Raw genomic sequence first — 284,289 nt, 5'->3', positions numbered from 1 at the left:
TCACTTGAAGTAATGGGGGCCTGGAATGCTAGGTGAGCATGAAGATAAACCCTTGCTACTATGTAGCAACACAATTGGACCTTTTTGGAGAAACAGGTCTGAATCTGGATTCTGGGGGACATCAATAAGAAGCCCTTCTCACAAATAGAAATCCAGGAGACCATTTTGAGTACAACAGAAGTTCTCAGTATTTGGAGGGTTCTCTCAAAATTCTGCGGCCTTACTTTGATTTTGACACCTTGCACTGTGCCATTCCTGATGATTCCATTCAGGATCTGTATCAGCGGGGCAGGCATAATCCCCAGCACAACACTTCTGGATTAAAAAAAAAAAAAAAAAAGCCAGGTGATTCATGTGCGTTTGTGTGTCATAAGTGGAGTGACTTCATCAGATACGGAAGAAGATTTCTATATTCAGCTCTTTCTGCAGGTTGGATTTAGCATAGAATTGGAAAATCTGCTTTGGCTTTCTTTCCTGACTGTCTCTCATTTCCTCTAGTGTTCTCCCTTTACTGGTCATCAGCTCTCAACAACTCTGCCACTTTTGTACAAGTCCCAACGTAATAAGAAGTAGGAAATGAAACATTGCAAAGTGGAACAAGAAAAGTTATCGGTTACCATATCAGAGTCAAATGTCTTGGGTGACACTAAGAAGGACATGGGCAAGGTGATACCAGAGTGCTTTATCTTGTGATGCTGATACAGTAGCAGCCTCTCAGACATACAACAGGTTGGATTTCTCAAAAGTTTGTCACCTAGTTTTGAATCCTATCCCTTTGGTTTCTGCAGGAAAAGTAAAAAGTTACATGGTTTTTAAGTTTGTTTTGGGTGGGGAAAATCTTGTGGGGAATGTACTGCATAGTATCAGGGGCTCAGCTCCCCAAGCAGAGCCAACAAATATCAAAATGAGTAAACTGGGAAGCTTTTTCTCTCTTTCTGTCTTCATCCCAGATCAAAGAATCCCGAGTTAGGATCTGGATGAAGGATAAGCCCCTGAATTGTCGATGGGCACACCCCACACACTGACCCAGCATCTGAACTTGCTTAACAGGGAGCCGGGGCTAAACTGCTTCACCCTGCCTGAGAACCAGGGAACACTGCATTTCTCCACAGGGTGGAGGAGAAGAGGCAGAATAAACCAAGCCTGGGACACCTCCCTCCCGTCTAGGTGTACTCATTCTCCTGTTTCAAAAGACGGCAAGGACATGAAGTCAACTTCTACCTTTCTTCTGCTGCTGGTGTCTTACGTATTCTCAGTTTGACCTGATTCCTCTTCTGTCTTTTGGCTTCATGTTGGGGGTTCTTGGTCAAAATCTGCTCTGATGTACATGAAGATTTCAAATTAAAATCCAGTGTCTTAAAACAAGTATTTTTTGAAGGGGTGGGGAGAGCAAGCAGGATATAATTTGCCAAAACCAGGCTTGAGGTTGGTGACTCTTGAAAAGAATTTTCCTTTTTCAGGCCTAGGTCTGAAAATCTAGGGCAGCAATATCATGAATTTTCAGAAGAAAGTCTTTCAGGGAGCCAATGAGTCATACAGTATCCACAGTTGAGTCACTTAAAGCAGATGTCAGTATAGGAAGCATTCACAATCCTTAAGCAATCTTGTTTTCAGAAATTTTCCTCATTTCTATTCTGCCCCCCATTTATTTCTATCCTGGAGTTTGTTTCTGGAGGGGGCAGAAAGTATTTAATATCTTAGAAATTATGTTGGGAAAGATGCTCAACTGTAAGTGCTGAGTTTTAAATTTTGAGTTAAAAAATGTACATCAGGAGCAGTGGGGAGGGCCTTTTTTAAAGGAAATCTTTCAAATTTGATTTTCTGTGTGTATGGCTGTTCTGTAAATACTTTGGGGTTTTTCATTTTTTGAAAGTAGACACAATTTGTGGGATTTTCCTCCCTAAAACGTTACAAAAAACCTGTTTATTTACATACAAATAAAATTCTTTGATAAAAAGTCATATGCCTATGTGTAATTTTTGCACTTTGTAACCTTTAGTTAATTTAATGTGTGCTGAGGATTGAACCTAGTGCCTCACCTGCTATGCAAGTGCTCTACCCTGAGCCCACAACCTCAGCCCACCTATTTATGTCTAATATTTTAATTTTTTGTATAATCTTCAGTTCAGCTTCTCAAAAAAAATATTGAAACAAGTCAAAAAAGTAATGTCTTTCCAAAGTTCCCTACATGGGTCCACAGGCATGGACATCTCAGACAAGATTTTTTTTTTTTTTTTGTCTCTGGGTGTCAGTTTTTCTGCCTTTTGCAGTTGTTACCACATGGATCAGTCATGTGGGAGAAAATAGCTCTTAGATGTGACTAAATTTAAAGGCTGTTTTATTACACTGGTGGAAGTGAAGTAGAAACATTGAAAGTATCTGGGACCAGAGAGGAAATAGAACATGTAGATCTTGGTTTGTGGACCTGAGAAAGTTTTCTGAAGCTAGGGTTCCTTGCTTATTAGGATATAAAGGAAAGGTTATTAAAGTGCTTTAAGAATTGGGTAAGAAGCCAGCTAAAATATGCTTATCCTTAACGATGTGCAGTGCTTGATGCTCTTAAATGTTCATTTCTTTGAGATTCATAACAAGCCTGACAGTCACTAAGACCACTAATTAAAAGGGGTGTGAAGACAAACATAACTGCTTTGGGAGCATAACAAATGTAAGCAGTACTGCTGCTTCTGCAAGGACTGCTGGGGTTTCATACAGTTTATAATATTTCATGTTTGGGATATTATTCTTTAGTTTCTTTTGAAGGGGCAACTCAACTTTTAATTGAGCCTCAGTTCACGGGAATCAGTCACAAATTCCAGCACCTAGAAGTCCCTAGTTGTTAAAATATAGAGGTATGATGACATGGACCAACTTCTACACAAGTCGCCCAAGAGTGACCAAAGTCAGTTTCTACTGGGCAAATGCCCCCGCCTACTCGCTCTCACACGCTTGTTTCTCCCGCCAAAGTTGCGTCAGTCTCAGGTTCTCACCAACCAGTGCCCTGATTGGAGAGCGGACAGGCACTAAAGCCCATTGGGCGCCAGCAGCTCCGGAGGGGCGGGGAAGCCAAAGGCATTTTTGCCTCGTCCGCCCCTACCCCATTGATGCGCGCCCCTCCCCCTGCCGGAGGAATGGTAGCCCAGCTCTAGCCCTGCACCCTCTGACCCTCAGGCCTGAGGTGTGGCCTCGGGGCCACCCCCGCAGCAGAACCGGGCACTCGGCCTCCCCCTGAGCGCAATTAGGCCCAGCCTTTTCGAGCCTTGCACTGGGAGGCACCCGCCCCGCAGCGGACCCCCAGGCCTCCCTGCAGCACCCCGTAATGCAATCCACTGGGGCGGGGGCGGGGGCGGCGGCGGCGGCAGCGGCGGCAGCGGCAGCAGCAACTACGGCAGCGGCGACGACGGCGGCGGCTGCGGCCACGGCATTACTGCCCCAATCTAGAGACATCCAAAAAGAGGAGGAAAATGGCTCCAAGCAGGGACCGCCTCCTGCACTTTGGGTTCAAGGCGACAGTGAGTGATAGAGGATGGGAGTTGGGTGGTCAGAAATGATGTGTGAGCCAACCCCGGGTACAGGGGAGTTAGTGACAAGCCTAGGGTTTGAGAGGACTAGGCCAAAAGCTCTGGTTCTGTGTGGGTAGGTGCGTGCCTGTTTGCCCTCTGAGGGGAGGAGAAGGGTTCTGGGCCAAAAGGGGGCTCCGGTGCGGTGTGCTGTCCTCCTGCTTTCCTCTCCCTCACGAGTCCACGAGCACGCGCGCACTCGCTCCCGCCCCACACCCCCCCTACACAAACACATAGACACTTAGGCACTTCCCTGCCTCGCCTTCTCCCGGTGGGCTGGCCTGCCTCGGAAGCGGGAGGGGGTCGAGCCACCACCGCCGCCGAACTCTGTCTGCTCGCGGGCGCACGTCAGGGGCTGCGCCCGTGGTGGGGGAGGGGTGGTCTCGCACCGCCGCCGCGCGCTCCTCCCCCTCCCCCGGCGTTCCGAGGCCCGGGCGGCTCTGCCCAATGAGGAGCGGCGTTGCTGGCAGGTGGGGAGTGTTTTTGTTTTGGGTTGAAGTTGAGGCTGAGGAGAGAGCCGAGCTAGAGACGAGCAGTCGTCGCGGCCGCTGGAGCCGCGGGAGGTGGCGGAGGCCCCGCAGTAGCCTAGAAGTCTCTGCTGCCCGTCGTACACCCCCTGCTTTTCCCCTTCGCTGCCCGCTCCCGGTCCCGGAACTCTCGGGCCTGCCCTGGGCCCCTGTGTTTGCACTCCGCACGCCGCAGCGCCCGGCCCGGGCCGCACCCGCCGGCCCCATGAGGAGAGACGTGAACGGAGTGACCAAGAGCAGGTTTGAGGTATGAGCTCGGGGGGGCTCGGGCAACGAGAAAGGCCAGCCCCGCACTCCTACGTTGAAACGTTCGTTCGCTCCTCTCTGAGCCTCCTCCCTTGCCTGGCGCCACCCACCACCGGCGGGGCTGCCAGCCCTCACGACCCTTCTCTTGACCCGAAAGCCAGCGCCGCCCGGCTTGCCTAGCTCTCCAGGGAGCACGCCTGCTGCCCCTTGCCACCGAGCGCCACGGCGGGGGATTAGCTCTGGCGCCCTAATTCCCCCCTCCCCCCTGATCACTCAGTTTTCCATTCTTTACACACCCTTGGCTTGCCTCCTTCCATTCGGTAGGAAAAACATCACGGCTCCCACCGGCCGGAGCGAGCTTTTTCTTCCTGCCACTTTCGTGGATCGTTTCCCATCGGTCGAGCTGAGAAATGACCGATGAGGGACCATTTCTCGAGTTTAAGACCTTGATTAAACTAAGGCAGTGGGGGTAGCCGACTGGGATGATAGAGGAGACTGTGGGTTTTCGGTCCTGTGTTGAGTTTGAGTATTGTTCGGATACTTCCTCTTCTTTCCGTTTAGTCTGGACTTTTGTAGCTCATTGTTTGTGGGAACCCTTAGATGTCTATGTGGTTTGAGATTGGGACGAAGATCTGAGAGACTTGAAAATCCTTTGGGGTCTTGTGGTCTCCTAGGAACTTTACCTCCTCCGGTGATCGAGGTTTATAGTTGGTCATGGAATTGAGAAATGTAAAGTGTCCAAGTATCTTTAGAGAGTAGTCACCAAGTGGGGAAGGCATTCCTTTGAAAGTGAAGTATTGTAACTACTGACGAATTACAATAGTATAATCATGTAGAGGAAGATTGATTGAGAGGATAAGAGAGAAAGAAACGTATACAACAAGAAGAAGAGTAAATCTTATCTGGCCTTTTCTGGCAGAGAATCAGGCTGACCTGGGATCACTCACGGCTCAGTGTACATCTCATTTGGTGATTTTCTTCGTTTTCACTCAAAAGATGAAATTGTAAGAGGGTAAGACAAAAACTTTAGGAAACTCACCAACTCTGTGCAGAGGGTGAAATATCTTAATTAAGGGTCTGCAGTTTAGTCTGTTCATTTCTTTAAATGCTTGCGATGAAAATATTTGAAATTATCCCCAAAGACTAGATAGGATACATTTGGAGGAAGTTTAAGCTACAGTGTTAAGTTGTGGATGAGAAGTGGGGAAAATTAAAGAATTATTCGCCTTAGAGTTTTTTGTTTGTTTGTTTTTGTTTTGTGGTACCAGGGATTAAACCCAGGGTCATTTGGCCACTGAGCCACTGAACCACATCTCCAGCCCCATTTTTATATTTTATTTAGAGACAGGGTCTTGCTATGTTGCTTAGGGCCTTGCTAAATTGCTGAGTCTGGCTTTGAACTTGCTGTCCTCCTGCCTCAGCCTTCCCAGTCTCTGGGATTACAGGCCTGTGCATGCCACTGAGTGCAGCTTGGAGTTTTCATATAAAATTTAATGGGGGGCAGACTGGAGATATAGTTCAGTTGGTAGAGTGTTTGCCTCATCTGCACAAGGCCCTGAGTTTAATCCCCAGCACCACCAAAAAAAAAAAAAAAGGGAAGAAGTATTAGATGTTAGTATTTGATGTTATCTCAGTAGGATGTTATGTTGCTCTAATGTACAAAGCCCAGACTAATTAATGGTGGTTTCATATTCAGCATTATTGTGAAAGTCCAGAATGTCATTAAAATTACTGAAGAGACATTTGTCAGTTAAGAGGAATCAGAAGTACCAAATCCTGAATATTAAGTGGGGCTTAGATAGCTTTTTTTTTTTAATATTTATTTTTTAGTTTTAGGTGGACACATATCTTTATTTTATTTTTACGTGGTGCTGAGAATCGAACCCAGTGCCTCATGCATGCTAGGTGGGCGCGCTACCACTTGAGCCACATCCCCAGGCCAAGATAGCTTTTTGCCACTGCAGGTAGTTCTTTTATCATTTTTCTGTCCACTTTAGGTCGTTGAATTGTTGGAAAGAATTCTCTTGTGGTGTGTACTTAAAAATTACATTGCTATTTCCTGTTTTTGTTATAGCTTTACAGTTTTATCTGTAGTGCTGGCATACTAAAAATAACAAGAAAATTTATTGCTTTATTAAGTGTAGCTATTTACCTTGATTACTATGTAGCAGGCAGCTAAGTCTTTCTAAATATGATCTGAGAAGGTGAAAAGAATAAGGTGAGAAACCTCCTTTACTTTTACTTCTGTGCATCATAGGCAAGCACTGCCCCACTGAAACACATCTTCAGCCTGAACCTTTATACTTACTGTTCATGATTACAGTGTTTATAAGCCAAAAATTACTCAATCAGTATGTGAAGTGTTCCATGTCAGAATAAAATGAATAATGTCTAGATGAACTATTAGAATTTTCAATATCTGAGTATTTCTTAAAACTACTTACCTCTTTGTTGATCTAATTTATAAGTAATAAGACAACCAGTCAATTGGACTGTTATTATTTTATTTTTTTGATACTGGGGATTGAATCCAAGGGTGCTTAACCACTGAGCTACATCCCCAGTCTTTTTTATTTTTTATTTTGAGACATGGTCTTGCAGAGCTGCTTAGGGCCTCACTAAGTGACTGTGGCTGATTTCAAACTTGGATCCTCCTACCTCAGCCTCCTAAGTTGCTGGCATTACAGGCCTCTTATAAAGCAATAAATTTATTGAAAATATTTCAAGTATTTACTTTCAATAAAAGATATAGGTAAATAAAACAGGCTTTTCATGTCTAAAACTTTTTTTTTTTCGGTGGGGTACTAGGGATTAAACCCAGGGCTACTTAACCACTGAATCACATCCCCAATCCTAAAACAGTTTTTTTTTTGGGGGGGGGTATTGGGAATTGAACTCAAAGGTATTCGACCACTGAGCCCCATCCCTAGCCCTGTTTTGTATTTTATTAGAGAGAGGGTCTCACTGAGTTGCTTCCTGACTGCTAAATTGCTGAGGCTGGTTTAGAACTCTAGATCCCCCTGCCTCCGCCTCTGGCTCTGCCTCCACCTCCCAAGCCGCTGGGATTACAGTGCGCTGGCGTGCCCTTCCCTAAAACAAGATTAAAAAAAAATTTTTTTTAAAGTTGTAGATGGACATAATTCCTTTTATTTGGTACTGAGGAACGAACCCAGTGCTTCACACATGGTAGGCAAGAGCTCTACCACTGAGCCACAGCTCCAGCCCCAAACACCTCAAAATTACAGATTGCTTTTTAAATAGCTGGTAATTTTTATGATTGTAAATAGTTGATCTTTGAGAATTTTTCTGAGTGCAGGAAATCTTATACCTCACTGTTTTTGCAAATAATAATGACTAATTTCAAATAGCAGTTAGGCCTAATACAAAAAGAAAAAATTTGGCGGGGGGGGGTGTATGAATAACTGAAACTTATGATCTTTCCATAGTTGATTCATCTTATAGGAAATGTTTTATTCTGTATGCTTTTGAATGTTGTAACTGGAGGCCACATGGTTTAATCTCACGGGCATAGAACTGCAGTTAAAAAAAAAAATGGAGGGCTGGGGCTGTAGCTTAGTGGCAGAGAGCTTGCCTAGCATGATGCATGAGGCACTGGGTTCGATAATCAGCACCACATAAAAATAAGTAAAATAAAGGTATTGTGTCCAACTACAATTTTTAAAAAATATATTTAAAAAAATGGAAATTAAAACTAAGTTTGGCGCTGTGGCACACGCCTGTAATCCCAGGGGCTGGAGGAACTGATGCCGAAGGACAGCGAGTTCAAAGTCAGCCTCAGCAACAGCAACTGGGGAGGTGCTAAGCAACTCAGTGAAACTCTGTCTCTAAAAAAAATACAGAATAGGGCTAGGGATGTGACTTGATGGTCGAGTGACCCTGAGTTCAATCCCCAGTATCAAATATTTAAGTAAGCCAAGAGAGTGGCCAGATATGTAGCACTCTGTAGAATAGTCAGAGTAGATGTCTATTCTAGTTAAAAGAAATCTAGAGATGTCATTCTTTCCTCTGTTACCTTGGCATTAAATATATATACAATAAATATCCTTTATACGTTGACAGAATATGTTAAACTGTGTTAGTCACTTAAATGGAATTCATCATTCAAATACTTACAGTATTACTTATAATGAACTTTTTTGGCCAATTTTGATAATTTCCTTTCAAATTTAGTGATAGTTACTGAATGCGTCTCACCTGGACTGAGCAAAATGTTTTACCTCAGTTATTTCTTTTTGGTTGGGTGGGGAATTGAACCCTGGGCCTCATGCATGCTAGGCAAGTGCTCTACTACAGAACCACATCCCCAGCCATCTCAGTTCTGTTTCTCACAATTATGTTTTCTAGTTTTGGAAAGTGAGGGCCTGATATGTGTTCAAGTTCAAAAGTGGGAGAGCCAAGATTTCAGTCTGCATTTTTAAAAATTCCACTCTTTATCCTGTTCTGCATAACTCACCATAAAGCCCATAAAATGTGTGGGAATGTGCTTTCCTAAAGTTCTTCATCCAGTATATTTAGTTTTGTATTTGCTCTAAAAAGAATGAGTGTACCCTTTATTTTAAGTGCATTAAATAACATTATCTTAACATCCTATGGGAAATATCTAGACGAGCCCTCAGATTCAAGTTTAGATTTTTTTCAGTTAAACTTTTTCACTTTGTCATACTCTTAATAGCTACATTTTGACTCTTGAGGGGGAAGTTCTATCTTTCTTAGGGCTCATTAAAAAGCCTGACATTTAGGGGCTGGGGTTGTGGCTCAGTGGTAGAGCACTCTTTGTAGGCTCTGGTTTCGATCCTCAGCACCACATAAAAATAAATAAAATAAAAGTATTGTGTCCAACTACAACTAAAAATAAAAAATTTTAAAAAGCCTAACATTTTAAAAAAATGTCATAGTGGTAATATTAGCTGACATCCACATATCATTTTAAAATTTAATTTGTGCCTGGAGATGTTAAGTCTCATGTAAGTTAGGAAGTAATATGCTCCAAGTAATATGCATTTTAAATCCATGTTTGTTACCGTTATTCCTTATATCTCACTGCTTTTCTTGTAAATCTATAATATCACATGTTCTGTAACACTAGGCTGTCATAGTTCTTTTCCTGCTTTCTTCATTTTGTCAATTCAATTTATCCAAAATAATAGAAGTCATAAAAGGTGGCATGCCAAAAAAAAAAAAAAAACTACATTGGGAGTTAAGAGACCTGGATATTCATTAATCTCAATTTTTGCCATGGACTAACTGGGATTTTGGTTATTTCTTTTCACTTCTCTGACTTGTTATTTCTTTTCATTTCTCTTCTGCATTAGAATTAGAATAAATCATTCAAATAACTTTTGTTCCAGAATCCTATAAATTGTCATTGTTCTTTTCCTGATACTGGTAATTGAACCCAGGGGAACTCTACCACTGAGCTGCATCACCAGTCCTTTGTTTGTTTGTTTATATTTTTGAGACAGGGTCTCACTGAGTTACTCAGGCTGACCTTAAATTTGTGATACTCCTGCTTGCTTCTGATTTAGCCTCCCACATTGCTGGGATTATAGGAATGGTACCACTGTGCCTGGTCTTGAATTTGCAGAGGCTGGCCTCCAGTTTTGATCCTCTAGCCTTAGACTCCCTAGTAACTTGGATTATAGGTGTGCCTCACCTCACTGTTCTGTTTTTTGTTATTGTTTTTGAGGTGGTGTTCTCCCTATGCTATCCAAGTCAGCCTCCAAGTCTTGGGCTTAAGTAATACTCCTGCCTCAGTCTCCTGAGTAGCTGGGTTTATAGGCACCAACAAAGCTTAGACTTGTTTCATTCTTTAAAAATCCTTACAGTTGGGGCTGGGTTGTGGCTCAGAGGTAGAGCGCTCACCTAGATTGTGCGAGGCCCTGGGTTCGATCCTCAGCACCACTTAAATAAAATAAAGATATTGTGTCCAACTACAACTGAAAAATAAAAAAAATATTTAAAAAAAATCCTTGCAGTGGGACGGGCACTAGTAGATCCAACAAATTTTGTTAACAAATTGAAAACCATTGTCTAATAGTCTTTACTGTGCAAAAACTTTGGAAAATTATTCTTGATGTTTAAATTCTATATTCTTTGATATAATCTTTTTTGGATGATTTTCATTCATTGATTCAGTATTTCTGTTAGAGAACGAACACTTTTAAAGTTTTGTACTTTTATGTTTTAATCTTCATTTTATTTTATTTTTTTCATTATTATTATCAGCAGCAGCAGCAGCAGCAGCAGCATCTGGTACTGGGGATTGAACCCAGGGCCACATAACCATTGAGCCACATCCTTTTAATTTTTATTTTGGGACAGGGTCTTGCTAGGTTGCTCAGGGCCTAAGTTGGTGAGGCTGGCTTTGAACTTGTGATCCTCCTGCTTCAGACTCCTCAGTTGCTGGGGAAAATCTTTCTATTTTAATCTCCACAGTTGTTTCAAATTTTGGTCTCATTTTTCCTTACTAATTAATAAGTACCTTTGTTATAGGCTGAGGATTTCATTCCTGTTCCTTAGATTACTGTTTCCCAACTGGTGACAGATTGGAAACTGAGTTGAAAATTTTAGTAATCTAACTAGTATACTATTGTGGTTTTAGAAGGGTATTTTTAGATGTTCAAAGTAAAATATTCCATGACACCAGGAAAATCTAAGGGAGGGAAGGAGAAGAAAGAATGCCCTTATGCTACCAAATTTAGCTGTTTCTGCATAGTTATCTTTACACCGATTTGCTATGTGATCATTCAGACTTAGTGAATTTTTAGATTACACCCTCACCCAAATGCATCCAACGGTGATTTTATAGTTTTATGTCTCAATGCATTTGAATTCATTTAATAAAATGGTTTTATTTTACTCACAACTAACAATAGGTGGTGATACTGAACTATGCCATAGGATTTTTACTTGGTTTCAGCTTCAAAAACAAAGCACTTTTGGAGTCTTATATTTTTATGTTTTAGGTCACTTATCAGTGCAAATTATATATTCAAATATATTAAAATGTAATATATACCAAACAAATTTCCATTAGCTTTTGAAGACTTTCTGTTAAGAGAATGACTTACTGGATAGTTATTTTTGGAAAATATCGAATAACTATTACAATAGGCATGTGAGTTACAAATGTTTTTTTAAAATATTTTTTTAGTTGTAGATGGACACAATACCTTTATTTTATTTGTTTATGTTTATGTGGTGCTGAGGATTGAACCTAGTGCCTCACACATGCCAGATCAGCTCTCTACCACTGAGCCACAACCCCAGCCCTTGTCTAATGTTTTTTCAAATTGATTTTATGATTACCTGTTGACCTTACTAAGCTTTATATCTGACAGTTGTAAATTTTGAGTAAAAATTCCTGACATTAAGGACAAAACAAGAAGAAATAAATAAAATGTACTTAATTCAGTTTATTTTTGCTCAGTTTCCTAAATTGCTGTAATGTTAAAATCACCTTTTAGATCAGGTAGGCAAGGACTTGGTAGATATAAAACCAGTACTGGCGATTTCTTCTTGTTTGTCCTTAATGTCAGGAATTTTTAATCAAAACTAAAGAAGGGAAATAGAATTCCATGAAAGGAAGTAGTAAATCAATTTTAGATATTACTTTGGTGCTAAGTCAAAAATTATATCTAATAATGTGGAGGTGGAGCCTGGTAGTATATCAAATCCTTGCCCAAACTTAATACAACCAAATGAACTAGATAAAGTACTGCAGTGTTTGTTTTTTTTTTTTTTAGAGTGAGAGAGGAGAGAGAGAGAGAGAAAGAGAATTTTAATATTTATTTTTTAGTTATCGGCGGATACAATATCTTTGTTTTGTATGTGGTGCTGAGGATCGAACCCGGGCCGCACGCATGCCAGGCGAGCGCGCTACCGCTTGAGCCACATCCCCAGCCCGCAGTGTTTATTGCTGTGAATTTCTGATCTACTGGAGAATGCCAGCTGATATAATTAAGTAGTCATTTCAAAGAGTAAACTGGAAAATCATTCTCAGTTTTACTTAAAATTTACATTAATAAGATGCCATAGGTCTAGCTAATCTGGATGTTCTATGTTTGCAGAGTAAAGAATTTTATGTGGCAGGAGAAGTAGGCAAAAAGAAAAGAGAAAGATTTTTAGAAGACATGTTAAATGTAGAGTACCTATTCTTATGAATATATGAACCTTTGTTTGATAGGCCCAAGGAAAGTAATCAACTCACTGTATCCTGAATTGCTTTTATCAAGAAAAAACTTGTTTTGTTTTTCCCTCTTTTTCTTTAGTAGTGGGTGAAGAAAAGGAAAAGGGTGAAGGGTGATTTGCATTTCCCACCAGGTGAACAATTTAAGTGTTAGCAAGGATTTCCAGAGATCTGTGTTAGAATATATCCTTTTTGTTAGGTGTGGTGCCTGACATGGACCTCTAGTTTCAGCTACTCAGGAGGCTTAAGCAAGAGGATCATTTGAAGCCCAGGAGTTCAAGGCCAGCTGGGGCAACATAGTCAGACCCCCATCTCTAAATAAATAAATAAATAGAGTTGGGAGTATAGCTCAATGGTAGAACTCATTCTAGGTACAGTTCTCAGTATCAACAAAAAGTATTCTGGACAGGGTCTTGTTGTGTTGCCCATGCTGGCCTTGAATTTCTAGGCTCAAGCAATCTTACTGCATCCCAAATAGTTAGAATTTCAGGTGTGGTCATCATGCCTGGCTTAAAAAGTACTCATATTCATTTGTATATTTCTGTACATGTATATGTTTTAGTGAAATTCTAGTGTTACTGGTACCTAGGTGACCTTGGGTAAGTTACCTCTGTGGACATCCATTGTCTCGATTCTCAGTTCCTTCTGTGAAACTTCTGTGATCTTCTAAACATATTAGATGGTCAGTTATTGCTATTGTTCTTAAATTACTTTATTTCTAACTGCTAGTAAAAAAAAAAAAGCCCATTAGCTTTGTAATTTTATCTTACACTGCTTTGGATTTCTGCTTGTTTGTTTGTTTTAGTTGTAGGTGGACACAGTGCCTTTATTTTTATTTATTTATTTTTATGTAGTGCTAAGGATCAAACCCAGTGCCTCACCCGCGCTAGGTGAGCACTCTACCACTGAGCAACAACCCCAGCCCCTGAATTTCTGCTTGTTTCTACCCTGAATTCTAATAAACAAAAAAACTAAGGCTGACAGTGGGGGAAAATATCTGCAGTATAAGCTGACTGAGTAACATCTTTGCCATGGGAGTGAGAAGTGGATGTAATGATTGTGTGATATAATGGAGTTTGGTGTGCTATGATTCAATTTCATAGGATTTATGCAATTTATATTTACATACAGAACCTATTTAAGAGCATTAGCTTTGAAGTCTGAGGCTGAACTCTACTTTGCTAATCACTGTCTTTTATGACCTTGGACAAGTTATTTAATCTGTTTCAAATTTTCAGTTTCTAAAAGGGTATAAAATACTTTACTGGATTATATTAAATTCTATATGATGATTGTATAGCATTTAGCAAGTTGTTTACTGTACAATAAGAGCTCAATAAATGATGCCTATTAATATGTTGTGTAGAAATGTTTGTAAATAGACTTTTTCAATTTTTAAAAGAACATGCAATTTAAATACAGAATCCTTTTACAAAGGGGGGAGTACAACCTATCATTTCTTTATTCATCTGATTCAGTTTTATATACTAGGTTTATAAAATAAGAGTATCTATGTGTTTTAATCAGTATAGTTGAGCAATAATAATTTACCAGTGTTTTAATCTGAAGTTTACTCCAGCTATTATTGTACTCGTTGTTAGGCAAATATGGGTAAATGTCTCTTAAGTGGAAAATCTGGCACCAAATTGTAAATTGACATTTACCTAGAAACTGATTGTTCTTTCTTTTCTGATTTGTAGAAAATAGTTACAACTTTTTTTTGTGACTGAACACAGATAAGAAGAGATATATTTATTTTTTTAAAAAGGTTAGTGTTACTAGTACCCTTACTAGGTTTTTGAAAACTGCATATTGTTCAGGTAAGGAAGGCACATGTTGAAAAATATTCATCACAACTTACTTCTGCAACCCACATATAGAAAAGAAAACTGGTATATTTGGAATTCTCCTTGGTTAATTAGAACATTTACTTAATGCTATAACTTTCCTAGCATATTAACATTAATTATAACTGCAGGGGGTTGGGAATATGGCTCAAGCGGTAGCGCGCTCGACTGGCATGCATGTGGCCCGGGTTCGATCCTCAGCACCACATACAAACAAAGATGTTGTGTCCGCCGAAAACTAAAAAATAAATATTAAAAAATTCTCTCTCTCTCTCTTTAAAAAAAAATTATAACTGCAGGATAAGAGGCTTCATTAATATTCAGTATTCTTAGTCACAGCTGACTCATGTTATACAAAGAAGCTTTCCAAATCTAGATATAATTTTTTAAAGCCCAACAACAACAAAAAATTGCAACTTTACCGAGGCCAGCATATTCCTTAAGAAAGAGTCATTGTATTTTATTTATTTATTTGTCTGTTTATTTATTTATTTAATATTTATTTTTTAGAGGTAGTTGGACACAATACCTTTATTTATTTATATTTATGTGGTGCTGAGGGATCGAATGCAGGGCCTCACATGTCCTAGGCAAGCACTCTGTTGCTGAGCCACAAACCCAGCCCTATTTTATTTTATTTTTATTATTTTGGGGAGGATAGTATAGGGCTTCTAACCCAAGGTCTCACACATGCTAGGCAAGGACCCTAGAATAATTATATTTAGATTATGTCTCAAAAGGTAGATTATAGGCTTTAAGGGCCATAAATTTCATCTGGTTTCTCTTCTACAGAGTTTGGCCTATATATAGGAACCAAGATTTCAGAGCCAGGCTTGGTGGTGCACACTTGTACTCCCAGTGACCTGGTAGGCTGAGGTGGAAGGGCAATTTAACAAGACTGAATCTCAAAAGAACAGAAAGGGCTGAGAATGTCACTCAGTGATGAGTGTCTCTAGGTCAATTCCCAATATAGAATGAAAAAAAATTTTCTTAAGGGATCTAATCTTAGTTCTACTACAAACACACATTGAGCCTTGGGGGAAACCACTCTTTTTACAGCTTTAAAAGAAGATTTTCATAATCTATTTCCCTATCATAATAGGAATTGGATTAATGTTAGTTAAAAATCAGATCTCAAACTCTTGCTTGTTACTAGTGCCCCCTAAGTTAAGGGAACATTATTAAGGAGAGATAATTAAAACCAAATTTCATTCATTATTTATTGTGACTGCTGTTCCTTCTAGAGATAAACAGGTAACATGGATGATCTTCACAATTGCCAGTGACACAATTCTCATCTCCTTAAACTACCTCATCCTTGGATTAGGAGTAAATCTGGAATTGAGTGTTTCATATAAGATCCCTAAGAGATAGTAATATAAATTTCTGTTAATTAAACACTGGGATAGGAAAGACAAAGGTGTCTTATATTTGCATCCTGAACTCCAAGGGGAAATACATTTACATACCATGCATTTAACATATTATAAAATCAATACCAATCTTCTCAAGTTCTTATCTTGGATATTTTATTCCTAGAAACAAAGCACATTATCTGATGTATAGGTATTTTATTTACCTCATGAAATACATTCTGTTTCACTAATAAAGCTACCATAACACACTAAGCTGCCATTAAGCTATCAAGAACAAATATGTTTGGATTTCATCTGACTTTGTCTAGAGATCAGAAAATCAAAGTACAGAAAACCAGGTTATGCTCTTAGAAGGTGTTTACTTAGCATATACTGTGTGTCAGATTGATAGGTGTTGGGTGTACAAAGGTGCTCCAAGATATTGTCTCTACCTTGAGGAGTTAGTTAGGAAGAATTACATGTAAGAAAAATAATCTAGTATTCTGGTAAATGCTGTGATAGATGTATAGGAAAGTGATAAGAACCATTTTTCATGAGAAGTTTTATACTTTTTTTTTTATCCTCACACAGCTTATATGAAATACATTACACTTTAGTGCTTTTAAAAGAAAATGGTGGGGGGGCTGGGGTTGTAGCTCAGCAGTAGAGCACTCGCCTAGCACGTGTGAGGCCCTGGGTTCGATCCTCAGCACCACATAAAAATAAGTAAATAAAATAAAGGCATTGTGTCCAACTACACCTAAAAAGTAAATATTAAAAAAAAAAAAGAAGAAAGAAAGAAAGAAAATGAGGGGCTGGAGTTGTAGCTCAGTGTTAGAGCGCTTGCCTAGCATGTATGAGGCCCTGTGTTCAATTCTCAGCACCACATATAAATAAAGTAAAATAAAGGTCTATTGACAATTAAAAAAAGAAATAAAATGAGGGATTGGGTCTGTAACTCAGTGGCAGAGTCTTGCCTAGCATGTGAGGACTGGGTTTGATCCTTAGCACCACATAAAAATAAACAAATAAAATAAAGGCATTTTGTCCATCTACAACTCAAAAAAAAAGAAAATGAAATCCTCTTAAAGAATACTGGCATTTAGTTGGGTGTCAGAGTGCATGCCTCTAATCTCAGTGCCTAGGGAAGCTGACAGAGGAGGATCACAAATTTGAGACAGCCTCAGCAACTTTGTAAGATCCTGTCTCAAAATAAAATAAAAGGGATGGAGGTAGCTCAGTGGTAAAATGCTCCTGGGTTCATCCTCTGTACAAAAAAAAAAAAAAGGGTGATGTGACTGCAAGCCACAGAAAGCTACAAAACTAGAGGAGGCAAGGAATGGAGTCTCTCCTAGAACCTCCAAAGAGTTTGTGGCCTGGCTTATACCTTGATTTTGGCCCAGTGATACTAATTTTGGACTGTGGCATCCAGAGCAGTGAGAGAATACAGTTGTGAAGCCAAATAAAAAAAAGAAGAAGAAGAAGAAAAAATTACAAGTTTGAATTACTTTCTCCATAGATACAAGAGAAAAGATAGGTGACTTTTTACTAGTAAATTCTTTAGTTTTAGTGATACTGTTACCACTTTTTACCAGTGATGAGTCCTTGCTTCCCCAATGCCAAAGTATAACACCAGAGAAGCATGCGAGGCAAGTTTAGAAGCTTTATTAAAGGATAGCAGAAAAGACTTCTCCAGGAGGAAGAAGGGGACCCAAGAGGTGGAATAGGTCGAAGGGCCAATGTGTTCCCCTTTTTATAGCTAAGGTCTTCTTTCAGCTTTCCTGCATTCCTGTCCTTTGTTCTGTTATCTTTCAGTGATGGAATGTAGGTGGGAAGGCCCAAAGGGTGGGGGACAGGTGGGACAAAGGAGTAATCTGGGCAGGAAGGACTTTTGGATTAGCATCTTTTAAGTGAAATACCTTTGAAAATGAGCCAATCACTGTTTAAGAACTAAATGTTCAGGTTTAATAATTAAATCCCAAATGTTAATAAAACTAAAATTGAGAACTTCAAATGTTCAGTTAGACTACTTATCAAATATATCTGAATTTTCTAAGCTGTGTCTTTATACCTTCTATCTAGAGACCTACACATTTTTAAAATATTTAGCACCAATATCTTATCCTCTATGAAATATTCTCTGATCCTTTCTTTTAGAGGGCATCTCTTTCCTACTACTGTTTTAGATAAAGAAGAATTTTAGATAAATAAAGTATCTGTTTTGCTGGAAGCTGCTTCATTAACATTTCCTTGGGATGGGCTCTGGGCCTTGGGAACATTAACATTTCAGTTTCCCAAGTGCTGCTCTGCTTTTCCAGGCTCCATTCTCAACTTGGCCTTCATTTTCTATTTTACTCTATATTAGACACGATTTACCTAACTATACTAACTACCTATCTTTAGATCTGACTTCAATACTTTTTTATTTTTTTGGCACTGGGGATTGAATTCAGGGGGGCTTTGCAACTGAGCTGAGCTACTTCCCCAGCACTTTTAAAAAATATTTTTTAGTTGTCAGTGGACTTTTATTTATTTATATGCAGTGCTGAGAATCAAACCCAGTGCCTTACACATGCTAGGCAAGCGCTTTAACCACTGAGCTCCCATCCCAGGCCCAGCACTTTTTGTTTTTTATTTTGAGACAGGATCTCACTAAGTTGCTTAGGGCCTTGCTAAATTGCTGAGGCTGGTCTTGAATTTTTAATCCTCCTGCCTCAGCCTCCCAAATTTGCTGGGATTACAGGCATGCACTTCCATACCTGAATTCTGGGCAACTCTCTGAAGCATGTTTTGTAAGGGAATTAATCTGATTCATAAGATTTAAGTGCTCGTGGCCTAACTCTCTTCCCCCACCTTTTCTTTTCTTTTCCACCTCTTAATACCATCATCATGGGACCTTAAGTTCCAGAATTTTGAAGGGATACAGACTATAGAATCTGTATTGATTTTTATGTCTGTGTTTTTAATCTACTTGGAGTTTATAAGGTGGATTTTAAACTGAATTTTCCCCTTGTATTGATGTCATACAACTCTTCACTCCATAGTCTTTTTATTGAGTTTGAAGTGCCATTTTTATCATAAAACAAATAAAGATACTTTCATAAGTATATTTTTGAACTGGTTCTATTCCTTCTATTTTATTGCTAATACCACAATTTTACTTATTGGCGTTATGCATTAAAAAAAAACAAAAATAAAAATAAATATAAAATAATTTTGAAGGATTGTATATTTAATGTTTTAAGAAAAACTGTGGCACCAGTCTGACTCCTTGGATTCACATCTCTGCTCCATGTTTTCCTGTCTGTATTTAAATTTTTTAGATATCTGGGTCCTGGGTGGGCTGCTTTATTGTTCATTTTAAATTTTATTGTGTTATATATGACATATTTTAGCAGCTTATATGATAATGGGCTTTTGGATTTTTTAAAACCAAGTACATCATTAGCTTTTTTTTTTTTAATGCCTTTATTTTATTTATTTTTATGTGGTGCTGAGTATCAAACCCAGTACCTCCCACATGCTAGGCAAGGGCTCTACCGTTGAGCCACTGCCCCATTTAGCTTTTTTTATTTTTTTAAAATTTTTTTAGTTGTGAATAGACACAATACCATTAATTTTTATTCATTTATTTTTATGTGGTGCTGAGGATCGAACCCAGTGCCTCACACATGCGAGGAAAGAGCTCAGCCACTGAGTCACAATCACAGCCCCATCATTAGCTTTTGTAAATATTCTGTGTATGAGAACAAAGTGGGAAAAGGCTACATTGCTGAAAAGAAGAGGAGTACTGGGCAGGGGGGGAAAAAAAGAAGAAAAAGTTCCAACCTTTTTCTAATTACTAACATGCAATACACTGCTTAGTGGTAGAGCGGTTGCCTAGCATGCGTGAGGCACTGGGTTTGATCCCCAGCTCCACATAAAAATAAACAAAATAAAGGTATTGTGTCCATCTACAACTAAAAAAAATATTTAAAAAAAAGAAGAAGGGGCTGGGGATGTGGCTCAAGTGGTAACGCGCTCGCCTGGCATGTGAGGGGCGCTGGGTTCAATCCTCAGCACCACATAAAAAAAAAAATAAAGGTGTCCACCGAAAACTAAAAAGTAAATATAAAAGAAAAAGAGAGAGAAGAAGAAGAAGAGGAGTACTTAGCAAACTAGAGATCAGAATACCTTTTCTTTACATGAGAAAATCAGTCTTATATGTGAACATAAAATTGTGGAACAACAGAAGAGGAACTGCTTCAGGGCCACTTGAAGACTGACAAAACCAACAATAAGAAAGACTCTTTTAGGTAGAGTAGGAAAAACCTAGTGATTTTCAGCTGGCCAGGGAAGGTGACTTTATAGTCATGACATCAAAAACTTCAGAAGGGCTGATAATACATTTGAAAGGGACCATAATTGTATGTCCAATAAAACATTAAGGATCTGCTATTTTCTAAATATCTTACTTTTGTAACGAATTGGGAGGCTGAGGCATGAGGATTGCAATTTTCAGGGCAACCTCAACAATTTAGACTGTATCTCAAAATAAAAATAAATAAAAAAGACTGGGATGTAGCTTAGTGGTAGTGTGTTTGCCTAGTATGTGTGTGAGGCCCAGCACCCGCAAGGGGAAAAAAAAAGAAGAAAAAGTTCAACCTTTTTCTAATTACTAACATGCAATACACTGCTTAGTTGGGGCAATGCTAATTTCTTCATTAGTTCAAATTTTATCTGAGATCACTGCTTAAAGCTATGTGATCTTGAAAAATGTGTTTAATCTCTGTACCTCAGTTTTCTTACAAAGTGGAGATAAAAATGAATCTTTCTTTTTAGGGTTGTTATGAGAGTTAAATGATACATAAATAATGCCTACAGAGGTGCTGTGTGCACAGTATGAATGTATTCAGTATGTTTAAGTTACTGTTACTGTGTGATTAGCTTTCAAAAATCCTGGGGAATACAAGGAACAGAAATGGTGATTATAACTCCATTTCCTTTACAACATGTTGTAGAAGAAATTTGGCAGGGAAAAATAAAATCTTCATTTCAAGATTAGTTATCTAGCACTATGAATAAAGGTGATTGTTGTGTATGACTTTAGAATGAATATTACCAGAAATAAGAAATAAGAAAACATAAAATCTTTACTTTTAGATTAAAGAAACAAGCTCTTCCCATCAGTTAATCCAAATATTTATTGTGTGACTTGTCATGTACTATGGCTAATTTATCTTCTAAAAGCTTACAGTCTAGTAAGTTAGAAGAGAATCAACACAAAGACAGTAAAATGAATCAGACATTACTTTTCAGTGTTCATATATGAATACATGACTAGTGTAACTCTGCATCATGTACAACCACAAGAATGAGAAATTATATCCCATGTGTGTATAATATGTCAAAATAAACTCTATTGTCATATAATTCTAAAAAGAACAAATTAAAAAATTTTTTATAAGAATAAACACAGAAAGACAAAGATTAAGCTCTGTAATAGAACCAAAATCAAAGTGCTATGAATTATAGGGAAATAAGAGAACATACCTACCTAGAGAATATTGTGATTTCTGAAGGGGCCCAAGTAAAGCTTCCCTCATTTTTGCTGAAGTTCTAGACAAATGGAGAAAGCAGGAGTGGCATATGGGGGCCCAAATATTAGTTTCATTACAGTTGAAATAAGGTTGGAGGACATGACTTTAAGTATGTGAGCCAAGTTGTACCTGTTAACTGAAGGCTATCAGGTAGATTGATGGCTCCCCATCCAAGCAGTGCTATCTTGAATCAAACTTCACTATGTGCAAGAGCGAGCCTGACCCTGGAGAATACTTGTTTAGAAAAGGTAGAACCACAAAGCTTCTTTCTTCTATGATTTACTAGTCAGATAGTTCACTATATTCAATAAATAAGAAGTTCAGAGTGTAACTCAGTAGTAGAGCATTTGCCTAGCATTTCAGTCCCCAGTGCCACAAAAAAAAAAAAACAGATTTTATTTATCTAAAATTCTTCTTTATCTAAAACAGTAATAGGAGAGGGACGCCCTCTAAAAAAAAATCAGAGAATATTTCATAGAAGATAAGACATTGGAGCTAAATATTTTAAAAATGTGTAGGTCTCTAGATAGAAGGTATAAAGACATAGATTAGAAAGTTCAGATATATTTGACAAGAAGTAGTCTAACTGAACATTTGAAGTTCTCAATTTTAGTTTTATTAACATTTGGGATTTAATTATTAAATCTGAACATTTAGTTCTTAAACAGTGATTGGCTCATTTTCAAAGGTATTTCACTTAAAAGATTATCAGAGTCAGCCCTTTCTGGTTTTAAGACAGAAAAGTAAAATTATTTCCAGGCTCTTTATGAAAATTACCTAAGAGCAGGGTACATAATAAGATTCATCTTTTAAATTTCTAGCCAAACATATTCCTTCTTGTGTGGGAAGAGAGAAAAGAGAGCAATAGTAAGTGACATAGCATAGGAAAGGAAGGTCAAACCCCAGTGCCTATGGAAGAGATTACTGGCAAGATACAGATCATGATTTGAGTACCACAGAAGGCTGGGATAAGATGAAGACCTAAAAACAACATTGTTTTTTGAAATTCTGTATTGGGAGACATCCTTCTCAGTACTCTCCCACTTTACCCATTCTGAGTGGTTGAGTAGTAACTATCAGCTTTGTTTAGGAGATTTTTTTTTCTCTGAAAGAATTGACTTTGAAGAGGTCAGAACTCAGGACTCCCATGTCCAGAGGAGAATGAAACTAAGATGCCATGATGAAAAAGGGAGACAGGAACCAAATAAGTGAGATGTCTATTCTCTTGTCCAGTGGAACTCCCATTCTCCTTCCCTCATCCAGTTACTGAATGCTGGGCAGCCAGGTAAAAGATTAGAGCATCTTCTGCACAAGAAGAGAATGTCCTCTGCATTTAAAAATTTTGTTTATGCATTAAACAGGATTGTAGCTGTTTATTTTTTAACCCATTTAAACATGTTTTTGTTATATAAGCAGACTTCTTCACAAAATTATTCATAACCAAACTATAGAACTGTTCAGGTTTTAGAAAATCTGCAAAAGCCTAGAGTTAATGAAATGGGAAAAAAACAAGGAGGGGGCTAACTAATTAAGGCAACCAGCATTTTTTTTTGAATATTTTTTGTTGTTGTTGTAATTGGACACAATATCTTTAATTTATTTTTAAATAAAAAATCTTATTTATTTTTATGTGGTGCTAAGGATCGAACCCAGGGCCATGCCCATACTAGGTGAGTGCTCTACCACTGAGCCACAACCCCAGCCCCATGACAACCAGCATTTAAAAAATTGTACCATCATAAATGCTTATCTAAAAGCCAGGTGTGGTGGCTCATGCCTGAAATTCCAGGGACTTGGGAGGCTGAGGTAGGAGGATTGTGAGTTCAAAGCCAGCTTCAGCAACTTAGCAAGGCACTTGCAACTCAGTGAGACCCTGTCTCTAAATAAAATATTAAAAAGGGCTGGGGATGTGGCTCAGTGGTTGAGCACTGGAGTTCAATTCCCAGTACCAAAAAAATAAATAAAAAATGCATATCTAGCATGCTTGAGTAACCTTGGATTCAATCTCCAGCACTGCAAAACAAAACAAAAAACAAAAAAGGAATGCATATATATTTTTGAAAAATATCTTCTGTATGTGTGCTAGAAAAGAGTGTTTCTCTTTCTCTCTCTCTCTCTCTCTCACACACACACACACACACACACACACACAGGATTGTACCCACAATGCTAGGCAGCAAATGTTCTCCCATTGAGCATATCCCCAGGTCCTGCCTTTTTTTTTAAATTTTGAGATAGGATGTAATTAAATTGCTCAGACTGGCCTTGAACTTGTGATCCTCGTGCCTCAGCCTCCAAAGTAGCTGGGATTATAGTCATGTGCTATAGTGCCTGGTGAAAATTGTCATTTTCCTAGAGTTTTTTTCCCCCTCATCTTGGATCACCACTGTTTACAATTAGGCAGTTACTGCCAAAGAACAGAGTTATCAAGCCTGTGTTCTAACTCATAATAAAAACTTTCAGTGATGACAATGGCCTGCCTTTTCCTGAATCTACATTTATTTTAATTTTGATACTTTTTTTAAGAAAAATAATGGTAGATATATACCTATCTTAATTTTAGTAATTCTGTAATCCTTATGTAAATTATACTCATTTATTTTTTCTTGGTTTCCTTTTTGGTAAAAACTTAAGTTTATCTTGCTCAAGATCCTTCTCAATATAATAATCCAGTCTATGTGGGCTGGGGTTATGGCTCAGTGGTAAAGAGCTTGCCTAGTGCATGTGAGGCACTGGGTTTGATCCTCAGCACCACATAAAATAAATAAATAAAACAAAGGTATCATGTCATCTACAACAACAACAACAGAAAAAACCAAAATTCAGTCTATGATATCCTTAATATTGAGAAAACTGAGTGACCAATAATGGGGAGAGCTTACTTCTCTACAAATTTATTTAAGCCAAATCTGTTTTAATATAAATTTTCTCCATTTTTTCTAGGTTGGCTATCAGAATTCTAAAGGACAATTCTTAGATATCTAAATGCAAGATAAAACAATTCTAATATTCTTTCATTTTACAATTTTAATGTCTATACCTTTTTCTCTAAGGTTCCATTTACGAATGTTTCACTATACTAGTATTTATCCTTTCTTTTTTTATAATAATTTTTAATATTAGATGGACATAACACCTTTTTTCTATTATTATTATTATTGTTGTTGTTGTTAATATTATTATTATTTGGTACTGGGGATTGAATCCAGGGGCACTTAACCACTCTTTTTTGTGTTTTATTTAGACACTTAGGGCCTTGCTAAGTTTCTGAGGCTGGCTTTGAACTTGTGATCCTCCTGCCTCAGGGTCCCAAGCCACTGGGATTACAGATGTTTGCCACCATGCCTGGCTATTATGTTATTTTTATGTAGTGCTGAGGATTGAACCTAGTGCCTCATACATGCTAGGCAAGTGCTCTACCACTGAGCTACAACGCCAGCCTAGGATCTATTCTTTTAATGATATTTACCCTGTCATTTTTGTCTAATGTGATGTTAAGAGTTACTATTGAGCATCCAAAATAGAATGGTAATTACCTACCTGTTTTTTGTTTCCCATTAGTGTAGACTGAAGTTTTAATTTTTTCTTTTAAAATTTTTAAAAGTCACATAACAAGCTCATGATAAACTAAACTCAAGTTTTTTGTTGTTGAGAGCCAAAGTTTAATCTGAATGACACCTGGCATTTTTGCCAGAGGGAATGATTGAAAGGTGACCCTGCTCCAGGAATATGGTGGCTCCTGGATTAGGGCGGATCCTGCTAGGAATTTGGCTGCTCTGGGATTAGGGTGGATCCTGCTAGGAATAGGGCGGATCTGGGATTAGGGCGCCCACTACTTTGAAGTTCCTGTTGAGTTCTCCCAGGGTTCCATGAGAATTGGCGCATGGAGCCCAGTGGAGGGAGTGTGTTCCTGGGAAGTGTTTGTAGAGTGCCGGTCAGAGTTTCGGGAATAAAGAGTTGCTGTTTGAACCTACAAAGCTTTGTGGCCGCTCGGTTATTTTGTGCCCAGCCAGACTGCTGCATTTGGTGGCCCGTACGGGAAACGCCTGAAGCTTGGAGGTAAGTGAAATTGCTTGCCCCTGAAGGAGAGCGAAAGAATGGGTGACCATTTCAAAAAGCAATGTGTTCTTATTTTGATTTATTTTGTTTTTATTTCAAGTTGCCTGTCCCTAGAACTTTCTCAGGCAAACTGGGGAAAATGGTTGGCTCAAGGTTTGAAGTTGTTCGCCCCTGAGGAACAGATAGAGATAGAACACAAATGCACATGTCAAGAAAATAGAAAAACTGATACAACGATTTTTTGTTCCATTCTGTTTCGGTTTTAACTTATTGGGTTGCATTATCTTTATAGTAGATCAGAAATTAGTAAAAAACAAACTGAAAGAATGTTAAGTAAATTGTTAGAGGTTCAGAGTATAGTAGATAAGTAAAAGAGAAGGTCTCTCAAGTTAGTCAGACAGAAGAAGAAAATTTAAAGGAAAAGGCTCTATCAAAAAAAAAAAAAAGTTACAGGGCTGGGGATGTGGCTCAAGTGGTAGCGCGCTCGCCTGGCATGCGTGCGGCCCGGGTTCGATCCTCATGCACCACATACAAACAAAGATGTTGTGTCCGCCGATACTTGAAAAATAAATATTAAAAAATTTAAAAAAAAAAGTTACAACAGGAGGCTGCTACTAACACCTTTCTATCACCAGAGGGCATAAATGTCCAACCAACAGCTCCATCTATAGAAACAACATATTCTGGGGGGCCCCCAACCCCTGTAGTTGATAGATGGGATCCTAAAACAGGACCTCAAAGATTAGCATGCCCTGTATTTGAGCAGACAGGCAGGCAACGAATTCACCGTAGTTTAGATTTCAAAACAGTGAAGCAACTAAAAGAGGCTGTAACAACCTGTGGTCCCCAAGCACCCTTCACTGTAAGCATGGTCAAATCCATTACCAACTTGGACATGACGCCAGCAGATTGGGCTAGCATATGTAAAGCTTGTTAAATAGAGGGCAATATTTGTTATGGAAGGTTGCCAATAAGGAATTTTGCATAGAGATGGCTAGGTGAAATGCAGCAGCAGCCAGTTATCCTCAGAGAAATCTAGATATGTTGTTAGGACAAGGACCTTATGAAGGTCAGCGGCAACAAATTGAATATGATCCTGCCATATATTCACAAATTGCTGCAAATGCGGTTAGGGCTAGAAAGACTTTACAAGGACATGGAAATTTACAAGGTCAATTATCTAAGGTTATACAAGGAGCTAATGAACCTTAAGGTGAATTTGTAGATAGGCTTATTCAAACAGCTACCAGAGTTTTTGGGGATACAGAACAAGCAGTGCCATTCATTAAACAGCTAGCCTATAACCAGGCAAATCTTTGGTGCAAAGAAGCCATTAGACCATGGAAACATGAAGATTTAAACACATGTATGAAATTATGTAGAGACATTAATGAACAAGGGCAAATCTTGGCAGCTGCAGTACAACAAGCTTTAGATGCCAGGCTAAAAACATGCTACAATTGCGAACAAACAGGACATTTTAAAAGGAATTGCCCCATAGGAGGACGGTTTAACAAAACTAGGTATCAAAGGGGTAGAATACCGGGTATTTGCCCACGATGCTGTAGAGGGAGACATTGGCCTAATGAATGCCTTCTCAAACCACCATAGAGGGTACTCCATTATCAAAAAATTGACAAGGACCAAGTGTTTACCCACGATATCGTGGAAAAAAGCATCGGGCTCCATTGCCAAAAAACGGACAGGGGGGCCCAATGCTCCGGGGCCCACGACCACAAATATACAGGGCAATGGAGGAACCCAGCAACACCAAAGACCTACCTGGTCTTTGTTTCCCATTAGTGTAGACTGAAATTTTAATTTTTTCTTTTAAAATTTGTTAAAAGTCACATAACAAGCTCATGATAAACTAAAACTCAAGTTTTTGTGAAACGGGTTTCCTGTTTTATGTTTATGTAACTGGTGAATTGTTTAAATTCAAGATTTTAAAACTTACTTATCTTCAGTTTCCTCTTTTTGGAATATTTTGAATTCTAGTCCTGTTATCATCTTGTTGGAATATTTTGAGTTCCATTCCTATTATCTGATGTGTTTTGTGATGTGATGTCCACAAGATTAATAAATATACCATCTTGATTTTAGTCAAGACATTTAAAACTGTTGCATGGTAGTTTTAGATAAACATGGATGTTTAACCCAGTACAATCTTGTTTCCTTTTTAAACTAGTACTCAAATTATAATAAAGGAATAAAAGAAGCATGAAATCATGGGGACAAAAATGAGTGGAAGAAGAAAGCATGATAGATGTGAAAGTTCAGCTCTTCTTTTGAAGGGATGTGACTTAGTGGTAGAGTACTTGCCTAGTATGCTCATGGCCCTGGGTTTGATCCCTTGAACTGCCCCACCCCACAAAAAAATAAGGACAGAAGGGTGTTAAGTGACTTAGCCAATAGGAGAAAACTATACCCTCAGTTTTTTGCAGAATTCTGTCAGTAAGAAACAAGTATACCTAATAAAATCTCCAAAAGGACTCAGGACTTGTTCACAAAAGATCTTATATGAGACAAGGATAAGCTTATATATAGTGTATAAAACGTATAGTTTATGTATTATAAATAATGTGTATAAGTATAAATATATAGATTTGTCACAAATAACAAAATTAATTTTTTATATAGCATGTATAAGCTTATACGTCAAGGATAAAGTGGGTATAGTGACTGGTGCCTATAAATCCAACTATTTGGCAGACTAATGTTAGGAGGATCGCTTGAATCGAGGAGTTTGAGACTGACCAGCTTGAGCAACATAATGTGAAACAATGATGAGATTTGAGATTAAAAGCAGGCAATAATTAAAAGTTTTATATGAAGTGGTTAAGTCTTGGGCAAATTCCTACTTCTCCCTATTTCCGTTTTTCTTCTGAGGAAATGGAGGTTAGGATTCTGGATCCAGGAATATCATACATGTGAAGAGGTTATAAGAGGTTAGAATGCAGGCCAAGGAAGCTAAGTAAATCTGCATATGGACTATGGATCATTGAAATTATAAAGAATATTCATTTACTTTCTTAACACTGGGAATAAAGTAGATGCCAAGGATAAACAGATAGTTGAGAAAAGCCTTGCCTAAAACAGAGGTCAAAAAAGCAAACAAAAGAAAAAGAAACAAAATCACAAGGGGAAAAAGGGGTGGGGAAGTAGTGGGGAAGAGGGGTAATACACTCTAAAAAATGAGATATTGCATCTTCAAATGGGCAGGGTGTTATTTTATAGAAATCTTTCAATGGATAAAAATTACTCTTGTGCTGGGATTGTGGCTCAGCAGTAGAATGCTCCCTAGCATGTATGAGGCCCTGAGTTCAATCCTCAGCACCACATAAAAGTAAATAAATAAAGGTTTTAAAAAAATAAACAAATAACTCTTGAAAATAAAACATGTAATAACACCCTCCCCCAACAGTAGAAAGTATGGAAGTAGGATGCATGGAGAAAGAACCATAATGTAATTCTCAAATCTCTTTGTCTTTTTATATTTAAAAATTTAGTTTGTAGGGTGTTCTAAATCTGTAGGGTGTTCTAAAAATTTCTTGCTCATTCCATTGGAATGCTAATTAATGTCAAATACCTAATTAAATCTTTATTTATTTATTTATTTTTGTGGTGTGTGGTGCTGGGGATTGAACCTGTGCTTGCACATGCTAGGCAAGCAAGCACTCTACCACTGAGCCATATTCCCAGAACTTTTTTAGGAATTTTTTCTGTTTGTTTCTAATAGTACCACTGTCTTGTTTATATGACCCAAGAGATCTAATATATTTACTTGGTCTATTTGATACTACTTTCTCTTTTTTTCAAAGTTCCACCACCCCACCCCACCCCCCACCCCCTTTTTTTTTTTTGGTGATACTGGTTATTGAACTCGGGGGCACTCAACCACTGAGCCACATCCCCAGCCCTATTTTATATTTTATTTAGAGACACTGTCTGAGTTGGTTAGTGCCTTGCCTTTGCAGAGGCTGGCTTTGAACTCGAGATCTTCATGTCTCAGCCTCCCAGGCCGCTGGGATTACATGTATGTGCCACCACACCCAGCTCTTCCCTTGTTTTTTAAAGAATATTTGTTTTTATTTAACTTTTCTTTCTTTTGGTTCCTTTATGAATCTAAACCGATTTCTAGCATTCAGTTAAGAAATCTAGGGTAGTATGTATTAGTTTCTTATGTTTTCTAAAGCAGAGAAATACTTCTCTACAAAGAATAGCATTGATACATTAAAATAATGTTGGTTTGGAAATAGTTCCATAGCACTGAGGTGACTTAGAATGTGTATTGAAGTGTAAAATGATTATCTGATTATGTCTTGGAAAATTCCATGGATTCTACTAGTTTTCAATTTCTGGCACACCTACTAGGATTTGTACATGAAGACATGAAACTGCTTTCTTATTTTGGAATCTGAGATTGGATTAAATGTTTGCTGATCCTGAGTCATCCCATTGTTGTCTTCCAGTATCTACTTCTTGTTATTTCATATGTATGTAGATGAGGTAGATGGGAATAGAGAAGCAGTGGATATGAAATTATATTACCACTGTGAATTTTTAGTTTTTCCTTTTACTTCATAATATCAAAGGAAGTTTTATAGGGCATAGAACATTTTCAGAATTGAGTAGTAGTTCAACCTGAGATCCAATTATATCTAGGAGTTCATGAAAGTACATGGAGTCCAGAGAATGTTGCTGAGGATGGTTAATTCCAAATAAATAGAGGAACTGCTCAAGAGAAATCAGAATAAAAGTATATAGATACTTTATTCTGCTGAGAGAAAAGAATTAGGAATGGCCATAGTTTTTGGTTAAAATGGACAAAAACAGAAGTCAGCATAAAAGAAAACTTGGGATGTTGAGTCAGATGTTAGAAGGTGCCAAAGAACAAAGTTTGACCTATTAAGTAATATGTCTGTTTTCTAAATGTATTTTTCCCTTGGTGATTTTATCTAGAGATATCTTTGTTAGAAGATAGTTTATTTATGACATGGTAATGCAATGGTGATAGTTTGCTTCTAAAAAGTAGTGCTATTTCTATTAGAGACAAGATGTTGGGTGGGGAGATTATAAATTTATTTTGTTTTAGATTTACTTAGCCATACAAAACAGTTTTCCCTTTTAGATTCTGGCAAGAAAATCAGCCAATTGGAAAAACATCTGGTGTTGGTTGAGTGAGGGAATGGCATAATCAGTAAAAATTACTTATAAGAAAAAATATTTTTTAAAAATTTCTGCAGCTTCAACTCTGGATTTTTTTTAATAAAAATTCTTACTTTATCCCCAGAATTTTTCTTTCACCGGTATTTGACCCATGTTAGCTACCTTTTTTAATCTGTTGAGATTGTTGAGTTGGGGGTGTGGCTTGCCTGGCACATGTGAGGCATTGGGTTTGATCCTCAGCACAAGATAAAAATAAATAAACAAAATAAAGATATTCCATCCATCTATAAGTAAAAATATTAAAAAGAAAAAGTGAGATTGTGAGTCATAAACTTTTCAATACATAGAACCTTTTTTTTTTTTTGTACTGGAGATTGAACCCACTGCGCTTGTGTGTGTGTGTGTGTGTGTGTGTGTGTGTGTTTGTTTTAGTATATTTTTGAATTATTTTTTCCCAGCCCTTTGTATTTTTTGTATTTTGAGACCAGGTCTAATTAAGTTGCTTAGGGGCTTGAACTGGCCTTGAACTTGTGATCCCCTTACCTCAGCCTCCCAAGTTGCTAGGATTACAGGTATGCACCACCATGCCTGGCAAAAAAAACTGTTTTTGCAGTACTTGCTGTCCAGCAGTTCCTTAACCTTAAATCCTATAATTTAGTTGCTTAAAACAATGATTAAGCCTGGAAGTTCTGCTTATCTCTCCAAAAGGTCACTCATGAGATTGCAGTCATCTGGTGACTTGACTGGTGCTTAAATGTCTAAGAGACCTTTTATTACAGTCCAAGATCTCAGCATTGCTGGTTTTGTTACTTCACATGGGGTCTCATCATTCAGAAGGTTAGTTTAGGCTTTATTAACATGGCACTAGGAATGATTCAAGAGGTCAGACAAAGCCTTAGTGTTTCTTGAGGTATAACCTTAGAAATCACACAACATTACTTTTATCATATTCTCTTGTTCAGATCAATTGTCATGGTCAACCTAGATGTAAGGAGTGGAAGGAGCAGCAAAACTGTATTGCAGGAGTTGGCGCTGTGGCTCAGTGGTAGAGCACTTGCCTGGTATGTGAAGCACTGTTTGATTCTCAGCACCACATAAAAATGAATCTTAAAAAAATGGTTAATCAGGGGGCTCAGGATGTGGCTCAAGCGGTAGCGTGCTCGCCTGGCATGTGTGTGGCCAGGGTTCGATCCTCAGCACCACATACAAAGAAGTTGTGTCTGCCAAAAACTAAAAAATAAATATTAAAAAAAAAAAGGTTAATCAACAAATAAAAAAATTTTTTTAAAGAATTTCTTTAAATAAAAAAAAAGACCATTTTGCAAAGGGGCATTCTCGCATTGTCACAGAAGATATGGTTTGTTGCAGGCCGTTATTTATTATTTTTATTAGTATGTATGAAGTTTAATTTATAAATACCTTTATAAAAAATGCAAAAAGACAGTAATGTTCTGGATTATCTGTAAGTAGAATGAAATCTTCTCTTTTTAATATTTTGTTTTAGTGGGGCTGGGGCTGGGGCTCAGTGGTAGAGCACTTACCTAGCATGTGAGAGGCACTAGGTTCAATTCTCAGCACTACGTATAAATAAATGAATAAAATAAGGGTCCATCAACATCTAAAAAAATATAAATAAGTAAATAAATATTTTGTTTTAATTGTAGTTGTACACAATATTTTTATTTTATTTTTATGTCGTGCTAAGGATCGAACCCAGAGCCCCGCATGTGCTAATTGAGCCATCTACTGCTGAGCCACAACTCCAGCCCCATAAAATGAAATTTTCATTAAGAAAAGTTTGCTAGAGCAATTTTTAGAACAATGGAACTAGATTTTTAAAAAATTCTTCCTTTTTTATTGGAATTAATAATTTGATTTGTTGAAGTAGTGTTTCCAAGCTGTGATATGATAGATGGGGTTGTGTAGAAAAATAAACCTCATACAACAGTCAACACAGAAGACTTCTGTGATCTCAAAAGGGGGGATTTCTCCACCCTAGCAAGTGATCAATGAGTTCTGTAGTGTGTGCACTGGATGTCCTCTGATTGAATTCGTTTTTTTTTTAATGTCCTAAATTAACTTTTTTTTTCTTTTTTACATAATTTAACCTTTATTTATTTGTTTTTAATGTGGTGCTGAGGATCGAACCCAGGGCCTCACCCATTCTAGCAAGTGCTCTCTCTCTGAGCCATAACCCCAGCCCTGAATTCAGTTTTGATACTATCTGGAGATAGCATCAGATGAGGAAGACTGGATCCCAAAACTGTTTCCATCTCACCCACTCTTCAAATGCCGATTGCAAGCCACAGGTTGTTTCACCTAATGCTTATGACCAACTGGCTATAAACCAGCCCCAGGTTGTTCTATCTAATGCTTATGACCAACTGACTATAAACTAGAGTTCCCAGTACCCCGTCATTGGGTTCAGTAAGTTATTTGAACAGCTTACAGAATTTAAGGAAATACTATTTACATTTACTAGTTTATTATAAAGGTTATTACAAAGGATACAGATGAGAGATGAACAAAGTGAGGTATGAGAGAAGGGAGGCAGAGTTTCCATGCTCCTTCTGGTTTTGACACCCTCCAGGAACCTGTATATTTAGCTATTTAGGAGCTGTCCAAACCCTGTCCTAGGGCTTATGAAGACTGCGTTACGAATGCGTGGTTGGTGAATTCTTGGCCATTGGTGATCATCTTAGCCTCCTCCTTCCTTCCTTTCTTTCCTTTTTTAAAAAACTATATTGTTAATGCTGGCCTTGTGATTCTTCTGCCTCTGCTGAGTTACAGGCTCCACTGTGCCTGGCTCCATTTAACCTTTGTATCCTCTCTCCTTCTCAGCTGGGGTGTGGGTTTGAAAGTCCCAATCCTTTAATCCATCCTTATTATTATTATTTTTTTGGTTGTAGATGGACATAATACCTTTGTTTTGTTTATTTATTTTTATGTGGTGCTGAGGATCGAACCAGTGCCTCACACGTGCCAGGCAAGTGCTCTACTGCTGAGCCACAACCCCAACCCCCAAACCTTATTTTCCAGTGACTACTTCCTATTCTGAAGTTACCTAAGGTCTGCCAGCCATGAAATTCACCCATTAGCATTGGAAAAGAAACTGTTATATAGGAGATTACAAGAATTTTAGGAGTTATATATGAAGAAATGGGGAGAAAGACCAAATGTTTATTTCACAATATAACATGGGTTTATTTTAGTTCCAGCAGACTGGAAGCACAATATGACTTTTTCCACATTACCAGTTTCCTCTTAACCATGGATATTCGAGTTACAGTACCAAGCTCAAACTAGAAATACAGGATGCCTGGTGAGGCGTAACTTAATTTTCTCCAGCTTTATTGGGATATAATTGCCTAGTAGGGGTCATTATTATAAGATTCTATCACATTTGACTTCTGGCTCCAAAGATTCAGATTCTAACCACATGTAAAAATTATCTCCTCCCAATGTCTTATCCCCAAACAAATTAGTTTGAAGACCTTTTACTTTGTTATCTGAATCAAATTTAGAGGCAGAGAAGGCTCCTGAGATATAATTTTTCTATCCAGAGATTTATAAATTAAAAAGTTATCTACCTTACATACCCAACATACAATGGTGGTGTCACCATAAGGTGGTTCAAGGTAGTTTCTCCAGAGACAGAGGAGACCTCTACTCAGACCTTCCAAGCTTTTGACACATTAAAGAAAAGAATTTAATGACTCATCAGGTTTTAACAAGGCAAAATAGCTTTATTAGAAGAATGTGAGCTATCTAGAATCTGAAGCCCCTCCCCCCCCCCTTTTTTTTGCTACTGGGGATTGAACCCAGAGGTGTTTTACCACTGAGCTACATCCCCAGTCCTTTCTTACTTATTTTAGAGTCTCTCTTAAGTTGCCAAGAGCCTCACTACTGAGGCTGACTTCCAACTTGCAGTCCCCCTGTCTTAGCTGGGATTACAGGTGTGCACCACAGTCCCAGGCTTGAAGCATATCTCTAATGGACCTTCAAGAGTTTTTATTCCAGTGGGTTAGAAAGAAATGAACAGAGTGTGCCTTATACATGAAGGATGTTCATTTGGGTGTAAGGGTTTTATACAAACTATAACATGCAGTAGTAAAGATAAAAAGCACCCAGTCTTTGGGCTTTCAGTTACCAGAGGTCAAAGAAAACAAACACAAGAGATTATCCTGATAAAATACAGTCTTTGTTAAGTCAGTTTTTTGGTAAATGTTATTAAGAGCTGAAAACCTTGTTGTTTTAAGCATAATTAGACTCTGTGCATTTTACATCAGTATATTTTGACCTTAGAAAAAGCCTTTTAAGTAATTTTTTAAAGGTTTTTTTAGTTGTAGATTTTATTTTATTTTTATGTGGTGCTGAGAATTGAACCCAGTGCCTCACACATGCTAGGCAAGCACTCCACCACTGAGCCACAATCCTAGACCCAATAATTTTTTGAATTATACTTAATTACATAAATTTTCCAGTATTTGGCCTTTACAGATCTTCTATATCCAATTGTTTATATCCTTTTTCCCCCTCTCTCCTTTTCCCATCTTGGAACAATCTAGTTATTTTATAACAATAATTTCACTTTGTATGTAAAATCTTTTCTAATCCAAAAATATTCTCTTCTTCTTTTAACTTTCCTTTCTAGAATATATCCCCGAACCTATAACTCTTCGTTGGTTTTATTTTGCCTTAAAATTATTTAAATTTATTTTTTAATTTTTTGGTACCAGGGATTGAATCCAGGGTCACTTAACCATTGAGCCACATTCTCAGCACTTTTTTTAATGTTTTATTTTGAGACAGGGTCTTGAGAAATTCTTAGGGCCTCAAAGTTGCTGAGGTTGGTCTCAAATTGGAATCCTCCTGCCTCAACCTTCTGAGTCTTGGGATTACAGGCATGTGCCACTGTGCTGATATAAATTTATATCTTGAAACAGTCCTTACACAGATCTTAAATTTAGAGAAAAAAAATTACTTCTTTCTTAATAAAATAACATATGCTTTTTATAGTTTCTTTTTAAAAAATATTTATTTTTTAGCTCTAGTTGGACACACAATGCCTTTTTTTTTTTTTTTTTTTTTTAATGTGGTGCTGAGGATCGAACCCAGGGCCTCACATGTGCTAGGCTGAGCCACAACCTCAGCCCTTAGTTTTCTTATAGCTTATTGTTTTTGTATTCTTTGCATGTGTTATTAGAATTTTAACTCAATAATATTGTAATGAAGATTCAGGAAGAAAGCAATCTTAAAATGTTTTTTTTTTTTTTTTGTACCAGGAATTTAACTCGGGCACACAACCACTGAGCCATATCCTCAGCCCTATTTTGTATTTTATTCAGAGACAGGGTCTCACTGAGTTGCTTTGCACCTCACTTTTGCTGAGGCTGGCTTTGAACTCAATCCTCCTGCTTCAGCCTCTCAAGCTGCTGGGATTACAGATGTGCGACACTGCACCCAACTTTTTTTTTAGTTGTAGTTGGACACAATACCTTTATTTTATTTATTTATTTATTTGTTTTTTATGTGGTGCTTAGGATGGAACCCAGGGCCTCACCCGTGCTAGGCGAGCACTCTACCACTGAGCCACAACACCCGCCCCTGCACCCAACTTTAAACTGTTTTTCATATGTATGAAAACATACTTGATAGACCCAAATATATTGTTTTCTTATAGACTTAAAGAAGCTGAATTTATATCTAGTAGTTAATGCTTTACTATTTTAACTTACTTGTAAATAACTTTGATGTTTTCTCTAATATATACATTTATAAATACTTCTTCCACTTATACCTTAATTTACCTATTTTAACAGCTATTTTTATTTTTAAAAATTATTTTTTAAAACTTTTTTTTAGTCATTGATAGACCTTTATTTAATTAATTTATTCTTATGTGGTGCTGAGAATTGAACCCAGGGCCTCACATGTGCCAGGCAAGCACTCCACCACTGAACTACAACCCCAGCCCCTTAAAAATTATTATTATTTTTTATACCTTTAATTAATTAATTAATTAATTAATTTTTAATGTGGTGCTGAGGATCGAATCCAGAGCCTCCCACATGCTATGCAAGCGCTGTACTGCTGAGCCACAACCCCAGCTCCTAAAAAGTATTATTATTTTAAAAAAATTGGTTTTGGTTGTAGTTGACACTTTTATTTATTTATTTTTATGTGGTGCTGAGGATCGAACCCAGGGCTCTGCACGTGCTAGGTGAGTGCTCTACCACTGAGCCACAATTCTAGCCCCCTAAAAATTATTTTTAATAGCTATTTTTAGGTAACACAAAATGAACATGTATTTTGTAAGATTTACCCAGGTCATGTGATCTAAAAGCATTTGTGTATGTTTTCTTAATTTATGAGGACTTACGTGTTCATAAGGCAGTTTGGTACCATAGAAACACAAACACACATGTAGACATAATACATAATACCCACATGTACATATACTTACATAAAAAATAGAAAACAAAGATTTTATAGCTTTCATTTAGATTCATCATTTCCCAGTTTTCAAAAAGTTAAACTGTTACAATTATTACAGCAAACCAAAATGGATCCCACAGATTTTTAGAAAACAGAACAAAGACCTCTGTCATGGTTTAATTAGTTTGTAATTCAAATCACTTTCTAAAACAAAAACAGTGTGTTGTAGATATCTATTGTGTGACATAGTGAACAATAAGCATGAAAGATTATAGAATAGAGGACATACACATAGGGGAGGCCCCTACAGTTGGGGATGGCCAACTTCAGTGTCATGGTTGACACTGAGGATGGTTCAGGTGACCACTTGTTTTCCGTGAGACAGATCTAGGTCCCCACACTGCTTAGTTAATTGGTGAGACCCTGTTTCAAAAAATAAAAAGAGCTGGTGGATGCAGTTTAAAATGTCCCTGGGTTCAATCTGAAGTACCAAGGAAAAAAAGTCAGATTTTCTCACTTTTCAACTTATATTGAGGCCATGTGGTATTATAAAAGAAAATCAGTCCTTTTTTTTTACTTTTTAGGATGTTAACCTCAAAGCACCTCCGATACCCAGTGGCGAACCTGCCAGAATGGGTGAGGTGTTACTCAGTTTATTTAGCTTGTGTGTGAGCTAGAACTTCGACCTTATGTCTGAGAGGAAAGAGAAACAATTGCCTCCACCTCTCAGAGTGATTCTGTTTCACCAGAGGCAAGAGTGCTTCTGTGGGCCAAGCTGTTGAAAATTATGTTGCATTAGAGGTCAGGCATTTCTGGACTTGAGGAACATTTTAGCACCCAACTATCCTTGGGGCCTTAGGATCCGCTGAACTTTCTCAGTGTCCTGTAGGATCCACCAAATCACATTTTCAAGGGCCTGAAGAAAACTCTGTTTACAAGAAGGTTTAGTTTATAATTTGTGATTCTCATTTCTGATCTCAAGCAGGTAAGCACAATTACTCATAGGGGTTAACATAGCAACAAAACAAATATCCTGAAGTCTTTCTCCAAATGCTGTGGCAAGGGTGTTACCTATTAGGAGATGTCAGTAGCAGATGTGACCCTCTGGTCTGGAGATAAAAATAAGAGAGAGAGTGAAAACATACTTCATCTATCACTGAGTAGGATCTTGTGGTATCCATCAGAATGAGAGTGATGAGGACAGTGATAAAAATGTTCTGCTTTTCATTTATCATCCCAAATGACCCCATTTAAAATGAGGTAAAGGATAACCACAAGACATCTCCCCTGTAAGTTATCCTAAATCCTCATGTGTAGGATTTCTAAAATAAAATGTGACTAATTCCCCAGGGGCATACATTTTTTAAAAAAGAAAAATGACCTTCAGATATCTACTTGCCAGATGGGAGGCTGGAAAATTGCAAGTTCAAGGTCAGCCTGTATAACTTTTAGTGAGACCCTGCCTCAGAAAATGGACTGGGGATGTAGCTCATTGATAGAGCACTCTGGGTTCAATCCCTAGTACTGCAAAATTAAATTAAATTTAAAAGGTGGATGGGCTAGGGCTGTAGCTCAGTGGCAGAGTGCTTGACTAGAATGCGTGAGGCACTTGGTTCGATCCTCAGCATTACAAAAATAAACAAATAAAATAAAGGTATTCTGTCCAGCTACAACTACGATTTTTTTTTAAGTGGTGGAAAAGAGCCAAGGGGGCCTTAAAGTGGGATCCCTGCTGATCATGGTCTCCCAAACCTTGGAATATCTTTTTTGTAGGGGGCAATAAGTAAGGAGTAAAGAGAGGAAGCAGCAATGTTAAAACTACTGCAGAAGAAGGGTAGCAGACTGCCCGAGTAGAAAAGCTTGCCTGTGTTTAGAAAATACACAGAGAAGGAAGAGAGGTGAGTATGAGGAACAGAGTTAGAAGAGAGGATTATTTGCCATTCCGCTAATTATCTGGGGATCTTTGTGTTTTAGATCATTGTGAGTGCTGGTTTTGTTTCTGAAGTTCTCACCATAGGGCCAGTCTGTTGTGTCTAGGGTGTGTTCTGCCTGTTTGATGAAACATGAGGTTGCTCAAGACACTTAGTGATCAGCCATCATACGTGTCTTCCCAGATGAACTCGTTAAATTCTTTCTGACCTAGGAACAGGTAGTGTTCATTTGGGACTTTTCCTGTCAGGCACTTGCATGACCTGTAATGCTCCATCCTAGCTTCTCCTGGGTGGGTTGGAGGAAGTGAGTGCTCTTCTGGTGTCTTTATAACCAGTGTTTATTGTTTCCCTAAGCTGGAAAAGGGAATCTGCAGGATTTTAGGAGGAAGAAGGGAAGGAGAGAGCATGCACACTAGTGAACTCTGCTTGACTAGGAAGTGTGATTCTCAGTCAAACCCCTAGGATGGCCCCATCATCCATGTGGTGCTTGGATCTACTTCATATAAGGAACTGGTCCGCCACCCTCCAAGGAGGGGGAACCCTGATCACTTGGGCAGTTTGAAATTATACTCTGTGACTCTGAAGAGGAAGAGTGCCAGAAAAAGAAGTTGTTTCTTATGAGAGTACAAGTAAGGCACTTCCGGTCACTCACTAGGAATCTACTACCCTCAGTTTACCTCCTGAGCTGACTTGCCAGACAAATGTCACCATAAGGGTATTTGAGGTGCTCTCTCTAAGTGGCTGCCTTTTAGACTCTGACATGTCGCAGGAAGGTCACTGCATCAGGTTTTAACAAAGAATAAGAGCTTTATCAGAAAGTGAAAGGTGAACTTCTATTTAACATAGTCCTTGAAACTCTGGCCAGAGCAATTAGATGAAATAAATTAAAGGGATATGAATAGGAAAAGAAAAACTCAAAACTATCATTATTTGCCCCACAAAATAATTCTATTCTTAGAGGATCTGAAAAATTACACCAGAAAACTTCTAGAACTAATAAATGAATTCAGCAAAGTAGCAGGATACAAAAACACCCATAAGTCAAATGCATTTCTGTACATCAGTGACGAATCTTCTGAAAGAGAAATTAGGAAAACTACCCCATTTATAATAGCCTCAAAAAACAAAAACGAACAAACAAAAAAACAAACAACTTGGGAATCAGCTAAACAAAAGAGGTGAAATACTAGGGAATTCTCAAGAAAGAAATTAAAGAAGACCTTAAAAGATCTATCAAAAGCATGATTCAGATTTAATGCAATTCCAATCAAAATCCCAATGACATTCCTCATAGAAATGGAAAAAGCAATCATGAAATCCATCTGGAAAAATAAGAGACCCAGAATAGCCAAAGCAATTCTTAGCAAGAAGAGTGAAGCAGTTAGCATGACAGTACTACAGAACCATAGTAACACCAAAACCAGCATAATATTGGCACCAAAATACCATTGTAGACCAATGATACAGAATAGAGGACACAGAAAAACCCACATAAGTACAGTTATCTCATACTGGACAAGGGTGCCAAAAACATATATTGGAGAAAAGATAGCCTCTTCAACAAATTGTGCTGGGAAAACTGGAAATCCATATGCAGCAAAATGAAATTAAGCCCCTGTCTCTGTCCATGCACAAAACTTAACTCAAAGTGGATCAAGAACCTAGGAATTAGACCAGAGACCCTGTGCCTAATAGAGGAAAAAGTAGGCCTCAATCTTCATCATGTTGACTTAGGCCCTGACTTCCTTAACAAGACTCCTAAAGCACAGAAAATAAAATAAAAAATCAATATATGGTGTGGATTAAAACTAAAAAGCTTCTTCTTAGCAAAGAAACAATCAGATGAAGAGAGAGCCTACAGAATTGGAACAAATTTTTACTACATGCACATCAGATGGAACACTAATCTTCAGGTTACATAAAGAACTCAAAAAAATCTAACATCAGAAAAACAAATAACCCAGTCAATAAATGGGCTAAGGAACTAAACAGACACTTCTCAGAAGAAGATATACAGTCAATCAACAAATATTGAAAAAATGATCAGCACCTCTAGTAATTAAAGAAATGCATATCAAAACTACTCTAAGATTTCATCTCATTCCAGTCAGAATGCTAAGTAAGCCAATCCCCAAAAGTGAAAGGCCAAATGTTTTCTCTGATAAGTGGATGTTGATCCATATGGGGAGGGAGGGAATGGAAGAACTTTGGATAGGGCAAAGGGGAGGGAGGGGAAGGGAGGGGATGTAGGGGTAGGAAATATAGTAGAATGAGACAGACATCATGTATAATGACACAAATGGGTGACAGAAAGGAAAAATTGTGCTCCATTTGGGTACTATGAGTTGAAATGCATTCTGCTGTCATATATAACTAATTAGAACAAATAAATAATTTTAAAAAATAAAGTGAAAGGTGAAGATACATATTATTAGAGCAGAGTATAGGCTAACTCCAGTGAGACATATTTTAAGGGTCTTAGGTTTTTTTTTTTTTTGTAAAGTCACACTTGCTTGGCTGGTTTTGCCAGTAACCTTAGATTTAAGCACACTGGGCTTTTTCTCTTAAAGGAAGCTTTGCAAGAGGTGGGCATGGGAAAGTGTATGGGAGTGACATCCACCTGATAAACTCAATTCTTGGATCATGGATCACAAGTCATTTATGGTGATCTGGTTCTCTCCACAATCTTCAGGTTGTGGTTAACCTTGTCTTCTCCTATCTGGATAACATTTGGAATTTGCCTATATTATAGGTTTCTTAAAATACTTCTTCTTTATTTTCATCTAATCTGAAAATACACTGTGTAGGCAAACAGTGCATGCAAGCTTTAATCAAAATAAGGCAGTTTTCATTATGAAGAGTAAATTTACAGCAACTCTTTTTTTTCTGTATAGCCATTTTATTTTTTAAATACATGACAGCAGAATGCATTACAATTCTTATTACACATATAGAGTAGAATTTTTTATAACTTTGTATATAGAGTATGTTCATGACAATTCATGCCTTTATATATGTACTTTTTTTTCATTACAATTCTTATTACACAAACAAACCACAATTTTTCATATCTCTGTTTACATATAAAGTATGTTGACACCCAATTCGATTCTTCATACACGTGCTTTGGATAATGATGTCCATCACCTTCCACCACCCTTGCTAATCCCCTGCCCCCTCCCACAACAACTCTTTAAGATTTGTAGATTTCTCAGAAATTTGGGAGTGACAAACCTGGAAGAAAAATAGATCTAGAGAATATGTGTGATAATTGGACTTTTAGATTTACAGCTATAGTTTCTTTTCCTTCTCTTTTGTCTGCTTTCTACCTACCTATAATTATTGTATTATCTCTCAGTGTCACAGACATAGACTAATGACACAGACATTCCCACTCAAAAGAGAGAGGAAAGGGAGGCACATAGCAGTTGTTGATATATATCAATTCTGAAATCCAGGTGGGCACATGTTATTAGAATTACCTACTCCAGGAACCAGAGATTTTCTTTCATTCGGGGTCATCTTCTGCTCTCAGGATTATTGTTTCCTAATCCATTTTTCTGTAGTTTTGTCTCTGTTTTCTGAGAAGTCTCCTTTTATATAAGAAAAAGTCTTACAAAGCCAAATACCTGGGGCTGGTGTTGTGGCTCAGTGGTAGAGCGTTTGCCTGGTGCGTGCAAGGCCCTGGGTTTGATTCTCAGCACCACATAAAAATAAATAAATAAAAATAAAGGCTTTGGGTACAACTAAAAGAAATAAATATATTTTTTAAAAAGCCAAATACCTTTCTCATTATACTTACTTATTATAGAAAATTGGGTTTCAGAGGCTGCTTTTCATTTTGAACTGTACCTTTTAATCCAACTGGTACATATTTCTTGTAAATGTTATGGAATTTTTATGAATCTGATTTGTTTATTCCATGTTCCAAAACTATACTATCTATAACTCAAATTTGTTATAATTTAGATATGAGATGTACCCCTGAAAACTCATGTGTGAGACAGTACAAGAAAGATTAGAATTGTAATGATTTTTTTTAATATTTTTTTTTTTTTTAGTTTTCGGCGGATACAACATCTTTTTTTTTTTTTTGGTATGTGGTGCTGAGGATCGAACCCAGGCCGCACGCATGCCAGGTGAGCGCACTACCACTTGAGCCACATCAACAGCCTCCGTAATGATTTTTTAAAAATATTTATATTTTAGTTGGACACAATATCTTATTTATTTTTATGTGGTGCTGAGGACCGAACCCAGGGCCTGGCATACGCTAGGCAAGCGCTCTACCGCTGAGCCACAACCCCAGCCCTAGAATTGTAACCTAATCAGTGTATTGATCCACTTGTGGATTCTTTTGGCATCTAGGATGTAGCTGGCAGAGGTTGGGGGGTATGGCTTTGGATAGGATTTTGTCCTTGGTAAGTGGAGCTCTGCTTCCTGATGGCTATGTTTTGAGCTGCTTTTCTCCTCCATACCCTTCTTCCATGATGTTCTGTTCTGCCTCACCTTGGGCCAAGAGCTCTGGAGTTGGCTGACAGTAGACTAAGACCTCTGAAACAGACTGTGAGTGCCAAATAAACTTTTTCTTCTCTATGTTGTTCTTGTCAAGCCTGAAAAGGCTTGACAGATTTCTCTGTACTTTGGGCCCTGTTAGGATATTGTGGCATAATTTTCTTAAGCACTTTTTTCTAGCTGAGTAAATCAACTAGGTGAGGTCTTAAAAGGAACTTAAACACCTTTAATCAGATATTTACCCTGAGGGCATTTCTTATTTTGAGACTTAATGATTTGAGAAAAAGAAGGATAGTTTTATTTTTTATTCTAGGAAGTGCTATGCTGTTCTTCAAATTTCTTTGCAAACAGTGTGGTTTAATCCTTATCTCTTATATCACTTTATCATATGCAGTTAATAGAGTAATGGCCTACTGCAGAACTCTCCACAAACTCCTCCTTATAGCATCATCACCATAGCAGCTGTGTATGCTTGGCTTTTCAGATTGGTTGGTTGATGGTTCCTTCTCTGATCTTTCATCTCCCTCTTCTAAAGTTCACTTCTCTAGGTCCTCCCAAAATAGTGTTATGGTCTAATTCTTACAATTAATCACTGTTTCTTAATACTCAGGTGGCTTTGTTGTCAAGGCTAAACCCTGCTTGATACAGAAATTGCTAATTCAGAAATGGGGTATTGCAAAAATAAAACCCTGAAGTATGGCGCTGGCTTTGGGATAGGGTAGCAGACACAGACTGAGGTGAAGGGTGTAAGAATAGTGGAAATTACTATTGGAATCTGGGAAAAGGATGACCCATCTTATATAGCTGTGAAACAACTGGTTAAAACATTCCCTGCAGTAATAACTAATGGTCTGGGTAAGGAAATTTATAGGCATTATTTTGAAAATGCAAACTGGCAGTTTTGTAATTTGAAAGTATGCTTACTCTGTTTTGTGTTATATAACAGAAGATCTGGGGCTGGGTAATTCATAAAGAAAAGATGTTTCTCGCATATGCTGAAAAGTCCAGGCTTGAGTGGCCTTATCTGGTAAGCTTCTGATGAGTGCTGACTGTCTCAAAACATGGCAAATGGCCTCAATATGGTGGGATCACCTAGGAGAGATCAAATTTTGAGAGAGGAAGAAAGAGAGCAGAAAGGGGCCAGGCTTACTCTTTTATAACTACCCACTGCACTCCTGCAAGACCTAATTCACTCCAGGACACCAGCATTAATCTCTTCACACTAGCAATCATAACCCAACCTCCCTTCAGGGCCCCACCTGTTAGTGATTCCATCCCTTGAATATCACTGAATAGGCAACAAAGCTTACGCACCTTTGGGGGACACAATTAAGCCATATTGAAATCATAGTAGCCTCTTAATTGGGAGATTATGGAGAGGTCTGTGGGAGACTATTATTCTGTGTAGCTGTTATTGCTTTTATCCTCAGCAGTACTTTGGGGACACCTGTTGGTCAGCAGGACCAATATTCAGAAAGAAATCTATATGTAGAGCAGAGGACAAAATGGAACTTGAAAGCCATTCCCTGCATCTGAATATAGAAAGATTATTAAAATCTATTCAATAGTGCCTCACTCTGTCTTCTAGATCTTATTCCATTTTTGTCTAACTACTATCCCAAATCATATCAATGAGATTTCTAGGAGATATTGGTTCCAACCTACCAAATTGGCTCTGCACAGTCTACCACCAAATGACTTTAAATATTAAAAATTTTAAACATTGAAGATGTAAGAAATATACCAGCATTTTTTAAAATCATTTTTTATTATGGCAAGGTAAAATAAAAAAGAGCCAGGCATGATAGCACACGCCTGTAATCCCAGCAGCTTGGGAGGCTGAGGCAGGAGTTTCGCGAGTTCAGTGCTAGACTCAGCAATGGCAAGGCACTAAGCTACTCAGTGAGACCCTGTCTCTAAATAAAATACAAAATAGGGCTGGGGTTGTAGCTTAATGGTTGAGTGCCATTGTTCAATCTCTGCTATTCCAAATAAATAAGTAAAATACATAAATAAAATAAAAGTTAAAAAAAATAATACCTAACAGCTGGACTCCTATAATCTCAGTGGCTCAGGAGGCTGGAGCAGGAGAATCGTATGTTTAAGACCAGCTTCAGCAATTTAGCAAGGCCTTAAGCAACTTAGTCTTTGTCTCAAAATAAAAAATAAAAAGGGCTGGGATGTGGATCAGTGGTAAAGCATCTTTGGGTTCAATCCCCAGTACCTTCCCCCCCAAATAACAGCAACAACAATAAGGTGATTGATCAAGATATCGTCAGCTACATAATGCAGTGGAAACAGATCCAGAATTAGTTCAGGCAAGTTAATAAGCATGAAAATCTACAAAAACAATATCAGCAACCCCCTGGGGGGTGTAAATCAGAATACGGGCATTGTTACATTATCTGTAATGTCATATCTTAAATACAAAAAGTAATAGACATGAAAATAAATAGAAAAATGTGATTTATACTCAAGAAAGGACTGAGGGTATAGCTCAGTGTTAGAGTGCTTATCCTGTGTTCAATTCCTCAGTACCACAAAAGAAAAAGTAGTAAATAGAAACTCTGTGAAGGGCCATGATATTGGACTTCACAGAAAAAAATAATTTCAAAGCATCTGTTTTAAACATGTTCAAAGAAATAAAACAAAAATAATTGAAGGAAAGCATGATGACAATGACCTCTCACAGAGAAGATCAGTAAAATGGCATTATAAAAATGATAGAGGAATGGTTGTGCAGTTTAGTGATAAAGCATGTGCTTAGCTCAAATTTGAAAAACATTGATTTATACATAGATATACTTTAATGATCTCCAAGTAGGATAAATACAAAAATATCCATACCTGGCTGCATTGTTATCAAACTCTTTAAACCCAAATACAGAGAAAAACCCTGGAAAGCAAGGAAAAAACAAAACAAAACAATTCATGATATACAGGAGAACAGCAATATGGTGAACAGCTAGCTTTTCATCATAAACAATAGAAGCCAAAAAGGAGTTGGATGATATCAAATATGTTGAAAGAAAAGGTTAGCAATCAAGAATTCTGTATCCATGTAATAACTGACACCCTGAAGAAGGTGAATAGATAAAATAGAAATATTCATTTGTAAATCATATATAATAAGGGTCTAGTATCCAGAATATATGAAGAATTATTTTTTTTTCAGTTGTTGATGGACCTTTATTTTATTTGCGTATTCATATGTGGTGCTGGGAATCGAACACAGTGCCTCACACGTATGAGGCAAGTGCTTTACCTCTGAGCTACAACTGCAGCCCCATGAATAATTCTTACAAGTCAATAAAGCAATCCAATTTTGGGCCTGGGGTTGTAGCTCAGTGGTAGAGTTCTTGTCTATCACATGTAAGGCATTGGGTTTGATCCTCAGCACCACATAAAGAACTAAAATATAAGAATTTTTTTTAAAAATCCAATTTTAAGAGTAGGGATTTGCTGGGCTTGGTGGCTCAGGTGTGTAATTCCAAAGGCTCAGGAAGCTGAAACACAAACATCACAAGTGTGAGGCCAGTCTGGGCAACTTAGCAAGACCCTGTCTCGAAATAAAAAGAGTCGGGGATGTAGTTCATTGGTAGAGCACTCCTGGGCTCCATCACCAGTACTTTGAAAAAAGGTGGATGCATCTGGGATATATCTCAGCAGTGGAGTGTCCCTGGTTTCAGGCCCTAGTATGGTGGAGGGGAGTAGTTGTGGGGGAATGAGTCAAGGATCAGAATTAGGACTGGGAGTGTAGTTCAGTGGTAGAGTGTGCGAGGTCCTGGGTTCCATCCCAAGCACCACAAGGGGGGGAAAAGGATCTGAATAAATAATTCTCCAGAAAAAAAAATACACAAATGGCCAACTAGCACATAAAAAGATTTTCAACATTACTAGTCCTTAGGTAAGTGCAAATTGAAATCACAATGAAATACCACATTACAAATTCTAGGTTGGCTATAATTTAACAAAGAGGAAAAACAGAGCTAAAAAAGCAAGGGTTGGCAAGGATATGGAGAAATGTGAACTCTTGTACATTGCTGATAGGAATGTGGAATGTCATAGCCACTATGGGAAACAGTTTGTTGATTTCTTTAAAATGACCATAATTCCACTCCATACCAAAAGAATTTAGAACAGTATTCACATACTGTGAATATATGCATAGTAATGTTTATAGCAATAATACAAGAGCCAAAAGGTTCGAACAACCCAAGTGTCCATTGACTTGTGAATGGGTAAACAAAACATGGTATACATACAATGGAATATTATTAAACCATTAAAATGAATAAAGTTCTGAGAGCCAGAACAATGTAAATAAGCTTCAAAAGCATTATAAAAAGATATGAAACTAGGTGTGGTTGTGCATGCTTGTAATCCCAGCAGCTGGGGAGGCTAAAACAGAAGGATTGCAAATTTGAGGCCAGCCTCAGCAATTTAGCAAGATACTGTCTCCAAATAAAAAATGCAAAGGGGTGGGTATGTAGCTAAGAAGTAGCAAGCCCCTGGGTTCCATTTCAATACTTCAAAAAGGAAAAAGAAGCCAGTCATAAAAAATATCATATACTGAATGATTTCATTTATATGAAATATTTAAAACAGGGAAATCCATAGGCAGAAAGCAGACTAGATGATATCCTGGGATGTGGGGGAATAGGGCTCAGATGATTACTTAATGGGTACAGGGAGATGAGAAAGTTTTGAAACTAGAAATAACTTTATTTTTATTAATGTGGTACTAAGGATCAAATGCATTGTCTCATACATGCTAGGCAAGCGCTCTTCCCCTGAGCTATAACACCAGCCCAAATTAGACATTTTAAAATGCTTCATTTTGTTTATAAGAATTTCTTGTCAAAATGGTTTTAAAAATGATTCTAGGGGTTCGGGATGTGGCTCAAGTGGTAGCATGCTCGCCTGGCATGTGTGGGGTACTAGGTTCGATCCTTAGCACCACATAAAAAGATATTGTGTTCACCTAAAATTAAAAAATAAATATTTGGGGGAGAAAAGCAACAAAAATGATTAATTTTGTGTGTCAACTTTAGGGGACTAAAGGAGCCTAGATAACAGATAAATTATTTCTGGGTATGTCTGTGAGGGTGTTTAAGAGGTTGGTGTTTTAATCAGTAGACAAGATCTGCTCTTCTCTGATGTGAGTAGGCATCATATAATCCATGGAAGCCCTGCATCGAACAAAAAGATGGAAAAAGGGAGAATTCTCTCTTCTTGATTTGAGGCATCTCTCTTCTCTTGCCCTTGAGCTCCTGGGCCTTTGGACTTGAACTAAATTACACCAGCTTACCATGAGCCAGCTTACCCAGAATAAATCTTTTCCTTCTTCCCGACCCCATCTCCTACCTCCTGTTGCTTCTGTTTCTCTGGAGAACCCTAATACTATGTTATTCAAAAACTGAGGCAAAATAAAAACATTCCCATTAGACAAAAGCACTCAGACAGTTTGTTGTTAGCAGATCTGTCTTGCATGAACTATTAAAGACTTTTCAAGCTGAAAGGATACAGATGGTAACTTGAAGAAAAAACACTGTAAATGTTAATTACAGAGGTATAAATATAAAAAACTGTAAATAAACTGTTCTTTTATTATTTTAACTGAATTAAAAGACATTTGCATAAGACTAATTAAAATTATAAAGTTGTTTATGAGATAAGTATGTAATGTATGTAATGTATAATAGCAAAAGAAGGGAAGAAGTGGAGTTCTGTTGTAGCACAGTTTCTATATTTTACAGGAATTGATTTTTAGTAATCTGAAATAGATTATGATAAGCTATTGTAATTGCTAGAGCAACCATTAAGGAAATAAATACATGCATTTAAAAACAAACAGTGAAAGAAATATAATGACACACTAGAAAATATTTATTTAAAACACAAGGCAAGTAAAAGAGGAACAGAGTTACAAGAAATATAAGACATTTATTTATAAAATACGTAGAATGAGAAACATGTCTAACCAATCTTAAATAGATTAAATATTCAGTCAAAAGGCATATTTGTCACACTAAATAAAAAAGATTTAATTTTATTCTATGTAGAAGAAATACACTTTAGATTCAAAGGTACAAATAGGTTGAAAGTAAAATAATGGAAAGATGAGGTACTACATGTACTAGAGTTGAACAATCCTAGAATGAAATAAAACTGTTTGATTCACAGTAGCTTCAGTAGCATCAAAAAGAATCAAATAGTGCCAGATGTGGTGACTGTAACTATAAAAATTGTAGAATAAGATATGGGATCTTATGAACTTGGGATAAGCAAACAATTCTTGTATGTAAGGTCAAAAAAGCATGAATCATCTGCACTCAGTGGCACACTCAGTAATTCCAGCAACTCTGGAGGCTGAAGCAGAAGGATTGCAAGTTTGGAAGCCAATTCAGCAGTTCAGATGGCTAAAGGAAAAGAAGGGTAATAACTGTAACTACCCATACCACTATACAGCCAGTTTTTCTTTTTTTCTTTCCCTCTCTTTCCTTTCCTTTCCTTCCCTTTCTTTTCTTTCCCTTCCTTCCCTTTCCCTCCCTCCCTCCCTTCTTCCCTTCCTTCCTTCCTTCGATTTAACCCAGTACCCCCTGCTTTACCACTGAGCTTCATACCTGGACTTTTTTATTTTTTATTTTGAGACAGAATCTTGCTAAATTGCTGAGACTGGCCTCAGTCTTTCATTCCTCCTGCTTTAGCCTCCAGAGTTACTGGGATTAAAATCCTCAATTCTGTTTAATAACATTTCTAACATCCCGAAGATTTCTTATGCCTATCAGTAATTAATACCTATGCCCCTCCCCAGCCACAAGCAACCACTGCTTTGCTCAAGTACACCTGGTTGTACAGCCACTTGGGAAAATAATTGAGTGGTTTCTTCAAAAGTGTATTACAGGGCTGGGGCTGGGGCTCAGCAGTAGAGTATTCACCTACCACATGTGAAGCCCTGGGTTCAATCCTCAGCACCACATATAAATAAATAAATAAAATAAAGGGATTGTGTCAAACTACAACTAAAAAATAAATATTAAAAGAAAGTTTATTACAAACTTACTATATGACCCAGCAGTTCTTTACTTAGGAATCTATTCAAAAGCAGTGAACACATTATTACCAAAAGATTTGTTGTTGTTATTTTTAATATTTATTTATGTTTTTAGTTATAGTTGGACACAATACCTTTGTTTTATTTATTTTTACATGATGCTGAGGATCAAACCCAGGGCCCTGCACGTGCTAGATGAGCTCTCTACCACTGAGCCACAACACCAGCCCCACAAAAGATTTGTTTTGAGAGTGATCATAGCAACATTATTCATAATATGCAAACATTGAAAGCATTTTAAATGTCTATCAGTTAGTGGATAAACAGCATAGAATTATTTCATACATTGGGATTCTATTCAGCAATCAAGTGGAACAATCTTCCCTGCAATAGGGAAGAATCTCAACAACATTTTTTTATAAGAGTTAAAGCAGCCAGATACAAAAGATGGCCTATTATATAATTTCATTTTTTGGATTTACATGGATTGTATATGAAAAAAGAAAATCTGCAAAGACAGAAAACAAAGAAGTGTTTGCTGTTGACTGGGGAGAAACATGGGATTGATTACAGATAGGGCATAAGAGATCTTGGGGGTGTTAGAATGTTATAAAACAGAATTGTGAGGATTTCAACATTTGTGGATTTTCTAAAAAAAAGTTTATGCTTAATGCCAGTAAATTTTATGTATGTGAATTATACCACAATAAGGCTATTTTTAAAATATTGTATACACATGAAATTCCATGGCAGTGAAAACTTTTAGTAATTATTACTTTGGAGACTGCGATGGGGAATGAGCCCAATGTTTCAAGCATTACTTTAAAAAAATTTAATGTAGCTAACATCCATTGAAATAAATGAGCCATAAGCAAGATCTCTGAACTTTTGTTTTTCCAAATATTTTATTTTCATTTGCTTATTTCTTCAAATATTTTGTTATTTTATTTGTTGCAATGATATTTAACCTGTTTCTGTATTGCTGTCATTCACATTTTTTTTGCAAATGGATAACATTCAATTCGATATTTTTATTGTAGTTTTTTGGGTTTTTGCATGGCACTCTACTATAGAGATACAGAGTTAAAAAGCCACAGAAGCCTGCTGGGACTTTAGAGTCAAAAAGAGGGATTAGACTACTTCCAGATCCCTACAGTATAAATAACATTCATTGACTCAGCAATCTCTAGGCACTGTTGATTGCTGACTATATTGTGGTGAACTAAATAGACAAGGTCCCTTTCCTGTGTCTGTATAAAGGACATCATGTTAGTTCAGAACTGGTGTTTAGGAATCTAGGTAAGATTAGGAAATATTTCATGAGATATTTTCCTCTTATTGATTGTATTTTACTATATCTCATCAAATCAAAGATGCCACAAATTAAAACGCACCATTATCTTTTACACCTCAAAGTACATTTAATTAGAAGATGTGTCCTTATTTCACAGATATTCAAATGTAGAAGATGCCTTTAAATTTCTAATTATAGTAAAATACATGTAGTTTAAAATTAACCATCTTAGCTGATTTAAGTATACAGTTCAGTAATATTAATAAAGTACATTCATAAGGTTGTATAACCAGTCTTCAGAACTCTTTTTACAAATAAAAGATACCCCTCCTTTTTTCTTGGTACTGGGGATGCTTAACCACTGAGCCATATCCCCTTTCTGTCTTTTAAAGACAGGTTTCTTAGGGCCTTGATAAGTTGCCCAGGCTGCCCTTGAATTTTCGATCCTCCTGCCTCAACCTCCTGAGTTGCTGGAATTACAGGAGTGCACCACAATGCCCAGCTAAAACAGAAGATAGGGGATGGGGATGTGGCTCACGTGGTAATGGCTCGCCTGGCATGCCCGGGTTGTTGGGTTCTATCCTGAGCACCACATAAAATAAAATAAAGGTGTTATGTCCACCGAAAACTGAAAAATAAATATTAAAAAATATTTTCTCTCTCTCTTTAAAAAGAAAAAAATAATAAAACAATTAAAAAAATAATAAAACAGAAGATACCTTTTAAAATCAAAATATTAGCTGGATGTACTGGCACACACCTGTAATCCCAATGTCTCAGGATTAGTTAGTAGATTAAGCTGCATATGTCAGAGACTGAAATTAAAAGTGGCTTTAAAATGACAGAAATGTATTTTCTCCCATGTCCTCGATGGGTGTGGTGTCACATGCCTGTAATCCCAGCAGCTCTGGAGGTTTAGACAGGAGGATTGTGAGTTCAAAGCCAGCCTCAGCAACTCAGAGAGGCACTTAGCAACTCAGCGAGATCCTGTCTCTAAATAAAGTATAGAAAAGGGCTGGAGATGTGGCTCAGTGGTTGAGCACCCCTGGGTTCAATCCTCATTGCCAAAAGAAACAAACAAACAAACAAAAACCAAAAAACTATGCCCTTCAACTTCATGATATAAGATAGAGTTCCAGTCATCCTAACCATACTCTAAGCAGCAGAATTGAGAAGGGAGGAAAGAAGTGGCATGCCTTCTCTAAGGACATGACTGAAATTGCATGTCTCATTACTTTTTTAAAAATAGTTTTGGTTTGTAGATGGATACAATACCTTTATTTTATTTATCTTTATATGTGGTACTGAGGATTCAACCCACACTAAGCAAGCACTAAGCAAGCGCTCTTATCCCTGAGCTACAACCCCAACTGTCTCACTGCTTTACATCACAATAGGCAGGTCTCAGTTAATGAGACATATCAAGCTTCAAGGAAGATACAACCTTCTTGTGGTACATGGTGGTGCAGGCCTGTAATCCCAGTTACTTGGGAGGATGAAAGAGGTGAATGAAAAGTTCGAGGCCAGCTAAGCAATTTGCAAGAAAGACCCTGTCTCAAAAATAAAAAAGGACTATTGATGCAGCCCTGTGGGAAAGCAACTTTGGGCTCAATTGCCAGTACCACAAAAGGAAAAAAAAAATGAAAATACAGTCTTCTTTCTGCACAGCCCTGTTCTAGCTAAAAATTAATAATTCTTTGTATCATTTATAAAGCTTGAATAAAAAGGTCAAAAATCTTTTAAAACCCTTTTTAGGGCTTCATGATTTTGAGCAGCAGGGGTCACTGTTGAGCAAATATTTTTCTTGTTTCGGTGTTCTGTCTGCTCTTTTTCTACCAATTCTGGCTTTAAAAAATCTTGAAATTGTTCCTTCGGTCTTATTTGTGTGCTCAGTATTCAAATTCATCATGTTAATAAACTATGCCCCAAAATATGCTAACAGATTTGAAAACTTATTGAAATATTTAAAATAATGACATCTCTCCCGCTCAAAAAAAAACAAACAAAACTTTCTTCTATAAAATGATGTAATACCAATTTGGGACAAGTTGTTTCAAAACTATAATTCCTCAGCTACATAATTTGTAGAAAAAAATTACAATTTTATGTAAGTAAAGAATCTATGCAAATATATGACAAATCACTTAGGTTTGGGTTTGAGTGTTTTTTGTTTTGAATTCAGGGCAATTAATCACTCAGCCACATCCCAGTCCTGTTTTGTATTTTATTTAGAGACAGGATCTCACTGAATTGCTTGGGTCCTTGCTAAGTTGCTGAGGCTGACGTTGAATTTGTGATACTCCAGGCTCCCAAGCTGCTGGAATTTTGGGCATGCACCACTTCGCCCAGCTCAAATTGCTTAGTTTTTGTTTTGTTTTGTTTGGTACTGGAAATTGAACTCAGGGGCACTTGACAAGAGAGCCACATCGCCACCCCTACTTTGTATTTTCTTTAGAGACAGGGCCTCACTGAACTTAGCGCCTCGCTTTTGCTGAGGCTACTTTTGAGCTTGTGATTCTCCTGCCTCAGCTTCCCAAGCCACTGGGATTATAGGCGTGTGCCACTGTGCGTGGCTCAAACACTTAGTTTTTAAGAACCTGCATATTTAAGACAATTCTATTCCTAAAAGACGACTTTTGATAGTATCTGCTTACTTAGGTTATGTTGAACTTCCTTGAAACAATAAGGAATGAACATTGTAGTTGCTTCATGTTTTTCCTATGACTGCTTCCTTGTAATTGTGAGTAGATTACAAAAATATATTATTATATATCTCTACGTTCATATAATACTAATATACCTCTAGTTCAGCTACTTGGGAGGCTAAGACAAGATAACTTGAGCCCAGGAGTTCAGGAGCAGCCTAGACAACATAGAAAGATCCTGTCTCTTAAAAATAAATATTAAGAAAATAAAATCAGATTATGAAAGAATGTCAAATGTTAAACTTTTATTCACTGGCCTATAAATAATATGCCTAAAATTTTTCACAAATTTGTTGTAATGCCTTGATCCAAAATGTTTTGACACCCCTTTATGTTTTTGTGTGAGAAACTTAGAATTTGTGTTCAGCTGAAATAGTAAAATAACTGCAACAGTTATATTCTGTCAATTCTGTGAACCATTGTTTTATGAAAAATAGTTTACTAGAAAGGGTTTACTAGATAAAGCATTTAATATTGCTTTGTGTCTACCTTCTAAGGTTATTTCCTAAGATCCATTGCTACATTTAATTGATGTTAAATGTTCTCTTTTCTCGCCAATGACCCACACACAAAGATGAACTTGGTTTAAAAGAGCTGGCTGCAATATTAAGCTAAGAAAGCCAAGAAAAGACACACAGAGTAGTTTTCAAAAGTTTTCCAGTTGAGGGAGAGAGAGCTCTGCGACCTTAAGGGTCAGCTTCCACACTGGACAGAACCCTGGAAAAGAGACAGTGAGCCCCAAGTTTTCTTTATTTTATAGCAGAGACATCAGAGGGGGATAAAGTTTCAAGGGTAGAGTCTTGTTTAGTGATGTCTCCTGGTCAGCAGATTGATTGACATCATGGTGAGTCACATCCATCTCAGGTGGTGTGTGGGATTTTAGGCGGAGCTGAGGCGGAGCCGCACCTGTATCATGTATTCAGTCCCTGACAGGGAGTTTGCAGAGCCAAGCCTATCCCTTCAAGAGGCTACTATGTGTAACACAATCCACACACAGCCTACGGACAGCTGGTGACACTGGTTTTGTTAGAAGTGTAAATTCTTGAGTTCTGAGACTCTCGATCTAATTTTTCTGGTCCATTGGTTCTCACGTTTTAGGGTACATCATATCACCTTGAAGTCTTTTTAAGGTACAGATTGCCTCCATTTCCCTTCCTCTACCATTCCCCCAGGTACTCATTCTATAGGTCTGGGGTCCAACCCAAGAATTTATATTTCTAACAAGTTCTGTGGTTAACGCTGATGCCCTTGGTCAGAGGACCACATTTTGTGAACCACTGATCTATTCTTTACAAACTTAAAGTAGGATACTTATGTGCAAAAGGAAGGAGTGAAGGATATATAAATCTGCATAGATATCCCATACATGTGCTGTTTCCCAGATATTCCCAGGTTTATGTGTCCCTTTCCCCTTCTTCACATACCATCATACTCTAGAGGCAGCAACATGCAGTCTATATAATAGACTGTACTAGGAAAATATAAAATTTTAAATTTTTTGTTCTTTTGTATTACATCTACAGTTAAAGAAGAAATCATGTGAACAACATATAGCATGTTTATTTTATTAATATTTATTTTTTACTTTTAAGTGGACACAACATCTTTATTTTACATTTATGTGGTGCTGAGGATCAAACTCAGTGCCTCAAACATGCTAGGCAAGCACTCTACCACTGAGCCACAACCCCAGCCCCAGCATATTTATTTTTTAATTTACATTACCATGTATTCAAAGGAGCAGAGTATCTTATTAGGAGAGACATAGCATTTAATAGAACACTTTGAGTATACAGAATAATGATTATGCCTTTTTTTTTTCTCTTTCCCTTTCTGGTACTGGGAACTGAACCCAGATGTGCATACCCTTAACCCTTTTTCATTTTCATTTTGAAAAAGGATCTCACTAAATTGCTGAGGTCTTGAACTTCCAATCCTCCTGCCTCAGTCTCCTGAGGAGCTGGGATTATAGGTGTGCACCACCATACCCAGTTGATACTTTACTTTTTGTAGTTGTTTTTTTTTTTAAAGAGAGAGTGAGAGAGAGAGAGAATTTTAATATTTATTTTTAGTTTTCAGCGGACACAACATCTTTGTATGTGGTGCTGAGGATCGAACCCGGGCCGCACGCATGACAGGCGAGCGCGCCACCGCTTGAGCCACATCCCCAGCCCTCCTTTTTGTAGTTTTGAATTGGGCATAGTGCTAAGAGGTTGGATATTTAGTGATAATATTTTGCTTTTACAGACTTCATTTCCCACCCTGGAGATCTCAAGCTTATTAATGTGTGTTGTTTACAGTCCAACTCCAAGTGTCTCCTAGGTCGTAATCTTTGATATTCTAGCTATTTTTGCAAGATGTTAGTTATATCATCTGTCCTTGATTATTTAGCTTTTAAAATACATGACAATTTTATTTATTCGTACTTAATTATAGGTGTACTCAGGGCTGGGTGAGGTGGCACCACCTATAATCCCAGTGACTTGGGAGACTGAGGCAGGAGAATAGCAAGATAATTTTCTAAAGAATTTATTTTCAGGCTGGGGATGTAGCTCAGTGGGAGAGCACTTTGCCTAGGATACATGAGACCCTGGGTTTGAGCCTCAGTACCACAAAAAAAAAAGAAGAAGAAGAAGAACTTAATTGTCAGTACTCTCATTTCTGTAATCTGTTGCACTGATAGTTGCTAAATGATCCTACTTTTGGTCACCAAGTATTATTGCTTCTTTTAAGAATCCTTATCTTCAAGCCATGGGTGATAGCTCATGCTTGTGATCCTAGCTATTGGGAGGACAAGACTAGCAAATTTGAGGCCAGCCTGGACAATTTAGCCAGAGAAAAGAAAAAAAAGGGATGGGTATGTAGCTCAGTGGTACATATCCCTAATAAGGGGTGAGGAGAGAATACTTTCCTTCAGTTTCTTTTTTTATTCCCATTGCCCCAGCATCGTCTTCTACTTGTATTATAATTTCAGTGGCTATATCTTCTCACTACCATTCCGGAGTTCAGTTGAATTTTTTCAGATTCTTCTTCTTTTTTCAGATTTTTCTTCTTCTTTTTCAGATTCTTCTTCCCTTGTTGTTTCAAATTTCTAGCCTGGTATATAAGTTTCCTCATGATCTAGCCCCACCATGCTTAACAATTAATTCATTAGATTTATTGAGTTCAACAATATATCAGGCATTGTACTCAGCCCTGGAAATATGGTATATGTGACAGCATACTGTGTACCCTCCAAGAGCTTTCCATTTATGTGGAAGGTATTTTATTAAAGTTATTAGAAAATATTTATTATGTAATTAATCTTTAAATATCTGAGATGGGGTACTGCATTCTATTCATTGTTTCTCCTTCCCATCTGCTTCCCCTTCACTAGTTTCTCTACTTTGAATTTTAATGAACTATCTGGACCTTCTTATGGCTCCTTTATTTTGTACTGTTAATCTCTTGTTTGTGTGTTATCACTCTCCTTTTTTTCCTAATTAATTTTGATATTCCTTTAAGAACCAATTTAGATATATCTGCAGGCAGAATTAGTTGTCCCATCTTTTGTTTTGATATACATCTCAATAAGTGAATTATTTGTTTCTGTTTTCTTTATTGTAGAGCAAGAGCTCTTTAAGGACAGAGATATCTTTGTGTCTCATTGCCTAGAAAAGTGCCTGATATTTACAGGGTGTCAGTAATGTTCATTTCATGAAATCAAGAGGAATTTTTGCAATCCTAAAAGCAGGGATTGAATTTAAATTGGCTTCAGTGGCATGTGTATTTGTTGATTTTTACAGTACTTTTTACTCGATATATGTATTTGCTTTTTTACATAGCCTTACTAGACAAGCTTAGATTATGAACACCTTTGTGGCAAAAATGGTAGCTGTGTTTAAAAGTACTCATTGTGGATACTTAATGGCAGTGGTTAGGAAGCAGTTTTCTGCATGTTGTATCTTAAACACAAAAGAGACACATTCCAGGATTCTGAATATCTCCTTGAAAAAGTAAATGCAAGCCAGGTGTGGTCATTTTAAAGTAATCACTCTGCAATAATGTGACCTTGAGCAGTAACCTTTTGTAATTCCTTATCTTGAAAGTGAAGAATGGCATGAAGACTTAAAAACACTAATACATGAAAAACACTTATAGCAGTATCTGGCACATAATATTCTTCTATTATTTATTTTTCCCACTTTTATTTTTCAAGTTTTACATTACATTTTTCCACATTTCTTATTAGTACATTATAGTTGTAAATAATTATGGAACTTGTTATATATTTGTGCTAGGTGAGCGCTCTACCACGAGCCATCATCCCAGCCCCCAGCACTTTTTTCTGTTAGTTCTTTATCTCAAAAGATGGAATTAAATGCCTCAAAACTTTTTTGAATCCCAAAGCATCTCTGAAAATACTATTTAGGCTTACAATGTCCACTATAATTTTTTTAAGTCTCTTGGGAGGATTATCTCTGAACTATTGAGTTGAATATAGTATAAAATGTTAAGTAAACTTGACACTGTTGACAGTGATTTTGTTTTTGCAGATGTTCTCAAATAGTGATGAAGCTGTAATCAATAAAAAACTTCCCAAAGAACTCCTATTACGGTAAGTCTGAATGCTAATTTTGAGTGGTTCGTTTTTTGTTTTGAGTATATATTATTTGTGTATTTAAATTGTTTTTTAGATTTGTTGTCAGTTTTCATTTATGTAAAGTCTTACCTGGTTTGTTTCAATCCCTCTACTGGGGATTGACCGAGGGCCTCATACATTGTAGACAAGTACTCTATACTGAGCTACATCTGCACCCCTTTTTATTTTGGGACACTCTTATTACATTGCCATGGCTGCCCTTGAACTTGCGATTTCTTTCCTCAGCCTCCTTAGGAGCTAGGATTATCCACCATGCCTGGCTTGATTTTTTTGTTGTTGTTGTTTTGTTATTGTTTTTGTGCCAGGAATTGAACCCAAGGACACTTAACAACTGAGCCACAATCCCAGCCCTTTTTATTTTTTATTCTGAGACAGTGTCTTCTTGGGTTACTTAGGGCCTCACTGAGTTAGTGAGGCTCACCTGGAACTATCTTATTCCACATTTTTTAGGTGTGAGTCAAGATATTTGAAAGTTTAATTTAGTAGCAGTTTTTCGAACTTACATCTATATTTGATTTTGTTTATTAATTTTACCTTTGCCCTATTCTTGTATATAGGTGGTATTGAGATAGGGTCTTGCTAAGTTGCTTAGAGTCCCATTGAAATGCTGAGGCTGACCTCAAACTTGGGATCCTCCTGCCACCAAGTGGATGGGATTATAGGCATGTGCCCACCATGTCCAGCTTACACATGGAGTGGAGCAATAAAAAAATTATTAAAGAAATTTAGCCAAGAGATAAGGGTACTAGAGAGAATATTTTCTGTAATTCTTTAGAGTACAGCACTGCCTACCTCTCCTACCTCTGCCCTTTCTAGCTTTGGTTACTGTTTTTGACACCAGTATAGTACCTTTTGATGAGCTATAAGGTCTTTTCTTAACAGAGAGATGAATCAGATGAAGATAAATTCCTAAATCATCCTGCTTTTTTACCAACAACTCCTCAAATTCCAGTGGCTTTTTTTCTAAGGCTGAGGGCAAGTGCACAAAAGACAAAGTCAGAGCATACAAGTGCTTAGAGCCAAACATTATGGCAAGTATCAGTCCATAGCCTCAGCTCTTGGGAAGCTGAGGTGGAAGGATCTCTTGAGCCCCAGGGTTCAAAACCAGGAAAAAAAAAACAACAGGGGGTCAGGGGAAGAAGGAAGGAATTTAGGATTGTGCAAAGGGGAGTGGGGAAAGGGGTGGGACTGTGGGGATAGGAAGGACAGTAGAATGAGACAGAAATTGTTACCCTATATACATGTATGATTACACTACCAGTAAGACTCTGCACTGTGTACAGCCAGAGGAATGAGAAGTTGTGCTCCATTTGTGTACAGTGTGTCAAAATGCATTCTACTGTCATGTGTAACTAATTAGAACAAATTTTTGAAAAAAGATAATAAATAAACAAAAACAAAAAACCCACCTCTGCTTAGATGTGTGGAATATAGCTCACATTCACTTATGTTCCATTGCCACATGTCCAAGCCTAACATTTATAGAGTGGAAGAGTATATAGGTGAATGAATCTGTGAATATATATGAATTTATCATGTATATACAGACATATATGAACTTTCTAATTCTACCTGTTCTCCTCACTCTTAGGCACTGGGCAGAGTGAAGAGTAACATAACTATATCCTAGTACTGCTACTGCCTCTCAGGTTAGGACACTACCAGCCATGCCAGGGTTTGGGAGTGAGAAAAGTTAGAAATATCTGTCCTTTCTTAGTAGTCTTGAGTTGAGTGGTTGGGAAAAAGGAAATGGAAGAAAGAAGGCATGTGTTTGACTTCTCACATTGGAACACTAGAGGTATTTTATCCTTAGTAACATTTTTGTCAATGAGAATTTGGTTCTAATGTATATATATTATATTGGTACTGACCAATGTGTGCATTATGGGTTAAATTAGCTCCTTTCTAAGCTAAGCAGGAAACTTCACTACTGTTAGGATTTCTAGGGGAAATTAGTTGAGTTCCAAACAATCAATTCTGAACTTAAAGTTGAAAACAAGTTCCTTCCTAAATTGGAGATCAGATGAAAAAGGGAAACTGACATAAAACATACTACTTATTAGTGCATTTAGATATATAAAACAATTAGTTTAATCATTGTTTAAATCACTGAAGACAAAGAGGAAAGAGGCTTTTTTTTTTTTTTTGCGCTATTGGGTATTGAACCCAGGGACATTCCACTACTGAGCTATATCCCCAGCCCTTTTTATTTTTTATTTTGAGACTTGCTAACTTTTTTTTGCTAATTGCTAAGGCTGACATCAAACTTGGGATCCTCAGCCTCTCAAGCTGCTGGGATTATAGGTGTGCTCCACCATGCCTCGCTGGAAAGAGGCTTTGATATATTTGACATTAAACTGGACAGATAGGGCTGGGGATGTGGCTCAAGCGGTAGCGCGCTCAACCGGCATGTGTGCGGCCCAGGTTCAATTCTCAGCACCACATACAAAGATGTTGTGTCCGCCAAATACTAAAAAATAAATATTAAAATTCTCTCTCTCTCTCCCTCTCTCTTTAAAAAAAAAACTGGACAGATAACTATTGGTCAGTGGTTAAATATTAATAAATTTAGTTTGGGGCATTTGTAATTTTAAGAAATTCATCTATTTATGTTTGTTTGTTTTTGGTACTGGGAGTTGAACCCAGGGGCACTTAACCATTGAACCACATTCCAGCTCTTTTTATTTATTTTTTAAATGTTGAGACAAGGTTTTGTAAGTTGCTTAGAGACTAGCTTAGTTGCTGATGCTGGATTTATTTTTTTTATTTATTTTTTTTTTAGAGAGAGAGAATTTTAATATTTTATTTTTTTAGTTTTCGGCGGACACAACATCTTTGTTTGTATGTGGTGCTGAGGATTGAACCCGGGCCGCATGCATGCCAGGCAAGCGCGCTACCACTTGAGCCACATCCCCAGCCCTGATGCTGGATTTAAACTTGGCAATCCTCCTGTCTCAGCTTCCTGAGTCACTGGGATTGCAGGCATATGCCACCACACCCCAGATGTTTCTTAGTTTTCTATATTTCTATATTTATTTCACAAAGGCTTTAATTACAGAAAATAAATATTTTTAAGTACTGGGGATTGAACCCAGAGGCACTTCACTACTGAGCCAAATCCCCAGCCTATTTTTATTTTTTTTATTTTGAGACAGTCTTGCTAAGTTACTATGAGATTCACTAAGTTACTGAAGCTGACCTCAAACTTCAGATCCTCCTTCCGCAGCTTTCTGAGTTCCTGGGATTACTTATCTTTTCCAATATTTAATTTTTTTATTCCTTACTTTATAATCTCCAAGGTAATGTTGAATGGAGATGATTCTATAGGTCAGTCCTATCTTGTTCCTAATCTTAATGGAAATCTTTTTTTTTAATGCTACCCTTAAATATACAGGATTTTGAAAAAAAAAAAAACCTTTATTGTATTATAGTATCACTTTATAATCCTTTTCACTTAATGTATCATGGACTTCTATATATGGAAGTAAATATAACTTGACCAAATCATTTATTGTGGCTGTGCAGTACTCCATAGTAGAAGCATACTAATTGTTTTAAAATAATTTACCTTCTGTTAGGTGCTAAGTGTTTTCCCCACCAATTTACTAACATGACACACCTTAAGTGATTTTTCTTCTTGCAAATCTTTGAAACCATCCATATTTGTCTTATTAGCATAATATCCTGTCATGAATTATTAAAACAAAGAATATAATTTTCTTTAACATTTTTAAACTTACAGAAAAGTTGCAAGTCCAGTACAAAAGCCTTTTTCATTTGCAAGTAAATTTCTGACAGGATCTCCCATCAATTGCCCTGCTTCCTATAAATAAGAAAAATATCTGGAAACACCTTTCTTTGTTTTCTTTGGTACTGGGACTTGAACCCAGGGGGTCTTTTTCACTTAGTTACATCCTCAGGTCTTCCCCCCTTCAAAACAGGTGTTTAATATAAAAATTCTACAATTAGTTTATTATAGATTTTCATAAAAATTTTTAAATAATTTCTATCTGTACTCCAAAAAAAGGTGTTCTACCTTTTATAGTCTTCACTGGCAGTGCATTCTGATGGTAAAGAGAACATCTTACAAATATTCCAGATGATTTGATTAGAATGTATGAAGAGCCTGGTATGGTGGCGCACTGCTGTAATCCCAGCGGTGCAAGAGGCTGAGGCAGGAGGATCATGAGTTCAAATCTAGCCTCAACAATTTAGTGAGACCCTAAGCAACTTAGCAAGACCCTGTCTTTAAATCCAAAAAAAAAAAAAAAAAAAAATAGAAGATAGAGTAAAAACCAGAGTCCCTAGAGTAAATTATTAAAAAAGACTTGTTTGGTCAAGTTTAAGTTTTAATATGGTTATAAACAGTAAAATATACTTGCATTGAATTTTTCAAAGCAAAAATGGTTTTTCCATTTTTTCATTTTGTTTATCTTTCCCAAAACACTATTTTTTTTGGTGGGGGGGGCGGAGCCAGGGATTGAACGCAGGGGCACTTAACTACTGAGCCACATCCCAGCCCTATTTTGTATTTTATTTAGAGATAGGGTCTCACTGAGTTGCTTCCTCACCATTGCTGAGGCTGGCTTTGAACTTGTGATCCTCATTTCTCAGCCTCCCAAGCCACTGGGATTACAGGTGTGTGCCACCACACCTGATTCCCAAAACACTTTTTTTTTTTTTTAATATTTATTTTTTTAGTTGGAGGTAGAATCTCCTTACAGAATCCAAAGTGGTCCTAATTAAAGGCAGGTCTACTAAATACCTGAGTCCTTGTTTGAATCTCTTCATCACCTTACAACAGACGGCACAAAGGCTTTAATTACAGAAAAGAAATATATTTTTTTAGGTACTGGGGTTTAAACCCAGAGGCACTTTACCACTGAGCCACATCCCCAGCCTATTTTTATTTTTTTATCTCGAGACAGTCTTGCTTGCTAAGTTTCTGAGAGACAGCATTAAATTACTGAAGCTGACCTCAAACTCATGATCCTCCTTCCTCAGCTTCTTGGGTTGCTGGGATTTCAGGGGTGCACCACTGCATCTGGCTCCGATAATGTCTTTTTTTTTTTTTTTTTTTTTTTAATTTTTAATATTTATTTTTTAGTTTTCGGCGGACACAACACCTTTGTTTGTATGTGGTGCTGAGGATCGAACCCGGGCCGCACGCATGCCAGGCGAGCGTGCTACCGCTTGAGCCACATCCCCAGCCCCCCGATAATGTCTTTTTAAAAAATATTTATTTATTTTTTAGTTGCAGTTGGGCACAATATCTTTATTTTATTTATTTATTTTTATGTGGTGCTGAGGATCGAACCCAGGGCCTCACACATGCTAGGCGAGCAGTCTACCACTGAGCCACAACCCCAGCCCTCCAATAATGTCTTGATAGCAAAACAGTCCAGTTCATAATCATTGTGTTGCTTTCGATTAATATCTTTTTTATAATAACTTTATTTTATTTATTATTTTTTTAATGTTTCGCAGAGGATCGAACCCAGTGCCTCATATGTGCTAAGGCAAGAGCTCTACCACTGAGCCATAACCCCAGCCTGATATCTAATTTTTTTTTCTAAATATTTATTTTTTAGTTGGACACAATATCTTTATTTTTATGTGGTGCTGAGGATCAAACCCAGGGCCTCACATGTGCTAGGCTAGCAATCTACCACTGAGCCACAACCCCAGCCCCTAATATCTATCTTTAGTCTGAACAATTCCTCAGTATTTTGTTGATTTTGACACTTTTGAAGATTACAGTTCAGCCATTTTGTAGAACTTCCTTCAGTTTGAATTGTCTTATGTTTCCTGGTAATTAGATTCAGGTTATGCTTTGCTAGTAGAAAAAACATAGAAGTGATGCTATATACTTCTCTTTGTATCCTGTTAGTTGACATATACTTTCAAGTTGACTTATTACTTTGTTCACTTTGATTAATAGACTAAAGCAGCGTCTGCCAGGCTTCTTTAATGGAAAGTTAAGTCTCTCTTAACTTTACCTCGCATGTGTGAGGCACTGGGTTCAATCCTCAGCACCACATAAAAATAAATAAATAAAAAATAAAGGTATAGTGTCCATCAACAACTAAAAAAAAAACTGTATTTCCACTGATAATTCTTAATTCTAATCAATTATTACATTCTGTCTAGTTTTCTCCTTTTCCAGATTTGTAACTTCCTTTTATGAAAGTGATAAACCAGACTTCTGTTATGGTTAATGTATATATTCAGTCCCCCAATAATAATCAGTCCTGCAGTACTGCTGCTCCCTCTCAATATGATCCATACTTCACCCCTGCAGGTTCAAACTCTGCATGCCAGGCCACAGTCCTTCTCTTGCACGGATACATTCTTATCCTGAATGGATTCCTGAGCCCACACTAGGTTTCTCCTCTGTGTGGGAGCCCTCTATTCCCTGCTCAGGCTCTGATGCTCATTTCCCAATATATTGTGTGAGGCCACACTCCTTATGGATCCTTACTTTACTTTGCTTGGATTTCGACGTACTGCTCAAGCTTTTGCCCCAGCCCGGAGTTGATGCTTACTTTGTTGTGCTCCCCGTTTTTTATCATAAAATTATTTTTTTTTTGATTTTTTAAATCTATTTTGAAACACTGTGCTGTGCTCCTCTTAATACCCTTCCTTCTTTCTGTAGTAGAACGAAAGAACAACAACAAAATATATGTGTTTTTTGAAGAAACTTATATTATAAACAAATTATTTAAATCTTCGCCCATTTAATATTCTTTCTGAAGTAGTATAGGAAAGCCTTAATAAAAGCCTCCTCTTATTAGTAAGTTCGTGAAAAGATGCTCAACATCATTAGCTATCAGAAATAAATGCCCATTAAAACCACAATGAGTTATCACTTTACATCACCTAGGATGTCTGTAACTAAAAAGTATTGTCAAAGACAAGAAGAAATTGACCTTCATAAATTGCTGGTAGGGATTTTTTTAAGATGACATGGTTGCTCATAACTTAATCTCAGCAACTTGGGAGACTGAGGATAGCAAGCTCAAGACCAGCCTCAGCAACTTAGTTTTGAAACCAGTCTCAAATAATGTTGAGAAAGGGCGGGAGATGTAGCTTAGTGGTAGAGGACCACTGGGTTCAATTCCTACACACACTCCACACCCATACACACAAGCTAGTATGTCCACTGTTGAAAACAGCTTGGTAGTTCGTCAAAAGTTAAATATAGAAATACCGCATAATCCAGCGTTTCTGCTCCTACATTTAAGAATTGAAAATAAATGCACTTGAAAACTTGGAATGTTTGTAACAACAGCATTGTGCACAGTAGTTAAAAAGTGGAAATAACCCAGTTGTCCATCAAAAGAATAGATAAAATACAAAATACCCATATAGTGGAACATCACTTGGCCATTGAAGGAACAAAATATGGATATGTGCTACAACATGAATGTATGTTTTAAAACATGCTTATTGAAAGAAGCCAGACCAAAAGGCCTTACTTATTACTGTGTTATTCCATTTATGTAATATCCAGAATAGATAAATCAATGGATACAGAAAGTAGAGTAGAGGTTTTTTGGGGTTGAGTGGTGGGTGGGAAGTGATGGGGTTCTTTTCAGGGTAATAAATATGTAGAACTCAGTGATGGAGTGCTGCATAGTATGTGTGATCCCTAGCACTACAAAAAAAAAAAATTCTGGAGTTAGTAATGATGGTTGCACAACATTATGGTTACATTTTTAAAAATCTCTGAAGGCTGAGAATGTGGCTCAGTGATGGAGTGCTTGCCTAGTACCTTGCCTGGATTTCACCCCCAACACCAAAAAAGAAAAGCAGCTGGGGGGAAATCACTTAATTATGCACTTTAGAAGGTAAGTTTTAAGCTGGATACAGTGGCCCATGTGTATAATCCCAGTGACAAAGAGCAAAGCCAGCCTCAGAAATTAGCAAGATCCTGTCTCAAAGTAAAAAAATTAAAATGAAATGGGGATGTAGCTATGTGGTAAACATCCCTGAGTTCCTTCCCCATTGCCTCCCAAAAAAGAAGTTAAGTTTTATGGTGTAGATAGAAATAGAGGTAGAAATATAAATTTTAAAACAAATTCTGCCAGTGTTTTTTTGAAAAACAAAAGCCTATGATATATGCCGATGTGGGAATATTCAGTAATTCTTTAACCTTATCCCACCTTTCCTTCCTTCTTCCTTCCTTCCTTTCTCATTCTTTCTTTTTTCTATTTCTATATATATGTGATAGAGTCTGTCACAGCTAAAGGAAGCAAACAAATGAGAAATTAAACAGAAAATGGGGTTATAGAAATGAGAAAGAAAAGAGGTGGACACACAAACTGGATAGGGCCTCCTATCCACAAGCCTGTGCAGCCCTGATATGGTTGCACCCAATTCTTTTGCATCAAGAAGCTGATCTTTCTGGCTGGGGTTGTAGCTCAGTAAGTAGAGCATTTGCATGTCATGTGTGAGACCCAGGTTCAATCCCCAGCACCAAGATAAAAAGAAAAAAGTTGATCTTTTGAGCCATTACCATGGTGTAGATCCATTGGCAGGTTTTATAGCTTTCCCTCTGTCCCTCAGTGAGCCCTAGATAGCAGGATTCTACTTAGGGTCCTGTATCCATCTTCCACATTCCCTTCTTGTACCATCACAGTCCTGGCAATGAACTTCAGGTGTTTTGCCACAGTCTTGAATTTAAGCTTTCACTCTGCAGGACCCCACACAGTGAGGACTTGGCTGACCTAAAGCCTTATCCTACCCTTTCTGACTTAAGTGTAACAAAGATTTTGTGGATTTTTTTCTTCAATGGTGATGTCTCCTTTCTATGATATTATGAGTCCTAATGACAATGTGAAGGTAAACTCACAGATGATTTTTTTCAATGGATGATTTGTAGTTATTAGTTTATTAAGAATGAATTCTTACACATTTCTTCGTAGCCATTATTTAAGTTATTGCTGGTTACCTCTGGTGAATGGAATTAAAGAGTAAAGTCTTTCCTTGTTCCAACTCTAGATATTATAATTGTTTATCAGAAAAAAAAAACACTGCTAAAGGCAAGATAAGCAGTTGGAAAGTTGCAATTTTCTTTTGTGAAGGTCAATGGTAGTGCTGCTAAATCTAGAAAGAAAATGGACCCAAGTAAGAGACTTTTTTTTTCCAGTGCCAGGGATCAACCTTAGGAACTCTGACATGCTAGGCAAGTGAGCTACCACTGAGCTCTCTCTCTGCCCCATAATGGAGAGATTTTTAAGTGTTGAGATTAGCGATGTATTTCTTGAATGATTTAATGGGATTAAGTTTTTAGACATTTATTTTTTTAGTTGTAGGTAGTCATAATACCTTTATTTTTATGTGGTGCTGAGGATCGAACCCATTGCCTCATGCATGCTAGACAAGTGTTCTACCTCTGAGCCACACCCCCAGCCCTTGATGTGTGATACTGGGAAGGTGTCAAGGATGATGCTCATGCTCTTTGCTTTCTAGTGAGTAGATGGTGGGAGCACTCACTAAAATAGAGAAAATAGGAGGAAAAGATTTAATGTAAGGTCAGTAATTATATTTAATTATAATTCTCTTTAAAAAATTGTTTTTGTAACTGCAAGTTATAAAACCTCCAACTCAAATTGGCTTAAACAGTAAGGGAGATTATAAAAGGAAATACAGACATTAAACCAAGTAATCAGGTTGGTTGGCTTAGGGAATCTCAGTGTTATCATTTTTCTTCTTTTGTTCTGTAAAGAATAGCATCACTTTGGTCCTAAAGCTGCTTTTCCTTATGGGCACAGGATAGATGCCAGCAAATAATGCAGTGGTGTAGTGTAGTAGTAGAACGCTTGCCTAGCATGTATGAGGCACTGAGTTCGATTCTCAACACCATATAAAAATAAAAAATAAAATAAAGGTATTGCATCCATCTACAGCAGAAAATATTTTTTAAATAATGGGTTACATGTTTTTTTTTTTTATTTCAAGGGAGAGATGGACTAGCATTGATACCCATATAAAGTTTCTTCTCAGATCTTAGCCAAATAGGTCTAGATTAAATTCAATCACAGCAAGTGGCTTAAGCTAGTGAACTGGGATGGACCTAATATGGGTGAGTCAATCCACATTACTCACCACACATAGAATGTAGCATACCTAAAGGAATCATGAATGTTCTTCAGATAGTTTTCCATAAACTATGGGTGATTTGTTGTTGTTGTTTTACCACGGATTGAACCCAGGGCACTTAACCCACTGAGCCACATTCCCAGTTGTTTGTTTGTTTCTTTTAGTTGTAGTTGGACACAATACCTTTATTTTATTTATTTACTTTTATTGGGTGCTGAGGATAGAACCCAGGGCCTTGTACATTCAGAGCAAGCGCTCTACTGCTGGGCCACAACCCCAGATAGACCCCCAGTTGTTTTTTTATTTTTTATTTTGAGACAGGGTCTAACTGAGTTGCTGAGGGTCTCAAAGAAGAGTGTGCTATAGTTTGCATTGTTTATTGATAAAAAATTAAGTTGTTTCTAGCTTTTTGGTTTATTTTTGTATTTGTTTTGCTGTATTGAGGATTGAACCAGGGGGTGCTTTACAGTGAACTGTATCCCCAGCCTTTTTTTTTTCTTTTTCTTCGGAGACTGGGGCTTGCTAAATTGCCCAGTCTGGCCTTGAACATGCCACTTGAACCCAGGAGTACTTAATCACTGAGTCACAGCTCCAGCCCCTTTTATTTTTTATTTTGACACAGTATCTCTCAGAGTTGCCTTGGTAAATTCATGAGCCTAGCTTTGAATTTGTGATCCTCCTGCCTCAGTTGCTGGGATTATAGGCATGTGCCTCCATGTTCAGCACAATTCTTTTTTTAAAAAATATTTATTTTTTACTTATAGGTGGACCCAATATCTTTATTTTTATTTTTATGTGGTGCTAAGGATTGAACCCAGTACCTCAGGCATACTAGGCTAGTGGACCTCTGAGCCACAACCTCAGCCCTCTGCCCAATACTTATATTCAGATTTCTAAAGATAATTGTCTCTAGAATCAAGTACAAAGAAAAAATAGAAGTCAAGGAGTTACTAAATAATAACCAATATATAAACAGACTACTTGAGTAGTGATAGAAGGAATTCAAGTACTGAAGCTTATCACATCCATCTTCCTAAGACAGGCGAATTAGGACTAGAAGGACTAAGCTTTTATTACTTGTATAGAGGAGCACAGTGATTATGTTTGTCCTCTTTAAAAAAAAAATTCTGTAATGTCCAAGTCAAGGTGAAAAGCTAACTCTGGAATCGTCACATTTAGAACCCCATTCTTTTTGTGTGTGTGTGTGTGGTACTCGGGATTGGACCCAGGGGCACTCTACCACTGAACTATATCCTAAATAGTGGGTGACAACCCCATTTATGTATTTATGTATGTATACATGAATTTATTTATTTATTTTTAAAACAAGCTGGCCTTGAACGTGCAATCCTTCTGTCTCAAATCCTCCTGTCTCAGCTGCCCAAGTAGCTGATATTACAGGCATGAGCCACCTTGCCTAGTTCATTTAGTATGTTCTAGTAACACAATTGTGATTGTTGAGATGTTGTGCTCCATGGGGTATTATGGTGTGGATATGAAATGTCCCCCAAAAAACTCTTAATGCAGGAATATTCAGAGGTGAAATTATTAGATTAAGAGAACTGTAACCTAGCTGGGCACAGTGGCACACTCCTGTAATCTCAGAGACTTGGGAGACTGAAACAGGAGAATCGAAAGTTCAAAGCCAGCCTCAGCAACTTAGCAAGACACTGAGTAACTCAGTGAGATTCTGTCTCTAAATAAAATAATGAACAAGGGCTGGAGATATGACTCAGCAGTTAAGTGCTCCTGGGTTAAATCTTTGGTAGAGAGGGTGGGGGACATAAAAGCTGACTAAAATGTGAAGTCTCCTAAGTCTGCACACACTTGACCACCAGCTTGATATTTCATGTGTGTTGTTTTTGCTGTCTTTTGCGGAGAACCTTTCTATTGAAAGATTATTAGAGACTACTAAGATGAATACTTGTAAAGCTTCTCACCTCTCACCCCCATGTAATATTACTCAGGGTAAACATAAGAATATTTAGGTTATTAAACTCCATACAAAGATACTGAATAGTGGGTGACAGGATAAAGAAGCATTTCAGCAATGAAACAATATTTGTTGTATTAGGTAGATTTGTTATAAGGTAAACAGTATATTATTTTATTGAGGTACACAGATTGAGACAGTATTTTTATTTGGAAGTGGAGTGGGTAGTATTTTAATATTATCAGAATTTTAAAATATGGTTAATTTGCTTTATTAAGAGTCATCAGAATGAAACCAAGTGTGCTTTGAGGGAACAAGAAAGGTACCCAGCTTTTCCTTTTTTGGGTTTACCTGCCATTTAGAAACTGAAAAGGGTAAAAAGGAAATAAGCCAGGTAAGATATAGGAATAATGAAGTGAAAAAAGAGTGGAAAACAGAAATGGTTTAAAAAGCAAAATATAATAAAAGCAAAAATAATTAATACAAAGCAGGTAAAGAAAAAGAAATATTACAACAGCTGTAAGGAAAAGTTAAAGGTCTTACTAGATCCAATTATTTTCTTGGTATCTGTACTCACATATAACATATCCAAAACAAAAACTTTTGATTAATCCATAACATAGTTTCAGTGTTCCACATTTTAATTAATGGCACCTTTAACTCCCCAGGTCCTGGTACCAGAAATGTGTTCTCGAACCATCTCATCCAGTCCATCATCAAGTTCTACCCTGTTTTCTGTATCTCCCTGGTAGCAGACGTAGTCTAAGCCTCCATTACCTAGACAGTAGTGGTGTTCTCTCTCTCTCTCTCTTTTTTAATATTTATTTATTTTTTAAAGTTTTTGGTGGACACAACATCTTTATTTTATTTTTATGTGGTACTGAGGATCGAACCCAGCACCCCGCGAATGCCAAGCGAGCACGCTACCACTAGAGCCACATCCCCAGCCCAGTAGTGGTGTTCTCTTAACTGATAGGCTTGGTGCCACTTTTGTGCCCTGACAGTCTGATCTCCCCATAGCAGCTATACTGATGTTTGTTTATGTCTTTTGTGGTACCAGGGATCAAACCCAAGGCCTCATGCATACTAAGCAAGTACTCCACCACTGAGTTACATTGCTATCCATTTTTTAAATTTTGAAATGATCTTGCTTAGTTGCCCTAGCTAGCCTCAAACTTGCAATCCTCCTGCTTCAGCCTTCTGAGTAGCTGAGATTCCAAATAGGTGCCACTAGACCCATTGTATAATGATCTTTTCCTAATATAAATTAGATAATATCCCTCACTGACCTAACCCACCTTTGGCTTCCCTTAGACTTGGAATATAATCTAAACAGTTCACTAAGGCCATAAAGCCTTCTTAGTCTGGCCCTATCTAACTCTAAACTTTGCTCACTATCCTTATCTATAAATGGGAATGATAATAGTACCTATCTTGTAGGAACATTGTAAGGAGTTGTTGCACATATAAAAATGACTTAAAATAATACCTGATATATAATAACTCATTAATGGGCTATGGTTCTACTACTATACTACATCTTCACTGCTTCTTTTAATCTTTCATCACACACTCACTGTTTCTTTACGTGAATGTTCTTTTTCTTAGACCTTGACAATTCTGGTTCCTTCTATTATTGAGGTCTAAAATCAAATATGTATTCCTAGAAAAGGCTTTCCCTGACCACTCGTCATTTTTACTTTGCTATCTTTATTGTAGTCATTAACTTCCTAAAATTTTTTCACAGTTTTTTACTTACTTTGTGTCTACCAACAGCTCCTAGACCACAAGCTGCTTAACTGCAGGGACCTAAAACAATGCCCATTGAAATATATTCTGAATGAATACATGAAACTCATAGCCCTCCTTTTTTCCCCCCTCTCTTTATACATTCGGTCCTCCTTAGAGAAGGCACACTCTTTACATATTACTGAAGACTGCCTATGGATACCTTTTTAAATTTTTTCATTTTATTATTTCACCATACTTTTTCTCTGAACTTGTTCAGTGACTTTTCTGCTCCTTGTTGGTATCTTGCTGAGATCACAGGAATAAATCAGTTTAAAAAAGAAGGTAAATAAAGCATAAGGGAAGTTTTTTGTAACCAATTCAGTTACTATTCCTAGGGGTTTTTTTTTAATCATGCAGATATTTCAATCAAAAACACCTTCTGATCCAAAACTAAAAAATATTTAAAATAGTGTGATCCTACTGGCATAAGACATGACATATTGGCCAGTAGAATAGAATAGAGAGCTCAGAAGTAAATCCTCATATATGTGGTCAGATGATTTTTTTTTTAGTTGTCTATGGTCACAATACTTTTATTTATTTTTATGTGGTGCTCAATATCAAATCCAGTGCCTCACATGTGCTTGCCAAGCGCTCCCTGCACTGAGCTACAACCACAGCCCCATCAGATGATTTTTGACAAATGTGCCAAAACCATTTAGTGAGGAACACAAATGATGTTGGGAAAACTTTGTATCCCCGTAACAAAAGAATAAGTTGGGTTGGAGATGTAGCTTTGTGGTAGACTGTGTGTTTTAGCATGTTCAAGGCTCTGGGTTTGATCCCCAGAACCACCAAAAGTGTGCGAGGAGATTATGTTGAACTACCTTACTCCATATACAATACCAACTCAATGGATCACAGACCTAAACATAAGAGCTAAAGTTATAAAAGAAAGCTGGGCATACCTGTAATCTGGGGACTTGAAGCTGAGACAGGAGGATCACAGGTTCAAGGCCATCCTGAACAACTTGGCAAGACCCTTCAACAATGTAGTGAGACTTTGTCTCAAAATAAATAAATGGACTAGGAATTTAGCTCAGTGGCAAAGTATTCCTGTGTTCAATCCCAGTACCCCCCAAAAAAAAATTCTTAGAAGAAAACAGAGGGGGAAAAGATTCCTGATAATTGGACTTGGCAATGATTTCTCAGATCTGACACCAAAACTCATAAAACAATAGAAAAAAGTAGATAAACTGGATTGAATCATAATTATAAAAATTTTGAACATTAAAGAATAGAATTATTAAATTATATATATTATTAATTATAAAAATTTTGTATATTAAAGAATAGAATTCAGCATTGAAAATATTTGCAAGTCATATTTATGATAAGGGATCACTGTCTAGAATCCATAAAGAACTTTATAATACAACAACAAAGCCTGATTTAAAAATGGGTAAATGACTCACCAGACATGGTGTATCCCTATAACCCCAGTGACTTGGGAGGCTAACTAGGGATGTAGCTGGTAAAGAACCCCTGGGTTCAGTTCCTAATACAGAAAAATAAAGGGAGATGGGTAGTTCTCCAAAGCAGATATATAAATGGCCAAGAATAACATGAAAATGGTCTCAAAATTACTAATCATTAGAAAAGTACAAATAAAAAAACATAGTGAGATACCATTTCCCAGTTCAAACCCATTTGTAATACTATTTTTAAAAAATAGTTTTGACAAATATGTGGGAAAATTAAGATCATTTATATACTACTGATAGGAATTTAAAATGGTGCAACTTCTGTGTAAAATAGCCTAATGGTTCCTCAAAAAAACTAAGCAGAAATGATAAATGATACAGAAGTTCTACTTCTGGATATATACCCCAAAGTATTAAAAGCTGGGACTAAACAGGTATCTGTACACTCATGTTTTTTAATTTAATTTTATTTTTTTGTAGTTGTAGATGGACAAAACAGCTTTGTTTTTTTTATTTTTATGTGGTGCTAAGGATTGAACCCAGTGCCTCACACATGCTAGGCAAGTGCTCTGCTACTGAGCTACAGCCCCAGCCCCCTTTTATACTTGTGTTAATGGAACCATAATTCACAGTAGCCAAAAGGTGAAAGCAAACCTAGTGTCTGGCAATAGATACACAAAATGTGGAATATGATAGAATAGTATTCAACTCTAAAATGGAAGTAAATTCTTAAACCTGCTACAATATGTATGAATCTCAAAGACATAATGCTAAGTAAAATAAGCAAGACACAAATGATAAATGTTAAGTACCAAGAACAGTCATCTTCACAGAGACAGAAGGTAGAATGCTGGTTGTCAAGGACTGGGAAAGGGAGGTATTGGGAAGTTACTGATATTTTGGTATAGATTTCAGTTTGGGAAAGTGGAAAAACCTTTGGAGATGGTTAGTAGGGATATTGGTCTTAACCATGTGAACAGGAACTTCATGCCACTGAGCTACAGTTTCATATGTGTGCTCACAGTTTTTTGTTGTTGCTCTTTTTTGGTACTAGGTTTGAACAAGGGCACTTAATGACTGAGCCACATTTCTGGCCCTTTTTATTTTTTGAGACAGGGTCTCACCAAGTTGTTTAGAGCTACCTAAGTTGCTGAGGATGGCTTTGAACTTGTGATCCTCCTGCCTCAGCCTCCCAAGTCACTGGGATTATAGGCATGTGCCACCACACTCAGCACACAATTTTTTTTAAAGACTGAACATATTTACAAAATGTAGATGACTTTCTCTGTAATGTAATTATTAACTCAGCATATCACAAGTTCCACAATATAACTGATAACCTCTGATCACTAAACAACAAAATTTCATTTTTTAAAGCTATCCTAGGGAGCTTTTACACTTCAGGTAACTATGACAGAAACTAGCCTCTTTTCTCCAGACTAATGCTTCCTGACCTCCATTTTGTAACACTTCAGATGTCTATATCAGTTAGAAATCATTTCCCTTGATATAATTGAACTTGTATAGCATTTATGTACATTGTTAAGTAAAAGATTATCTTTTTTGTTGTTGTTGTTCTGGGGAGTGAACTCAGGGGTGCTTTATCACTAAGCCTCAGTCCTTTTTATTTATTTACTTATTTTTTTGAGACAGAGTCTCACTAAATACCTGAGGCTCCAAATTTGTAATCCTCCTACTTAGCCTCCCAAAACAATGGGATTACAGGCATGTGCTACCACACCCTGCTAAAAGATTACTTTCTTCTACTATGTTTTATTTGGACAGTATTATCTTTTTTGTTAATTGCTCAAATTTTTTCTTTTTTTTTTTTGATTGCTCAAATCTTTTTTTTTTTTTTGCTTGGAAGAACTGCGTGTGTGTGTGTGTGTGTGTGTTATATGTGTGTGTAGTTATTAAAAGGCTAAAATCAAGAGAAACTATCATACAGTGAAGTTTGTCTCCCTCTCTTTTCTTTTTAGGATATTTTCTTTTCTGGATGTTGTTACCTTGTGTCGCTGTGCTCAGGTCTCCAGGGTAAGAATGGTGGACATGGTTACAGAGGGACCACTTTCTGACACTAAGGATGGCAGTCTCTGTAGTAGGCTGACCATTTATTTTAGGTGTTACTTGTATGTTGTTATGTTTGAAAGGGTGTTATTTCATTTATGGTTTACCTTCCCCATATAATTCAATAATAGAATTCTATATATACCACCTCTAACTGTTCTATAAATCTTATTTACATAACATAAACAGAATAGTTAAGTGAAAAGGCATTGAACATGCAAATTAAAAAGCTATGCTTGCTGGGTGCATTGGCGCATGCCTCTAATCCCAGTGGCTTGGGAGGCTGAGGCAGGAGGATTGCAAGTTCAAAGCCAGCCTTAACAAAAGTGAGGCACTAAGCAACTCGGTGAGACCCTGTCTCTAAATAAAATACAAATTAGGGCTGGGGATGTGGCTCAGTGGTTAAGTGCCCCTAAATTCAATCCCTGGGACAAAAAAAAAAAAGGCTATGCTTAACTTAATGAAATTTTCTTTATTGTTTTTCCTGTTCATTTGATACAAACACATATACATATAAAAGACTCTTAAACATCTAATTCTCATGCTATTTTATCCCCATGTTCTTTCCTTGAAAGATAAAATTTAAAAACAAAATGGTTGTAGAACAAATCACTTTTCCTAAAGTCAGTTTCTACATTATACTTGACTCTCGATTTTTGTCACTTAATATTGCTGTGACAAAATGGCCGTATACCCTAATATTATTGGCTACCACTGATATAAAGGGTATAATCTCTGATGTAGAAAAATTGCTTTATGAACTGCTTCTAACCACTTTTGTAATACAGTTATCTGATCAGTAATAAAATGAACATGTATTTGCAGTTGTCATCTTTTTATAAATTAGGCACCAGCTTTCTGTTTGTTCATTCATTTAACAAATATTTACTGAGAGCCCACTGTTTGCCAGGTACTGATATGTAATATGGCTGTACCATAAAGTATTATGTTTATCTGTGTAGGTGGGCCCAGATGTCCCTTCATACTACTAGCACCACACATAAATCTTAATATAGAGAATTTCCCCTTATTCTAACTTTAATTTCTGCATCCTGAAAGCCATACTTAATGTCTGTCAGCCATTTTGGAAATTAACAATGGTGTTTCAGTGATTTCTCTTTTGACATTTTTATCTCCATTAGTTGTGTGGTCCCTTTAGACATGGCCACTTACAAGTGAATGGATTTTCCTTTCTGATTCCATTGTGAAGGTGACAAAACACCCAGAAACAAAATTCCCAGATCAGTGTCTAAACCTGTTTAGTTACACAGCCTCACCCTAGGAGTGTTGACTTAAATGAGTTTTCAGTTATTGTTTTCATTTGCAGGTTCCTCTTCCTTCTTAATATGTGTTAACTTTAAGGGAAGGAAGTCACAATGTCACTTTTCATTAAATCTGGAAAATTTTATATTAGTAGTTGTTTTATTGTTCTCTTTCTTTCCCACCCCTACTGTGTTTTGAACCCAGGGGTGTTTTTACCACTGAGCTACATTCCCATCCCCCCCCCTTTTTTTTTAACAGGGTCATGCTAAGTCTGGCCTCAAACTTGTGATTCTCTTGCTTTAGCCTCCCAAGTCATTAGAATTAACAGGGATGTGCTACCATACTTGGCATATTCTTTTTGTGTGTGTGTGCTTTGGATTGAATCCAGGAGCACTTTGCCACTGAACAACATCCTCAGCCATTTTTCCTTTTGAGACAGGGTCTCACCAAACTGCTGAGGGTCTCACTAAATTATTGTGTCTGGCTGGGCGTGGTGGCGCATGCCTGTAATACCAGCGGCTTATGAGGCAGGAGGATCATGAGTTCAAAGCCAGCCTCAGCAAAAAGCAAGGCACTAATTCGCAGCCTCCCAAGTCCCAGGAATTATACGTATGGACCACACTGCACCAGGTTTATATTCCATTGTTCTCTATGCTTGAAGTTTTTTTTGTTTTCTTTTTTTCCCAGTGCAGACTCTAGAGAGGAATTTGTCATTTATAATTTTAGTCTGAATTCTGCATGTTTTCTGCTTGCTGAAGAACATAATAGAAGGAAATAAGAAATAGCACATCAATCAGAGATTCATTTAGCCCAAGAATTTATTAAACATATAACCTTTAAATGTTTTATTGGTTGCCTCCCCTGGCTAACCACTTAAGCCACTGGAAAAATGAAGCCATTAAAAGAAAAGTAACATTAAACTTCTGAGAAAACTGCAGCTATTTCTATAATAACTCCTTGCTTACCCTCATACCCCTGACATTCTTCTTATTGATTATGTGACAGTTATCCTAAGGCTTATAAGTATATCCAGAAATTCTTTTTTAAAAATTTCAGAGAAATAGCTATAAGTATAATCAATATTAAATCCCTTTTAAATTTTATTAAAGATAAGACTCATAACTTTATGACTCTAATATTAAAACTTTTGTTTATTTTGTTTTGTTTTGTTTTTGTTTTGCAGTGCTGGGGATCAAACCTAAGGCCTTGCACATGCTGGGCAAGTGTTCTACCATTGAGCTACACCACCAGTCCAATACTTTTATTTTTTAAATTTAACAGGGAAAGTTTTTAAAGGAAAATATAGAATGAGCGACAACAAATTAACTCCCACTGGACTCATTTCTCCCTTTCTTACCTCCCTTTTCTTGTTTAAGATGTATGAAAATCTTAAACTTTCCATTGAAGGTGAATGAGGTGGCCTATGCCTGAAATCACAGGGACTAAAGAGCCTAAGGCAGGAATATCACAAGTTCAAGAGCATCTTGGGCAATTTAATAAGGCCTTGTCTGAAAATAAAAAATTGTTGGGGTTGTGGCTCAGTGATAGTATACCCCTGGGTTTAGTCTCCAGTACTGCAAAAATTAAAGAATAAATAATTTAAAAAATAAATAAAATTACCACCGAATCAAGTTGGGGATAGAATGATGATTAATTGAAAAACCTACAAACCTGAGTAAATTGGTAATGAGGAAAACATGAAATACAGAGAAATTATACAAAAAATATATAATTTTCAAGTCCCAAATCACCATGTCACAATTTCATATCTAACCAAGTGATACTATAGATAATAGATATGTGTTAAACAGAGCAGCATTTGGTGTACTGTCCCATTCCGTTGGTTTCACATCTTGTTTCCAATTTAGGGATGGAGCTAAGACTTGTTCTTCATCACCTAAAATTCTGTCTCATTTTGAGATTAGAAATTGGAATCTTGGGCTAGGGATATAGCTCAGTTGGTATGGTGCTTGCCTTGCATGCACAAGACCCTGGGTTCAATTCCCAGCAAAACACACACACACACACACACACACCCCTGGGTTCAATTCCCAGCAAAACACACACACACACACAAATAAATAAATAAATGTGAAATTGGAATCTTGCAGTTTCAAAATACCTTCTGGCTGTGATATTTATCACAACCTGCTGTTTCCCCAATTTCCCTAATTTAAGATATTTTGTAGCTGTTAGTTTCTATACCTACTCATTTTATGAGATAATCTCATTTGAGAGTAAAGCATGGATCCAGGATTAAGGCACACCTGTTGGGAGTAGTGATAGAAGCTAAGGAAATTTTTTGATCTATTTCAGTCATTAGTTGGTTGAATTGTAAATTTGAATATTGTTTTCTTTTCATTTTAAATTTTGCTTATTTCTTTTCTTCAAAATAGGCCTGGAATGTTCTGGCTTTGGATGGCAGTAACTGGCAACGAATTGACCTGTTTGATTTCCAGAGAGATATTGAGGTATAATTTTGTGGTGTGTGGCCCCAATTCTCTTGCAAGTAATTACAACATGGGACAAGTTAGCCTCAGCCATATAAATCTTGTTTTCCCTCAAGAGAGGAACTATTGTTTTCAGTACATCTAAACTTCATGGTAGCCTCCAAAGTTCCCAAGAGTTTATTGAATTTTTGAAAATAAGTGGATTATTTCACTGAAGTAATACTAAATTACCTAGAAAAATATTAGTCCTGAAAAGGACTGAAAAATTTTTGGTTTTGCAGTAGAAATGTGAACTTGTATTTTGTGTTTGCTTGTTTTAAAGAAGTCATTTTTGTATTTGTTTATTGAAGAACAAGTACAATTATAACTTATTGGGGGGGTAATATTTGCATTTTTTTTTTTCATTTTACTTTTGTGGTACTTGGAATAAAACCCAGGGATGCTCTATTGCTAAGCTATTATATTTTATTTTTTATTTTGCAGTCTGGCCTCAAATTTGTGATCCTCCTTCCCCAGCCTCCTAAGTAGTTGGGATTATAAGTCTAAGCCACCACACACCCAGCTACATATATTTTTTTTGGAGGGGGGTATGGGGATTGAACCCTGGGGTAATTCACCACTGAGCTATGTGGGGACATAGCCCTTTTTATTGTTTATTTTGAGACAGGGTCTCACTAAGTTGCTTAAGTCCTTGTAAGCTGCTAAGGCTGGCTTTTATTTTATTTTTTATTTTTTTTCTTTTGGTACTGGGGATGGAACCCAGGGGCACTTAACCACTGAGCCACATCCCCAGCCCTTTTTTATATTTTATTTAGAGACAGTCTTGTCGAGGTGCTTAGGGCCTCACTAAGTGCTAAGGCTGGCTTTGAACCTGTGATCCTCCTGCATCAGCCACCTAAGCTTCTAGATTACAGGCATGTACCACTTTGCCTGGCTATATTATACTTCAGATGTGCATTTTGGCCCTTGGTGAATCAAAGGTAATAGTTTTTGTGGAGAATGTAAAATGAATTAAACCAGTGTCATTCATTAAATTGTTTTTGTTAGAAACAGTTTGTCTCCTTGCTCATCCCCTACCCACCTATTTCACCTTTTAGTATAACCTTTTATCTTTAAAATAGAAAACATTATGACTTGAGTTTGAATTACTTTAGCTGAATTTAAAGCAGTCCTTAGTTCTCTCTTCAGAAGAGTGAACATAAGAGATAACTCATAGTGTTAAGAAGATTGAGAATCTCTTCCCTTCTCTTTCTCCACTTGCCTCTCCTTCTCTCTCTCTCTCTCTCTCTCTCTGCCTGTCCCCCCCCCCCCTTTCTCCTTTAAATTTCCAGCAGAAACAAATTCTCTTAAGGGCCCACTTGAAGAATTTTTAAAAACCTTATATGAACCTTCCATTATCTTCACAAGATGTTTTTAAAATAATAACTACAAACATTATATTGAATTGTTTTCCACAATTCTTTGATCTTCATGGATGTTAAGATATTTAAAGCAGCACAGTTCACAAAATCATTTACCAACCTTTTAAGTGTTCTTTGAGTCTTGCTATATGCAGAGTGCTATAGTAAATATTTTGGAAAGTATACAAAGATAAATGTAGTTGTTGTCCTTTAGTGGCTATGATTTAACCCAAGGGGGCAGTATACATGCATATAGTGCCATAAAGACTCAATATAGAATATTTTACAAATTGAACAAATAAATAAGAATATAAAGTAAAGTTCAGGCATGTTTTAAGTAGATGGGCTAATCAGGAAAGCATTCCCAAAGGAAGTTGAAATTTTCCTACTTAATTAGGTCTTTGAAACAAGTAGAAACCTTTTCTCTCTGTCCATAAATTGTCAAAAATGAAGATGTATTCTTTTCAAAAGCAATCAGATTGGTCATCTTTTTGTTTACCTGTTTCTTTTTATAGGGTCGAGTAGTGGAGAATATTTCAAAACGATGTGGGGGCTTTTTACGAAAGTTAAGTCTTCGTGGGTGTCTTGGAGTAGGAGACAATGCATTAAGGTAAAAACATAACTGTTAAAAAAAAAAGTAACTGCTATTAATCTCTTTGATTCAAGTAAAGATCAGCACCATCTCACTTTGAAAAAGCTGAGGAATTTTTTAAATCCCTAAACGTTGAAAATACATCACGTATATATTATTTATAGCACAGAAATGTCAGGTACAATGGGTATGGAGGCACACACACACCTATAATCTCCGTGACTTGGGAGGCTGAGGAAGCAGAATTACAAGTTCAAAGCCAGCCTCAGCAACTTAGTGATACCGTAACTAATTTAGACCCTTTCTCAAAATAAAAAGTACAAAATGGCTGGGGATGTGGCTCAATGGTTAATTGTCCCTGGGTTCAATCCCTGGTAACAAAACCAAAACAAACAAAAATAACAGGAAATAGGAAATATTATTTTAAAATGGTAGATTTCTCATCACAAATGATCCTTTTGGAAACTTGAGAAAATGTATTTTGTTATTTGAATTTTTATTTACTCAAAGATAGGATAAAATTATCTTTGGTGACTTGTGTTTAAGAATTGATGGTTCAGCCAGGGGTAGTGAGACATGCCTATCATCCCAGAGACTTGGGAGGCTGAGGCAGAAGGATCCTAAGTTTGAAGCCAGACCCAGCAACATAGCAAGAACCTCAGCAATTTGGTGAGAACCTGTCTCAAAATAAAAAGAACTGGAAATTTAGCTACGTGGTAAAGTGCCCCAGGGTTCAATCCCCAAGTACAAAAAAAGAATTTATGGTTTGGAAAAAAAAACTTATTTACTTATACTTATCAACTACTTTGTATTATACTCAACTGTTCCTATTCACAATACTCTGACAGTAGATGTATAGCTTTTTTCCCTCCACCCTACAACCAATCCTTTGTTTTTCTAGACAACAACTGGATATTGTAATTTAGTTAAATACTAAACCTAACTATCCAGAATTAGCTCAGATCCTACAAGCCAAGGACTTAGTGCAAAGGGCTGCTTCTATTTCAGATACAAGTTGCAAGCCCCATGTTGCTGTGTACTTCTGATCAATGGGCTATAAATCAGGAATTACCATGACCCCCCTCCATGTTTGGTAATTTGCTAGAATGATCCATACAACTCAGATAGGTGCTTTAGTTATTATTACCATTGTAAAGAATACAGATGAACAGCCAGTTGAAGAGGTTCATGGGACAAGATTTAGAAGGTTCCCAAGCACAGGAACTTCTGTCCCTGTAGTTAAGACATAAACCAGCACGTGATTTACCAACCCAGAAATTCTCTAATCCCCATTATTTAGGGGTTTTCATGAGGCTGTGTTATTGTAGTTATAGTTGGAAGACCAAATATTATATATATAAAAGATGTTCCTGTCACTCATTACTCAGAAAATTATAAGGGTTTTAGGAGTTCTATGCCCGGAAGAAGGGATGAAGACCAAATATTAATTTCTCATATCATAGTATAACAGGTACCAGCAACCAATATTACCAATAACAATATCTTATTTTTTTTTTATATTTCGCATTTTGCCCATTTCATTTGAAACTTGTCACTTTTTTTTTTTCTTCCCATAAAGGACCTTTGCTCAGAACTGTAGGAACATTGAAGTGTTAAATCTAAATGGGTGTACAAAGACTACAGACGCGTAAGTATTCTGTGTTTTAGAATGTTATGTCGTAGTCCATGTCTGGGCTATATTAGTCTAACCCATGGTGTCCCACCATTTCATTCATGGAACACCTAAAAAACTTTAAGTTGAGGGCTGGGGATGTGACTCAAGCGGTAGTGCGCTCGCCTGGCATGCGTGCGGCCCAGGTTCGATCCTCAGCACCACATACAAAAACCAAAGATGTTGTGTCCGCCTAAAACTAAAATATAAATGTTAAAATTCTCTCTCTCTCTCTCTCTCTCTCTCTCTCTCTCTCTCTCTCTCTCTCTCAATAAATAAATAAAAACTTAAGTTGAGAATATAATAACCTTGAAATAAACAAATGTATTTTTATAATATTTATTTTTTTAGGTGTAGATGGGCACAACACAATGCCTTTATTTTTATGTGGTGCTGAGAATCGAACCTGGGTCCCGCCCATGCTAGGAGAGCACTCTACCGTTGAGCCACAGTCCCAGCCCAACAAATGTATTTTTTTAGAGTTCTATTCTTTTGAAAAAAGTAATAAGTGAATTAGTTATAATATTCATTAGTATTAATATTGTTAATGATAATAAATTATATAATAAGCTCTAGATAATTATTTCCAATTTAATGCACCTATGTCAGTTTCACTGAAAATTTTGCATAACTGAAAACTTGGGACTTAATGGGTAAATGAACACACAACAAATGTATTTAGCAACTTTCTTGGTTGTAAAATTCTGTCTTTGATATTTAAAGTAAGACTTAAAAATTTATAGGTGGGCTGGGAAGTTAGCTCAGTATGTGGGGGGGCCCTAATTTGGTACTAAGCACCACAAAAGAAAAAATCATAATCAGTGTTTATGCAGAAGGATAATAATTAAAGACCACAGTGAGCAGATAATTCTATGAAAAGATTAAACTCTTCAACATAGGACTGAACAGTTTAATTAGTACTGATAGCAGTTTTTAATGTAGAAAATAGAGGGAGGATAGAACTCAGTGATAGCACTTCTTGCCTAATATGCATGAAGCCCTGGGTTCCATCCCTAGCAAAAGAGAGAATTCTTCTAGTAAATATTATATCTGTAGATTAATTTGGAAGCCTTTAATAGGAGAAACAGGGGGTTAGGGTGGAGTTCAGGGCCAGAGTGCTTGCCTAGCATGCATGAAGCACTGGGTTTGATCCTCAACACCACATAAAAATAAACAAATAAAATAAATGTATGCTGTCCATCTACAACTATAAAAATTTTTAAAAAATAGGATAAATAGGAGAAACAGTTTACTAACTCCTTACCCCCACTATTCCTTTGTATGATAAGTTATAACCATAATATATAATATATATGTACAAGGCTATTCATTTTTACTGTTTGTAATAATGAATACTGCTATTTTTTTTTTTTTTAAGAACTGGGATGTTTAACCACTGAGCTACAACCCCATTACTGCTAATTTTTATAACAGCAAAAGACAGGAAATTGCCGGGCGCAGTGACTCACACCTGTAATCCCAGCAGCTCGGGAGACTGAGGCAGGAGGATTGAGAGTTCAAAGCCAGCCTCAGCAAAAGCAAGACTCTGAGCAACTCAGCGAGACCCTGTCTCTAAATAAAATACAAAATAGGGCTGAGAATGCGGCTCAGTAGTTGAGTGCCCCTTAAAAGTTCAGTCCCTGATACCCCTTCTTCCCCCAAAAAAGGAAACCATCCTGTGTCTTATCAGAAGAGGATTAGTTAAATAAAAGTGATGAAGAAAATCTCTAGTTCTCTGGTGTGAGTTCCAAGACCTACTGTTAAATGAAAGTGAACAGCAGAGGACTTTGTATAAAATGATACCTTTTAAAAGGGCAAGAGGACTTGGTACAAAATATATCAATATTCATATTTTCAAAAAAGAAAAATAGAAATTTCAACCAAAAACTAATAAAATGGAGCAAGGTGCAGTGATGTGTGCTTGTCATCCCAGCTGCTGGGGAGGCCAAGGCATGAATATCACAAGTTAAAGGCTAGATTCAACAGTTTAGTGACACCCTAAGCAACTTAGTGGTATCCCGTCTCAAAATAAAAAAGACAAGGGCTGGGGATATAGCTCAGTTGGTAGAATGCTTACTTCACATGCATAGGGCCCCTGGGTTTAATCTCCAGAACCAGGAAAATAAATATATACATACATACATACATACATACATACATACATACATACTATACACCTATAATCCCAGTGACTTGGGAGGCTGAGATAGGAGGGTGGTGAGTTCAAAGTCAGCCTCAACAACCACCAGGCACTGAGCAACTCAATGAGACCCTGTCTCTAAATAAAATACAAAATAGGGTTGGGGATGTGGCTCAGTGGTTGAGTGCCCCTGAATTCAATCATGGTAAAAACAATTCCAAAAGCAATTCCCTCAACCCAATCAAAAGCATCTATGAAAAACCCACCAGTACCAAATAAATAAATAAAATTATAATGGCTGAGGATGTGGCTCAATGTAACGTTCCCCTAGGTTCAATTCCCAGTACCACCCCTCCAAAAAAAAGACAAACTCTAAAGCAGAAATGAAGTTGAAGATTAAATACTTTACCCAAAAAATTATGATAGGATATCATGAATAATAATCAGGCAATACTGATAAAATGAACAAAATTCCTGGAAGGCTTAATTTGCCAAAACTGGCTCAAGAAAAAAATGCATATTCTGAATAGGCCTATAATATATACATTCAGTGAGTAATTTAAAACTGTCCTAACAAACAAGCACGCAGACCTAAATGATTCTACTAGTGAATTTCATCAACTCTTGTGTGTGTGAGATACTAGAGTTTGAACCTGGGGGTACTCTATCACTGAGCAACATCTTCACATCTCAGGCCCTTTTTATTTTTTATTTTGAGGTAGAGTCCCTTTAAGTTGGTCAGGCTGGGTTAGAAATTGCCATCCTTCTACCTTAGCCTCCTGAGTTGCTGAGATTACAGTGTCCAGCTTTCCCCTCTTTTTTAAATTAGTATATTGAGGATTGGCTTTTCTTTAAACAGCTGATGGGCCAGGTACATTGGTGCACGGCTGTATTCCAACTACTTGGGAGACTGAAGTCAGGAGGATCGCAAGTTCAAGGCTAGCCTCAGCAACTTAACAAGGCCCTAAGAAACTTAGCAAAACCCTGTCTCAGCACTCAGGAGGCTGAGGCAGGAGGATCACAAGTTTGAATACAGCTTCAGCAATTTAGTGAGACTAAGCAATTAAGTGAGAATCGGTCTCAAAATAAAAAAATTAGAAAGGGCTTTTAAGTTGTTGATGGACCTTGATTTTATTTATTTATTTATTTATTTATGTGTGGTGCTGAGGGTCAAACCCAGTGCCTCACACACACTGAGCAAGCACTCTGCCACTGAGCCACAACCCCAGCCCCCACAAAAAAAAGGATTTTAGATTGTAACTAAGTGGAATTTATCCCAGAAATAGGACCAAATAAGTAAATATTTTAGTCTTCCTGACCCGTATAGTATGTTATAACTATGTCAGATACAGTTATAAAATCAGCCATAGACAGATAGTACATAAATAAGCACAGCTATGTGTTCAAAAAAAAAAAAAAAAAAAAACGTTTTCTGGGTTTTTTTTCTTTATCTTTTTTTTTTTGTCTTTTCTTTTTTGGAACTGAGGATTTAACCCAGGGTTTTGTGAATGGGAGGCAAATACTTTGCCACTGAGCTACATTCCAGCCCTATTGACTTTTTTTCAACCTCTTAAAAGTGTAAGAACCATTCGTGGTTTGTGAGTCATATAAAAATAGGCTTCAGGAATGATTTGGCCATAGTTGAGCTATAGTTTTATCACCTCTGGAGTAAAAGAGACAAAACAACATGATCATCTTTGTGTTTGATGGCCTCCAAATAATCCACACTTCCTGATGTTTAAACCATTGTCTAATCATTTCCCCTTGAGAGTTAACTCACCATAGTGACTCATTTCTAACAATAGAATACTGCAAGAGAGATTGGATGGTACTTTTCAGATTAGGATACAAAAAGATTACTATCCTACTCTGCTTTCTCTTGGGGTTCTGGCTTTCAGGGAAGCAAGCTGCCCTGTTATGGTACCTCTGTGGAGAGGCCTACGTGAATAGAAACTGATGTTTCCAGGTAATAGTTAGCAAGAACCTGAAATCTACCAAAAAATCAAGAATAAGCCTTGATTGGATCTCCTGAGATCTGCTAAAAAAAAAAAAAAACACCTAAATGAGCTTAGCAAGGGATCTAAACCCCGTTAACCTTTGAGATGATCACATCCAATGTCTACACCTTGATTGTGGTCTTGTCAGAAACCCTAAATCAAATGAACCCTGCTTAGCTACCTTTAGTTCTGACCACAAAAACTGAAATAATACACTGTCATCTTAAGTTGAGTTGTTGTAGGGTAGTTGACTACACAAAATAGATAACTAATTTATTATTAGGTATAGAAAGTATATTACAATATCTAACGTCCATTCATGGTAAAAACAATTCCAAAGAAATTCCCTCAACCCCATCAAAAGCATTTATGAAAAACCCTCTTCTGGGGCTTGGGATATAGCTCAGTTGGTACAGAGTGTTTGCCTCACATGCACAAGGCTCTGGGGTAAATCCCTCGCACCCCCCCCCCCACACACACACACACACACAAACCACTTCTAAAAATGACTGAATTCTTTCTTACTAAGGTCAAGAACAATTACTACACTTTTTTTTGGTGCTGGGGATTGAACTACATACATCCCCAGCCCAACCACGCTTTCTATTTCACATTGTATTAGAGGATCTAGCCAATACAGTAAGTTTTTTTAATGCATATTGGTAGGAAAGAATAGAATGAACCTTTATTTGTATATAACATAATTTATAATATTGTATATAAAAAAAACATGAGGAGGTCTGGGGCTATAGCTCAGTGGCAAAGCACTTGCCTAGCATGCATGAGGCACTAGATTCAATTCTCAGCACCACATAACAGCTAACAACAAAAAAAATAAAGGCATTCTGTCCATCTACAACTACAAAAAAAATTTTTTTTAAATCATGAGGAAACTACCAAAAGATGCTTTAATTCATAAATAAGATAACAAGCTCATTAGATATAAGACAATATACCCCAAAAAAAGTCTCTATACATTAGCATCAAGCAATCCAAACATGAAATTAAGAATTCCTGGGCTGGGGTTGTGGCTCAGTGGTAGAGCTCGCCTAGCATATGTGAGGCCCTGGGTTCGATCCTCAGCACCACATAAAAACAAATAAACAAAATAAAGGTATTGTGTACAACTAAAAAAATAAATAAATATTTAAAAAAAGAATTCCATTGCCAGGTGTGGTGGTATATGCCTGTAATCCCAGTGACTTAGGGGACTGAAGCAGTAGGATCACAAGTTTGATACCAGCAATTGAGACCCTGTCTCAAAATGAAAAATAAAAAAGGATGGGAATGTAGGTCAGTGGTAGAGCGCCCCTGGCTTGGATCCTAGTGCCAAATAAAGAGAAAGGAAGAATAAAAAAGTACTAAAATATTTACAGATAAAATAATATATCCAGGATTTACTTTAAAATACTGGAGGGAAAAAAAAAAGGAGGGGAAATTGGAGCTGGGGCTGTAACACAGTGGTAGAGTGCCTGCCTCGTCCCTGTGAGGCACTGGGTTCGATCCTCAGCACCACATAAAAATGGATAAAGATAGTGTGTGCATCTAAAAAAAAATTTTTTTTTAAAGGAGGGAGAATAATAAAATAAAAATGATTAAAAATAATTTTTAATGTTAAAAAGGCCTGGGGATGTAGCTTAGTGTTAGAGGGCTGCCAAGCGGGCATGAGGCGCCGGATTTAATCTAGCACTGCTAAACATCATCATAATTCACAAAAGGTAATAAGTAGCAGTATTACATAACTTCTTTCAGCCCAATATAATTCATCTATGTATACCTTGCAAAATCCACTTCTTTCCTTACTGCCATGTAAAAGGTTATCTCAAGTAGATAGTTTAAGATGTTTAAGTAAATGTTTTAAGTCTGTTAAAAAGCAGAAGCAAAGATTTGGTCCTCATATTTTACCATATATAGCAAAAACTTATTAGCATTCCTAGTGTTCCTGGATCTGAAGAGTACACATAGATCACTTACAGTTCACATAAGTAATTTGCTGTTAATAGCTATTAATAGCTATTAATAATAGCTGTTAATAGCTATTAATATTTCCAAATGTAAATGAAGCACCATCTTCCTCTGATACAAATTCTCGTATATAGTATTGCCATTCTTTGTGAATGGTATCTGCCTCTTCCGTGGAAAGCTCCCAAAATTTATGGCTGCTTTTTGGAAGGTATGCAAATTTTACAGTTCTGATATAATTTATATATCATATATACACATGCATGTGTATACACACACATATTTACTGAGAAACATGTATGATATAGTAAGATGTGTTCGTATTTATTCATTATTTTCTCCTCTCTCCATTTTCAGTACATGTACTAGCCTTAGCAAGTTCTGTTCCAAACTCAGGCATCTTGACTTGGCTTCCTGTACATCAATAACAAACATGTCTCTCAAAGCTCTGAGGTAAATTTCTTATACATAAGCATGTCCATTAATAATAATTTCTTAAAAATAACTGAAATGAATTTTGAATTGAAGGTAACTATGTTTTATTCATATATACTATAGTTCTAAATAGGCCTTTTATTTTACCACTTTTCCCAAATTATAATTACAGGAGCTATTCAAGTGAAATGACTAGGGGTAACTAGGATTTCTAAACAGAGGAGCACAGTATAGTTTATACATGAATTATTAGATTTTTATAAAGAATTACTTTCAAAAAAAGAAAAGAAAATGGCCTGTTATTTTAGCTTAATGTTTAAAATATGGTTCTAGAGATAGGATTATTTTCCAGGTACTTTGTTTGAACACAGTCCTTCTGAGCTTTTCCTCATTATCTCATAGCATTGTTATTAGGATTCAACAAGATTATATTAAGCAGAACTATAAAAAGTTGTGCTGATGATAGTCAACAGTTTCTATGTTATAAAAATAACTTCAAGGCAGGCATGGTGGTGTACACCTATAGTCACAGCTACTTAGGAGGCTGAGGCAGGATCATAGCAAGTTCAAAGTCAGAGTGGGCAACTTTGTAAGACCCTGTCTTCAAAATAAGATGAGCTAGTCCCAGGTGCTATAGCACATACCTATAATCCCAGCTACTTAGGAAGCTAAGGCAGGAGGATTGCAAGATGGAGGACAGGCTTAGCAACTTAGTGAGACTCTGTCTCAAAATAGAAAAATTAAGAGGACTAGGGGTATAGCTCACAGGTAGAGTGTCCCTGAGTTAAATTTCTAGTGTAGTAAGTTGATGATAGGAGTGAGTACCTCAGTTTTGGAAGAACATAGAAAGAGCTGTGGCTTATCTTGGACCAAGAGGTTTAGCTTCCTAAAGTGACTTGTATGGAGTCAAATTATTAATGTTGAAAATGAACTCAAACCTGGATCTCCTGTCTTTATTTTCTGCATCTTTTTGGTAGGCAGGAGTATTTAAAAGATAATGGGCACGACTTGGTGGTAGAACACTTATGTAGCTTGTGTGAAGCCCTGGGTTCAATCCCTAGCATGGGGGCGGTGGGGGAGTGAGGGGTCCGGAAGGAGACAAACTTCTGTAAAAGTTAGGTGGTGTTCAGTGTTTCTGAAGAATAATTTCAATTTTTTCATGCTCCAAATATGAAACTAAACTGATACAAGTGGAAGAATCACAGAAATTCAAAACAGTATACCCTAACTTTAGTCTGCAGAAACAATATTGTAGAAATGTCCCAAATAAGGAAATATACAGAGCCTTTGTAATTATTTTTAACTAAAAGTTTAAAAGTTCTCATTAATAATTGATGGAGAATCTGGGTTTGAATCTGAACTTTTAATTACTCTATAAATTTGAGGGCTGGGGATGTGGCTCAAGCGGTAGCGTGCTCGCCTGGCATGCGTGCGGCCTGGGTTCGATCCTCAGCACCACATACAAACAAAGATGTTGTGTCCGCAAAAAGCTTATAAATAAATAAATTAATTAAAATTCTCTCTCTCTTTAAAAAAAAAATAAATAAATTTGAACAAGTTAATTTCCATATCCTATCTATAGTTGAAAAACTATACTGTGCTTTGTAGTTGTTTAAGCTGGATTTGAGATGGCCCTGCTGGTGGTAAAGTCCCACATGAACATTGCAAAAGTGAGACCAGTATCTTTGAAATTGGATGTAGTGATATGCTTGTCTCATTTTGTTTTATCCTAAGTGAGGGGTGTCCACTGTTGGAGCAGTTGAACATTTCCTGGTGTGATCAAGTAACCAAGGATGGCATTCAAGCACTAGTAAGAGGCTGTGGGGGTCTCAAGGCCTTATTCTTAAAAGGCTGCACACAGGTAATACTCCATGTAATGCTTATGAAAATCAGAGGAACCATGAGCTTTTTGTAGTCATCACCAAGATGTTTGTCTGGAGGGAAATGTGAGTTGTGTGTATTTTTTTTTGTATATATATATATATATATATATATATATACATATATATATTTTTAGTTGTCGATGGACCTTTATTTTATTTACTTATTTTTATGTGGTGCTAAGAATTGATCCCAGTGCCTCACACATGCCAGGCAAGCGCTCTAACACTGAGCCACAACCCCAGCCCCAGTTGTGTGTATTTTTGACCCAAAGATATTTGCTTATCAAGCATAAAGTGTTTTCCTTAGAATCAACGAATGAGAGGATTTAACATCTGACCAAAGATAAATTTCGAGAAGGACAGAGTGGGGTGGCAAAGTAACACTGAAGGAATGTATGCCATAGGCAAGAAGGGTTTCATGCAGCTTAACCTGTACCAAAAAGAAAGTTTCTTTACTGCCGATACTTCAAACTGGATAGGCAAATAAGACAGTCCTGGAAATTTTCTCTTGTTTAATCATCAGGAGTTGTTTTTAAATATGCCAAGTATGCAGTAACCTGTGTTTTATAGTATTGACACTTATCCTCCCAGTCACATCACAAATCCAACATATTTTGTCATTAAAAATTTTGTAGTCTTGGGGCTGTGAATGTAGTTCAGTGGCAGCTTGCTTGCCTCGCATGCATAAGGCTCTGGGTTCAATCCCCAGTACCACCAAAAGGAAAAAAAAAAAAAGTACAGCCTTGCTAGGCATAGTGGCACTCAGCTGTAATCCCAGCTACTTGGGAGGCTAAGACAGGAGAAGCTGAAAATTTGAGGCCAGCCTAGGCAATTTAGTGAGACCCTGTCTCAAAAGAAAAATGAAAAAGGCAGGTGATAAGGTGATATAACTCAGTGGGTACAGTGCCCCAGGGTTTTTTGCCCAATACCACCCCCCCAAAAAAAAAAAACTTTTTAAAAACAATCTTATTTTTTCACAGTGAGGAAAGGAATTGACCAAATAGCACCTAATGATCAAGAGTGAATTTAAGCCAGGTTTGGTGGCACATGCCTGTAATCCCAGCTGCTTGGGAGGCTGAGGCAGGAAAATAAAGTTTGAGACCTTGTTTCAAAAGGGAAAGAAAAAAGTGGATTTATATGATTGATAAAGTAAGGCTAGTCTCTATCTTATTTTATTAATGGTATGAAATCCATACTTTGGATTCCATTAAAAATTCCCTCATTCTCTTACTATGATAGGAAGAATTTTGTTGTTTGAAATTGAGCTTTGGATGTATGGCTGCCTTAAAACAACAGCTTGAGCTTCTAGTTATTTATGGAATCCTGAAAAATATTGATTGGAATGCATCATTATGATCAATTACTTACCATCTGTTCTCAGCACTGTAAGCATGCCACTGATCTTCCAGCAACAGATAAACACGATGGATTCCTTTCTTGGCTCTCTGTCCCCAAAATTTGTTTTAAAAAAATCTTCATAGGTGGTATTGAAGTGTGAAAATCATTTTAGCTTAATAATCCCTCTGCAAAGTACTATGAAGTATATTTAACTTATCAGAAGTAAAATCCATAAATACTAAGCAATGTTTATGTCATCTTTTCCTTGGTTTGATGATAACAACATGAATTTGATGTGGTAGGAACTGATTTTTTAAAATACTGATAACCCTGCTAATAGTAGGAATTACTTTGTTATGTGAACATAATTTTTTATTTCTGGTTCATTGTTCTTTTGGAACTTGGGTGGCTATACTGAGAATGTATTGATGAATGTATAAATTCTTAAGTCTTTTTCCTTTGAAACATTGTTAATAATATTTTTTTCTTATTTTTTAATCTTTTTAGCTGGAAGATGAAGCTCTCAAGTACATAGGTGCACACTGCCCTGAACTGGTGACTTTGAACTTACAGACTTGCTTAGTAAGCATCCATTCCTACAATGCTTGTGTTAATAATTCCATTCAGTACTGTTGTTAAGAATTTCAAGACCAGTGACTTTTCCAATACAACCTAAGGGATACAGTAAACACAAAGAGGACTCTTATCTATTTAAGAAAAACTATGTATTCTTTTATATATATTTTTTATTTATTTATATTTTTTAGTTGTAAATGGACACAATACCTTTATTTTACTTACTTATTTTTATGTGGTGCTGAGGATTGAACCCAGTGCCTCACACGTGCTAGGCAAGTGCTCTATCACTGAGATACAATTGCAGCCCCAAAATTATTTATTCTTAAAAGTAAACTTCAGTATTTAAAATTGCAGTAGCACTTTATAACCAATTATTATGTATTAATGAGTTACAAGTATGAGAAAACACTGACCTAAAACTGACAAGCAAGCTGGATGCAGTGGCACAGACCTGTAATCCCAGCTACTCAGGAGGCTGAAGCAAGAGTATTGCAAGTTTGAGTCAGCCTGGACAATATAGTGAGACCCTGTCTTAAAATAAAAAGGGCTGGAGATGTACCTAAGTGATAAGTGCCCCCAGATTCAATATCTAGTACCAGGAAAAAATAAAAAATAAAAGTTGGCAATCAGTATGTACCCTTTAAATAATTTTCAGGTAATGTCTATATTTAGCACTTTGGCTTGTTCAGACTATCAGCCTTTTTGTGTCTACCCCAAAATGCCTAAATTTTACTCAAATAATTGCTGAAACTATTCAGGGACCTAGAATGTTGACAATAATATCTCTTGCCTAAAAAATTACACATCTATGTTACCTTGGAATAGAAGCCTCTCATAGCAAAGAAAGAAGTTGATAAGGGCTTTCCAAGTATGTGCTTCTGCTTGTTATATCCTCTCCTCCACCTGGAACTGGAAAGCATAGTGGTTGTTTTATTTATGTGATGTGTAAAAGACTACTTTTTATGCAGTTTAAGTTACCCACTCTTCCGTCTTTGAGGAATGGTACTGATGATGATCTAGTTAGCTCCTGAAAATCAAATTAAAAGAATGATACCCCTGCCTTGTTTTGTTTTGAGTGAGGTCTTACTATGTTGTTCAAGCGAGTCTTGAACTCCTGAGCCCAAGTGATCTTCCCACCTCATCCTCCCAAATGCTCAGACTAGAGGCATGCACAACCATACCAGCTTTCCTTCTTTTAATTCTGACCATCTTCCTGGAATTCTGACCATCTTCCTTGGGAAGCTGAGGCAGGAGAGTGGCAAGTTTGAAGCCAACTTCAGAAGCTTAATTTTGAATGTTTACCCTGAAAGACTATGCACAACAGTTATAAACATGGTACTATCATTTTAGAGTTCTAGAAGAAAACTGTTGTGACCAAAACATGATTAAAGTACAATCTTTGATTTTTTTTAACCTTTCTTGGCATATTTGGAAACAAAAGTTGGGCCAAGCACAGTGGCTGTGGAGTCTCAGGCAGGAGGATCACAAGTTCAAAGCCAGGCTCAAAAGAGGGTGGAGATATGCCTTAGTGGTTAAGCACCCCTTGGTTCAATACCTAGTAATAGTAATAGTAGTAGTAATAATAATAGTAATAATAATAGTTGGATAAATTTTACTATTTATTTATTACTGGTGATTGATTATTTTTGGTACCAGGGATTGAACTCAACCACTGAGCCACATCCCCAGCCCTATTTTGATTTTATTAGAGATAGGGTCTCACTGAGTTGCTTAGTGCCTCGCCATTGCTGAGGCTGGCTTTGAACTTAGATCCTCCCGTCGCTGGAATTACAGGCGTGTGCAACTGCATCCAGCTCGTAACCACTATTTTAAAATTTTGAGACAGGGTCTCACTAAAGTGCTTAGGGCTTCGTTAAATTATTAGCTTTGAATTTGTGATCCTCCTGCCTCAGCTTCCCAAGTCACTGAGATTACAGTGCCACCACACCTGGCAAATCTTACCATTTTTTTTTAAGTGTCCAGTAATATTTTAAAAAAATTTTTTTTTATGTTTGAGGTTGTAGATGGATAGCATACATTTATTTTATTTGTTCTTTTTTTTTCTTAGATGTTGATGGACCTTTATTTTATTCATTTATTTATGTGTGGTGCTGAGAATCAAACCCAGTGCCTCACACAATCTAGGCAAGTGCTCTACCCCTGAGCCACGACCCCAGCCTTATTTGTTCATTTTTGTGTGGTGCAGAGGATTGAACCCAGTGCCTCACACGTGAGTGCTAGGCAACAGTCTGCTGCTGAGCTACAGCCCCAGCCCCACAAATTTTACTATTTTTAAATTTTTAATTAAGCCAGGTGCAGTGGCACAAGCCTGTAATCGCAGCAGCTTGGGAGGCTGAGGCAGTAGGATGGCAAGGTCAAAGCTATCCTCGGCAACAGCAAGGCACTAAGCAACTCAGTGAGACCCTGTCTCTAAATAAAATACAAAATAGGGCTGGGGATGTGGCTCAGTGGTTGAGTGCCCCTGAGTTCAATCCCCAGTACCAAAAAAAAATTTTTTTTAATTTAATTGAAGTACAGGCAATGTGATTTTCCTCAGTACTGTCCTATAGGCTTTTTCTTTTAAGAGATGGCCTCACTTTGGCTCAGACAATCAATGCTCCTACCTCAATCAGACTCTTGTTTGGCTGAGTCTATGGGCATATACCATTGCATCCAGTGAGACTATAAAACATAAGAAGGAAGAGGCAGCACAATCCTACAATGCTTTTTCTTTTTCTTTTTTTTTTTTTTAAGAGAGAGAGAGAATTTTTTAATATCTATCTCTCTAGTTTTTGGTGGACACAACATCCTTGCTTGTATGTGGTGCTGAGGATCGAACCCAGGCTGCATGCATGCCAGGCGAGCGCGCCACCCCTTGAGCCACATCCCCAGCCCCCAATACTTTTTCTATAATATTGTGTAGCACAAATTTCATTGTCCTGCTGAATCTACATGTTTGATTCCTGTTTATCTAGTAATAACGATGCAACATATCATTTGTGTAGCGCTTTTTTGGGTACTTTCACCCATATGTAGACTTCATTATTTTTTTTAAATCTTTATTTTTATATGGTGCTGAGGATTGAACCCAATGCCTCACACGTGCAAGGCAAGCGCTCTGCCACTGAGCCACAACCCCAGCCCCAGGACCTCATTATTTTATACTGATGACAAATCATGTATTTGCCTGGGCATCTTTTTTTTTTTTTTTCCTTTCTACTAGAGATTGAATCCAGGGATTCTTTACCACTGAACTATATCCCCAACCTTTTTTTGAGACAGGATCTCATTAAGTTGCTTAGGACATGCAATCTTGCCCAAACTGGCCTTAAATTTTCAATCCTCCTGCCCCAGTCTCCCCAGTTGCTTGAATTTTTATTTTTTTATTTTGAGACAGTATCTCACAAAATTGCCTAAGCTGGCCTTGAACTTGGAATCCTCTTGCCTATAGCTTCTGAGTCTCTGAAATTAAAGGCATGTGCCACCAGGCCTAGCAACATCCAGATTTTTTAATCTGTATTTTTTTGTTTGTATGATATTAAGAAGATGCTTATTTAAACAATGGCTATTAAAAGTTGGGTTTTTATTTTTATTACTTGTTGCTATTGTCCTTGCTACTTAACAACATTGCTTGATTAAATAGTGATGGCAGTGGAGCTTTACTTTTAGGCCTATACAGTTAGTGAATCTAGCCAGACAAATTGAAGTGCTGATAAACTCTATTATGTTAGATGTTTATATGTAACTTTTTTATTATGATATCCTTAAATGTGTATTTTTTTTCATTTAAAGTAATTTGAGATAAAATCATTTTAAATAATGTATGATTATATCTGAGTTAAACACAACTATTTGTCTCCATTAATTAGGATGTTCTTTATATTTTAATATTCAAACAGCAAAATGGATGCTGTTTTGAGATAGCAACTATCATCCACAGGTGTTTTGTTTTTGCTTGTTTGTTTTGGGTACTGGGGATTGAACCTAGAGGCATTTTTCTTTTCTTTCAACATCTTTGTTTGTATGTGGTGCTGAGGATCAAACCCGGACCGCACGTATGCCAGGCAAGTGCACTACCGCTTGAGCCACATCCCCAGCCCCATAGGGGCATTTTTCAACTGAGCTATATCCCCAGCATTTGGGGGGTTTTATTTTTATTTTTCCAGGCATTTCATTGTTATTATTATCATTATTATTATTTCATTATTTTTTTTTATCTTTTTGGTACTGGGGATTGAACTCAGGGGCACTCAACCACTGAGCCATATCCCCAGCCCTATTTTTGTATTTTATTTAAAGACAGGGTTCACTGAGTTGCTAAAAGCCTCGCCATTGCTGAGGCTGGCTTTGAACTTACAATCCTCCTGTCTCAGTCTCCCCACCCATCGTGCCCAGCTTGTTTTTCATTTTGAGACAGGATCTCCCTAAGTTACTTGGGTCCTCACTAAGTTACTAAAACTGACCTCAAACTTGCAATCTCCTACCTTAGCCGCCTCCTGTGTCATTGATATTACAAGCCTGTGCCACTATACCCAGCCAGAGTTTTATTTTTTCCTCCAACCAGTTTCAGTTTGAACTTGTAAATAAATATGTTTATACTATTAAAATACTGCAGTTCTTGTCTGTTTTCTAGGTTTTAAAATCATTTAATTGAATTTACCCCATGCTTATTTCCATTCTTATTAAGTTAAAAGAATCCCATTATAGCTTCTTGCCTTTATACCAAAAGCAAACCCAGATTCTCTTGCAACTAAATCAAAAGGAACTAGAAAGAAGAAACAAAGTGTGTTCATTTTCTTTTAGGTTTACGATCTGATTAATATCAAACCTGCCTAGATTTCTTTTTGGTGTTGTTTTCATAGAGATGTTATTTTTCCTTATTTTTCGTCTGCTAAATTACTAATACCTGTGGGTTTTTTTTTCCCCCTTGTTTTTTAGCAAATCACAGATGAAGGTCTCATTACTATTTGCAGAGGGTGCCATAAGTTACAGTCCCTCTGTGCCTCTGGCTGCTCCAACATCACAGATGCTATCCTGAATGCTCTAGGTCAGAACTGCCCTCGACTTAGGTAAACATTTCTTCTCTAGTGCAAAAAAATCAAGGAAAAAGAACAAAAGTCTACTTCTCATTTATTCTTTGGAACTTTGAAATTTTAAGATAGACATTACAAGTCATTGTCCTTTTTGATGCCCACCTACTTGCTTTGTACTTCATTATGTGTAATTGGCATGAACCAAGAAACAGCGGTTCCAAAATTCTACTTGCTATTCATACTAGAAAAGAAAAGAAAAAAAGCATTTATTTCATTTCTTAAGAATGAAATAAGGGGGCTGGGATTGTGGCTCAGTGGTAGCACATTCACCTAGCACATGAGAGGCCCTGGGTTCAATCCTCAGCACCACATAAAAATAAATAAGTAAGTAAGTAGGTAAATGAAATAAGGTGCTGGGTTGTGGCTCAGTGGTAGAGCGCTTGCCTATCATGTGTTAGACACTGGGTTCAATTCTCAGGACCATATGTAAATAAATGAATAAAAAATAAAGGTTCATCAACATCTAAAAACAATGTTTTTAATGAAATAAAGATATTTTCTTTAATTAATGCTTTATATAATTCTTTTCTCAAAGATAATTTTAAAGACTCACTCTCGGGTCATTTATGTTGTAGTTATGATGCCAGGTACATAGCAGACAGTATTCAAAAAGAAGAAACAACTTTACAAGAGGAACTTTTTGTGTTGACAGTCTTTTAGAACAGCCTTATTTTTCTGTGGCTCCTTCTGTTTGCTCATATATGGGATTGGCTGGTTATCTACTAAGAATTCTGTATTAGTATGTAAGAATTAGTACGTAAGAATTCTGTATTAGTATGTAAAATCCATATTGATTTTGTAAAGAGCACATGAGAATCTTGTAATGAATGGAGATGATCCCCGTATACCTTTTTCGTTTTGGTTTTGTTTTAAATATTACCTGTATCATACTTAGAAGTTAAGCATTGTTTTAGGTACTTTCAAATGTTAATTCATTTAATCTTCATAACATCATATAATCAGTATTGTTATCATCACATTGTAAATGAGAAAATCAAGCCCCAAAAAGTTAAGTAACCTGCTCAGGGTGTCACAGCCAGTAAGTGCAGGAGCAAGGATTCAAAGCCAGGCAGTCTGCCTCCAGAGCCCATGAAACTACTTTTCTTACACATAATAATCATTGAAAAGCAATAAAATTTTTAAAAAACTTTTTTAGCTGGTGAACATTTTGCCTTCAGTATCAAAATTCCTTCATAGATGATAGATTCGTTTTGGTCAAAATCAATAATATCAGAAGTCTAAAACAGAGTACTTCTTAGGAGATAGGGAAGTAACCAGACCTCTCTCTAAAATATTAAACACTATCCTTTCCTGTATTAAAGCAAGGGGTATTCAGCTCCATCCTCCCTCTAATGATATAACCTCATTATATCATTAGCCTGGAAAGGCTGTCAAATGTGACCATCACAAAATGTGTTTCAGTTAGTTGCTCTTTCATTGGATACAGCATTCATTTCTACTTTTGATTCCCAAGCCTTTAATTGGTGTTTAGGTTGGTGTGTAACAGTTGCTAAATAGGAGAGTAGCTGCCAGCCCAGCTTCCCTTTTCATTGGGTTCCCTTGGGAGCCTATGGGAGGAAGCAGAAAGCTTTCTAAGTATGGATTTTCATATTTGGGACAGACCTGTAATTAAACAGTCCCTTCATTACATTTTTTAAAAGGTATTGAAATCTGAGTGAACCCACATGTAAAATGGAAAGAAAATCTTATTTCAGTAACAGATTAAATAATATAGAATATTTATCGCCATTTCCTTTGTTTTCTAGGAGCAGGCTGCCCTCTGGGGGTAAGCAGTATGCCATCAAGAAGGCTTTTAATGCATTTTGGCATAACTACAAGCTTCAATTTTATTCCTCTCTGTTCTTTGATTGCATCACCCTGAAATGTGGTATTTATAGGACCACTTTATGATGACTCCACAACAATAAATAGCAAGATCCATATATAGATTGCTTAGCTATTAATGTCTCTCTATATTATGAAATCCTTAGAGAATAATAAATTGTTTTCTTAAATTTTGTTTTAATAAAACCAATTTTTAGGGACCAATAGCTTGACTTCCACTTTTTTGGTGTTTTTTTTTTTTTTTTTTAACAGAATATTAGAAGTGGCAAGATGTTCTCAATTAACAGATGTGGGCTTTACCACTCTAGCCAGAGTAAGTATTTTCTCCAGGTTTCATAGGTTTATTTTCTTATGTTTTGTTGGGTATTTTTATTTCAGAAGAACAAGCACCAAGGGAAATGTAGCATGGCAGAATTAGGTGTGTGAGAAGGGGGCCTTCTTCTGTAGCTAGTCTTCCTGAGCATTCTCATGCTACAGCTACAGACCTGTTGATACCAGTAAGAAAACAAACTGTTCTGGAAATTCAGACATGCACTGGGGAGCATGACACTCCTCCATGAAACTAAAGTTCTCCACAGTTTCATAAGATGATAAATTAAGCAGCTGAAAGAAACTTGTTATTTGATATGTGACTAGTAGGTGAGAGCAGTGTTGAAAGCCTGGTTTTTAAATGGAGAGGCTTTAATTATTTTCTGTATTCTGAAGATTAGACTTATAATGGTTTATAACTCAGTATATAATAATATCATTTAAAATTATACTGACTTTGACCAATGTTATCGAACAAGGGGGAGGTCATTTGCTTTCAGGTAGATCAATGGAGTTGGGTGAAAGCCAGGACACTTAACTAAAGTGAAGCTTGCTTCCTCTCTTCCCAAGAAACAGTTTTTATTGAATTATTTATGTTTGAAAATATCTCTATATTGGCCCAGTGTTACTGTTTGGCACGTTTATTCCCTTGAATGTTTAAGATAATAAATATTTAAATGTGGGATAATTGAGATATTTCACTATGATCAAAGTATAAAATGTGTAATTAATGAAATAAAATAGAAGGTGACACTAGAATGATACCAATTCTGAAAAACTAAGATTTCATCAGTATATTTAATATAAACTTTCAGTTTTCTGGCCTTAAAGTTTTCCCTTGTTTAAAATGGTTGTATTGTATTGTTTGGTTTTATACTTTGTAGAATTGCCATGAGCTTGAAAAGATGGACCTGGAAGAATGTGTTCAGGTAAGATTGTGGATTTATATTCACAAATACAGTGTGATAGAAACTAATTACATAATACGTGCACATCAGAATGTCCATTCCCTACCCTAGTGTAGGACACTGAAATACCTGGCAGCCCTACTGATTCTTCATTTATTGATGTGTCTTCTAGGCACACTAGGCAGAAGTGCTTATGGCATAGGTGTTAAAGAACTATGAAAATACATTCCATCAATCATGTCACCATTAGAAAGGACACCTTTCAGGCCATAAAGCTGTTAAGGTATTTTCTTTTGCCAAGTGTGGTGGTACACTACAGTAGTTCCAACTACTCAAGGGGCAGGAGGATCTCTTGAGCCCAAGAGTTTGTGTCAGCCTGGAAAACATAGCCAAACCACATTTAAAAATAAATAAATAAAGCTGGATGCAGCAACATATACCTGTAATCCCACTGATTCAGGAATATGAGGCATGACAATTCCAAGTTCAAGGGCAGCCAGCCTCAGCAACAATTTAAAAAAAAAAAGATTGGAATGTAGTTCAATGGTAAAAGTGCCCCTGGGTTCAATCCTCAGTATCCCCAAAAATAAAATAAAGAAAGAAAAATACTTTTTAAATTACAGAACAACATTCCCCAGCCCTTTGTTTATTTGTTTGTTTTGTTTTGTTTTTGGAGACTGGGTCTCACTAGATTGCTGAGACTGGCCTCAAATTGGTGATCCTCCTGCCTCAGCTTTCCAAATTGCTGAGATTACAGACATGCACCACAGCATCCAGCCTCTGTTTATCTCTTGTACACACCTGAGTGTCTTCTATGTCCTTTCCAGAGGTAGTCCTTCTCAATGGACCCGCTCCATCCACAATTTCTTAAAGAATTGAAGATGAATTTGAAAAGAAGCACTGATTTGCTTTCATTCCTCTGATAACTAAAAAAAGCCATTCTTCTTCCCTGAATGTACATAGTTTACCCTGATCCTAGCAGTGCCTATCTGCCTCCCTTGGTAACATAACTAACATCCATGTTATCAATTCTGAGTCATAGTGTGCCTTATTAAAATGAGGCCAAATATCAAGCAGGTCAGGTGGTTCTCACCTGTGATCCCAGTGTCTTGGAAGACTGTGGCAGGAATCTACAAAGTTCAAGACCAGCCTCAGCAACTTAGCAAGATCCTGTCTCAAAATTAAAAATAAAAAAGAGCCAGGGAGGGCTGGGGATGTGGCTCAAGCGGTAGCGCGCTCGCTCGCTTCGCATGCATGCGGCCCGGGTTCGATCCTCAGCACCACATACAAACAAAGATGTTGTGTCTGCCAAAAACAAACAAAAAAAAATAAAAATATTAAAAATTTAAAAAAAAGAAAAATAAAAATAAAAAAAAAAAGCCAGGGATAAAGCTCAGTGGTAGAGCAACCCTGGGTTAATTCCCCGATTCTACAAAAATAAATAAATTAATAATAAAAAATAGGCCAAATATCCAAAAATTTGAGGATGCTTTGATTTTAATTTTTTTCTTTTTCATGGAGTACTTTGTTATTTATTTATTTATTTTGTATTGAGGATGGAACCCAGAGGCACTGTACCACTGATCACATCCCCAGCCATTTTATTATTCAAGACAAGGTCTCAGGCCTCATTAAGTTTCTGATGCGGTCTTTGAACTTGGAATTGTCTTGCCTCAGCCTCCTCCTGAGTTGCTGGGATTATAGGCTTGTGCCACTGCACCCAGTTCAGCACTTTCTTCTGATTATTTTCTTTGATGGTTCCAAGAAGTGGATAGAAGTAACAAGGGGACAACATTTCGATTTCACTTCAAAAACAAAACAGAATTTTGAGCAAAAATATCCAAAGATGAAGACTAGAGCCAGATGCAGTGGATCACCCCTATAATACAGGCTACTCAGGAAACACCCAGGATTGCAAATTCAAGGTCAGCCTGGACAACATAGCAAGATCCTTTCTCAAAATAAAATTTTCAAAAGACTAGAAATACAGTAAGAATGAAGTATAACCTGTAGTTTTATTTAGAATTATGCCTAAAATAAACATGTGTTTCTTTCAGATAACAGATAGCACATTAATCCAACTTTCTATACACTGTCCTCGACTTCAAGTATTGGTGAGTTTGACTTTCAAGGTTGTATATGTTTGTTTGGCTTAATCAAAACAGTACTGCCAGGCGTGGTGGCTCACGCCTGTAATCCCAGCAGCTTGGGAGACTGAGGTGTCAAATCCAGCCTCAGCAAAATCAAGGCAGTAAGCAACTCAGTGAGACCCTGTCTCTGAATAAAATACAAAAAAGGGCTGGGGGTGTGTGGCTCAGTGGTTGAGTGCCCCTGAGTTCAATCCCTGGTACTCCCTACCCCAACAACAACAAAAAGCAGTACTGTAGTTCTAGTTAAATAAGATCCAGCTCTTGTTTTCCTCTTAACTGTCTGGCTACCAGTTTTTGGTATGGGAGTATGCTTCTCAAAATTGCCAACTTCCAAAAGATCTAGGAAAGACCTAAAAAGTAAAATGGGGACCAATCAGGCTTTACAGGGGAAGTTCTCTTTGGTACTACTTTGAGGAAGGGATTTTGGTTGATCCTATCCAGGCTCATTGTGGTGTATTTGGTCGAAAGGTAATATCCAAAATTGGGCCAAGGATTCCAAGTCTCTCAGATTCAGAAACCTAAGGAAAATTGAAGAGTTACATGTGAGATGTAAAAATTGTCTTCAGCTAATTTATTGTTGGGTCATACCCCTGCACTTGATATTCAATTTTTATTTCAGGAAATTTTGTATATGAAAAGTTTGATCTCTGCTTATCCCCCTAGAGAAGAAAAGTGTTAATTTGGGTAGAGGGTAATTTTTAAAGTTATGTAACTTTGTTTATGAAGTAGTTCATGGTCATTAAGTGAATTTACAAAATATGTTTAGAATCACACACAAAAATATCAGTCATTGGTTGCCAAAAGCAGAACCCATGCAACTCTATTTTGCATTCTTTATTTCATCACACATGGATCTAGTGAAAGTTCCATAATCATCAAAATCAAACCAAAAAGGTCTTCTATCTGATTGTACACAAGTTTCTGGCTAACCGACTTCCGGAAAATATTTCAGCATCTTTCTTTGCTCTATTTGGCCACAGAGTCTATCTCACTGTGAACTGATCACAGATGATGGAATTCGTCACCTAGGAAATGGGGCCTGCGCCCATGACCAGCTGGAGGTGATTGAGCTGGACAACTGCCCACTAATCACAGATGCATCCTTGGAGCACTTGAAGAGCTGTCACAGCCTTGAGCGGATAGAACTATATGACTGCCAGCAAATCACACGGGCTGGAATCAAGAGACTCAGGGTAAAAATGGCTTCATCACTCTCCAGCTCTGGTGTTCTCACCACCCTTTCTTTTATTTTCCTTCATTTTCTTTTCTTTTTATTTTTCCAAATTTAGATTCTCCTGATTTTTATATTTATTTGGACATTTAGTAAGGAGGAAAAAAAATGGAGAGAAAATGTAAGGGTAGATAGTTTTTACCTGTGGCTCCAGATGGAAATTTAGTAGAACAATACCCACTGAAGAGATAAAGTAGGTCTTCTCCCAGCAGTTTGTCCAGTAATGTCCAGAGCTTAATCACATCCCCAGAGTCAAAAAAAAAAAAAAAGAAGAAGCACATACCAGATTTTGGTTCTAAAGGAAAGGAAAAAACTAATATAAAATGTTTGATTAAATAATAAGATTTATAAATTCAGCCTGTTTTTCCTCTTTACATCAAACCCTTTTTCTGATTTTTGTTTTTTAATTTATTTAAGTACTGGGGATTGAACCCAGCAGCATTTTGCCATTCAAATGTATCCTCAGTCCTTTTTTTTTTTCATTTTGAACCCTGAGACAAGTCTCTGGAATTACAGGCATGATCCATCACACCTATGTTCTCCAGTTTTGTTAAAAACAGTTATCAAACTCAGTGGAAAGGTGTCTGATTCTGTGAAGAGTGTGAACAATGGTATTCTTAGAGAGAATTTTTTTAATATTTATTTTTTAATTTTCAGTGGACACAACATCTTTATTTTATTTTTATGTGGTGCTGAGAATCGAACCTGGGTCATGCCCGTTCTAGGGGAGCGCTCTACCGCTGAGCCATAATCCCAGCCTGTGATCAGTGGTATTCTGATACCTAAGTGAGCAGTTGCCACAATACCCTTGGCATCAGAATTTGCCAGTTGAGAATAAATGTGACCTTAAACGCCCAAGCTAGAAAGCAGGCAGGCATGGAAGTGAAGGCCTGAGGCACACAGCAGGCACTCTGCCTCCCCATGGCTGCTGACCAACCACAGAGCAAAAGCAGTCGGCCCCTGTCTCCTGCTAATAAAATGGTGACAATTTAAAAAAAAAAAAGTATCAAAGTTATGAGTTGAGCTAAGCATAGTGGTACACACCTGTAATCCCAGGAATTTGGGAGGCTGAGGCAGGAGGACTGCAAGTTCAAAGGCAGCCTTGGCAATTTAGTGAGGCCCTGAGCAACTTAGCAAGACTCTGTCTCAAAATTTAAAATAAAATGGGCTGGGAATGTGCCTCAGTGGTTAAGTACCCTTGGGTTCAATTTCTGGTACCAAAAAAAGAAGTTATGAGTTGACTTGATTATTTAGAACAGCATAGAAGGGGACAAATCTTCTGCCCTGCTTTCATGTCCATTCAGCCCCTCAGTGGTTTTTCTCGGAAGCAATGTTCTCTATCTTAGTAATGTTTTTGTCTTGTTTCAGACCCATTTACCCAATATTAAAGTCCATGCCTACTTCGCACCTGTCACTCCACCCCCATCAGTAGGGGGCAGCAGACAGCGCTTCTGCAGATGCTGCATCATCCTATGACAATGGAGGTGGTCAACTTTGGTGAACTGAATATTTAACTGACACTTCTAGAGTTACCGTGGAGTCTCTCCAGAGGAAGCAACCCGTGTTCTGGACAAGGATTACAAAGTGAGGGCAGTGTTCAGATCCCCAGAGCCACACATACATATGCATACACACCCTTACTCCCATCCACTCTAGCTCTGTGACCATGGGACTAAAATTTGTGCTGGCTTTAAGTGGATTGGTAAAACTTAACCATTTCTGTTGGACATGCCCGGAAGAAAATCATAGGCCAAGGTAGAGGGAGGGGGCATTCCAGCAAACCCATTGTTACTGCTACTGTGGTTTCTTTATTTTGTTAAGGGGTTTCTTTGGGGATTTTGGAACAGTAACTACAGTCCTTCAGGGTCAAGGGAAGCATGGAAAAACAACAAATGATGTATCCAGGGACCAGAAAGAAAATTTATTTGCATCCTAGAAATGGTAGCCATCCATTTTAAGATGACTACAGAGCTTCTGTGCTTCCTGTTTCTATGCCAACATGCTGAGCATGCTCACAAAGAAGGCTTGTCCATTCCTGCCGTGTTTTAGTATTTGGCCCAGGGGTTTCCTAAATGGCTACATTGAAATCACTGTGGTCCAAATATGATTACTTATTCACTCAAATTGTCACTATCTGTATCACACTTATGCATCTGTCTTCCTTTCTCCCTTCCTCCTTCCTGCACTTTTGCTCAGTCTGTCATACCTGTTCATAGTCTGTCTACTCACACTCAACTGTTACTCTTTTGTGTTTACAGTTTGCATTTTGAATGATTAGTTGGGGTTATCAAACATTTTTGGAAAAAAAAAACATCAATAAATATTTTTTTAATTCTAAATTTTACCATTAGGGGACCCTGCCTGAATCTTTGCCAGTCTGAAGGGAAATCTTAACACAAGTAAGAAAAGTTATGAGAAGAAATCAAGCTAAACCTATTTTGATGAAAACAAACTTTGCCTTTTCGTTTCTGTTTTATCTTACGATACATGATAATTTGCATGATATCCCCAGTATTCCCTTTGCAAATTTTTTGTCAAACTCCACTAACTTATTAGAGAAATGCAGTTAGTGAAGAGTAGATGGCAGATCCCAAAACAGCCTGAAAGTACCAACCAACCAAGCTCAGACGTTAACGATTAACATTATCATATGTTCACTGAATCTGGGCATGATTACCTAACTTGTGTCTGAGAGGTTATTTTGTTTATCAGGAATGCTGCTAGAGGATCTGTGCAGACTAGCCAGTCAGTTTCTTTTTTCCCCCATCATAGCTCATCAGGAATGTAAGAATGGCCATATAACATCATTGTTAACAGGGTAAGTAGCCAAGTAAAGGCATTGGAGCAGCTGAAAGAACACCCTGAGAGGAAGTAGAGTTTAATGTCTGTCCAGGCACCAGAGCTGAAGGAAGGAGTTCAGAACCCATGATTCAAAGTCCAAAAAAAAGTCTCCCCCCCAAAGAAAATCATAGAGGATGAGGGAAATTTTCAGAAGATTTCTGAACCCCAAGGTTAGAAAGCTTATGTAATTTTTTTAATAGGGTGATTTGGGGCAAGGGATCTTTTAAGACATTGATGTGCAATCCACTATGATATTAGATCATCTTTTGAATGATCCTTATTATTAAAAGCCTTTTTTTTAAATGCCGAAGGTACTAGTTCTACCAGCATATATAAGAAAAAGTCTGATTTATTTATCCCATTGATGTAGAAAATGATCAAATGAAAGGGTCCACATTAAATGTATTTTACCACATTAAATATATTTTAAATCCTATTTTATTATGCCCTTTTAAAAGTTCAGATTATTTTTTCCATTTCTCCTTATCTTCTTTTCAAATTATAAGGAATATTTATTCTCTTTCTCTCTCCCTCCCTCCCTCCCTCCCCGCCTCCCCGCCTGTCTCTCTGTCTCCCCACCACCACCTCCCTTTCTCTCCCTCTTGTTTTTTTGAGATGGGGGTCTCACTATGTTACCCAGGCCGATTGTGAACTCCTGGGTTTAAATGATCCTCCCAAGGAGCTGGGCCTATGGGCTCACACCACTGCATCTAGCAGGAATATATCTTTTTAATTTATTTTTGTTATTATTTTTGTATGTGACTGGGGATTGAACCCAGGGAGGTTTTACCACTAAATATATCCTCAGCCCTCTTTTTGTTTTTTTTAAGACAATCTCACTAAGTTGCCTAGGCTGGCCTTGAACTTGTGATCCTCCTGCCTTAGCCTATTGAGTTACTGAGATTAAAGGAGTGGACTTCCGTGCCTCACAGGAATATATATTTTAGAAACCCACTCTCCTGGATGTATGCCACACATACAAATACATATATGCATACATACACTTCCAGATGTGGTTAATAATATTCAGATCCTCAGGTCGCCTGTTCAAAGAGAACTAAAAGAGAGAAATATTTACAGGCCATCTGCTCTAAAGTATGGCTATTTTTTTTAATGCCTGAGCAAACTGACAATAAAACCTAGATCAGACAGTAAATATAGATTTGAATTGCCTGAGTTGAGACTATTAACTTCTTTACTTAAAAGTTTCAGCAACCCTATTATTCACTGGTATATCAAAAGTCTTGAAAATGCTGTTTCTCTCCGCAAAGGGTGTACCCATGTGCAGGTTCTAGGCTTGCATTGGTGTTACCTGCTATGAAGTCAAATTTCAGCCCATCTGAGCCAAAAACAAGTCAAGTGAAAGAGAACAAAAGTCCAAGGGGGTATGACTTATGGTCAGGCAAGAGCCTTGTTCTTTCTCAGGAAGCTTCAGGCCCATCAAGCTTGGAAGAAAATACACATTATTTATGCTAATTTACACCTACACCAGATGATGAATATGCTAGGATTACATGGTAAGTTTGGTCATGTGGGAAAGGTCCTGACATCAGAATGTTTCCTGTTTCAGCCTTTGGAATACTTTTTTTTTTTTTCCTTGTGGTACTGGTACTGGAGCTTGAACCCAGGGCTTTATGTATGCTAGTATGCTAGGCAAGCATTCTACCACTAAGCTAAACCCAGAGGCACTTAACCACCAAGCTACATCCCCCAGCCTTTTTTATTTTTTTGAGATAGGGTCTCATTAGGTTGCTTAGGGCCTCACTAAGTTACTGAGGCTGGCTTTGAACTTGTGATCCTCCTGCCTCAGCCTCCCAAGTTGCTGGGATTACAGGCATGCATAACCACACCCAGCTCTGAAATGGTTTTGAGAATTCAGAAAAGCTTCACGTGGGAAAAATTTTCCTTAGGAACACCTTATTGGTCCATTGGTCTTATTTCATAGCCACTCTCAAATATGTCTTTTATAATGAAAAAATACAGAGTAAACAGAAGAGATTTAGAATAAGTAAAAAGCTTCCCTTAAAGCTGTTCCTGTGAAGCTGTGGGCGAGCAAGAAGAAATTATTGAAGTGTCTCTGGAGAAAGTTCTTGAGTATACGGATCATTTACTTTTTACAGCCTTCTCATAGTTTTATCCATTTCATTTTCTAGCAGAGTTTGCTACATCAATATTTTTACATTGCGTTCATCAGCCCCATTGAGGTGATTTCAGGGTGTTTTTTTGTTTGTTTTTTTTTTTACTGATATCACCTTATCCTTCCCACACCTATCCTGACCCTCTATTTAAAGCCTCCATCTCACCCTCAATAATGCTGCTGATTTATTCTCAGATGTCTCCAGTGTAGCTGCTTCTTTGAGTTCTTGTCCTGATTCAGGTAAACCATTGAGGACAGCCTTGAATTTAGTAGCTGTCAGGTGGCTTGAACCATTTTTCATTGAATGTGCTTTGATGTTTGCTTACTGAATTTTAATTGAGTTTAAAATCAAACTGTTGTATATGAGAAATAAGGGGATCTGACTTGGATTTTCCAATATTTGGAATGCAAAAGCACATTGTGCTTTGTGTTAAAAATGTTTTCTCCTTTTACTAGATGTAAAAGTATTCCATAAATTGTTTTTGTAAATTTCCAGTCTTATTTCCACATCCATTAAGTTGATTTAGCAGACATAAGTCAGAAATTTCACATATCCCTTGTATTAAATACTTTAGAGGGAAACTTGGTGAATAATTTTATGATGCTTTTTTTGTGTGTGGCTTTCTAGACTTATTTGAATTGTGCAATATAGCCATAATGCTACAGTGACCCATCTCTTATTACCTTGTAAAGTGTATTATTGGTCTGATAGCCTACTGATGCCATAACAACAACATAAGCAACAACATAAGCAGTGGAATCTGCCTTGGCTTGAAGTTTTTAGGAAGTGTGAGAGTAGTAACTGAAGAGGGTGATTTATTTCCTTCCTGTGAGGGCAGCATATCCTTCTAGGTGGCAGTGTTGTTGGGAAAAGAACACTCGTGGGTCATGATCAGTCCTTGGACATGATCGGTCGGTCCTTGGACATAGAGTGTTTATTGCACTTTAGTCCTCACAGGCTGCTCATACCAGTTGCCACAGTGAGAGAAAGGGTCTAAAGGAAAGTGCCCTCCTTATGGTGCCTCCTGTCTGACAGACTCTTTGATTGGTATACTCTGAGCTCTGGAGCATTTTACAGAAAGATTCCTCCTCTTTCTGCCTGCCAGTTCCAGGTTTTCAAACACCACAACCCCAAGCAATGTAAGTTAGCCAAGTCTCCTGTGAGAGGAAGTATAGAATGGTTGGTTGAAAGTCTTGAGGCAGAATCCCTAACCCTCTTAGATCTTGAACCAAAGAAATCTAAAACAGTAGGAGGTTGAGGAGAAAACAGAGTCAGTCTCAGTTTCTCCTTACCTTTATTTCTATCATAAATTTTAATTGAAAGAGAAAGCTGATGAACTTGTCAATAGCATATAATTGACCCAAGTAATCTGAGAATAAAATGTGACTGTAATAGTTTTAGCCAAATTTCCTAACTTAACATCTTTATTCTCCAGCAAAGAGAATAGACCACTTAAGCACCAGTTGCTCTAACCTTGCCTTCTTTCTTGGGATAAATTTTTCCCTGCCAAAAACTACCATATGAGGCAGATGTTTTATATGAAGGTATTCTGCAGCTTGTCTTTTTTTTTTTTTTTTCCTTTTAAGATAGGGTCTTGCTAGACTCCCAAGATGCTTGGTTTATAGGCATGTGCCATCACACCTGGCTTCCACTTTTATTCCTAGGAATATTGATTCTGTGCCTCTGAAGCTTTTTGATTATTAGGAAAGTCAGTATGAAATCTCTCAGCTGAGTCTGAGGGAACCTTAGGAATCCCAAGAGAATTACAATTAATTTTCAGGAAAAAGTTTTTTGGACAAACTTACATGTGAAATGCTAGAAAATGTCCATCTCTGTTTCACATGCTATTTGCTTAAGCCATTATAGAGTTCAGTTGACAGATGTTGAGTCTCAGTGTTTGCTCAGCCAGAGTAGTTTATTGCCCTTTTAGGGAAAACCATGAGCAAGTAAACCTTTTTATTTTGTGTGTTTTCGAGTGTCTAATTTTGAAAAATTGGCATGGGGAAATGGTATGTGAGGCTCAAAAGAAAGGAACAAATCAGTTCTAAAACTGAGGTCCTTTGCCTCAAGGTCAACATCTGTCCTGAGCACATAACCACAGCTGCCTCACACCTGAGGAGGTTTACTTTCCTCTTTGTATGAGGAACTCCATGTCCTTGACTGGCAATTCGGGCTTCTTTTCTACATCTCTAACCAGATCATCTAGATGGAGATTGGCACCCCTGGAAGAACCACCAGGGCTTCCCAGCTGCTTCTGGGCATGGCTTTAGTACCAGGACAAGAGCATGTAAGCAGTCAACTAGAATTCTAACCCGAAGAAGAGATGGCAGAAATGAGGTGTCCAGGCATGTACTTCTCTTCTGCCATGCCCTCCACCCCCCTGCAAACAGGGAAATATTTGAAGTAATGTATTTATTTTTTGTTGTTGTTGTTACTGTGGAAAAAGAAAACATTGCCCCACTTACTACTTACTCTTATTAATTCAGATCTATGCCACACTGCTGCTCACACATGTTTCTTAGCCTAACCCTTCTCAGCTCCTGAAGTTATTAATTTACTCTTTTTTTTTTTTCTTCTTTTATGGCACAAGAGAATGAGAACCTAAAGACAGAAAATCCTAACTTGAAAAAAAGTCTTTAACTGGTATGGTTTGGTTAATTACTTTATCTCTATCCAAGTCAAATGATTTTCTTTCTTAGTGCTACATAATCTTTAATAAGTGAAACCTTTGCTGCTACTTTCCTGGGTTTACATCAAGTTCTTCCCTTCTCTTAAGAATAGTTTCTTATCTGTACTTCTCTGGTGACTGTTAATTTCTAATGAGTACAAAAAGGGGTGAGCCTGTGAGTTCTTCTCCTACTCCCCTTCCCACCCCCACATCACACACTAATTCTTACTCCCGGAGCCTGTTGGCACATGTACAAGAACCATGGGACCAGGCTCACCAGAAACTTTCCATGTTTTCCTCATCATGCTGCAGCCCAAGAGCTGACCCCCAAGGATCTGTGACTACCCACTGCAGAGGGTTACTGTATAGGGGGAGAGGCTTCTTAATTTTGCCTTTCTCCACTCTTGTTTTATCACTCAGCCTTCAGATGCTTCCCACTCTGGCCTCCTCCCTTTTCCTTCTAGGAATTGTTTCCAGTTAACCTGCTGCCTACATTTTCCAGCTGCTCTGCTCACCTTTGCCCACCTTCCAGTGACCCTGAGAGCACAGACCTGAGTGACGTGGCCTGTGCAGAACTCAGAGAACTGTGAGGACTACCCATGCCTGTCAGACTCTGCTGTGAACAGAGATGGATGGGTAAATGTTGCTGTTGGAGAAATTCTTACTTTCAAACCAGGCTGTCTGATCCCTGCATCCCATCCAACTCCCCCTAAGAGATGAAATGCAGAGTGGGTGGAGTACAGGGTCTGGTCCCTGCCCCCGTAGCCACTCAGCCTGTTCAGGAGTGCTTCAGTGTGTGGGAATTGCTGCTTGTTCCCACTGGCCCCACAGTCCCTACATGGTGACTTAACACCAGGTTCCATTAGCTGTCCAAGTGACTGGATTTCCACTCAATATTTTTGGCACTTGAGGATGGGGGGAGGGGGAGTTATTTAAAATAAATAAAATCCAAGGTGGCAGTAGAGGATTTCTTTTGCTTTAAAATCTTTGGACTAAAAAAAGAAATGTTTTTATATATAAATATATAAATTGTTATGTAACTATTATTGTTTTCTGTATGTTCTAATTTTGTTTTATGATGTAATTAAAGGAAATAAGCTGTGAAGACTTTTCATTTTCCTATGGAAATAGTCTGACTTGGAGCTGTGATTCCTAACTTCCTTGAACTGTAGAACTACAAAGGCACCTAAGGCTGAAAGACTTCTCTTTGGCAGCCTATCTTTTTTTAATACCCTTTACTAGCCTTTCTTTCTTTCTTTCTTTTTTTAGACAGGGCCTATTAAGTTGCCCAGGCTGACCTCATACTCCTGCCTCAACCTCCCCAGTAGATAAAATTATAGACACATGCCATCACGCCCAGCTACTATAACCTTTATTTAATATTTATTTATGCCTTTCATAACCTCTTTTAATACTCTTAATAGCCATTTATTTAATACCCCAAACAATTCTTGTCTTCAAAAAAACATGAAAGACATAAATTAGAGTTGCCTTAATTAATTTCATAGTTAAAATTCAGCCTGAGTCTTTTATCTCTATGCAGAGCATTCATGCCCTTACTTTGACTACAGAGGGGTAAAGATGGAGTACTACAGTGATTAAACACAAGGTCAGAAGTCAGACTGCCCAAATTCAAAGCTATACCACTTGCTGCCACTGTGAATTCAGTTAACCCCCCTGTCTCTGCTCAGCTCTTCATTGGTAAGATGGGGATAACAGTATCTACTGCATGGAGTTTTTTTGTTTGTTGGTTTGTTTGTTTGTTTTATTTTTTTAGTTATCGGCAGACACAACATCTTTTGTTTGTATGTGGTGCTGAGGATCGGACCCGGGCCGCACGCATGACAGGCGAGCGCGCTACCACTTGAGCCACATCCCCAGCCCCCTGCATGGAGTTTTGAAGATGAAATATCATGTTATTTACAATGACATGAAAAACTTTTTTTACATACTGGGGATTGAACCCAGCGGTGCTTTATCACTGAGCTACATCTCCAGCCCTTTTTATTTTGAGACAAAGTCTTGCTAAATTGCTGAAGGCCTTGCTAAATTACTGAGACTGACCTCAAACTTGGCAGCCTCCTGCCTCATCCCCCTGAGTTGCTGGGATTATAGGCATGTACCACTGTGCCAGTGACATGGAAGACTCTTGAAAAGCCCTGTGGATCCTGTATAAAAGTTAGAGACCATCTGGGTCCAACATAGGCCCTTTGAGGAATGTAAGCAGAGGTCCATATTAACTGAGTCAGCTCTAAATTTTTTTTTTTTTTTTTTAATACTGAGGATTGAACCCAGGGGTGCTCAACCACTGAGCCACATTCCCAGCCCTTTCTTATATTGTTTAGAGACAGGGACTCACTGAGTTGCTAAGTGCCTCACTAAGTTGAGGAGGCTGGCTTTGAACTTGCGGTCCTCCTGCCTCAGACTCCCAAGCTGCTGAGATTACAGGTGTGCGCCACCCGGCAGCCCTGAATTTTTTGAAGGAAGCACTTTCTAGGCCTTGTACAGGTTAAACAGACCTCCCTTTCCACTTCCTATCCTGTCCAGAGGCCACCTGGTTTAAGATTCACCAAAGATGATTGGTAAATCACAACTGAGGTAAATTATCAGTGAGTAATTGTGCATATATGTTTAAGAGAACACCTTGTCTTCTACTCAAAGTTCATATTAGGTTTTCACTGTTCTGTAGATTTGAAGATTTTCACTATAAAACTTGGAGTAGGATGGAAAAAAATATAATCCAATATCATTTATCTTTTGAGAATGCATTTATCTCTGGGCACAGTGGCATACATCTGTAATCCCAGCAATTTGGGAGGCTGAGACAGGAGGATTGCAGGTTCAAAGCCAGTCTCAACAATTTAGGAAGACCCTGTCAAAAAATAAAGAAAGCACTTATTTAAGGTAAGATTGGTTTTCTGTAATGGAAAAGAATAGGTCCCCACTTGACAGGATATCCCAAAATTAATTTCAGGTGAAGTATAGACATGAAAAGGCAAATTAATTTAGCTGGTTGTGGTGGTGGTTCATTCCTATAATCCAGTGACTCAAGAGACTGAGACAGGTGAATTGAAAGTTCCAGGCCAGTCTCAGCAATTTAGTGATATCCTGTCTCAAAATAAAAAGTGGGGGTGGGTGCTGGTGGGGAGGGATAGGGGCTTGGGGTGCAGATAGATGGTAGAGTACCCCCTGGGTTAAATCCTCAGTACCACAAACAAACCTGAAGTTTTAATTTAAAAATATGCATAGGAGGGACTAGGGGTGTGAGCTTGGTGGTAGAACACTTACCTTGCATGCACAAGGCCCTATGTTTAATCCCCAACATTCCAAATACAAACTATAAGAAATTGTATTTTATGACTTTAATATAGGAAAAGATTTTTTAATTGATTTTATTTTTTAAATACGTGACAGCAGAATGCATTACAATTCTTAAAACCCATACAGAGCACAATTTTTCATATCTGTGTAAAAAGTATGTTCACACCAATTCATGTCTTCATACATGTACTTTGGATAATGATGTTCATCATACATTGCTGGTGGGACTGCAAATTGGTGCAGCCAATATGGAAAGCAGTATGGAGATTCCTTAGAAAACTGAGAATGGAACCACCATTTAACCCAGCTATTCCTCTCCTGGGTCTTAAAAACAGCATACTACACGGACACAGCCACTTCAATGTTTATAGCAGAACAATTCACAATAGCTAAACTGTGGAACCAACCTAGATGCCCTTCAGTAGATGAATGGATAAAGAAAATGTGGCATATATACACAATGGAATTTTACTCAGCAATAAAAGAATAAAATCATGGTATTTGCAGGTAAATGGATGGAGTTGGAGAAGATAATGCTAAGTTAGCCAATCCCAAAAAAACAAATGCTGAATGTTTTTCTCTGATATAAAAAAGATTTCTTAATGGCCTAAAAAAAAAAAAAAAAACAGATTAGAGCTGAACTTAGCACTGGTGGCACCCACCTGTAATCCCAGCAGCTAAGGAGGCTGAAGAAGGATTGTGAATTCAAAACCAGTCTCAGCAATTTAGCAAGGATTTAGGCAAATTAGCAAGGCCCTGTCTCTAAATAAAACGTGGGGTTTTGGCTCAGTGGTTAAGTACCCCTGGGTTCCATCTTGGGTATCAAAAAGAAAGGATTAGCCAGGCAGGGTGGTGAAGGCCTATAATCCCAGCAGCTCCAGAGACTGAGGAGGATCATGCGTTCAAAGCCAGCCTCAGCAAAGGCAAGGCACTAACCAACTCAGACCCTGTCTCTAAATAAAATACAAAATAGGGCTGGGGATGTGGCTCAGTGGACAGGTGTCCCTGAGTTCGATCCCTGGTACCAAAAAAAAAAAACAGCCCCATACAACTTAGTGGTAGAGAACAGTTATGGTATTTCCCAAATCCTTAGAACTATGGTTTGTTTGTTTTTTAAGAGAGAGAGAGAGAATTTTTAATATTTATTTTTTAGTTTTTGGCGGACACAACATCTTTTTTGTATGTGGTACTGAGGATCAAACCCGGGCCGCACGCATGCCAGGCGAGCGTGATACCGCTTGAGCCACATCCCCAGCCTAGAACTATGGTTTTAAATTACAGTGATTTGAATGTTAAATTATCTGATCTGGAGGCTTTAGTATTGGTTTTTACCTAAACCAATTGGAAGGAGAATGAATCCAGCTGGATTTATTTTTTCTTTATCCCAGACCATATCCCTTGCTCTAATTATAGTTTAAGCAAAAGGTTTTTCCCCTTAAGGACCCTAAACCAAGAAAATTGACAGGTTAAACATACCTTTGTTTATTTTTTCCAGTACTGGGGATCAAACCCAGGGCCTCATGCATGCCAGGCAAGTGCTCTGCCACAAGCCACATTCCTAACCCAAACATATATACCTTTGAAATTTCTTATTTATTTATTTATTTTTAGTTGTAGTTAGACACAATACCTTTATTTCACTTATTTATTTTTACGTGGTGCTGAGAATAAAACCCAGTGCCTCATGCATGCTAGGCAAGCGCGCTACCACTTGAGCCACATCCCCAGCTCTGCTTTGAAATTTTTAATTTTAAACTTTTATAATAAAAGAGATGGGTGAGTAAAATTTTAAACATAGATTAACAATGTTCAGCAGTCAACACTGCTCAGGGCGAAAAGTACCTTGCCAGGGGTTTTTTTGTTTTGCCTCTCATTTGACCAGCTCAGAAGGTGAGCAAGGGAAGCTTGTCCAGGGTTCCAACTATTGCTTCTGAGCAGAAAGAAGTGTAAGGCTAGAGACTATGTGCCTCCTTCCAGGATGAATTAAGTGTTCTAACAACCCCACTTCAAATTCACTTCCTAGCCTCCCTTTTCTGCAACACTGCCAAGCTAGGAAGCATGTAAGGCAGGCATTTGAATGACCAGATCACAAGCGGACTGGTCAGAGCTGTGATACCAGGTTATGTCCAGCAAACACATTCCCATCTGCCTGGTATGATTGTTGGGGAGTGGGTGGAGAAGATTGGGGCCTTACCACTCCCTCTGATCTCACTTAAGAGAATATGTGCTTAACAGTCTTCTCACTCTAAGACACTCCTCTCCCTTTTGACCCCTTCCTTTCTTCACTACAGGGACAAAAATATGACTCATCCTTAAGCTTCTGAACCACCTATAAGGAAGACACTATCTTTAGAACCAAACAGATTAAACTAGGGAAGAATTAAAGGAAGCTGGGCGAGAGGCAGAGGAATGAACAATGGCCACATTGGGACTTGTGGCAGAGACCTGCTCTTTTACCTGGTTGCTGAGGAGAATAAGAATGTCCCCAGGGCCCTGGTGGATCTGAAGGGCTGGGAGAGCCAAGAACTTATCCAGCTTCCCCATCAGCTCCACAGCACTGGATTTATCCAGAGAGATCTCTTGTTAAAAGCTTGGGGGGCAAGCAGCACAGAAGTGGGATTGTTGGGGATGTGGGCACATAGACCATCCTAGAGGGGACTGGGCTTGACAGGAAGATGGCTACCCGCGGAGGAAGGAAGAGCCATGGAGACAGCTTTATGTAGTAGAGGAGTTCTCAGTTTAAAGAAACAGGAGTGACTAAACGCCAGATACCATAAGGTTATGATTTACTCCCACATACTAATAGAATGGTAAAAATCAAATGGGGTAGGAGTAGAACATGGTAGAATAAACCCAGGGAGACATTCCGTGAGGAGAGAGAACTAATCTGGTCATGGGAGGCAGGGGAATGCCAAGGGATGTTGGGAGAGACCAGAGATGTTTCATAACAGCCACAGCTGGAAAGACTAGAACCTCACCTACCTAATCAGGGTTCTTAGGAACCTCATTCTCTTGCCTAGAGGCTCCTGGGCCAGGAAAACTATTAGCCCTTTGTCCTGAACTTAATTCCCACTTCTAGCCCCCAATTTGAGGAAGAACCCAGCCACCTCCCAGGTCCCTAGGGAAGGAAGTCACTAAGCAGTTCTTCAGAACATGAATGCTGACACTGGGTATAAGGAGAGAAAAATTTAGGAAGACCTCATTTCTGTCCTCAGAAAAGGAGTGTTGCTAGTGGGATGGCCATAAGAAGAAGGTCCCAGGAGCCTACCTGTTGGTTGAGGAGGGGCATTGAACCCATGGCCTTGCACACGCTAAGCGTGTACTACACCAGTGAGCAATACTCCCAGTCCTAAAGCCTAACTTTTTTTTAAAATTTTTTGAACTGTTTTGTTTATTTTTTTTATGTGGTGCTGAAGATCAAACCCAGCTCTTCACATATACGAGGCAAGTGCTCTACCACTGAGTCACAACCCCAGCCCCCTTAAAACCTAACTTTTTGACCAGTGGTTGTCAGTATCCAGCACCTGTCTCTAAGATTGAAAAGGCAGATCCCATCAGAAGGCACGCAGATCTGAGTAAGGTCCTGGCAGATAAGCTTCAACAGATCAGTGCCTGCAGGGTCCAATAGGCCATATTGAAGAATGAGGCCTGGGATCAGGTGTGGGAAGTGAGAGACACAGTCCATTAGTCTACAAAACGTCCTAGTAGGCCCAGACAGGAATCTGCCACTTGCTAGCTGTATATTCTTGGACAAGTAATTTAACCTCTCTAGGCTCTCTATTCAAGAGGTAGTTTATAAATTATTTGGGCTATTATATGCAAAGGAAGCCTAGCACAGTGCCAGGAAACATTCTGTCTTCAATAAAGGTTAGTTGAAGGACACAGCAAGTCAAGACAAAGGCCTTCTGCCTGAGTGTCCCACACTCAGTCCCTTCCAGATGCAACCTCACCAGTGCCCATTGCAACCAGCTGTGTATCTGAAATGGAGGTGCCAGGGTTCAGTTCCTGAGACATAAAGAGGGCTCCCAGGTGATACCCAGAGACTGGGGGCTGAAAACAAGGTGGAGGGGAATCAGTCCTTCCCCTGAGGGCTCACAAATCTGAGAGGCTCCTGCCAGGTCCTAGCTGGTCAATTATAATCTGTGGCCATACCAAGTGAGGCCACCAGGGGACAGAGTTACCCTGTTCTGGAGAGAGAGGAGGCTTCAAGAGGGCTTTGGGACCATGGTTGGGTGATAGAAAGGACTCACCTCAACTGAGCTGAATCCCAAGGTGTCCAAGGTGAATGATGGTGAAAAACAGTACCTGTGAGGAGCAGAGGTTCAGGAGTTGTGTGGAGTAGCATGGCCAAGTGTCCCATGAGGCCTGTCCTAGAAGGCAGAGCTTGCCAGTGCTGCCCCTCACTCCTCATCAAGTATCAGTTGTACCCCAAGCCCTGCCCTTCCCTCATGCCTGAGCCAAGGGGTATTTTTCTTAACTCTCACCTGAAGGGGCTGACACATGCACATCCTATCTGAGGACAGGAGCTTTTGGGACTTGGCAGAGGTCAGAGTGAGAGGACTGAGAGGTGGCTGCAGTAAATTCTGGCCGGGGCAAATACTGTGGGCACACAAACAGCAAGGTCAGTCTGGAACTCCAAAGGCAGTAGCAGCCATTTTCTCACCTCCCTCCAGGTGTCTATTGAGAGCTGACAAGGTTGAGACAGGAGGATCACAAGTTTGAGGCCATCCTCATCAACTTAGCAAGACCCTGTTTCAAAATTTTTTAAAAAAGGGGGGGGGGAGCTGGGAGTGTAGCTCAGATGAAGAGCACTTGCCTAACATTTGAGGCCCTGGGTTCATACCCAGTATAAAAAAGGTGCTGGGGCCTGCCTAGGATCAGACTTGGCTCCTGCCCTATAGGGAGGTCCCAGCAAGTTGACTTCAGCACAAAGAAAAAAGTCAACCACAGCCTATCTTGGGAAAAGCTAGCCACAGGTAGCCATCCAGATGCTCCCCGTGGGATTTGCCATGGATGGGTGGTCTGGAGGCTTCAGCTCCTGGAAATCTTGAGCAGCACCCAGGGCAGAGGCTGTCCCTTAGGAAACAAATCCCATGGCTGTGGAGTCCTGGAGCAGTTGCGGCCCTTGAGGCTTCAATAGCCCCACTGTATTCCCACTCTTGCCACCCAGCACACACCTCCAAGAAGACCATGCTCTTGCGGGCTCCGAGAGTTGTCTCTCAGGCGGGGGTTGTTTCACAATCTTCTCCTGGTCAGTTTCAGTTTCTAGTCAGCTCCTTTGGGTTCCAGAAGGGTGATACAGAAGCTTCAGAGACCCCGTCTTTCCCTGCTCACCACAAATCCCATCCCTCTCTGTATAGAAAAGGAGAAGAGTCCCAAAACAGAGGCTTGGAATGCTGAAAGTCCACAGCAAGGCAGAGCCAGGGCTGCCCAAACCTTGAACACCTTGGTGAGGCAGCCAGCCAAATTCAGGTGCTCTACAGATGCCTTGTCACTGGGCTTGAAGATGTTTATCTAGAGGTAGAAAGGGACACCTTTCTCTCCACCTTTCTTCTGAGGTGTGAACTCAGTGCTGATGCAATGAACTTAGGGTAGGGAAGAAAGTGTGGTAATTCCAGGACTTCCACCCTAACGGTGAGGGTCCCCTGTCAATCACCCCAGCGACTTTCCATTCTCAACCAGTGGCTACTCTTAAATCCTTATTTCATTAGGTTCTTTCCCTTGTTCAGAATCCTCCAGTGATATCCATGATTATAGGAGGGGAAGCAAACTTCCTAGTCCTGGCATTCAAGTACCTTACAGAGTCCGGTCAGGGCTTGCAATGTGGTTGTTCTCCCCACCCATTCATGAACTCGGCCCCCCTAGCCAGCCTACCCATGACCTCAACACACATTTTCAAGCACTTTATGGCAGTAATTAATTCTTATTGTCCTCTCACCTCCACCCAAGCTCACCTTCTTTTCCCACTGCCACCACTCCCATCTCACCTCCAGCCTCCTCCCAGCCCAGCTTCAGGATCACCTGCAGAAAGAGAGAAGCCCTCCTGGTTGGGTCCGAGTTGGGATGGCCACACTTGGTTCTATCACTCTCACAGAGAGTGGCACATCTGTGATGCACAGTGGTTGACAGCAGGAGAGGCGCAGGCCAAGCCAGTAAGCGGACTCATAGAGCCCCCGGCCCCTCCCTCCTCACCAGTGTCCAGGATGTGGTCCCCAGTCTGGCTCCACCGTCATTCACCCAGTTGTTGCTGCTGTGTGTACTGCAGGCGCTCATCGTGGAACACATGCACCATACTCTGTGGTCAAGGGAGGGTGAGGTCCACGGGTGACAGAGTGCCAGGGCCTTCAGGAACAGGCCCTCTCGCCTGGGTAGACCAGCCTTCCCACTTTCATTGCCAGGAGACATTGGGACCTCAAATCTCCAGACAACTGGGAAACTGAAAAGGTCCCTAGAGACCCTGAGTCTCTGCTTCCTTGTCTATAAAATGGGAGAGGTACTACCTTCCCACCCTTCCTTACTCTACCCCTTGCCTTGCAGAATGTATTTCTGTTTGCTGTTGCATATGATTCCTGTAATTTCTTGTTTATCTTAATAGAAGGCAGGCCTCCTGGGGAAGGAAGCTGCCGAATCCCTAGCTCAGAACATAGGATGTGGGCTAAATTGATCATTTGGTGAGAAAAGCTCGTTGTGTGTGAATAACACTGTGTAAATGTATTTCTAAATGTCAGCTTGGTTACTTTCTGGCTCTGTGTCCTTTAGAAACTACTCAGCCTCTCTGTGCATGTTTCCTCAACAATTTCTGCCCACCACTGAACCATTTTAAGGGTCAAATTAAATAACAGACTCCAGGGGGTTCCACTCAACAACATCACAGTGATGGCACTGGCTTCCTGTCTGGAGAGACAGTCATACCCAGCCTTTGCCAGTTCTGGGCAGGGCGTTGCCTACCTTGAACAGCAGGAGGCATGGAGCAGCTCACCCAGTTTGGGATTATAGAGCATCCGCACCTCATAGGGCTGGCCTGGGGGAGATGAAGAGGATGCGTGAGTCCCACTCTGAGGGGTAGAGTGATACCTATGCCCTCCAGCCCATTCTGAGCTTTCTGCCCCTTCCCTTCCCCTGGCCAGCACACCCTGGTCCAGGTAGGTGAGGCAATCCTCCTGCTGCTTCATGGCTGCCAAGGGGGCTGCACAGAGCACATACTGAAACGTGGGACAGGGGATGTGCCCACTGGGGATCTTGGGCAGTTATTCCTGCTTCCAGGAGGGCAAGGGCAAAGGCTCCCTGCCAAGGAGAGGAGAGCACTGCCAGCTTTCCACCCTGCCCCTGATGGCTCTCTATTGCCAGCCCTTCCCTCCAGGGAACACACAGCTTCCTGTAAAGACATCCATGTTGATCCCAGATGTTGCACTAAACAGCTGCCATTAAATACTTAGGTTTGCAGCCCCAAGGCTTCCCTGATACCCAGCAAATGCCTGAGAAAAACATTCTGAGGAGCCAGTGTGTTTGGGGTGCCCCAGGACCTACAAAATTCCAGTGGCATTTTTTTTTCCCCTTCTGGGGATTGAACTCCCCACCCCAGCCACCCACATACTAAGCAAGTGCTTTACTGCTGAGTTACATCTCCAGCCTTTTTTATTTTTTCTTTTGAGACAGGATCTTGCCAAGTTGCCTAGGTTGGTCTCAAACTTGTAATCGTCCTGCACCAGCCTCCTGAGTAGCTAGGATTATAGAACAAACCAATTCTAGGGACATGTGACCACTTCTTTACCTGCAAAGAATTTCAAGAGCAGGAAGACTGTTCTCTTTGGCTTGAAATGGATGGCCTTACACGCCTGCCCCAAAGTTAGACCAGGGCCTCAGAGGGACAGGGATCTGGAATTTACCTGAGCACATTGCTGGGGAGCCCCAGGTATAGTTCCCTAGGACTGGGCCACAGGTACTCTGGCTGATTGTGTCAGAACAACATCTTAGAAAGGGAGCAAGGTCAGCTGTGTAGCATCAGCAGCAGGCCCCAGCCTCAGCTTTTATACACAAACAAACCCAGGAGAGGGTGGGGCACACCCTGGGGCCATTTACTGGCTAGGCACCAGGGGTCCTGGGAGATTCAGGGCCTGTTGGGACAGCCCAAGTTGGAGAGAGTCAAGAGTTGATGTCCCCGTGGCTCCCCACCCATCATTAGCTGAAAGAGGAGATGGTGGTATAGCAAAAGAAAATCATAAGATGGACACTCACTCCCCTACTGTCCCCAAGAGACCCAGAGAATTAGGGGCACCCTCAGTCTTCAAGATTGCTCCCAGATCTATAAGCCACTCAAGAATCCTAGAAGCCCCTGGACCTGGGGCCCCACAAGAGGGGCCTGTCCACTCTAGCAGACAGGACAAGTAATACACAGCATTGTATGGACCCACTGTCCTGCCCTCTTTGCCCATCACACACACACGTGCATAGGCACAGTGGTGACAGGACATTTGTCCTTCACTGCATACTAGAGTTTACAGAACACTGCCAGCTCATCGTGGAAATACTGGAAGAGAATGCTCAGGAGAGGGGATTGCCCAGAAGCCCCAGAGGGACTCGTCTCTGTCCCTTCTCTGTCCTGAGGCATGGAGCAGACTGTGTTTATGGACAGATACAGCCTGCCTGAGAGAGGGCTTCCTTAAACTCAGCCTCTGCTGTCACTGTGCACAGACAGCCCCAGCCCCCTGTGCCATCTCCCACTATTGTGTTTGGTAGAAACAGACCAAGGCCCTTGAGAGCAGAGACATATCTCTAAAAACATGGCCTGCTCTCATGTGACCCTGCCTATCCAAGTTCTGTATTCTGGGGGCCTCTCTGGGGAGAAGAAAAGCCAAAGAAGTTACCCCTCCCCTAGGCTGGCACCTGTATCTCCTGGTACCTGGGCCCTTGCTAGACTTGCTTTCTCTTCCCACAGCCCAGACCAAAGGAAGCAGGGAGAATAGAGAGAAGTCACTGGAGGATGGAAACATTCAGCCCCTGCTGAGATCCCCAAGACTGAGCACCGACCCTGTGCCCACATTTGGGTTGGAGGCCAGGAGGCACCCTTCAGCTTCCAAGGGAAGGCACAGCAGGATCCCAGGAAGGGCAGAGGAGCGACAGAATAGGTCCCAGAGAGGCTTGGTCCTGCCTGGGTAGGCAAGAGAGATGGGTATGAGGAGAAAGGCTAATTATGGTAGTGGAGGTGGAAAGCATCGAAGCTGGTGAGTGTGCCCTTCAAGGACATCCCCAGGCAGGGGAGTGGGACCCCCAACTCCAGAACCCTGGGAGGGCCCAGAGCTTCTATATTCTCTACTTCTCTGCGGCTCCCGCCTCCCACCTGTCTCAGGGCCTCTGAGCTTCTCTCCCTAAATGGTGTTGCTTCCTAATCCCAGATCTCCTAGGCCCTCTGTGGAGGGGGAAAAGCCTGGGCTCCAGGCAGATGGAGCCAGCTGCTTGCAGTTCCCACCCCACTCATTTTGCTCTGCACTCTGGGCCAGGCATAGCACTGGGTCTGAGCACCCATCTTTGGGGCAGAAGTGGCTCAGTCCCTGGAAGGGTGCAAGGGCATGATGAGGCAGGGGCACTGCCCAAACAGCTCATTGGCTTGCTTGCTGCTGCTCTCCTCCTCCTCCTCCTTCCCCTCCCTTCCCCTCTCTCTTTCTCCTTCTTCTAACTAGAAATTGAATCAAGGGGTGCTTAACCACTGAACCACATCCCCAACCCTTTTTTTTATTATTATTTTTTTATTTAGAGACAGAGTCTCACTAGTTTGCTTAGAGCCTCACTTAGTTGCTGAGGCTGGCCTTGAACTTGCGATCCTCCAGCCTCAGCCCCCTGAGCCACTGGGATTATAGGTGTGTGCCAACCGCACCTATCTAGCTCCTCATATTTCTGAACATACTTCCTCTCCTGTAAAACAGGGGCAAGGCCTCCATCCTTCTTTATGTGGCAGTGAAGATTAAAGGAAATCCTGTGGAGTCAAGGACCCCCATGTTCTTAGCAGAGCTCAATTCTGGGGGTACAAACATGATTAATTCAGAAACTTCACTCAGATCATATTAAGGACAAATTTAAAAATTTTTTTTTTCAGTTTTCAATGGATCTTTATTTTATTTATTTATACATGGTGCTGAGAATCAAACCCAGTGCCTCACACATGCTAGGCAAGTGCTCTACTACTGAGCCACAACCCCAGCCCCCAAGGACAATTTTCTGATGCAATTTTTTTCTAATAATTTTTTTGAGGTATTGGGGGCTGAACATAGAGCTGTGAGCATGCTAGACTAACACTTAACTACTGAGCTACATCCCCAGCTCTTTTCATTTTTTTATTTTGAGACAGAGTCTTGCCAAGTTTCTGAGGTTGGCCTTGAACTTTTGATCCTTCAGCCTTGACTTCTGGAATTGCTGGGATTATAGGCATGCACCACAGTGCCTGGCCCTAATTTTAATTTTGTTTGGTTTGGATTAAACCCAGGGGCACTTAACCACTGAGCCACATCCTCAGCCCTTTTTAAAAATATTTTATTTCAATGTCAGTCATGGTGGTCCATGCCTGTAATCCCAACAGCTCCAGAGGTTGAGACAAGAGGATCATGAGTTCAAAAACAGCCTCAGCAACTTAATGAGACCCTGCCTCTAAATAAAAAATATTAAAAGGGCTGGGGATGTGGTTAGGAGCCCCTGGGTTCAACCCCTGGTATCAATAAATCAATCAATAAATATTTTATTTAGAGACAAGGTCTTGCAAAATTGCTTAAGGCCTCACTAAATTGCTGAGGCTGGTTTTGAACTTGCAAACATCCTGCCTTAGTCTCCTGAGCTGCTGGGATTACAAGTGTCCACCACCTCACCCAGCTCTAATTTTAATTTTTTATAGTTAATTTTTAAAAAATATTCTTTAGTTATCATTGGGCCTTTATTTCATTTATTTATATGTGGTGTTGAGAATCAAATCCAGTGCTTCACATGTGCTAGGCAAGTGCTCTACCACTGAGCCAAACCCCAGACTCCTCCTCCTCCCCCTCCCCCTCCCCCTCCCCTCCCCCCCTCCTCCTCCTCCCCTCCCCCCCTCCTCCTCCTCCTCCTCCCCTGAAATGTTCTATAATTTTCTAGGCCTTGACCTAATTCCATCCTAATTACACACTTTGGTGGGGGCCCTAAGACAACAAAGTAACTTTTTTGGTTTGGTTTTTTGGGTGCTGGGACTCAAAGCCAGTCCTTCCAGCATGGTGAAAGCACACTTTACCACTGAGTCACACCCCCAGGAACAGAACCAAAGTAACTTTTTTTGCAGGGAGGGTGGTACCAGGGATTGAACTCAGGAGCATTCAACCACTGAGCCACATCCCCAGCCCTATTTTGTATTTTATTTACAGACAGGATCTCACTGACTTGCTTAGCTCCTCACTTTTGCTAAGGCTGGCTTTGACCTCCCACTCCTCCTGCCTCAGCTTCCTGAGCCGCTGGGATTACATGTGAGCACCACCTGCCCAGCCAAAGTAACTTTTTATCTGTAAAAAGTGATGAAAAATAAAACTTCAAAATCCTTCTTTTCCTTTCACCAAAATGTTTTGTTTTCTGTCCCAGGCAACATTCCAACCTAGAGAGAGAGAAAGTGGTCTACCCCCAGAGAAGACAGTTGAGAGCCAGGCCTGCTGGTCCATGTCTGTAATACCAGTCTCTCTGGAGGCTGAAGCAGGAGGATCTCAAATTCAAGGCCAGCCTTAGCAATTCAGCAAGGCGTGAAGTAATGTAGCAGGACCCTGTCTTAAAACAAAAAAATTTAAAAATTAAGGGCTTTTGGTAAAGCACCCCTGAGTTTGATTAACAGTACCAAACACACACACAGCTGAGAGGGGAAACATTTCGTATTCATCCATTCATTCAACACAATGATACTGAGAGCTGCCGTGTGTCCAGGAGACCTGCCCTCTCCAAAGCTCAGATACTCCTTGCTTCCCCACATTGGAGGCCAAAAGGACTGGGCCCCCGAGTTCCTGATGAAGAAAGGAGCATAGAAGAGCACGTGGGGAAGGCTTAATTAAAAAGAAAAAAGGTCACATGGGATTTTTCAGACACAGTGGGGCTCGCGGGATATCTCTCTCTCTCTCTCTCTCTCTCTCTCTCTCTCTTTCTCTCTCTCTCTCTCTCTCTCTCACACACACACACACACACACACACGACTGACGATACCCTATGGCAATCACCGTGTGGTCTTCGTGTCTGCAAAAGCCTCCAGCCCCTCCTCCAGGCCAGTGGCTCTGAGGCCTCCAAGTGCGCAGTTCCACCGGGCCCGGTGGCGCTCACCAGCGCCCCCTGGTGGCATACAGTGCGCAGGCCTGGCCCAAACCCTCCGCCTCCTACTCGCCCCTTCCCATCACCCATCTGCCCAAGTCTGTTACTTGCTGCCTATTGCCCAGCCGGGTGGCACTTGCATTCTCCATGTCGTATGTCGGTGCTTCACCTTAGTACAGAATTCTTTCGTGGATGTTATAGATGTGCAGTTTATTCTTCGTCTGCTTTGTTTAACGTCTGTTTTCCCACCAGAGTGGGAATTCCCTGAGGGTAGGGACGAAGACATCTGCACTAGTTAAGAGCATGTTTTCCACGACACACACTGTGAGTGCAATGCAGTTGTGTGGTCTTGGGCAAGGGACTTAAGCTTTGGAGATTCGTGCTGTAACTAGAAGAGGAACGATACGAACCTCTCTGCCATGAATAGAGACATTAATGGAGCTCTCCTTAAATGCTGTTATCTTTTTCAACATTGTATCCTAGCGCCTGATACATCAAGGCTATTTAATGAACAGTACAGGTTTGAGGGGCTGCAGTTGTGGGTCAGTGGTGGAGCGCTTGCCCAGAATGTGTGAGGCCCTGGGTTCCATTCTCAGCGTAAAATTAAATAGATAAAATAAAGGTATTGTGTCCATCTACAACTAAAATAATAACATTTTTTTTTTAAAGTACAGGTTTGGGATGGGCGCGGTGGTGCACGCCTGGAATCCCAGTGGCTCAGGAGGCTGAGGCAGGAGGATAGTGAGTTCAAAGCCAGTCTCAGCAAAAGTGAGGCGCTGAGCAATACAGTGAGACCCTGTCTCTAAATAAAATATAAAATAGGACTGGGGATGTGGCTCAGTGGTTGGGTGCCCCTGAGTTCAATCCCCGGTATCCAAAAAAAAATGTACAGGTTTGGATTGGGGGCAGGACAAGTGGGAGGGCACCTACTTATCCAGATGTTTCTTTCAGGGCTTGGTTCAATCATCCCCAATACGGGAGGGGGGAAAAAGTGTTTTGTTGTTAAGAGCATGTTTTTCACCACACACACTGAGTTCAAGCGCAGCTCTGTGGTCTTGGGCAAGGTACTTAAACTTTTTGAGCCTCATGCTGTAACTAAAAAAGGGACAATACGAACCTCTCTGCCATAGAGACGTTAATGGAGCTCTCCTCAAATGCTGTTATCTTTTTCAACATTGTATCCTAGCATTTTTGTGGTGCTGGGGATTGAACCCAGGGACACTCTATACCTGAGCTATGTCCACAGTCCTTTTATTTGATTTTATTTTGAGACACGATCTTGCTAAATTGCCGAAGTTGACCTGGAACTTTCAACTTCGGGCTTCAGCCTCTGGGTGCTGTCGGTGGCACCCAGCTGAAGTTTAGGTTTATTTATGTAAATTTATGAAACAATAATAACAGGTGTAGAATGTCTGTCTAGTTAATAAACAGTTCTTCAGTGCTCAGTATGACTTCAGAGTGCTTTTCAAACATTCTATCTTGTGTGGCAAATATTATATTTTCTTATTATTCCATTCCCCACCCCTACCACCACCACCCTTCTACAGGCATTGAAACCAAGGCTTAGAGAGGTCAAGTAGCTGGATGGAGGTCACACAGCTAGGGGGAGATAGCTCAGATGAACCTAGGCTATCTGAGTCACTTCCTGCTCCTAACCACTGCACTATGCCCCACTCTGCCACCTATATATTCATGGGACATCTTCCTTCCTTCCTTCCATCCTTTCTTTCTCAATACTGAGGATTGAACCCAGGGGCGCTTTACCACAAACCAGGAGTGCTTTACCACTCTGCCACATCCATGTCCCTTTTTATTTATGTATTTATTTTTGACCCATGTACTTGCTCAGTTGCCAAGGCTGGTCTCCAACTTAAAATACTTTTGTCTTGTCCTGAGCCCAGTGGCTCCTGTCTATAATTCCAACAACCTGGGAGGCCGAGGAAGGAGGAATATAAGTTTGAGGCCAACCACCCTGTTTCAAGATAAAAAATAAGATAAAATAAGAAGGCCTGGGGATGTAGCTCAGTGGTAAAGTGTCCCCAATTTCAATCCCTCATACCAAAAGAGAAAAAAAACAGGGCTGGGGATGTGGCTCAAGCAGTAACGCACTCGCCTGGCATGCGCTGGGCGCTAGGTTCGATCCTCAGCACTACATAAAAATAAAACAAAGATATTGTGTCTGCCAAAAACTGAAAAATAAATATTAAAAAATTCTCTCTCTCTAAAAAGAGAGAGAGAGAGAGAGAGAGAGAGACAAGTACTACCAACAAAACAATACTCCTGCCAGTGACTTTTTCAAGTCACTGGAATAACAGGCATGCAGCCCATGTACCATAGAATTTTTTAACAGTAAAGGACACAGTACTTTTATTTTATTTACTTGTTTTTATGTGGTGCCAAGGATTGAACCCAGTACCTCACACATGCCAGATGTGCACTCTACCACTAGGCCTCAGCCCCAGCCCCACCATAGTATTTTAAAACAAGTCCCAGGCCATAATACAATCTGAAAAGCTGGAGGGGGAGGTCTACCTCTTCTCCAAAGAAAGAAGGTCTGAGAAGAAAAACTTTCTCACTCACTCATTCATTCACTCACTGAGCTACTCCCAAAGAAGCAGCCTCTGGGGCGCCCTCTTTCCTGGGTACCCCTGCTCCTTGACTCTGAGCCCTCAGGATGATTTATATGAGTGGTAGTGGCTGCGTTGCTGTGGTTGTGATAGAGGACATGGTAGTGCTGGCAGCTGGAAGTTTGCTGGGGCCCCTTTGGCTGTGATTGGCTCACAGCGGCCCCAGCAACATGGTAGAAGGGTAGGAAACAGGATTTGAGGTCTTGTCCTAGAGGCGATGGGCTCTACAACCCACACTCCCCTGGGTTGAGCAGCCTGTGGAGTGTGCAGGAAGGGGGAGCCCCTAGAGCAGAAGAGCCTGCCCTGCGGATTTGGGTTGTACCATCCACTGGACGATCTCTTGTCCCACTGCACTTTTTTTTTTTTTTTTGTACCAGGGAATGAACTCAGGGGCACCTAACTACTGAGCAACACCCCCCAGTCCTAATTTGTATTTTGTTTAGAGACAGGGTCTCACTGAGTTACTAAGTGCCTTGCCATTGCTGAGGCTGCCTTTGAATTCACAATGCTTGTATCTCAGCCTCCCAAGCCGTTGGGATTACAAGTGTGTGCCACCGTGCCCAGTCCCAGCCCTTTTTATTTGTTATCTTGAGACAGGGTCTTGCTCACTTGTTTAGGCCCTAAGTTTAGGCACTAAGTTGCTGAGGCTCACCTTGAACTTAAGATCCTCCCTCCTCAGCCTCCTGAGTTGCTGGTATTACAGGTATCCACCACTGTGCCCAGCTCCCTACTGTACATTTTCAACCACCTTGAGAGCTAGGACAGATCTTACTTACAGATAATGAAAGGAAAGGAAAGGGGTGCTTAACTTGTCCAAGGTCCCACGCTCCAGGGAGTTGGCTGGAGCCTGAGCCACCTCACTGTCCTGCACACCCACAATCTACATAGTCACCCAAACAAGGTAGGTACCATGCTGCATCTAATCCATCCCCATTGTGCAGCTGTGGCCAGGACAGCTAGGAGCCAATTACTGTGTGTCCAATGTGCTGCCCTTGGGAGTTGATGGGGATCTTCCTGAGACAGGAATGGCTGAATTGCTCCTCTGCAGAGACCCCTCCATATGGCCTCCCATGGCTCTCAGCCCCTTTCTCAAGCTGGGCTAAGGAAGCCCCTGTGTGCGTGTGGCCTGTCTTCAGTAGTATGTAATGGTTAGCGCTTAAATAATTTTTTGTTAGGAAAACCAATACTGAGTCAAATGTAAGGCTTGAATAAATGTTCTCAAAACGTTTAGAGTTGTGTATTTATTTATTTATTTTTGCATTGCTGAGGGTTGAACCCAGGGCCACACACTCATGCTAAATAGGTACTCTACCACTGAGTTAGAGTCATGTCTTTAAATTCCTTTCAAGTTCTGAATGAACCACTGCCTTCTCCCCACTCCTCACCCCATGGTGTCTCTAGATTGTTCAGCTGGGTTCCAGTGAGTAAGTTTGAGGAGCCTCTTTGTAAAGGAAAACCCAGCTTCCTGGCCCAGCGGGTGAGACTATTCATCCACTTTTCTTTCTGCTTTTCAAGGTCCCCACCCTACCACTTACCACAGCTTCTGTAACAAGATGCTCTGCTTCATTCCTCTGTGCCTTTGCTAAGCTATTCCTCTGCCCAGGCTCTTCCCTCTTTTCTAGAATATTCTAGTCCCTTCTGCCTTTTGGTCCATTTGACAGATTCTTCTGAACTATACCTCAGGTTGACTCAAAGAGGCTTCTATATTACAGTACTTTTCGGGTCAGGATTTACAGGAGGGCCTTGAATGCAGGTATCCCTGTTGCCCAGAACCACTCCAAACACATAGTAGGACCTCAAGGCTCAGATGTCTTTATATAGACCCTCAAAGGCCAGACCCGGTCTTACCTGGAGGACATCTAGAGCTGTTTCCTGTGCTGTCTGCAGGGGGCAGTATGAGCCTCAGGCTCATTGAGCTGCAGTTGGGCCCAGATCCTTTCTCAAGGAGCCAGCCCTGAGGGAGGAGGTGAAGGCAGGCAGGTCTCTCTGCCCTAATGCCTCCCAGGCATTGCCACTCTTGCTCTTCTTCCCACAGTAAGCCAGGGACACTGTCACCTCTAACACCAGATGCAGCTGTGCCCACACTTCATCCACCCTCCTCTCTGTCCTCCCTCGCCAGTGGCCTCCCCATTCTGTGCCAGCCTCTTCTCCAGAAAAAGATCCTCTTTGGAGACTTTAAGGACCCACTGTGCTCATCTCTCCAAAATTCTGACCCCTAACCATCCCTCCATAACAGGCTCTGTTGGCTTGCTCACCCCAAATTGATGACATAACTGTTCCCTTGGTAACAAGTACTTTGTGGGTGGGTGGGGGAATGGACTAGAGAAGGAAAGAAGGGTTCAGAATACTCTCAGAGGCATGCGGGGGGGAGCGGGAAGGGCCATGACCAACTGCCTCTGCCACCACTACTGCCAGCCCTATGTCCCAGCATCAAGGAGAAAAAAAAAAGAAAAAGAAAAAGAAGGAAACATACATCTCCACACCATTGTATTCTCACACAAGAAGAGGTCTCCTGGTGGGTGTGGGAGCCCTGAGGGCCACAGGGAGGAGGGCACAGAGGATTGCACACACTGAAGTCCATGCTGTTCCCCTCCAGGAAGCCTGGGGCACAGAGAGAGGGAACAGCTCACCCAGAGTGGGTCAGGGACAGTGCCATAGGCAGTGGGAGGGTGGCTCTATGCCAGTGAACTGAGTGCCAGAGGCTGATGGCAGCAGGGAATGGGAGCCTACCTCCAGCCCCTGGGGACTTGGCTGTCCCAGATGCCACAGCTGGGAAGTGTGTCAGGCACTTGCGTAAGAGCCTTCTTTATTTCCATAAAATCATAATTACAGCTGCCTGCTATGGGCCTTAGCCCATTAGAGTGGTATCTGCCTCTGGGGCCCCAGGAGGGACAGTGGCTTGGTAAGGAAGACAGGGATGAGGCCAGGACTCACTGCGCCCTCTGCATCCCACCCTGTGAGTTAGGGCCCCATCCTCTCTCTAGCCGGGAGATGTGAACCCAGACTCTCCTCACAGCCAGGTCTGTGTACTCCACCCTGGAGGCCCTGGTGCTGAAGCTGGAGGGACAAGGCAGCCGCTCTTCCTTCAGCTGGGGCTGACCTTAGTGACTCTTGGTAGAGGCCTTAGCACAGAGGGGCTTGGACTGGAGGAGTTTTTGGGAGAAAAGATATCAATTCTCAAGGGAAGGAAAAAGCAGTTCTTTACATTAGAGAATCTCAACCACTTGGAGTTGATCCTTAAAGGTCATCCAGAGCGGTAGTTCTTAATCTTTGGGGGGATCTCACATACTCTGAAAAGCAGATGAAAGCTCTGGACTCCAAGAGACAAGTAAACCACCTGCTGCCCATTTTCTGTTCTCTCAACCAGAAAATGTTTATTATCCTCTAAAATCTTACCAAGCTTCAAGGAGTTCATGATTCCCTTAAGCTCAACCACAAGGTTAAGCATCCCCAGGAACAACAATAATAATATCCATTTATTATATTCTTATTGTGTCTAGCTCTTGACGTATATTCACTCATTTGATATCTAAAGAACACTAAGAGATATACCATTATTGCCCCCCGCCTTTTGGTACTGGAGACTTAACCCAGGGCCACTTAACAACTGAGCTGCATTCCCAGCCCTTTTTATTATTTATTTTGAGACAGGATCTAGCTAATTTGATTTTGGCCTCACTAAATTGCTGAGGCTGGCTTTGGTTTTGTAATCCACCTCCCTGAGCCTCCCAAATCACTGGGATTACAGACATGTGTCACTGTGCACCAGTCTCCCCACCCCACCCATTTTTTTAAAGGAAGAGATTCACTCTTTTTTTTAAAAAAAATATTTTTTAGTTGTAGGTGGACACAATATCTTTATTTCATTTTTATGTTGTGCTGAAGATCAAACCCGGTGCCTCATGTATGCTAGGTGAGCACTCTACCACTGAGCCACAAACCCAGCCCCACTCTTTTTTTTTAACATTTATTTTTTAGTTGTAGTTGGACACAAAACCTTTATTTTACTTATTTATTTTTATGTGGTGCTGAGGATGGAACCCAGGATCTCGCACGTGCTAGGCAAGCGCTCTACAGCTGAGCCACAACCCCAGCCCAATATTCACTCTTTTTAAAAATATATATATATTTTAGTTGTAGATGGACACCAATATTTTTATTTATATATTTTTTATATGGTGCTAAAGATCGAACCCAGTGCCTCACATGTGCGAGGCAAGTGCTCTATCACTGAGCAGCACCCCCCTATTTTTTTTAAAGATAGAGAGAGAGAAGAGAGAGAGAGAATTTTTTAATATTTATTTTTCACTTTTCAGTGGACACAACAACTTTATTTTTATGTGGTGCTGAGGATCGAACCCAGCGACCGGCGCATGCCAGGCGAGAGCGTTACCGCTTGAGCCACATCCCCACAGCCCAAACCTTCCTATTTTTGGTTTTGGTTTTGAAACAGTGTCTCACTGTGTTGCCCACACTGGTTTCAAACCCTTGGGTTTAAGCAATTCTCCCACCAGGGACTCCAAAGTAGCGGGGACTACAGGCCCGTATCACTGTGCAGCTTTGCCCCTATTTTAATCCAGCTCCTCATTTCTACCTACTCTCATCCAGTGCTGCCAATCTGAACAGAAGAAAACCAAAGTCTCTCCAGAGATGAATTCTCTGCCCAAGGTCATAAAATAGGAAAAAGAGGTGAAGAGCCCAGATGAAGCCATTGTGCTGGATACTGCACCACACTCAACCTTGAGGTCATCTGGTCCATCCCTCTGTCGCATGGCTCCCAGAGCTCAGGGCACACTCTTACCAGCTCAGCTCTCCTAGTAGGAGGCAAATGGTCCTCTTCCCATTTCCGAGCAAGCCCTGTACATACAGTGTGACTGCCATTTCCCCTCCTGAAGTGCCTGACTCTTTCTTTGCTTACACCTCATTGCTACTCTCCCAATCTGAGAGGGACAGGGTCCTCCCTCCCCAGGAGAAGCTGGCCAGACTGCTGCTGCCATCTCTGAGCCACTGCAGTGGGAGTTGTCGGCACTGAGAGCAATGACTCAGACTTAGTTCATGAAAGACCGCTCTGAAACACAAAGGCTGCAGCCAGGAAGGACATCCAGAGGTCACAGGATCCAGCCCACTGCCTTCTCCATGTTGGCCCCACCTCAGACTTCTGATGCTCAGACCAGATGGACCCCAGGGCCCACCAACTTCCCTGGCTTTCTTTGGTCATTGGTATCCCTGGTTCCCCTGGGAATTCTTCCCTGTGATTAGTCAGAATCTCTCTGTCCATGGACAGCCACTTCTGCATAGGTTCTTCCATGGAACGCTAGGCTCTAAATAGTCAAGGAGAGGGAAGGAAGCCATTTTTCTTTTTTTTCCTGCCTCACAAAAAGTCATGGGAAGGTACAAATTTTCCCAAAGAAAAGGGGGGAAAAGAAAAAAGAAAAAAAGAACTCTCCTTGGCTGTCTTGACTGGGCTGAGTGCCATTCTGCAAGGTTCCAGCATGCTCCTGCAACGAGGTTAGACTGGCACAGCCACCATCTTGCAGATAAAGAAATCAAGGCTCTAAAAGATTTTATTACCTGCCTGAGCACAGGGGAGAGAGGTACCTCCACAGGAAGTTTCCAAAGAAAGCCCCTGTTTGTTTCAGCCTGGGATAGATAGATGGCCTGATGACCCTATCTTAGGGTACTCCAAGCACTGCAGTTTGAGCTGCCCAGGGAGGGGAAGTTGGGCTGGCCTGGGCAGGGCAACGGGGAAGACAATCCTCAAAGGGTTGAGATTCTTGGAAGGCTAGCAGTGAGTGGGCTTCTGGGAAGACTGGTTTGAGGGATGAGCTCAGGGCTCATGAGCGTGTCCATCCCAGCTCCTTTCAGGAAAGGTAAGAATCAGAAGGAGTCAGCAGATGCAGTGGATCTGGAGGGGGAGAAGATCAAGTCCCCATAACCACAGACCCTCACATCTGCCCTTGTCCCACTTCTGCTAATGACAAACAAACAAACAACAACAAAAAAAAACCCCTCTATTCCTAGACACAGTACCCTTAGCAGTGCTCCAATGGTGAGCTCATCCGAGTGGATGACTGAGGGTGGGGGAGCATTCACTGCCTGTCCTTCAGTTGCATAAAGGCAGGATACCTGACTACCACCCCTCCTCTTATCATCCACAGCAGAAGAGGGGGCACATTTAAGCCCAGAAGCCTCTCCACCCACACCCAGGGAAGGGATACCTCAAACACCATCCGTCTCTTTCCTTGGACAGGCCAAGAGATGAAGCTGGACCTGTTGGTCAGGACTGGAAGGGCAGAAAAAAAGGGGACTGGAGGTGAGGGAGTGCTTGGGAAAATGAGTTCTCGGTAATCAATCACACTAAGCAGGGAATGGACACTTTGGAGAATGAAGACTTCTTGCCCCACGGTCCCTACCTCTGATCTAACTCCAGTCTTGGTGACATCTTAGGAGGATGCCCCTTAGAGAAGCTTCGGGATTTTAGGTATGAGGACTGAGAGACCCCTTCCCTGCTGAACTCCAGGCAGCAAGACTGGAAAGGATTACAGTTGTCCTACTTTCCATCCACAAGGATTATCTGGCCTAGCTTTTGGCCCATTAAGTTGTCTCTTCTTTACTTCAGAAAACCCCTAGCCATAATCCAGGGGTGTGTATATTTGAAAATAGCCTCTCCAGGGTAGAGAGGGATCCAGTTAATGAGGACAACGGATCCTCAGTTTTCCTTCACCAGTGCATCTTCTGATCTGCATTATCAGAAAGTCCTTACTTTGATCTCATGCTCAGCCATCTTGCTGCAGTTCCAACTCATTTCCATTTTTGCAATCCCATCCAGACTCTACTATGATCGTTCCAGACTTCCTTCAATCTTGTCACGCCCCCATCTCGGGTTTTTCAGTGTAAAACTACCCCCTCCACTTCTTTATCCTTCAAGCCCCTCCCCGTCTTGTCAAGCTCCACCCCATCGTGTCGAGCCCCCCAAGACTCCGCCCAGTTCCCTCTCCTGGCCACCACGGCAGCCAATAGCGGAGAAGCTTGATTTGCATAGCTGCGCGGGGGAGCGGCGGAGAGAAGGGGGAGGGACCAGGCGACCTCCTAAATCAAAGTTGGGAGGCGAGGACTGGGCGGAGGGGCCTCTGGGTGCCCGGCTGGGGCCGGCGTGGGGAGGGGGAGGGGAATGGGGGGCGGGCGCAGAGGACAGCGGAGCCGGCCGGACACGGACAGCTCCGTCTCTCCCTCGTTCGGCTCATTCTTGCATCCCCACTTCCCTCCTCCCCTCGCTGCAAGCAGCATCCTCTGCAGACCCCCGCTCCTCGCCGCTGGGGTCGTCCCGCTCCCTCAGCTCGGTGTAATTGCATCCCCCTCTCCCGCCGCCCCGGCAACTTTGTCCGCCCGCGCCCGGGGGTGGGGGCTGCTTTGCCTGGGAGGGTTTTTCCTGAGGTTCATTGGGGGACAGTCTCTGGAGAAGGGCTTCAGAGTCCCAGAGAGACGCCTGCCACCCGCAGCCTACGCCCGGCTGGCCTGCCGTCGGGTCTCAGAACCCTCTCTGCCCCTGTCCCCTAACCATGACCGAAATGAGCGAGAAGGAGAACGAGCCGGATGACGCGGCCACCCACATCCCCGCGGGAACCGTCTCCACCCTCCAGGAAACCAAGGTAAGTCAGGGGGCTCGAGGCCTCGCCTCCGCCTGCCCGGGCGCCCTCCTCGCCGCGCGCTCACCTCCGTGGGCTCGGGCGCCTTGGGGTCACCATAGCTATCCCGGGCCCTCGTGATCCCAAGACTGCACGCCGCGACCCGCGAGGAGGAGTGGATTTGAGAAGAGGGGACCCAAGGAGTCCCCTGTCACGACCAGGACGCGCCGGAGCGCTCGAGACGAGCAGCCGAGCTCTTGTTACCTCCTGGGAGGTTGTAACTCGGCTTTGTTGGAGGGTATCGGCGCAGCGAAGGCGCAGGGAGTGTGTAGCGGTGTGTAGCCGGGCGGCCAGTGTGTGCGCGCGTGTGTGCGTGCGAGGCGCACCCCCTCCCGTGGCGGCCCGGTCTGTCTGCAGTTCAGTCGGTCTCTCTTTGCCCTTATCTCTCTGGCATATCTCTACAACTGTCTGTTTCTGTCTTGGTGTCCTCCCCATTCGAGTCTCCCGGTTTTTCTCGGTATCCCTCTACGTGTTTATCTCTGACTCTCTGGGCGTCTCTCTCTCTCTGCCCCACAGCAGTCTTGCATTCATTGCTGTCTCCCAGCCGGGTTAGACTTGGGGACCAGAGACCGCGGACCGGAGATGCGCATCTTCCGAGTCCGCGCTGGGGGCTGCGGCAGCTCAGATGTCCACGGCGGGAGGGGACCCTGAATGTTGCAGCTCCAGAGCTGCAAGGAAGCAGCCCCCCCACCCCACCCCCACCCCAGGAGCCGACCTAGGGGACGGGGGCGGGCAGAAGCAAAAGAAGTCATTGTAATTAATGAATGTCATAATTAACCCTAATTATGTATGATTGTTACTCCTGAGAGAGTCACAATGAATAAATTATTCCCCAGTGAAGGCAGGCGGAGCCCAAATTCCTGGCACTCAAAGGGGTGGGGGAAGGCCATCCCTCACATTCAACCTCCTCACCTCTAATCTCTCTGCTCCCTCCCCAAATTCTAGGTGCTCAAGAAGTTCTGCAGGAAGCAACCTGAGCGGGCCTGGGGATAGAGAGGGAGCAAGGGGCTGTGCCCAGGGTGCCCTCTGCCCCTCCCCAGACTTCAGGGAGACCTCATTCCCTCTCCCTTTCATCTGGTGTTTTGTTTCCATCCTGTTCTGGTTCCCTGAGGAGAATGGGGACAGTGAAGACCAAAAATGGGTGGGTCTTGGGCTCCCTGATATCACTAGCTCATCTGTGACTCTTTCCATTGTCCCTCTTCCTCCTCACCCCATCTTGACCACCCCTCAGAACCGGAGGTTAATTCAAGGTCAAAGTCATCAAGAGAGTGAGTGGATGATGCTGAATATGGTGGAATCTGGTTGAGGCACCCCAAGTAGCTCCCCATCCCTGAACTAGGGGACATAGGGGATCTCCATAGTCACATGTTCAGGTGCACACCTGACCTTCTCCTGCCTCCTGAAAATGAGCCTCTGGCCTCTGAGACCACAAAGTTAAGTTTGCCTTTGAGACCCAAGTCTATCCTTGGAAAGCAATGAAGTGATGGGGTGGGAGGATATTCCTTGGAATATTTGTGCCAGCTTCTGTTAGGCTGAGTCCCAGGTCAGAGCCCCACCCTGAGTTCTAAAGCCCCAGACCTACTCAGCTGCCCTCAAATCACACTGGCACATGTAAATGGTCCTCTGCTTGCTTCTCAGGGACCTCCCTCCCAAGACTTCCCACGCCAAGGCCTGTCTGTCCAGCCCCCACCTTAGGAGCTCCCCAGGGCAGGCAGGAGCCTGGGCAGTGCTGCCTCAGCAATCCAGCAGGCTGCAAGCTCAGCTGTGTGGGGAGGGGGAGGCTAGGGCCTGGCAGTTCTCTACCTCCCTGCCTTCCAGCCCAAGGACCCTCCAATGTCATCACCCTGGGTCTGAGCCAGGGAGGTCCAAAGAAGTAGAGAGAGATTCCACATCTGATCTGGCTCTTTTGCACCAGGCCAGTTAAAGCCCCCATTCAGCTTTGAGAAGGACTCAGAAGTGGCAACACAGACTGGGCTTTGAGGGGTCAGGGGCTCTTCCACACGGCAGGGAGACATCTCAGGGACCTTGCAACCTCCTTTCAGCCCCTAGCTCACCTGGCTCCAGACTGTAGGGATGGGGAGATGGAAGAAAAGGGGACTGGCGAATGCCCACCCAGCTCAATGTGAGGCAGGTGCAACAGGGGACCTGGTGCTCTTCAGGCACTGAAGCCAACATTCCAGGCTTGCTCATCAGTTTGGTGGCCCTCCTGGACATTTCTTGCCAGAGGAGTCTAGCCTCCTGCTTACCCTAAGCCTGAGTCTCAGCCCTGCACCAACTCAGTGATCCTCTTAAAGGGCTGACCTCTTCTCTGGGTCCCCATTTCATCCTGACACACTAGGTCTGCTATTTCACCCACTTTGGTGCCATCTCTGGGAGGATCCCTCCATGCCAGCTCCACCATCTGAATCAGCTTACTCCATGTCCACCACCTCCCCCTGCCAGTTGCCTCCATACCCCTTCAGGAACTGCTGTGAGAAATTGAGGAAAGAAGGGGCCTCAAGGGAGTGGCCAGGTGGGGAAGGAAATAAGCAAGCCCAGCTGTGACTCTCAGAGGGGGTTCAGAAGAACAGATTTCATAATTCAAACTCCAAACCAGACAAGTGCAGATGGGGTGAGTGAGAATAGAATTCAGGTGGTCCAGCTTGCCTCGGGACATGGAAACTTCTCCCCATGCTAAGGAATGGGTCTCCAGGCAGCGGAGCCACAAAAAAAAGAGAGCTGTTGGGAAGCAGGCAAGGTGACACTTACCTGTGATCCCAGCAGCTCTGGGAGGCTGAGGCAGGAGGATCATAAGTTCAAATCCAGCCTCAACAACTTAGTGAGCCCTAAGCAACTTTAGCGAGACCCTGTCTCTACATAAAATATAAAAAGGGCTGGGGACGTGACTCAGTGGTTAAGCATTCCTGGGTTCAACCCCTGATACCCCCCCAAAAAAAAAGAGCTGGGGATGTGACTTGGCAGTAAAGCCTAACTTCCCCAGTACCAAGGGAAAAAAAAAAAGCTGTCGGGAAGATGGGGCAAGGTTCTCTGCAGAATCTAGGAGTCCCAGGAGCAGGAATACCTGGTCTAGTAAAGCCAAAATGAGGTCTCAGTAGCCAAGCCAAATGTCTCTGGAGTAGGCGGGCATCAAGCCATTTGGCAGATGTGTCCCCATCCTGCCCTCTGGCCATAGCCCTTGGCACCTGCCAACCATCCCAGGTGGCATGTTTTTCCTTCCCACTTCTCTACCCTCCTGGGATCTGTGGCCTGCAACGGAGCCAGGGAGTCAGTGGCAAAGTCCACGATGCCCTGGTGCTGGGGAACATTGTGTTCCAGAGGCCCCTGGTACCCTGCAGAGGTGGCTACTAGCACTGAGACTGGAGTGGGGGATATCAGAAAAGACACAGGCTGGAGAGTGGGAACTTGAAATCTCGCCCCACAGGGATCACGGTTTTGAGAAGGGAATACGATCGATGACTTCACATAATGGAAGGACTTATGTGTCTAAAAGGGAGTAGCTCTTGCTGGAGCCAAGGGAGGAAAAAGGACTGATAGGCAGAAGTTCCAGGGAGCAGGTTTCAGCTCTATATAGGGAAGTACTTTCCAATAATTTCAGTTGCCCAAAGATGGAGTGACTGTCCCAAGAGAGATTGTGCTTCCTATCCCAGGAGGTGACCAACAGTGAGACAACTGTTCAGAGGGGATGTGGCCAGGGCATTACAGCATGATGGGCGGGGGGGGGGGGGGGCGGGGACTGCTGTAGGTAGCTAGGCCTTTAGGTCCCATCTACCCCTAAACTCCTCAGTTGACAAGCCCATGGAACTGCCGAAGGGAGGAGTGGGAGACACAGCAGGGCCCAAAGCAACAGGATGCTCCTGAGCACTTAGGCTCAGCACAGAGCCACCATTGAGGTCCTGACTCTGCTACTCACCAGATGAGGACTTATGGGAATCCCTTTGAGCCGTCATTCCTCATCTGAAAGACTGACAAAAATCGTCACTGCCTCAGGGTAGCATCAGGATTAATGAGGCTGCATATCCAAGGCTATCTCAATTCCAGTGATCTGACAGTGGCAGTCCCTTGTAGATGTAAGTTTCTGGGCCAGTTAGTTGATTTGGCCCCTGAACCTTGTATTGCTCAAAGAGTATCTAGTTTTGCCTCTTCCCTCTTGATTGTGAAGAAACTGAGGCTCAGAAAGGAAGTAAAGTGACTTGCCTTCAGGCAGCCGGTCTAGATCCCCCCCTCACCACCACCAGGGATTGAACCCGGGGCACTTAACTACTGAGCCACATCCACAGTCCTTTTTCTTTTTTGAGACAGGGTCTCATTAAGCTGCTTAGGCCCTCGATAAGTTGCTAAGGCTGTCTTTGAACTTGCACTCCTCCTGCATCAGCCTCCCGAGCCCCTTGGGATTTGGGGCATGCACTACCATGCCCAGCTCTAGTTTCGCTTTACTCCCAGCACATCTCCTAGTTTTGCCTCCATGTGTTCTATGTTTAAGGATCCGAGACAGAATAGGAGAAGCTTCATCTGCTTCTTGGTGCCCATTAGAGTCCACAGAGCCACATTTAGCCCTGGGTGGCCCATAACCTGATCCAAGCTGTGCATTGTATTCTAATTCATTATCTCTCTGGCTCTCCACCTCTGCTCCAACGCCCAGGCATCAGGGGCCTGGGACCTTGCTTCTATGGATGCACAAAGAAGCCCACAGAGCTGTTCAGGAAGTTAGGTTTGGAAGGAGCTAAGCAATTCAGTATGCCAGACACCCCAGGGCTCTGGCCTCCCAGCTGGCACACCAGGACCTGTCTTATGCCCAAACATCCCCCTCTGCTTCCCCCTCCGCCTTGCTGCCGGCTGGCCTCCTAGAGGCTGGAGGGGCCATCACTTCCATCCCTTTGGCACAGTTGCCAGGCAGGCAGGCAGCCACAGCACACAGGCTGCCTGGCATGCCTGCTGGGAACCCTGGCCAATTCTTCCTGTCTGGAGCCAGGCCTATGGCCCCCATTTCTATTGCTGGTGGAAAGAAGTGGGGAGTGGTAAGGTGGCTTCCAACAGGAGGGGAGGGGGCAAGGCTTTGGGTGGAGAGGTCTCCAGATCTTGCTCTGGGCAGACACAATAAAGGTGTGTTCTGGTGAGCAGCGGAAAGAACTCTGGCCTCGCTGCAAAATTGACCCAGCACTACAAACATGGGATCTATGTAAGATTCCAGTCACTTGCTCATCATGTATTCAAATGAGGTACACTGGCTGACCACCCACTGTGTGATGAGGCCCTGTGGGGGCATTTGAGGTGACAGTGCCTGGCCTCAAGGGGTTCCCAGGCTCCTGAGTGGGGGAGAACTAGACACCAATAACCTGATTGGAGCTGTGATGTGCGTCAGTACTGGCGCAGGTGCAGTGGGCACCAGCGGAGGGAGTGCTTTCACTAAATGGAATTCATGAAGATCTGGCTTCCCTGAGGAGGACAAGGGGCCCTTGGAAAGGTATTGAAAAGATAAAGAGGGTATTAACTGGATAAGGCAGAGAAGAAGACAAACACGTCAAAGTTCCGAGGCGTAAAGTATGGATAAGTTTGAGCATCGCTGTATATCTGGGCTGCAGGTGGAAGGCACGGGTGAGAAGGATGGGTTTGGCCAAGTTGCAAGGACAATCTCATGGTGAGGGCCTTGGACTGTGTCCTGAGGGGCCATTAAATTTTTATCAGGGTCAAGGATTACCTCCTGTCAGCTGCACTGAGGGCGGGTATGGGTGGACACTTTGGGGGATGGTGGGCAGGATATGCTGAGACCCTGAGCCAGACTAGGGTTGTACCTTCTCAGTCTGAACTAAGACGGGACTGGCACGGTGATGAGGTGACTATAAGGAATGGGCTGAAGAGATGTTTTCAAAGGAGAATCAGTCTCAAGGATGAGGCTCCAGGATGCCCACTCTCCACTCTCTTCAGCCTGCTGGAGAGTACAGGTGGAAAACTGAGGAGCAGGTGTATTTTGCTTGGCCCCCAAAGACTTTCTTGTATTTTGGTTTTTAACTGAAGTATATGGTATACCCATGCAATAAAATGCTGTGTGTCCATAAAAAAGAATGATGAAAAGAAAAAAGGAAATCTCTTTCAAATCGTTTCTATCCAATTTCACATGAAAGTCTAGATTTTTCTGGGAAAGTAGAATACCTGGCAACACTGGGCCAGCCTTATGGATGAGGGGAGACCAGCCTTATGGATGAGGGGAGACTTACTGGCCTTATGGTTTGCAACAGTCCCCACCATTCCTAACTATATACCTGCTCTGCCAGAACTCCCTAAAAACTTCATGGAGAACAGGGCCCAGTGGCCTGTAATCCCAGCGGCTCCAGGCTCCGGAGGCTGAGGCAGGAGGATCATGAGTTCAAAGCCAGCCTCAGCAATTTAATGAGGCCCTAGGCAACTCAGTGAGACCCTGTCTCTAATAAAAATACAAAAAGGGCTGGGGATGGGACTCAGTGGTTAAGCGCCCCTGGGTTCAATCCCTAGTACCCAAAACCAAACAACAACAACAAAAAAACTTCATGGAGGATCCTATCTGGCTCCTGTGGAAGACTGGCACGCCTGAGCCTCTGCTTAGTGCTTCCTCTTGCTCCTGGCCCTCAGGCTCCACACTGCTGCAGCAGGAGGCACCCTGAAGGGGACCTAGCAGGGGCCTGCCTCATGCAGCCTCCCTCTCAGAGCTCCATCTTTTCCCAGCTCCAGCGACTCAAGCGCTCGTTCTCCCTCAAGACCATCCTCCGAAGTAAGAGCGTGGAGAACTTCTTCCTTCGCTCGGGCTCTGAGCTCAAGTGTCCGACCGAGGTGCTGCGGACGCCCCCAACCCCACTGCCCCCTCCCTCCCCACCACCCGCATCCACAGACAGGGGCCTGCCCACCCCGGCACCCTCCCCGTGCCAAGTCCCACGCCCCCTGGCACCACTCAAACCAGTGAGGCTGCACAGCTTCCAGGAACATGTCTTCAAGAGAGCCAGCCCTTGCGAGCTGTGCCATCAGCTCATCGTGGGTAGGTGCCTGGGCCCTGAAGCCAGCGGGGGAGGGGCCTGGGTGGGCTTAGGGTAGTGGACCATGCAACTGCCTGATGGTGTGCCCCCGTGTGCAGGACTCCAGTGTACTCCTGTCTCTCCTGGGCAGATTAGTGAGCATCCTAATTAGCCCAGGGGTGGAGTTCCCTCCCCAGCCGCCCCCCCCACATCCAGGTACAGAAAGAATGACTGGAATAACCATCTCTTCTAGCTCCTGGAGGCACTAGCACCCCAGCAAAATGTGTCCTGGGTTGGCCGGGTGTTTAGCGTTGCTCTGTTTCACTGATACCTCCCCTTCTGTGCCACTCCACACCCTAGATGCTGGGCCCTGTGGCTGCTTGAGAATGCCCAGCCTGCTCCTCCCTGTGCCCTGCCTACCTTCTTTGCTCCTTGCCCATGGGAATGTCATCTCTCTCGTGACCAATCTCTTGCTGAACCCAAATTCTTCCTAGGAAACTCTAAGCAGGGCTTGCGATGTAAGATATGCAAAGTCAGCGTCCACCTCTGGTGCTCTGAGGAGATCTCCCACCAGCAATGCCTAGGCAAGACGGTGAGTGGGGTCCATGTGCGTTGTCCCTGGGACTGCCCTGAAGGGTGAGTGAGTGAACTCCTTAAGGCTGGTTGCTCCTGTGGAAGGGTCCCTGGGCTCAGGAAGGGCCATGTGCTCCTTGGGCTGTGACTCCCCCATGCCTTTTCTCTGCCTCCTCTTGGCACAGTCCACCTCCTTCCGGCGCAACTTCAGCTCCCCACTCCTGGTGCATGAGCCACCACCAGCTTGTGCCATGAGCAGAGAGTCCCCACCCACTGGTGAGTGTCCCTCCCATCCCATGGCCCCTGCCTCTAGTGGTGTGGTAAGAAATCCACACATCTCTCAGAAGGGCCCCTGAGTCACACTGGCACTGCCAGTTCTTAGCACTCCTACCACTTCCTTCTCGGGAAGCTCTTGTCCTGATGTAGCCTTCATTTATGTATTCATCTACCCATTCAGTCACTTTATTGAACAACTATTAAGTTCAGGCACTGTGTAAGACACTGGAACACAGTACTAGAAAAGGTAGGGTTTATGGTCTAACAAAGGAGGGGGGGGGGAGAGGGAGGGATATGAAATGGATAGTCTCACAAATCATTAGTCAATTCCTATTGGGATGAGTGTCTCAAACAAGAAGGACAGGAGGGGCTGGGGTTGTGGCTCAGTGGTAGAGTGCTCACCTAGCACTCACCTAGCTCACCTAGCATGCATGAGGCACTGGGTTCGATCCTCAGAACCACATAAATTGTGTCCACCTAAAACTAAAAAATAAATATTAAATTAAAAAAAAGGACAGGAGCCAGTGCAGTGGTACACGCCTGTAATCCCAGCAACTTGGGAGGCTGAAGCAGGAGGATCACAAATGCAAGGCCAATCTTGGCAAATTAACGAGACCCTATCTCAAAAGAAAAAGAGCTGGGGATGTATGTTAGTGGTAGAATACTTTCCATGAGATCCTGGATTTTGATGCAGAGCACTATTGAAAAAACAAAACCCAAAACAAGGCAAGGTAGCTGGGGCCAGGAGTGGGAGTAGGAGACTGGACTGTAAAGAGACTATGGGTTCCAGGCTCCGAAGTCCAATTTAGAATAGTCTTTTGGATTTTCTTCGAAGAGAAATAATTATATTTTTTCAAGAGCTTTCTGGCTGCTGTGTGGTTGGAGGGCTGGAATGGAAGCAGGAGGCCAAGAGAGTGCCAGGAGTTTAGTCGTCTGAACCAGGCTGAAGAGATGGAGAGAAATGGGCAGGTTCTAGGGATTCCGTCCGGGAGGTAGCATGAGGTGTTGGAGTGACTGCAGGGCTGTGAGGTCCGAGAACAATCAAGGAAGGTCCAAATCTCTGCATGGACACCATGGGAGGACACCATGGGAAAACCATGGTTGCTGCCACTGTGATGGGGAAGACCCAGAAGGGGCAGGTGAGGGGAAGAAGGGGGCTCAGCCTGGAGCCTGCTGAGCAGCCAGACCAGACCAGGCAGCCAGGGCTGGAGACACAGGCTGCAGGACAGAGCCAGGCCATCAGCTGGATGCCAGGCCTTGAGGGTGGATGCTCAGCAGGGACCAGTGGGAAGGTGGACCCGGTGTACGAGACCCTGCGCTATGGCACCTCCCTGGCACTGATGAACCGTTCCAGCTTCAGCAGCACGTCTGAGTCCCCCACACGGAGCTTGGTAATGCTGGGTGCCCAAGGGGAGCCTCAGGGAGAGGGGCATCTGAGTGTGACAGTGGGCCCAGGGACTGAGCCCATCCCTCTCCCTGTCCCTAGAGTGAGAGGGATGAGCTGGCTGAAGATGGGGAAGGCAGCATCCGCAGCTCAGAGGAGGGGCCTGGTGACAGTGGTGAGAGAGGGTGGGAAGGAATCAGGGCAGGAATGGGTGCAGTGGGGGGCTGCTCCAGCCGCCTCACACCCTGGCCCCACCCTGGCGTCTCCAGTATTCACAGCCCCAGCCGAGAACGAAGGGTCAGTACCAGAGGAGAAGAGCCCTGGACAGCAGGTGAGCTCATGCTGGCATGGAACCCTCTTGGCATTGATCCATAGGTGGGTGGGAACAGAGCCAGTGGGGAACTCACTACTCCCTCCCTTGTCCTCAGTCCCCAGGGACAGGCAGTGTCAGGATGAGAGGCACAAGAGGCAGGGGGACTTCTCCCACCGCTGGCCTATAGCCTACTGCACCTGCTCTTGCTCCCCAAGGCCAGGCAGTTCCAGAGTGAAGCAGACAGAGGATATCTCCCCTCCCTGGGCCCCGCAGGGGTGGGTGAGCCGAGCAGGCAGGGGGGTCTCCCCCTGTCACTGACCTAGGGATTCCCATACCAGAGCCCCCGGGAGCAAGTGGGGAGTGGGGGAAGTGAGGGTGTTGCCCACCCATCACTGACCCAGAGCTTTTCCCACAGGCCCCTAAAGTCCCCCTGAGGAAGGACGTGGGGGCCATGTATTCCTACGTTGCACTCTACAAGTTTCTGCCCCAGGAGAACAACGACCTGGCTCTACAGTAAGTCTTCTCTGTGGTCCAGCCCTGCTGGGCAGATGCAGGGCTCCAGTCTCAGGGCTGCTCCCCACCTCACTGAGCTTGGAACACAAGGATGAGGGGAACCTTCAGGAACCTTCTCCTTGCATACTTGAGGCTGCTGAGCCCAGACAGGAACTTGAAGCTACCCAGGGTTCAAGAGTGATTGGCGAAATGTCCTGTCTCCTGCCCCTGTTCTGGGATACCCTGAAGAGAACCTGCTGTACCAGGTTACTGTGTCCTCTGAGGGCCTGAAGAAGCTGCTCTAAAGCTGGGCATGGTGGCTCACACCCATAATCCCAGTGGCTGGGGAGGTTGAGATAAGAGGATCAGCCCCAGCAACTTAGTGAGACCCTGTCTCTAAATGAAATATTTAAAAAACAAAACAGGGTGGGGGTGTGGCACCCCTGGGTTCAATCCCTGGTACAGAAAAAAAAAAAAAAAAAGAAGAAGCTTCTCTCACTGGAGATGGCTGTGCAGGGTGTCCAGGGACCCCATGTGCTGCCCCAGTCTCTCCTCCTCAGGCCTGGAGATCGCATCATGCTGGTGGATGACTCTAATGAGGACTGGTGGAAGGTGACTTGGCAGGGTGGGGCATGGAGGGAGCCCCATCCTCACTGGGAAGAAGACCTCCCTTCCTCCAATCACTGACCCAAGCCAAGCCCAGGGCCCTGCCATTAGTTTGACCCTCCCCACCTCAGCTTTGTCCCTCTGCCTGCCTTATGCTCTTCCAGATCCAGAAGCCATGCAGTTGGGGGTTGGAATAAAAAGAGAGCCCCAGCTCTGGAGGCTGATGGCACTAGCTTTGAGTGGGAACTGTGTCTGGAGAGATCCGTGTGAGTGGGGGCTGGTGCTGGGGCTCACTGCCAACCTCATCCACAGGGCAAGATCGGTGACCGGGTTGGCTTCTTCCCAGCCAATTTTGTGCAGCGGGTGAGGCCTGGCGAGAATGTTTGGCGTTGCTGCCAGCCCTTCTCCGGGAATAAGGAACAGGGTTACATGAGCCTCAAGGAGAACCAGGTGAGCATCTGGGGTCCTGACCTGGGCCCTGCAGGGAGCATGGGAGAGAGGTGGCAGGACAGGGGTGAGTGCCCTGGAAGAGGATGCTTGCAGCCTGGCAGCAAGAGGGAAAGCAGGTTAGATATGAAGGGGTAGCAAGGTCTTCCCATCATCCCATGTTGTGGAATTTGGGTGGTGGCCAACAGAGTCAGGGGCCTGAATAACATTAGAGGCAGTTGGGATAGGGAAGGAGCACTGGCTTAGGAGTCCAGAGGCTCAGGTTTGAATGCTGACTGCCTCTGGTTTGCTATGTAACCTTGGGTCATTTCCCTGTTATCTCTTCTGTGAAATGGTGGTGGGATGGGGCACTGGGCCAGCTGATCTCCACGGTGGGTCTAGAAGTGCTGCCTGGAGTCCTCTGGGTCCTGGTCCTGCAGCTGAGCCTGCATACTCATGGGATCTGCTCTCATCAGCTCAGCTCAGGCTTCAGCCACATCTGACACTGGTCCCATCATCCCCTGGGTGGGTCCCTGGGAACATCAGCAGGACTGGGGACCAGACTGCAGGTGGTACCAGGCCTCCGCTCTGTGTCTCCTGCTCAGATCTGTGTGGGTGTGGCCAGAAGTAAGGATGCTGATGGCTTCCTCCGAGTCAGCAGCGGCAAGAAGCGGGGCCTGGTGCCTGCTGATGCCTTGACTGAGATCTGACAGGAGCCAAGAGAACCCAGATGCCACCCCTGGCCCTTGCTTCTGGCTGGGGAGGGAGCAGGTGCCCTGGCCACACCCTTTCTCCCTCTGTCCCTCTCCTAGGCTCCACCCACCACAGCTTAGGAGCCTTCTACACTGAAGAGGGTTTTGTTTCCTGGGTGGGATGCCCTGAGTGGGTTGACTTGGGAGCGGGGAGGAGAAAGTGGGAAGAAATGAGGAAGCTGTAGGTAGGTCCACCCAGTGCCCTGGTACCCCAGTCCAGTTGCCACATTGAGTCCTGCCCTGGGGAAGGTCCCTGGGGAGTTCCTTGCTGCATCTTCCAGAGAGTCTCCACCTGCCTATACCACTTTTGCATGCCAGACCCCCCTCTGTTCACAGAGCCTTTGCTTGGGTCTATGTGTGTCTGCCCCTTTGCAAGCGGGGTGGGGCCTTGGGTGGGGGTCTTTCTGAATCCCTCAGCCCTCTTTATTGGGGTTGGGAGGGGATCCAGGGTCATGGGAGGGCCCTGAGTCCACTTCTTCGTCTCGCTATCTGTCACTCAGTCAATTCTCAGGAAAGTTCTGCAGGAATCTCTCCCATTACTTGAAACCTAGGTCAAGAGAGAGGGGGAGGGCCGAGGTCTAAGAAGAGTGTGACAAATCTGAGACTGCCCCTCAAGTAGGACAGTCACCACAGAGCAGCTTCAGCCTATATATGTCTACAGGAAGAGGGTGCCCAAGAGCAGCCTGGACACAGAAACTCAACTGAGAACAAGACACTGGCTCATGCTTGGTCAATACCCCACTTCACTGTCAGGACTCCAAAATCCCAGTTGCCAGGAGCAACCAGTTAGGGAAACCTGTGATTGTCAGTTCCTGTCCCTCCAGGAGCCCCACCCTCAGGGTGACCTTCCTTACCCCCTCTCCCCAGACTTTTCAGGGCACTGGTGTTTTATGAGTCCCTCTTCTACCTGTGTCTGCTCCCTTGTCCTGGACATAGAGACCTAGGAGGAAGAGAGGGTAAGAGAGAAGAAAGAATGTCTTGTTTGGCCACCAGGAAAGGAAGGGAGTAGAAACCCCTGGGGTGGGGTAGGCACATACAGAGAGGACCTCTCCTTTGCAGGCTGCTTTTTTTCTGGTGCCAGCCCCTTCCCCAAACTCAGAGCCCCACCTCTTGTGTCTTTGGTTGCCCCAGCCAATGCCACCCCCATCCTGGGCACAGTCACACTCTCTGTGCAGTGAGAGGGACACAGATTTTCCTACCCGATGGAACCTGTCCCACTTTTCCCCCCACAGAGGGGGCTCAAGCCACACTGCCCTGTTTGCTGCCATGAGGCCCCCCCCCAGCAGTACCCCAGGGGCGGGCCCGATGCCCACTGTACATGAGGCTGCATGACGGGTCTGCTGGGGCATTGCTGAGCCCCAGAGCCCTAAGTAAATGTTTCTTGTCCCAGCCTGTCTGCTCTGGGTGTCTGATTGAGACAGAGGAAGAAAAGGGGCAGGGAGTTGGGGTGGGACCTGAGGGGCTAAGAAGGGCTGGCACCACGGACCTGGCAGGGCCAGACCTCCTTGCTCCCTTGCACGAAGGCAATCCCAAAAGGGCGGGGTCTGGAGAGCCAGCCGAAGAGAAAGATAAGGAAAGCGCCCGAGGAAGGGGAGAAACGGAGGTCTGGGGACGCTGGAAGGAGAGGGTGGGGCGTGGTCACTTTGCGGTTAGCTGCGCACCTGAGTCGCGCAGGGGCCGACGCACACCTCGCCGCATCGGGACCATCAGGACCTCCAGGATCTCTCGCCCACCCAGAGATGCCCTCAAAGACCCACCTGCCCTGGCCTGAGAGGGCTCGTCAGACAAAGAGATCAGCCTTGGCCCGCAGCCGTCAAGCCCGAGACAGAGACGCTGGCGGCGGGGACAGTCACGGACATTGGGGCCCTGAGATGACTCAGCCGCGCCTTCATCATCCCGAGCCTGGCATCAGGGCCGGTGGCGGCGCGCCCCTCCCGGAGCAGCCTGCCCGCCGCCCACCCGCTCTGATGGAGCGGCCTCCTTCGCCCCTGCCCGCCAGGCAGCGTCACGGCCATGGCGAGCACGTCCAGGGCTATTTTTAGGCGGAGGCGAGCGCTACCTAGCAAGAGGCTGGCTGCGGGGGTGCCAGGGCAGCGCCGGTGCTCCAGGCTGCCGGCGGGGTGGGGGCTACTTCTTTTGACAGACACCCTCCTCCACCCGGGCCTGGGCCCAGACCCCACCCCCTGAGCTAGAAAGACCCTCCTGGAGCTTTCTTTGGGTGGTTTCACCAGGGAAGATTCTAGAGGTTGGGAGTCTGGGAAGGGAGGGCAGCCCTCTCCCTTCCTAGGGTCCCTAGCCTTGAGGGTGGAAGAAAGGGTCACCCTACTAGTTAGAAGGCTTAAAGAGACGGGAATCATTTAGGCATACGGAGGAGCCTGGCAGGAAGATCATGCTATTAAATTCTCTCAGTGACCAGCAAGGAATGCAGTGCTGTGTCCCCTTTGCACAGATGAGAACACTGAGGCGCAGAGATGGTAAGGGGTTTAATCCAAGGTCATACAGATTGCACAGTTCAATTCTGCCCTTTTCATGAAAGGAGAAACTGAGGCCCAGAATAGGCTAATAATTTGTCCAAGGTTACCCAGCAAATCAGTGGTCAAGACAGTCCTAGAAAACATGTGGAGATGTGGCTCAGCGACAGAGTTTTTGCCTAGCATGCGTGAGGCCCTCCCTGTACTGCAAAAAAAGAAAACTTGGCTTTCCTCCCAGTTCAGCTCTTTCTTCTTCCTACTGAGCCCCTCAATGTTTTAAACCATCAAGATGGAAATAAAGATGCCCTGGGATGCTGGGCCAGGGGTTCCAGGATTGAGACCCCCACCTCACTGGAGACAGTGAGGACCACACAGTCTAGCTTTCTGCATACCCAGTGCCTGCCACCAGCAGGCAGCTGGCCTGGACCCCTCCTCCCAGCCTGTTTGCAGCACTGCTGAACACAGCAGCTTTTTCGGGTGGCTGAGTCTCTGACAGCGTGCTCACAGCCTAGGGGATGGGAACAGCTGTGTCCCTACTGTAGCCTCTACCCTCCTCTGTGCCTACTCTTTTTTTTTTTTTTTTTTTTTTAAATATTTATTTTTTAGTTCTTGGCGGACACAACATCTTTGTTTGTATGTGGTGCTGAGGATCGAACCTGGGCCGCACGTCTGCCAGGCGAGCGCGCTACCTCTTGAGCCACATCCCCAGCCCCTCTGTGCCTACTCTTGAAGGCCTGGACCAGCAACACCATTGGCCTGGGGTAGAGGATGCCCAGGAACCCACTGGCAGTGCCAGCCACCATTTGGCTTAGCAGGCTCTGACCTACACATGCCCTTCATCCCCCCCTCAGCCTGAGCTTCACCTGTGTGAGGTAATGATTACCTGGACTCAAGGGAATGGCAGTAAGGGGTGAGTGTCTTAGAGCCAGAGATGGGGAGGGCTAAAAGGGCAGAGAGGTGAATACTAGACCTAGAGGAAGACATAGGGTAAGCCCTCCATGCAACCCACCCATCTAGGTAGCCCTCTTTGTGGCCCATACACCTTCTTCACCCCCAGCCACCCAGTGCCTGGGCCAGCTGGGAGACCTGCTGAGGAGTACAAGAAAGGCAGTGTGCACGTCCAGCCTTGGCCTTCCCGTGCTTTGCAGGTTGTTCCTACCTCAGCCTCAGAGACAGCACCAAGAAGGAGGCCAAAGCCTCCTTACCCCCCTACTGTATGCTAGCTCCTGGCCTGACAGCCTTAGCTATACTCAGTGGCTCTGCAGATCCCACTTTGAAAGACACCCTCCCACACAGGAGACTGCAGAACTGAAATCAGAGGCAGCACTAGGATTTGGGCAATGCAAAGGTTCTGGGGAGTTAATGGCTCCTTTGGGCCTCAGTTTCCTCATCAAGAAAATGAGGAGTTGAAGCCAGACACAGTGGTGCACACCTGTAATCCCAGTGACTCAAGCTGAAGCAGAAGAATCACAAGTTTGAGACCAGCTTCAGCAATTTAGCAAGACTTTGTCTCAAAAATATTAAGAATAAAAAGGACTGGGGATGTGGTTCAGTAATAGAGTCCCTAGGTTCAATCTCCAGGACTGAAAAAAAAAAAAAAAAAAAAAAAGAGGTTGGGCTTGCTCAGGGAGTTTTTACCTGGGGGTAAAAGGTGTACAAAATTATATGATGAGGACAGTGGTTATGTTCTTGAGAGAAAGCATACCATCTGGGGATCAGGAAGCTTGGCATCAAACCCAGAGCCTTGCACATGCTAGGCAAACACTCTACCACTGAGCTACATTCCCAGCACTTTTTTATTTTTATTTATTTTTTTGTGGTGCTGGGGATTGAACCCAGGGCCTTGTGCATGTGAGGCAAGCACTCTACCAACTGAACTATATCCACAGCTCACACTTTTTTATTTGTTAATTCGTGAGACAGGGTCTCACACTGAGTTGCCTAGAGTCTTGCTAAATTGCTGAGGCTAGCATCAAACCTATCATCCTTCTTCCTCAGCCTCCTGATATGCTGGGATTATAGGCATGTGCCATTGTGTTCTGCTGTTAATTTTTTTTTTTTTTTTGTACCAGGTGTTGAGCCCAGGGACACTTAACCACTGAGCCACATCCCCATCCCATTAATTTTTATTTTGAGGCAGGGTCTCACTAAATTGCTTAGGGCCTTGCTAAATTGCTGAGGCTGGTTTTGAACTTGTGATCCTCCTGCCTCAGCCTTTCAAGTTGCTGCGATTATGGGCATGTGCCACCAAGCCCAGCTTAAAATTGGATTTTTCACAAGGCTCCAGGATCTAGAAGAGATGGTTATTGCAAGGGTTCTTTTCACTTGAGGTTTCCTGGGAATGGGACACTCTCAGTGAGTGTCCTGGTAATGTCCTGGTAAGGGTTTGGAAAATCATGGTAGAAAGAGGTAATATCCAGGTCTGCGGTGAGGTTCAGAAAGAAGTGAGGTGGGACTAGAGGTATAGCTCAATGGTAGAGCACTTTCCTAGCATACAGGAAATGAAAAAAGTGACAAGACTCCAGGTTCCCCAAGAGGTAGGCTCCTCTACCCAATCAGTCCCTTCCCCCTCCACCTTCCAAAATGCCCAACCACATAATCAATCAAAAACCACAGAGAGCCCTCAGCCTACACCCACAACCTCCTGCGAGGGAACAGCACCATCTCCTGGTGCAGGGAGGAAGGAGTTCCTGTTCTATGAGGGTCCTGAGCCTGGGTTACATCATTCTCTTCCTGGGGTCCTGTTCTCTACTATTGAAGAAGAGTTGGGTTGGGGTGGTTTCCAACTCCCTTCCCCTCCAGTCCAGGCCTTGCAAGGAGATGTCCTCACACCAAGCTGGGAACTTGGCCAAGACCTTTCCCTTTCTAGGCTTCAGTGTCTCCCCTTAGAATGGCAAAGGCTTAGATCAAGTGCCCAGGGATAAAGCAAACAGGCTGCTATAGTGAACATAGGAGTCCAGAAATCAGTGCTCCAGGTTCTGATACACATGGATTGAGGTTGGGGGCAGGTCTGGGCATTTCTGAATTCCACCTTGCCCTGAAATGAATGAGAGCACTGGAGACAGAACTAAAATACCCTGCCTTTCCCATTGGGTGTTGCTCTTTCCCATCTGTACCATACATCCCGTGAAGGGTAATCCCCCTAAGTGTTACCCCAAGACAAAAGCTCCTCAGGTGGTAGGGGGAGGTAGGTAACCAGTAATATTAAGGAGATGGCCCCCTTGCCTAACTTTCTTTCCAAGTCTGTTTCTCCAAGCAAGAGCTCTTAACTGAGCTGAATAACCCCCAGTCCCAACCCTGTATTTAACTGGCTGCCTGACTCCTTCCACTGGACATCTGCCAAAACCTCAATAAATCCAAATTCTTCTAGCCACTCTACCCACCCCAATTGGTTTATTCCTCTCATAATTCAAGGTTTGGAGGCTCATAAAGCTTGAGGCATGGGGATGAAGATTCTCTCAGCCCTCAGCATCAGTGTCTACCAGATGCCCCTTATTTCAGGTTGTATAATCTCATCATTTCACCTGTTTATTAAATAGAGATGGTGATAACCTGACTTCACAATGTTGTGAAGATTAGAGACTCAATATAAATCAATGTAAAGTGCCTAACAGTACCTGGCTCACAGATTCTTCATTGAAAAATGTATTGAAGGACTGGGGTTGTGGCTCAGCGGTACAGCGCTCGCCTAGCACATGAGGCCCTGGGTTGGATCCTCTGCACCACATAAAAATAAATAAATAAAACAAAAAGTTTAAAAAGAAAAAAGAAAAATGTATTAGCAGTTATTAGGACGAGTTAAGTGGGAAAATGTAATCCTCTTCCTATTAAGAGAAGGTACAAATTCATTAAGCAGACAAATTAAGCAACTCACAAAGTTTGGCTTTTGTACTGTGCCTGTATTTCAATTCCTGCTGGGTGAGGAGTCTTTGTGCCCTATGGTGGGTATAAACCAAGACAGAAAGGCAAGAAAAGAAAAAAGTCTTAGTAATTGGGTTCCTCGTATAGGGTAGCTTCCATTACACCTCTATGTACTGCTTAGGTAGCTCCACTTGAAAAAGGGGTCTGGTAGCTTCTGGGATGGTGGCAGTTTAGCCCAGTTTTCTGAGTCCTAGGGGAGTAGATTTCAAGTGTGAATCTCACGGCACAGTTAAGAAGTTTAACACAATTTTTTTAGTTGTAGAGGGACACAATACTTTTCACTTATTTTTTATGTGGTGCTGAGGATTGAACCCAGTGCCACACATGAGACTGTTCTAACTCTGAGCTACAACCCCAGTCCCACACTAATATTTTCTACTGCTTTTTTAAAAAAATGTGATCCCTCGACTAGGAACTGGGGTCTACACCTTTAGTCTCACCTACTTAAGGAGGATCACCTGAGGATTGCCTAGGTTTCTTTTGGTATCAGGTATTGAACCCAGGAGCAATTAGTACACCAAGCCCCAAGCCCCCTCCCCACCCCTTTTATTTTGATGCAGGATATCACTAAGTTGCTTACAGACTTGCTAAATCGCTGAGTCTCCTGCTTTAGCCTCCCAAGTTGCTGAGACTAACAGGCATATGCCATGTTGACTAGCTAATGGGCAGTTTTAGTTTTGTTCTTTTGGTTCAGTGTATTGAACCCAAGGCCACTTAACCATATTCCCAACCCCTTTTTTGTCTTTGAGACAAGGTCTTGCTAAGTAGGGCCTCACTAAGTTGCTTCAGCCTCCTGAGTTAAAGGGTAGTTTTGAAACTTTCTTTAAACCACATCCCATTAAATAACTCTCATGGATGGGGGGGAGTAAGTTTGACTTGAGGAAAGGCCTTAGTGGAAGGAAAGTAAGAAACAGAATAGCCCTTGGATAGGGCCTGCATCCCAGGCTCTACTGTGGACCTAAATTGTGAAGATTCACTAAGCAGATAAAAACTTCACAGAAAGCAGAGGAAACAGATAAAGCTTGTTTTTATTTCAAGGACTGTTCACCAAGGCCACTATGTACAGACACAAGAGGGGAGCTTTATTTCTTGGTCTCTTCCTCCTTGGACAGAGTCTTGATGATCTCCTCCTTCTTGGCCTGGAGGCGCTCCTCGCGGCGCTTGCGTGCCTCCTTGGTCTTAGACCTGCGGGCCTCAGCTTGGTCACTAGTAAGGGAAAAGAAGTTTCAGTGTTGGATAAGACTAGATGCTGGGGAGACAGAAGCTCTCAGACTTTTAAACCCTCTGGACCAGTCAGCCTGAGGAATGAGTTGCTGGGGGCCCCAAGAACTCTTGCTTCAATAAATCTACCATCCCCAACCATCATGGGTAGGTGGTATGGGCAAGTACAGGAGCCCACACCTCTAAGCTGTATTCCTGACAGACTGCATGTGAGTTAAGATTCAGGCATCAGCATATTTTATCTCGGAAAAATCCTTATAATGAATGTCAAAAAAATCTATACCTACAATACTAGGGGCAATTATTCTTTTTGGTACTGAGGGTGCTTTAATACTGAGCTACATCCCCAGCCCTCTTTGTTTTTAATTTTGAGACACAGACTTGTTAAGTTGCCAAGGCTGGCCTTGAACTTGTGATCCTCCCAGTCTTTGAAATTACAGGTGTGTGCCACTATACTCAGCATAAAGTCAATTTTTGGGGGGCGGGGCGGGGGGTAACCGGGGATTGAGCCCAGGGGCACTTAACCACAACCATAACCTCTTATATTTGAAACAGGGTCTCACTGAGTTGCTAAGTGCCTTGCTAATCTTCTGAGGCTAGCTTTGAACTTGTGATCCTCCTGCCTCAATCTCCCGAGTTGCTTGGATTACACGTGTATACTACTGTGCATGGCTTGGGTCAATTCTTTAAGAAACTTACGCCAGGAGCTTCTTGCGGGCCTTATCTGCCTTCAGCTTATGGATGTGTTCCATGAGAATCCGCTTGTTTTTGAACACATTCCCCTTTACCTTCAGGTAGAGGCTGTGATACCTGCAGGGTTAAGGAGCAGAGGATCTGGTCAGTATGGGTTCAGAGATTGGTCCCTACAAGCTTGTAGAATTCCTTTCCTCTTTCCTATTGCTGCAGGAACTACTTTCCCCAAACCAATATTTTTTGTGCAGTCCCTAGACAGAAGAAGCTTGTCTGGAAAATAGATCCAATCCTTGGTCTATTCTGATGGCATATGGGAGAACAAAGAAAAACACCAGGGGAAAACTTGCTATCAGACCCCCTCCTACTTTGTGAGAGCTCTGCTTTTCTTCTTCTCACTAGGATAAATTCTACTCTTTGAAACAGAACTCTGTGCAAAGAATAAACCATTGAAACGGCAAATGGGCTTTAGGCCAAACAGGGGAGCTCACATGTGGCGGTCAATCTTCTTAGATTCACGGTATCTCCTCAGTAGCCTACGCAGAATCCGCATCCTCCTCATCCAGGTCACCTTCTCCGGCATTCGAGCATTAGCTGTACCCTTTCGCTTACCTATGGGTAAGAGAAGTTAGGAATTAGACATCACTGAGGCCCATTGTAGCTCAACATGTTTCAAGGTACTTTTGAAAGCCAGCTGATGGGGACTTACCTCAATTCTCACTCAAATAAGTCATGTTACTTCCATTTTACATGTGATAATTCCAAATATTAATTTTTTTCATTAGTTTTTTTTTTGCCAGTACTGGTAAACTGACCCTAGGGGCTCATGCATCCTGTGCCTGCACTCTACCACTAAGCTACACCTCTAACCCCATCATGTACTTAAAAAAAAAAAAAAGAAAAAGAAAAAAGGGAGGAATGTACTGGGGATTAATACAGGGGTTGCTTAACACTAAGTCACATCCCCAATCTCTTTTGTTTTGAGGCAGCCTTGCTAAGTTGCCAAAGCTAGCCTTGGAACTTGCAATCTTCCTGTCCCAGCTTCTTGAGTAGCTGAGGATTACAGGCATGCATCACCATGCCTAACTTATTTACTCATTTTCTTAAAAAAAAAAAAAAGGAAATGCAAACAGGTAAATTACTCCCCAATCCATGCAGAACATGATATGAAAGGGCATGTACTGAGGTAGTATGCTATGCTTAAGTGGCTTTCCTCTCCTTAAATCATCCTGACACTAAGCTGGACACAATGGCACACACCTGTAATCCCAGAGGCTCAGAAAGCTGAGGCAGGAGGATCACAAGTTCAAAGCCAGAGGCTGGGGACATAGCTCACTTGACAGAATGCTTGCCTCGCATGCACAGGGCCCTGGGTTCAATCCCCAGCATGGCAACAAAACAAAACAAAACACCAAACAAGTTCAAAGCCAGACCAGCAACTTATGGAGGCCCTAAGCAACTTAGTAAGACCCTGTCTTTAAATAAAATATTAAAAAAAACGGACTGGGGATGTGACTCAGTGGTCAATGGGTTCAATTCCTAGTACAAAACAAACAAATACCAAGCAATACCCAGCAAACAAATACCAAACAAACAAAACATCCTGACACTAGAAATTATTTTATGATTTTCAAATACCCGAAGAATCTTTGGCATAGACTAAGGACTCAGTCAAACGTGGTATTCTTTCTATCAAGAATACCACTAACTCCGACACTAGTGTCAACTTGAAAAGGGAAGACAGTGCTTACCTATGCCCATATGCCTGCCCTTCCGGCGAGCCAAGGTATTTTTCCGGCATCGAGCCCGGGAATGGACAGTCACTGGTTTTCGGATGATCAGCCCATCTTTGATCAGTTTCCGGATCTGCTGACCTGGGAAAGCACAAAGCACCTGGTTAGTGGGGGTGTGGGGATGGCAGTGGAGGGAGAACACTACTCAGATTGCTGGCTCAGTTGTTTCAAAATAGTGGAAATACTGGGTCATCTATTTTTTTCTTTTTTGGCAGTACTGGGGATTGAATCCAAGGTCTCATGCGTGCTAGGCTACCACTGTACCTTACACCCCAGTTTTTAATTTTTTTTGGGGGGGTACCAGGGATTGAACCCAGAATATACAGTAAATAATTATCAGGGATTAAACTCACTTAATGACATCCCCAACATCCCCCTCAACTTTTTTAAGAGCCTGGCTAACTTGTTGGGGCTGCCCTCAAATCTGTGCTCCTCCTGCCTCAGCCTCTTAAGTCACTGGCATTACAGGTGTGTGCCACTGCACCAAGTATTTCTTACTCTTTAAAAACATTTCTACCTTTTAAATGTTCCAAAGCAAACTAAAACATCCTACCATTGAGCCACAACCCCAGCCCTGTATGTGTACTTTTTTTATCTCTCTAATCCTCAATGCCAGTATCAGAGTACTACTGCTTCCTTTTCAGAAACCTACAAGTATATAAAACAGACTATCCACTTCAATAATAGTTTATTAAAGTAACATTAGATGATTCCACTAACTTCCTTCAGGTTCAGGCAAATGGCATTAAGGGGACCCTCTGTTTTTTTTAATTTTAGTTGCAGTTGGACATAATACCTTATCAAACCCCAGCACCTTGCACATACTAGGCGAGTGCTCTACCACTGAGCCACAACTCCAGCCCTCCACATTTTTTTAAAGAGAGAATATTAATATTTATTTTAGTTTTTTTGGCGGACACAATATCTTTGTTGGTATGTGGTGCCGAGGATGAGGATCAAACGCATGCCAGGCGAGCACGCTACCGCTTGAGCCACATCCCCAGCCCTCCACATTTTTGAGTCCTTCATTTTACAAGTCTCCTGGATCATGAGCTTTCCTAGGACTATAAAGGGTTAACATTCATCTGATGCAGGACAAGGGAAAGGGGTGGAAAAGGGAAAGAGATCCCAAGTACTCACGAGAGTTGGCATTGGCGATTTCATTGGTCTCATTGGGGTCCAACCAGACCTTCTTTTTGCCACAGCGGAGGACACTGGAGGCAAGCCTCTTCTGAAGCCTGAGCATACTAGAACATATAATAAACCATTATCAGGCTATGGTAGCCATTCCTAAGTAAAAATGAGAATCCCAAGACCTGCCCTCCAAGGTTTTTTTAACATCATAAAATACAACATACAAGAAAGTAGATAATACTATTAAGGGCAAACACAACTGGAACCTTCAAGACTCTGCCCCCACATATGCTCCAAATAAAATTTGGTAATGTTCTCGTTACCAAATCAAGATCTGTGTTAAAGCCCTGCGTGGTTCAAGTGGCCACCCCAGGAGAAAATTTAAGTCCAAACTAAGACTTAACCTCTCTGTGCCTCAGTTTTCCCTGCGACTGTTAACAACCAACCTGGGATGAAGTTGGAGCTTAAGCCTCTCTGGTATTTATGTGTAAAAAGTATTGAAGTGGGCTGGGGTGATGGCTCAGTGGTAGAGCACTTGCCTAGCACGCGCGAAGCACTGGGTTCGATTCTCAGCCCCACGTTAAAAAAAAAAAATAATAATTTTTAAAAAGTATTTGGGGCTGGGGTTGTGGCTCAGTGGTGGAGCGCTTGCCTAGCACATGTGAGGCACTGGATTCTCGGGACCGCATATAAACAAATGAATAAAGTAAAGATCCATCAACATCTAAAAAAAATTAAATTAAAAAAAAAGTATTTGAAGTATCTGGGGCCAAGTGGACGTGTCTGTGACGCAGACTGCGTATCTAGGAATGGTGACATACGTTTTTACTTTCTGTGCTCATTCCCTATATTTATCAGTTAATAGGCTCATTCAGCCACCCTCAGAGGTTTCTCTTCAAGCAGCCAACTGGGCGAGAAGCACCAAGGAGCATCGCCTCACTCCGAGGAGTAGGAGGCCTAGGGCTTGCCCAAGGCTTGTCCCACGTCACGTGGTGGCAGGGATCTGCCGGTGCGCCCAGCAACGGGGGTCACTGCCTAGGTACCTCGGCTGTCCTAGCCATATCCGTGTAAGTCGCCACACACTTGGGGCCTTGCGCCGGCGGGACTGCCCTTTCCCGGTCTCTTCCCAAGACGCTCCCCAACCCCCATCCTCTAGGGACCGCGGCCTAGTGCGCTCCGATCCACCCCTAGCTCCAGGACCTGTAGCTTCAGAGCTGCCTCCATCTCCTCTTCCCCACCTGGGGCCGCAGTACCGAGCACCGGGGACCCGAGTCAAACCAAATCAGCCCAAATCCAAGACCTACGCGCCCTCACCTCATGGCTGCGGCCGCAGCAGCGAAAGGAAAGAACTCGCCCAGGCCTGGTTTATCCCATTATCTGTGCAGGGGAGAGCCCAAACCCCACTCCCTTTTTGTTCGCATTCCTGTCCAGTAACTTTATCTTATATCACCCCAAACCCACTTATATCCCTCATAAAGGCCCTGAATAATAGAAGTGTAATATCAAGAATCAGTTTTAAGCTTAAAAATATACATAATATACACCTTCCGTGGGGAAAAGTGGTACAGTCCAACTTCCTAGTAAACATGCGCAGTAAGAGTTTAGATCACGTGAGTGATAAGTGGCCGGAAGTCACGCTGGGCGTGCGGCCGGAGGGTGGGGGCATTTAAGGGGTTTTTGGCTCTGGTAATGTTCTGTTTACAGGAGTCTAGGATTCTGTGGAAGGATATTTTAATAGAAGAGGGAAAATTAAGAAAGAAGCTAGAGATAATAGTTACTACAGACGTCAAAGACAGTTTCTTATCTTTTTTCCCCTGGAGCGCAGAATAGATGACCAAAAGACGTTAGTTTAATGTTTTTACGGCACTGCGGGTCCTTTATCTCTGGGTGCCTCAATTTCTTCCTCAGTAAGATGGACCATATCCTCATATTTCTGTTGTCCAGTTGTGAATTCACGGCAGGTCCAGTTTGCAAAGGAAGACATTAAGACAGCAAGTTCTTTAAGGGCGGGAAGGAGACTTGTTTGGTGCACACTGTATATACTGCAACAGGCACAGAGCCTCGCAAGTAGTGCACACCTGAGAAATACTGCGTTGGTTGAGTGAATGATTGCCAAATGTGTTTGAAGGTGTCTGGACACCTTAAGCAAAAAACTGAGAAGAGTGTTCTGGCGTTCAAGAATCTTAAGTCTTCATTCTGGCTCCCAACTCTTTTGCTTGGTTCAAGTTGATCACTTTTTCGTCTGAACTTTACCTGGCTGCTAAATACAGAGAAGCTCAAAAAGAGAGATAAACCCAACATTATGCTACTGCGTCACAACACACATTTTTTTCATCATTTTATAGCCAAGGTAACAGATTTAAAACACAAGTTCTGATTGCAAAGCCTATGTCTTTCTGACATGCCAGGGTCTCTTGTCCCCAGTGGGCAGATAGAATCCTGCCTAGGGTTGGAGCTGTGCATAGAACAATAATACTACTGGTCTACATTCTCATTTACTTTTCTCCCCTTACCTGAGGTGATGTGATCAGAGAAATAACTGGCCATTCATTTGTTATTCAGGGTAAGGAAAATTCAGCATATTCCACAGCCTCCCCTCTAGCAGAATACTCAAAGCTAGTCTTATTTTAGGGACTCTTGACCTAGGCAAATACAGTCTACTTCTCAACCCTCCTCTTTGTGGAACAGGAGAAGGCGTGGAGTGGGAAGAAATGGGTCTTCCTGACATGACTGGCCCTGTTTTGCACCTTAACAGCATCTCCAGATACCCAATAATCCCAGGAGACAAAGCCCCACAGTATCAGAAACCTCATTTTATAAGAATGGAAACAGGCTCAGAGATGTGTAGTGGTTTGTTCTGGGCCACATAACCAGAAAGAGCCTGAACCAAACTGGCACTGAAGTGTCAGAATCCCCTACTCCTCTCCACCAATGATGATGGGTGGAGTCCAGGCCTTGGATATTTATTTCCAGATCAAGGATAAAGGGAGAGCAACTCTAGGTCAAAGGTCACAAGGTCTGATTTGGGCCAGGCTCTCCTTGCTCATCTCTATTTCTTTCTCCTCTTTCCTTTCTCTTGTAGGGAACAGATTGTTCACAAGCCTCATTTCTGGTCTTCTAGAAAAGCCTGGGAGATCCTAGGGACTGATTGGGGCAGAATATTCGTCGGTACTTGGGATTTCTTTTTGTTGTCTCTTTTTCCCTGATCCCATTCTGCTACCAACATTCCCGAGCCAGGTGGAAGAGGGAAGAGCCACTTCATTTGGTTCCAGGCGTTCTGGGCCCCATACTGGGGAGAAAGGTGTTAAAGTCAGGTCCCCAGATCACCGGGACCGGGAACTTCCGGTGGCCCAAGCAGTAGAGGCTAGGGGAGACCCGTTGGAAGAATAGTTCCATACAGAAAGGGAGGCGCTGCCAGCCATGCCAACCTGGGCTTCACTCCCATTAACGTTTGGCAAACAATGGTAACCCCTCCATCTCCGCCACATACACACCTCCCACCCTCAAGGCCTGTTCCCCCTCGCCCCCAGTGAGCGGCCCTTTAGAATGCAGAGGGCTGCCACCAGTCGAAGGACTGCGATCGACCTCGACAGTGTGGAGGGCTCGCCCCCTCCGCTGCCCTCCCATTGTCTGAGTGGAGCTAGCGGAGCGGCTCCGAGGGGCGGGGCCGGAGGGCGGAGGGAGGGAGCCATGGAGGAGGGGGGTGCAGAGGGGGCGGGGGGAGATGCTGAGCCTTCAGGGGCGGAGGCGGCGGCGGCGGCGGCGGCTGCTGAGGTAGAGGAGAGAGCCCGAGCAGGGAGCGAGGCTAGGCATCGAGCGGGCAGCCGAAGGCCGGGCTGGGCGGCTGGACCCGGTTCTGGCTGCGCTGCGCTGCGCTGCTCTCCCCTCGGCTCCGACGGCCTCTCCCATGCACTGAGGGCGCCCGGCTGGGCCGGGCCGGCGGCCGGAGGGGAGGCTACTCTCCATGGTCCAGAAGAGCAGCATGTCCCGGGGCCCTTACCCACCCTCCCAGGAGATTCCCATGGAGGTCTTCGATCCCAGCCCACAGGTGAGGCGTGGTGCCGGCCCGAGAGAAGAGGGCCTCTCCGCGGACCTTGGGGTCGCCTAGAGGGACCATGGAAGGAAAGGGTTATATGCCCGGCGCCGAGGGGAGAGGGGTGCTCGCCCCCCGCCATTCTTGCGGGTTAATGATTGGCCCGGAGTTGGGCTGTGGTGCTGGGAGGGTGCTGGTGGGCTGCCTGTCACCCTTGCCTCCTCTCCCCCGCGTCACGGTCCCTGCTGCTTGGGAACCGGCTCCAGTGCCTGAGGTGGGGGGTGTTGTTTGGGGGATCTGGGCCTTGAGAAGGGGAGGTTGAGGGAAGCTAGAGATCCACCAGGCAAGGGGGGCGACGCGGAGCACGTTTGGGGAAGCCGGGCGGGGGTGGCACTGGGAGATGGCCGAGGCAGTGGTCAGAGGGCGGTGCCAACAGGCCTTCCAAGCCTCAGACCCTGGCCCTCGAGGGTGTAGAAGGGGCCATTCCTGACCCAAGGACCCCTCCAGCCACCTCACTCCGTCCTTGTATTGGACCAGTTCCCCTCTCCCGGACACCCACGTTGGCTTACCCCTCCCCCGCAGCCCCGAAAATGCCTCCAAAGTTTGGAAAGTTGGAAGGATGCCAACTCACTGTCCTGGAGGGGAGGTAGCTGTTTTAACTGGAGGAGGGGGTCTGTTGCCCCATGCACTCGCACACTTTCCCATGCCCCTGTGCTACTCCTAGATTCCCATAGAGTGACCAGCACAGTCTGGGGTGGTCCTGCCAGGGCATTTCTCTAGGACACGTCCTTCCCCAAGGATGGCATTAACTCTTGTATTGCTGTGGCCAACCTGGAGCAACTGTAACCACCATGGAACTGTGGTTGATGGGTGTGTAGGGGGGTCAGGTCAGACCTAAAAATACCTCTGTTCTCCACCCCAGGCCCCTTGGAGCCTGGGAGGCAGCTGACTAGGGCCTTCCTATCAGCTGTCCCCTGTCCCTCTGAGCGCCACTCCCTTTGCCCAGCCTGAGATGGTGGTGGTAGTGTGAAAGTCTGGGATTCACTGCAGAATCTTCTTAGGTTTGTATGGAACTGCAAAACTACTTTGGGTATATGTCCAGTTTGAAAGAAGAGGAGGGGAGGGAAGACCCCGGAAGGGCTTCCCAGGGTCCTTTCCCATCATCCATCCTTCTTGTACCAAGATCCACAGAGCCAGAGCATGGAGTCTGTCTTGGCTCATCTAGGTTCTTTGGCTTAAGAAAGTCTGGGGGCTGAGGTTATAGCTCAGTGGTAGAGCTCTTGCCTAGCATGCGTGAGGCACTGGGTTCAATCCTCAGCACCACATAAAAATAAATGAAGGTATTGTGTCTATCTACAACTAAAAAAAAAATTTTTTTAAAAAGAAAGTTTGGATAGAATCTAGGGGCAGCAGCTTGGAGATCTGAGCCCTCCATCCTGCCCATTCTGGATTGGACTGGGGCCAAGCATTTATGTTGCATTGGGAGGGTAAAGAAGCAACTCCCTCTTAGGAGACTGAAGACACCTGAAGCCTTAACCTGAATGTGTGGCCCCCTGACTAGGAGGTGCACCCCACTCAGGCTACCAGCTCAGTCAATGAGGCCACCAGCCTACTACCCCTGGGACCTGTGGGACTGTGTCCTAGGCTTGCCTTGGGTAAGGACCAAGGGGCCTTTAGATTGATGTAGTCAGGTTGCTACCAAGGGTATGGGGCATGGGCAGTGGCAGCTGGAGGGTAGAGTGGATCCCTCTTGCCCCTTTGGGTAGGGGTGTGGCCACTGATTGTGAGGGGGGTGGGCTGAGAAAAAGACCCCCCAGGGCAGAGGGGGAATGGGGAGCAACACTGACTCCCATGAAGGCATGCCACAGTTGGGTTTGGATGTTTAAAAATATGGTTCCATGCTTCTTCCCCCTTCCCCAGAAATCTAGCTCTGGGTCTCTAGGAGCTCAGAGACGCCATCTCCTCCCTACTCTGGAAGGGAAGAGTTGGGCTTAAGGGAGAAGCCCTGCTGGGCCCTGGGTTAGTGATCCCTCCTCTCTCTGGAGGCCTTTGGCATTCTCAGACCCCTCAGCTCCAGCTGAGGGGGTGTGGGAAGGAACTTCCCTAGTTCTCTCCGCCCCCCAGCATTGCAGGCAGCCTCTCCCTTCCCTGGAGTCCTCTGCAGCCTGCCCAGCATCTTAATTAGCTTTGCTGCCTAATGAACCTCCCGCTTTTCAGGCCTCCCATTCCCCAGCTTCTACGTTGGTTTGGGGGGTTTCTGTGTGTGCCCCTAGGCTCCTTGCACTGTTCCCTAGGAGTGACTGCGGTCTGGGCTCTCTCAGTGGGATGGGAGACCTTCTCTCCCCTCGGGCTGTACCACCTCCAGAAGATGATACAGGGGAATGGGGGTGGGGCTGTGCGGATCAGAGAACAATATTCCCAAGACTTGGCAGTAGCTCTGGATCTGGTGGTTTGAGGGTTGGGAAAGGTCCTTTATGATTCCACTCTTGTTCCTTCCTGGCCTCTCCAGGGCAAATACAGCAAGAGGAAAGGACGGTTCAAACGGTCTGATGGGAGCACTTCCTCAGATACAACATCCAACAGCTTTGTCCGGCAGGTAATGGGGAGGCCGGGCTGAGAGGAGGGAGGTGGCTAACTGGTGGAGGCCAGCATTGGTGAGCTGGTCTGCGGCTTTCTGTAGGCACCCTTCCCCGTGTCGTTTGTCACCTGCCTGGAACTAGCCCAACACCCTGACTCCCCATGACCTCTCCTGGATATGCTGGCAGCTGCACCCACGCCCCCGCCCCGCCCCTCCCCCAGCACCAAGCACCAGCCCCTGCTGCCTGCCTGCGTCATCTCATTCAGGGACAGCCTGGCCTGCCTCCTTCTAGCTTGCTTCGGGCTGTCACCCACTCCCCCTGCCGGCTGTCTGCTTCCATGTCCTCCCCCAGAATCTGTGACAGGGTGGGGTGGAGGCAGGTGCTAGAAAATGAGGAGCTAGGGCAGTTGGGTCCTTGAAGCCTTGTTTAAGTGGGGGTCAGAGAAACAAGCTCCCCACATCCAAACGTGGCTCTCTTTAATATTCAGAGAGAAAGTGTGATGGGGATAGGCAGGAGGTGTTTGATTTTAGAGAGGATGTGGCCCAGCACCTGTGACAGAAGGGGGATAACTGAGAAGAGCTTGCTGGGTCTGCTGTGCTTGGCCAGGAAGCTGACACTCTCCTCTTTTCTAATTCTCAACCCGGGCCATCTTAGGCTCAGGGAGAGGCAGTGAGGGAGACATGTGGTTGCTATGACTACTGAGTATTTCAACAAAGCCTGGTACCCAAAAAAGGCGAGAGGGGCTTGGAATCAGACAAGGGAAGGAGTGTGTTAAAGAGAAAACAGGTAGGGCATGTGAGGGCAGAGGGCTGCAGGGAGGAGTTCCTTGGAGGTAGTCTGCTTGGGGCCGGGAACAAGAGGATAGTGGCAAGCAGATTTACCACAGACTGGAGTAGACTCTTTTTTATTCTTCCATCTCTACCCTTGATGTATATGAGCCCAGGCCTGATTTGAGCGATTCAGAAGGGAGGCCTTTATCCAAGCATCTCCTAAGTACACATATGGAAAGTCCTTTTTTCAGTTGCTCCTTCATCCCTCCTGTTGCAGAATTGGGCCAGGGTCAGGACTGGAAAGAATGATTCTGTGCTTTTGTTGCCTCTCTTGGCAGACGAGAGCTTAGTTCTTTCAAGTATGTAGTTAACCAAAGGGGTCAGACCCCAGCTTCCAATACTTCCTCCTCTCAGCTCCCAGCTCTGACCCCCAGTAGGTGGCAGGAGTGGGGGGGCAGTCCTTGCCACATCTCTGAGCTAAATATACCCTAGCAGTTTGCACATGTAGCAACTCTGCTTGTAACCTGAGCACCCTGGGGGGACGGGCACTTTGGGCCACCCCTTAAGCCAGTGGGGCCGGGCACTGAGGGCGCCGGGATGGAGGCGCCCAACCGGACCCTTGTGGTGGTGAGCTGGGATGGGGTGAGGTAGTGGGTGGGTAGAACAGCCCTTCAGGAAACCTGGTAGGGGGCCTCGGGCCAGTCTGTCTCCTCGCCTCCTCACTATTACTGTCTCCCACCATTTCTGGGGCGTGTGTATGTGTGTGTGTGTTTGTGTCAGTGTTTGTGTCTGCAGGTGCCTTGAGGTCAGTGAGTACCTCTCTGACCGTCCCATCTGCTTCTGTTTCTCTGCCTCTCTGGGTGTCTGTCTTCTTCACCGAGTGCTCCCATCAGGAGGGATGGAATGGTGGCTAAGCCGCTTTTCCCTCTCTCTGGTTTGTGTCTCTTTCCCAGCTGCTGTTTAGTGACTCTCCATCCCCAGGCAAATCTCCCATTTTCATGATTTGACTGGGAAAGGGGTGGGCACCTGTACCCGCTATGATGAGGGATTTCTGAGGAGATATAGGACTTTGTCTTCATTCTTTCCTGGGTCCCCTCCATTCCATGCTAACAGACATTCCCAGCCAAGTGACCTTTCATGCCCTCGGGAAAAGTCCCTCGTATCTCTGCAATCTTGCTCTTTCACATTCTCTCCCACTCTGTCAGCACCATTCCGAAAGTCACACACAGATCTATAGTCCTGTCTCCTGTCCTCACATGACTCCCATCTTCAGGGACCCAGACCTAGGGTGGCTCCCTGGGTGCACTTGGTTGTGCATTGCCAGCACGTGCCATAGAATACACCTTCCCAAACATTCTTGCCCTCGCACTTCCGGTGTACTCATGAATCAGCATGTTCATGATCTGTGCTGCTAGGTCTGTATGGGCTACCTGTGTCTCACATATATGTGTGCACCCCTAGAGGAGTCCCTTGTGCCCTGGATTGGTCATTGTGGTCAGAGCCAGCTTCCTGGCACACCCAGACTTCTGAGCCTGCCTTAACCCTGGAGCCTGGATAAGAAAGTGCCTGTTCCATATTCTGCTCTTAACTTGCTGCTTCTGCCTGTGCCACCCCAGAAATCTTGCGTTCTCTTCTGTATCTTATGGGAGGTGGAGGGTCAGCTTTGAGTGGGGTGGCCTGATTCAGGCAGTCCCAACTAGGGCCAGGAGGTAGGAGTTCTGTCCTCACCTACTCTTTAGCAGAAGGTAGGCAAAATATTGTTGACCCCATCACGCTGAGCAGGCTGCCCACTGGCAGCAGTGCAGAGAGCCAGGCCTTAGCTGGTGGCTGCAGTCCCTGGGAGGAACGCCACTGGGCTTCTGCTGATTCTTCTCAGCAGTGATGCTGGGGGCAGGGCAGGAAAGGAGGAGCAGGGAGTGGAGACTCATCCCCTGGCATTTCTCCCCTGTGCTGTGCCCCTATCAGGTTCCCACCCCTCCCAGGACTCCAAGCAGCTGTCCTTAGACATGCCTTAACCCTCTGCTTGCTGCTGTCACTCTTCCTAGGGCTTATAAACCTTGGCTCCACCCCTCCACCCTCATACTACCTTCTAGGTTTGTGGCATCATACTGGGCCTCAGACCTCCATGATGGGTGGCACCTTTAGCCCTTCCCGAGCCCAAGGGCTAGGAGAGAGAGCATTGGCCCTGAGCCGGCCCTGTCTGCTTTCAGGGCTCAGCAGAGTCCTATACTAGCCGCCCGTCAGACTCTGACGTGTCTCTGGAAGAGGACCGGGAAGCCTTGAGGAAGGAGGCAGAGCGCCAGGCGTTAGCTCAGCTTGAGAAAGCCAAGGTGAGAAAAGATGTGGGAAGGAACTGTGCTGACATGATTTCTCCACACCCCCCTCAGAGAGAGAGCTGGACAGACCCCGGGTCAAATCTTAGCCTGGTCCCTGCCAGCTGTGTGTCCTGGGACCTCAACATACCTCTGTTCTTCCCCTGTAAAATGTAGGCTATAATACCTGCCTCCTTACACAGTAGGAGAAGTGCCTGATAATGTTTCCACAGGATAGGAGCTTGACAAGTGCTGAAAATGTCTGCTTCTCCTGGGCGGGGTGGCTCACACATGTAATCCTAGCAACTTAGAAGTCTGAGGCAGGTGAATTGCAAATTCAAAGCCAGCCTCAGCAGCTTAGTGTGACCCTTCCTTTAAAAAAAAAAAAAAAAAAGAGGGGGTATAGGACTGGGGATGTAGCTCACTGATAGAGAACATCTTTGGGTTTGATTTCCAGTACCACGAATGAATGAATGAATGAATGAATGAATGAATGAATGGAAAAGAAAAATATCTACTTCCTGGAATCAAACTTCCTGAACTGGAATCTCAGCCCTGATTTTTTTTTTTTTTGGTACTGGAGATTTAACCTAGAGGCACTTTGCCACTAAACTACATCTCCAGTGCTTTTTATTTTGTATTTTAAGACAGAGAATCACTAAGTCACAGAGACTGACCTCAAACTTGTGATCCTTCTGCATCAGCTTCCCAAGTGGCTGGGATAACAGATGTGCATCACTGTACCCAGCTTCTTCCCTGACTCTTAATTGCTGTGCATATTAAGCAAGCCACTTCTTTTCTGATTTTCAATTTCCTTTATTCAATAAAATAAAGATAGTTCTTTTTGCCGTATTTCTTTGCTGCCATAATGGTGCATGTGAATGTCCTGGCCATTGCTCTTGGGAGCATCAACAATGTCGGAAAGAAGGAAATGCTAGATTCTTATTAGGTCCTGCTTCAAGGTCATCTTTTGATTCCTAACCATGGTGATGAAGTAAGTGTGGTTATATTGGAGATTTAAAATTATTGATGACCATGGAACTAGGAAGACTGCGAACCCCCCCTCACCCCAAGGCAGGTTAAACAGATGTGGAGTGGTTGGCCTCAGATTCAGTGTATGGCTCAAAGATCTAGAAAGTGGCACAGTGGTGTGTGTCTATAGTCCTAGCTGTTCAGGAGGCTGAGGCTGAAGATCATTTGAGCTCAGGAGTTATAGGCTAGCCTGGGCAACATTGCAGAACTGTCTCGAAAAGAGAAGAGAGGAAAGGGTAACAATGGCAGCACAATCTGCTTTCATCAGTTTGATTTCGTTGTTCTGATAACCTCAGCTGATATCCTGGACCACAAAGGCAAAAACACATAGGAGGGATTCTTTTTCTAGGGATGAAATACATACATATAAAAATAAGTAAATTAGGGCTGGGGATGTGGCTCAAGCGGTAGCGCGCTCGCCTGGCATGCGTGCGGCCCGGGTTCCATCCTCAGCACCACATACAAACAAAGATGTTGTGTCCGCCGAAAACTAAAAAAATAAATATTAAAAAAAATAAAATAAAATAAGTAAATTAAATGAAGATAATAACGATAATTCATAGGAATTTTGTGATGAGTAAATGAAATAATGCATGTGAAACCTATAACAGACTAAGCAGTAGTGACTGTCATTATTACTATTTTTTTAATAAGTAAGTCACTGAGCCTAGCCTCAGTTTGCCTTTTTTTTTAAACATATTTTTTTTTTTTAGTTGTAGGTGGACACAATACCTTTATTTTATTTATGCATATGTGGTACTGAGGATCAAATCCAGCGCCTCACACACATTAGGCGGGCGCTCTACCGCTGAGCCACAACCCCAGTCCCTCATTATTACTATTATTATTATTATTTGATGGTTTGGGGGATTAAATCCAGGGACACTTTACCACTGAGCTACAATCTCAGCCCTATTTATTTTTTCTTTTGAAACAGGGTCTTGCTAAGTTGCCAAGGCAGGCCTTGAATCTGCCTTCCTCCTGCTGAGTTGCTGGGATTGCAGGCCTTTGCCTTTCTTTTTTTATTGTAAAAGTTAGCATACATTTATAAATTATCCACCATATATATATAATCTTTTTTTTATTAGTTGTAAAGAGAAACACAATATATTTGTTTTATTTATTTCTTTTATGTGGTTCTGAGGATCGAACCCAGTGTCTTACAAGTGCTAGGCAAGTGCTCTGCCACTGAGCTACAACGCTAGCTTCTACTTATTTTTTCTTTGTGGTACTAGGGTTTGAACCTAGGTATGCTTTACCACTGAGCTACATCCAGCCCTTTTTAATTTTTTTTTTTTTTTTAATTTTGAGACAGGGTCTTACTAAATTGCTGAGGCTGGCCTCAAACTTGCAATCCTCCTACCCCAGCCTCCTAAGTTGTTGGGATTTTAGGTGTGCACTGCCATGCCTGGCTCTTCCAGTATACATTTTAATGAGCAAGTCACAAAGCAAACATTAGTGTAATTCCCACTCCTGACAGGAAGTTGTATAGTACATTATGGTTTAACCCTCTGGTGTCACCTTCCCTGGTGTGTTTCCTCTAGACCAAGCCAGTAGCATTTGCTGTGCGGACAAATGTCGGCTACAATCCATCTCCAGGGGATGAGGTGCCCGTGCAGGGAGTGGCCATCACCTTTGAGCCTAAGGACTTCTTGCATATCAAGGAGGTGGGGAGAGTGCTTGGCATCTGGTGGGAGGGCAAGGCGTAGGTACCAGGAGAGGAGCAGCCGGAGCTCCAGTGGGAAAGAAAGCCTTCTGAGTTGAGCAGAGCTGGGCTGAATCTGCCGTGTGACCTTAGATAAATTTCTCCACCTTTCTGAGCTGCTAATTTTTCATTGTCAAATAGGTGGTAATACTTAGGTCATGAGGCTGATTTATCATGAGGTCTATGACTAGAGTAACAGTGTATCAGGGCCTGTGAATGTGCATTTACTCCTACTCCCTGTCTACAGCAGGGTGGTCCCAGGGAGGGAGGGAGTGGGGGACTCTCACCTCCTCTCTAAGGGAAGGATAGTCTGTGGCCAGAGAGGATGCTGGTCTCAAGAGTTACCTTGAGACTTTAGAAGGTGGACATCTTTGAGGGTGCCATCCTCCAGTAGGGTCAGCAAATCTGGGGGGTTCCCACGAAGGGTGACTGCTGTCTTGCGCCTCCAGTCCCCCTTTTGCTCTCCCCCACCCTGCCTGCTGTTGTTTTCAGAAATACAATAATGACTGGTGGATCGGGCGCCTGGTGAAGGAGGGCTGTGAGGTTGGCTTCATCCCCAGCCCTGTCAAACTGGACAGCCTACGCCTGATTCAGGAACAGAAGCTTCGCCAGAACCGCCTCAGCTCCAGGTACGTGGCAGGGGGTGGCTGCTGCAACCTCAGGAGAGGCCCTCAGCCAGGACTAGGCCTCAGGGCTGACTTTAGCCTTGAGGGCACAGAGCTATCACCACGGGGGCTGGAAAACTCCAGAGAGTGCAGCTTGTACAGGACAAGACTCCCCCATTCCCACGCCCACCCCTTTGCTCACCAGCTCCGTTTGCCTCCCTGCCTACGCAGCAAATCAGGTGACAACTCCAGTTCCAGTCTGGGAGACGTGGTGACTGGCACCCGCCGCCCCACACCCCCTGCCAGTGGTAAGAGCTGCTGCCATCCCTGGGGTCGGGGGAGCTTCTGGGGTGGTCTCCCCACTGTCTGGCCCTCTTCTCCCTGTATAGGGGCACCCCAATTCTGAGTCCCCAAAACACATGCAGTAGTACTCCCTCTATGAACAATAGGGTATTGTACAAGCTGGGCCTGTCTTGTCTCTCCTCTCCCCTTTCTTTGGTAGCTCCATCTCTCTACCTGCCCCCTACCCACCGCCCCTGACCCCATTCATTTCTCCCAACCCTGTTCCATTCACCTCTTCTTCTTTCTTTTCTCCCCATCCCCATCCCTGTGTTCTGTACTGTGTCTCCACGTCCATCTCACTCCTCTTCTCTCACCTCCTTCCTCCCTCTCTTCTGACTCCTGTCCAGGTAATGAAATGACTAACTTAGCCTTTGAACTAGACCCCTTAGAGTTAGAGGAGGAGGAGGCCGAGTTTGGTGAGCAGAGCAGCTCTGCCAAGACTAGTGTTAGCAGTGTCACCACCCCGCCGCCTCATGGCAAACGCATCCCCTTCTTTAAGAAGGTAATTCTTGCTGGGTTCTTAAGAGGGGATGGTCAGGGCCCAGCTTTTTGGCAGAGAGAGGGGCCTGGGGTGGGTGCAGATACTGTGCAGCCTGTCCTGTGCCTCAGAGCTTCCTGTGGATCTGGAGGGGTGTGTGCAATGGGCACATCCCTCTCCACACACACCCCACCCTGGTCCACCCCCAGGGAGGGCTGGTTGTTACCCTTGGAAGGCTGTCCACCCTGAGGAAGCAGGGTCTGGTGGCAATGAATCCTGACCTTTGCCCTCATTATCAATGGAATGGAATATTCCAACGGATGCCCCCCGCTCTGGCTTCTGAAGAGGAAAATGGAATGATGTTCCTTCTTTGCCCTTTTCTAATTCCGTTGGTGGGCACATGAGGGATCCACTGACTGCTTGGCAAGATAGTCAAGGGAACCCTTAAAATGGACATATACATGGGCATCGGGGGCCGGAGGTGGGCACCACATTAGGGGCTGCCACTTTCTCCAGTTCTTTTCCAAGACTCAGAAAGGGGGGGTCTGATCATTACTGAGTCCCTTGGACTGCCCGTCAGTCCTGCTCCAACCCTGGTCCAGGACTACCTCTGGTTCCCCCTTGGCATGGGGTCCCGTCCCCTCTCTCTGGCTCTGTCTGTCACTAACACGCATGCCCTGTTATCTCTCCTTGTCTGCCCGCTCTCCCTCCCTCTCTTGTCCTGGCTCCTTCCTTGCCCTCTGCCCCTGCCTGGGTGCCCTCCCCTCTCTCCTCCCCTCCCCTCTCCTGGCAATCTCTGGACCCAGCCAAACAGAAGCAGAAGTCGGTGAGTATCACAGCTTTCTGTGTCCCCCCTCGCACACCCGGGATGAGCTAGGGGGCCTTCTAACACCCGTTCCCATATCTGCCTCCCTTTCCCCACCCTTCCTGGTTCTCCATGGCCATCCCTATCCATCCCTGCCCTGATCCCCACATCTGGGCACTGGGACCAGGGGGAGGAAAGGATGCATGGGGGAAGCTTGGAGGCTGGAAGAGAGGGTCTGATGTCACCTCTACTCTGGGATTTCCCCTCCCTGCTTCCCTCAGACAGAGCATGTGCCCCCTTATGACGTGGTGCCTTCCATGAGGCCCATCATCCTGGTGGGACCGTCGCTCAAGGGCTATGAGGTAGGAACCCAAGAGGGGAGTGGGCCCGGAGAAGCCCAGACCTCCAGAAAGACACCATAGGAATATCTTCAGACTACAGAGAGGTCCCCCAGAAGGGCCCAGATCCCCAGGGTGTCCTCTCCAGAAGGCTATAGACCTTCAGAGAAAAATCTCAGAGGAGCCTGACCCATGGAAGACCCATTCAGAAGGGCCCAGTTCCCTGAAGAAATCCCTGGAGAGCCCTCCCAGAGACCCACCTTAAAGGATTTTTGGAATCAGAGACTGCATGGGAGGCCCCTCAGAGTCCGGGAGCCCTCCATAGAGGTCCCTTCATCTCCGGAATTTGAAAAGAAAATAAAAAGTAAGGGTACAAATGCCCAGCAGCTCAATCTCCTGAGCAGGTTCTTTGTGGGGGGTACCAGGGATTGAACTCAGGGGACTCAACCATTAAGCCATATCCCCAGCCCTATTTTGTATTTTATTTAGAGACAGGGTCTCACTGAGTTGCTTAGTGTCTCGCAGTTGCTGAGGCTGGCTTTGAACTAGGGATCCTCCTGTCTCAGCCTGCCTAGCCATTGGGATTATAGGCATGTGCCACCTCGCCCACCTCTGAGCAGCTTTAAATGCCTGAATTCTCTTCCCTCCTTCCTCCAAACATCCAACCCCAGGTTACAGACATGATGCAGAAAGCTTTATTTGACTTCTTGAAGCATCGATTTGATGGCAGGTAAGACCCAGAGAACCATCTATCCACACCCATTGTGGCTCTCTGTGTTGGGAGGAGTAGGGTATCTTGAAGGACAATCTTAGGACTCTTGGACTGAGGGACACTGGGCAGGCCTAAAGTCTGAAGAGTGGGCAAGACATTCTAGCCCACCCTGGCTCCTGACTCCCTCCTCCTCCCTGTCCCCAGGATCTCCATCACTAGGGTGACAGCTGACATTTCCCTGGCCAAGCGCTCAGTCCTCAACAACCCCAGCAAGCACATCATCATTGAGCGCTCCAACACACGCTCCAGCCTGGGTGAGCCGGGCCTGCCTTTCGTACTCCCCGCTTCTGGGCTGCACTAGGGTAGGGTGAGAGGTGGTGGGTGGAAGGACCAGAAGTGTTCCCTCCATTCACTGCTTCCTGGGGGCGGCCTTACATTCCCCCTCCCCATGCCTTGGTGCCCCCAAGCTGAGGTACAGAGTGAGATTGAGCGGATCTTCGAGCTGGCTCGGACTCTTCAGTTGGTGGCTCTGGACGCTGACACTATCAACCACCCAGCTCAGCTCTCCAAGACCTCGTTGGCCCCCATCATTGTTTACATCAAGATCACTTCTCCCAAGGTGGGTGCATGGTTTATAAGGAGTGTTCTGAAGTTGGGCTGCTTGGATCTCCTCTACTCCTTACTACCGGGTGATTTGATCGCTGTGAGCTTTGGTTTCCTTCTCTGTAAGACTCTACTGTATGCATATCATGAAGATGCTGCCCAAGATACATTGCCAAAGGGCCTGGGACAATACACCTCATCATGTGGTAGCTATGACTAATATTATTAGGATCATGTAGGCCAGTCCCCTGTCTATACTTTGGTTGACCTTCTGTGATTGGACCAGAAAACTAAAAGAAGTCATTTTGATTTTTCTTTGTCCCAGTGTCACTCAGCTACTTGACAGTTGTGGGGTCTTTCTTGTCTTCTGAACTCAGGAGCAGTTGACCAGTGAGCCACATCCCCAGCCCTATTTTGTATTTTATTTAGAGACAGGGCCTCACTGAGTTGCTTAGTGACTCACCATTGCTGAGGCTGGCTTTGAACTCGGGATCCTCCTGTCTCAGCTTCCCAAGCCCCTAGGATTATAGGTGTGTGCCACTGTGCCTGCCTTGGTATCAGCTTTTTTCTGCTCTTCTGTCTTCATTCAGACTGGTAGAGAATATTTGTTGGAAAGCTGGTTTACTTTTTTTTTTTTATGTTTTTAGTTGTAGATGAACACAATACCTTTATTTTACTTATTTATATGTGGTGCTGAGGTTCGAACCAGTGCTTCACAGGTGCTAGGCAAGCATTCTACCACTGAGCCACAACCCCAGCGTCTGGTTTACTTTTTTGTTGTGTTGTGGCTCCATGAACTTTCCCTTCCAGATGTTAGTAAGTATTAAGAAACATGGAGGGGGGCTGGGGATGTGGCTCAAGCGGTAGCGCGCTTGCCTGGCATGCGTGCGGCCCGGGTTCGATCCTCAGCACCACATACAAACAAAGATGTTGTGTCCGCTGAAAACTAAAAAATAAATATTACAATTATTAAAAAAAAAAAAAAAAAGAAACATGGAGGGGCTGGGGATGTGGCTCAAGCGGTAGCGCGCGCCTGGCATGCGTGCGGCCCAGGTTTGATCCTCAGCACAACATACAAACAGAGATGTTTTCAGATGTTTCCAGAGTTTTCCGCCGAAAACTAAAATAAATAACAGGCAATTTATTTAAAAAAAATTTATAAAAAAAAAACATGGAAAAGAGTTTAGGCATGGGAGTTCATAACCCACTAGAATCAAAGTGTGGAATATGATATGTCAAGAAATTTGTAATGTTTTGAACAACCCACAATAAAAAATTAAAAAAAAAAAAAAAAAAAAAAAAAGAGTTTAGGCAAAGGTTTTAAAGTTTGAAGACAGCACGAGGTTCAAATCCTTGTTCTTGTTGGTTTGTTGTTGTTTTTATTAAGTTTGGGATCTGGGGGGAATTATTTAGTCTCTGAGCCTCAATTTCTTCACCTACAAAATGAGGTTATAATCCCTCTCTTAAGTTTTTATTATATTTGTTTTCTGGGATTGAACTGAGGGCCTGACACATGCAAAGCACACACTGTATCCCTGGGGAACTTTCAGCTTCTCTTGTGTTATTTCTGAGGGGACTGGAGGTACTTGATGTAAAGAGCCCAGCATATACTGTTTGATTCATGATGGCAGCCAACAGTGGTAACTATTATTGTTCCATGGTAGCTTCTTTTGAGCTGAGCACCCTGGGCCAGTTACTTAGCCTTTCTGAGTCCTTAAGTTTCTAATAAGATAAAGGGATGATGGGATTTAAGTATTTGAAGGAGGGGGAAGTTGAAAGGATCAAATGAGATAATGGATGCAAAACCACTTTGTGACCTAGACAGTAACAAAGGCTTTCATTTTGCCCCACTGAGGTTTAGGGCAGGGACTCAGGAGCCAGATTGCTTGGATTTCCTACCCAGGCTGTCATTTACCAGCACGTGTTCCTTTGGCAAGTCACCTAACATCTCTGTGCCCTAGTTTCCTCATCTGCCACATAAAGAAGTTGGGGCTGGGTCTGTAACTCAATTGTATAGTGCTTGTATAGTACCCTCCCTCCAGTATTTTATTTTCAAATAATTTCAATTTAACAGAAGTGTTGCAACAATAGCTCAAGGAACTTCTGTTCTTTGAATATCCTTCATTCAAATTCACTAATTTTAAAAAACATTTTTTAGTGATACTGGAGATTTAACACAGGTGCACTGTACCACTGAGCTACACTCCCTATCCCTTCTTTATTTTTATTTAGAGACAGGGTCTCACTAAATTGCTTAAGGCCTCATGTGCATCTCTGTACCCAGCCAAAAATTCACTAAAATTTTAACAGCTCTATTAAGATATGATTCACACCTATAATCCCAGCAGCTTGGGAGGATGAGAGAGGAGGATAGCGAGTTCAAAGCCAGTCTCAGCAATGGCGAGGCACTAAGCAACTCAGTGAGACCCTGTCTCTAAATAAAATACAAAATGGGGGGCTGGGGATGTGGCTCAAGCGGTAATGCACTCGCCTGGCATGGGTTTGATCCTCAGCACCACATACACAAAGATGTTGTGTCTGCAGAAAACTGAAAAATAAATATTAAAAAAAAAATGGGGCTAGGGATGTGGCTCGATGGCCAAGTGCCTCTGAGTTCAATCCCTGGTACTGCCCCTCCCCCCCAAAAAAGATACAATTCACATTAGCTGGGCATGGTGGTGCATGCCTATAATCCCAGCAATTTGGGAGGCTGAGGCAGGAAGATTACAAATTCGAGGTCAGCCTCAGCAGTTTAGCAAGGTCCTAAGCAACTTACTAAGGCCCTGTCTCAAAAAATAAAAAGAGGTAGGGCTGAGATTGTTGCTCAGTGGTAGAACGCTTGCCTAACATGTGTGAGGCACTGGGTTCAATGCTCAGCACTACATAAAAAATAAATAAGGGGCTGGGGTTGTGGCTTAGCGATAGAGTGCTCGCCTCACACGTGCGAAAAACCCTGGGTTTGATCCTCAGCACCACATAAAAAAAATAAACAAATGAAATGGAGGTGTTGTGTCCAACTGCAACTAAAAATAAAAAATTTAAAAAATTAAAATAAATAAATAAATAAAATTAAAGTTATTGTGTCCATCTATAACTGGAAAAAAATTAAAAAAAAAAGAGAGAGAGAGAGAGCTGGAGATGTGTCTCTGGGTTTAATCCCCAGTACAAACAAAACAAAACAAACAAACAAAACCAACAACAAAAGAATTAATATCTTATTTCATTCAGCCATTTATTTTATTTTCATTTATTTATTTAAGTGCTAGAAGTCAAACCCAGGGCCTTGCGCATGGTAGGCAAGTGCTCTGCCACTGAGCTATAGCCCCAGCACTAATTTAGCCATTTCAAGTGCACAGTTTAATTTTTTTCAGATTCACTAATTTTTTTAAATTAATTTTTTTTTTTTGAGAGAGAGATGCTAGAGATTAAACCCTGGGCCTTTTGAATGGGGGATATACACTGTACCACAGAGTCACATGTCACATTTAATGGAACCATTTTTCCTTTTTTTTTTGTAGCACTGGGAAACAATCTCAGAGCCTTATGTACGCTAGGCAAGGGCTGTACTACTAAGCTACACCCTCAGCCAAATTTTATTTTTTAATAAAGTATGTGCCTAGCATGTGTGAGGCCCTGGATTCAATCCCAGCACACACACCAAAAAGATCATATGCTTTTATCCTGTATGCTTCCACATGTATTTAAGACCAAGAATGTCATCTTACATAGTCATAATATGGTTGTAAAATTTAAAAAATATTACATAAAATGCAATTCATAGTTGTCTTTCACCAGTTGGCCCAATAATGCCCTTATATAAGGCAGCATTTCCCCTAATCCAGGAATCAGGTTTGGATCACCTGTTGCATTTAGTTGTAGGTCTGCTTTCTTTAATATGGAACAGTTCTTCAGCCTTTCTTGGGTTTTCATGACACTGGCATTTTAGAGGATACAGGTCAGCCATTTTGTAGACTGTCCCTCATTTGGGATTTGTTAGATGTTTTCTCATAACTAGGTTTAGGTTTTTTTCTTTTATTATACCTATCATTATTGTTAGGATGACAATAATAATAGCTATCTCAGTGCTGTTGACAGAACTAAATTGATCACATAAAAAGGTTGAGGTACATGCCTGTAGTCTCAACTGTTTGGGAGGCTGAGGCAGGAGGACACTTGAGCCACGGCCTGTTCAAGGCCAATCTGGACAATATAGTGAGACCCTGCCTCCTCTACTTAAACAAAAAGCATAGAACAGTGCTGGTACCTAGCAAGCACCCTCCAAAAGATGCCTGCTGTTGCTAACGTGGTGCAGGGGAGTGAGCCTGGAGAATGAGGGCTACAGACCAGGTTAGAGGGGTGGGGAACTAGTATCACTACCTTTCATGTAGCTCTCAAGGAGAGGTGGTCATGAGACCCAGAAGAGAGCCTGAACATTGTACAGGGTGGACGTAGGGCTGGTAAGGTCATTCCTGCAGAGGTGCTGAAGGCTGAGAGTCATGGAACATTCCACCATCCTGACACTGACTCCAACCAGAACTTGCCTTTCTCACTTGGTGCATTGCTTGGGCCCCTCTAACTCCTCCTCCTCTTCTCCCCAAACCAGGTACTTCAGAGGCTCATCAAATCCCGGGGGAAGTCTCAGTCCAAACACCTCAATGTCCAAATAGCAGCCTCGGAGAAGCTGGCACAGTGTCCTCCTGTAAGTGCTCAGACCTTGGGAGGGGAAGGAATTTGGGTTCACCTGGTTTCCTCTGACCTGCACTGGAGACAGAGTGGGAACACCTGGGCCAGGTCTGTAGGTACAGACTTGTTTTGGAGGAAGGTGGACTGGACAGGCAGAGTGGGCTGAAGCACCCCTTCTCCATGGGGAGCCAAGCCCCCTCTCCCAACTTAGGTTGTCTCTAGAATAAGGGAGTTGGGCTGAGTTGGACTACCAGAGCTCTTAGAGTTCTGCTAATTTGTACATCTGAGCGTTCTCCTTCCCTTCCTGTACAGCCAGAGGCCTTTTTAACCCTGTCCTTCAACCCCTTGGCTCCACCCACTGCACCCAGGCCACACCCTCAACCCCTTGGTCACGCCCCCGCTCATCCCAGCCCTGCCCCTAACCCCACCTCCACAGGAAATGTTTGACATCATCCTGGACGAGAACCAATTGGAGGATGCCTGCGAGCACTTGGCTGAGTATTTGGAAGCCTATTGGAAGGCCACGCACCCGCCCAGCAGCACACCACCCAATCCGCTGCTGAACCGCACCATGGCTACCGCAGCCCTGGCAGCCAGCCCTGCCCCCGTCTCCAACCTCCAGGTACAGGTGCTCACCTCCCTCAGGAGAAACCTCAGCTTCTGGGGCGGGCTGGAGGCCTCCCAGCGGGGCGGCGGCGCGGTGCCCCAGCAGCAGCAGCAGCAGGAGCACTCTATGTAGCGGGTGCCCCACCCATCTTCCCTCCCGCCCTGGAGTGCAGGGAACGTGGGGAAGGAAGGGAAGAGCTTTATTTTGTAAAAAATGTGGTGAGCGGCAGCTTCTGGTGTCTGTGGTTTTTGGTGGGACTGGGGCTGGCTGGTGCTGCCTCCCTGGGCCTGGTTCCGCAACTAGGACTAAATCTGCTGCCCATTGGACATGAGGCCTGATTGGGCCGCTTACAAGAACAGGGACTAGGAAGAAAATATGAGGAAGACTGACCTACTCATTTACTGGACTTCACACCCATTTTAGACCCAACGTGGCAGGGGCCCTTAGACCCAGGGAAACCCATTAGAGCAGGGACCTTTAAATCCAGAGACACTGCCCTAACCCTGGACCCCTAACTGCAGAAAGCCTCTGGGAGCAGCCCAGAATGGAGCATCTTCTATGAGTTAGTGCTGTGCCCTTTACCCTTCTCCCAGTTAAACAGAGTCCGGGAAAGTCTGTCCTGTGGGTGTCCCTTCCTGCCTCTCCTTCTTCCCATGGGAGTCACAGCCCATCTCTGGGACCATTAAGTATACACCATTAAGAATATGATTCTAGGTTAGCATCACAAGAAATCCATGAAGTCATTCTAGACTGCTGCTTTTCAAATTTGTTTTCAGCCACAGCCTCACTGAATCTCAGGGGGAAGTTGAATATATAGATGAGGCATCCTTGTTCAGTTCAGAGGGAGCCAGGGCCCTGCCCTCCCAATCACCTCTCTAGGGATCCTGGAAGCACTTTTATGCTCTCCCCATCCCATCCCACCCCACCCCACATCTTCAGGAAATCGTTTGGAAACTGCTTCTATAGTCTAATCCCCACCATACTGCAATCAAGAAACTGGGCCACAGAGATAGAAATCATTTTGCTCAGGGTCACATAGCTTGAAGTGGTGGTAGGGGAAAGACTTAACCTGGGCCTCTTGTACCCCACCCAACAACCTCTGTGGTAGCAGTGGCCGTCAGCTCACTTTCATGTGGCATCTGGTGATGAGGACATTGGGCTATTTCATGGTCTTCACTGGAGGATGGAGATCTATTAACCTTCCCAGTTCGATGCTTTGAGTCCTTATTGCCGATAGGGAAGGAATCCCATCGACCTTAGAGACTCATCTGTGTAGGGAATGGGAGGAGCAGCGTGGGGTTCTGGAAATCTGTGATTGAGGTCTGATGTGGGCTGAAGAAGCTGGGGTCAGTGAGTTTGAGCTGAAATCACTTACTGTATTTGGAAAAGTGGAGGCATTGACTAACCCAGTCAACCACTGAGTGGCAATACTAATGAGCTGTTAATGATGATTAACCTCAAGGCAGCATGAATAACATGTATTGAGGAAGTGATGACTAATTGTTCAGGGGCTCCCTACCATGGTTACCAGGAAAGTTCATGGATGTGAGGTCTGATGAAGTTGGGCATCCTGTCCTAATAGAGGAACAGATGCACCGAGGCCTGTCCACTGGGCTTTAGAGCCATTTTCCTGATCTGGTGCCCCTCTCCCAAAGCCAGCGACCTCCTTCAGCCAGGCTGGGTGTCTTGGTGTCCTCACTAACCTGCCTTGCTTTGTTGTGTTTTTCTCACCCCTGCCTGATCTGCATGGTGTGTGCCGTCTGTCTGCTAACCAGGGACCCTACCTTGCTTCCGGGGACCAGCCACTGGAACGGGCCACCGGGGAGCACGCCAGCGTGCACGAGTACCCGGGGGAGCTGGGCCAGCCCCCGGGTCTTTACCCCAGCAGCCACCCACCAGGCCGGGCAGGCACCCTGCGGGCTCTATCCCGCCAAGACACGTTCGATGCCGACACCCCCGGCAGCCGAAACTCTGCCTACACGGAGCTGGGAGACTCGTGTGTGGACATGGAGACTGACCCCTCAGAGGGGCCAGGGCCTGGAGACCCTGCAGGGGGCGGCACCCCTCCAGCCCGACAGGGCTCCTGGGAGGATGAGGAAGAAGACTATGAGGAGGAGCTCACTGACAACAGGAACCGCGGCCGGAATAAGGCCCGCTACTGCGCAGATGCCGGGGGTCCGGTTCTTGGGCGCAACAAGAATGAGCTGGAGGGCTGGGGGCGAGGCGTCTATATCCGCTGAGAAGACAGGGCTGCCCAGTGGGAGGAAGGGCTCTGAGCCCTGGGGAGGGGAGGGACAGAGGGGCTCATCACCTGAGACGTGTCCTGCCTCCAGGGGGCGCTGTCTCCCTCCATTCAGATGCCTTGGCTCAATGTTTGGGGTTTCTTTGGTGATATCATCCCAGCTCCTGAGAGGCCCTTGAGCCCCAGCTGTAGGCTTACCCCTACCTGCTGTAGATGGATGGGGGATATCCACCTTTCTGAAGTGTCCCCTTTCCCCCATCTTAGGGGGCTCTCCTCCCAGAGAAAAGGTGCACTTCCTTAACTTTCTACTCTGGGTTCTAATTGAAGGTCCTAAATGGGGCGACCCTTCTTTTTCCCAAACTGGTGTATTTGGAGAGTTGGGCGTTTTTCTTGAGAGGGAGGACACAGAATCTTCCCCATGGGGCTCTCTCTCAAACCCCAGATCCAGGGTCCCTCACCATGCCCACCCCCTGCCCCGGTTTCCTGGCAGCATTGTCGGGTAGGTGAAAGGTATAACATGGAGACCAGTAACGAGCTCGCCTTTGGGGGAGGGGTTAGGGTGGAAAATGACAGGCTCAGCTGCCCTCTTGGCCTTGGCCATGCAGGGGCTTAGAACCCTAGAGCCCTGAGGAGTGGGTGACCCGACATGCTGCTACCCACCCCCACCTCCATGCCTCAGCTCTCACCTACCCCAGGAATGAGCTTTGCCTACGACATCCCCTGCCTGCTGCCATCAGAAGAAGGGGGCCCTCTGCATCTGAGCCCCCCAACTCCATGCCATTGGGTGTGGAGACCATGGAACACTCTGGTCCACCTCATTCTAAACCAAAAAAACTGCTCCTTCACCTTCATCCTGAGGTCCCAGGAGAGAAGCCCTGTGGGTTGGTGTCCAGGAAATGACCACCATCCTGGGGTTGCCTGGTCACCTGGGGACCTCAGATCTCCCCTGGGGGGCTTGGCTGCTGCTGCTGCTTCTCTATATTTGCCTCTTGTGATCCTGTCCTTCATTGGTGTCCACTTCCCCCAGGAGAGGCCTTGGTAGCCCCTGGGGCACCCTCTGCCCCCGCACCCCCACAGCCTAGCAGCCGTGCCCCTCCCCAGCATCCCAGCTGGGCCAGAGAGAGCCGATTGTGCCAACGAGGACTGGGCCCTGCCCGGCTGCCCACCTCAGGGATGGGCACCTCAGGCCTGTCTCGCCACCTCCTGTGCCAATGTTGTCGTGCCCCCACGTGGGGTGGGGTGCAGCTTCCACTTACTGGTTAGAAGACACCACTGCCTGATCTTTCCCTCTCCCTGTCTGGTGTCCTGTGCCCCATCTGTCTGTCTACTTGTCTGTACTCTTCTAGGAGAAGTATTTTGCCACATATAAAACCGCCGTCCAGTCCTTTGCGGCCATCTTCCAGCCTGCTTCTTTGTTCCCGCCGCACGGTTGTCTGGCAGCCTTGCAGCCTCTGCACAGACCGCTGCTGCCAGAGGGGGCAAGCCAAGGGGAGAGGCAGGAAGAAGCTGCACTCTGGGCTGTTGACTCGGGAAAGACAGGGCTTGGTTTGTTGCCTTCTGGAGTATGTGCAAACCTGCCAGGGCTGCATGTCCACTCTTAAGCCCACACCATACCTGTCTCCCCACATGCAGAGCCAGGGGAAATGGGAACTTGGGATGTAGTTAAGTGCAAAATCTTAAAGGTACATGCTTGTTCTGCTCTTCTGGCCTCACTGCACCCCAGAATCTTGGGGAGGGAGGGCTGAGCTTCTGGCTCCACTGATGTGCAGTCATTACTGCCATCACCTATATCCTACCTCATGGAGCACCTGCAAGCTCTCTCACCCTCCTGGTTCTTGTTTTTGAGGTGGTAACCCAAAATGTGTGTGTATGTGTGTGGAAGGCAACAGACACCGGAAGGCCCACAGATGAGTTAGCAGATCAAAGAGGAACTGGCAGACCCAGGTGTCAGGTGGCTGACTGGAGCTCCCCAGAGGGTTGATGGCAAAGTTGATAAGAGCCGGGTCTCTACCTCCAGCTTGGTACTCTTTCCACCACTTTCCCATGGGATTGATCATTTGTTCCTTGTTTATTCACTGGACATACATTTATTAGGCACCTCCTAGGTATCAGGGGCAAGTTGAGAGCCGCAGACAATTCCAGTACTGAACATGAGCTGTGTGCTGTGAGAAGCACTGGTAATGTGGGAACCTGGAAAAGGGTCACACTCTCACCCTGGGGAAATCAGGGAAGTCTTCATAGAGGAGGTGAGGCTTGCTTGGAGTCTAGAAGCAAAGTCAGAGGTTAAGCCAGATAGAAAAGTAGGGGGGTGTTCAAGGCAGAGGAACCAGGCACATGCATGACAAGTTTTTGGCACTTCACTAACAAAGCATGGTGAGGTGGAGGCCAGAGAGGGGTTGACAGGAGCAGGCCATTTGGTTTTTGCTGGGCATGGTGGTGAACACCTGTAATCCCAGCTACTCAGGCAGGAGGATCACAAGTTCAAGGCTCAGCCTGGGCAACACAGTGAGACCTTATCTAAAACCCGGGGGAAGCACTGGAGATGTAGCTCAGTAGCAGAGCACCCCTGTGTTTAATCCTCTGTACCCCAAAAGGTTTATTTTTTGTTCTGAAGCTAGTGTTCAGAAATTGAAGGATTAGCCAGATGTGGTGGCCTGTGCCTGTAATTCCAGCGGCTCAGGAGGCTGAGACAGGAGGATCGTGAGTTCAAAGCCAGCCTCAGCAACAGTGAGTTGCTAAGCAACTCAGTGAGACCCTGTCTCTAAATAAAATACAAAAAGGGGCTGGGAATATGGTTCAGTGGTTGAGTGCTCCTGAGTTCAATCTCCAGTTCCCCCCCCCCAAAAAAAAGAAAGAAATTGAAGGATTATAAATAGCAATGACAAAATTGCTTTGGTTGGAGCATGAATTGGAGGGCCTCACTTGGAAATAGCTGGACACTAAGGTGGAAATGAGGCTGTGCCTTAGACCACAGTGACATCTAGCAGATAGAATCCAGAGCTCTTGAAGAACAAGTAGAGGTAGCCAGTAAGGGAGAGGGTGACAGTGGGTGGTAGTCTTCCCAGACAAAAGAAGGTTAAAAACAGATCAGAGCAGAAGTAATGAGTCTGGCTTTGCATAAAGGGGTTTAAGTTTCCTGTGGGACATTTGAGGGGAGAAGAGAAGACAGCTGGGCACAATGAGCTGAACCTCTGCAGAGAGGTTCAGAGAGACTAAGCGACTAGTCTGTAATTACACAGCCATAGAGCAAAGGAGTCAAATTCACATTTCGATTCCTGTGACCCCCAAGTCCAGTGCTAATTCCTCTGCCCCAGGATGCACCAGCTTCTGCAAGGGTTGGGGGTAAGGGGTTGGGGAGGAGGAGGAAGCAGGGGTCTGAGTGTTTCTGTCTCCTCTCATGTACCTTCTGCCTGAAGTTACCTTTGCTCAGAACTTGCAGGCAAGGACATTTCTAGCTGGAGATACTGAGAAATGGGGAGAAATTCTTGTTTCTTGGTAACCACAAACCCTTAAACAAAGTTGGCTGCTCAGTCAGCACATGTGGTTGTCAGCATGTGAGGATTTCAACAGCCATGTCGTCAGCAGGCTCTGCTGCTCTGATTGCCCCCACGGACTCAGGAAGTGAAGCCTTGGGGACCCTTCCTACCTGGCACCCTTCCTTTACCTGCTTCCCTGGCTAGCTGCTTACATTTTGTGGAGGATTCTGCCCCTAAGTGAGCTGAAGTGGGGTAGGCCACAAGTACCAGGTGTGAACTAAGGTTTCCACTGTAGTAAAATAAAGCAAGCTGAGCTGAGGTCACCATGGGCCAGGGTCAAGGGGGTGTCCCAGTCTAGTATGCTAAAGAGACATCTTGTGTTAACTCCAGTAATTGTTTCCTTGAAGAAGGGTGCCCACTTTGCTGTCTCTCAGAGTGTGAGAGTATGTGTGCACATGTGTGTTTATCTCCCTCTCCAGACTTGAAGGGTCCGTGGAGACCCAGGCTGGATGATTTGGCTGCTTGGTTGTGTTTGACTCATATTTGTGAAATAAACAGATGAATGAGTGAATGGATGAATGCCTCCTAAGAGCCCAGTCCTGGGCCTCCTGATGCAGGCAGATCTTGTCTGTTTATTGAATGTGCTCCCAGTTTGCAGTGTCACTTTCAATTCTGCAATTGGGTATGTGTGTGTGTCGGGGGAAGGCACTTAAAGGTTCCTTTCTCTCCCAGGAAACAGATGGTAAAATCACTTAAAGCACTGTTGCTTCCCCCAGCACCCTCCTGGCCCCCACCAGCCCCAGTCCCAGACCCTTCTTTCCTAGGGCTGAAATGAAAACAGCACAAATGGGCTTGAAGTTCACTTTTCTAGGCTTCTATCTCTCTGGGCACCAAATTGGGTGAATCAAAAGTCTTTATGTAGTGAGCTGTTTGCCTCTGCTTTCCACAAACTTTTTAGTCTCCCTCAATCCTGTGCCCATTTTTCTTTTGTTTTTTGTACTGGGGATTAAACCCAGGGATGCTCTACACCCCATTCCTTTTTTATTTTTTGGGTACTGGAGATTGAACCCAGGGGCGCTTAACCACTGAGCCACATTCCTAGACCTTTAAATTTTTTTTTTTTTTAAATGTTGGGAGAGACTTGCTAAGTTGGTGAGGCTGGCTTTAAACTTGTAATCCTCCTTTCTCAGTCTCCCGAGACACTGGATTATAGGTGTGCTCCACCACATCAGTCCCCACATTCTTTTTTTTTTAATACTCCAAGTGCACATTTTCAGGCTGTAGCTTAACTTGTCCTAAGTCAACCTAATGACAACACATTCCTAACTGTATGCCAGGCACTGAACCAGGTGGGGAGGGGGACAAACACTGGTGAACAAGATAGGAAACCCAGCCTCTAGGGTTCAGAGGTGATTGAGAGAAACAAGCCATTCTATGGCCCCAGCGTGGAGAGAGATTCCATGTGGTGGGAGCTTGAGAATAGGTGGCTTTACGGGAAGGCAGCTAGTGAGTTCCAGGCATTTTCCCTTTCTGAGTAGGTGTAAGGCATTCGTGTGGAGGGAATGCAGGAGGAAGGGCAAAGTGGGAAAGAGCTGGACATATAAGGGCAGGGAGCAGTGGATGCAAAACCTGGGAGGTAAAACTGCAAAAGCAGGTGGGGACTGTTGCTGGAGGATCTTGAATGCCAGGTTAGAAGGCTGATCCAGAGCGAGTGGGCAATAGAGAGCCATTGAAGGCTGTGGGTGGGAATAACAGATGCTGAGCTGTGCTTTTAGAAGGCTAATAGAGCTTCGAGGAGGGTGCTCTGGGAAAGGGGGGGAGCAGAAACAGGTCAGTTGAAGGTTTGCTACATCATCCGAGGGAGCCACATTGGGGCTGTGGGGACAGAGGCAGTAAGGTGGAAGGATCAGGCGCTTTGATGTGTTGATTTGCCTTTCCCACTTCTCTTTTTGTTTTCTGGTTTTTTCCAAGTTTGTGCAAAGAAGGAAATCCACAAACAAGAATATCCTCCTTTCTCTCCTGCTTGGTCTTCTGGTTCTCTTTAGTCTCATTGTTCTCCTCTGCCTGGGAGGCTGAGGCAGGAGGATCACTTGAGCCCTGGAAGACCCTGTCTCAAAAAAAAAAAAAATAAATAAATAAAGAAAAAAGAAAAAAGAAAAAGAAAACCAAAACCTAGACAAACAAAAATAATTTTTTCTTCTCTGCTGGGTCTTAATGTCTGGGACCCTCTGCAGGGTCTCTGGTTGGGGAATCTTTTCTTGCTCCATCTTTGTCTCCAGACACCCAATCATGGGATCAGCTGCTGAGCATGTGGTATGTCAATGGATTGTAGAAGCCCCAATTTCTCTCTAGATGTTGCCTAGCTGGAGGGACCTACAGGAGGAAGGGAGACCCTGCCCTTTCCCTGGGGAGTCCACTTTGAGTGGGCCCACAAGACTTTCACTAGCAAAACAACTAGAGAAGACGGAAGGCTGGAATGTTCTCCCAGCTAAGAGAGGACCAGAAACTCTCTCTCTGTCCCGCTGGTAGGTGCAGAAGTTGTGTCGCCTCGGATTTTGCTTCAGTCTAGGGTTTTGCTCTAGCGGGTAGAGGAGGGAGAGCTAGGATTGTTTGGTGCACCGCAGTGCTTAGATTCCCTTGATTTGCAGCCTGGGAGCAGAACACAGAGAGAACTTCAGTTTTTTTTTCAGGGCCAAGAGGAGGGTGCAGTCTGGGACTTCATTGTTCTTTGCACCTCCAGGGCCCTGGACAGGCAGCTCATCATCGCTGTAATGTTCACTGCGCACGCGAGAGATGAGTCCCGTGTACCTCCAAGTCCCACCTGCGAGGTGGGGTTCCTCGGTCCTCACGGGCTAAGCCTTTCTGGCCCTCCCTCGGGGGCGGGGCTCGAAACCCTTGGGCTAGATTCTTGCCCCCAGGCCCCCGAGTCCTTCACCTACCCAGCTAGGGACGTGCCATGGGACAGCTGATCGCCAAGTTGATGGGCATCTTTGGGAATCAGGGTAAGAGGCACATAGGGCATCCCAGCAACCGCTTTGATCCTGTGGTCTCCTGAGGCTCCCTCAATAGTCTGGGCAGACAGGCTGAGGGACCTCGGACTACTAGAGTTCGCGTGCGTGCTCCTTGCCTGCTCCACGGTCTCCTCTGTTCTTCTCCCAGCCGGTTTCTCCCGGGCTCCATGCTTCCGTGAGTCCCCGGGTGCGCTGCAGAGTTGGGCGAGTCTCCTTCCTCCCCGCTAAACCGCTACGGGGCAGGGCTGGGGGAGCCGCTTTCGGTTTCCTGCAATTACCGCTTGGATCTTTCTCCAGACCCCTCCTCTTGGCAAGCCCAGAGCACCCCGGACCCTTCAGGCAATCGCTTCTAGAAATTTGGAGGGAGGTGGGACTCGGTTCTCTTTGCCACTGTGCGGGAGTGGTGCAGGCGTCCTCCCGGCCGATTGGGAAGTAGAAGTGGTGCGGTGGGCAGAGATCCCTCGGCCAGCTGGGAACACTGGTCTTCCTGGGAGCCCTGCTGGGAGCACACAGTCCCTTGGACATCGGGTTTGGCTCTGACTCTGACCTTCCCCGGATGCCTCCAGAGCACAAGGTCATCATCGTGGGACTGGACAATGCAGGAAAGACCACCATTCTCTATCAGTTGTAAGTGACTTTTGGGTGGGGAGAGAAAGGGCTGGGCCCCCTACCAGACTGACCGGCATTTGGACCAATAGTTGGAGCCCTTCCTTGGGTTCCCCGGCTCCCCAGTAACGGAGAGCAGTGATGAGGGAAGCTGGTGTGACCCTCCTGGTATAGAGACGGTGGGCCTGGCTTTGGGATCCTGCACTGTATGAGCAGCCCCAGTCCCCATGGTTCCTGCCGTCTGCCCCTGCTGGTGGCAGGTCCTTTTTTCTCAGTCCTGCTCCTTACCTTTAGCTTTGACCTCCAACTTGAAATCCAAAGCCATCAGCTCCAGGAGCGCCAGCACTGGGTCTGGTTAGGCTCCTCAGTTTCTGCATAAGACTTGTAGCTGAGTCAAAAGCCAAATGTGGGAACTTTCCCAGTGTTCAGTCTGGACAACATCTCTACCGAGATGGAGCCACCAAAGTACTTTATTTACATAGGATATATATTTTTTCCCCTGGAAAAGTAATAAATGTAAATGTTTTTCTAAAATTAGAGAAAACGCCTGTAATCCCAGCAGCTCCGGAGACTGAGGCAGGAGGATCCCGGAGTTCAAAGCCAGCCTCAACAATTTAGCAAGGCTCTAAGCAACTCAGAAAGACCCTGTCTCTAAACATATATATGTGTTTTGAACCTCTCTCTCTCTCTCTCTCTCTCTCTATATATATATATATATATATATATGTGTGTGTGTGTGTGTGTGTGTGTGTGTTTGTGTGTGTGTGTGTGTGTGTGCTGGGGATGTGGCTCAGTGGTTAAGAGCCTCTGGGTTCAATCCCTGGTACAAAAAAAAAAAAAATCACACAAGAAAAAAATCAAACAGCACAAGAGTGCATGGTGAGAAGTAATTTTCCCTCTCACTGTAGATTTTAGTTTTCCTCCTCCCAGGTGACCACTCTTTCAACTTCCTGGTCACCTTTCAGAGACATTCTTCACTATAAAAATGTGGATGTTTTCTACATATGTTACTTAAACAAGGTAGCTCATCTCTCTGATGGCCCTCACTTTTATCTGTCTCATTAAAAAAAAGTATATTTTTTTTAGTATTAAACAATACCTTTATTTATTTATGGGGATTGAACCCAGGGGCACTCAACCACTGAACCAGGTCCCAAGCCCTTTTTTGTATTTATTTAGAGACAGGGTCTAAACTGAGTTGCTTATCACCTCACTGTTGCTGAGGCTGGCTTTGAACTCATGATCCTCCTGTCTCAGCCTCCTGAGCCGCTGGGATAAAAGGCCTGCACCACCTCGCTGGTTTATCTGTCTCATTTTCCTCAGCCCTTGAGATTCCAAGTGTGGTCCACAGACTGGAAGTGGGAGCATGATCTGGGAGCTTGTTAGAAATGTAAAGTCCTGGGCAGCCCAAACCCACTGGATCAAATCTGCAGGTGATTCAACTTCAAATTTAAATTTGAAAAGATAGTTCTAATGTCCCCCACACCCCAGGGCTAAGCCTGGACAACACTGGGGTCTCATTCTGTTTTCATTTCCCCTTGCCCAGGCAGGTGCTTGGTCTACCTGGGTTGGAGTTCTTAGTTAGACTCAGCTGCCCAGGAAGTGGACCAGAGCTGGAGACCAGAGCTGGGAGGGGGCTAGGCCGTGGTCTTAGAACCTTTTTCTACCTCCTCAGTTTGACCAATGAGGTGGTTCACACGTGTCCCACCATTGGCAGCAATGTGGAGGAGATTGTTCTTCGGAAGACCCACTTCCTCATGTGGGACATCGGGGGACAGGAGGCTCTGCGCTCCACCTGGAGCACATACTACTCCAACACGGAGGTGAGGAGGTCGCCAGGGCTGGGGGATCTCCAAGGCAACTGTGTGATGTTAGCCAGTGCCCCCTCTTAACCTAGGTTCCCCCTCTGTGAAGTGACCTAATAATGACCTCTCTGAGTCACAGTGAAATTAAATAACACTCAGACAAGAGGGAAGGCATAGAGGCCAAACACTTAACCCAGTGCAGTGCCTGTAAAGATTTTTTTTTTTTTAATCCTGCCTGTCTGCTTCTGGCAGTTTCCAGTCTGATGCACTGGATAGCATGAGCCCTTAGTCTCTGAAGGCCTTGTCTTCTCATTTGGCAGAAGTAGAACAAGAGACAGAGCTGCCACTCATCAGCTGTGTGGCCAAGGGCAAGATTCCTAACCTCACTGAGGTTACCCTCCTTTGTAAAATGGAAGTAATAACAGCACCAAGCCCACAGCATTGGTGTGAGGCCTAAATGGAGTCCTGAGCACCCAGGGCTTAGCACGGCCTCTGGTACACAATCAGGTTTGCTCTGTATTTCCTTTGTCTGGATAGAAAAGCCAATTAAAATGGGACCAGATTGTGAGATCATGAGGCAGCTCGGTTCCTTTTCTATGGAGCTGGCATGTGGGCAGTTCAGAGGACAGTGGGCAGGAAATACTTTCACAAAGAGGAAGCCGGCTCCTTAAGGCTCCCCTCTGCTGGCCAGTTCGTCATCCTCGTGATTGACAGCACAGACCGGGATCGGCTGCCCACCACTCGGGAGGAGCTGTACAAGATGCTGGCCCATGAGGTAAGCTTCCTGGGGTTCTAGCTGTGTGTCCTCAGGCTAGTCACTCAGCTTCTCTGAGGTCCATTCCTGACATCCTCGTCATTATCCCAGCAGTGTGGGGAGGGCTAGTTTATTGAAGATGAAGGATGACAGTGCCCTCAGAACAACTGGTCACAGGAGTCAGAGTTGCTGGTTTAAGGTCTGTCCCCTCTTCTTGCTCGTGGATTCCTACCTCCTGAGGTTGTTGTAAGGATTATAGGAGCTGGTTGCAGGCATCCCATGACTTGTCGCTGTCATCAGATGTGGTTGCTACTGTTGGAGTGGGGCCCACATGGGAGGCTGGGGCAGGAGTGGAGAGGACTGGCAGGAGGAGGAAGGAGGCTTCTGGCTGACAGGGCTGTGGCTCTTCTTCCCCAGGCACTTCGAGATGCTTCAGTGCTGATCTTTGCCAACAAGCAGGATGTGAAGGACTCCATGACCACGGTGGAGATCTCCCAGTTCCTCACTCTCAGCGCCATCAGAGACCATCCATGGCATATACAAGGCTGCTGTGCCCTGACTGGGGAAGGGTTAGTGGCTGCCAGACCTGGGTCTGGCCCACCAATGGACAAGTGGTCACCAGAATCCCTCTCCTGTCTTGGTCCTGTCAGACTCTGGCTCGTGGTTGGTGACTGGGCCAAATCAGATGGAAAGGGGTTGAATTGTTGAAACTGGGTGAGAGGGTAAGCTGTGCGTCCCCATTCTTCAGGGCCTTCTAATGGAGAGGTAATCCTCACACAAACACAAGGGCCAGGTGGGTCTGATTTAGGTCTGGTGGTCAGGGATGGCCTCTCCTAGAGATGTGGTTTTTGAGCTGAGACCCAAACGAGACCCAAATGAAGAGAAAGAGACAGTCATGGAAAGACCTAGGGTCCAAAGACCTAGGGGATGGAAGTACTAGGGATTGAACCCAGGGATGCTTAACCACTGAGCCACATCCCCAGCCCTTTTTTCTATTTTATTTAGAGACAGGGTCTTGCTAAGTTGCTTAAGGCCTCACTAAGTTGTTGAGGATGGATTTGAATTTTCAATCCTTCTGCCTCAGCCTCCCAAGAGACTGGGATTACAGGCGTGTGCCACCATCTTTGAATTTCTGCCAAGAGTCCATGACACCATTCCATCAACAGATTTTTATCAAATACCTACTTTGTGCCAGTAGTGTTTTGGGTATTGGAGAAATAGCAGAAAACAAAATAGAAACTCCTACCTTCATGGACCTGGATTCCAGTGGGGGAGACAGACAATAAGCCAAAAAATATGTTTAGTAAGTTAAAAAATGATAAATGTTGTTGAGCACGGTGGCTCATGCCTGTAATCCCAGTGGCTCAGTAGGCTTAGACAGGAGGATCAATGGCAAGTTCAAAGTCAGCCTCAGCAAAGGGGAGGTGCTAAGTAACTCAATGAGACCCTGTCTCTAAATAGAATACAAAATAGGGCTGGGGGCAGCTAGGATTGTGGGGGCAGCTAGGATTGTGGCTCAGTCGTAGAGCGGTTGCCTGGCATGTGTGAGGCACTGGGTTGAATTCTCAGTATTGCACATAAACAAAGAAGGTAAAGGTTCTTTGACAACTAAAAGAAAAAAATTTAAAAAGAAATAGGGTTGGGGATGTGGCTCAGTTTGGTTTGAGTGTCCCTGGGTTCAATCCCAGGTACCAAAAAGATAACCGTTATGTTGGGGAAGGAAAGGGAGATTGGTAGGAATGTTGCAATCTTGGGGAGTGGGGAGGGTACAGGGGCACTTAACTACTGAGTCACATCCCTAGTCCTTTTTATTTTTTATTTGGGTCTCAATTGCTGAGGCTGGTCTTGAATTTATAATCCTCCTGCCTCAGCCTCCTAAATTGCTGGGATTACAACTGTGTGCCACCTCACCCAGCCACAATTTTAATTTTTGAGATGGGGTTCTCACTTTGTTGTGGAGGCTGGCTTTGAGCTCCTGGGTTCAAGCAGTCCTCCTGCCTCAGCCTCCCCCAAATCTGGGGACTATAGGCAAGTGTTACCATGTGTCCCCAGTTGAATATTGCAGTTTTAGATGAGATATTCAGGGAGGGGCTGCTGAGAAGGTTGCTCTTGAGCACACACCTACATTGTGGACTGGACCACCTAGGGAGGGCTCTCCCTTGAGCCTATAGAATTTCCTTTTCTTTCACCTCTCAAGTGGAATGGTAGCAGCTGGAGACCCAGATGTCTTTTTTTGTTGTTTATTTTGTTCTGTGGTGCTGGGAGTTGAACCCAGGGCCTTAGACATGCTGGGTGAGCACTCTACCACTGAACTACTCCCAACCTCGTAGATATCTTTTTGAAAAAGAGGAGACTATAGGCAAGTCAATACAAGGGCTCCCACATTTCTGGGAGTGTACCTGTCTGTGCTGGATCAGGAGGACCCTCCCCTCCCCTTCCCCTAGCTCACAGTCAGTTCAATGCAACTAGCATTTTCTAAGTACTCACCATGTCATCTCTGTGCCAGGTGAGGACTGGGGACAATACAGAGATGGCCAAGGCTCCACCCTTGCTCTGGAGTTGCTTAGTATCACACAGGAAAACTTGCATATGGAGCTTCTTCCTAGGCCTTTGAAGTCACCCTGCCACTTCCCCTAGTGACAGAGCAGGTGGGAGGGGACATGAGAGGCTTACCTGAGTTACTACTAAGGCATCCAGGAAGTTGGATCTCTAGGATGGTTTCTCCAAGAAGCCCTCCCTGACTCCCAGGCATCTGGAACCTTCTGTATATCTTCTTAACTTTAGTCCCAGTATGTAGCTATAGGATTATTTGCTGGACCATTTGCTTAGTCTCTATATCCTCTTCCATGCTGTAAGCCTCAGAGGGCAGGATGGCTTCTCAAGAGTCACTTCAGCCCCTGGGCACAGTGGGTACTTGATGCATTGCAAGAACTCAAATCAGTTTGTGGATTAAATGAATAGATGTAACTTTGGCTACTCTCTCAGTCTGCTCTGGGCAGAGGCCTTGGGCTTGATGGCCATCTTCTTTATGGGAAATGCTGATCCTTGCCCTGTTTCTCCTCCCGGCAGGCTGCCAGCAGGGCTCCAGTGGATGCAGTCTCAGGCCACTGCCAAATGATGTCCCAGCCTGAGGCCAATGAGACATGTTGGGGGTTCTGCATGGTCAACATGGGTGAAAAACTCAAATGCCACTTTACCTTTCTATGATTCTCTGGTGGGAGCAGAGCCAGCTACGGACAGGTAGATTGCCACCATCTACCCAAGCCTTCATTGAGGAGCAGGACTGTAAGTCCTGGATTGATAACAGACAGGACAACAGAAAAAACTGCCCCTCACTCCATGGATGCAAGTGTCCTTCTTGGAGACATCAGGGAAGCTGTGATGTGCTGGGGGATTAGAAAGTGGAGCCCTCTCCTTCTCAGCCCTCAACCTGTCTGTAGGAAACTCGTGGGAAGTAAGAGGTCGTTGAAATTGCTTCTCATTTCTTAACAATATCCACCCTCTCCAGCTTTCTAGAAAGTCTCTCATTTTTGTCCCATACGCTTTGAGATTCCAGAAGGATGAAGAAGGTGGCTTGGAGGCAGGAGGGTAGGGCCAAAACCTGGGAGGGGTAGGAACTTCCCACTCCTTCTGAGATGCTGACTCTGACTGCAGTTTAGGGGCTGTAAGCCCCCCCCCCCAGTGGTATTCCCTTGGCTCTCAGTGTCCTTCCAATGTGAATCCCACTCCTCCTAATTGTTCCAGATTCCTACAGGACCTGCTTATTTTGTTTTTGTGTGATGACTTTTTAAATATTGCATTGATATTTTAATAAAGGAGTAATAAATGTCATCAAAAAATGTTCCATCTTATTTCTGCAAAACTCCCAGAAAGTTCTCTGGCTAGGAGAATGGCTTCTTGGCTCAGTGATCTATCACCAGGCTGGAAGGCACTAGTACCTGATAAATCAGGACTGGGAGCTAAATCAGGACTGGGAGCTTTTGACTGGGCCTAGGGCCCGGGCTTGGTTTGATTCCGATCCATGGAGAAAAGAAGGAGGGACTCCCAGGTTTGGAAAAGTCCAGGAGTCTTCTCTAGGTAGAGCTGGAGACAGGATAGAGACCAATATTGCCCTTCTATATTCACGGAACAGGGCTATTTCCCTTGAAGATCTGGAATGATCCTGGTGACAAGTAGGTCTTAAACTTGTGATCTTTCCAAGATATGATTATTGGAGAAAGAACTCAGGAATTTTAGCTGCACTCATTGTATATTTTTATTCTGTGTTCTCCTTAATAAAAGGATAATCTGATTCAGACGAAAAATGTAGAAGAAATCAATCTTGCCACGCCCTTATTCCATACAAATTCATTCTAATGAACCAGGTAAAGCAAGTGGGGGTATAGCTCAGTGGTAGAGCATTTGACTGCAGATCAAGAGGTCCCCGGTTCAAATCCGGGTGCCCCCTCGCCTGCTTGAACCTTTTGGATTTTGTTCCCCCATTCACTTTTGAGGAATTGTGTGACGGACTCGAGGCAGGAGAGGAGCAGAACCCCTCCGGGGGGTTACCCTGTGTTTTTCAAGCAGGTGAGAAAGTAATGGACCTTGCCGGTCGCTTAGACTATGTCGAAGGGCGGATTGCAGGGCGGGTGGGGCGAGTTGCTCAGGCCGACCGGGAGGTTATATGGGACAGTCCCCTCAGGTGCAGTAGGGCGCCGGCGGTGCACCCCGGTTGCAAGCGACCCCGACGGCTCTCTGTCAGGAAGGGGGCTGGGCTCGGTCTGGGGAAAGAAGGCCCGGAGACGCCGCGTGAAAGTGTGGGAAGGAGAAAGAAACGCCGAGAAGCAGTAGGGAGCTTCTGCGGGACCAGAGAGTGGGGTCCCGGCCCAGAGGAGCGCCCCCGAAATGAGGACTCTTGAAGGCTCTTGAACGTCTTCTCCTGCACACCCTGTTTCCATTTTTCTTAGACCACCAGTAGGAATCTTTAGCTCAGAGCTTCAGGCAACACACCCTCTGCTTCCATGAAAGTAGTCGGGGGTTTTTATTCTATTTTTTGACAAACATCAGACACTACTTCTTTTTGCTATAGTGCGCGACTGCGCCTGCGCAAGACTAGCACTATGATGCCTTCCGCGCGGGCCGACCGGCAGAGGGGGTATAGCTCAGTGGTAGAGCATTTGACTGCAGATCAAGAGGTCCCCGGTTCAAATCCGGGTGCCCCCTACCTTTTTTATAGGTCCATGTTGCTTCAAAACTGCTTCTTGGCTCTTCCACACCTTTTATGTTACTATGTCTTTCGCCACCTGCCTTTGGGGCAGTCGAGGAGCGGTGGTGAACTCAGGAAGTGGGAGCTTCTAGAGCAGTGGCTTTGTTGATGTGGTCCAGGACACAGCCACCGCACCTGGGTGCTCTTAAGAAACGTCGATCCCCGGGTCTCATCCCATAACCGCTGAATTAGAAACTTGGGGCTGGAGTCCAGGACTCCGTTAAGCGCTCCAGGTGACCCTGATGTACGCTCGAGTTCTACAATCTTAGAGGTTAAAAAATGTGCACCTCGTTTGCTTCTAATATCTCTTAAGCTGCTGTTTCTGCCTGAGCCAAATCAGAGACCTTATAACACGGACCGCGGGCACTCGAGAAACGCACATGTACGGAGACACCGGGGCCGGACCTGGAAGTCCATCCTGGGACCTCTCACTCCAACCTCGAGGTAGGGACGAGCAGCTAGGGACCCTAGTGTCGCGAGCTTGGTAGGCACAGAGCCTGAGCTGGCCGGAAAATGCACGGGAACCACAAAATACTACGTTGCTGCTCCTCGCGTGGCCACTGGAGGGTAGCAGGAAGCCGCAGCTGGAAACTGCAGCTTATTGGATTCCTCGGAGCGTCGGTCAAGTTGGGATTTAAGTTAGACATCACGAAGAACTCACTGGTAGGCAGGCTTACTTCTCCCATTGTAAGTGGAGAGAGGGTTTAGGGCTGGAAGAGGTCGCCTCTGGGATCTTGGGTCCTGAGGAATTGGGAGGAATTGGGATTCTGAGAGATTAAAGAGCCTTTAATTCCCGTTTCCTTCCTCAGGTCTAGTCTACTTGCTTCCTCCAGCCGAACTGTCTCTTGTCCTGTCCACAGCTGTATCCCTCCTTTTAGGGACTCTTCCCCATGGAGCTACACGTCCATAGTCTTCCTCTCTGCAATATTCCTGGTCCTAGACCCCAGCCCTGTAGCAGTCAAGGAGTCCCTCACCCCTCGCCTACCCCGGGCTCCTTGCCCTCCCCGAAGTAGGTCAGAGGCACCTCCGCGTCCTGACCTGATTCGCTGCTGTCTATTAAACCTCCTAAATTGCGGGTATTTTTATTCTGATATGGAAGAAAAAAAGAAAAACCTCTCCCCAGAGCCTGATGTGCGGTGGGGGACACTGGCCGGCTCTGGAGCTGGCTTTGAAGATTGACTGGCTCTGGCCTCAGGGGCCTCCAGAGCGGCGCGTGCCTCAGTTGCCTTCTTGGGGACAGGGGTCCAGGTTATTTCAGGGTGGGGGTGAGCCAGGCCCCTGCTCCCCAGGGGTGCTGGGCTGGAGGGCAAACCCTGCTGGAAGTGGGGTGTGGAGGGGCACGATGGGAGGCCGCGCAGGGGAGAGGCCGGGTTCTGGCCACCGGGGGAGATGCGCTGGAGTAAAACCTCGGAAACCTACAGACTCCGAGGAGCAGCTCAGAAAGTCGCGCTGCCTGGAAGAGGCGGGTGGCAGGAGCCCACGGCCATGGCAAGGGCGCTTCCTGGGGTCTCCCTCCTGGGACTTCTCTCCCGGCTTTCCCTGGGGGCAGCAAAGGAGAGGAAGGGAGGTAGGGGCCAAGTGGGGGTGCAGGACGGCCGAAGGTGCCTAGGGGATCCTCCAGTCCAGGGTCCCCGCCGGTCCCCTCTGCTTTTGCATCACAAGTAGCTTCCGATCCTTGGGGAGTCTGGGAGGCTGAAGGCCGGGGGAGGCTGCGAGGCTGCGAGGCCGGGGAGGCTGGGAGGCTGGGAGGCTGGGAGGCTCCGGGCGCGGCGCCCCGCCCCGCCCTCCCCCGCCCCCCGGCTCCGGGTCCCCGGAGGCCGCGGCGCCGCGCTCTGCTCGCCGGCCGCCCGCTCGCGCTCCTGCCGCTCCCGCCTGCGGACCGCGCGCCCCCGCTCGGCCCCCTCCTCGCAGCCGCCGCCGCGAGCCGCCCGGGGCGGGTCCCCCACCACCATGCGGGGCGAGCTGTGGCTCCTGGTGCTGGCGCTCAGGGAGGCGGCCCAGGCGCTGAGCCTCCAGCCCGCGGCAGGTAGGACTGGCCCCGGGAGCCGGCGGGCGACGTCTAGGAGGGGACACCGTCCGCGGGAGGCCGGGGCTGCGGCTGGGGCAGGTGGACGGGACCCCGCCGGCCCAACACCGAGGGCTTGAGGGAGGGCGGGGCGCTGGACAGCGATGCCGGACCTCCGCTGTCCTCCTGGACGACGCCCCAGGGACCCCAGGAGGGGCGACTCTGGGAGGCAGTGAACTGTGGCCCCAAAGGGGACAGTGAGGGAGTTCCGAGGGGCCCCTGTCACTCCGGGCGAGGCTGGCTTCTGCGGAGGGGGCCCGACGAGGCTCCTCTCCCTTCTCCGCCTCCTCCCGGCTGACCCCGGCCGAGTCGCGGTAGGCGGCCGGGCGGGAGCCGCCAGCGGGAGGGGACCCAGGCTCTCCCTGGGCAAAGGCAGCGGCGGCCTCACTTCTTTTCTCCTACCTGTTTGGAACCAGTCGAGAGGCGGGGGCCCAGGGAGACTCTACTTGTCTCTCCTCCAACCCCCAGCCTGAAGAGTCCCCCTGTCACTCCCTGGTCGCCTTTGGCTCTCAGCTGCCCTGGTTCTAGATAGGGGGCGGGGCTCCCGTTTGCACATTCCCTTTCCCCTATACCAGTTTCCCCAGATCATTTCTCCCACCTGGAAGTTCTTTCTGAGCTCTACTTTGAATCCCTCCTGTTATAAAGGAGGCCCATCTTTCAACGTATAATTTATGCTCTCCCTTCTCCTCATGCACCCACACTTTCTCTGGGGTTGAGGACAGGGGTCATTTTGCAGCCAAGCCCCTTGGCAGAGAAAACCAAGAAGAGATCTATGCCATACTGGTTTAGTGATGGAGGGCAATGTCCAGGGGGATGCTGTGTTTTGGTGGCTGTGCCTCAGGGCCGCACAAGCATCAGGCACAGAAGTGTCAGTGACAGTATTCTTGACTTCATGGACCCTGTATGTAGGTGACACTGGATTCCTTTAGAGAAGGGTATGGTGGAGGTGGCTGGGGGGTGATGAGGGGGTGCAGTGGAAGAGAAGTGTCCAGAGGCTGGGGGTGCAGAACCGCACAGGGCATGACCAGAGATTTAGTTTCTAGTCCTATTGTGTCACTTGCTGTGTGGCTTTGGGTGAATTACTTTCTCCCTCTGGGCCTATTTCTGCACTTATAAAGTGAGGTAGTTGACAAAATCCTTGACTCTTGGTTGTGGGATTATGAGGGGTCTTTTTTCTCTTTATTCCCCCCCCTTTCCTTCTTGGATGTATATAGGTGACATATACATACACGCGTACGTATATTATAAACAGGAAGGGATTAGACAGGTTAATTTCTGAGGTCCTTTGCAGCCCCTGCCTGGCACAGTCTTCTGAACTGAGGGTGTGACCAGGTTGATAAATTGGATCGGAACCTCCGCCTGGGTTGTGAGGACCATGGAGTTAGTTGGGTGATAGGGGTGGCCAGATGCAGGCCTGGCTGAGTACCATCTCTTCAAAATTGGGTTGGGATGGGAGACAATGGGGAGGCCAGGAGGAGGGGCAGCAGAGACTTGAATTACTTCTCGAAGGAGAGGACGCTCTGTCTTCTGGACTTTGACAGATTCAGCTGACAAAGTGCACTTTACTGCAGCAGGAGAGATTAGGGTTAGACCCAAGAAGCTGGAGGGAGCCACTGTTGACTCCCAGTGCAGGAGGCAGGGCCTGAAGAGAGGCAGGGGCTGTATTTAAGAGATCCTCTCAATGGAGCACTAGTGTCCCCTGCAGGGGCAGCCAGGAGCAGAACCCCAAGGGGACCAGGCAGCCAGCCCCAGGCTCTGGGGTCTCTGGGCTGGTGGGAGCCCTCGCTGTGGCTACTTTGGTGGAGCCTTGGCACTAGATCTGCTGTGACAGCTGCAGCAGGAGAGATCAGTGACCAGAGGTGTAGCCAGGCAGCAGGGGAGACTAAGAGGCCAACACAGGCAGACAAGCAGACGGACTGAAAGGAAGATGGCTTTGGGGTGCACAGTGTGGCTGTGGGCACTGAGGAGCCTACAACAGTGTGGGAGGGACAGGCAGCTGCAGCTAGTATGCGGGAGGCCAGGCCCAGCACAGTCCCACGACCCCAATGACTTCCTCCTTTCTCTGAGCCTCCTTTCTCTAGAATGGAGGTTGGCCCATGCTGTCCCTAGTAACCTGTTTGGCCATGATCTGCTTCCAGCTTCCTTCCTGCCCACTGGGGACTTTTTTTTCCCCTACCCACTGGGGACTTTGAGCAAACTAAAGTCAGACTTCCCACCGCAGCCAGCAGCCCCTCCCCCACCCGCGCATCTCCTGTCCTCCCCAGGTCCAGCCCCTTCCAGGATGCTGCCCCTCAGCTGCTCCTCAGCAGGGTCTCAATCAGCTCCAGGGGCCCCTCCCCACAGAGGACCTGTGGGCCCTGCGAATGTGTCTGCCTGTTCACTGTGACCTGCCCAGCACCTGGCACAGTGCCCATCTTACAGATGTGGAAACCGAACCTTAGATTTAGTAAATTTGTCCAGTGTCACAGGCAGGGTCGGCCTCGAGCTTGTCTGAATCCCAGCCTTTACTTGCTGACTGCTGTGGTATGACAGTGCGGTGTTCAGTGAGTCTGTGTCCCAGGGAAAGGGTGGGTCTCCTCCATCCTGTGAACCTCAGGTACTCAGGGCATCCCAGTTGCTGCCTCTCCCATCCCATTGTCTCCGTCTGCTCACGGAGCATGTGTTCTGCCAGGCACCTGGCACCTGTCACAGGCACTGAGTGTCGTGATGTACCAGGATCCCAGCTGGGATGGTGCAACTGGCAGCTGGGGTGGGGGGAAGAGGTGCTGGGAGAAGAAGTAACATCTTGGAAGACTTGAGGAGAGAGCAGGGACTTAGCAGGAGAAAGGCTTATTCATGGAGTAGCATGGTTGAGAAAATGGCCCTGTGGATCCCTGTGGTCAGAGCAGGAGGGCTCCTGCCTGGGGGAGGTGGGGCGTGCAGCGACCCAGTCACAAAAGGCCTCAAATCTGCCCGAGAGACACGGAGACGGGGATGCACTAGAGGGAACTGAGTTTGTCCTCTTGACCATTTGTTCTAGCTAGAGTGTGGGAGACTGGCTGTAGGGCGCAAAGGGTAGAGTCATGGTGGCCTGGACTGTGTGGTGGCCCTGGGGCTGCAATGGCAAGCTTAGGTGATGGGTGGGCTGAGCGTGGTTTGGCCCAGGTTCTGGGTGGTCTAACCTGGCCTCCTGGAGTCAGCTTGAGCCCCGAACCCTGAAGCCAGGTATTGCTGGGGGGTATTGGTGTAGAGGCAGTACCCCCAGACCACACCCCTGTGTTCCAGGGGATGTGGTCCCCCAGGGCACCTCCCAAGGTAGACCCAATGGCACCCAGGGTGGGACCTTTAGGAACCCAGCCCAGGTGCCAGTCTTGTCCTGGGGCTGCCCTTGCACTCTGGGGAACAGCCAGGGAGTTGCTGGTCGCTTCTTATTAGGTTTCATGTGGTTCTGAGCAGATTCTGGAGCCAGCCTGCCTGCTTCAAATCCTGCCACAGACTGGTTGTGGGACCTTGGGAGGATCCTTAGGACCTTTGTGACTTGGTTTCCCCACTTATGAGATGGATCTAAAACTAGTACCTATCTCATGGAGTTGGTGGGGGATTAAACGAGTTAATGTGTTCAGAGCCCGAGGATGGTGCAGGGGGAGGAGAAGTTTCCATTAGCTACAGCGTGATGACTACTGTTATCATGATGTCCCCTTAGACTGTACACTGCCCGGGCCACAAGTGAATGAATGGGTGAGGGAACGCATGTGTTCCAAAAGCTTCTTGCCATTGCACACGGTGGGACTCTCACACACATGGGCATGGAATGGGTACTGGGGAGGCAGAAGGTGGGACCAGGCGCACCCAAGGGCCAGGCAGATTTGCCACACGTGTGTGAGCACCTGGCGGGGAAGGGCAGTGGTTCAGGCCAGTCTTCGTGGGTGTGTCCACAGGTACGTGGGCCCCTGCTTTGGCTCCTCTCCTGAGTTAAGCCCACTGGGAGGAGGAAGGGAGGCAGATATGGTCTGGCTGGGGGGGGACCCTGGGGCCAGGCCAGAGCAGGACAGGCTCCTGGCTGTCTGGCATGGACCATGTGCCCTTGAGCCTGACCTCCAGCCCCACTTCCTGTTGCTCTCCTGATGGCTCCTGGCAACCTGGGCCTTGGGCACCTTTGTCATCCTCGTCTAACAATGGGGAAGCTGCAACCTACAGAGGTAAAGTGACAAGTCCAAGTCACCACAGCCTGTGGGAGGAGAGGCACACCCCGAGTCTCCTCCCTGTCCACTCTGCGGGGCTCCCCATCCCTCCCTCTGCCCAGGCCTCAGGCCTCCGCCATCCAGCGCCCTCCCTCTGGTGCAGTCCCAGGTTGATGACAGTTGCGGGTCTTTGGCATCCCCCTCTGAGCTGGCCGAGCTCCTCCACTTGTTCTGTCCATGCTCCTTTCTAGTCTGGCTCCTGCCAGGCCCCAGGGCTGCTTGCAGTAGGACTGGAGGAGCCCGAGGAGCCCGGCTGGCTGTGCAGCCCGGCACAAATAGTTCCTTCTCTGAGACAGCTGTGGGCCCCGCCCTCGGGGTCAAATGCTTGGCCCAGGGGAGGTGGGCAGCTGCCCTCCGGGCATCTGTAGACAGCCCGAGGGCATCCAGGGAAGGGGCCTGGGACTGCCCCTCTCCCCACATTCTCCAGGAGCATCTGGTTGTGATTAGGGAGAGAGAAGTGAGAGGGGCCCGGCAAGGGTCCAGCAAGCACCATAGCCAAGAATGACTTAATTGGATAAAATGTCTAATGACAAACCAGAGCCCCACAGCAGTGTCCTGGCCCCAGCCCCAGGCCTAGTGTTGGCCAAGCCTGTCTCAAATCTGCCCTTGCTGCCTCCTGCCTCCTGCAGCATCGTGTCCTTGAGAGGGCAGTGATTGAGCACTTACTGTTTGCAAGGTAGTGTTTGAGGAATGTGGAGAGAGTCCCGGGGATTCAGGTCTCCCAGGGAGATAGGAGCCTAGTCCTGCCACAGGGAGTTCTGGGAGGTGGAGTGGGTGAGGTAGAGGAGGAGGAGGGCATCTGACCCAGAGAGGGCCTGAGGTAGATGAAGGTCACACGTGCAGAATGTCCTATCCATCTGTCTGATAGTCTGAGTCTTACCCAGGGTAGGTGTGATAATTGGAATAACAATATGAGGCACAGCTCAGGGGGTACAATCTCTCTGAAATGGGAAAAGATGCTTTTGGTGTCATTTAGGATTAATTTAACAACCTAGAGGGAATTGGAGAGAACATGGAGTCTTGGAACGTGCTGCCTGAGCGCGGCCACTTGCTAATCCTGTGCCCGTGGCTGACGTGTCTAATTGATGGTGACAATCTTTCCTGCTAAACACAAATGAGGCCTCAGAATTCTTCTCAATTAGAGGGCTCCTGGTTGTCACTAATCAGTTGGAGAGGGCATTTGAGGTGAAACCTGTTCCCCGTTCTGGATGGTATCTAAGCCCCTTGTTTGACGGGATAGTGACTTGCCTGGGTGTTTGAAGGGAGCGTGAAGCTGAAGACGCAGTTCTCACTGGGGAGAAGGAGGGGTGATTTTGTTTCCTATGAGATGTTTGCAAGGTTGGGAGACATTTTCAGTTGTCGTAGCTTAGGGGCATGGGAAGGTCCTACTAACACCTAGCAGATAGAGGCCAAAGATGCTGCTAAGTACCCTCGAAGTACAGAAAAGGCCCTCCAACCCCAAAGAATTATCCAGTCCCACCAACAACTCAAAACAACTCAATTTAAAATGGACAAAGCTGGGCATGGTGGCACACGCCTATAATCTCAGCAGCTCTGGAGGCTGAGGCAGGAAGATCCTGAGTTCAAAGCCAGACGCTAAACAACTCAGTGAGACCCTGTCTCTAAATAAAATAGAAAATAGGGCTGGAGATGAGGCTCAGTGGTCGAGTGCCCCTGAGTTCAATCTCCGGTACCCACCGCCCAAAAAAGGGGAAAAGACTAAATAGACATTTCTCCATTTCTCCAAAGAAGATATACAAATAGCCAGTAAGGACATGAAAAGATGCTTAACTTCACTAATCGTTAGAGAAATGGAAATCAAAACTACACCCATCAGAATGGCTGCTACCACAAACCAAAATCAAAGCAGAGAATAGCAAGACTTGGTGAGGCTGTGGAGAGAATAAAAACCTTGTACGCTTTTCGTGAGAATACAGAACAGTTCAGCAATGGAAAACTGTAGGGGGGTTCTCCAAAAATTAAAATAGAATTACTATCTGATTCAGCAATCCTAATTCTGGATATATATGCAAAAGAGTTGAAAACAGCATCTCAAAGATGTCTACACACCTATGATCACAGGAGCATTACTCACGATAGCTAAAACATGCGAACTACCCAACTGTCCATTGACAGAGAATGAAGAGGCAAAATATGGTATATGCATATGCATGGGATATTATTCAGCACTGTAAAAGAAAAATCACCAGGTGTGGTGGCACACACCTGTAATCCCAGTGGCTTGGGAGGCTGAGGCAGGAGGATCAAAAGTTTGAGTCCAGGGACTGGGGTTGAAGCTCAGTGGTAGAGTGCTTGCCTAGCATGTATGAGGCCCTGGGTTTGATCCCCAGCACCACATAAAACTAAATAAACAAAATAAAGGTATTGTGTCCATCTACAACTAAAAATATTTTTAAAAAGTTCAAGGCCAGCCTCAGCAATTTAGCAAGACCCTAAGTAATTTAGCAAGAGCCTATCTCAAAATAAAACATTTTTCAAAGGGCTAGGGATATGGCTCAGTGGTTAACCACCCCTGGGTTCAATCCCCAGTGTGTGTGTGTGTGTGTGTGTGTGTGTGTGTGTGTATTTTTCCTGTTACATGCTACAACATGGAAGGAACTAGAAGACATTGTGCTAAGTAAAATAAGCTGAACACAGAAAGACAAATACTTAGGAATCCACTTATATTCTAACACTGAATCTAGGCAGTCAGGTTCTTTATCCCACAAATTTGAGGAATGAAATCCACGGATGTGAGGGTGAGATCAAAGTAACTGGATTTATTTGTGTAATAGAAAGAAAGCCTAGCTCCCTGAGGGGGTGGGCAGGAGGTATCTGTTGCCTTGGGGGTTTTTAAAGGTGTGTCTGAGGCCCCAGTGTAGATGATCAGTGGGGTGAGGGATGCAGCATGAACCAATCAAGCTCTCTAAGCTCTGAGTTTCATCAGCCAATCAGAAGTGCATAATTTCAATCCTTATTTACATAATTAAGAGGATGGGTCTCGAGTGGTTTTGGAAGGAGAAGGCATTTCGGTATGGGTGTGCTAGGGGTGAAGGGAGGGGCAAGCAAGGAAGGGCTGCTGGGGCTGCAGCTGTGGGGAACAGGAACAAGCACCCCACCTCAGAAGGAGGCACTGTGGTTAGGGCTGGCAGGGAGCAGCAGGTCGCAGGTGTCTTTCAGACCCGTGTTCCCTTCCCTCCTGTCCTCCAAAGGCTCTGATCCTATCTGCCTGTGGGAGACCCACCTTCCTGCCTCAACATGAGATACTGGGAGCAGTCAAAATAGGAGTGACAGACTGGAGTAGGGGGCTTGCCTAAGACTGGGGACAGGGCAGGAGGGGCCCGGAGTTTCAGTTTTACAAGATGAAAAGCATTATGGGGATGGATAGAGGTGATGGTACACTTACAGTGGTAATTCTTACGTGTATTTCACTATAATTTTAAAAATTAAAAGAAAAAAAAAGAATTATCCAGTCCAAGATATCAATAGTACCAAATTTGGGAAACCCTGAACTGGAAGGTCTCTGCTCTCTGGCTTCTAGTCCCCTGGAAGATAGGATTATGTAGCAATTTTGGCAGATAGATAAGGACCTGGTTTACATTTCAGAGAAGTGGTTCTCACCCTTTTCGCAGAGGTTGTCTTTTCTATTCTTCTTTTTTTTTTTCCCCCTGGTACTGGGGATTGAACCCAGGGGTATTCTACCACTGAACCACTGAGGTACATCCCCCGCCCTTTTATTTTTCTCTTTTCAGTCAGGGTCTCACAAAGTTGCAGAGGTGACCTTGAACTTGTGATCCTCCTACCTCAGCCTCCTGAGCCGCTGGGATTATAGGCATATGTCACTATGCCCAGCTTGTTGCAGAATCCTTTAAGACCAGGACTTCTCTAAATTTCCCCTAATTGTCTAAATTTCACCTGCAGGTCTTAAGAGACCTAATGCCCGGGACACATCAGACCTCTGGGGTAGGACCCAGACATCTGGAGGTTTAAAAACTCTGTAGGTGATTCCAGTGTGAGCTGAGGTGGAGAATAGTCACCCGATGGAGGCAGATCAACTTGGGTTTGAAACTTATTTCCATGTCTAATCCCCCGTGTGACCTGCAGCCTCTGAGCCTCTGATTCCTGTCTGCACAATGGAGTGCACTGTATTTACTGTGCAGCATTAATGCGAAGGTTCAGAGCAGTGTGTGCACGAGCTGCTTGAAATGGAACTGGGCACATGGCTCTCAGGACATGTTGGGTACTCAAGCATCCACAGAGTCAATGATGGCGTGGCATTGAGGCCTCTGCAGAAGCGGGTTGGTCTCCCTCGGATCTGTACCCTGCCCTGCTAACACTCAATTCCCTGCATCTTCCCCAGGTCACAATGAAGGCCGAGGCTCTGGATGGGCTGCCAAAGGGACCACACAGGGCTGGAATCAGAGAGTGCGAGAAAGGCAGGTGTCGGAGCCGAACAGGACCCAGCTGAGCCAGGACTTGGGTGGGGGCACCCTGGCTATCGACACACTGCCGGATAACAGGACCAGGGTGGTGGTGAGTGCTGATGAACGTGGAATGGGAGGGAAGTGTCCGTGGGGTCTCTCCAGATGCCCCACATGCACTGATCCGACAAGCAGCACACATATCACCAGGATCAGCCCTGGAGATTGGAGTGGAGACGGAGGGATGGGGGTGGGGTGGGGATGGAAGCAGAGCCCAGACGGGTCCTAACATCCCAGCATCTCAGAGCTTGATAGTCTGCCTACCTCCTCTAGGACCCAGGGAGGTAAAGTGACTTGCTTCAGATGCACAGCCTAGTAACAGGGTTCCTGACACAGGATTCTTCCATAACCCAGGGCAGAAAAAGCCGAAGGTGGTATTAATAGTTACATCTCAGCTTTCAGTTCAAGTCCTTCCCACCCCCATTTCTGCCCCATCTACAGATAGTGGTGCCCTCAAAGGTTCATGGCTGCAGAGACACAGTCTGTTCAACCTAAGGGTGGGACACACTGCCGTGGGCTGGAGAGAAAGCAGTTAGGCTACAGTTCCAGGACAGAACCTGCTGGGGAGGGGCCAGGGAGCAAGCCCTCCTCACAGCTCTCTGGAAAACTAAGCATCTCTTTCCTCCAGCAAATCTAGAATCGCTATTTTCTGGGAATGTGTGTGTCAGTGGGTGTGTGTTTGCATGTGTGTCTGAGGGGCTTTGTGTATTATGTACATGATCGTGTGTCTAGTGTTTATGTGTCTATGATAAGTGTGAGGGTGAGAGCATGAGTGTGCCCAGGTAGCGAAGAGGGTGGAGGCTCAGGATACAGAAAAACTGAAATGAGAAGTTGTGGTGTAAGTCTGTAATCCTAGCAACTCAGGAGGCTGAGGCAGGAGGAGCGAAAGTTCAAGGCCAGCACTCAGCAATTTAGCAAGGCCCCAAGCAATTTAGCAAGACTTTTGTCTCAAAATAAAAAATAAAAAGGGCTGGGGATGTGGCTCAGTGAGTAAGCATCCCTGATTCAATCCTCAGTACCAATAAATGAATAAATAAATAAATCATCAAGAAGATGCAGTTCTCAGCATATGCTTCTTTATTTTATGTTTTAAAAACAATTTTCTTAAAGAAAAACCTGCAGATAATAAAAAAGTTCAACTAGGAGGCAGGAGTATCATTTGAGCCCAAGAGTTCAGGGCTGGCCTGGGCAGCACGAGACCCCTGTTCAAAAGAAAGAAGGAAAACAGTGCTAGAAGCCTAAAACAAACAGAGCAGCCCCACCAGCCCCTACCTCAGACCACACTGCCCACCGTCCTCAGCAGGTGCCTTGCCAGCTGTCCTACAGGCGTCCACCTCTGTCTTTGCAAAGACTTTGCTTGTACTGCCCCTCTGTGTAGGTCAGTGTTAGGTCCCTGGGCTGCCTTTCATGGTGGATGAAGATTTGGCTTTCATATTCCCCCCATCCCCCAGCATTGCTGTGCTCCCTCTCTGAATCTTTTTGTTCAATCCTGTCTTGTCATTATCATTTGAATCCTGTTCACACCTGATCCAAGCAGGGTCATGTCCTTTTCCTGTACAATTTTCATTCTTCCTGGGACCCTGCTATGTCCCGCGCCCTTGGTTTCCCATGCTTACCTCTGGTGTCTTCTTACACATTATCCTTTGACTTCAAATATAATTCTCCGTGTGGCCAAACCTGTCAGTTCTTTTTTTTTTTTTTTTTTTTTGCCTCCTAGAAACCTCTTTCCAGGCGTCTGTTCTGACCTGGACGAGCTGTTCACTTGCCCCCCAGTTACCATCCCCGGGCCTCCTTCTCATTTGTCTGTGTCCTGTGTCAGATTCCCTGTTGGGAATTTCCTTGACCTTGTGTCTTCTCTTTCCTGCTTCACCCTCTTGGCTATTTAGTTTCCTAAACTAAACAAAAGAGAGGTTGCACAGGAGGGAAGAAATTCTCTTGAGAACTTGCAGGTCTGAAAATGCCTTATTCTGTGCTCTCGTTTGATCGATGGTTCTACTGAACATAGACTTCTAGATTAAAAATAGTTTTCTGGGGCTGGGGATGTGGCTCAAGCAGTAGCGCGCTCGCCTGGCATGCATGCGGCCTGGGTTCAATCTTCAGCACCACATACAATAAAGATGTTGTGTCTGCCGAAAACTAAAAAATAAATATTAAAATTCTCTCTCTCTCTCTCTCTTAAAAAAAATAATTTTCTGTCTCAAGTTTGACAGCATCTCACCATTGTCTTCTTGCTTCTGATGTCACTGTGGAGAGGTTTAGTGTCCTTCTTGTTCCTGATCTTTGTATTGACCTTGGGAAACTTTCAGGGTGTCCCCATAACCCCAGTCTTCTGAAAGTGCCGGGGCTGCCCACTTTGGCTCTTTCCTTCACCACACTGGACATTGGTAGACTGTTTCAATCTGGAGACTTACATTCCTCAGTTCTGGAAATTTCTTTTCTGCTTTCTTTCTTTGATAGTTTTTCCCACCCATATTCTCTTTTTTTCCTAGACATCAGTTTCTGGATGTCATTCTTGAATTTTCTTCTGTCTTCTATTATCTCCTTTGCATTTTTTTGTTGTTGTTTATTGGTTAGTTTGATTGTTATTATTATTGTTTCATGTTCGGGGGATTGTTTTCATCCTTATTTTTATAAAGTATTGTTTTTATTCCCTACATCATAGTTTTAATTTCTAAGAGCTCTATTATTTTCGGATAATTTTCTCTTAAGAAAGCTTCTTGTTCTTATGTCATGGATGAAATATCATCTCTGAGAATATTTAAAAAGTTATGAATTTTTTTTTCTGTTCTCCGTATTGTTTCTATTACTGGTTTTTCCTTCTATCTTGGGCTCTCAGATGGCTTCACACCACCACTGATCCTATCTTTATTTAAAATTTTGATATTGTGCTCATCAAGGTATCATCAGTTTTTGTCAGTAATTTTGATTTTTAAAATATCATATTAAAATGTTTCTTTTCTTGATTCCCCAGCTTTCTGGCACCACCTTGAATATTGCACCTCACTTATCTCACCCCCCCGTACCGGCCCTCGAGGACACATCCCCATTCACTTCCCATTCTGCCCTGTCCTCTAGGTCCTGCAGAACCAAGGAGCAGGTCAGGTATGGTGGAACTCTGAAACCAACAGCCAGGCCAGAAGTGGTCCCTGAGGTGGGGACTTCTGACCCCTCATTCTCTACCCTACAGCTTTGTTGGGTCTTTGGGTAAATTACTGATATCTGTTCAAGGTCAGACACGATGGTCAGAAGGTCTACATATGTCTCGGTGTGCAAAGAGGACCTTCCAGAAGAGAGTCCCAGAGATGCAGCTTTCTGGAAGGACTCCCCAGTTGGTGTTCAAAAAAGGCAGTGGTTCCTTTAGGAGCCAGTATGGAGTCAATAATGCCAGGGCTTAAAAAACAAAACAACACACATTCTTGGGCTCCACCCTGGACAGAACGGAGCCTGGCAATTTGTTTCTTTGCAAGTTCCCCATGTGGGGCTGGAGATGTGGCTCAGTGATAGAGAGTCCTTGCCTAGCATGTGTGAGGCTCTGGGTTCAACCTCTGGCACTGCAAAAAATAAAATAAAATGTTTCCCCTGTCATATATAAATAAAAAAAATTTTCATTAAAAAAAAAAAAGTTTCCCATGTGATTCTGATGATCATCTAAGGACCAGAAAGTTCAATCTGTAAGATTTCAAACCAACTAGTTGACAGATGGATGGCCAGAACTTGGGGCTTTCTCAAGAGCCATGTGGCTGTACTTGAGCAGGCAACTTTCACCCCTCCAGGGTTTCGTGACCCTCCCGCAGCCACACATCAAGAGTCCACACATAAGAGCAAGGCCACCTAGGAGAAGACTCTTCCTTGGCCTTTCTCATTGTCCCCTGTTTTGCCTGAGAGATGAAGGATCAGACTTTGAGAGGTAATTTGTCTGGAAGAGAGTTCTGACTCATGTCAGGAAACCTCAAGCCAGATGAAACTACCTGGATAAATATAAACCCTGGCACTTAGGGGTAGAGGTAGTTGGGAGAGAGGCGGTTCAGAAAGTTCCTGAGGGAAGACTTGGGGCTGCTCAGTGCCTGTGGCTGGGGTGATTCAGGGGTATGGAGTGGCTACCAAGGACAGAGGTGGGCAGCAGCTGTATTAACGGAAACCCATGGAGACCTGGGGGCCAGGGCCAGGGCTCTGGGGATCCTGTAGGCTATTTCTTGGCTGGGCCACAGCTGAGGGGCTTGTGTCCCCTTTCAGGTAGTTTTCTAGAAACCAGAGGGGTCCAGGAGGTGGACAAGATGGTGAAGAGACTTGAACCCCTGTCCTAGAAGGAATGGCAGAAAGTACTTGCGGGGCCTGGGATTGTGGCTCAGTGGTAGAGCGCTCGCCTAGCATGCACGAGGCACTGGGTTCGATCCTCAGCACCACATAAATGTAAAATAAAGATATTGTGGCTACCTAAACTTAAAAATAAATATTAAAAAAAAGAAAATATTTGGGGCACTTAGCTGGCTATAGAGAAGGCTCTAGCAAGATGTGGCTGTTTTCTTCTTTTCTCTCTTTTCCCTCCCTTCCCGCTTCTTTCTTTATTTCCTTGAGCCCAGGGCCTTGCCCATGCATACAAGGCCAGCACTCTACCCCTGAGCTGCACCCCCTGCCCAGTGTGACTGTTTTCTAATGGCTTCAGGGCTGCAACTGGGGCAAAAAAAAAAAAAAAAAAAAAAGAATTCATTTTCCTCCACGTCACTGCTAACCTCCTGTGCTGAATTATCTACTGATTTGTTTGTACTGGTTGTCTTCCCCACCCCCTAACATAAGCACCTTGAGCTGTTCTATCACCATGGTCATTGCCTGGCCCAGGGCAGGTGGTCCTCTAAGGGAACAAAGGAAGGAGGGATTGGACTTCTCCATCCCCAGAGGTCTCCAAAACCATGGTTGTTGAAGAGAAGAGTGGTCCCTGGGGTGGACTATTGGATTCTGGCTTCTAAGGACCTCAGCTCTACTGACTCTTGGATTTTTCATCAAGACCATAAGAGAACATTGGTGTTTATATATAAGAAAGTTTGTGTGACTGGGTGGCCCTGTGCCAGGGCCCCCAGGGGACCTGCATTCATTCCCTAGTCTGCTATGAGCCCTTAGGCCTTGCCCAGAGCAGTGTTCAACTGAGGATGCTTGTGATCCCGCAGCAAAGCCAGTCCTCACCCCAACCTGGGGAACAGGCACCTTGGCCTCAGTGGAGCCCAGTGAAGGCTTCCAGAGACCCCTGCTCCTCATGAATCTCTAGGAGCTCAGCTGCCCTGGGGCCTAAGGAAATCTGCTTTACATCATGGCTTGGTGGCAAAGGATGGGAAACACAAGGCCAGGGTGTGGGAAGTGAATATCATAACAAGTTCGCCTTGGTCTTTTCCAAAGTTTTCTTGGGTTTCAACAGGAAAACACTTCCACTGACCATCTGTTTCCCAGCTTGGTTTGTGCCGCAGCAACCTGGCTCTAGGTACTTTTGCTCTGGGGTCATCTGAAGGGGCTGCCATTCCCTTTGCCTCATGTGTAGTCAGTTTTTCATCGCTGTGACAAGATACCTGAGAAAAATAGTGTAGAGGAGCAAAGATTCATTTTGGCTTACAGTTTCAGAGATTTTAGTCTGTGATTGGCTGGCTTTATTACTCTAGGGCTGTGGTAAGGCAGAACGTCATGGCAAAAGCTGCTTACCTCATGGTAGTCAGGAAGCAGAAGAGAGAGAGAAGAAGGGATCAGGGATACTGCCTTTCACTAGATCCCACCTCCTCCCAGTAGTCCATTCAGCTATATCCATGGACGAGGGTAGAGCCCTTATGATTCCACCACTTCCCAAAGGCCTCACCTCTGAACACTGCTGTGTTGGAGACCAGGCCTTCAACACATGAGCCTTTGGGGGACATTCCAAATCCAATCTACCTTCCCTACACCCACCCAGGGGCACCTCAGAATACCCTCCTGGCTGTGAGCTGCTGTTTTGGCTCCTCTGTCCCAGTGACCCCTGCTCGGCCACTCTGCCCAGCACTCCTGCCTGGCCACCTCCCCACGAAGCTTCTTCCAACTCAGAACCTCTTGCTTTGGAGGCCTGGAGGCGTCCAGGCTGCACTCTATCTTCAGGATAAGCTGGCGGCTCTGAGGACCCTGGTCGGGCCATCTCCTCCCTACGTTTTCCTCTCCTCTACACCACATCCCAGCAGAAATAGGATTCTTGTCCAGATTCAGGAAATTCAGGATTTTCCACCTAGACCAATTTGAGCCTCTGGGAACCCCAGGATTTTTTTTTTTAGTAGTTGGGGAAGCCATTGTGAAGTTAGAGACTCTGATGTTCTCTCTTATTCCTCAAGAGATTGGCAGAGAAGAAAGGAGGCCTTGGATGAAGTTTCTCTTCCAACCCGGCATTTCCACGTCCTTTCTTGGTTCCAGGCTTTCTTGGTTCCATGGTTCATGTCTGGGACCAGGCTTTAGGAGGAACCAAGCGTCCCCCCACTTTCACACTATAATGAGGAGATTTCCTCCTCTCACCCCAATATTCCCCTGGCCCAGCTTCCAGAAATTCTGTCTCCTCTCTGGCTCAGGCAAAACTTCTGAGCTCCTGCATCCTGATGGCAGGCCTGGAATGCAGAGGGGCCAATGGTGAGGCGGGCACCCTGTCATTCCAGGACAGTGGGCAGGGAGACAGACAAATAGGCGTGGTGCCTGCTTGGTTTCCGTAAAACTTCCAAAAAAGGCAGTTCCCTGTGGAAGGCCTCCAGGACCCCTCCGAGCACCCCGACTGATGGCAGAGCCTGGGAAGGAGAGCAGACAGGCCCGCAGAGAGCAAGCAATGCTCCCTCATTCCAGTGTGCTCAGGGCAAGGAATGAGGGGGACAAGGACAGGAGACCTCTGAGAATGTGCATGGCAGGTGGAGGGAGGGAAAAGTCACGAGCTATACTTTGGAGAGACAAGATAAGAGGTTTTGTGAGAAGAAAGGGAGTCCAGCCATCCTGCCTCCAGTGCTGTGGAAAGAGCCCATCAGTCCTGGCCCTGGATCTTGGTCCTGACACATACCAGCTGCGTGGCCTTGGGACTCTCGTGAGCCCTTGCCAGCTCCCAGCTTCCCAAATAGGAGTGGCCAATGCTGATCTCCTGGACTGAGACTCAAGAACAAAATGCAAGGCTCAAGATGGCTCTCAGTCCAGGTGGGTTCCCCCCAACTCCCACCCACTCCCCACCCCAGCCCTGGGCTATGTCTTCCCTCAAGTCCCTCTTGTTGACTCTTTTCCATTTTCCTTGAGGTCCTTCCTTTCTTTCTCTTTCTTTTCTGTTGAAGTGAGATTTATGTTAAAAAAAATTTATATTTTATTTTGAGACAGAGTCTCTCTGTGTTGTTCTATCTGGCTTTGAACACATGGGCCCAAGCGATCTTCCTGCCTCAGCCTCCCCAGTGCTGGGATGTTAGCATGTGCCACTGCATCCGGCTTAAAATTAGCCCTTTTGAAATGAACAAGCTGGTGGTCTTTAATACATACAAAATGTGCAGACACCCTCTTCATCTGGTTCCAAAATATTTTCGTCACCCCAAAAGGAATCCTGGGTCCATTAAACAGTTTTCTCCTCCCACATCCTGCCCTGGCAACTGCCAATCTGTATTCTAAGATTTGTCTATCTGAATGTCCATATTTGCCAAAATTCATTTGTTGAAGTAAAATTCCCAATGTTCAAATAAACAATACCTGTGTATATGGTATATGAATGGAATCTTACAATATATGTCCAGACCTTTTGTGTCTGGTTTCTTTCTCTTAGCATAATGTTTTTGAAGTTCATCCATTTTATGACTGAATAATATTCCATTGTGTGGCTATGCCGTAATTTGTTTATCAGTTCACTTATTGATGGACATTTGGGCTGTTTCCATCTTTGGCTATTGTGAATAGTGCCAAAAAGCATATTCTTTGAGTACAAGTTTGGAGGCTGAAAGTCTAAGAGCAGGTGGCCACATCTGGTGAGGGCGTCATGGTGCTGCATCATAGAAGGGCAGCTGGGAACGGTGGCATGTACCTGTAATCCCTGTGGCTCAGGAGGCTGAGGCAGGAGGTTTGTGAGTTTCAAGCCAGCCTGAGCAACTTTGCAAGGCTCTAAGCAACTCATTGAGACCTTGTCTCAAAATAAAAAATAAAAGGGGCTGGGGATGTGGCTCAGTGGTTAAGTACCCTGGGTTCAATCCCCAGTACACCCCCCCGCCCTCCCCCCCAAAAAAAGGACAGAACAAAACAGAAGGGCCAGCAGCTGTGTGTAAAAGAGAGAAAACAAGAGGGACAGCCTCACTTCAGAAGGCCCCCCTCTGTGTTAACGGATAATTAATAAGAGGAGCATTAATCCCTTCTAAGGACCTGATCACCCCACTCTCAACATTGTCACACTGGGGACCACATTTCAATGTGAGTTTCAGAGGTGAGAGAAAAATAATAGCAACAGGTGATGTTCAAGAAGCCCTTCCTGAGTGCCAGCTTCGTTCTACGACTTTACATTTAACCCACACAAATACCTCCTTGTTGCCTCTCAATCTAGAACAGAGAGGTGAAGTTGCCTTCCCAAGGTCACATAGCCAAAGAGTGCCAGAGTCTGTACAGGAACCCAGGTGTCTCTGCATTTGGAGTCTCTGCTCTTCACCACCATTTCCTTCAAGAACAAAAATGAGTGATGTTTTACTGCACAGTGTACTTTTGTTTGAATTAATTAATTAATTTCTGTGGTGCTGGAGATTGAACCCAGGGGCTCACACGGAGCTACATCCCAATCCTTTTTATTTTTTCTTTTGAGACAGGATTTTGCTAAATTGCCATGGCTGGCCTTGAACTTGCAATTCTCCCACCTCAGCCTCCCAATTCACTGGGATTGCACATGGAGGCCCTGGGATTATAGGTGTGTGCCACTACGCCTGGCTCTCTTTTAGATCCATCGGTGCTTGTCAGACTTTACTCTGTGTAAGAGTCCTGGGAATCCTCTTCAGATGCAGATCCTGAGTCAGCAGGTTTGGGGTGACCCAGAATCTGCATTTATAACAAGCTTCTGAATAACGCAATGCCGCTGGTTCTCAGGCATACTTTGGGTAACAGGGATCTAGAACACATTCTCATTGGTCTTGTAAGGCCTTATGGAACTGTAGTGGCAGGGACTGGGGTGTCCCTCCCCCGCAACCAGACATCTCAGCAGCACATCCTGGGTAGAACCCAGCTGCCTGCAGTACCATCCTGACAAGCCTGGCTGGCCAAGCTCTCCAGCAAGCCCTGCAGGATACCCTTGGTCGCTTGCCCCAGCGTCTCCACCTGCCAGTTGGCTGCAGGTGATGGGCTGGTTGTGACAGCTCAGCCAGAGCTCCTGTTCAGAAACGTCTTGAACTCAGCCAAGGTAAATGCAGCCCCGCTGTCAGAAACCAAGTGCCTGGCACGCCTCCAGGTGCAAATAATTGAAGCAGAAGGGACACTGTACCAGCAGACAGACGTTTAGGATGGAGAGGGAATTGTTTTGAAGAGCAGCCTCCACAATCGAGCTGTTTGCTGGAAAGGTCCAACAAAATCATTGTAATAGTTTCCACTTACCAAGCGCCTACTGTGGTCCAGGCAGTGGGTTAAGAGCTTTATGTTGATATGTTTCATCTAATCCTCTCCAGAACGCTGCAAGAAGGTTACTGATGAGAGGGCTGAAGCTCAGGGAGGGGGTTATGCTTGGCACCAATTTATGTAATGGAGTCAGTTTTTGAACTTGACTCCACAGCCCATGCACTTGATCCTAGAGCAATGTTTGCACATTGTACTCACAGAAACTGAGGGGATCCCAGAGGTGCTTCATGGGCTGCTGTGGGGTGGAGGGTGGTGGAGAAGGAGGTAGCACAGCAGGCTGGCCCCAGACCTTTTTTTCTTTCCCCCTGACTAGCTGTAATTTGATGTGGCTTATGTGCTGAGATGCTCTGAAAGATTAGTTGGAGGAAAGGATTGTACAGACAGAAATGTTTGAAATCCACAATCTGCTGCCTCCTTAAATGAGTGTGGACTGTAGACCACAGCTTCAAGTGCTTGTGTTAAAGTACCCCACTTTACTTTGGTGGATTTGCCAAGAGGTCTGGCTTGTGTTGACCTTTCTCTTTTATTTTTTATTTTATTTATTTATTTTTTGTACCAGGGATTGAACCCAGGGATGCTAAACCACTGAGCCACATCCCCAGCCCTTTTTATTTTTTATTTTGAGACAGAGCTTTGCTAAGTTGCTTAAGGCCTCGCTAAGCTACAGAGACTGGCTTTGAACTTGAGATCTTCCTGCCTCAGCTTCCTGAGCTGCTGGGATCACAGGTGTGCACCACCATGCTTGTCTGCTGACCCTCTTTTTAAATGAGAGATCATCCCATCAAGTCTACTAGCCAAGGCTTCTAGCTTCCAGTAACAGTGCTTACAGCTATAGTAACGGACAGCTCACGTGTGATCATGGGCTGTAGATGGTGGGAATCCCTCAGGCAGGGTCATTGCCAGGCACAGCCTCACTTTTTTTTTTAAGTGCTGGAGATGGAACCCAGGACCTTCCACATGCTAGGCAAGGGCTCTATTTTATTTTGAAACAAGGTCACACTAGGTTGCCTAGACTGGCATGGATCTTGTGATCCTCCTGCCTCAGCCTCCTGAGTAGCTGGGAGTACAGGAGTGCACAGACATACTCTGCACCTACATACTTTTAAGGACACACACAATATGCATATGGTGAACAAGCCCTGGGATTGACTGGCCTGAAGAGACTGAGTAGGGCTTTGTATTAATTAGGATACAAGGTTCGGCTGTATAACAAATGCCCAATTGACAAGGCACTTAGACACAAAGAAATCTATTCTGCTCTCACATGTAAGTGTGAGCAGAAGTAAGCAAGGGAGGACATAGCGTCTCATGGTGTTGGGGACCCAGTTTCCTCTGTTTCGTGCTCCACTCTCTGCAACATGTGCCTTCCATTTGCGGTCTATGATGGCTGTTTCAGCTCCCACCATCACATCTGCATCCCATCCAGGCAAGGAGAAGACACTTGGTTCCTATTAAGGGCAATCATTCTGCTCATCTTCCATTGATCAGATGTATAGTCACGTAGCCACACCTAGCTGTAAGGAGAGCTGGGAATATAGTCTGACCTGGGGCCTTGTGCCTAGCTAAACAGTGAGCTTCTGCTACCGAAGGAAGAAGGGGGAACTGGTTATTGGGAGACAATTATTAGTCTCTGCCATGATTGACTTCCTCCATCAATACTTCTGGGGAAGGTGGCAACATAAACAGGGGCCTATGATGGCAGGCAATGGGGAAGTGTCCCCAAGATTGGTGGATTCCAAACCATGGGACTCTTTTCCCCAGTGGTCAATCAAGAAACCAGCAGTGATTGACTTGTAAAAGAAAAACACGGTAGTCACAAAATTGCCTGGAAAAGGCTTCCCCCCAAGATTTGGTTCTTCACTTTTCTCTTCCCATCCAGACTCTTGCTGTCTTTAACTGATGAAGGACAGCTTGTGTCCCCTTGGAAGTTCTGAAGAACATAAGTGAAACTGTTCTATTTAAGGGCCCTCTGGTTTCCAGGAGCCACCAGGGGTGTCTCATAGAGAAAGGGTAGAGAAGGTGCAAAGACCTGACATAGGACAGAACAGTCAGGCCCCAGGGAACCTGGACATCCACGGGGCTCAGGGCTGCCCTCTCTGCCTCGCCAGGTTCCCCCTCGGTTCTCATCTCTTCTCATCCCTTCATCGTGTATTTACTGAAGTCAGAAGCACATAAGGTTTTTTTGCCCCTCTGTGGACCAGTGTCTTCAGCAGTCAGCTCAAGACAACAGTGTCAGCTCCTGAGCCTCCACGGCCTTTCCAACTCAGCTTTAAGGCCTCTGGCTTCTTGGCTCAAGTGCATCTTCCCTGGGGAGGAATCTGATTGGCTCAGGATGCACAAGCCACAGATTGTAGGCTTCCAATAGATGGGCTGTCTTTGAATCACGTGATCACCGGTGTCCAATCAGCCTGGCTGAGGAAGCGCAGGTTCCTGTGGGAGGGAATGGTGGGTGTGGTCACTCCACCTACCAGTTGGTGGGGAGCAGATGTCCTTGTGGTAAAACATACCTGGCACCAGGACACCATTTAAAGTATGATGCCCACCTGGGAATCTTTGTGAGCAGGGCTTCATACAACACTGGTCTCCCAGGAGCATCACAAATTCTATACTAAGAGGACTGGTTCCAGAAAGCCCTGGGTGAATGGGGACAGCTTTAATCACATCATTGATGCTCAGCTCTGAGAAATCTGAACACCGTCTAGTTTCATAAAGAACTTGGACAGAGACAACTGATGCTGGCAAGGGAGGACCTCACCCCCACCCAAGTCTCTTACCTTTTATTCTACAAGCCCAGAAGGTTGGCAGAATTTTACCTCCCTGGGCATGGGACAGGTTGGAGGACACTGGCCAGATAATCAAGCCCTTGCACAGCTTTGCCTCCAGAAAGTGAAAAACATCCCCAGTCTTTATTATTTTTTATTTGAGACAGAGGCTCACTAAATTGCTGAGGCTGCCCTTGAACTTGCTATCCTCTTGCCTCTGCCTCCTGAGTCACTGGGATTTCAAGTGTGCACTACCACCCTGCTTACCAATTGGTAAGGGACTGATGCTGCCCAGCTATAGTGTTCCCAAGGCAGTAGCTATGACTCCAGAGGGGACAGGTAACCCAGGCCCAGCCATCCTGAGGTAAACAGGTTTCTTCAGTGTCTGGGAAATTGTGTACTCCCCCTGCCTTGCTGTCTATGAACCAGGATATGTGTCTGCCATCTTGTGGTTACAAGGGGACCAGCCCTAGAGGAAGCCCATGCTGAGAAAGGCAGAGAAGAAAAACTGGCAGAACTTGGCCTTGATGATCCCCAAGCCACATTCCCAATCAACTTTCATCATGGCCCGGGTCACCTTACTTCTACCCCTCCTTCCTAACTGAACTGTGATCCCCCAGGTCCTGGAAGATGTGGGTTGGTCACATGCTGGCCCCTCTGGAGGCTTGGTCAGATTGAATGAGGGAAAAGGGATTCTCCCTTTTCAACCTGAACGAGGAGGCAGGCAGGCTGCCTCAGCTTCCACAGGCAGCCCTCTTTGGACCCTGGGGCAGTCCCACTCAAGATGGCACCCTGATGACATGAGAGTCATCCATGTGCCACACCTGCTGCCCCAAACTGGACTCTCGGTCACTTGGTCTAGCTCACTGCCTTTGTGCCAAAGCTGGGTCCACCAGGGCTCCTATTCTTTGTGCCTGAAAGCATCTCTCTCCTGGTGTCACTTCCTTGGAGAAGAGCTCACGGAATTGGAGCTGCCCTCCTGTTCAGGGTGTCCCAGCTGTGGGAACGCCATGTGTGCGCTTGGATTCCAAGAGGAGGCAGCTGGTTCCTTCCCAAGTGGCTTTTGTCTCATCTGCCATCAGAGATGGATGAAGGTGTTGTGCTTGCCGTCCCACACTCTGTGTTCTCAACATGGCTGTGGCATCATCGGCTTTGAGACCCTTGCCATTCAGCTCATTTAGCAAGCAGGTCCTGAACCAGGTATCAAGGTGCGGAGGTGACTGTGCCATGGTCCCTGAATTTCCTCCTTCATAAAGAACCCGCGAGTGTCCTCCTGGTGCGAGATTTTAACCCATGTATGAAAAGTGGCCTAAGTCGCCTTCCAGTGTGGCACCTGCTTAAAGACCTGAGAGACAGTGGACAGGGCAAAGGTCATGGCTTTATGACACTGACTGGTTTCAGTTATATGATCCTGGGCTTTAGTTTCCCCACTTAGAAAATGGGACTAATATTAGTGCTCACCTCCCAGGGCTGCAGGCAGCGGGGACCGTAAAATGCCTGGCTCACTGCCACCCCTGGGGCTGCAAAGGCCTGCTTGGCTTCTCCTCGAACCCCCCAACTACCCCCTGGCTTGGTCCTTGACTGTGTGCCCCGAGTGACCCCTCTCCCAGCCACTCCTCCTTCCAGGATGCAGTTTGCCCTCCAACCCATCACCACGTAGTGTCCCTTGGCCAGTGCTCTAAATAGATACAGCTCCTCGCAGCCCTGTCCTGGAGTGATCAAAATCACCCTGCGCTGGAAGAGGTGTCTGGGGGTGTGTTTGGGACCTGAGGCAGATTCTGCATGGTGCTGCAGCCCTCCCCCTGGAAGGCCAGCTCCACCTGGTACCTTTTTGTTTGTTTGGTACTAGGGGTTGAACCCGGGGTGCTCTACCCCTGAGCTATACCCCCCGCCCTTTTAATTTTTTTTTCTTGAGAAGGGTCTCATTAAGTTGTCTAGGCTGGTCTTGAACTTGCAATCCTCTTGACTCAATCTCTCAAGTAGCCGGGATTACAGGCGTGCACCACCATGCCTGGCTGGCACTTGGTACTTTTGAATCCTGGAGTAGTCTTAGCCTCATTCTGCCTGGCCTGGTCCTTGGGTATGGAGGCCCTTGGTCTCCCTGGGATCTGCTGACCATTGGAAAGACTCTCAACCTGGGAGTTCGCTGTGGTTTGGATATGATTTGTGGGTGTCCCTGAGGGCTTCATGTGTTGAAAATTTAATCCTCACTGTGAGCTATTAAGAGAATGGTAACCTAATCCGACTATGAAGGAGCAGGGCCACTAGGGGTTGATTAGGAGTGGAGAAGGCCACAAAGGAGGAGTCCCCATGAATGAATACTGCTAGCTTTAGAAGAGGGAGAGAACGTAGGGGCTATGGACGGACACACACACACACACACACACACACACCTACCCCCTGTATCTGCCTTGTGATACCCTATGTCACCTTGGTACTCAGATAGCAAGATGGCCATCATCAGGAGCAGCCTTTCAACTTTGTTCAGACCATGAGCCAAAATAATCCTCTTTTAGTTAAAACTCACCCAGCTGGTGTGTCATTGGCAATAGCAAGTGGACTAAGAGAGGAGGCAGCTCCTTGGATTCTGACTCCTTGAGTCCAAATGGATGCAAACTTGGCATCAGTTAAGAGGTGCCATTGGAGGGCTCCTTGGGAACTGAAAAATGAACCCAAGGATCCCCCAGACATCAGAGCTGGGACACGCAGCACATGACTTCTCAGCAGAGCAGCAACAACAGGTTGTGGACCAGACCATTTGTCCTCACATGACAGAGGACTCAGAGCAGCAGGTCAGCTAGAGGCATTGCTGTATCCTTTTCCTGTGCGTCTTAGGGGAGGCAGCAAGAGATGAGTCAGCGTCTGTTTGGGCTTCGCTGCTGTAGAGCATGGCGTCTGTCCCAGGGTCTGGGTATCTGAAGGTTTGGGGAAGCTCCGACCCTTGGAGTCCAGGAAGCAGGATGAGTGCAGCCAGCCCCTTTCCCAGCACTGGCCTGCGCAGGCTCCCAGGAGGGAACTGAGTCCAGTTGGCTTCCAGTGTGGGGCCCTGAGAAGCACCTGCTCCCCATCTGCTGCCTCCTGCTGCTTGGTAACCTGAGCCTGTCATTGACCAGAACACCTGGTAGCAGCAATAAAGCAAGCAAAGGATGAGCAGCAGGCTTTCCAGGGACCTAAACTTCATGGCCATTCTTTGCTCTGCAGATCCTCCGGCCAAGCACCTGCCCTGTGCTGAAGTGCCCTGGGCGAAGAAGGGCCCTGTCCTTAGTGAACTTCATCTATGGGACAGGCAGACATGGAGATGACCGATAGAAAAGCCACGTCAGTCATCACTAGTGTGCAAGACATGAAGGATTAAGATTTTAGATGCTCAGGGTGTGATGGGAGTTACGAGGGACATAGGGAAGCCCCTGTGAGGAAGTGACCCTGAGCTGAGGCTTGATGGACGAGGAAGACTCAGCTACTAAATGGGGTTGGGGCAGAGGTTTCAAGGACAGGAGGCACGAAGGCCTTGGGAAAGACAAGGGCTTGGTGATTTCTGGAACTAAGGCCTGGAATATGGAGAGCAGGGAGCCAGGAGGTGCTGGGCAGGGGCCAGACCACCAGGCATCGGGAAGGATTGGTCTGTATGTAACAGGCGAATTTAAGGGACTTAAGCATCCTTCTAGCATGTCTTCAAAGGACGCTTTTTTTTTTTTTTTTTTTGCTGGTTACATGGCTGCTTGCTACAAAAATCGATTTTCTGTTCGTAGAGAAGAAAAGGGAATGGATGTTGGATAGACGGTGGCCAGAGTGCCCCACAGGGACACGTAGGCTGTGGTAAAGGGCATGACCTTAGATCTGAGTGCAGCTTGGGAGCCACAGAATGTTCTAAGCAGGGGAGTGATGTGCAGTGAGGAAAGGCTGCAGGACTGAGCCGCAGGGGCACACACAACTGGGCACGTGCACTAGTTCTGTGGGGCTGCCATGACAGGTTAGCCCGAATTTGGTGGCTTAAACTATAGAAATTTATTCTGGAGAGTGGAAGTCAGAAATCAAGATGTGAGCAAAACCATGCTGCCCCTGAAGGAAACCCTTTCCTTGTCTCTTTCTGGCTCCTGGTGGCTCCTGGCAATCCTCAGCATTCCTTGGTTTATGATCTGCCATCCCGTGGCCTTCTTCCCTGTGTCTCTGTAACTGTGTCCAAATCACCCTCTTTTTCTAATTTTCATTTTTTTTTTTTATAAAGACATCACTTGTTGAATTGAGATCCCACCTGGACTTAGTGTGACTGCGTTGTTACTTGATCTTTACTCTATTTCTAAAAATGACCATAGTCAGATGAGGGGCTTAGGACTTGGATATATCTTTTTGGGGAACACAATTTAAATACCCCATGGCGTGCAAGGATTCAAGTGCTACCTAGATGCTGGCTTCACTAAATTGAGCCACTGGTTTCCCCTTCACCCATGCATCATAGAAAAGTAGCCCAGGATTTAGGGAGGCAAACTTCACCCAGTTGCTGGACATTGGTCCCTCCCTGGCCCCAGTCTCTCTTCTTCTCTCAAAAGAAGGCAAAAAGAAGAGCATGGGCTTCTGGCACAAGGTCTCAGTTCATGGGATACATACTTCTTGAGCACCAAGTATCTGAGAACTTTGAGCCATGGGCACAGAGGTGATCTTACCCTCCCAGTGTGTCAGGGTCTCATAATTAAGGCAGAAAAAAGACATTTTTTGGGGGGGAAGGGTAATTGAACCCAAGGGTGCTTTACCACTGAACCACGTCCCCAATTCTTTTTATTTTTTTATTTTGAGACAGGGTCTTGTTAAATTACTGAATTTGGACTTTAACTTGTACTCTGCCTTGCCTCATCCTCCCAAGTCACTGGGATTACAAGTGTTCACTAACACTCAGCTCACTCATTGGTTTTTCTTCTGTCAATTATGTTTTTGTTTTGTTTTGCTTTGCTTTGTTTAGTACCAGGGATTGAACCCAAGGGTACTTTGGCACTTTACCACTGAGCCACATCATTGGCCCTTTTTACTTTTTTTATTTTGAGATAGGGTTTCACTAAGTTGCTTAGGGCCTCCTAAGTTGCTAAGGCTGGCCTTGAACTCACAATCCTCCTGCCTCAGCCTCCTGAATCACTAGATTACAGGCATGAGCCACCATACCCATCAGAAACAGACATTTAAGTGGTTTCTTTAAAATTGTAGGCTAACTGGTGCCCCGTAATAAACTGCTTTTTGTGTGTGTGTGGTACTGGGCCTCACACATGCTAGGCAAGTGCTCAATCACTGAGCTACATAAGTTTTTTAAGTTACTGCCCAATGAGTTACGTTTTTATTTGAACTGGAGGCTAGGGCAGGAGGTGAGCTGTAGCCACAGCTATGACAGGTTGTCCCAGCTGAACATAAACTGGCTTCAGAGTTGGGGGTTTGCAGACTGTCAGATGCATAGTGTTGTCCAGGGCCCCTGTAAATTTTTTGCTTTGAGGACAAATATAATAAAAAACTAGGGGGGATAGTAGAGGATAGGAAAGGCAGCAGAACACAACAGACACTAGTATGGCAATATGTAAATCAATGGATGTGTAACTGATGTGATTCTGCAATCTGTATATGGGGTAAAAATGGGAGCTCATAACCCACTTGAATCAAAGTGTGAAATATGATATATCAAGAACTATGTAATGTTTTGAACAGCCAACAATAAAAAATTAAAAATATATATATAAAAATCAAAATAAATAAATAAATAAATAAATAAAAAACTACTCAGCTGCAAATCTCAGGAGGCAGGTTGGGCATCAGCAGATCCACTTTGGTACGCCTGTCTTTGCATAGGTTGGAGAACATAGACTTGGCAGGTGATTTTTGGTATCTTTTGTTTTGTTTCTTTTTTTTTCCTAAGTATTGTACGATTTTTTAATACCTTTATTTTATTTTTATGTGATGCTGAGGATCGAGCCCAGTACCTCACGTATGCCAGGCAAGTGCTCTACCTCTGAGCCACAACCCCAGCCCTTCCTTTGCTTTTGGTTGAGGTGTGGCTGCCCACCAGAGATTGGTGGGGATGGGAGAGATTGAGCCCTAGAGGGAAGAAGAGGGCTATGCGGGGGCAGAAGTTGCTGTTTCTTCAGGGAGGCTGTGATCCCTGGCATAAGATGGCTTTGGTGCAGTGGGCAGAGCTGGAGAGCAGTGCATCTTCCTCTGGGCACCCTCCTGGAACCTCAGGGTTGGCAGCTGTGGCAGCAATAGGAAGCAGCATTCTGGCACGGGCACTTGCCCTCACCCTGGGGTGGTGGCACCAGGAGGGCTTCCTTAGGGGCTTCATGGGTAGAGTCCATTAACCCAATAAGTCTGGGCCCATGTGACAATTGAAAATAGCAGACACGATTCACCCCTGATCACCAAAAATGTTGGATGATGATTTGCAAGGGTTGGAGGTCGTCCCTGGGCAGATAAGGTCAGAAGGTCAATAAGAAGTGATGTTTAAGCTGAGCACTAAAGAAACAGGAATCCGCTGTGAGGAGAATACAGGGGCTGTGATTCTTCCTGTGTGGTGGCCTGAGGCTGTCAGAGGAGTTCAGTCTGGTTGGTGGGTGCCCAGGGGTGCCTGGGGGCATGAGAGAAATGAAGCCAGAGAGAAGGGGGGTTGGCTCAGGCTGACACTTCACATGCCAGGCTCAGAGGTTCGCATTTTACCCCAAATCCAGCATCTCTGGGGAGCCCCGATAGCTGTGGGCAGAGTGATGTGACTTCTAGAGCACTTGAGATAAGCTTGACTCCGTTCCCGGGTTGGCCGAGGGGTGGACCATCTAGAGGCAGGAGGGGGAGTGGCGCAGAGGAGGTGGGAACACCCCACTGCACCCCACGTCTCTTTACTCATTTTCCCCAGCCTGCCCGACCCCTGGTGACCAAGTGTGACACTTGGCAGAAGAGCAGAGTCTGCCTCCCAGCGGGTGAAGAATGCAGGAGTCCCTGGTTCCTGCTGGACCTGGGGCAAGAGCTGGCTGGGCAGCTGGCAGCTTGGCAGGGATGACGTTGTTTGCTCTGCTGTGTCTGCAGCCACTGCCGCTGGGCAGCCTGATTAATGACCCATGGTGCCCAGGGCATCTCTGCGGTGGCTGCCAATGGAACCTCCCCACCGTGCCTCCTGGCCACCTGGCCTCCTATGTAGGTGCTCCTGGGCCAGCTCCAGGAAGCGATGACGTTGCTCTGCTCCCTGGATCTTCCACTCTTCTCCAGCCTCCTGTAAACCCTGGCCCCAAATGCTCCCCTGGGGGAGAGACTACAGAGAGGACCCACCCCACTTCAATCTGCCTCCTTCCACATTTGATCCCCCTCAGGCACACAAGAGAGACTCAAAATTATGACTCAAAGGATTCTGTGCTGCTTCTCTCCTCATTAACAACCCTCTGGTGCTGGGCACAGTGGCCACGCTGTCATCCCAGTGGCTCTAGAGGCTGAGGCAGGAGGATCTCAAGTTCAAAGCCAAACTTGACAGCTTAGTGAAGCCCTAAGTAACTCAGGGAGACCCTGTCAGTGGGGAGCCACAGTGCTTTACCATGCCTTCCAGTTCTGATGCACTGCGGGGATCTGAAAGATCACTGTTGTCTGGCCGGGACTCGGTCTTTTCCCCTGCTCGGATAGCAAGGGCAGTCTTCTGAGTAGGCACACCCCTGGGGTTGAGCTACACTCACCTATTCTTTTGTAATCTTACCGATTTGTCCTGTTTGGGATAGAATGTTCCATGGAAACTCCCTTTGTGTGTCCCCTTCTCTTGCTCTGCCTTTGGGTGTGACCTTCCTAGATGTCAGTCAGTCTGCTGACAGCAGGCATCATGAAGCTAGACTCAACCCCCGAAACCTGACCCCTTGCCTCATTTGAATGGCTTCTCCCCAATAAAAGGCTTTAGCACGTGCTCTTTCTCTCTGTTTCTTGGTGGACCGTCCCAGGACCCAAAGAAAAAGGTATCTCTGTGTGATTATTTCATGCAGCCCAGTTCACCTGAGTGACCCTGAGTGTTTAAGTCATGAAACATGGCACCTGTCTCCAAATAAAATACAAAAAGGACTGCGGGTGTGGCCCAGTGGTTAAGGGCTCTGGTTCAATCCCTGGTACAAATGAAAAACAAAACCCCTCTGGTGACCCTGGCATGGGCTCTGCATCACTCTGCTTGAGGGCCCGTGTCTGGGTTCTGTTTATGTGTGTCCCACCTCCACCATCAGACTAGAACTCCCCAAGATCAGGGTCAGCTTCCTCTAGACTGGCACCTTCAGAGATTAGTGTTTTCTTTTCCCTCAAATTGGCTGCTCCCCAAGGGCAGGGACTATGTGTTCCCCACTATCTGGGAGTTCTCTGAAGATAAGGCTCTTCTTAGGGCTGTTCTGTTTCTCTCTCATTTCCCTCAAGCTGAACTAGGCTTTGGTTGTACTCTGAAGGCACAGGGTAGGGGACGTGGAGGGGGTTCAGGATGAACCTCGGGTTTGTCTGCAATGGCAGGGCTGGGCACGGGGGCAGCAAGCGTGCTGGGAAGGGGTCGGGGCCAGGTAGTGAGCTGTCTAGGGCCGAGGGGCTCCAGGGCTCTAAAATAGCCCTCTGGGCCACAGGTCCAGTGCCCTGGGACGGGGTGACTTCTTGTATCCAGCAGACTGAGTGGGGAGGAGCAGAGGGCGTTTCCTGGCCTGCCTGACTCCCCACGCCTCCTGTGGCTTTGTCTTGGGCACCTGCAGGAGGACAACCACAGCTACTATATATCCCGTGTCTACGGCCCCAGTGAGCCCCGCAGTCGGGAACTGTGGGTGAATGTGGGTGAGGCCAACCAGAACCAAGTGAAGGTCCACAGGATCCTTTCCAATACCCACCGGCAGGCCTCAGTGAGTGACCAGGGTGCCTGGTGTGTGTGTGTCTGGGTGGAAGGCTGCACTGTGGGGACCTGGGAGCAGGCGTGGCAGGGGCCTGAGGTCTATGATCTGGGGGGGGCTTCTTAGTGGGTCCCATGAGCTCACCCAGAGTGGGGGTGCCTGCCTTCAGTCCTAGGGGCCTGCTCTGGCCATGCCTGCCCCCCACTCTGTCCAGACAGGCATGGGGAAGTGTGGGTGCCCAACCCTTGGCCTGTGGCTTGGCTCATGCTGACTCTCTCCCGTCCCCTGCAGAGAGTGGTGATGTCCTTCGATTTCCCTTTCTATGGGCATCCTCTGCGGCAGATCACTATAGCAACTGGAGGTAAGGCGAGCCAGCAGGGCCCTGGGGAGGTCTGGACATCTTAGGCTGAAGGCAGGGGTATCGGTGGAGAGGGGGTTGAATAGACAGACGGACTGGAGAGGATGTATGTTTGCTGTCTTGGGTGCCCCATCTTAGGAGGGAGATCAGGACTGTCAGAGCATCCCCCTCATGCTGCGCGCGCGCGCGTGTGTGTGTGTGTGTGTGTGTGTCTGTGCGTGTGTGTGTCCTGCTAGGTCCCTGTGGTCCCTGGGTCTCTGAATCTGAGAGAGAGGAAGAGGAGACCACACTGAAAGCCTGGGTTCCTGGGACCAGGCTCCGTGTTGCTTGCAGGAGCCCATCTGATTCCCACGCACTTCAATTCCGGGTGCCACTTCCCTAGGGATCCAGGGAGGTGGGAGTCATCTCCCGTTCCCATGCTATGTGTCCAGCTGGAGACACAGCGAGAACCTTCTTAGGACTGGGGGCCTTTTGCTCCACACACACCAGACCCAGAGCCATCAGCTCCGGATGGGATGTAGGGGTCTGAGGCTCTCCTCCAGCCTTGGGGAGAAGACCCCCAGGAGCAGCCCCTGGAGGCCACCTCCGGCAACCCTTCTGTGACTCTCCCCCCCAGGCTTCATCTTCATGGGCGACGTGATCCACCGGATGCTCACAGCTACCCAGTACGTGGCCCCCCTGATGGCCAACTTCAACCCGGGCTACTCCGACAATTCCACAGTGTCTTACTTTGACAATGGTGAGGGCAGATCTCAGAGTGTAAGACATGAAGCCCCAGGGATCTCTTGGACCGACCCCCTTTAGAGGAGCCCCAGGCTTAGAGAGGGCAAGGGACTTGCCCACTATCACACAGCCAGACAGCCACCCCACCTTTCTGTGCTAGTTCCTCAAATGAAAGACAGGAACAGAATGCAGCTGCTTGCAGAGTCTGGTGAGATGACAAAATCTATGTGTCTGCTCTTAATAGAGGTGAAATAGATGTCAGGGGCCTGGATGGTTCTCACTCTCACCCAGGAGAACAGACATCTCCTGTCCTTTTCATCTCAAGGGGTCAGTCTGACAGGAAGGAGGGGCCCTGCCTGGGGTTAGAGATCTGGGGGCTGAAGCAGGACCTCTGGCTCCACAGCCTGGAAGCCGGGCTGATGGCTGGGGGCTGCCCAGCTCTCCGCCTTCTCAAGTTTGCTGTGAAGCCCGTCATCCTGAACGGAGCAAACCTCTGGCCAGTTCCGCTCTGGCTGTCCAGCCAGGTCTCTGCTCTTCTCCTCAGGGACAGTCTTTGTCGTTCAGTGGGACCACGTCTACCTCCAAGGCCGAGAGGACCGGGGCAGCTTCACCTTCCAGGCCGCTCTGCACCGTGATGGCCGCATTGTCTTCGGCTACAAAGAGGTGAGTGGGCCCCGCCACAGAGACTGGATCCCAGCCTTCCTCCCGCCAGCAGGTGTTTGTAGGGAGTCCGCAACACGCCAGGCATGTGGATGCTAACAAGCCTGCTGCAGGCCCCACCCTGTCCTTGTGCAGTGGTGGCTGTGTTTGAGAGATAGACAATAATGGCAGGGACAAAGGCAGAATCACTACTGTGACAAGTGCTCCTGAGTAGAGGCACCTGGTGCCAGCAGAGCCTGTCAGGGGGGCTCTTCACCTTGTCAGAGGCCAAAGGAGGCTTCCCCAAGGAAGAGAGACAGGGTCTGCGGGATGAATGGGAGTTAAAGAGCAGAGTGGAGCGTGTTCAGGGGAGAGACGGGCATGTGTTTCGGTCCCATGGCAGGAGAGATCAGGGCTGGCACCAAGCTCTGGAGGAAGACAGTGTGGTCCGAGAGGCAAGAGCGGGGCAGGACGAGGCAGGGGAGCAACAAGATGTGCCTTTGAAAATGACCATTTTGGGCTGGGCGCAGTGGCGCGTGCCTGTAATCTCAGCGGCTTGGGAGGCTGAGGCAGGAGGATTGCAAGTTCAAAGCCAGTCTCAGCAAAAGTGGACTGCTAAGCAACTCAGTGAGACCCAGTCTCTAATAAAATGCAAAATAGGGCTGGGCATGTGGCTCAGTGGTGGGGTCCTCATGAATTCAATCCCTGGGAAAGAAAGAAAGAAAGGAAGGAAGGAAGGAAGGAAGGAAGGAAGGAAGGAAGGAAGGAAGGAAGGAAAAGAAAAGAAAAACAGAATTGGGAGCTGGATTATATGAGGGAGGAAAGAAAAGTAAGGGAGGACAGGAGGCCCCCCGGCTCTCCGGCTGCACAGAGGTGCTGTTCACTGAGGGAGAGACAGGCTGGAGGTGACATGGGGAAGACCTGGAGTTTGGATGGGAGTTTGGGTTTGAGGTGCCTTCGGGTCCTCCAAGAGGTAACGCTGGGCAGGCAGAAGACTCTGGAGCTTAGCGGGAAAGTCAGGGCCAGCCCCAGGGAGCTTGGGGGGTAGATGGAGCCTCTTCTCCCCACTACAGATCCCCATGTCCGTCCTGGAGATCAGCTCCTCCCAGCACCCCGTCAAAGCAGGCCTGTCAGATGCCTTCATGATTGTCAACCCATCCCTGGACGTGCCAGGTGAGTCCCCAGGGATCCAGCAGAGACCCGGGCCGGGTAGGACCCAGCTCAGCTGGAAGCCAGGCCGGCGGGGTTGACGCTGGGAGGAGTGAAGGATGGAAGAGACATGGCAGCCGAGGGGGGAAGGGGCACGATGAACCCCAGAGCTTCTCTGGTCACAGCAGAGGAACCATTTTTTCCAACCAAATGTCCAGTGGGAGGCAATGGTCTGGTGGAGGGGAAGGAGCCAGAGCCTTCGACTCGGGCGTCTGTTGCTTTGGGGAAATCCCCAGAGACACCAGGGGAGGGTTTTTGAGCCTCCCAGAGCACAACCAGAATGGCTTCCACCCCAGGTGATTCAAGGGCTCTCAGGGGTGTCAGGAGACAGGGAATCCAGCCTCAGCCACACCTAAGTGACCTCTGTCCTTTGGTAAACCATATCTTCCCTCTAGTCTCAGTTGCCTCATCTGTAAAATGGGAGAGTAACTGGAGGGGTACTTCCTCCCGGTCCTCCTCCTGTGCTGACATCTCCAGGAACCACAGCTCCTTCTCTCCTACTGCAGACCCCCAGCCAGTATCCACAAGGGTCTGATTCACACTCCCCAGGAGGCTGTAGGTGTGTCATCCACTGCTTCATGACCCTGGACCCAGAGACTCTCTGGCCTGGCCTCTTTTGCTGAGCTGTGTGTACCAAAATTCCACTGTGTGACCTGCAGGAACCTAGGCAGGTCTGGGGAGAAGCCATTGCTGTTCTTCTCCCTCCCACTGGTGCCTGATGGGGCTGGGGACATTCTGAGCTCCACCCTGCCATGCCAGGCTGGGTGAGGATGAGTCTAGCACCTGCCAAGTTTCCCTCCTGTAGAGGGGCCGGGCACCACCATTCTGTGTAACCCAGGGCTTCTAGGAGCAGCGTCCTGGCCTGTCTGTGTTGGCGGAAGCCAATCAAGTCCCCTGAGCTCAGTTGAGAGACACAGAGGAAGATAGTCCTGCTTGAGGTTCAGCCTAACAGAGCCTCTGCCCCTGAGTCTGTGGGCAAGGACCAGGGCTTTGTTAGAAGGCTTTGTCTAGCACCTTCTATACGCCAGGATGTCAGCACAGCATGTCAGCTCAGAGCCAGAAGCCCGGGCTAGAGTCCAACTCTCCACTGGTGTGTGACCCCTGGCAAGTCACTGACCTCTCTGTTTCTTGCTTGATTTGTGTCATCGGGTAGGAGAGTGGCACTTTGCCTCCCGTAGTTCCTGTGATGATGAAGGTGGCAGTGCATGGTGTTTGGCTCACTGTCAGGCATGTGGGGACTGTGGTCCCATGTTAGAGTGCCTTCCCTGCTGGCCTGCACAATCTGGCAGCACCTGGGACTATAGCAAATGGTGCAGGTGTAGGAGCAGGTGACACTGGTGTATCACAGGTCAGAGGCCACAACCACAGCACTTTCATGTGGCTTTTGTAGTTAGTGGCAAAAAGTCACAGGCCATAGTGACAGCGCTCCCCAAAGTTCCTTCCTGGGCACTTCCCCCTTTGAGACAAGTGCCATTTCTACAAACCGTTATTTCTGTTATTTATGAATGCTTTTCATTATCTTCATTCATAAAATTACACATACTTTCTTCCTTCATTGATTTTTGAGATAGGGGTCTCCCTGTGTTGCCCAGGTGGGTCTCTAACTCTTGGGCTCAAGCAATATTCTTGCCTCAGCCTCCGAAGTAGCTGGGACCACAGGCAAAATTATATAGTTTTTCATGAATAAATGTATCTGGTCTAAAATTTAAAAAGATACAAAAAGACACACAGAAAATGTTAGATGAGAACTCCCTGAACTCCCAGAGCCTGCAGGGGCTGGTCCACACTCCCCTTAGCATCTGCTCTAAAAGGTTGGTTAGCACCTGGACAGCCAGCTGTTACAGTCTCCATATCATCCTGATTGTAGTAAGTAACTAGTGTGTGTGATAAATTGTCCCAAAATTTGATGCTTAAAACAACAAATATATTGTCTCGGTTTCTGTGAATCAAAGCATGATTCATCTGGGTCTGCTTCAAGGTTGTGCACAGGCTGCGGTGTTAGCCCAGGTTCCAGTGATGGAGAGGCAGGGGGCAGGAATCAGCTTCCAGAAGCCCGCACATGCCATTGGAAAGATGCAGTTCCTCAAGGAGGCCTCTTGGTCCCTTGCCTTGTGACACTCCTCAGGATGGCTCACGACCTAGCAGCAAGTTTCCACCTGAACAGGCAAACCAGACAGCAGTAGAGGCAAGCAAGATGAATGAATATTAATCATTTTTGCCATAGTCTGTTGGTCAGAAGCAGGTCACCAGGTCAAGGCCTAATACCAGGAGGTCATTTTAGAGTCTGCCCACCACACTGATTATAATCCCCAGGCTCAGCATTTTACAGCCTCTCATTAATTCTTCCCCACAATAGGGTGAGTGAAGTCTGTACATTTGTGCTATTCTGAATGAGGATACAGATGCTCAGAGAGGTGGATCAACTTGCCTGTGGCCACATAGCTATAAAAGGAAAAATGCAATCCCAGATCTTCAATTTAAATTCTGGACGCCTCCACTGAGGTTTTCTTAATCTGACCTGCCCTCATCCCACCCAGAGGAAGGAATTCTTTCCTTCTTGGCTCTCTCAGACACCCACAGTCCTATGTGCACACCGGCTGTCTCTGGGGACAGTTCTTGGGGTCTGGGCTTTATTTCCTTCCCTTCCTCACCCTGAGTTCATGGAGGAATCCAGTGTGAGCAGGCGCTGGTCTGTTTCAACTGTGCCTCCCTTGGGACGTTGTGCAAGGCCATCTCAGGAAGTGTGCCTTGGATCAAGCTGTTGAATGAGGGTGAAGTAGAGGAAGTCAGGTCCCCAGGGATCTGCATCTGAGGCTCTTCTGTGATTCAGGAATAAAAGCCTATTTTAGTGGGAGCCAGGAGGGGGTGGGGAGGGCTAGAGGGTGGGGGAGGAAGCACAGCCCACCTGAAATAACAGAGAAGGCAGCGGAGGCAGGAGGGAACCCATGGCCTCTGGAGAGGCTGCTGGAGTCTGTGTCCCCGGTGCTGCTGGGCCTACCTGCCAGGTGAAAGCTGGTACCTGACCCCTAGATCCTGCCTGGTGCTTCCTGCCCGCTGTCTCCCCTCCTTCCATCCCCTATTCTTGTGGCTGCCACATCTGGACATGTCACCCTCTGGCTCCCCGTTGCCTACGGGATCAAGGCAGAAACCCTTAGAATGGCATTCAGAGCCCTGCACAGCAGGGCGCAGCATGGTGGCGCATTTCCAAACCCTCCCTTTACCTGCTATGCTCTTCCCAGGCAGCCCTGGTCCATGTACCCTGCGTTCTCCAAGTATGCCACGGGCTGGCCACATCTTTGTGACACAGTTTCCTTGTAGAAAATATTCTCCACCTAAACCCTTTCTACCACTTGACAAAATTTTACCCATCCGCCGTCTGACCAGGATGGTGCCTCCTCCACGGGGAAATTTGGCTTCCCTTTCTGCCCTGCAGGCAATTTTGATATGGAGCGAGTCCTGCTGCCCTGCTCAGCTGCCTTCTCCCCACCGTGGGCTGTGAACCCCCAAGTCTAGGGGCTCTCTTGTTAAGGAATGGGTACAGCAGAGACCTTGTCCTCTGCTCTGCTGTGACTCAGTGTGAGAACAGAGCCTGATGCCACTTGTGTTTGGGAGTGTTTTGGAAATTGCATTCCTCTTTTATCCAAGTTTAGTATGGGGAGTGAGCATCGCCTTTAGGGGGTCTGGGAGCTCATAAATTTGTATATGGAACAGTGAGACGCAAGTGGGACACATTCCCATTCGTGTGTTTTTCTGGGATACTCTCTCTGGCCTTTATCTGATTTTTAAGTAGGCCACATAGTGTGTGCAAGGCTCTGGGTTCCGCCCCCAGCACTGCAAAAATAAAAATAAAATGGGCCTCTGTGAAAATAAAACAAACCTCTGTTTTGGGGAATGAAGGTTTTTCTGTGGTGAAGAGGCCAGGTTCCTCTAAGTCTGATATTCCACCCTGCAAGTAGGGAATAAGCTTGGGTTAGGTAGAGCTGCCAATAACAGTGAGCCCCAAATAACTATGGCTTGAATGAGATTTTCAGGCAGAGCCCTCTGGTCTGCAGACTGTTATCTCCATGGATATTTCCACTGTCCAAACCCAGAATGGGTGGCATCTCTGTCTTCATACCCAAGCATGGCTCTTCCCTGCCTGGGGCCATGTGAGGAGTGAGCTTTGGTTCCCCACTAATCAAGACCCACGTGGAGCCCAGGCAGCAGGCCTTTCCCTCCCCGCTATGCCGAGCAGGGTTGAAGCCTCACCGTCTCCCTCCTAGGGTTGAGAGAAGAAGATGGTGAGAACCACCAGAGTTCTTCTTACCATTACTTTCCTACATAAACTGTTCTGCATGTTTCGAGCACAGACTGAAAAACAGACTTTGATGAAGACAAAAGCCATGTGCGGTTAGCAGCATCTGTTTGCGGAGGTGCTCAGAACATCGGGGGTGGCCTAGACACCATGCCCAGAGGGACCACCAGAAGTCAGTAGAATTTGCTCTACTCATTGGCTTAAGAAACTCTTTATTTCATGGACTATAATAGCAACTTGAGCGTAGCTAATGTCAAAACTGACAGATTCTGAATTAGTGGAATGGGTTAGTGAGGATTTGATTAAGCCAGGGCTCCAAATTGCAGCCTGCCTTTTGGCTGGCCCCAGAATGGCCTCGGACGGTCCCAACATGCTGTTCCACCTCCTTTTCCAGAACTTGCCTTTCCAAGGCAGACTTGAGACCAGATGTGTGTCAGAAGCCTGTGCAGTGCCTCCATTCCAGGCTGTCGGTGGGGGAGGCAGAGGTCCCAGGCTGGCCACAGAAGGGAGAGGGACCAGCCAAGTGAGGATGCTAGGGGAGGAAAGATCATCAGATCTGGCCCATTTCCTCTTCTCATCTCTCCTGATAAAGGATCCTTCAAAGTGCTCTTCCTTGGAGTTTGTTTGTTTACTGGGGATTGAACCCAGGGGCGCTTAACCACTGAGCAACACCCACAGCCCTTTTTTTTTAAAACTTTGAGACAGGGTCTCACTATGGTGCTCAGGGTCTTGCTAAATTGCTGAGGCTGACCTTGAACTTGTGATGTTCCTGCCTCAGCTCCCACCCCTACCCCTGCCAATTGCTGGGATTATAGGTATGTGCCACCACACCTGGCTCCTTGGAGGCTTTTTTTTTTTTAATGTATTATCTTTTTAAATACCTTTATTTATTTATTTTATGTGGTGCTGAGGATCGAACCCAGAGCCTCACACGTGTGAGGCAAGCGCCCTACTGCTGAGCCACAGCCACAGCCACAGCCCCTCCTTGGAGGTTGTTAATCTGCCTGGGATCCTCTCCCCTCTTGCCCTTTTCTCTGCTGGTCCCTCCTCCTCTGCTCCTGAGTCTAGTCTCTTTTTTCTCTGCCCCTTTTCTATTTTGCTTTGATGCCAGGAGGAATCCTCCTACCTTCCCAAATGTTGGGGTCCCTGCTAGGGCTCAAGCCATGATTATTGAATGACCAATCAGATAAGCAAAGGAATGAATGAATGCAGAATGTGCTGGGACCCCTCATCTTACTTTTTTTGGGGGGACAGGGGGTAATCAGGGATTGAATTCAGGGGCACTCGACCACTGAGCCACATCCCCATCCCTAGTTTGTATTTTATTTAGAGACAGGGTCTCACTAAGTCACTTAGCACCTCATTTTTGCTGAGGCTGGCTTTGAACTCACAATCCTCTTGCTTCAGCCTCTCCAGCTGCTGGGATCACAGGCCTGCGCCACCACACTCGGCTTACATTTTTTTATACCATGACCTCCTGTTCTCGGGGGATTTTGGAGGCTGGACCTTTCAGTGTCCTGGGTTCTTCTGAAGGAACCAATGTTCCTGGTAGCTGATATGGAAAAAAAAAAAAAAAAAAAACAGGACATATAAACTTCTCTTTCTGAGCCATGAACATGTCTTGACAGGGCAGCAGCATTTTCCAGGTCTTGAGTGACTGGGAGCAGAGACAAACCAGACCTTCCCAAACTGCCAGAAATGCGGCTCTGGGGCAGCCCCCATGCTGGTTCTGGAAAGCATCCGGGACAATGCAGATGGATGTCATTGTCCTTGGGCAAGCCCCAGATGTTGCTGAAATGATCCAAAGGCAAATAGGCAGGGATATTAAGGATCCTGTTTACAAAAAGTAAAGAATCACCAAAGCCATACGCTCAAACCAGTGCGAGCTGGCAGTTGGAGGAAGCCGGTATTTTCAACTGGAGACATTGCCACACACTCAACCGCATCCCCCTCCCTGGCACTACTCATCGGCCGCTGGTCGGGCTGTTTGGTTTTGGAGGACATCTGGCCATCTCTGGCTGCACACTTGCCCGGAGCACATCCCTAATTCTGCCCAGCTCTGCCCCAGTTCCTGGTGGGCGGCTTCCCCAGAGCCCTGCCCTCCCTGGCTGCTGCTCCTGTGTCTCTGTCCTTAAACTCAGCTTCCTTGACAAGTGCAGGTCTCCATATGTGTAGAGTCCCTTTGTCCCTCCCATTCCTCCCTCCCTTCTACCAAGGGTAAGCTCTGGCCTGCATCCGTGCAGGTGGAGACTCCTGAAAGCCGGCTCTGCCCCTTCTTTGGGCTCTAACCGAGGAAGAGGTCTGTCCGGTTTTCTGTGGCCATCTGGGGACAGCCCTTTTGGAAGGACCACAATCTGTCGTGGGTGGGGGAGGAAGGGCGTGTTTCCTTAGGGCTGAGGGCTGATGCTATACTAGGCTGCTGAGGTTTGCATGACTGTACCCCATTCATGCAATTCTCAGTCATTTCTTGAGGCTCTGTTAATACAAGGCCTGGTGCCATGGGCAGGGTGCAGAGATAAATATACGGGGGAGCTCAGAGCCTGGTAGGGAGAGGGGCAGGCAGGAAAGGAGATACTGAGCAAGCAGTGTGACAGGTGGCACTGGACATTGCACAGGGAGTGGTGATGCTCAGAGGAGGGGCCACCCACTGCCCGAAGTCTTCAAGGAGGGGATGGCCATTCTGCTGAGCCTTAAGGCTGAGGGAGGGAGTAAAGGGAAAAAGGTTGCCAGTGGACTGCAGAGGCCACAGCCAGGCACCCTGGAAGGCAGAATCGGGAGACCTGGAGTTTCCCATTCATTTTTTAAATCCCATTGGTGCCTGAAAGGGATGATTTTTCTCAGAAGAAAAGATGGATCCTGGGAGTAGTGGGTGGGGATGGAGCTCCAAAAGCCTGCCTAGAATGTTCTTGTCCTCCATGGAGAGGTTCCCAGTCCACAGGCCCCCTTCTCATAGCAGTGGGTCACACAGGTGGTGCCATGTAGCATAGGAGGACTTTGGTGCCTCATTGGACACATGAATTACAAAAACCTGCCCTCCTCACAAGACTGGGCATTCTCTGTCAAGTCTCACTCTCGCCTGGCAAAGGGTCTTTCTGGTATATATATACATATAAAAACCTATGTGGGGCTGGAGCTGTGACTCCATGGGAGAGCCCTTGTCTAGCATGTACAAAGCCCTAGGTTTCATCATTAGCACTAGAAAAAAAATCTGTGTGTATGTGCCTGCGTGTGTGTGTGTTTGTATGTGTGTCCATGTAGGGGGTGTGGGTGTGCCTGGGGGTGCACATGCATGTCCAGGCTCTGTGTACTTTGCTCCCCTCAACTCTTGAGGGGGTCTGTCTCCTCTTAGGACCACAGCAGCCCTGTAGATAGCTGGAAGTTGCTGATGATGTCTCTGAGGCTTGCCTCCTTTTCTCTGAGACTGAGGTTTATTTAGGAAGAAAATAAACACACAATCATTCAATCCTTTGGATGTTGGCTTAATTTCTTATTTTCAAAGACAGATATGTAAATGTTTCCATCTGACTTAGAAACACAAATAGGAACTCTCTAGACACCTCCTCCCCAACACCATGTTTAGCAGCTGGAGATCAGCACTGGTGGAAGTATTTACACCATGGAAATTGGCCAGAGCCACAGTGGGGACTCCTCAGCCCTTCCCCACCTGACCCCAGGCAACAGTTGAACACTCATTTGTAGATGTCTTTGATGATCTTCTGGAGCTGCCTTGGCATGGATACCTGAGTTGTAAGTCTGGTCTCTGAAAAAAAAAAAATTATGTGGCCTTGGGCAAGTAATGTCCCTTCCTTGATCTCACCTTCTTCCTTATAAAATGGGGAGACTGGTAACATCTTGTCTGTGAACCCTGGAAAGTCATGAGGGTAAATGAGATGATTCAGATCCTGGTAACTTCCTAATAGGAGCCCCAGGGTGGGCAGTGCCAGGTCTGTCTGGCGTGTCACTGAGTGCTCAGGACCTAGCAGGGTCCCCAGGACAGAACAGGTGTCCATACCTGTGTGCTGAAGGAGTAAATGAATATGGTACAAAGTGGTGCTGGGCTTTTGTGCAATCTTTCTCGTTTAATTATCATAGATATTTCCCATTTAAGGCTGTGGATAGGCTTGGTAAATTAAAAAATATTGTACAAAAATGTGTCAGGCCATGGATTAATGTCTGAGTCTCAGCTTCCCCATTTGTGAAATGAATTGCGGGACACTTGGCTTCTTAGCTCTCTGTTGACTCTCTTTATTTATTTATTTATTTATTTATTTTTCGGTGGACACAACATCTTTATTTATTTTTATTTTTTTATGTGGTGCTGAGGATCGAACGCAGCGCCCTGTGCATGCCAGGTGAGCGCGTTACTCCTTGAGCCACATCCCCAGCCCTCTCTGTTGACTCTCAACCTGACTAGTCTGAGTCTCTAGAGCTGGGCCCATCTCCTCTCTGATGGAGCCCATACCTGGGTGGGGCTCCCCTGGTGGGCACCTACAAGGGCCACCTGGACCCCCGTGCCACCCACTCCTTTTAGCTATTTTTGTGAGGAACAACGTGTCCCTGGGTCTGCCGGGCAGAGAAGCGGGAAGAGAAAAGCAGGGGGAGGCTTGGATCTCATGATAAATCATGTGGCTCTAATTTAGGAGTCCATGGGGGGGAGGGTGCCTGGGGCTGGAGAAGTCATTCTCTGTGGCAGGCAAGGAAGGATGGGGCCAAGGTCCTCCCACTGCCTCCTCAGGGGGGTTGGTAGGTGGGGGTGGGGGCAGGGAGACTCTGCGATCAGTCCTCTCTGAGCAGCCCTCAGAGGGGCATGGGAGATTCACCCCAACCCCCAGCACCCCCAAGCCAATTCACCACTTGGGCTTTGATGTCCCCCACTTTTCTTATTACCTTATTCTCTAGGAAGGGAAAAGCAAGAAACAGCTTCTACTCTGGCACAGGAAGAAAGAAAGGAAACCAGGGAAGAGGTGGCAGTCCCTGGAAGAGAAGCAGCCTGGGCCTCGGGGCCAGCAGAGGGAAATGGAGAGGCCCATAGGACTGGGCATTTGAGGCTGAGAGAGTGAAGGTGGGGGACCCAGTTGGTCATAGTAGGACAAGATCATGGTCAGGCACCTCTGTGGAGGATCTCCAGTCTGTCCACAGCAACCTCCACAGTGGTAGGGGGCTGCAGGGCCCACTAGGAAGTCTCAGACAAGAAACATTCGGGGAGAGAGACGGGGAAGAAAGGGTGGGGAAAGAAGTGAGGCATACTTTCTCTCCATGTTCAAGTTTATAAACTAAACTTTGGTTAAGGGGGAGTTTGAGGGGCTAGGAGGGCCTGAAAGTGCCCTGGAGTCTCAGCTACATGAAAAACAAAGACATTAAAGGAGTTGGGAGCCCCACGGTGGTGTACACTTTATAATCCCAGCTACCCAGGAGGCTAAAGCAGGAGGATTGCAAGTTCAAGGCCAGCCTCAACAATTTAGTGAGAACCTGTTTCAAAATAAAATTTCATAAGGTCTGGGGACGTAGCTTAATGGTAGAACTTAATGGTAGAGCACTTAAGCATGCATGAGGCTTAATCTTCAGTAACACACACACACACACACACACACATACACAACACGTTAGGACTGAGAGGAAAGAGGGGCTCATGTATTAAGTGGCTCTTGGGGTCCGGGTGCTTTATTTATATAAGTAGCCTAATTTTCAGGACAACCCCATGTAGAGGAAGACTAGTCCCATTTCTGGATGGGCCTCACAAAGCCTATGTCCCTCATCCAAGGTCACCCACGTGGTAAGGACAGAGCTATCTGCCTGGTCACAGTAACCCCAACATCCCCCCTTCCTTTGTGATCACCCTCCTGATCCAGGGCTTCTCTTCCTCCAAGTCTCAGCCAGTCCTCCCAACTCCCTTGCCCTTCCTACCCAGCCCAGAGCTGTAACCAACTCATGGATAACAGATGGATTCCCTTAGAAAAGTGGGAATGGGGGGCTAGGTTGTGGCTCAGTGGTAGAGTGCTCGCCTGGCATGTACGAGGCCCTGGGTTCGATCCTCAGCACCACATAAAAATAAATAAATAAATAAAATGGGGGTATTGTGTCCAACTACAACTAAAAAATAAATATTAAAAGAAAGAAAGAAAAGTGGGAGTGGGCAGTGCCAACATTTCAAGCTCAGGCCTTAATGGCTGCAGGTTCAGAGGGAGCTTTGTTTAGTTCTGGGGACCTTTGCTAGCACCAAAGCCAGAGCAGTTTCCTTTTCATTACTTAGAATGACGTTGTACAGGCCTGAATGTTTCAGGGGCTGAGTGTGCACCGATACCTTCAGCAGAGCAGTGTGGTGTCCTGGGGAAGGAGTGAACTTTGGCCCCAGACCAAAGGGGGTTCAATCCTGGGTTAAGCAGGAGGGAGCTAGTCCAAGGTTGAGGATAAGTAAGTGATGACATAGAGCTGAGATATTCTGTTAAGCAGTGGGTGCCCCCTGAATCCTTCACACAGGACGAGGGGTGAGGGATACGACACCCAGCAGTTGCACTAAAGGCCTTCCCTTGCATGGTGGCTCTCCTGCTCCCTTGGGAAATTTTCCCCAAAACCATCTAGAGTTGAGTGAGAAATATTTCCCTACCTACTCTGGGCTTCTAGTACTAAAAACCCAATCCAAACTAGCTTAAACAGAAAGGGGAGTGCACTGGGGAATATCAAAGTAGAACAAAGAACTAGATGAGGAGCTGAACAACTGGGAAAATGGGGGCCAGAGAAGGTTTTGGAACCACACTAGTACTTCCTGTTCCTTTCCATAAAATAGCTTTATTCTGTGGCCATGAGACTGGAAACACTGTCATTCATGGGTTGGTTAGTTGAAAAGTCTCAGGGAAGATCTCTGATTGGTTCACCTCAAATCTATCACCCAGACCCGAACCAATCACTGTGAGGCAGGATCATGGAAGACGGCAGCTTCAGTGTACTGGGCACTGTTCCCCCAAAAGGAATATTGTTTCCAGAAGGAGGAAGGGCGATGGAAAGACCACACACTCAGTGCCCTTTCTTCTTGTGGGGAAGCTCAGCAGCTGGCTGCCGGCCTTGCAGAGCTAAAGGAAACCAACTCCAAGTCCTGGTTCATGAATGGACATGGTGTGGTCATGAGAAATATCAGCACATAGAAGATTGCCATTTTAAGACAAATATTTTCATTTACAATTCCAGTTTTTTCCCTCCAAAGGGTGTTGTGGCAAGTTTCTCTGTCTTTCTACTTCACAGACCAGAAACAGAGGCTCAACTGACTTGCCCAGGGTTAGCTAGCAAGTCAGGAGCAGAACTCGAATCAGAACTCGGGTTGTCTGACTCCCGAGGTCCTGAGGGTAGTTTCTGCAGGGATCAAGGTAGGACTTAAACCTGGATCTAGACCCTGAACCTTGCTTAAGCCTCCATCCAGGAGGAGAGAGTGGTCAGCAAGAGACTTTAGCAGAGCGCTCACCGTGGGTCAGATTCAGAACCTGAGGCTCACAGTCTAATGCCCAGAAGGTCTACATAACCAGGTGAGTACAGTGGGAGGAGGACACCTAGCCTGAGCAGGGACAGGAGGGAACTGGTCAAGAGGTGCCACTCAGGGAAAGAGGTCCTTGAGCCAGATCTGCAAGAGTGAGCTCGACAAGGAGATAGGGTGGGAGGACATCATGGCTCAGGGAACAGCCCTGTGATGGCAGAGGCGTGTGGAAGCAGAGGCTGGCCGTCTCCTCACCCCAGCAGCAGCCCAGCCTCTGTGGTGGTAGTTTAACCTGCACACAACAGAGGCTGTCCTCTCCAGGTCAGCTCCTGGCTCTTGTCTCTCTCAGGTTGGTGGGTTTACTTCCTCCCTCAGTGGCTGCACTGAGCCCTCTGGCTATGACAGGCTCCTGAGGACAGGCTCTGCCTTCTTTCCAGAGTCTCGGCGAAGGACGATCTTTGAATACCACCGGGTGGAGCTGGACTCCAGCAAGATCACCAGCACGTCGGCCGTGGAGTTCACCCCATTGCCAAGTGAGTGGGGCTTGTTCTCAGGGACAGGGAGCTTTCCGCCATCTTGCAACATGCTTCAGAGTCAACAGACAGGGTTCATGGCCCAGGGCCACGGCTGAGCTCTGGGGGATACAGTCACCTAACTTCTCTAGGCCCCAACACCTCCCTCCCAGAGCTGTGGAAAGGGCTAGAACCAGAAATGGCAGCTCTGACATTTACTGGTAGGTCCCAGGCCTGGGGGGTGGTTTGCCTAATATATGACAGGTATTGTTATTGACATAAAATTGAAACCCCAGAGAGATGTACCCTCTTAGTGCCAAGGAAAAGTAACCCAGAAACTGAACAATTTGTGGTTTGTCATTAAATTTTCTTTGGAGGGAATGGTGCTGGAGTCCATGGGCAGAGGACAGTAAAAAGATTTAGGCAGCAGCCCTCCAAAAACTTACATACAGTTGAAGACACACACCATGACCAAAGCCCCCCTGCCACTGTGGACGCCTCAGGACTGGCTTTGAGTGCTCTTTGGGATGTGGGGACTGAGGCAGGGACTGAGGTTAAAGGACAGCACTTCTATTCTTGTATTTTTAAGGGAGTTTAAGTTCCTCTCCTATCTCATGGTACCTCCCAGCTTCCTTCTGAAGCCATGGCCTGCCTGCCTTTTGTGACGTTTCTTGCTTCCCTTTCTCTTCCTCCTCCTTCCTGGGAGTTGGGGGATAGAGAACGAAGAGGAGGAAGAGGAAGGGTTGGTCATGAATGCCAGGCCATGTCTCAGCCTGGGCTCAGCAGGTATCTTCCCCTAGAAAATAGAAAGGACCAGACACCAGGGAGTCACAGGGCTAAGACACAGTGCAGGTCACAGACTCACCCACCAACCCAGTCACCTTCTTTGGAAGCAGAAGCCCAGGGCCTGAAAAACAGGGATTCCTCAAGGACTTGCAAGGACAGACTTCAAGTCCTAAAACTTGGATAAGCTTCATGAGGAATAATGACATAAAGGGCCAGGGCTAACTGCCTGGGTGAAGCAGTGAGCTGGGCTGGGTGCTTAACCACGGAACCACATCCCAAGCCCTTATATATATGTATGTACAGGACAGGGTCTTGACAGGTTGCTTAGGGCCTCACTAAGTTGCCGAGGCTGGCTTTGAACTCACAATCCTCCTGCCTCAGCCTCTGGAGACTCTGGGATTTTAAGCTTGTGCCACCATGCCTGAAATGTACTTCTGAGACTTTTAGTTGAGCCACTCCCCCAACTCTAGTGAATTTTGTGAGCATTTAATAGCACACAGGACATCTGAAATGAGATGAGAGATACAATCAACAGGTGTTATGAACTCCCCACAAGGCTCCCAGAGGGTTTCATCATGGCCAGTGTGGCCAGAGCCTTTAAGGGGCCCCCAGAGTCACTGAGAACGGCAAGGCCTTGGACTCCTGTGTGGCCGCCCATGTAGGAGCCCTGTTGGCTTTGCCAGGAGAAAGCTCTTTATCCCTCATCTTCTCCATTATGCTTTGGGTGCCGAGAGCACTTATCCCAGATACTCCCAGGGATGTGGATGGCTTATCTTAAAGCCATCGCACTCCATGGTGGGTCCTTCCTGGCTCCTCTGCTAGGAGACAGTCAAGGAAAGGTACCCTGCGTGAGGCTGGGAGCCGGGGCACGAGGAACCCACCGAGGAACCAAAAGGCTGAGTTCTGGTTCTAGGTTCACACAGACCCTGGCTCAGACCCAGACCTGCCACTTTTAGCTTCATGACTCTAGGCCTCAGTTCCTTCCTATGTAAAATGGGAATAAGAAGAGCAGGTCCCCATGAATTCTATATATCACACGCTGGGCACTCTAGGCCCCCTGGGTACAGCAGGGAAGGAAGTAGGCAGAGAGCACACCGCCCCACCCCCATCTCGGGGCAGCCCCTGCTTATTTCCTGCTCCTGATTTTTCATCCGCCACGGTAGACAAAAGGACATAGTGCCACCAACTGCCAGTCCCTCCCATAGAGCCACTGAAGGTGGATTCACTGGGCCCACCACAGCCTCTTTCCTACTCACCAAGGACTGGTTCCCAGCTGCCATCTTGCCAGAACTCCATGGAATGCAAATTGGTTCCCTAATTAATGGGTTGAGGTATCATCCCATGAAACTCACAGAGGAAGAAGTGCATGTAGTGTTTATCGAATGAGAGGTCATTTTTCTGTAGTTACCTGTCCCTTCTTGCTGCTACCAATGTGATCTGTCAGCTGCTTATAAGATGAGCCCTTGTACTACACACAGCTCTTCTGGGCTTTGTGCCAGTAATTTGCCACTCAGAGGTGGTGTGGCCCCCTGGAGTGGGCAGCATTCAGTTGCAAGTGAAGAACTTGGAGTCCAGCCCCCAGGCCTCCAGCTCCCCAGGACTCCTGCTCCCCAGGCCTCCTGCTCCCCAGGCCTCCTGCTCCCCAGGCCTCTGGCTCCTCTACCTGAGCAGTGCAAGGAGGGGCCCAGGTGCCCTCCAGCAGCCTGCTCTGCTCATTCTCTGCCCTGGGCCAGCCCCAGCTGCCGCTCTCTTCTTGCTACTTCCGCCTCTCCCCTGCAGCCTGTTAGGGGTTCTGTCTGTCCTGGGACCACTCCTGGGCCACACACACCAGGCTCTGCTGCTTGGACTTTTCCTCCCCTGGGAGAGTGGCCCGCTCCCTCCCTCCCTTCTCGTCCTCTGCCCAAAGGCCCTCCCCTCCATGGCTGGTGTTAGGCTCCCTGAGCAACCCCCATCCCCACTCTCCTTCTGCCTTCCTGTCCTGAACTACTTTTTCCTCAGCCCCTCTCACCACAGAAGCCCTGAGGTAGACTTGTCTATCCATTTGCGGGCATCTGCTCTTTTTCTGCTCACTGCTAGGACTTCATCATCCAGGACTTCTAGCCCCAGTAAACTTTTGTACTGTTAATTGAACCCAGGGCCATTTTGCCACTGAGCCACATCCCCGACACTTTTTATTTTATTTTTTTTTTTATTTTGAGACAGTGTCTCCCTAACTTACTGAGGCTGGCCTTGAACTTGTGATCCTCCGGCCTCAGCCTCTCAAGTTGCTGGAATTACAAGGATGCACTGCTGCGCCCAACTTCTAGTTATTTTTGTCTGTGCATCTGTTTGGTGTCTGTCTGCTCATATGACTGTAAGCCCCAAGAAGGCAGGGACTAGGTCTTACTGTTAAACCCCCAGCACCAGCTCAGGACCTAACCCCCTGATCATGGAAGGCGAGAAGGAAGGAAGGGAGTTGGGGCTGGACTGAAGTAAGGGTCGCAATAATGAGCTCGAGCTCCTGTTAAGACAGAGACTTTGTTGTTCTGGAACTCAGGAGTTGTGCCCTGTGAAGCTGGTAGAAAGGTCCCGATGCTCAGTGGCCACTGCCTCCTCTCTTGCAGCTTGCCTGCAGCATCGGAGCTGTGACACCTGCATGTCCTCGGACCTGACCTTCAACTGCAGCTGGTGCCATGTCCTGCAGAGGTTTGTGCCCAGCATTATGCGCTGAGTCCCATAAGCAGACTCCAGAGGAGAACAGACGGTGGCAAAGCTCTACTCTTGCCTCGGGCCTCTGGGCCTCTCTGCCAGCATGAGGTTCTCTCTCTGCTCCGAGCCTCCCTGGCCAACAGGACAAGAATGTCTCAGAAGAGAATTTCTCTTGAGGCTTGTGCCTGATCAAGGTGTCTGTGTGGCAGGGTGAGGCCTGGGGTGACACTAAGCTTCCGGAAGACCATTCAGGGCTTCTAGCAGCTGTAGCCCCCTCCTTAATCCCAGGAAGCTGTGAGGGTATTGGTTCTAGAGCAGGACTTCTCAAAGAGAAGGACTCATTTGTGGTCATCCCAGGGTCTCCAAGATCTCCTGTAAGCATGCAGAATCCTGGAATCTCTGGAAGGGGACCAGGGACCCGGCATTTTAACATAGTGCCTCATCTGCAGACAAGTGTCGGAACTCTCAGCTCAGAGTGAGGCAATGACCCACTGCCACTGGATGAGAGCCCTGTGACCCCAAAACACCACCTCAAGATCTTTCTTGGGTTGCAACAGGGTTTCTTGAAAACCAGGGATGTGGACACTGCAGGCATCCGCAGAAAGTTGGGGGAGGCTACAGAAAATTCTGGGTGAGATTCAGTTTCAGGGCTAAAGTCCTTAAACCCAGTTTATCTTCTACTCCTAGTTCTGAAATCATTTCCTTGCACATTAGATTTAGAATTCAAGCTCTGTTCTCCTGTCCAAGATAAATAAACGGCAGGAGGGGAAAGAAGGATTCCTGTGGGGACTGAGCTCTCATGAGAGTGGGAAGCCCTAAGAACTCTGGGAGCCTTTAAGGTGATCTTGAAAATTGCAAAATTACAGTCTCTGAGTTCCCGTGCAGCTATCGTGCAGCTGTCAGCGTTTCCTTTGCTCCTTTCCAACATCCCTGAGCAGAAATAGAAGCCCTGGCCTCCACAGGCAGCCTGCTATGCACAGGGCCGGCTCCACTCTCAGGGGAGGGGGTGCGCTCATCAGGCCTCCCAGGTGCTCTCCCCACCAGCTGTGCCTTGGCGCACTCACCTGGGGCCTCAGTGTGTTTACCCTGTAAAATGGAGCTGCCTCATGTGAATCAGGGGGATGTGGGGGTGGGGAAGAGAACACTCCCCAAATGCCAAACAGCATTTTTACAAAGCATCCAGGGGTCTTTGAAGGAAGGCAGAGAGCCTCAGAATTCGTGGAGCTGAACCTGGGTCGATGGGTTGGTTCTTCTGGAACAGGAGACTTTGCAGAGTCCTCTGCCACCAAGTCTTTCAGAATCCCCTGGAGGGCTGGCCGGATTCCCTGCCTCTCCCCCAACAACCCACAGAATCTGACCCCTTGGGACCAGGGTCCCAGGAGTCTGATTTTTTGGAGTGTTTCATCTTCTGCACTTTCAAAGTGGAGAACCACTGTCTCTGTGGTGGGGAGACGCTCTGGATGGCCTGAGATGAGCCCTGGGATCCTGGGGCTGGCTGCCACCGCGTGACTCAGCATCCAGCACAAACGGAGCCATGGGAACTGCAAAGTGGGCCAGACGAAAGCAAAACCCTCACATCACCACAGCCTCATTTAGTGACTACACCCAGACTCAGGGAGCATGACATGATCAGAGGGTGGCCTGCCTCAGCAGGACTGGCCAGTCAGGGGTGGGGGGAGGGTGGGGCTCTGCGTGTGGACTCTGCCCTACTGGGGTTCTGTCAGCCCCAGAGCGGAGAAGCTCTCTCAGAGGGTGTGAGGTGACAAGGGCCACAAACCACCTATCCCCAGACACCCACAGGCCTGGGCTCACTCCTTGCCAGATTTTTAGAGCCTTGGCTCCAAATGAGAGCTGACCCTAGTGCCCTAGAGCCAGAGGGCAGGGTTGATAGAGGACCCTGGTTCTCCTCTCCCCTCCCCTTCATCTCCTCTGCTCTCTGTAGCCTCCCAGGGCTTACCCTCCCTGCTTGGGGCTGGATCTGATTTAGACAGTTTCACTTACCATGGAAAAAGTGTCTTTCTGTCATCCTAAAGTGGTCCCCAAGGCCCACTGTGGAGTCTAAGGGTGACCTCAGTTCCTGTATTAGCTCAGGAACTGATGGTCATAACCGCTGCCTTCCAACGTCATTGTGAGAATCCTAAGAAATGGTGCTGGAGGAGCCGTGTCTGGGGCAGCACCTGGCATTCAAAGAGACATTCAGTAAGTGGCCATCTCTCATGCCCCTCTCTGAGTCTGGGTTGACTGGCTCAGGGTTTAGAATGTGATGCTCTTAGACCTGTACTGAAGGCTTAATCCTGGAAAGAATCAGCCTAGTCTAAAAGAAACTTTGGTCCCCAGCTTCCAATAACTCCCCTAATTCTCTATCCCCCAAAGTAGTGGTCCTGGAGGCCTGAGAGAAGGAGCCTGTGGCTGGTGCAGTGCAGGCACCCCTGCTCAGGAGGAGCAGCTTGGATACCTCTGAAAGGAAAGACTAGAGGTCCTCAGAAAACCTCAACTTTGGCCTCGCTGGGTCTTGGACTGATGGGCAGGGGCTGCTGGTGTGGAGTTAACTTGCTGGGAATCTTTCTCTGCCCTGGTGGCTCAGGATGTTATTCTTCCCATGCAGATGTCCCTGAACTCAAGTAAAGCTTGCTGCTTCCCCTGGCACCAAAGAGTGAAGAAGGGCAATTTGAGCCCTTGATGCCGTGGAGAACCTTCTCTGGTTCACCCTTGTATCCCACCCTTTCCCAAGGGAGGCACTTGGTCTCTTCCGACCCAGCTGAGCTGCACAGTGTCCTCTCCAGAGACCCGGGTCAGCCTGTTTTTCACCTCTCCCAGCCTCCAGCAGAACCCTTATTTCTGCCTTTAATGATCACACAGGGAGCGTAGGCCAGCCTCTTCCAATGCCCACCCTCCACCAGCCTCTGCTTCGAAGTTGAGGCCCCTGAATAATGGGGAGCCTGGCGAATGAGTATGAGTTCCTCCAGTTCCAGGAATGCCACGGTAGCAGAGTCAAACAGACTTAAAAGTCATCAGAGGTCATGCGTCCCTGCACACCACACACACACACACACACACACACACACACCACACATACACACACACATCTGGGCAGCTGTGGCCTTGATCCCGAGAGCTGGTCCTAAAAAAGGTGGGGATACACAAACATCCTCCCCTCCCTCCTGCACCTGGGGAGCTTGACCAGGAGTTGAGCCCCTCCTAACTGTCTTCAGAGACGTACTGAATAGGGGACATGAAAGTGGAGGGCTTCTCTTCCGGTCCCCTCACTTCTCTAACTTTTTAACTCCCTTGCAGGTGCTCCAGTGGTTTCGACCGCTATCGCCAGGAATGGCTGGCCTATGGCTGTGCCCAGGAGGTGAGAAGCATGTGTGCTCTGCTGTGACGTGGCCCTGTGCCGGTGAGGGGAAGGAGGTCTGCCAGCAGGCCCCTCCCCAGGGAGCTCTTTTCAAGGTGTCTTCAGCCTGAGGTGTCATTATTCTCTCCTCCAGCTAAGATTTGTTTTCCAGATTGCTCTGAACCAATTAGACCACTCTGGAAGGCTTTAGAGGACTCTGTGGGTCCCCAAGACAACTGCTTCTGGGGACTTGGCTTTCAGCAGGCAGCTCCTCGGGAACTCCTCTGGTGCCTGTAGAGGCAGGGCCTCAGTTCCAGCTGGCTCCTCCAGAGGCTGTGCACCTGCCGAGGCTCTAGGCCTCTGGCTTTTGAGGGAGGCAGTCATCCTGGGGGTGTGGAGGGTCGTTCCAGGCACCTCCCACTTAGAATCCTGACCCGTTCCTTCTCATTACTAGAATTTTCCAGCAATGATTCTGGGTGGGGAGCATCCTGCTCTCATACCCTGGGCTGACGCAGAGCTCACTGCATCTTTCTTTGCTCCCGTCCTCTTCCTCGTCTTGAAGTGGGAGCGCCTCACGGCGCTGCCCTACACGTGCTCTTATTTAACTTGACCTTGAAGCTGGAGGCCAGTGCCCCCCTTGGTCAGAGGGGAGAGTGTGAGGAGCAGGCCTGCCTCTCACAGCTACGAGGCTCTGGACTCAGCATTTAAACATGAACCCTATAGGCCCACTGCCACGCCCTTGCCGCGACCTCTTTTATTAGTCCAGGCCGGGGAAAGCTGTCTTTTTCTGGCCTTAACAAAAAAAATCTGTCCAACCTCCCCTTTCTGATGTTGGCTGTGCTGAATGTCCAGATTTGCTCTATTTATTCAAGATTGGCCTCTCAGCTCCTTCCTTGAGTAAGAATTTGAAGCAGCTGACTGATAAATTGCCCTGTAAGATAAGACACTTGTAGGATAAAGTAAAGGGTTTTTTTGTTGTTGTTGTTGTTGTTGTTCGTTTTGTTTTCTTTTTTTGAACTGGAGTCTCCCTAGGTTGGCCAGGCTGACCTTGAACTCCTGGGCTCAAGCAAGCCTTCATCTCAGCTTTCCCAAGTGGTCAGACTAAGTGGAAGGTTTAAATGCATCCAGGGCCCAACTCTAGCCAGGCAGCAGTGCGGGGGGGTCTCTCTTCTAGGCAGAGGGCAGTACGTGCGAGGACTTCCAGGATGAGGACCACTACTCGGCCTCCCCTGACAGCTCCTTTGGCCCCTTGGACGGCGACCTCACCACCACTTCCTCCTCCCTCTTCATTGACAGCCTTACCACTGAAGGTAAGGCTAGAGCTGGGGTCGGCTGGCGGGGGACCTGGGAAGAACCATTGCCTGAAGCACTCACTGGCCCTCACAGGGACCATCTCATGGGACAGACATTGCCCTGCCCTCTTATAAAGGACTGAAGCCCAGAGCGCTTAGTTCACTTGCTGGTGAGCAGCAGAGGCAGGTGTAGAATGGGCTATAACCACTTGGGCTATAACCACTGTGCTGACCTGCATCAGAGCGAGGGGTGGAATTCACTGTGGAGAGGGGAGAATTAATGTCCCAGCCCAGGGCCAGGCATTTCTATAAGTCACCTGGGTCAATCTTGATAGTAATCCTCACAGGTTCTGGGAGGTCTCATTCTTACAGCAGGTTTGAACTTAAGCCCCACACTAAGAGGTGAGAGAGAGGTTGTTTGATTTTTCTGTAACTTGCTTCTGACTCTCAGACCCCACTTGGCAGGAGCTCTTCTGGCCTTGGCCCCTGCTCCAGCAGAGGGTCCAGGTGGGCCCCTGATGTCCTCCATCTTGGGTTGGTGACCATTCATACTGCCTATTCAGACCAGGCAGTCCCCGGGCTTCTTTGCCATCTCAAGGCCTCTTGGTTGAAACTGCCAGAGGTCCTGGGTAGTTTCCGGCTCCCCGTCCCCTGGGGGCTCTGTGCAGCCTCCTCCAATCCAGGAGCCCGAGATCTTTTAGTTTCTCCCAAATTCCTCAAGGATTCTTTGCTTATCTCTGAGAAATTCCTCTCTTATCCTTTTCCAATATATCTCTTCTAGATTTGAAAGCCCCTTTCCCTTAAAGAAAGACTGAAGGATTATGAGCTCTTAGCCTCCTCTGAGCCAAACACTTGCTTAGAAGGAATAACAGGAGGAAAGAAGGAAAAAGTCAGTATTTTAAAATATTTAGCCATCATCCTAATTTACCCATAAGGAAATAGGCTTATAAGGAGCAAAGTAGGTGACTCAGGCCTACATGAGGTGCCCCCACCTTTCTAAATATTGCCCAGTGAACTGAAGAACTAAATCAGGGTCTCCTGGCCAGAGTGAAGTCACAGAGGAGAATGAGATATGAGAGAAAGAGCTAATATCTTGGGGGACTGGCCATGTGAAGGGTAGGTTACTACAGTCATGTACAAATTAATATTTAGTCCTCCTAAACATTCTGGATGTTGATATTGTTATGTCTCCATTTTATAGAGACGATATTAAGACTCAGAGAGATAGATGACTTGCCCAGGGCCACCCAGCCAGGAAGAGATGGAGTCAAGTCTCATCTGGCTCCAAAAGCTGCTCTCCTTCCCCTTGACCCCACTGCCTTTTTCAGTGCTGAAAGAGATGGAAATGGTTGGTGTCAATTCAGGGTACAGGGAATAGAGCCAAAAGTGGACACGTGAAGCAGATTCGGGTGGCTTGGTCACCCTGAGGCTGTTGGGAAATAGCAAGGGGCGGTTCAGACTCAGGTACTGAGAGCTGAGGTGTGCTGCTTCCAGGGATTAAATGAAGAGGAAGCACAAAGAGACCTGGCCCTTGGGGAGTTAGCAGCCAAGTGCAGGGGTGACCCTCCAGTGAAGGGAAGCTCCACCAGAAGGAAGCAACCCTTGGCCAGTCTCCCTCAGTCCACCCTATGCTTTGAGGGCACGCTCCGGCTGGCACTGGGCTGGGGGAGCAGATAGCTCCCTCAACTCACTCAGGACTTCACCATTTGGTTGAGCCACAGTGTCAGAGGCTGAAGGGTGGTGGTGGTGGGCACGGAGAGCCCAGGACACAGCATCTGGGGGCCTGTTCTAAATCCTGACTTGTAATAACTTGGGATTGCAGGGACTAGTGCTCTGTCGCTACTGTGGTGGCTGTCCCTCACAGAGGCAGCAGATTCTGTTTGCCCATTTTGTTGTCTGGATCCTACCAGGCCAGGAACTGGCCTCACTCCTGCTGTGTAACAGTTCCCAACAAAAAGCATTACAGTAAGTGAGGAGGATTATGGCTCCACGTCCTTCCAGGCCTGGAGGAGGTGGCTAATATTGTCAAGAACTTTGGGGCTGGAGAGGTGGCTCAGGGGTACAGCAGTTGCCCTGTACCCTCAAGGCCCTGTGTTTGATCCCCAGCACCACATAATAGAGATCTTTTAATGATGACTGCCCCCCACATGCCTAGCTCTCAAGGCATCTTGACAGAACTGAGGCCAGGTGCCCGCCCGCCCGCCGCACATGGGCCACTGTACCCAGCTGGTTTGCTACTCTCAACCAATCAAGTCCTTTTTTTTTTTTTTTTTTTTTACTGGAGATTGAACTCAGGAGCACTCAACCACTGACCCCAGCCCTATCACTGTGGGGCACTTAGGAGACAGGCGTGGGATGGAGTCTGTTTGGTGCAGTTCATCTTGTGGAACAGTCTGTAATGGAGAAATGTTATAAACCAAGGGGATGCAGCTTTCCTGGGGGACGTGCAGAGTCGGAGAGCAGAGAGGACCAGGGGAGAGGAGGCCTGGGGGCTGGACTCCAAGTTCTTCACTTGCAACTGAATGCTGCCCACTCCAGGGGGCCACACCACCTCTGAGTGGCAAATTACTGGCACAAAGCCCAGAAGAGCTGTGTGTAGTACAAGGGCTCATCTTATAAGCAGCTGACAGATCACATTGGTAGCAGCAAGAAGGGACAGGTAACTACAGAAAAATGACCTCTCATTCGATAAACACTACATGCACTTCTTCCTCTGTGAGTTTCATGGGATGATACCTCAACCCATTAATTAGGGAACCAATTTGCATTCCATGGAGTTCTGGCAAGATGGCAGCTGGGAACCAGTCCTTGGTGAGTAGGAAAGAGGCTGTGGTGGGCCCAGTGAATCCACCTTCAGTGGCTCTATGGGAGGGACTGTGACAGGCACCATGTCCTTTTGTCTACCAGAGGTAAGTGTGGACCAGGCTACAATGGATTTTCAATGGTCTATATTCTCATGTTCTTCTGAATCAAGTTATGCCCAGTGATATTTAGGTTATTTTGGTCAGTTTTTATTAGCCAATTCATTGTTGTCAACTTGCTGGGGTTGTGGCTCAGTAGCAGAGCGCTTGCCTAGCATGTGTAAGGCACTGGGTTTGATCCTCAGCACCGCATAAAAATATAGATACATAAAATAAAGTTGTTTTAAAAAGTAAGTTACTATTTTTAAAAAATAGGTTTGAAGTTCTGCTCAAAAAGTTCTTATTTATTGAAATTCTGGAAGAAAATTCACCTGTAGAAATCTACAATTTTATTTTCCTTTCAATTTTGGGGAATTGCTTTTTCCTCTTCTTTTTTTTTTAACTAGGGCCCCACACATGCTAGGCAAGCACCCTACCACTGAGGTACACCCCCATTTCTTTTTATTTTATTTTGAGACAGAGTCTTGCTAAGTTGCAGAGTCTGGTTCTGAACTTCTGATCCTCCTTCCTCAGTCTCCCAAGGAGCTGGGATTATAAGCATGGGCCACTGTCCCCGGTTAGTTTACTACTCTCAACTGACCAAGTTTTGTTTTTTGTTTTTTGTGTGGTTTTTTTTGTTGTTGTTGTTTTGTTTTGTTTTGTTTTTTGGTTACTGGGGATTGAACTCAGGAGCACTCAACCACTGAGCCACATCCCCAGCCCTATTTTGTATTTTATTTAGAGACAGGGTCTCACTGAGTTGTTTAGTGCCTCGCCATTGCTGAGGCTGGCTTTGAACTCATGATCCTCCTACCTCAGCCTCCCAAGCTGCTAGGATTACAGGTGTACGCCATTGTGCTCAGCATCATGTGGGTTTTGTCTATTTTGACCCAGAGTCTCAGGCATGCTAGGCATGTGCTCTATCATTGCTACATGCCTATCATTGTGAGTCCTCCATTCTCCCACCTGTTATTCCTCGAAGGCAGGGACCATGTCTGTTACTTGCAGTGTCACCAGCACCTATTCCCAAGGCTCAGCCCACAGTAAATGCTCAATAAATATTTGTTGAATGAGTCAATAATTGACAGGAATGTCAGCCCGACTTGCTCTGGCCTTCTACCCTTGCATTGCTGTGAGACTCTAAGCAAGTCACCTCCCCTCTCTGCACTTCAGCTGAACCAAAGCTCCTAAAATCCCATCCAGACCCAGGGAGACAAAAGCATAGTGATTCCACTAATCTTGCTCCTTTGTCTTCTCTCTTTGAAGATGACACCAAGTTGAGCCCTTACGCAGGAGATGGTGAGTATAGAACCACCTGCCCTCTTCCCCGTACCCCTGGGTCTGCCCTACCCAAGAGGGTGCACTGGGCCTCTTTTTGTGGCCAAGAGGAGGAGCAAAGCAGCCAATGTGAACGGCCCAGACCTCCTGCTAGGTGGGAAGGCAGGGGGCACTCTGGGCACAGGCCCCTAGATTGAAGGAACATGTCTACCCAAACATTTCTATCTTAGTCAGATCCTCCAGAGGTTCCTCCTGGCCTCCCACTCTTGAATATTAGCTGCCCTGAAGAGGTGGGAGGGGAAAGTCTGAGCCTGGGCAGACATGGCTGGTGGGGCCGGTGGCCATGGCCCCCCCTCCCCATGGGCCTCCTAGTCAGCGAGGGGAAGCAATTTCTCTGACAAGTTCCCTTGTGGGTTGGCCCACAGCACACAGAAGTTGTCCCATCATAAGCTTTGCAGAGCACCAGAAGGCAGGTTCATCCAGCCTCGGGGATGCCTGGGAGGATAAGCTGTGGGGTGATGGGGGCCCTCCTCCCCTGCCCATCGCCTGGGGCCAGCTAGGCTCTGCTGCAGCTGCTGTGAGGGCGAGGCGCCCCTTCCTACTGCAGGCCAGAGGTTGTTCTCTGATTCCCTCAGGAGGAGAGGTTATTAAGGCAGTGCAGTTGGATGCATCTTCCACCAGAGAGGGCGCCATTGCTCCTCTTCAGGCAGCAGGAGGGACAGAGGGAGGCACAGAGGGAATGTTGTGGGTGGAGGGCTGCACATCCAGTCAACCAAGTCCTGCCTGTGAAGTCACCAGGGTGGCAGCAGGTTGTGGGCTGGTGGCCAGCAGGTCTGGGAGACTGGCTTGTGACATGTGTTACCTCAACTCTTCCCACCTCTTGGCATGGGGGCACTAGCCAAGCTCTGCGGTGCCTGGATAGCTTCTCTCCCGAGTTTCCTCAGCTTACCGAGTGACAGAGAGCAGGGGCTAGGAGGACAATGATTTTGAACACGTCCTATTAAAAGCCCTCACCCTCTGTTGCCTCCCATTTCGCCCACTGGTGTGTAAAAAGGGCTCAAGATTTCTGTGGCTGACATACTCACCTGTCTTCTCCACCTTGTCATCCCTACAGTCCCCAGGTAATGTCAGGGAACCAGGCTGCCTAGGGCTGGCCCTGGACTGGTGTGTCCTTGGGCAAATCGCTAACCTTCATTTCCATTCCCTCAGTCACACAGGAAAGAGTGGGACTGGAGGGGCTCCCAGCTCTCTGGTCCGTGGAAACTTCCGCTCCTCCTTGGGATGCATTCCAAACACTGAGATGTCCTCGGAGAGTGCCTGCTGACTGTTAGATCTCAGGGGACCTAGTCCGTTCCATAGAGCTCAACTGCGTGCCCATCATTTCGCCTAAGAGCTGAGGACACAAAGATGAATAAGATCCTGACCCTGCCCTCCAGGGTGTCTCAATTTGGTTGACAGTGACAAGTAGAAATATCGTCCTTTGCTATCATAATAGTTGATACTTATTGGGTCTTCTAAGATGCTCATCATGTCCTCAGTGATTGATATGACATCTCATTTTAACCCTCACAATAATCCTATTAAGTGTTATTGTTGTTATTATTACTGTTGTTGTTCTACAGAAGTGATAATGGAGGCACAGAGGTTAATAATTTGCCCGAGATCACGTAGCTAGTGCATGGCAGAGGATAGATTTGAACTCAAGCAGCCAAATCTTAGATCCCAAACTCTTAACCGTCACATACCCTTTGTGAATTCTTTAAAGGTGGTTGTGTGACACAGATGTTCAAGAGAACTTCCCTTACGATCCTTTGGCATTTGAACAGCTTTTAAGTGGTTTTGGAAAACCTCCTGAGAGGTGCTAAGAACAACGTGAATGCTGTACTCCTCCCAATTCCGCCAGTTTCTGTCCCACCTTTCTCATGTTTTTGATAAGTGGACCCAAAGGTCCTGTGGACTCTCATCTCTGGGACTTTTTTAGAACCCAAGACTCCATGGCCCAACTTTTCCTGCTCCCCTGCAGCCCCTCCCTACCCTAATGGTCTCTCCACAGGTCTCCAGGACAACCTGTCCCCAAAGACAAAGGGCCCCCCTGTGCACCTGGGCACCATCGTGGGCATCGTGCTGGCCATCCTTCTGGTGGCAGCCATCATCCTGGCTGGTATTTACATTAATGGCCACCCCAACTCTAATGCTGCGCTGTTCTTCATTGAGGTCAGTGTAGAATGTGGTCTCGGTTCTGCCGTCCACTCTGTATCAGGGATTCCAAGGCCATTGGGTACCCACCTTTTCCCCTTGCACCTCTCACACATCACCTGCCTGAGAAACCTACACCAGCCCCCTCCTGGCACATCTCTCAGTGGTTGGTTGGTGCCCTTTGTGCCCATCACCCCCAGGGTTCAGCCTCTTGGCTCTCTGTCCCTAGAACAGCCTGTCTGCTTTTGTTTCCCCATTTGTGAAACTAGAAAAGTCCCCAGAGGAAAGATTGAAGGCCAAAAATACTATATAGAGCCCATTTAGCGGCTGGGCAGCCGTTCCCTAATGATTTATGATTCTTGCCCAAATTGCAGACTTGGGACTTATTTGGAGCCATAATAGAACCAACCTCTTTTGCTGCTGCTTTGGATTTTTTTAGATGACAAATGAAAAGTGGAAATGGTAATGAGGGCTGTGCTCTCTGGGAGTTTTAGTTGAGGATACTGCGGTTCCAAATGTCCCAGAACGCTGAGGGGCCAGCCGAGGTGCCACACGGGAAGGAAGACTCAATCCCCAGCACTCTGAGCCACAGAGTCCAGCAGCTGTTGTCCAGCCCTCCACTCTAAGCTGGGTTATTAGCTCCCAGAAGATATGGCTCATTTCATAGAATTAGCTGAGTGTTTACAGTGTGTCCATGGTTTTTGCTAGGAGCTGAGGACACAAAGATAACTAAGATACTGTCCTTGCCCTCCGGAAGGCTGCAAGCCAGTGGTACCCTTTGGGAATTCCTTAAAAGTTATCAGAGAGAACTTTCCTTATGCTCCTTATTAAAAAGGATCATTTCAAAGCTTTTCAGAGGGGCACAGCCATGGCCCTCTGGCATCTCAGTCTCCTCTGCACAGGTCACAAACTCACTGACCTTATGGGTCCTCATCAGTCTTTCTGAAGTCTTAGCCTATCTGGGTATCACCTGGGAACTGAAGATCCCCAGGCCACAGGGACTCTGATGGAGTAGGTCTAAGCTGGGCCCAGGAACCTGCATTTCAGTAAGCCCCCGGTTCCCTCTGATGCAGAACCTATGCTGTCTGGAGGGTTATCTTGGCATTTCCAGAGCCTCCCAGATCATTCCAGTCATCTCTGACCCATAGCTCAAAGCTTCAGCAACAGTTGTGTAGACCACACAGTGAGGGATCAAATGTTCTCCTTCCAAACACTGGCTCCAGTGGTCAAGGGGTGACAGTGGGGAGCCTTTTGGAGAGAGTGGCCCTGACTATCACCTGGAGCCCAGTGGGTCCCAGCACCCCAGAGTCCTTATAAGAAAGAATTATGGCACTGTCCCTTGGTGGTGGGGTCCCCATGGAGAGATCATGTCTGCTGACTCTGTTTCTGCCCCCGAATCCCCTGCAGCGGAGACCTCACCACTGGCCAGCCATGAAGTTCCGCAACCACCCCAACCACTCTACCTACACTGAGGTGGAGCCCTCGGGCCATGAGAAGGAGGGCTTTGTGGAGGCCGAGCAGTGCTGAGGCCAGGCAAGAAAACCCAGGATGGCCATAAAAGATGCGCTGTGCAAAGAGAAGAAGTAACTTTTGCAGGCCTTCTCCAAGCACCTGGGCCCAGAAGAGGAGATGGGTGGCTTGTGGTGCTGGGGCCGCAGTTTAGCCCACAGCCCAGCTAAAGAGGGGGCAGCACAGCAACCATGGGGGGGTTTAAAGGAACAATCACCTAATCTCATCCTGTTTAATAAGAGGGGTCTCCCCTTGGTTCTCTCAATGATCTACTCTCTAGTTGTCCCAGACCTACCTCCCCACTGGAGGTGGCCTCATGACCTTCCGGCCTCTTGAGGCTCCTGTGTAGATCACAGGCTCACTAAAAAGCCTGGGGCAGGACTGCTGCGTTCCAGGGCCTAGACTCAAGAGCTGGTCCTCCTGGCTCTGGAGGCAGCGCACTTAGCCCCAGCTTCTGTGGCTCTGGAAGCCAAAGAAGGGGTTCTCTCCATCTGTGAAGATCTAAGCCCTTAGGACATGTCATCATGGGAGAGAAGCCAAGTAAGAGGAAAGGAAGAAGGGGCTGGGGCTGGGGCTCAGCGGCAGAGTGCTCATCTAGTGCGCGCGAGGCTCTGGGTTTGATCCTCAGCACCACATAAAAATAAATAGAAAAAATAAAGGTACTGTGTCCAACTACAACTAAAAATAATTATTTATAAAAAAAAAAGAGAGAGAGAGGAAAAAGACGCAGCTGTGGGGAAATCTGCATTTCAGACTTGGCTCCCTTCCCAGGACTTGTGCATCTGAGCAAGCGCAACCTACAGCCAAGCTTTGCGCCCAGGTTCCACCTGGCGGGCTGAGCCCTGGGTAGCCCACGCCCCATGTGGGGCTCCTTTTCCCATCAGTATGTCTGGTGCCCATTTTATCCACTGGCCTGTACTGCGGTCGGTGCCAGTAAGTACCTCTAAAGGCAGAGCTTGCTTAGTTCATATTTTTCTTTCTCTGAACTGGATTTCTATAGCCATTAGGGACAAACGGGGGAACTTGAGGATTCCTTGACACCCACCCAGCCGGGGGGATCTTCTGTTGGCATCCTGTTGAGCAGCAAAGCTGCAGGGCAGGTGAGATAGAGGAAGCCAGCACCAGAGGGAGAATTTTCTACCTAAGACCTTGACCTGGAAATGTCCCACCATCTCCCTTGCTCTGCAAGAAGTTTTGGGGGCAGGGAGTGCAGACTCCCAAACTCAGCCTGATTTCAGGGACTTCTGTCCCTGAGAGGAGCCAGGGCTGCTTCTGAAGGGCACTGGAAATTAAAATCTAGAGCTCACCCTCATTCTAAGTGGAAAAAAAAAAATAAAAAAGACAAATAAATGTTAAGTCACAGTATCCAGTTAGTCACCCCCTTTGTGCCGGTCACTGGGAGGCTGCAAAGGAAGAGTTAGAGCATCTGGCAATTCAGTGTGTGTGTGTGTGTGTGTGTGTGTGTGTGTGTTTTGGAGGGGTGGGGGTAGGCAGTGCAAATAGCCAGACGCATGGGAAGCCTTGACGGATGGTTTTCTAGCTGCTTCACGGTTTATCTGCAGTCAGGACTTTAAAGACAACCAGAGTGGAAGCCCACTGGTCCTCTGTCCTGCTTCACTAATAGGAGAAGAAAGGGCTGGGAGAGGGGGTAGGGGAAGGGGAATCCGCATTTGAGAAAGAAAAACGACAATGCAGCAGAGAAGAGTTCTTTGCAAACTTCAGAAGACAGAAAGATGGGTAATGCTCTCCCAACAGTGGCCTGCACCCAGACCTCCGGCCGTCTTGGCTCAGACTCAGTAGCAAAGCATCTGTGATGGCCATGCCTAAAATGTCCAGCAGGAAGCTCCTGCTGTGGCCTACGGCAGTGGGCAGCACCATTTGCCCCACTCCCAAACTCCAGCACAGTTTTTCCCAGTGTTCACTCACCCATTCTGGATTCCTGAAGGGAAAGAATGTTGACAGTGGAAAAGGGGCCCGGTGACCGGGAGACCTCTGCCCCTAGCCACTGCCGGTGGAGAAGGGATGCCTTGGCCCTGGCCACAGAAACCTGGATGACCCCTGGAGTGTCAGTGGCGAGGGCAGTGGAGCTGTTAAAACCAAAGATGAGGGCTGGGGCTGGGGCTCACTTGGCAGAGCGTTTGCCTAGCATGTGTGAGGCACTGGGTTCGATCCTCAGCACCACATAGAAAAAATAAATAAAATAAAGATATTGTGTCTGTCTACAACTAAAAAATATATATATTAAAAAAAAAAGAACTAAAGATGTGTCACTAAGTGAGGCCTCTGGACAATAATAGCCCCTGGACATTAATGGATTTCTCAAGCCAAAACACTTAGATCAAGACTCCCAAGAAACAGAGCCAAGCACCTCATAGTTGATGCTGGGCCCTGGCTATCCTCGGGGTCTCAGACAAGATAAGTATTTCTTATACAGACCCAGGCATTGGACCCCAAGGCTTAGAGCAGGTTAACTGGGTAGCAATGGTGAGTGTTTTGCTTCAAGAGTGAGTGACCAGAGGGAGACAAGGGTCTCAGGGTCACTGCTCGGAGTCTGGCTGCCCATCTAACAAGACGAGGGAGTGAGTACCTCAGATACTGTGCACCACCAACCAGATTTCCAGGCCTTTCCACCCCACAGGCATATATACTCTCCAGGGAAAGCAGGTGACTGGCAGGTGCCTCCTCTACATGGCATCTTTGGGGATCCTGAGGGGTCAGAGTCCACAAAAGTCCATCACTAACAGGAAGCTCCGACTCTGTGAAATAGGACCGTGATGTTTTCCATGTTGCTCAGAGATCAGAAGGTTTTAGGAAGGCTCTGTTTTGTATCAGAACCCTTAAGAGAGCTAAATGAAAAATGGGAATATGAAGAGGAATGCAGAGGCCACCAAGTTCAAGAAGACACCTAGAATCAGGCTGTGAGCACAGCCTTCATTCAGCCACTCCTAGATCTGTGGATTTGTCCAGTAAGGGCTGTGGGGTTTCTGATCCTAAAATACAAGTCACGTGAGCCCAGACATCAACCCCAGCACCCTCAGGCCATAATCAGGTATCACCCAGCTGGCCCAGCAGGCCCTGGAACACTGGAGGCCACTTGTTCAGGTCTCAGCCTGAGCCTGAGGTTTTAAAAAAAAAAAAATGTCCTCTGGTCACTATGAAGGTTCTTGATGGACCTTTGAATACAATTTTTTTAAATTTTATGTTTAACTAGGGTTCCCCTGCATCATGTGTTATACATACACACACACACACACACACACACACATTTTATTTTTAAAAAACATTGGACAAGCTGTAGCTGTACTCAGCCTTTGCTGAGTTTGTTAATTAAGACAATGGCACAAGCTGCCAGCCAATCACACTGTTCAAATGCAGCATTCACCCCTGAGCTGACCATTCACCTGCAGGGCTAAGACTGTTTCCCAGGTCCCGGAACGGACTCCCTGGCCACGAGAGCCTACACCAAAAGAATCAAGGTCACATCAGTTTTTTTCTCTCAAACTACCTGAATTTTTAGCACATCAAGGAGGACCTGGGGACTAAAGGTACCCTCGCTGCCCTAAAAAGAAAGTATTCACATATTTCGTGTGAATTCTCAGTGTTAATTTTTTTAAAGGCAATAATCTTTTACAACCTCCGTTGTGTGCAAAATAAAATGCTAAGGTTTTGGGATGCATATACCTTGGTCCTGATGACTGACATCTTCCCAAGGACCTGACCTTGGGAGCATATGAACATCTACCAGACCCTGGTCCATCAGGGGCACTTTTCCCAAACTCCTGCCCCAGCTCCAAGAAACGTCTAGGGAAACAACCCTTGCTATTTACTTATATTGGGTTTGTAAATCCCTGGAAGTCAACCTCATTCATTTTTAATCTACTATCTAAAGATACAAAATAAATCTGAGTAAGTGGATACTGTCACATTTCTGGATGCTTTGCATTTGAACAACTTTAGCAGCCTCCTTGTGTTTTATTACTTTGTGTTTTTGCTCATAAAACATAGTTTAGCACACCAAAACAAAGAGAGGAAAAATTCGAACTCCTCACAGCCAAAATCAACGATGCCAAATTTCAAGTTCCAAACAAGCCAATTTATAAATAAATATACTGTGTTTGCCAAATAAAGAGGAATGTGTTGGAAAAGCCAATGGGGACTGGTGGAGAGGTGCTGAGCTACACACGGAGTCAGAAGGTGGGAGCTTGGGTCCCAGCCCTGCTCCTGAATAGCTGTATGACATGGGCCAAGCCACTCAACCTCTCTGGGCTTGTTCCACCTCTGTGAAATAAGACAAGCTAGACTCATTGGTCCCAGGTAGGACCTTAGTAAACCACTCACCTATTTGTTTTCAGTTCACCGAGCAAATTAGACTAAAGCACGGGGCATGGGGCCACACACCTATAATCCCAGCAGCTTAGGAGGCTGAGGCAGGAGGATCACGAGTTCAAAGCCAGCCTCAGCAAAACAAGCAAGGCGCTAAGCAACTAAGTGAGACCTGTCTCTAAATAAAATACAAAATAGGGCTGGAGATGGGGCTCAGGGGTCGAGCACTTCTGAGTTCAATCCCAATACCAAAAGAAAAAAAAAAAAGAAATTAGACCAAAGCATCTCATTCTCTTCCATTATCCTGATAAGTTGACCAACTTATTTTAGTTGGTCCAGAACTTTCCTGTTTCTAACGCTGAGAGTCCTGCACCCCAGATGGCTCCTCAGGGACGCTCTCTCCTTGGAACAGCTCTCCCATCCCATTGACACTTGAGCACTTGCTATTCAGTGTGTCCAGACAGTCTGTGTGAGCAATCTTGGGGTCAGTTGGAAATGCAGGACACAGGACCACCCTCCCCAGACCTGCTGAATCAGAATATGCATGTGAGCAGCCCAGTGTGATCCACACAGGTGCCGTCTCAGAAAAAATTCTATCTACCATATCATAACCTGTTGGAGAGGTACTGTTTCCCAAGATGGGGAAACTGAGGACCCTGCAGGAGGTTTACTTATTTATTTGTCCATTCAATCCGCATTCATTAAGCATCCACAGAGTGCCAGGTATTACTATTAAGTTGACTTGCTAGTAAGGAACAGAGACAATCCCCAAACCCAGGTCTTCACATTTCTACTTGAGGTTTTTCTCTGTGTACCTCCAGGCAGTGCCAGGACCACAAGGCCACATTTTAGTATAGAAACAGGTTGTAGGTTTTGACAGAATCCTCCAGGCCTCCAGAGATCCTCAGCAAGATGCATAGCGATGACTTCAGATCCTCACTCTTAGCTCCTGGAACTGTGAGCATATCTTCTGCTTCTTTGTATGGCCCCAAGAGTTTGCAAATGTCCTAACTACTGCTGCCTCCTCATCATTGAGCCCCACTCTAGTGACCCTCTCACCTGAAGAATGATAAGTACTCAGTGAACATGTCATGATATTTCCCTTCTTGAACGAGGACAGCAGTTTACTTCATCCTCATGGGGCTGGAGGTGCAGCAAGGTGGGAGACCCTTTATCCAACTTCTAAGACCAGAAAAATTCCTATGGGTGACGATTTTTTTTTCTGATATTCATAGGATATTTTATATTTGGTCCCTAGAGATAGCTAAATCATGCTCACCATTTTCTACAAAGCTAAACACACACACAAAAAGACATCTGAATATAGGCCAATTACATTTGATCCGATATTCGCAGAGCCTTGTGAACACACCTCCCCCTCCAGGCTCAGTCTTCCTTCTGTGACTGCTATGTGGTCTGATGGAGTGTCCAAGAAGAGCAAGACTCGCCATGTCCAGCAAAGCTAAGAAAAGTTGAGAAATCCTTGAAAAACCACAGATCCAAACTTGGCATGCCTATAATCCCAGAGACTCAGGAGGCTCAAGCAGGAGGATTGCAAGTTCAAAGCCAGCCTCAGCAACTTAGCAAGATCCTGTCTCAAAACAGAAAATATAAAAGGCTGGGGATGTGGCTCACTGATATACAGTGTTCCTGGGTTTACTTCCAAGTAAGACACACACACACACACACACACACACACATACACACACACAAAAAGCTGGGTGCAGCAACATATCCCTGTCATCCAGTGACTCAGGAGGCTGAGGCAGGAGGATTGCAAGTTCAAAGCCAGCCTCAGCAACTTAGTGAGACCCTAAACTTAGTGAGATGCTGTCTTAAGATAAATAATAAAAAGGGAGACATAGCTCAATGGTAAAGGGCCCCTGAATTAAAACTTCAATGCCAAAATGAATTAATTAACTATTTAAATATTTTAGAAAAATGAACTAGACCAATTTCCCCTCTACTGATTTGGCCTACAGTCCCTTTCATTTAGATACCACTTTTTTTTTTTTAACTTTATTTTCTTTCTGCAGTGCTGGGGACGGAACCCAGAGCCTTGCACATGCTCAGCAGTCGCTCCACCACTGAGCAACCTCCCACACTAGATCCCATTTGAATTCACAGACAGCTGCTCTCACCCAACCTTTGCCTGGACTTCCCTCTCCTAAGGAACATTATGGAACTCCAAGGATCCCTCCTCAAGTCCTGCCTTCACCCCTCTATGTTCCCTGGGGCTCCTCTCCATCAAACCTAGTGTGACCTGAGAAAAAGCCTCCCGGCCCCACTGGCTCTGCCTCCCGTCCCTGAAGACAAAGACCCTGGAGGGGCAGCTGCTCTAACAGAACTGGGCAGCGGTAAAGCTCCCTTACAGCCAAAGGCCAGGTCCGATTGCTTTTGCCCTCTGAAATCAGCAAGGCAGTGGCAGTGGGAAGTTGCTCCCCAGCCAGGTCACACAGGCAGCGAGATGGCACCTGGAAGTCAGTCAGCCTTTGGCCCTCAGCATTGGCTCCTGAGGCCAGGGCCTGCCACGCTCCGACCCTCCATACCATGGACCCTTTCTGTCAAGGGCCCTGGTCCCTTTCTCCATGGAGGCCTCACTTCCCAGCCAGGAAGTGGAATTGGTGGGGAAGAGGCGCCACTGTCTCTGCTTCTAGAAGTTCTGGATCTCTGAGCCTTAGGGATGGGTGGCCTTCAGTGCACCAGGCTCAGCCTTCTAGGAACCAAGACTTTGGGGTATTGCTCCCCTCCTTTGGGCCACACAGCTTAAAGACTGGGACCTGCTGTTTTTCAGTCTTGCGGAACGCCATTCCTGTCCAATCTCCCAGTCTGGTAGTTTTACCCAGGGAAAACCCAAGTCCGGTGAAGGCCAAGAATGACTCAGGTCCACAAAGGAAGTGGGAGAGGGAGGGTGTGGCTCAGTGCTAGAGTAGCAGGGGCGAGGCCCTGGGGTCCACCCCGAGCCCTGCCAAAAAAAAAAAAGGACAAGTGGGAGAACCCTGATGGCTGGTATCCAGGGTACAGTGAACACATGGACTCTGAGGCCATCAGGCCTGAGCTGAATCAGGTGACATCGCACACTGCACAACGTCCTTGCCTCACTTTCAGCATTAGTTCAGTGGGAGTGATGGAAATGACAACACCTTCCTCATCAGGCTTTCCTGAGGTCAAACCTTCCTCTGCTCAGCAAACACTCCAAAGCCTTGGTGGTGTCTTTGTTTCTTTTTCTTTCTTTCTTTCTTTTTCTTTTTTTTTTTTTTTTTTTAGTTTTTCAGACAGGCCTCTCTGTGCTGCCCAGGCTGGACCCCAACACCTGGACTGAAACGATCCTCCCATCCTCCCTCTCAGCCTCCTGGGCTGGGAATGGCCAGAACTAGAAGTGCTAACACTCCTGGACTTCGTCACTTGTTCTGGTGCCTCCTGCTGCCTTCACGTTTGGCAGTTCCTTCCTCCAGAAGAAAGCGCTCTGCAGACTGAGACTGTAAGCATCTTCCTCTCAGAGACCCCCCTGCTAACCCAGGGAAGGGACAGATGCCTCCATCCCTGCCAGGGGCAGCTCTCGCTGCTCTGAAGGAAACAGACACTTAAACATCTAGTCACCATTCATGCTTAGCTTTCTATATTTATCTTCAAAACACTAGCTCATTCTTGGTTCTTTAGGGAAGAAAGGATCCCAGAAGAGGCACTGCAGAATTCATCCTGCAGAAATCAAAAGCCTGGAAACTTCCCAAACCACTCATTTTAGAGAAGGGACTCAGTGTCCAGGCCTCAGGGTTCTTTCTTTTTTGCAATACTGAAGACTGAACCGGGGTTGTCTCTACTCTGAGCTGCACCCCCAGTTCTTATTCTTTCTTTTTTCTTTTTTGTTGTTTTGTTTTGATATTGGGGACTAAATCTGGGGATGCTTTACCACTGACTATATCCCAGTCCTTTTTAATTTTTGAGACAGGGTACTACTAAGTCACTAAGTTGCTGAGGGTCTCACTAAGTTACTGAGACTGGCCTTGAATTTGCGGTCTTCCTGCCTCAGCCTCTTTTATTTTCTTTCAAAGGCACAGAAGTCCAAGGTAAGCGCAGAGATGGCTTTCTTGCAGGCTGTTTGGAAGGGCAGTGGGCTATGGGGCCCCTAGAGGGCAGGGTAAGGCCTGGCGCCTGGCTGAGAAGCCTCCTAACCCTTAGGTCAAAGGAGTTTAAGAATTCTCATTTCTCCCTTTGCCCCTCTCCTTCATGAGAAAAGAAGGCTGACAGTCCCCAGACCCAGGATAACGGAATATTGGACACAATCAGAGGCCTCAAGGCTGAGTCTGCCGGTTTTCTGGTTATTTGGCAAAAAATGCACAAACTCCCAGTCCTTAGCATCCAAATACATGACTCACAGGCAGCTCTCTGTACAAAGAAAGGGCACAAAGTGAGGACACGCAGAGCAAAGTGCCAAAGACATTGCGAGTACTTCTAGAACAAGTTCCTCCTGGCCCCGTTCTCACCATCCAGAGCCTTGGTTTCTGGGGAAATCACCTGCTGCGATACAAACACAGGAGGAGAGCGGGAGGCGCAGGGCCCTGAGTGCCTTCAGATCAAGCACCAAAAGCTACCAAGGAGCTCCTCGTTCCTTCCTTTATGGTGACTTAGCACACAGGCCCTTGAGGAAGCGATTTTGCCTTTGAGAACTCTGAGGAGCAGGAAAGCTCCCCCAGGCCCCTTCAAGGCTCCTCCCAGTCCTCCAGCTTAGATCTGATGGTTAATGAAGATACCCGCCACGGCAGTTTCTGTTACTCCCATCTAAGTTTCTTCTTTTCAAGCAGCTACGTGGATGTGACAAGGAGCAATTACTAGAACCTGCCTGAATGCAGGTCTCCCTCGCCAGTTATTTCTCCCACATTCTCTTAAAGCCAAGCTCCTGGAGGCTGAGGTTGGGGCTCAGTGGTAGATCACTTGCCTAGCACATGTGAGGCACAGGGTTCGATTCTCAGTACCACATAAAAATAAATGAAATAATATTGTGTCCATCTACAATTAAAAAACAAAACAAGCAAGCTCCTTATCAGTTTGACGAAGCTCCCCATCCCCATCCCACCAACTCATAATACAAGGCTTCCTTCTACAGGGCTTTACAGCTTTCAAAACACCTCCACACCTTCACCTCTCAAAGGCAGGACAAGCAGAGCTCATGTCCAGGTGGAGCCATCAGAATAGTCACTTGCCGCAGTCCGGCTGCTGCAGCAAAATAACCAGGGGGTGACGAATAACTTGTGTACGTTGATACAGCAGGAGTGGGAGCCGTTTATTGCAGGACAGGAGCAGTATTTATACATTCCACACAGCTTATCTAATTAGCATAAACTAGATACATCAGTCAACCAATAAGGAATCTCCACACTTAATGGCTCGCTTTTGTTACTTCTCAAACCACTCCCTCTGGCATTTTGCCAGGCACCATCCAGACTTGTTTATGAACTCTAACATTCCCCTGGCAAAATGCCAGGTGTTATTTTTGACTTGTTTACAGACTCTAACAGTCACTGCTGTCCTTCCCCAGTCCAGGTGCAAGCATGGCGGTGCAAATTTAATCATGCTTTATATGGATCTTAGTTGTCCCAGCTCTTCCTCAATAAAGTATCTCACCTGGTTATCACAGCCCTCCTTTGAGGTTGCTAGGATGGGAATTGCCATCCTTTTTGTGTGTGCAAGAGGAGAGTGAACCCAGAGCCTCCCATATGCTAGGCAAGCACTCCACCACTGAGCTACACCACCAGACCTTTTTGTTTTGAGACAGGGTATTAATAGGTTGCCCAGATTGGCCTGGAACTTGCAAGTCTCCTGCTTCAACCTCCCAAATCACTGGGATTATAGGCATGTGTCACCACGCCTGGACCCTAGCATCCCATTTTTGAGGTTAAAGGAACTGAAGATCAGCACCCTAAACAATTTTCCCCAGTCCCACTACCTCTTGCACCTAGCCCTCATGAGAACCTCTACTCTGCCCATCACTAATAATAGAACAAGGAACTAACTTTGGCCTATTGTCTTGGGTCCAGGCAGTACCAAGCACCTCCTATGCATTCTACACCAGAAGGTAAAAGGGAAGTAATTATCTCACTGCTGGATTCCCAAAGGTGTCGATTAAAACACGTTCTTGGGCACTTATCCCAGGCCCAGGGAAGTTTTGGAAAGACAGAAAACAAGAAATAGTTGCCTTTATGGTGCTTACAGTAGAATTAGCAAGATGAAACAGAGGACAGTAAAATTTAATGCATATTTGTGGCCTAAATTGGTGAGCAGACTAAACTCTCAGAGTTACAGTGACAAAGCAGAATCACAAAGCAGAGCTAGGATGGAGGATTTAGAGCTGCCCTGGTCAGTATGACAGTCACTAGCTACATGTGACTGTGGAGCTCCTGAAAGGTGATCGGTCTGGACGTGCTGAAGTACAAGACATACAACAGATTTTTAAAATTTAGTGAGAGCCAGAGCGAGAGAGAGATTGAGATTATAATCACGTCTCATTTATAATTTTGATATTTGATTACATGTTGAAATGACAACGCTTTGAATGTGTTGGATTAGATAAATTATTAAAATTCATTTTATTTGTTACTTTTTAAAGATGACTACTAGAAAATTTTAAATTATATATAAAACATTTCTTTTGAATACTGCTAGTTTCAAATAATGATCGGTCGTTAAACATTAAGTGACTTGCCCAATGTCATCTAGCTGGCTAAGTGTGGAACCAGGACTTGAACCCTGGGCCTGTGATCACTTAGAGTTAGTGCTCTACCCACATAAGAACCATAGAGGTAAAGAGGCTTTGGAAGGCAGAGGAGGCAAACTCTCCCTGATGTCTGATCTTCGCTCTGCCATATCCCTGGAAGACAGCCAGCCAGTTCTGCTTGAATATCTCCATCAATGGGGAGTTCGTTATCTTTTAAAATAGCAGTTTCCACTGTTGGCCAGCTGCTTACTAGATTTTTCCAGCAAATGAGGAGAAATCTGTCCATTCTAAGATCTACTCTTGAGTTCAAGATCCTCCCAGAGGGGAAGGCCCACTGTGCTGGGTGAAAGGATGGTCTGGCTTGCCCTGGTCTCAAGGGAAAGCCTCCAGGCCCATGTCCAGCAAGTTCTGCACAACTTCCTGGGGAAGGGACCCCTAATGTGCCCCACACCCCACTCCTCCCACCTCCACCTCCCAGCACTTCCTGCAGACTGGCCCAGGTAAATCCTGCCTGTTCTGTGTGCACTGCTTCTATCCTGTGGCTTTGGGGCCACAGCTGCAGCAAATGCCTGAATTGCCATTCATGCTAAGGCCTCCCACGGCTGAAAGGATAATTATCTGCCTGCTGAGCTGACAGGTTCCCATCTGGTGAGAGCTAAATGCTGTGTCTTTAGAAAAGATACCAGAAAAGGCAAGCTCCTGGCCTGGCTTTGACAGATTCCCTCAGCTACTCTAAGGGGGGAAAAAATTGCTGAGGTGGGTGTGGGGGAGGTAGAGAGAAGGCCTAGAAAGGAAAAGAAGATGAATCTGGGATGCTAATAAATTCCCTGTGATCTCGCTCGCTCTTCTTCCAGCACTTGCTCCTCTGCAACAATTGGCAGGGCTGCCTTGCCAGCTGGAGCCTGAAAATATGCCCAGGTAGACAGAACCCTGTGTCCTAGGACAGCCTCGGCCACGCGGGCTCCTTGCTAAGGGGTGGGTGGCCAGGACAGACAACAGGAGGGATCTGCCATTGAGGTATTTCCAGGATCTGCTTATACTCCAGGGGTCTAGTTTCCTGCTCTGCCTTCCCCACCTCAAGCACAAGCCTTGCAATGACAACAGAACCTTGAACCCAGGAACAGTTACAGCCCAGACAAGTGGCATCTCCAAATCCCACCATTGCCCCTTCCCTCCTCTTACCTCCATTTCCCCATCAAAAATCCTCCAAGGGTTTTAGTAAAGAGCCTTAAGTTTGTAATCTGACCCTCTGTTTTATTTCATCTACCCAAGTGTGGCAGGCCCTGTACCTGGTCAAGACGGCAGGCCGGTCACCCACTCACTGGTAACCATGATAGCAGATTGATCCTAAGAGTTGGTATAAACAGCATGATCAGGCTAGGTAAAGTTACAGCCGCATTATTGACTGGCAACCATGTTCCAGGCCTGGCCCTGAGGACTTTATACACTGCAACAAAGTAGTGAGCCAGGAATTATTAAAGTTTAAACTGGTTACATAACAAGGTCACCCAGAATAAAAAAAAAAAAAAAAAAAGAGAGGGAATTCAAATCCTGCTCTAAAATCTGTGCTTGAAAAAATAAAACAAAACTTTTAATATGGAAAATTTCAATCATACACACAAGTACCACCAGCTAGCACCATGAATTGCCATGTATCTGAAGCCAAGTTACAGAAATCACCAACTTAGGGCTGTTCTTGTCCCCTCTCCACCTCTACTAGTTCTCCCTTATTGGGTCATCATGACACACGTTAGGCATGGTGTCATTTCATCTGTGAATAGTTCAGTATGTATCTCTAAGAGATAAGGATGCTCTTAAATCTCTCAAAATTATGATTCTAGGTGAAAGATTACCAAGAAAATATCTTGTTGTTCTTTGAGATAGAAACATTACAAGATTTATAGCACCTCCAAAGGGAATAAAGCATTTCCCTGACTTGCTGTAGCTTTTTAGCACACTGTGGAGAGGGCATAGTCATTGTCTGCTAAGTCCAGGAATGCCCATCTGGGAGCCCCACATTGCCAGGCCCTGTCCCTGGGTACGTGGAACTACCCCCTTCTGCATATTATTCTGTGTAACACCAACCTACCCCGAGTGACACCAACCAATCCAGAAAGGAAACCTGCTGTAAGACCTCATCTAGCCAGTTCTTTCCAGTTGAGCTTGCTCAGGAAGAACTTGTTACATTGTTGGCTGTCATGTGTTGTAAACCACCCTGTGAGTCACCCTGGACAGCACCAAGTCTGGGCCATGGTTCCTGCCATGTATCCCTCTATCCCAGAAGGAGTCTCACTGCATTCAAGTCCACAAATGCTGATAATCTCTCTCTGGTTGCAGGGCTTGTGGTCTCTGTCCTAAGGAACTTGGGAGTCAGGTTGAGGAGAAAAAAACAAAATATAATTGTCCCTTGATGCAGAATTGGTTCTAGAATCCTGACAGATACCAAAATCTGAGGATGCCAAAGTCCCTTAAATAAGATGGTGCAGTATTTGAATATAACTTAGGCATATCCTCCCAAATACTTTAAGTCATTTCTAGGTGATTTATGATACCGAATACAATGCAAATGCTATGTAAATAGTTGTCATATTAGCTGGGCACAATGTTGCACGCCTGTACTCCCAGAGACTTGGGAGGCTGAGGCAGGAGGATGGTGAGTTCAAAGCCAGTCTCAGCAAAAGCGAGGCACTTAGCAACTCAGTGAGACCTGACTCTAAATAAAATACAAAATAGGGCTGGGGATGTGGCTCAGTGGTAGAGTGCCCCTGGGTTCACCCACCCCCTGAAATAATTGTCATATTAAGTTGTTAGGAATGATGACAAGAAACAAAAGTTTGCATATGTCAGTACAGACAATTTTTTTTCTAATATTTTCTGTCTGTGGTTGGTTAAATCGTGGATGTGGAAGCTGTGAAAGTGGATCTGGAAGACAACATACCAACTGGCACAGCAGAAGTAAATATAGCACATCATGGGAGGCAACAGCAGCACTGTGGGCCGGGGATCAGGAGCTCACTGGAGGGGGCGCAGGGGAGAATGTTTTCCAGAACTCAGCAGTTTTCTGTACCTGGCCATGCCCAGCAGACCTATGTCCCTGCACTGGGTTCTATTCAACAGTTCCTGCTCACAGAGACACTGGTGACAACTTCACACAGGGTGGCTAGCTTTGGTCCCATCTGTGTTCTTCAATGAGTCTTAGATGCCCCGTGACTGCTCTGAGCTGTCTGACCCTTTCTATGGGACTGGGAGCCTTGCTGCTGGTGAAGACAGCTCTTGAGGTTCATTTGCTAACTGTGCACTGCTAGGGGTGGTGTTGAGTCTCTGTGTCTCCTGCAGAGAGTTTGCTTATTGAATCAGGGAATGACAGGGGGAAAAATTTCAGAGGAAAGAGTTATACCTACTGATATAACTGGATCCATGGTTAGGCTCTGACAGGCAGTGGTGGTGGGGAGAGAATTATCAGAAGAAAGTCCCAGGGGCAAGAGCAAAATGGTTTCAGAGAACAGCAAGCAGAGCATGGGCTTTGGTGGAGAGGAAGAGAGGAGAGCCTTGGAGGTGGCCCTGGAAAAGCTGGCTGGGGCATTATGTGAGGGCCTGTGCAAACACGCAGAGGACTTACACAGTAGCAGAGAGTCAAGGAAGGGGCCTGGTGACATTGTCACTGGGCCTCAGAAATGTTCATGTGGCACAGCAGATAACATGGATTGGGAGTGAGGGAAAGACCAGGGGACCTGCTAAGGCCCCCCTATGCATTCATAGTCACTGTCATTGCCAGGGTAGGCTCTCAACAACTTAGGCATGGGCCTGCAGCACATTTGTTTCTTATTTTCCCAGTGCCTTGTACATAGTAGGTGCTCAATAAATGTTCACTGGGGGAGAGAGAGAATAAATAAAGCCAAAATCTGCAATAACTGAGGAGGTGGTTTAGGGAGAGGTCAGGAAGCCCTTCTGCAGGGAGGGGGGAAGTCAAGGTGGAGAGCCACAGGAATTTCAATGAGCGGATACAGGACTTGGCCTGGGGAGGAGAACAAGAACTAGGCAAATCCATGACTGGAGAATGATGGGGCCATTAATAGAAACAACACAAACAGGAGCAGAAGTGGGTGCGTGGGGAAAGGCGGTAAGAGGATGCTTTTCTCTTTGGACAGGGCCACCAAAAGTAACTGTCCAGCCAGCAGCTGGACACACGGGGTCACAGCTCCGGAGGGAGTGGGGTACTAGCCGCACCAGCCAGGGAGGCGTGTGCCAAGAGGTTCTAGTGGCAACCAAGGGAGTGGGTGAGATCACTAAGTAGGGAGAGGAAAAACTAGAGAGCCAGGGACAGAGCCTTGGGAACGCCAGCTGTTATGGGAAGAGAGGGTAACTGCTGGGGAGGGAAAAGGAAAACCCAGCCAGCTCAGGGTCGGACAGCCAAGCAGGGGCATTTCAAGCAGGGGAGGCGATGCCCCAGCGTCCAGTGAGGGAGCCAAGGGAAGCGCCTGGGACCCAGCAGCAGTGGGGGAGACCTCATAAGGCCCCCATGAGGCTGCGCAGAGCCGAGGGCGGGGTCCAGACTGAGCGGATGAACACAGAGGTGGGTGGTGAGAGCTGAGGCAGCCAACTCTTGGAAGGGCTCTGGCAGCCACAGGGAGAAGAGAGGAGGCCGCTGCTCCCCAGGGAAGTGGGCAGGAGGAAGACCTGCTTTTAGATCGGGGAGAGAAGGGATTTGTGGGCAGAAGAGAAAGAAACAGGGAGGTAGAACCGCAAAGAGACAGAGGGCGTTTGGTGGGGCAGAGAGGATCCCAGAGATGCAGGAAACCGAGAGCACTTGTTTTTACTAAAGCACGCAAATCGAAGCAGCCCATAAAAGTGGTAAAAATAATGTCCTTCACATTTGAAAAGCAGTGAAATATGATCTACACAGCATTTTATCTCCTTTATTTCATAATCCTTATAAAGGTCATATTTTCTCTACTAAAATGTAAGAAGGTTAAATAGCTTACCCAAGATCACACAGCATATCTATAGAGCAACTTGGGGTCCAAGAGTCAATCAAGATGCTTGTGGCCTGGCGCAATGGCGCATGCCTATAATCCCAGAGCTCGGGAGGTTGAAGCAGGAGAATTGCAAGTTCAAAGTTAGCCTCAGCAATTTAGCAAATCCTAAGCAATTCAGCGAGACCGTGTCTCTAACTAAAATATAAAAAAAGGCTGGGGATGTGGCTCAATGGTTAATGTCCATGGATTCAATCCCCTGTACGCCCCCCACAAAAAAAAAAGGGGGGGGGGGGAAAGAAAAAAATAATCCTTTGGCGCAGGCACTGTGTTAGGTGCCAAAACATCCTTAAGAGAACTGGAAGTTGTTGCTGCCCTCAAGGAGCCTCCAATTCCATGGATTGAGCTCCACTCGACTGACAAATATGTTCCAAGACATAAATGTGTTCGGATGACTTGCAAATAATGTGCAAAAATTCAGACCAGGAAAGAGAGAAGATGCAGGGGAGGCTTTCAAGAGAAAGTGATGTTTGGGCAGAGTTTGGAAGGACAAACAGGAATGAGGTGACTGAGAGGTGGGTGGCAAGAAGAAGACATTCCCAACCCAGGAGATCAGTGTGCAAGAGTCTGGGCCTTTAGAACAGTGAGCAATTCACTGTGCTTGAACACTTGGTTGGGTGCAGGAGAGGCAGGGGCCATGATGGGGATGGCAGTAAAATGGCATAGTACCATGAACAATTCTAAATTTTCCCCTGGTTTAAATCAGCGAAAAGTTTTAAGCAAGAAAAAGAGATCAGCTTTCCACTCTAGGACAATCTCTCTGGAGGTTCCTTGCAGGCAGTGTGGAGAGTGGGTTAGAGGAGAATATTATGGGAGGTGGAGAAGCCTCTGAAAATGCAAATATGGTGACCTAGGCAAGAAAGGATGAGGGCCTGGACTGAGGCAGTGGCCTTGTAAGGCAATGGAGAATGAATGGATGGATGGATGGATGGATGATGGATGGATGGATGGAGGTTTGGTCTGATTCCCAGGTATGGCTTAAACAGAAACAGCAAGAGAAGTAGATATTGGTGGAGGTGGGGAGATGAGAAGAAAATAAGTTTAGAACACACTGGGTTGAGAAGCCTGAGGGGCACCCAGGGGAAGGAGTCCAGCAGGCAGTTGGATATGGAGGTCTGGAGCTCATGGGAGAGGCTGAGCTGGAGAAGTATCTCTGTTCGTCGTTATCATGAAGTAGTGTCTGGAGCACTGGTGGCTGTGAGTGTTAGGAGGCAGAGGAGCAAAGGGTTTCACACAGCCCTGAGGAGCGTGGCATTTAAGGAGTAAGTGAAAGAAAAGAGATCTTAGGGCTGCAGTTGTGGTCCATGGTGGAGCGCTTGCCTAGCATGGGTGAGGCACAGGGTTCGATCCTTAGCACCATATAGAAATAAATAAATTAAATTAGTGTATTGTGTCCATCTACATCTAAAACTATATATACTAAAAGAGATCCAAGAGGAGAGAGAGAGAGAGAGAGAGAGAGAGAGAGAGAGAGAGAGAGATATCCAAGAAGTAGGAGAAGGAAATTTTAAAAAGGAGAAAGGGATGTCCTATTGGACATGGAGATTGAGGGAGTCTTATGAGAAGATGCTACTGAGAAAGAGACAAGGAAAATTCCATCTACGTTTGCTTTCAAGGAAGGAGAGATGGCTTCCCCAGGCCTTAGGAAACAGAAGAAGAGAAAGGCCTTTTTGAGCTGAAAAATGGAAGGAGTGAGGTGGAGTCTCCTGTCCTCTCTGCTATGTATTATTGACTCTTGCTGCAATAATCAGTGCATTCACAGAAAATAAAGCATGATACTTGACCAAATGTGGAGAGTCAGATGCTCAAAATGTTTCTATTATGTGCTTCAAAACCAGACAGGCTGGAAATGGAGGCCATCCAATGTGATCACGCTGTCCTTAAAAATGTTCCTTTGATAAACATTAAACTGTTGTGTTTACCAGAAATGTTAACAAGGAAAATAAACAATAGGACCATTTAGGAGTATTTCAAAATCAAATCTTAAGCCATAGAGAAAACAACAGGAGAAAAAAAAAAAAAAACTTCTGAACACTATAGACCTCAGCTGCCCTTGAAGTCTTTTTCTCCACCTACCATTACATAATTCTTCATCAGCCAAAGATATCATTTTCACATGTTAAAATTCACTGCGTATGTGTCATACTTAAAGGACAGGATATCGAAAGAGAAGAATAATATAAGGAGATGTAAAAAGGTTTGGAAGCCTATGCAGATATAGGCCTGAGAATTTTCTAAAGAAACTTCAAGGATATTATTGAAAAATAAAGTGAGCTGACTGCCATTTCAGACAGTATAATTGACCCAGGCATCCTAACTAACCCTTCTGCTGCAAACAACTAAAAATTATGGGTAAAATACTGAAAGCATCTTCTTCTAAATACATGAATTAAAAAAAAAAAAAGGAATATTCAACCAAACCCAAGTGTCAGTAGGAACCAGAAAGACAAATGGAGCAATGGGCAAACCAGTTAGTTTTAAGATTTTAAGACCTTAAAAACCTCCAAAGACAGGAGATTAAGTCAGGATTTGCTCAAGATGGAGATTCTGAGTGACACCCTCCCATACAGATAAGACCACCCTTACTGTTAGATTCAAATAAATAAATCTAACCTCTCTACTTGGAGGGCCTGCAAACAAAATGGACTGCCTTGATTCTTGTACTATAAGAAAATGGGGGGGAAAAGAAGGAAAGGAAGAAAGGAAGGAAGATAGGTCCTGAAAATGTGTAACCAAAAGCATATTGTGCTATATAAACTGTTTTTAGCCAAGATTTGTATTAATTTGATAATCTGGAAAGCCTCCAGCAGAGAATTTAATTTAAAGTAGTCCTGGGCTGGAGTTATAGCTCAGTGATAGAGCACTTGCCTAGCATTAAGGAAGCCCTGGGTTCAATCTCCAGCACTGTAAATAATAATAATAATAATAATAATAATAATAATAATAATAATAATAATGTCCTAAATACCTAAAATCTAGAAGAAGCAAATGCAATCCTCCCCTAGAAGAATCCACATACCTATCAGGCCTCAAAAAATTCCCAGATAAATTTTTTTTTTAATTTTTAATTTATTTATTTATTTTGGCGGGTACAACATCTTTGTTTGTATGTGGTGCTGAGGATCGAACCCGGGCCACATGCATGCCAGGCGAGCATGCTACCGCTTGAGCCACATCCCTAGCCCCCCAGATAAAATTTTAAAAAATAAGCTGGGCACTGTATGGTATACCTATAATCTCAATAACTCAGGAGGCTGAGGCAAGGAAGATTGCAAGATCAAGGCCAGTCTCAGCAATTTAATGAGATCCTGTCACAAAATAAAAAATAAAAACGACTGGGATGTAGCTCAGTGGCAAAGTGCCCCTGAGTAAAATCCCAAGTACCAAAATTATATATATATACATAAAAGTTCACAGTCAAAAATCATAAAACCCAGGGCTGGGGATGTAGCTCAGTGGCACAGTGTTTGCCTAGCATGCACAGGGTCCTGGGTTCAATCCCCAGAACTGAAAGAAAAAAAGAGAGAAAGAAACTGGATGTGGTGGCACATGTCTACAATCCCAGAGGCCTGGGAGGCTGAGGCAGGAAGATCATAAGTTCAAAGCCAGCCTCAGCAACTTAGCAAGGCCCTAAGCAACTTAGCAAGACCCTGTCTCCAAATAAAAAATTAAAAATGGCTGGGGATGTGGCTCAGTGGCTAAGCACCCCAGTACTAATAAAGGTGTCCTTACAACAAGGAATTCAGGGCCAACCCAGGCAACCTAGTGAGACCCTGTCCAGAGAGAGAGAGAGAGAGAGAGAGAGAGAGATCCTTTATTAAGAGAGTAAATACAAAGTACCCAGAAATAGATCTAACAAAAGATGTGCTAGACCTCTATGGGGAGAAATTATAAAACTTGATTAAAAGATATTTAAAATACTAAAATAAATTAGAGGTCTATGCTATGTTCACAGACTTGAAGACTCTAGTTTATAAAAGTGTCAGTTCTCCCAAAATTGATCTATAGACTCAATATAATCCCAG

At 45.0% G+C, this 284,289-nt stretch overlaps 6 protein-coding genes, 1 long non-coding RNA gene and 2 other non-coding genes across 24 annotated transcripts; 7 read left to right on the top strand and 2 right to left on the bottom strand.

The window, feature by feature from the left end:
* The first annotated feature begins 3,376 nt into the window (after positions 1-3,376).
* Positions 3,377-114,448, top strand: Fbxl20 (F-box and leucine rich repeat protein 20). Of its 4 annotated transcripts, none has more exons than XM_046420600.2 (15): positions 3,377-3,509; positions 59,024-59,085; positions 76,362-76,416; positions 80,109-80,183; positions 82,078-82,172; positions 83,734-83,802; positions 90,283-90,378; positions 92,095-92,221; positions 94,089-94,163; positions 99,099-99,229; positions 101,351-101,411; positions 102,292-102,336; positions 104,373-104,429; positions 105,446-105,658; positions 107,065-114,448. In XM_046420600.2, the coding sequence occupies exons 1-15, from the start codon at positions 3,462-3,464 to the stop codon at positions 107,170-107,172; spliced, it is 1,317 nt and encodes a 438-aa protein (XP_046276556.1). In that variant the 5' UTR covers positions 3,377-3,461; the 3' UTR covers positions 107,173-114,448. The 4 variants fall into 4 exon arrangements, with proteins under 4 accessions (XP_046276556.1, XP_046276557.1, XP_058427561.1 ...); XM_046420601.2 differs by lacking the exon at positions 3,377-3,509 and adding an exon at positions 3,851-4,331; XM_058571579.1 differs by lacking the exon at positions 3,377-3,509 and adding an exon at positions 41,192-43,056.
* A 24,328-nt stretch (positions 114,449-138,776) lies between these two features.
* On the top strand, positions 138,777-152,467 carry Stac2 (SH3 and cysteine rich domain 2). Of its 4 annotated transcripts, XR_009224582.1 has the most exons (12): positions 138,777-139,237; positions 145,970-146,276; positions 146,748-146,845; positions 147,012-147,102; positions 148,378-148,493; positions 148,589-148,661; positions 148,756-148,817; positions 149,215-149,312; positions 149,852-149,903; positions 150,210-150,347; positions 150,929-151,094; positions 151,943-152,467. XR_009224582.1 is itself a non-coding variant. In XM_046420536.2 (11 exons), the coding sequence occupies exons 1-11, from the start codon at positions 139,148-139,150 to the stop codon at positions 151,031-151,033; spliced, it is 1,227 nt and encodes a 408-aa protein (XP_046276492.1). In that variant the 5' UTR covers positions 138,777-139,147; the 3' UTR covers positions 151,034-152,467. The 4 variants fall into 4 exon arrangements, 3 of the variants coding, with proteins under 3 accessions (XP_046276492.1, XP_046276491.2, XP_058427563.1); XM_046420536.2 differs by having other exon boundaries at positions 148,381-148,493; positions 150,929-152,467; XM_046420535.2 differs by having other exon boundaries at positions 150,929-152,467.
* A 6,010-nt stretch (positions 152,468-158,477) lies between these two features.
* Positions 158,478-163,750, bottom strand: Rpl19 (ribosomal protein L19). Its single transcript, XM_046420437.2, has 6 exons — positions 163,620-163,750; positions 162,312-162,418; positions 161,130-161,252; positions 159,870-159,990; positions 159,388-159,498; positions 158,478-158,673 (listed from the first exon to the last, which is right to left on the bottom strand). Exons 1-6 carry the CDS (start codon positions 163,622-163,624, stop codon positions 158,550-158,552), a joined length of 591 nt encoding a protein of 196 aa, XP_046276393.1. The 5' UTR covers positions 163,625-163,750; the 3' UTR covers positions 158,478-158,549.
* Positions 163,751-166,058: 2,308 nt separating this feature from the next.
* On the top strand, positions 166,059-187,546 carry Cacnb1 (calcium voltage-gated channel auxiliary subunit beta 1). Of its 3 annotated transcripts, none has more exons than XM_046420603.2 (14): positions 166,059-166,353; positions 168,848-168,934; positions 171,898-172,017; positions 174,576-174,698; positions 175,229-175,365; positions 175,573-175,649; positions 176,968-176,987; positions 177,248-177,328; positions 177,976-178,034; positions 178,221-178,330; positions 178,484-178,635; positions 183,223-183,318; positions 183,739-183,924; positions 185,685-187,546. In XM_046420603.2, exons 1-14 carry the CDS (start codon positions 166,270-166,272, stop codon positions 186,147-186,149), a joined length of 1,797 nt encoding a protein of 598 aa, XP_046276559.1. In that variant the 5' UTR covers positions 166,059-166,269; the 3' UTR covers positions 186,150-187,546. The 3 variants fall into 3 exon arrangements, with proteins under 3 accessions (XP_046276559.1, XP_046276558.1, XP_046276560.1); XM_046420602.2 differs by lacking the exon at positions 176,968-176,987 and adding an exon at positions 176,031-176,185; XM_046420604.2 differs by lacking the exons at positions 176,968-176,987; positions 185,685-187,546 and adding an exon at positions 176,031-176,185 and having other exon boundaries at positions 183,739-184,137.
* Positions 187,547-192,352: 4,806 nt separating this feature from the next.
* Arl5c (ADP ribosylation factor like GTPase 5C) lies at positions 192,353-199,647 on the top strand. Of its 8 annotated transcripts, none has more exons than XM_046420615.2 (6): positions 192,361-192,629; positions 193,205-193,265; positions 194,920-195,067; positions 195,741-195,824; positions 196,221-196,525; positions 198,873-199,647. In XM_046420615.2, the coding sequence occupies exons 1-5, from the start codon at positions 192,584-192,586 to the stop codon at positions 196,509-196,511; spliced, it is 630 nt and encodes a 209-aa protein (XP_046276571.1). In that variant the 5' UTR covers positions 192,361-192,583; the 3' UTR covers positions 196,512-196,525; positions 198,873-199,647. The 8 variants fall into 8 exon arrangements, with proteins under 8 accessions (XP_046276574.1, XP_046276571.1, XP_046276570.1 ...); XM_046420619.2 differs by having other exon boundaries at positions 192,381-192,629; positions 196,221-196,372; XM_046420618.2 differs by having other exon boundaries at positions 192,353-192,629; positions 194,962-195,067; positions 196,221-199,647.
* Positions 199,648-200,178: 531 nt separating this feature from the next.
* On the top strand, positions 200,179-200,250 carry Trnac-gca (transfer RNA cysteine (anticodon GCA)). Its single transcript has one exon. It is a non-coding gene; the product is annotated as a tRNA-Cys (tRNA).
* Positions 200,251-200,933: 683 nt separating this feature from the next.
* On the top strand, positions 200,934-201,005 carry Trnac-gca (transfer RNA cysteine (anticodon GCA)). Its single transcript has one exon. It is a non-coding gene; the product is annotated as a tRNA-Cys (tRNA).
* A 1,914-nt stretch (positions 201,006-202,919) lies between these two features.
* Plxdc1 (plexin domain containing 1) lies at positions 202,920-266,396 on the top strand. Its single transcript, XM_046420542.2, has 14 exons — positions 202,920-203,074; positions 211,694-211,866; positions 232,885-233,028; positions 233,308-233,377; positions 233,991-234,113; positions 234,642-234,760; positions 235,810-235,909; positions 248,139-248,234; positions 251,603-251,684; positions 254,982-255,042; positions 256,196-256,331; positions 260,480-260,512; positions 262,545-262,705; positions 264,095-266,396. The coding sequence occupies exons 1-14, from the start codon at positions 202,999-203,001 to the stop codon at positions 264,212-264,214; spliced, it is 1,494 nt and encodes a 497-aa protein (XP_046276498.1). The 5' UTR covers positions 202,920-202,998; the 3' UTR covers positions 264,215-266,396.
* Positions 246,314-276,650, bottom strand: LOC124076543 (uncharacterized). Its single transcript, XR_006846381.2, has 3 exons — positions 276,521-276,650; positions 253,689-253,864; positions 246,314-253,228 (listed from the first exon to the last, which is right to left on the bottom strand). It is a non-coding gene; the product is annotated as an uncharacterized LOC124076543 (long non-coding RNA).
* Positions 276,651-284,289: the final 7,639 nt, after the last annotated feature.

Source organism: Marmota monax, unplaced genomic scaffold (genome assembly GCF_021218885.2).
Source record: "Marmota monax isolate L192 unplaced genomic scaffold, Marmota_monax_Labrador192_F-V1.1 WCK01_AAM20220418_F8-fsc00064, whole genome shotgun sequence".
Classification (NCBI taxonomy): Eukaryota; Metazoa; Chordata; class Mammalia; order Rodentia; family Sciuridae; genus Marmota; species Marmota monax.
The sequence above is the reverse complement of the archived record's forward strand: the minus strand, read 5'-3'. Positions and strand labels throughout refer to the sequence as shown.

What these genes read in the sequence shown, in the direction of transcription:
- Fbxl20 (XM_046420601.2), top strand. Translation starts at nt 4,005, where the DNA reads ATGAGGAGCGGCGTTGCTGGCAGGTGGGGAGTGTTTTTGTTTTGGGTT. An exon ending in TGAACTTACAGACTTGCTTA is followed by an intron (nt 94,164 to 99,098) that starts GTAAGCATCCAT and finishes CTTGTTTTTTAG; the next exon opens with CAAATCACAGATGAAGGTCT. An exon ending in CTGGAATCAAGAGACTCAGG is followed by an intron (nt 105,659 to 107,064) that starts GTAAAAATGGCT and finishes GTCTTGTTTCAG; the next exon opens with ACCCATTTACCCAATATTAA.
- Stac2 (XM_046420535.2), top strand. Translation starts at nt 139,148, where the DNA reads ATGACCGAAATGAGCGAGAAGGAGAACGAGCCGGATGACGCGGCCACC. An exon ending in CAGAGAGTCCCCACCCACTG is followed by an intron (nt 147,103 to 148,377) that starts GTGAGTGTCCCT and finishes GTGGATGCTCAG; the next exon opens with CAGGGACCAGTGGGAAGGTG. An exon ending in AGTCCCCCACACGGAGCTTG is followed by an intron (nt 148,494 to 148,588) that starts GTAATGCTGGGT and finishes CCCTGTCCCTAG; the next exon opens with AGTGAGAGGGATGAGCTGGC.
- Rpl19 (XM_046420437.2), bottom strand. An exon ending in GGGCAGGCATATGGGCATAG is followed by an intron (nt 159,991 to 161,129) that starts GTAAGCACTGTC and finishes TCTTACCCATAG; the next exon opens with GTAAGCGAAAGGGTACAGCT. An exon ending in GCCCGCAAGAAGCTCCTGGC is followed by an intron (nt 158,674 to 159,387) that starts GTAAGTTTCTTA and finishes TTCCCTTACTAG; the next exon opens with TGACCAAGCTGAGGCCCGCA.
- Cacnb1 (XM_046420602.2), top strand. Translation starts at nt 166,270, where the DNA reads ATGGTCCAGAAGAGCAGCATGTCCCGGGGCCCTTACCCACCCTCCCAG. An exon ending in CAACACACGCTCCAGCCTGG is followed by an intron (nt 178,331 to 178,483) that starts GTGAGCCGGGCC and finishes GGTGCCCCCAAG; the next exon opens with CTGAGGTACAGAGTGAGATT. An exon ending in AGCTGGCACAGTGTCCTCCT is followed by an intron (nt 183,319 to 183,738) that starts GTAAGTGCTCAG and finishes CCACCTCCACAG; the next exon opens with GAAATGTTTGACATCATCCT.
- Arl5c (XM_046420615.2), top strand. Translation starts at nt 192,584, where the DNA reads ATGGGACAGCTGATCGCCAAGTTGATGGGCATCTTTGGGAATCAGG. An exon ending in GGGCATCTTTGGGAATCAGG is followed by an intron (nt 192,630 to 193,204) that starts GTAAGAGGCACA and finishes GGATGCCTCCAG; the next exon opens with AGCACAAGGTCATCATCGTG. An exon ending in CATACTACTCCAACACGGAG is followed by an intron (nt 195,068 to 195,740) that starts GTGAGGAGGTCG and finishes TCTGCTGGCCAG; the next exon opens with TTCGTCATCCTCGTGATTGA.
- Plxdc1 (XM_046420542.2), top strand. Translation starts at nt 202,999, where the DNA reads ATGCGGGGCGAGCTGTGGCTCCTGGTGCTGGCGCTCAGGGAGGCGGCC. An exon ending in TGACAGCCTTACCACTGAAG is followed by an intron (nt 256,332 to 260,479) that starts GTAAGGCTAGAG and finishes CTCTCTTTGAAG; the next exon opens with ATGACACCAAGTTGAGCCCT. An exon ending in GAGCCCTTACGCAGGAGATG is followed by an intron (nt 260,513 to 262,544) that starts GTGAGTATAGAA and finishes GTCTCTCCACAG; the next exon opens with GTCTCCAGGACAACCTGTCC.